Source organism: Elephas maximus, chromosome 17, assembly GCF_024166365.1.
Source record: "Elephas maximus indicus isolate mEleMax1 chromosome 17, mEleMax1 primary haplotype, whole genome shotgun sequence".
Lineage (NCBI taxonomy): Eukaryota > Metazoa > Chordata > Mammalia > Proboscidea > Elephantidae > Elephas > Elephas maximus.
The window spans coordinates 76905068-77108017 of NC_064835.1; the positions used below are offsets into that span (position 1 = coordinate 76905068).

The 202950-nt window shown below is 38.4% G+C and overlaps 2 protein-coding genes and 1 pseudogene across 11 annotated transcripts; all 3 read right to left on the bottom strand.

Annotated features, from left to right (window-relative positions):
- Positions 1-3467: 3467 nt before the first annotated feature.
- On the bottom strand, positions 3468-114692 carry CCDC138 (coiled-coil domain containing 138). 9 transcript variants are annotated; one of them, XM_049857095.1, is made up of 15 exons: positions 114502-114692; positions 113094-113151; positions 109345-109465; positions 106466-106590; positions 104349-104533; positions 97127-97285; positions 92074-92193; positions 85285-85362; positions 85064-85171; positions 82871-83035; positions 68703-68819; positions 62882-63074; positions 46586-46762; positions 8507-8645; positions 3468-6243 (listed from the first exon to the last, which is right to left on the bottom strand). In XM_049857095.1, the coding sequence occupies exons 1-15, from the start codon at positions 114592-114594 to the stop codon at positions 6078-6080; spliced, it is 2004 nt and encodes a 667-aa protein (XP_049713052.1). In that variant the 5' UTR covers positions 114595-114692; the 3' UTR covers positions 3468-6077. The 9 variants fall into 9 exon arrangements, with proteins under 9 accessions (XP_049713052.1, XP_049713051.1, XP_049713053.1 ...); XM_049857094.1 differs by having other exon boundaries at positions 68703-68867; XM_049857096.1 differs by lacking the exon at positions 97127-97285 and having other exon boundaries at positions 68703-68867.
- Positions 114693-118132: 3440 nt separating this feature from the next.
- Positions 118133-180869, bottom strand: LOC126060805 (E3 SUMO-protein ligase RanBP2-like). 2 transcript variants are annotated; one of them, XM_049857093.1, is made up of 29 exons: positions 180681-180869; positions 170944-171011; positions 167536-167647; positions 166918-167070; positions 163054-163284; positions 162573-162718; positions 160173-160365; positions 157129-157216; positions 155143-155352; positions 153781-153962; positions 153523-153698; positions 153259-153382; positions 148305-148466; positions 147908-148045; positions 147678-147824; positions 144809-144988; positions 144639-144722; positions 139973-140108; positions 136245-136339; positions 129397-134725; positions 126113-126280; positions 125389-125481; positions 124588-124766; positions 123333-123546; positions 121546-121647; positions 120687-120832; positions 119667-119940; positions 119215-119549; positions 118133-118840 (listed from the first exon to the last, which is right to left on the bottom strand). In XM_049857093.1, exons 1-29 carry the CDS (start codon positions 180750-180752, stop codon positions 118535-118537), a joined length of 9843 nt encoding a protein of 3280 aa, XP_049713050.1. In that variant the 5' UTR covers positions 180753-180869; the 3' UTR covers positions 118133-118534. The 2 variants fall into 2 exon arrangements, with proteins under 2 accessions (XP_049713050.1, XP_049713049.1); XM_049857092.1 differs by having other exon boundaries at positions 126113-126283.
- An 8827-nt stretch (positions 180870-189696) lies between these two features.
- LOC126060296 (cyclin-dependent kinase 2-associated protein 1-like) lies at positions 189697-189950 on the bottom strand (annotated as a pseudogene).
- Positions 189951-202950: the final 13000 nt, after the last annotated feature.

Consider the following 202950-nt stretch of genomic DNA (forward strand, 5'->3'; position numbering starts at 1 on the left):
CAGAAAGGGAACATGGGCAGTGTCTCAGAGGCTCACTTTCCTTACAATGTTCTAGTTCAAGTCAGGTTATTTACTAAGTGCCTATTCTGTGCTGCTGCAAGTTATACTGATGTCTTACATCTGGACGACTATTTGTTTCCAAAGTACTTTCGCATCTGTTATTTTCTTTGACTTTCACAGTAAGGGATCATGATCCCTCCTTGCCAGGTAAAGTCAGGCCCAGAGAACCTAAGTGACTTGCAAGTTCACATAATTTAAGGTGAAGCTGAAGCTGATGAATCAGCTCCTGGCAGGAAAGAGATGGCACACACACATTGGGTAATGTGGGGAGAATTTATAAAAGGACTGTTTACAAAGAGTGGCATGGGGCATAGGGAACAAAAAGGGGTGAGGGGAGGAAGCAGGAGAACCTGGACACAGAGACGGCTGTGTGCAGAGGCAGCCTGACAAGGCTATGCCCTGGGGCACAGGGACGCTGAGGAGGGGGCAGAAGGAATAACACCCCCACATGCTCTTCTCACCCTCCCATCTCTTGATGGTGTGCCCCATTGGCCAACCCAGCAGGAAGCCCATACAGATCAGCCCCCCAAGGCCAGAGAAGGATGGAGAGCAGAGCTGAATGGACAAACAGAAAATTCTAGCACAGCCAGTGAGACATAAAGCCAGATATCCTGAATCTGGCTTTGTTTCATTAAGCCAAAATGACTCTAAATCATTGCTCGGCCTTGCAGAGAGTATTACATACATGCCACACTCTGGGCTTCCATGGCAGCCCTGCCACTTGGGCAAGTCACTTACCCTCTCTAAATCTTCATCTTCTCACCTTTACGTAAAAACCAAAAAACCCATGGCAATCCATTTGCATCAGAATAGAATTGTGCTCCATAGGGCATTCAATGGGCTTTTTTTTTTTTCCAAGTAGGTCACCAGGTCTTTCTTCCCAGGGACCTCTGGGTGAACTCAAACCTGCAACCTTTCGGTTAGCTGCCCAGAGCGTTAACCATTTGCACTAACCAGGAAATTCATCTAAGTATCAAACTGCCGACCTTTTGGTTAGCAGCTGTAGTGCTTAACCACTATGCACCAGGGTTTCCTTCTAAATATTAGAGATAGTAAAAGTATTTAACTCTGGCATAGTGCTGAAGATTGAATGAGGTAATGTCTGCAAAGCATTTGGCCTGGTGCCAGACAAATGCTCAATAAATAGATACTACTGTCACTGTCACTGATACCATCTTCATTTTATACAACTTACAATGGAGCAACTGAAAATTTTCCAATTTGGTCTCATCTCATCTGAGTGTTACATATTTGTCATGAAATGCTTTAGAGCTTTAAGTAACTACAGATCTCTTGAATCAACCTATCACACTGGCAAATTTCCTGCATTTAAAGGCTATATGATATCTTCCTACATACACATCTAAAGACTTCAAACGTCTAAAATAGAATGGGGTGAGTCCACACGTGAAATATGATATAGGGTAAAATAAGGAACTGAACACTGCTGAATTCAGTAATGAGGACACAACAGTTAAAACAATGAACTCAAACATACCAGCAATCATGGAGACAGCACAGGACCAGGCAACGTTCTGTTCTGTTGTACACAAGGTTGCCATGAGTCAGAACCAACTCAATGGCAACTAACAACAGTTCAAAGGAAAAGGTAGCTCTTTCTCAGCATCCCTTTGGACCCCTACCTCACACCCTACCTCTGGCATTCCCAGATTGTGCACAATTCCCAGGACCCTGGGGAGGCTGACATTGCTTCAGACACTCACTTCTCAGTGCCAGGTCAGACCAGCTTAGGATTTCAATAATTTAAGAAAGAAAGAGGTTATAAACGGATGGCAAAAGAAAGGAGGAGGCCAGAGAAGAGAGGGAAATGAGGGGGGCATTGCATATCAGAGGGATAAAGAGGAATATATGAGAAGGAAAGGGGCTGGCAAGAGGACAGGAGGAGGTTAGAGAAAGGGGGTTTGAGGGACTTTACCTGCAGATGACACAGCAGAGGAGTCCACAGTGAGGGTGGCTTTTCCTGCAAGTCTGAGTAGGTGAAGATAAAAGAGAAAGAAAGAAAGCACACAGCTTTGGCCGATAACAACTCTCCAGGAGCTTGGTTTCTGGAGAATTCACAGCTCTTAAAATTCTTTGCTATAGCAGGAGAGAATTTGATACCTCTGTATCTTTCTCACGAGAGTATCAGAAAAATGGAGCCATTTTACATAAATTTCCCTGGCATTCTGTGACCCTGTAACATCTAAACAGTAATTACGATAATGATCTTGACTAGTTCAAGCTCATATATTGTTTTCTGCACAACCATTACCCCACTACTCACTGACGTCAAGTGGATTCTGACTCACAGTGATCCTATAGGACAGAGTAGAACTGCCCCATAGTTTACAAGGAGAGGCTGGTGGATTTGAACTGCTGACCTTTTAGTTAGCAGCCAAGCTCTTAACCACTGCACCACCAGGGCTCCATTATCTGCACAGCACTCTTTAATATCCACAAGTGCTTTCATATGCCTTTAACCTTCACAACCATCCTGTGGGATAGCATCATTACTCTATTAAAAAAAAAAAAAAAAAAAACTTCGTGTGTGAACTACAGCACATATACAGAAAAATGCCTCAAATATAAATGCATAGCTTATTATTACACAGTGAATGCCTACGTACCCACCTCCCACGTCAAGAAACAATATTGCCAGCCTCAGAAACCCTTTTGATCACAAACCTCTTCCTAACCACATTCCCGCCCTCCTTTATTTTCTAGTCCTAACCTTAATAGAAGGAGCCCTGGTGGCACAGTGTAAGCGCTCAGCTGCTTAAAGGTCGGCAGTTCGAATCCACGAGCCACTCTGCAGGAGAAAGATGTGGCAGTCTGCTTCCATAAAAATTACAGCCTTGGAAACCCTGTGGGGCAGGTCTGCTCTACCATGAGGTGTGGCTATGAGTTGTCATCAACAGTGACAGAAATGTTAATAGACATGTTTTTAGTGTTTCATAGTAACTTTATTTGCTGTTGATTTTGGATTCTTTTAACTTTAAGGCATTGAGACTATGGCTTTCCTTCTTCGCTTTACTAACAGAACATGTGTATCTTACTAGAAAGCCAAGTTTGTATTTCTAGAATCCATGCTATCCTACTTGGTCAAAGATTAATGTTCCTGTCATATACAGTTGGTGTTGTGTTGTTTGTAATTTCTTTAAGACTTTTGTCTTTTTTTTTTTTTTTAATTCATTCTCACTTTCAGTTTTTTGGTACTGGGTCCAGGCTTACTGTATAAAATGAATGAGGATGTTTTTTCTATGCTCTTTTTTTTTGCTCTAAATAGCTTAAAATACTTCTTCCTTGAAGATTTAAAACAATTCACTTAAAAAATACCTGGACTTCTTTTAATTTTTTAAAGAGTTCCATGATAATTTTATAAAAGACTTCTATGGTTTTCTATTATGGGTTCCTCGAGACAATTTTGGTAGTTTTTTTTTTTTTCCTTGAGAATAGTCCATTTCAGCTAAATTTTAAATTTTATCAGCATTGGTCAATAACAGAAATTTATTTATAATTTTAAAAACTTATTTATCCTAAACAAATATTTTTGTTCTTCACATGCTCCTGGTTTTCTCTCTTTTGCTGTGTCTACACAAATATTTCCTTTTATCTTTTTCAGTGTTTTGGAGAATATTTATCCTGTTTTTAATAACAGTAACCTTGTCATTTTCCAAAAGCATCCTTTCTCCTACAGTTTTCTAACTGTCAAAGTTAATACTGACATGGACATTTTTACTCTATTTCTGATAATACTTGTACTTACTAAGTCCTCCATCTATACTTCACTCTCAAAAAAAGCAAACAAGCAAACCTGTTGCCCTCAAATGGATTCCAACTCATAGCGACCCTATAGGACAGAGGAGAACTGCCCCGTAGGGTTCCCAAGGAGCAGCTGGTGGATTCAAACTGCTGAACTTTTGGTTAGCGGCCGAGCTCTTAACCACTGTGCAACCAGGGCTCCACCTCAGACTCAAGGCCCCATTAATTCTCAGTTTTTGTTATCGGTTAATGTTGTTGTTGTGTGCCATTGGGTCGATTCTGACTCACAGTGACATAATTCAAATTACTATCACTTTTTTCCACTATTTATCCCCTTTTTAAGAATCTGGCGTTTCATTCCACTTTAAACCTATTTACAATTACTTAAATTTATTTATGTTTAACTGGTTTCAGTGCTTGCTACAGTTTTTTTTTTCTTTTGGTACTTAGGTGATACAAATTCGGTTTTCCTTCATCTCTAAGTTGGTTAGAGTAATCTATACGTAGCTTCTTTCTCAAGGAGAGTACATAAATGGTATGTATAATTTCTCAGTGTCTGCATGTCTGAAAATGTCTTTCCACTGTCTTCACCTATGAAAGGTATCATCAGTAGGTATAAGTTTTGGGGTTAAAAAGGATCCCCTCTAGAACTATTAACTTGGCATTCCATGAGACAAGTTTGGTTTTCCTTCTCTTACAGATAACTGGTTTTTGTTTGTTTTTGCTTCTATCCTTATTATTTAAACTTTTTACCAGAATGGGTCTAATTACTGAATCCTTTCTCATGGATTGTTCTGGAACATGAGCCCATTCAATACAGGCCTTTTCAATACAGGTCTTTCCTCAGTTCCCAAAAACCTTATTCAACTATATCCTTAAATATTGCTTCTCCTTCACTTGTTTTATTTTCTCCTTTTGAAGCATCAAATATCCCCAAGCTTGAGAACCAATCTCAGTTCCACTGTCTTTCACCCTCCCATTGGTATCGTCTCTATATGCTCTGAGTTCTGAGAGAGCATCTCCTTTGTTCTCATGACACCGAAACAACTTTCTGAAGTATATTTTTTGTTTCCAGTCTGCATTTTTTGTTTGCATCTGTACTTCTGGGTTCCTACAAGCCTTTCCATATTGACCTCAGCCTGTTCTTTCCTTATGGCTTTCTGCTTCTGCTTCATAAAGAGCACACTTGTCTTATATTCTTTTGAAGAGGCCAAACAGCTTCCTGAAACTTTATTCTGGATTCTAAACTGAAATTAGACACTGGGAGTGTATACTTTTATGGGTTTTCAGGATAATCTGATTTTTTCTTGTTCCTCTTACGCTGCCTTAAGCCCTATGTTCCACCACCTTCCCCTCACCCAGACCTCTGGTCACTGTGATCGCCTTTGGCTATAGCAAGAGTTATCTTTGGGTGGTGGAACGATGATATTTTCATTTAAATCTACATCATACATGTCATTGTGCTGTTAGCTACCGGCGAGTTGGCCCTGACTCATGGAGACTCCATGCACAACAGGACGGAACACAGTCCAATCCTGTCCCATTCCCGTGATCTGCTGCAGATTGGACCCTTGTGATCCACAGGATTTTCACTGGCTGATTTTCAGAAGTAGATCATCAGGCTTTTCTTCCTACTCCCTCTTAGTCTGGAAGCTTCACTGATATTATAGCAACATGCAACCTTACACTGACGTTATACACACTCACTCTGAAATAAAGATTATTTTGAAAAAATAAAAGTAGAAAAAAACATTTAATTTTTCCCTGAAGTACCCCATGAATAGCATAATTTAAAAAAAAAATCAACATTTGGGAATCTAGGATATACAGGGAAGTTAGGATATCAAGAGTTAATATATACCTTTTACTTCTAAAAGGATGATTCTACTATATTAAGACAACAGAATAACACGATCTAACCCTGTTCCCACATAAGCACCAACTTTATTCCAAATAATCACATAATTTCAAAAGACAGTTTTCCTAAAATACTCACACAAAAAGTTAGCCCAACGTCATTAATGTCGCTAATTCTGAAGATGCCGTCTTGTATATTAGCACTGCCTTAGTTAAACAGGAATATCCTGAAAACTCTAGAGCTGCTATAGATTTCATTTTAAGAAAAAAACCTTCTGTTTATCTTTCATGATAAATGATGCTACTGATAACTTTACTCGATAAATTTTTAGTTACTTTTTCAATTTTTACAGTTTTAAAAATAAGCAACATACATAAAAATAAAATAACAAGCCAGTCTAATGGCTTGCATTGGAGACGAGGGAGTTGCATTTTGTTAATCCCAAATTGAACAGAGTTGAATTTAGGTTAATACAGAGAAAGGCATGCTCTGGGTGTGTTGTCCTTTGTATTTCCTGCAGCATCAGGTGAATTGTAAAGAGTTCGAAGAGCTTCTTATTACTCCTGAAAGACAATGAGCACGTTAATTACATACACTCAGGGCATTATCTGTAGTGACAGACAGGTAACCTAGGTGTAAATGTGGGGAAATGGCTGTCTCTTTTTTATAAACAGTGGACGAAATAGGCAACTAAAGGATTATGATGCGGAGACAAACAAAGCAGTTTGTATGACAGGCCTGAAGTGGAAAAGCCCTCGAGGAAAAAGGAAGCGTTTATAATCTTGAAAACTGCACTGGGCATCACCCTGTTCACTGTGACAGAGCTTGAGAAATTTTGTTCCACGGATACAAAAAGAAGCAAATAATTTATCATCTTATTTTAAGTAAGCTGGACTTTTTTAAGTGGCAGAATATCGTTTTATCTTTTAATTTCTCTAAATTTCTCAACCATTCTCTTTCTCAGAATCAGTCGGTAATTTCACTTTCAATCAGCTGGAATTATACCATACAACATATTTATTATTTCCTTGTCCAGGTATAGGGCCGCTATGAATCAGAATCAACTTGATGGCAACAGGTTTGGTTTTTTGGTTTTTGTCTAGGTATATTCACCTCTGGAGAGAAATTATCGAATACCCTTATCTGTCATCCATTTAATGCAAAAGGATTTGTATCTTTGTGGTTTTAAAGGTTCATTTTAAGACTTAAGCATCAACTATTCCCAATCCTCATGTTTAGTCTTTGTTATTGTTATTTATCTAAACCTAAAATGAACAAAAACTATAAAACACATCACTAAAACACTCTGGTCCAAAGATATACTTGCACTTTGGGGTTACTTTAAAAAAAATCCCATGAATTAAAAACTAAGAAAGAATTAAATCTAAGTAATGTTACTGCAGCTTCATGGCACCACAGGGTAAACTGAAACAGGTCTTATTGAGAATTTACTGATTACAAATCAAGAGAATCACGGTACAGTCAACAAGGAAAGAAAGACAATGAACTGGTAAGTTTAATTATTACCAGACCAGCACTAACAATTTGGTGCGCTGACTGTGAGATAACTCACTACAGTGTTCTAGGCATGGTACCAAATACAACACACGGACCTAGTCACTATGGGCTGGGTATGGCAATGGGTACCATACATCTACAAATGATTTTAAGATGTATTACATTTACTATTCTAGGTATACTAAGACCTGGCATTAAAATCTATGTCCTTAATTTTGATCAAAGACTCTACAGAAGAATCTTGACCAAAAGGGAAAAAATGCAGAACAGAATTTTAAATTGTCATGGAATCCAGACTTTCTGGAGCCATAAAGGTTAGATAAACCCCTGGAACTATTGCCCTGAGATAAACCTTAAACACCCAAAAATATTCCCTGAAGTCCTCTTAAAACCAAACAGTAATTTAACTTAACTAGTAAAAAAATGTTTGTCTTGAGCAGTGCACTCTTTTAAGATCTATATGGGATCAAACTGACAACAGCAACTGGAAAGATTAGATAGGAAACTTAGGGGGAAGTGAGTTTACCTTACTGGGGGAGGAACAACTCAAAAAAGGAGGGTGAAAATCGTTGCACAACTTGAAGAATGCAATCACTGTTATTCAATGGTACATGTAGGAACTGTTGAATTGGCATGCGTTCTGCTGTGTAAATTCTCAATGATGACAAAAATAAAATAAATTATTTTTAAAAATCTATGCCCGTAATTTATAATTTAAAAGCTGGTTATGCCACTGTTGAATCAGAAGAATGAAGAGCAAGGAAGTATTAAAAAAAAAAAAAAGCCTTTGAGTCCCACGATAAAATCCAATTCAGTGGCAGCAGCAATTCCGTAACAGTTCTCTAAAGTAAGCCGTTACCAAAATTATTTTAAATCTTTTTTGTCTGCTCTATTCTCACTCCCTAAATTCACTTTAGCAGATCAAATAAAAGTCTGCAAAAAAACCTTGTTATCATCTCCTTTATTTTCACCTGTCATTTCCAGAATACCAATGTGCAATGATTTCTTCTGGTATCATCACTTGGTTGCTAAGAATGGTTTTTAGTTTTATATACTGTTTGTGGTACCTAAAGTTCATTTAACTGAAATGAACTTCAAAAACAAATAGATGCTCTAAGATTAACTAATTTTAGTCTGTCCCTAAGTATATGGTCTTAAATAAGCATTAATATTAATGAGTCTCAATCTTCTACATCTGTGTATACCAGAAATTTTTATTTAATAACCAAAGTTGAGCTACTATGGTATTCAGAAAGGTGTGACAACAAAATTTTTCAATAAAAAATATAAGAAATAAGAAATTCTTACTTGATTTTGGAAAGTTTCTGTAAAATAATACTGAGCTTTTCTAGTATGTGAAGATCAAGTTTAGGGGTTCGAAGGAGCACGGAGCAGGTACGGAAAAATAAAGTGTTGCTACAAGCTTCCAGAAAAGGCTGCAAGGATTCTGCAAAACAAATCACCAGTGCTCTGTTAATGAATAGGCTAAAAAGGAAATTAAAAAAAATAATAATAAAGCCAGAACTATACAGCATATTTATGAACATTAATCTGAATTCCCATTCTTAAACTTTTGAGTAAAATTATAATTTAAAATATTAAAACATTCATTAGCCCTTGTCAAACAATGCAAAGATAGAATTTTTTCCCTCTGATATCAAACCTCCATTGGGTAGAATTCAGCAGAAATCTCACGTTTCAAAGCAAGAGGAGGAAAGCCATTTTCTCAATAAGTTCCTAACAATAAAAAAAAGTTCAAATAATTAGCTATAAAAATTTTGTGGGGTAGTAAATTAAAACAACAACAGCAACAAAAAAACTCTAAAGTTTCTCGTTGTTGTTGTTAGGTGCTGTCGAGTCGGTTCCAACTCATAGCGGCCCTGTGCACAACAGAACGAAACACTGCCCGGTCCTGCGCCATCCTTACAATCGTTGTTATGCGTGCGCCCATTGTTGCAGCCACTGTGTCAGTCCACCTTATTGAGGGTCTTCCTCTTTTCCACTGACCCTGTACTTTGCCAAGCATGATGTCCTTCTCCAGAGACTGATCCCTCCTGACAACACGCCCAAAGTATGTAAGATGTAGTCTCGCCAACCGTGCTTCTAAGGAGCATTCTGGTTGTACTTCATCCAAGACAGATTTATTCATTTTTCTGGCAGCCCATGACATATTCAATATTATTCACCTATACCACAATTCAAGGGCATCAATTCTTCTTCGGTCTTCCTTATTCATTGTCCAGCTTTCAAATGCATATGATGCGATTGAAAATACCATGGCTTGGGTCAGGCGCACCTCAGTCTCCAAGGTGCCATCTTTACTCTTCAACACTTTAAAGAGGTCCTTTGCAACACATTTACCCAATGTAACGTGTCTTTTGATTTCCTGACTGCTGCTTCCATGGCTGTTGATTGTGGATCCAAGTAAACTGAAATCCTTGACAACTTCAATCTTTTCTCCGTTTATCATGATGTTGCTCATTGGTCCAGTTGTGAGGATTTCTGTTTTCTTTACGTTGAGGTGCAATCCATAGTGAAGGCTGTGGTCTTTCTTTGATCTTCATTAGTAAGTGCTTCAAGTCCTCTTCACTTTCAGCAAGCAAGGTTGTATCATCTGCATAACACAGGTTGTTAATGAGTCTTCCTCCAACCCTGATGCCCGTTCTTCTTCATATAGTCCACCTTCTTGGATTATTTGCTCAGCATACAGATTAAATAGGTATGGTCAAAGAATACAGCCCTGACACACACCTTCCCTGGCTTTAAACCAATCGGTATCCCCTTGTTCTGTCCAAACAACTGCCTCTTGATCCATGTAAAGGTTCCTCACGGGCACAATTAAGTGTTCTGGAATTCCCATTCTTCACAATGGTATTCATAATTTCTTATGATCCACACAGTCGAATGCCTTTGCATAGTCAATAAAACACAGGTAAACAACCTTCTGATATTCTCTGCTTTCAGCCAGGATCCATCTGACATCAGCAATGATATCCGTGGTTCCACATCCTCTTCTGAAACCAGCCTGAATTTCTGGCAGTTCCCTGTCAATATACTGCTGCAGCCGTTTTTAAATGATCTTCAGCAGAATTTTGCTTGTGTGAGATATTAATGATATCGCTCTATCATTTCCACATTCGGTTGGATCACCTTTCTTGGGAATAGGCATAAATATGTATCTCTTCCAGTCAGTTGGCCAGGAAGCTGTCTTCCATATTTCTTGGCATAGATGAGTGAGCACCTCTAGCGCTGCAACTGTTTGTTGAAACATCTCAATTGATATTCCATCAATTCCTGCAGCCTGTTTTTCGCCAATGCCTTCAGAGCAACTTGGACTTCTTCCTTCAATACCATCGGTTCCTGACCATATGGTACCTCTTGAAATGGCTGAACATCGACTAATTCTTTTTGGTATAATGACTCTGTGTATTCCTTCCATCTTCTTTTGATGCTTCCTGTGTCATTTAATATTTTCCCCATAGAATCCTTCGCTATTGCAACTCGAGGCTTGAATTTTTTCTTCAGTCTTTCAGCTTAAGAAACCCCAAGCATGTTCTTTCCTTTTGGTTTTCCATCTCCAGCTCTTTGCACATGTCATTATAATACTTTACTTCGTATTCTCGAGAGGCCCTTTGAAATCTTCTGTTCAGTTCTTTTACTTCATCAATTCTTCCTTTTGCTTTAGCTGCTCGACGTTTGAGAGCAAGTTTCAGAGTCTCTTCCGACATCCATCTTGGTCTTTTCTTTCTTTCCTGTCTTTTCAATGACTTCTTGCTTTCTTCACGGATGATATCCTTGATGTCATTCCACAACTCATCCGGTCTTCGGTCACCAGTGTTCAATGAGTCAAATCTATTCTTCAGATGCTCTCTAAATTCAGGTGGGATATACTCAAGGTCATATTTTGACTCTCATGGACTTGCTCTGATTTTCTTCACTTTCAGCTTGAACTTGCATATGAGCAATTGATGGTCTGTTCCACAGTCAGCCCCTGGCCTTGTTCTGACTAATGATATTGAGCTTTTCCATTGTCTCTTTCCACAGATGTAGTCAATTTCATTTCTGTGTGTTCCATCTGGCAAGGTAAAATCGTCGCCGTTTATGTTGGTGAAAGAAGGTATTTGCAATGAAGAAGTCATTGGTTTTGCAAAATTCTATCATTCGATCTCCAGCATTGTTTCTATCACCAAGGCCATATTTTCCAACTACTGATCCTTCTTCGTTTCCAACTTTTGCATTAAAATAACAAGTAATTATCAATGCACCTTGATTGTATGTTCGATCAATTTCAGACTGTAGCGGCTGATAAAAATCATCTATTTCTTCATCTTTTGCCCTAGTGGTTGGTGCATATATTTGAATAATAGTCGTATTAACTGGTCTTCCTTGTAGGACTGTACTTCAGGATAGGTCTTGAAATGTTCTTTTTGACGATGAATGCAACACCATTCCTCTTCAAGCTGTGTCATTCCCAGCATAGTAGACTATATGATTCCAAAGTTTATTAATGATAATTTTTACAATCACTGGATAGGGAAGAACTTTTTAAGCATAAAAGAAAAGGAGAAAAGATTCAGAGAGGAAAAGATGGAAACATTTGATGAATAAACAATTTAAATGTCTATTTTTTTTTTTTATTGTACTTTAGATGAAGGTTTACAGAACTAGTTTGTTAAACAGGTAGTACACATATTATTCTATGACATCAGTTAACAACCCCATGACATGTCAACACTCTCCTTTCTCAAACTTGGGTTCCCTATTACCAGCTTTCCTGTCCCCTCCTGCCTTCTAGTCCTTGCCCCTGGGCTGCTGTGCCCCTTTATCTCGTTTAAATGTCTATTTTTCTTTTTTAATTATTTTTTATTGAGCTTCAAGTGAACGTTTACAAATCAAGTCAGACTGTCACATATACATTTATATACACCTTACTCCGTACTCCCACTTGCTCTCCCCCTAATGAGTCAGCCCTTCCAGTCTCTCCTTTAGAGACAATTTTGCCAGCTTCCAGCTCTCTCTATCCTCCCATCCCCCCTCCAGACAGGAGATGCCAACACAGTCTCAAGTGTCCACCTGATATAATTAGCTCACTCTTCATCAGCATCTCTCTCCTACCCATTGTCCAGTCCCTTTCATGTCTGATGAGTTGTCTTCGGGAATGGTTCCTGTCCTGGGCCAACAGAAGGTTTGGGGACCATGACCGCCGGGATTCCTCTAGTCTCAGTCAGACCATTAAGTCTGGTCTTTTGGTGAGAATTTGGGGTCTGCATCCCACTGATCTCCTGCTCCCTCAGGGGTTCTCTGTTGTGCTCCCTGTCAGGGCAGTCATCGATTGTGGCCGGGCACCAACTAGTTCTTCTGGTCTCAGGATGATGTAGGTCTCTGGTTCATGCGGCCCTTTCTGTCTCTTGGGCTCATAGTTATCGTGTGACCTTGGTGTTCTTCATTCTCCTTTGATCCAGGTGGGTTGAGACCAATTGATGCATCTTAGATGGCTGCTTGTTAGCATTTAAGACCCCAGATGCCACATTTCAAAGTGGGATGCAGAATGTTTTCATAATAGAATTATTTTGCCAATTGACTTAGAAGTCCCCTTAAACCATGGTCTCCAAAGCCCTGCCCTTGCTCCGCTGACCTTTGAAGCATTCATTTTATCCCGGAAACTTCTTTGCTTTTGGTCCAGTCCAGTTGAGCTGACCTTCCATGTATTGAGTACTGTCCTTCCCTTCACCTAAAGTAGTTTTTATCTACTAATTAATCAGTAAAAAACCCTCTCCCACCCTCCCTCACTCTCCCCCTCATAACCACAAAAGTATGTGTTCTTCTCGGTTTATACTAAGTCTCAAGATCTTATAATAGCGGTCTTATACAATATTTATCCTTTTGCCTCTGACTAATTTCGCTCAGCATAATGCCTTCCAGGTTCCTCCATGTTATGAAATGTTTCACAGATTCGTCACTGTTCTTTAACGATGCGTAGTATTCCATTGTATGGATATACCACAATTTATTTAACCACTCATCCGTTGATGGACACCTTGGTTGCTTCCAGCTTTTTGCTATTGTAAACAGAGCTGCAATAAACATGGGTGTGCATATATCTGTTTGTGTGAAGGCTCTTGTTTCTCTAGGGTATATTCCGAGGAGTGGGATTTCTGGGTTGTATGGTAGTTCTGTTTCTAACTGTTTAAGATAACGCCAGATAGATTTCCAAAGTGGTTGTACCATTTTTACATTCCCACCAGCAGCATATAAGAGTTCCAATCTCTCCGCAGCCTCTCTAACATTTATTATTTTGTGTTTTTTGGATTAATGCCAGCCTTGTTGGAGTGAAATGGAATCTCATCGCAGTTTTAATTTGCATTTCTCTGATGGCTAATGATCGAGGGCATTTTCTCATGTATCTGTTAGCTGCCTGAATATCTTCTTTAGTGAAGTGTGTGTTCATATCCTTTGCCCACTTCTTGCTTGGGTTGTTTGTCTTTTTGTGGTTGAGTTTTGACAGAATCATATAGATTTTAGAGATCAGGCGCTGGTCGGAGATGTCATAGCTGAAAATTCTTTCCCAGTCTGTAGGTGGTCTTTTTACTCTTTTGGTGAAGTCTTTAGATGAGCATAGGTGTTTGATTTTTAGGAGCTCCCAGTTATCTGGTTTCTCTTCGTCATTTTTGGTAATGTTTTGTATTCTGTTTATGCCTTGTATTAGGGCTCCTAAGGTTGTCCCTATTTTTTCTTCCATGATCTTTATCGTTTTAGTCTTTATGTTTAGGTCTTTGATCCACTTGGAGTTAGTTTTTGTGCATGGAGTGAGGCATGGGTCCTGTTTCATTTTTTTGCAAATGGATATCCAGTTATGCCAGCACCATTTGTTAAAAAGACTATCTTTTCCCCAATTAACTGACACTGGGCCTTTGTCAAATATCAGCTGCTCATATATGGATGGATTTATATCTGGGTTCTCAATTCTGTTCCATTGGTCTATGTTGTCTGTTGTTGTACCAGTACCAGGCTGTTTTGACTACTGTGGCTGTATAATAGGTTCTGAAATCAGGTAGAGTGAGGCCTCCCACTTTCTTCTTCTTTTTCAGCAATGCTTTGCTTATCCGAGGCTTCTTTCCCTTCCATATGAAGTTGGTGATTTGTTTCTCTATCACATTAAAAAATGACATTGGAATTTGGATTGGAAGTGCATTGTATGTATAGATGGCTTTTGGTAGAATAGACATTTTTACTATGTTAAGTCTTCCTATCCATGAGCAAGGTATGTTTTTCCACTTAAGTGTGTCCTTTTGAATTTCTTGTAGTAGAGCTTTGTAGTTTTCTTTGTATAGGTCTTTTACATCCTTGGTAAGATTTATTCCTAAGTATTTTATCTTCTTGGGGGCTACTGTGAATGGTATTGATTTGGTTATTTCCTCTTCGATGTTCTTTTTGTTGATGTAGAGGAATCCAAGTGATTTTTGTATGTTTATCTTATAACCTGAGACTCTGCCAAACTCTTCTATTAGTTTCAGTAGTTTTCTGGAGGATTCCTTAGGGTTTTCTGTGTATAAGATCATGTCATCTGCAAATAGAGATAATTTTACTTCCTCTTTGCCAATCCAGATGCCCTTTATTTCTTTGTTGAGCCTAATTGCTCTGGCTAGGACTTCTAGCACAATGTTGAATAAGAGCGGTGATAAAGGGCATCCTTGTGTGGTTCCCGTTCTCAAGGGAAATGCTTTCAGGCTCTCTCCATTTAGAGTGATGTTGGCTGTTGGCTTTGCATAGATGCCCTTTATTATGTTGAGGAATTTTCCTTCAATTCCTATTTTGGTGAGAGTTTTTATCATAAATGGCTGTTGGACTTTGTCAAATGCCTTTTCTGCATCAATTGATAAGATCATGTGGTTTTTGTCTTTTGTTTTATTTATGTGGTGGATTACATTAATGGTTTTTCTAATATTAAACCAGCCTTGCATATCTGGTATAAATCCCACTTGGTCGTGGTGAATTATTTTTTTGATTATGTTGTTGAATTCTATTGGCTAGAATTTTGTTGAGGATTTTTGCATCTATGTTCATGAGGGATATAGATTTGTAATTTTCTTTTTTTGTAATGTCTACCTGGTTTTGGTATCAGGGAGATGGTGGCTTCATAGAATGAGTTAGGTAGTATTCCGTCATTTTCAATGCTTTGAAATACCTTTCGTAGTAGTGGTGTTAACTCTTCTCTGAAAGTTTGGTAGAACTCTGCAGTGAAGCCGTCTGGGCCAGGGCTTTTTTTTTTGTTGGGAGTTTTTTGATTACCTTTTCAATCTCTTTTTTTGTTATGGGTCTATTTAGTTGTTCTACTTCTGAATGTGTTAGTTTAGGTAGGTAGTGTTTTTCCAGAAATTCATGTATTTCTTCTAGGTTTGCAAATTTGTTAGAGTACAATTTTTCGTAATAATCTGATATGATTCTTTTAATTTCATTTGGCTCTGTTGTGATGTGGCCCTTCTCCTTTCTTATTCGGGTTATTTGTTTCCTTTCCTGTATTTCTTTAGTCAGTCTGGCCAATGGTTTATCAATTTTGTTAATTTTTTCAAAGAACCAGCTTTTGGCTTTGTTAATTCTTTCAATTGTTTTTCTGTTCTCTAATTCATTTAGTTCAGCTCTAATTTTTATTATTTGTTTTCTTCTGGTGCCTGATGGATTCTTTTGTTGCTCACTTTCTATTTGTTCAAGTTGTAGGGACAGTTCTCTGATTTTGGCTCTTTCTTCTTTTTGTATGTGTGCATTTATCGATATAAATTGGCCTCTGAGCACTGCTTTTGCTGTGTCCCAGAGGTTTTGATAGGAAGTATTTTCATTCTCGTTGCATTCTATGAATTTCCTTATTCCCTCCTTGATGTCTTCTATAACCCAGTCTTTTTTCAGGAGGGTATTGTTCAGTTTCCAAGTATTTGATTTCTTTTCCCTAGTTTCTCTGTTATTGATTTCTAGTTTGATTGCCTTGTGGTCTGAGAAGATGCTTTGTAATATTTCGATGTTTTGGACTCTGCAAAGGTTTGTTTTATGACCTAATATGTGGTCTATTCTAGAGAATGTTCCATGTGCGCTAGAAAAAAAAGTATACTTTGCAGCAGTTGGGTGGAGAGTTCTGTATAAGTCAATGAGGTCAAGTTGGTTGATTGTTGTAATTAGGTCTTCCGTGTCTCTATTGAGCTTCTTACTGGATGTCCTGTCCTTCTCTGAAAGTGGTGTGTTGAAGTCTCCTACTATAATTGTGGAGATGTCTATCTCACTTTTCAGTTCTGTTAAAATTTGATTTATGTATCTTGCAGCCCTGTCATTGGGTGCATAAATATTTAATAGGGTTATATCTTCCTGATCAATTGTCCCTTTTATCATTATGTAGTGTCCTTCTTTATCCTTTGTGGTGGATTTAACTTTAAAGTCTATTTTGTCAGAAATTAATATTGCTACTCCTCTTCTTTTTTGCTTATCGTTTGCTTGATATATTTTTTTTCCATCCTTTGAGTTTTAGTTTGTTTGTGTCTCTAAGTCTAAGGTGTGTCTCTTGTAGGCAGCATACAGACGGATCGTGTTTCTTTATCCAGTCCGAGACTGTCTCTTTACTGGTGCATTTAGTCCATTTACATTCAGCGTAATTATAGATAAGTGTTCAGTGTTGTCATTTTGATGCCTTTTTATGTGTGTTGTTGACAATTTCATTTTTCCACTTACTTTTTTGTGCTGAGACGTTTTTCTCTGTAAATTGTGAGATCCTCATTTTCATAGTATTTGACTTTATGTTTGTTGAGTCGTTACGTTTTTCTTGGCTTTTATTTTGAGTTATGCAGTTGTTATACCTCTTTATGGTTACCTTAATATTTACCCCTATTTTTCTAAGTAAAAACCTAACTTGTATTGTCCTATATCGCGTTGTATCCCTCTCCATATGGCAGTTCTATGCCACCTGTATTTAGTCTCTCTTTTCGATTATTGTGATCTTTTACATATAAATGTGTATTTTTTAAAAAACCTATCATAAAATTAAAAGACAAATGTCCCACAAATCAAAAGATAAGCATCAAACTTGTGGGGGGAAATCCCTTTGTAACATAATATTTGTCAAACAATTACTATAAAAGGCTCTTATGAAGATGGACCTAGTATTTTTAGTAATAAGCAAAGGGCATAAACAAGCAGTTCAGAACAGATTACTAAAGATCACTGATGAGGATGTGGAAAAATCCGAACCTTCGTCCATTGCTGGTGGGATTGTAAAATGGTGCAGCTGCAGTGGAAAAGAGTTTGGCTGTTCCTCAAAAATTTAAACACAGAACCACCATCAAAAGAAAAAAACTTCTTTTGACTACCTGGCAATTCCACTCCTAGCTAAATACCAAAAAGAACTGAAAGCAGAAACACAAATAGATACCTGTAACCTATGTTCATTACACCCAAAAGGTAGAAACAAACTAAATGTCCATCAACCGATGAATGAACAGAATGTGGTACACACATACTACGGAATATTACTCAGCCACAAAGAGAAATGAAGTGCTGATGCATACCACAACAGGAATGAGCCTTGAAGACATGCTGATTGAAATAAGTCAATCACCAAAAGACACTACTGAGAGACCAATGTTTGTTAGTGGTTACAGGGGCAGGAGGGAGGGGGAAAGGAGAAGTCATTGCTTCAGGGACACAGAGTTTCTCTTACGGGTGATGAAAGAATTTGGAAATGAGTAGTAATGTTGGTTATACAACATGATGTATGTAATAAATGTCACTGAATTATACGTGTAAAAATGTTCAAATGGCAAGTGTTTTCCTATACATATATTTACTATAATTTTTTTAAAAAGTCAAACACACTAAAAATATTCAACCTTAGAAGGAATAAAAAGATTAGAATTTGGCAAATATGTATCAAAAGCCTCTTAAAGTGTGCATATCCTTTGATTCAGCAATCCCACCTCTAAGAATGTGTCAGATAGAGATGAATGCAAAGGTTTATGAGGAAAGACATGGTAAAATCTGTAATAAAAAAACCCTGAAATTCCTGTTAGGGTTGTTGTGAGCTTATCATAAAATAATGTATAAAAGTGTTTTTTAAATTGTAAATCACTATTATGGACTGTTAAGGAGAGTTAAGGCAGGAAAAAATATAATACAAAGATATTAAATTGTAGTCTTTAGCTAAATTCCTCTGTTTAAACCCATTGCCATCAAGTCACTTTCAACTCACAGCAACCCTACAGGACATAGCAGAACTGCCCCACAAGGTCTCTAAGGCTGTAATCTCTATGGACGCAGACTGCCACATCTTTCTCCCATGGAGCACCTGGTACATTCGAACCACGAACGTTTTGGTTAGCAGCCAAGTGCTTAACCACTGAGCCACCAGGGATCCTTCCTCTGTATAACGCCTCTAAAACTCAGAGGCTCCCACAATAAATACAGGCCTTTAATCCAAATCCAGAGATATGAATTATAAATGACATAAAAAACATGACAGCACAATGGAATACTACGCATCGATAAAGAACAGTGACTAATCTGTGAAACATTTCATAACATGGAGGAACCTGGAAGGCATTATGCTGAGCGAAATTAGTCAGAGGCAAAAGGACAAATATTGTATAAGACCACTATTATAAGATCTTGAGAAATAGTATAAACTGAGAAGAACACATACTTTTGTGGTTACGAGGGGGGGAGGGAGAGAGGGAGGGAGAGGGTTTCTTATTGATTAATCAGTAGATAAGAACTGCTTTAGGTGAAGGGAAGGACAACACTCAATACATGGAAGGTCAGCTCAATTGGACTGGACCAAAAGCAAAGAAGTTTCCGGGATAAACTGAATGCTTCAAAGGTCAGTGGAGCAAGGGCGGGGCTTTGGGGACTATGGCTTAAGGGGACTTCTAAGTCAATTGGCAAAGTAATACTATTACGAAAACATTCTGCATCCCACTTTGAAATGTGGCGTCTGGGGTCTTAAATGCTAACAAGCAGCCATCTAAGATGCATCAATTGGTCTCAACCCACCTGGAGCAAAGGAGAATGAGAACACCAAGGTCACACGATAACTATGAGCCCAAGAGACAAAAAGGGCAACATGAACCAGAGACTTACATCATCCTGAGACCAGAAGAACTAGATGGTGCCCGGCCACAACCGATGACTGCCCTGACAGGGAGCACAACAGAGAGCCCGAGGGAGCAGGAGATCAGTGGGATGCAGACCCCAAATTCTCATAAAAAGACCAGACTTAATGGTCTGACTGAGACTGGAGGAATCCCTGCGGTCATGGTCCCCAAACCTTCTGTTGGCCCAGGACAGGAACCATTCCCGAACACAACTCATCAGACATGGAAGGGACTGGACAATGGGTTGGAGAGAGATGCTGATGAAGAGTGAGCTACTTGTATCAGGTGGACACTTGAGACTGTGTTGGCATCTCCTGTCTGGAGGGGAGATAGGTGGGTAGAGAGGGTTAGCAACTGGCAAAACTGTCACGAAAGGAGAGACTGGAAGGAGGGAGCGGGCTGACTCATTAGTGGGAGAGTAAGTGGGAGTATGGAGTAAGGTATATATAAGCTTATATGTGACAGACTGACTTCATTTGTAAACGTTCACTTAAAGCTCAATAAAAATTATTAAAACAAAGAAAACACGACAGCTTTGCACCATCTTACTTCTTGAATTCAGAAGGACACCTTGCAAGACTTATGTGTAGGTATCTTGATAGCCTACTGATTAAGATAAACTATGAAAGCAATGAAATCTAATACAATAAATAAACTCAGAGGAACATTTTGATGATAAAAAATACAAGACGGTATACACTAGCTATGAAGCACAACACAAAAAGATTATATGACCAAGAAGAACTAAGTAGGAAGCCTCACACTACCCGACCTCAGAACCTACTATGCAGCTATGGTAATCGAAACAGCCTGGTACTGGTGCAACAACAGACACACTGACCAATGGAACAGAGTTGAGAACCCAGCTGTAAATCCATCCACATACAGTCACCTGATCTTCAACAAAGGCCCAAAGTCCATTAAATGGGGAAAAGACAGTCTTTTTTTTTTCTTGCTTCACACCACAAATATATTTTGTTTGTATTTTTTTTTTATTATACTTTAGATGAAGGTTTACAGAACAAACTAGTTTCTCATCAAACAGTTAGTACACACATTGCTCTATGACACTGGTTAACAACTCCACAACATATCAACACTCTTGCTTCTCAACCTGGGTTCCCTACTACCGGCTTTCCTGTTCCTCCTGCTTTCCAGTCTCTGCCCCAGCGCTGGTGCACCCCTTTATAAAGTCTTGTTTTGTTCCACGGGCCTGTTCAATCTTTGGCTGAGGTGAACCTTAGGAGTGACCTCATTACTGAGCTGAAAGAGTGTCCAGGGTCCATACTCTCAGGGTTTCTCCAGTCTCTGTGCAGCCAGCAAGTCTGGTCTTTCTTTTTGAGTTAGAATTTTGTTCTACATTTTTCTCCAGCTCTGTCCTGGGCCCTCTATTGTGATCCCTGTCAAAGCAGTCAGTGGTGGTAGCCAGGCACCATCTAGTTGCACTGGGCTCAGTCCGGTGGAAGCCATGGTAGATGTGGTCCATTTAGTCCTTTGGACTAATCTTTCCCTTGTATCTTTAGTTTTCTGAATTCTTCCTAGCTCCCGAAGAGGTGAGAACAGTGGAGTATCCCAGATGGCTGCTCACAGGTTTTTAAGACCCCTGATACTACTCACCAAAGTAGAATGTAGAACATATTCTTTATAAACTACATTATGCCAATTGAGCTAGATGTACCCCAAGATTATGGTCCCCACAGCCCTCAGCCCAGCAATTTGGTCCCTCAGGGAGTCTGGATGTGTCTATGCAGCTTCCATGACCTTGCCTTGTACAGGTTGTGCTTGCTTCCCCAGAAGACAGTCTTTCTAACAAATGGTTCTGGCAAAACTGGATGTCCATCTGTAAAAAAATGAAATGGGACCCATACCTCATACCATATACAAACACTAATTCAAAAAGGATCAAAAATCTAAATATAGAACAAAAACTATAAAGATTATGGAAGAAAAAATAGGGTCAACACTAGAGGCACTAATGCATGGCATAAATAGGATACAAACCATAACTAACATACACAACATCAGAAGTTAAGACAGAAAACTGGAATCTTCTAAAAATTAAACACGCTTATCAAAAGACTTCACCAAAAGAGTAAAAATAGAACCTACAGACTGGGAAAAAATTTTTGGCTATGACATATCCAACAAAGGTCTAATCTCTAAAATCTAGAGGAAAATCCAATTATCTCTACAACAAAAAGACAATTCAATTAAAAAATGGGCAAAGGATATGAACAGATACTTACTTCACCAAAGAAGACATTCAGGTGGCTAACAGACATACGAGGAAATGCTCACAATCACTAGCCATTAGAAAAATGCAAATCAAAACTACAATGAGACGCCATCTCACCCCGACATTACTGGCAGACACACACACAAAAAACCCAGAAAACAACAAATGTTGGAGAGAATGCGGGGAGGCTGGAATTTTTATGCGCTGCTGGTGGGAATGCAAAATGGTACAGCCATTTTGGAAAATGATATGGTAAAAAAAAAAAAAAAGGTACTTCCTTAAAAAGCTAGAAATAGAAATACCATACAATTCGGTAATCCCACTCCCAGGAATATATTCTAGAGAAATCAGAGCCACTACACAAATATGCACACCCATGTTCGCTGCAGCATTATTCACAAGAGCAAAAAGACGGAAACAAACTAAGTGCCCGTCAAAAGAGTAATGAATAAACTATGGTACCTATTACACAACGATAAAGAATGGTGAATCTGCAAAACATTTCAAAACATGGATGAATCTGGAGGGCATTATGCTAAATGAAATAAGTCAATCACTAAAGGACAAATACTGTATGAGATCACTATTGTAAAAACTCACAAAAAGGTTTATACACAGAAAGAAACAATCTTTGATGGTTACAAGAGAGGGGAGTAATGGGGAGGGGAAAAAAACTAGACAATAGGTAAGTGGTAACTTTGGGGAAGAGTAAGACAGTACACAATACTGGTGAAGTAAGAACAACTTCACCAAAGCAAAAAGCAGAGAAGTTTCACAGTCACACCCAAACTCCCTGAGGCACCAAATTACTGGGCTGAGGGCTGGGGACCATGGTCTCAGGGGATATCTAGCTCAATTGGCATAACATAGTTTATAAAGAAAATGTTCTACATCCTACTTTGGTGAGTAGCGTCTGGGGTCTCAAAAGCTTGTTGTGAGTGGCCATCTAAGGTACTCCAATGGTCCCACTCAGTCTGGAGCAAGGGGGAAGGAAGAAAACTAAAGATACGAGAAAGATTAGTCCAAGCCACCACGAGACTGGGTCCAGCACAACTAGATGGTGCCTGGCTACCGCCACCTACTGCTCTGAAAGGCATCACAATAGAGGGTCCTGGACAGAGCAGGAGAAAAATGTAGAACAAAATTCTAACTCACACAAAAAAAGATCAGACTTACTGGTCTGATGAGTCTGGAGCCTGAGATGTAATAATATGTAGGATACTGTAAAAGCCTACACTTTACCGTGTCAGATGAATAAGATGCTATTCAATTCAATAAAGCTTGGAACTGTTTTGGGGCATGTGCTTCAGTTTATTACACAAAAATTAAAAAAAAAAAAAAATATTATACACTATTACTTGTGTATATACACACATGAGGAGCCCTGGTGATGCAGTAGTTAAAACGCTCAGCTGCTAACCAAAAGGTCACTGCTACAAATCCACCAGCCACTCTGCGAGGGAAAGATGTGTCAGTCTGCTTCCATAAAGATTACAGCCTTGGAGACCCTATGGGGCAGTTTTACCTATAGGACAGGGGCTTTGAAGAGGTTTGTTCCAGTTCAAACCCCTGCTGAGAATTTGCATTTCTAACAAGTTCCCAGGTGACGCTAAAGCTGCTGGTTACGGACCAGTTCTGAGAACCACTAATAAAGCAATGGTTCTCAAATTTTATTATACATAAAAAACACCTGGGGAGCTTGTTAAACTATATTCTGATTCAGTACACCTGGGGTGGAAATGCAAATTCTCAGCAGGGATTCAAACCAGGTCAAACCAGTTTGAAGCCCTACTATAAGGTCTACAGGGTCGCTGTGAGTTGGAATTGACTTGATGGCAACAGGTTATATATATACACATATGGGGGTGTATACCCTATGTATCAGTTACACAGAATCTTCTTAAAGGCTGAACCATTTAGGTTACAGATACAGCACACATAATCTGCAAATAACATTAAAAATAAATTGATTAAATTTAGAGCAGCTTTATTAAACAATTGCATACAGTTATCTTCAGATACTGAGACATATGACTTATGCAAACAGTAAACAAGATAGTTAACTGTGTTTTAATGGCTCACAGAACTGAAATCAGTGGGCAAAGACCAATCACAGGTCATTACCAGAAAGATCACTGATTGTTCTTAATATACCTGCAACCTACAAAATCAACATTTTCAGTTCTAAAGCCTAAAATCTATACAAGAAAATGATAATGATTGTTTGTATGCTGCAAAAGAGTGCAAGGAGTGTATCTTCCTTTATTTAATATACTTTATATATAAATCAGGTCTCAGCATGAACAAAATACACAAATTTAAGGATTATCACAAAAAGCCCTAGGTAAAATCCTGAACATTGTCAAACAAAAGTGAATTTCCTTGTATGACCTCTACTCTGGAAGAAAGCCATGGCTGGGTCCAAAGATTTTCATATATCAGCATATTTAAAATGCAAAGGTTCACTGCATTGATTTCCAACCTCTCTATTAAACCTGAGACAAATACATAATAAGGAGAAAGGAAATTCTGAGATTATATGTGTTCTGCTAAATTTAACTGTAAGGTTGAGACAATGCAGCCTAAACATTTTTTCAGTAGTACAGTTTTCCAATTATATTTTTAAAGCTTAGAAGAATTTCAGTTTGAATAAGCTTGAACAGTATAAGACAGAAATAAAAGGAGGGCCCAAAAGACTAGATAGTTTCTCTTCTAAAATTCACGTCACACTGGATGAATTATATAGCTTGTCTTCACGATTTCTACATTAAAATGGTGGGATAAAAATGCTTGAGACCTAGTCATATGGATCAAAAACTGTAAAACAAACAACTCAGCAAAAACAAAAAGCCTCACCTACAAAAGCCCAACACAAACAGAAAATGGCAAAATTCACCATCATAAACAAAAAAACAACTGGTAAATAGTCTGGAACAGGAACACAAAATTCTAGAGTAGAGCCTACTGAGAAGCGTGGCCAGGCTCTCAGCCCATCCTGACACCCTCTCCCCGCATAAGAGCCACTGGAGGAGCTGACAAAAGGTTAAGAATTCTTATGATATCCTCCAACCCTAAGGGAGAGCAAATGAAGTGGCTGTTATTATCTTTTCACTCTTCGGATTGGGGGTCAGACGAAAGGCTTGTCAGGGAATAATTTAAAACAATGCTCCAGGGCTGCACCCTACATTGGGGAACCAGTCTGAAGTCAAAAGAATTTCTCCATGAGATTTGGATTCTCACACCTTCCACCCTTCTGAGTGAAATAAACCCAAACAAGATATTTTAGCAAAAATCTCAGAAATGAGAACAGAGCCCTGAGAATTTAACAAAGAGCATATCATTACTATGGCCATTGGTTATGAGGAAAAAAGAAAAGTATATATTAAAGAAAGCAGCTCTCCAACTACAGCTCTGAAGAGAGGAAAAAACTGGACTTGTATATATTAAAGAGAACAGAGTTTAGAAAATCTAGACAAGGAGGTCTAAGCAAGAGCAAGAGAACAGAAATAGCATGGCAACTTGGCAAACGTATTACAGCAATCAATCAATCAATTAATTAGTAAAAAAGGAACACTGGACACAAAGACAGAGGGTCAAACTTAAAAGAAGACAACTCAAAGAACAGAACAAAGTTTTCCATAGGAGTTTTGTGCCCTACAGTAATCTAATAAGAACATGGCTAGGCAATAAAGCAGGATCTCAAAGAAAATTATTATAAACAACAGGATGAGGTGAAAAAAAACATACACCTAAAGGAGGGAAGAGAAAACCCAAAAAGCACCCTTAAAGAACTAATAAATTAAAAGCATAAAGAAACAGAAATGATACAGCTGAAACTTAGATTATCATAAAAACCTGAGATAATCAAAGAGAATGTAAACAAAAAAGACAGCGAATAAGAGCAACCAGAATGACACTAAGATATGGAAGATTATTAAAAAAATCCAAAATAAGGATAACTGGTGTCCCAGATATGAATAAATAGAAAAATATTATGTAAGAAATTTTATTTGAAATGAATAAAGGAACAAATCTGCAGACTGAAAGAGCACAATCATGATCCAAGAAACCTGATACGAATACTAAAGTTGCTGAATTTCAAACACAAAATATCAGCTACCTGAGCAAAACAATACATCACCCTGAAGGGGCAAAAATCAGGTCACGTTTTGACTTCCCTGTAGCAGCAGTAATGCCTAAAGACAATGAAGCAATGTTTACAAAGTTTTGAACAAAAAGAAAAGGGTGAGCCAAAAATACTATATACTCAACCAAGATCTTGTTTAAGTATAAAAGCCACAGGAAAACATTACATGACTCAGCACCCACATACTTATAAAAATGAGGGGGGGGGGTACTCTGTATGGGAAAGAGATCAATTAAGAGATTATTCAAAATTAAGAACACTGAAACAGAAAAGTCAGTAAAAGGACTGGTCTTAAGCACTGAATATAATTAAATATAAAACTAACAGAAAGGAAAATAATAAGAAAACTAATATGAAGCAAATGTACACATTGTGGTCACAATCAAAATGTAAAAATATAAATTGTGACAATATAAAAATAATAACATAACAAAAAACAGTCAGAAAGTAGAGAAAGGAGAGAAGGAAAGTGTAATAGTGCTAATGTCCCCGTCTTTCAAGGCTAGAAGTCGATACTACCTAAAAAAAAAAAAAAAAAAACTGAAACATAGTATTAAAAAAACACATAGAGACTACAACCACAATATTTATTATCTCATTTCTTAACATTTAGAAGGAATCTGTATTAAAGAAATATTTATAACTCAAATTCAATTAATTTTTCTCTGGTAAATTAATAACATATAATAAATCCTATCTCTATAAAAGTATCTTCATTCATCTATCTGTAAGCAACATCATGATAAATGGAAAAAAGACTGAGACAAATACATAATAAGGAGAAAGGAAATTCTGAGATTATATTGTCAAGGATTTTACTTTACTTGGATTCACAACCAATGTCCACGGAAGCAGCAGTCAAGAAATGAAAAGACGTACTGCATTGGGCAAATCTGTCGCAAAAGACCTCTTTTCAAGTGTTAAAAAGCAAAGATGTCCCTTTAAGGACTGAGGTGTGCCTGGCCCAAGCCACGGTGTTTTCAGTCGCCTCATATGCATGTGAAATCTGGACAATGAATAAGGAAGACCTCTGAATTATGGTGTTGGCGAAGAATACTGAATATACCATGGACCGCAGGAAGAAGGAACAAATCTGTCTTGGAAGAAGTACAACCAGAATGCTCCTTAGAAGGATGGAGAGACTTTGTCTCACATGCTTTGGACATGTTACCGGGAGGGACCAGTCCCTGTGGAAGGACATCGTGCTTGGTAAAGTAGAGGGTCAGCAAAAGAGGAAGACCCTCAATGAGATGGACTGACGCAATGGCTGCAACAATGGTCTCAAGCATAACAATTATGAAGATGGCACAGGACCGGGCAGTGTTTTGTTCTGTTGTACATAGGGTCATTATGAGTCAGAACCAACTCGACGGCACCTAACAACAACAACATCAATTTGTCCATATTTTCATCAAAACATGAGCACAGACAGATGTCTAAAATAATGTTTACCTCATGTTAAACCAAAAACAAAAAAAAACCAAACCCATTGCCATTGAGTCGATTCTGACTCGTAGCAATCGTACAGGACGGAGTAGAACCACCCCATAGGGTTTCCAAGCCTACAATCTTTATAGAAGCAGTCTGCCACATCTTTTTCCCATGGAATGGCTGGTGAGTTTAAACAACCAACCTATCAGTTAGCAGCCAAGTGCTTAACCAGTGCACCAGAAGTGCTCATTTGCCTCATGTTAATGACGGTTATTTCTGAAAGATGAGATTTGTACTGATTTAAAAAAAAAAACGTAGGGTTTGTAACACTTCTCTGGCTGAATTTTAAAATGAGCATAAACCATTTTTACAAAACAAATTGACTTTAAGAAAACTTAGAATTTTTAAAAAGGAAAAATAAAACACACCCCGTATATATGAAATAAAGTATAAATAGTTAACTTAGAAAATGAGTTCATATGTTGTTTCAGTTAGGAATGTAACAAAATCTAACTACAAGGGCTTAACGAACAGATTATTTTTTTCTCTCATAAGAGGTACACACTTCCTGGAAATGGTTCAGGTATAAAAAATCCCATAGGAAACCCAGATTATTTATTTCTACCCCACCATCCTCAGCTTTTATCTTTATGCTTATTGTCTCATGGTCAAGGGCTCTAGACAAGTAAAAACACAGAGGAGGGTGCAAGGACAGTGCCAAGCTCATCTACGCCCTTTTGTAAGAAAAGCAAAAGGTTTCCCAGAAGCCTTCAGCAGACCCAATTTCCATCGTACTGACCACAAGTTTGTTCTACAGCTGGCCACTCCTGACAGAATGAAGGCTGGGACAGAAAGTTTTTAGCTCTTTTAGCCTCTAGGAGAGAGGCAGGTGAGGGAGAAGGGTGTGAATGGTAGACAATGTGTGCACCCACAGTGTCTGCCACATCAGTCTAAATTAATTCTTAAAAACAATTTTTTGAATAGTTTTCTTGAGTCGTAGTATTTGACACAAATCCCCAGTTCGTTAGCTTGATGGAGAATTTTTACCTCTTCAACTTGGTAAAAATTACCCAATGATACAATCAATCATAAGACAGGTCCCTTTCAGTAGTAAGGGCGAAGCGGCACTGAAGACCCCCCACACCCAGCTTATACCAGTACAACTTCTGACAAGACGTCGTGTGACTATGAAACTTAATACATACAGATCTTATTAATATAAAAGCCAGCCACTGAACTATCTCTAGAGAATTATTTATTCAACATCTGCTAACATATTTCATAGCAGTTATATATTTTTTAAAAAGGAGGTACTGTCAGCAAGTCGGCACACTCCTTGGTAATGATTATGTCCACATGTGAGTCGTCAGCTGTCAATAACTGATTAGAGTACTTCACATGGTTTACAGGCTACGAATCTGTAATTCACAGATAACAGCTATATAATCTTGTCAGATGTCTAAGGCAAGGAGGTAATCAGGATAAAATTATTTCAAAAGTGAAATCACCTCAGTTCTCAGATATAAGTGTTAATATGCCATTACATGGGACACCTGTAGAATTTTCAGGACTAAGGTTTTTATACTACAACCAGAATGCTCCTTAGAAGCAAGAGTGGCCCGACTGCATCTTACATACTTTGGATGTGTTGTCAGGAGGGATCAGTCCCTGGAGAAGGACATCATGCTTGGTAAAGCACAGCGTCAGCAGAAAAGAGGAAGACCCTCAAGGAGATGGACTGACACAGTGGCTGCAACAATGGGAGAGGAAGACCCTCAAGGAGATGGACTGACACAGTGGCTGCAACAATGGGAGAGGAAGACCCTCAAGGAGATGGACTGACACAGTGGCTGCAACAATGGGAGAGGAAGACCCTCAAGGAGATGGACTGACACATGGCTGCAACAATGGGAGAGGAAGACCCTCAAGGAGATGGACTGACACAGTGGCTACAACAATGGGCTCAAGCATAACGACGACTGTGAGCCTGATGCAGGGCCAGGCAGTGTTTCGTTCTGTGGCATACAGGGTTGCTATGAGTCGGAACCGACTTGACACCATCTAACAACAACAAGGTTTTTATATTTAGCTCTGACAGTTCAACAGTTCTAACACAGCGACATTTAATACCGGCCAAATAAACCTCAATTGCCCACCCCCCAAACTGATTAAGGGTCAATAATTTTTTTTTTTTAAAGCAACAGTAAGATATGATAAACAGAGACAGTGTTTTCAAAAACCCAACTGAACATGAACTCCTCTCTTTGGTATTTTTTTCAAGTCCACTGTCATTCTCAAACAAGGCATGGTGAAAAAGACACTCGAGATCAGCTACTCCTTGAAAACTGACTAGGACTTTGCCTAGGCTCGAGGTGAGGGAGTGCTAGTCCAGGGACTTGGGCTCTTAAATTCATATTCGTAATCAACATTTTTCCAAGCAAAGTTGCTAGTCTGCAATATCCCCACAGTCTCAAGCCTCTGCTTCTCCCTCAATTTTCCATTCCTGAGAGAATTCCAAGGTTTTCTTTCTTTTTTTAATCCACAGGACACAGTGGGTGCTGCCAGTACTTCCTGCGCTGGAACCCATACATCTGGGGTCCTAACTTCCAGGGGAAGTTTCTCTCTTGTCTCCACCTCTGATTTTTCTGAAAGACCTACTTACTTCTTATCACTGCCTTGGCCCTACCCATGTGATGTGCAACAAGTCACTTAATTGCTCACAGCCCCACTCTCCCCATCTATACAAGGAGCAGTTGAACTGAACTAGAGCAGGTCTCAACCCAGGGACACAATGTCTTTTTTTATAATAAATATTTTATAACTCCAGTTAACTATCCTGAAGTGATATTTGTAAATGATATACTTACAAACATACATTTTAAATGAATATAATACCCTAATTGTAATACAAAGGGGACATAAAAGTAATTTATAACAAAAGTAATATTATTTCAATATGCAAACACTTGAACACAACTGCACTGCAAGACATAAGGAAGTAGTCAGATACCTGCACCTGTACATAGAATAACAAAGTGTCCACAAGTAAACTGGTACCAAGAGAACTCCCAAGTCAACGAGGAGGAAAAACAGAAGAGTGTGGAAGGCTGAAAACAGTTCCCCAAAAGATGTCCATGTCCTAATCACTGGAACCTGTGAAGGCTACCTTACATGACAGAGACTTTGCAGATATGATCAGTTAAAGACCTTGGGATGCTGAAAGCACCGTAGACTATCCTGGTGGGTCTTTTGTGCAATTACAAGTGTCCTCACAAGAGGGAGTCCCAGGGAGATTTCAGACAGAAGAGAAAGCAATGTGACCATGAAGGCAGAGGCTGGAATGATGCAGCCACAAGCCAAGCAATGCCAAAAGCCACCAGAAGCTGGAAGATGCAAGGAACGGACTCTTCTTTACAACCCCCTGATAGAGGGCAATCCTGACGATGCTTGATTTTGGCCTAGTGAAAGTCATTTTGGACTTACAGCCCCCAGACTGTAAGACAATAAATCTCTGTTGTTTAAAGCCACCACGTTTGTGGTAATTCGTTACAGCAGCCGTTGAAAACTAATGCAGTTAGCAACATATCCATGTCCTGAGAGACGGGGAGAAAAAAGAGAGGAAACAGAAGAAACATCAACATTAAATTAATAGCAAACATGGTGCATGGCTACCACCAATGACCACCCTGACAAGGAACACAACAGACAGTCCTGGATAGAGCAGAAGAAAAATGTAGAAGAGAACCCAAATTCACATAAAAAGACCGGACTTAACGGTTTGACAGAGACTGGAGGGAACCCCTGAAACTATGACCTCTGGACACTGTTACGTAGAACTGAAACCATTCCCGAAGCCCACTGTTCAGACAAAGATTATTAGACAGGACTTATAAAACAAAAAATACACATGAGGAATGTGCTTCTTAGTGAGAACAAATGGTCTCCTGTCCAAAAGCAGGATGAGAAGGGAGAAAGGGACAGGAGCTGGTTGAATGGACACAGGGAACCCAGGGTGGGAAGGGGGAGTGTGCTGTCACATTGCGGGAATTGCAACTAATGTCACAAAACAATATGTGCATAAACTTTTGAATGAGACTAAGGTGCAAGTAAGTTAAAAAAAAATTAATAGCAAACAAAGTAAAATGCAAAGAAATAAAATGAAATATTTCAATTGTTACAGGAAATGTGAAGACTGGTATTCCGTCTAGGATTTTCCACGTATAATCAAAAGTGAGATTGGTTTATTTTTGTTTTGATGCAAACAAATCAGCAGTACGATGAAACAAAAATATCCCATGACCAAGTGTAGATTCAGGGATCTAAGGATGATACATGTTAACTTACCACACTCATCACATGATTCTTCTCAGATTTCTCAACTCCACAGATACTAAAAAGGCATTTGACAAAATTCAACACTCTTTTTTAAATTGTGGTAAGATATAAAAAAAAAAAAAAAAGATATATAGACCATAAAATTTGTCATTTTAACTGCTTTGAAGTATACAATTCAGTGGCATTAATTGCATTCACGATGTTGTGCAACCATCACCACTATTTTCCAAGACTTTTTCAAGACCCCAAACAAAAACTCTGTGCTCATTAGGCAATAATTTCCCATTCCCCCCTACCCACAGCCTCTGTTGTTGTTGTTGTTAGGTGCCGTCCAGTCAATTCCGACTCATAGCGACCCTATGTACCACAGAATGAAACACTGCCCGGTTCTTCGTCATCCTCACAATTGTTGCTATGTTTTAGCCTATTGTGGCAGCCACTCTGTCAATCCACATCTCATTGAGAGTCTTTTTAGCTGACCTTCCACTTTACCAAGCATGGTGCCCTTCTCCAGGGACTGGTCCCTCCTGATAACATGTCCCAAGTATGTGAGATGAGCCTCTGGTAACCTCTAGTCTACTTTCTGTCTCTACAAATTTGCCTATTTTATATATTTCATGGAGTCCCTGGACGGCACAAATGGTTAAATGCTTGGCTACTAACCAAAAGGTTGAGTTCAGATCCACCTACAGGTGCCTGAGAAGAAAAGCCTGGCGATCTATTTCTAAAAGATCCCATACACTGAAAATCCTACAGAGCACAGTTCTACTCTGAAATACAAGGGGTTACCATGAGTTGAAATCAACGCGACAGCAACCGGGTTTGATATTTCATATAAACGGAATCATACAATATTTTTCCTTTTGTGACTGGCTTATTTCATTTAGCATACTTAAGGTTCATCCACGTCATAGCAAGTGTCAGAACATCATTCCTTTTTATGGCCGAACAGTGTTCCACTGTAGGTATGCACCACATTTTTTTTCATTCATCTGTTGGTGGACACTTGGGCTGTTTCTACCTTTTGGCTATTGTGAATAATGCTGCAATGAACATTCATGTGCAAGTTATCTGTTTAAGTCCCTGCTTTCAAGTCTTTGGGGGTATTTACCTGGCCATGGAATTGCTGAGTCATATGATAATTGTGTTTAACTTCTTGAGGAACTGCCAAACTGTTTTCAACAGTGGCTGCACCATTTTACAATTCTACCCAGCAATGGACAAGGGTTCCAGTTTCTTCACATCCTTGACAGATTGAATTATGTCCCTCAAAAAAACGTGTGTATCAATTTGGTTGGGCCATGATTCCTGGTATTGTGTGATTTTCCTGTGTTGTAAATCCTGCCTCTATGATGTTAATGAGGGAGGATGGGCAGCAGTTGTGTTAGTGAGGCAGGACTCAGTCTACAAGACTGGATTGTGTCTTGAGGCAAGCTCTTGAGATATAAAAGAAACAAGCGAGCAGAGAGCCAAGGGGGACCTCATACCACCAATAAAGAAGCACCGGGAGCAAAGCGTGTCCTTTGGACCTGGGGTTCCTGCACAGAGAAACTCGTAGTCTGGGGGAACACTGATGAGAAGGCCAACAGAGAGAGAAAGCATTTCTGGAGCTAAAGACCTGAATTTGGACTTTGAGCCTACTTTACTGTGAGGAAATAAATTTCTCCTTGTTCAAGCCATCCACTTGTGGTATTTCTGTTATAGCAGCACTGGATGACTAAGACACTTGCCAAACTTGTTATTTTCCATTTAGATACTACTACTTAACTGGCAGGTTTATGCCAACTGAACAAGGAGAGTAAGTCTTCAGTCTATAAAGATGAAAATCTCTCTAATCCAATATATTTAAATGTTATTTATCTCAGTTCCTAATTGATTTAGAAATTTTTACATCTGACCAGAACTATCCCAATAAATTCAAGAACATAAAGAGAAGGCAGCAATATAAGTTTCATTAATATTTTGAACAAGCATGACTCAGGTCCTCCCTTCCTCCACCCCCACAAACACACAAAAGCATTTTTATTTTTGACTCTCATTCTCTCTTTATTTGGCAAGAGAATCACTAAATTGCAAACACTGACTCAAATGTTTACTCCTGCTGAGCGTAGGTTACCGAAGATACCTCCTTTGTATTCCTAAGATACCTCTTCACCAACCTCTTCCATTGCTCACTCTTTCGACCCCATCTATTGAAGTGGGAGGATGAGGGTGTTGCAGCAGGTGGTTCTTCATCCCCACGGTAAATTCTGAAGAGGAAAGCCTGTCTCACACTCATTTTGGAATCCTACTGGCTATAGGATTAGTGACTCGTGAGGTATGAAGAACCCTTTTCCAATGTCCTACTGTAATCATCAAACATTTCTTGGGCACTCAACAGAGAAAAAGGCACAGCTCTAGACTGGTGATACTAGTAGGTTAAGGAATTGATCCCTGATCTCAAATAGCTTAGGGGAGACAGAGCAGAAATATTACGATCCATTGGTCCTACATTACTACATTGTTTTAACTCCATTTTAATAAACTCTTTAAGGTAAGGGACCCTGTTTTGTTCATTTTTACACACACAACTACCAGCTGAGGTCAAAATTCAAAATAAGATTTACCTTTCCCTTTCTTGGTAATTAATAATAGTCTTAAAAGACATAAAGGCAATCTCCACCTTAGATTTTCTAATGATGAGCAGAAATACTGAAATGGCTATGTCGGTTTCATATATCCTGATGAAACTCCCAGTGATCCAAAGGGTCAAAGATTAAGATTAAAAATAGTCAGGTCTTTGGGGAGGGAAAGGGGAGCATATAAGGGAGTCTACTGGTATCATTTTGGTTGTCTGTTCAAGAAACCTGAAGCTTTCTTATACCATGGTGTTATGAACTGAATTTTGTCCCCTGAAAATACATGTTGAATTCTTGGCCCTTGTGGATGTAATTCTGTTTGAAAATAGGTTTTTTGTTATGTTAATGAAGTCATATCAGGGTAGGGTAGATCCTAAACCTAATCACTTCTAAATTATAAGAAGACCAGAAGAGCCACAGAGACACACACGGAGAAGACAGATGCCATGTAAGGACTGCCTACAAGCCAAGGAACACCAAGGAACTGAGGAACACCCAGGGATATCGACAAGGAAGGAACCAACGAAGCCAAGACCCTGATTTGGACTTTCAGCCTCCAGAACTGTGAGAAAATTAATTTCTGTCCTTTAAAGCCACCTACTTTTGGTATACGTTACAGCAGCACTCAGAAACTAAGACACATGGTTTCTATGAAAATATGTTCTCTGGATTTAAATTAAACTTGCAAACAATTTTTTGAAATACAACCAATTCAGATGTTGAGAACAGTCTGCATATTACTTCGCTGGCTGAATGGACTCTGGGTATAACCTAACCAAGTTTTGATTGCTCTTTTCTTCTTAAATATTGACATAATCTCATTCACTTCTGGTAAAAGAAATTTAATAACTAAAATCTATTTCAAAGAAAATGAAGAAAAAGAAAAGTAATATGTGGATGGGATTTAAATAATGCTTTAAGGAACAGAAAAAAAAAATCTGCTTTTCACCAGTCGATGATTAAGCTTCAAACGATATGTCTATACACCCATACCCATTGCCATCAATTCTGACTCATAGTGACCCTACAGAACACAAAAGAACTGCCCCATAGGGTGTCCAAGGAGTGACTGGTAGATTCGAACTGCTCAGCTGGAGTAGATTCACCAGTAATGGGTTTGGTTTTTTTGGCTTCAAGGTAGCTTAGATATTTGCTTAAAATTTTAGTTATTAGAGTATCACTTATATTCAAAAATAAGTATACAAAACACATTCCAATGTTAAATACATAAAAGGCTTGTCATATACATAAAACTCAAAAAACCTGGACTCCATCTATCAGAGTTCAAGCTGAGAAGTATCAGGATTTTATTATAATACTATGCCACTTAGGACAATAGAAGAATCAGAAATCTTACTCTGAGACCAACGAGACCAAATTTTAACTGGATATAGTGGCTTAGAAAACATTCCAGAAGGGGTCACTGATTTATCTATCATAAGCTACCACAGCAAATACTGAGATTTCCTATTTCGTCCTTGCTTTCGGTTACCAAGGCAACGGTGGCTTCTCTTCTGTGAACTCTTTTTAGGCAATTTCAAAATAGGTCCTGCCTTCCTTTTGGCAAGAAAACCCACAGGTCAGAGGAAGCCAATGCCCTGAGAGTCTAGGGGGCAGATGTGGTCCTAGCCATTATTGGCAACCCTCACACTGAAGCTCAGAAATCTCAGCTCTTCTCTTCACTGCAGGAGAACAGGCAAAGGATACCTTCCTCAAAGCTTCTAGTCACTCTCTTTTTTCTAGTCTCTACGTACTTCCTGTCTGGAGATTTTAGATGCTGTTCCTCCCAAGAATTTAGCTTCCATAAGAGGGGAGTGAGAGTCCACTGCACTTGGTGCTTGCCTCTGACAATTGCTGAAGTAGAAAGAGATGCTCTTAAAAACGTCCTGCTAAGACCAGGCTTGCTGGTCTCATAGAGACTGGAGAAATCCCGAGAGCATGGCCCCCCGACACCCTTTTAACTTAGCACTGAAGTTACTCCTGAGGTTCACCCTTCAGCCAAAGATTAGACAGGCCTATAAAACAAACAATAACACACGCAGTTCAACCATGTATGTGAGACTGAACGGGCACACCAGCCCAAAGGCAAAGATGAGAAGGCAGGAAGGGATAGGAAAGCTGGACAAATGGAAATGGGAAAGCCAAGGTCGAGAAGTAAGAATGTTAAAACATTGCATAGTTGGCAACCAATGTCACAAAACAATGTGTATTAATTGTTTAATGAGAAACTAATTTGCTCTGTAAACTTTCACCTAAAGCACAAAAATAATATTAAAAAAAAAAAAAAATTAGAAAAAAAAAAAAAAGTCCTTTTCCTTCCAGCTCCAAGATTTATCAGCCTATTATGAGAACAGCAGGAGGTACTGCTACACTTTGTAAAATGACACTGGAAAAATTAACTGCCAAAGTTGCTCTTTTAAAAATGGCAAGAAATATTCTTAATGTACAAAGCAAGTTATTCTTCAAGTTCAGGACACCTGTTATCATCCCACAGTATCCCCTCTGGATTTTTCGATGCTAAATTTTCAAGAAATAGCAATGTACCTGCATTTTCTAAAAACACAAAACTTTCCACTGGATGGATGTTTCTGAGTTAGAAAAAGAACCGAAATATCTGACTCTCTCAACAACTAAACAGAGTTATGTGAGCTTACTTACAGCCCATGAGTTGGACATGTCCTCAACCCAAGCCCCAAATCTGTGCGTCTGAATAGAGAGTATCATGAAATTTGAGCAGCGGACTGAGAATGAAAGAGAAATGAGTTCAAGCCCTAGCTGGGTCACTAAAACAGTGTGTCCCCGATGCGTCACTGTATCCCTTTGAGTTGTAGATTCTTTGTCTATAAAATGAGAGGGTTGCAGCAAATGGGTTTTAAGATACCTTCCAGCTCTCACCTTTTATATTTCCATAAAATCCTGCGGTAAATGGTTCACCTACTCACATATACTGTTAATATCTATATGAAAGAGATCAGTTTTAAGCTGGTATTTCATAAATATCTGAAATTTGGTCCATAACTTCTCCATGCTGTACAGGATAAGGGGTGTGAGGAAATCTTGTTCGACTCGTTTTAGCTGTGCTTAAGAGTGCACATTTGTTCCATACAAGTTTATTTAGCGCTCCAAAAGTTTTTTCAAGATTTGGCAAGACAGAAAGATACATGAACTTAAGAGTATGGATTGCAGATAATCACAGATAGCTATCTTTAAACAACTTATAAAGAAACAGGATTTAAAAAAAAAGTGATTCTAAATTCCAACTCCAGTAAACTGGCAGGCTAGCTGAGCTAACCCAAATCCCCCTTCCTCCACAAATGGAGAGAAAGCTTACGAACAATAGTTTCAGGGGCTCACCCACCCTCCATGGCTCCAGAAACTCTTAGAGTCCATGAGAATTTCCAATTCTGTTCTGCATTTTCCCCCTTTTTATTAGCATTCTTCTGTGGAATCTTTGATCAAAATGTTTAGTATTGGTAGCCTGGCACCATCCAGTTCATCTGATCTCATGGCAAAGGAGACAGCTGCTCATGTGGCTACACATTCCATATCCTACTATTCCTGACTTTCCTTCTTCCTCTGTTGTTCTAGGTAAATAGGGACCAATTTTGTGCCTTGAATGGCTGCTTGTAAGCTTTTAATACTGCAGGCACTACACAATGAACTAGGAGGTAGAACAGAAGCACTAAACATATTATTAAGCCAATTAAGAGGGATGTTCCATGAAACCATGACCCTAGACCTCCAAGCCAAGGAGCCAAAATCCACGGGGTGTTTGGATGTACGTAAGTAGCCTCAGCAGCTATTCCTTTTTTTTTGTCATTGTTATATCTATCATACAACTTTTGCCAATTCAACTTTTTACAGGCAACTTATTGACAACAATAACGATAAATGGCTGTGAAATCCTATCCTTAATTAACGAAATATTTCCATCACTGTGAACCCACATTCCCTCTCCCTCCTGCCTCTGGTAACCACTAATAAGCTCCTGTCTCTATACATTTGCCTCTTCCTGTCTTTTTATATAAGTGAGGTCATATAATATTTGTCCTTTTGTGATTGGCTTATTTCACTCAGCAAAATGTCTTCAAGCTCATCCATACTGTAGCGTGTATTAACACTTCATTTCTCCTACTGGCTGAGTAGTATCCCATTATATGTACGTACCACATTTTGTTTGTTCACTCATCTGCTAATGGGCATTTAGGTTGTTTCCACCTTTTTGGCTATTGTGAATGGTGCTGCAGTGAACACTGGTATACAGGTCTCTTTTTAAGTCTCTGCTTTCAAGTCTTTTGGGTATATACATAGGAATGGAATTGCTGGGTCATATGCTATTTCTATTTTAGTTTTTTGAGGAACTGCCACACTCTTTTCCACAAAGGCTGTACCATTTTGCATTCCAAATGGATAAGGGTTCCAATTTCCTCACATCTTTGCAACATTTATTATTTTCTGTTTTTATTTGTTTGTTTTTTAATCTTAGCCATTCCAGTGGGAGTATAATGGTATCTCCTTGTGGTTTTGATTTGCATCTCTCTGACGGTTAGTGACACTGAGCATCTTTTCATGTGTTTGGCAGCCATTTGAATGTCATTTTTGGTGAAAATCCAACACCTTTTCAAGATAAAAACACTCAACAAACTAGGAAAAGGAAGTGAATTTCTCAGAGTGATAAACGGCATTTATGAAAAACCCACGGCTAACATCATACTCAATAAAAACTGAGAGCTTTCCCCCTTAAGATAAGGACTAAGGATGCCTGTCTCACCGCTGCCAGTCAATATTGTACTGAAGTCCTACCCAGAGCAATTAGGCAAGAAAAAGAAATAAAAGGTATCCACATAGGGAAAGAAGTAAAAGTATCCGTTTTTGCATATATATGATCACATACATAAAAAATCCAAAGAATCTACATGAAACTACTAGATCCAATAAATTCAGCAAAGTGGCAGAGTACAAGGTCACTTGTACAAGGGATAATTCTTTGATTTTGGCCCTTTTCTTCTTTTGGATGTGTGCCTTTATTGCTATAAATTGACCTCTGAGCACTGGTTTTACTGTGTCCCAAAGGTTCTAGTAGAAAGTGTTTTCATTCTCATTAGATCCTACAAATTTCTTCTATAACCCAGTAGTTTTTGAGCAAGGTGTTGTTCAGTTTCTACGTGTCTGATTTCTTTTCCCTGCTTTTTGTGTTACTGATTTCTACTTTTATGGCCTTATGGTCAGAGAAGATGCTTTGTAATATTTTGATGTTTTGGATTCTATTAAGTCTTGCTTTACGACCTAGCATGTGGTTTATTCTGGAGAATGTTCCACGTGCATTGGAAAAGAAAGTATACTTGGCTGCTGTTGGGTGGAGTGTCTATGAGGTCAAGTTGGTTGACTGTGGCATTTTGATCTTCCATGTCTTTCCTGAGCTTCCTTCTGGATGTTCTGTCCTTCACCAAAAGTGGTGTATTGAAGTCTCCTACTATTATTGTGGTGCTGTCTATCTTGCTTTTCAACACTGTTAGAGTTTGTTTAATGTATCTTGAATCCCTGTTGTTAGGTGCCTAAGTATTTATTATCATTATATCCTCCTGGTATACTGACCCTTTAATCATTATATAGTGTCCTTCCTTACCCTTTGTGGTGGATTTAACTTTAAAGTCTATTTTGTCAGAAATTAATGTTGACACTCCTGCTCTTCTTGGATTGTTGTTTGCTTGATATATTTCTTCCATCCTTTGAGTTTTAGTTTGTGTCTCTAAGTCTAAGGTGTGTCTTTTGAAGGGTGCATATAGACAGATGGTGTTTTTTAATACATTCTGCTGCTCTCTGCCTCTTTATTGGTGCATTTAATCCATTTACATTCAGTGTCATTACAGATAGGTATGAGTTCAGTGCTGTCAGTTTAATTAGTCTTTTTTTGTTGTTGTTGACAGTTTCTTTTTCCTAATTTAAAAAAAAAAAATTTTTTTTTTTTTACAGGTTTAATTTTTTGTGCTGAGCAGTTTTTCTTTACATATTGTCTTTACCTCTTTTTCGTTGTTGTTGATCTTGTTTTTGCTGAGTCTTTATGTTTTTCTTGTATTTTATTTTGATGCGTAGGATTGTTAGTCTCCTTTGTGGTTACCTTAATATTTATCCCTATTTTTCTAAGTTTAAACCAAACTTTTATCTCTTTATATCGCCTTGACTTCCCCTCCATATGAAAGATCTATGACTGTATTTTTTAGTCCCTCTTTATTGATTTAATGTTGTCATCTTTTACATAATGACATCTCTATTTCCTTGTTTTGAGTGTTTTTTTTTTTTAGTCTCGATTTTGGTGATTTCTCTATTTGGGTTGGTACCTGACGTTACTGATGTTACAGGGGACTCCCTTTAGTATTTCTTGTAGTTTTGGTTTGGTTTTTGCAAAGTCCCTAAACTTCTGTTTATCTGGAAATGTCCTAATTTCGCCCTCATGTTTGAGAGAGAGTTTTGCTGGATATATGATTCTTGGCTGGCAATTTTTTTCTTTCAAGGCTTTATATATGTCATCCCATTGCCTTCTTGCCTGCATGGTTTCTGCCGAGTAGTCCAAGCTTATTCTTATTGACTGTCCCTTGTAGGTGACTTTTCATGTATCCCTGACTGCTCTTAAAATTCTCTCTTTATCTTTGGTTTTGGCAACTTTAATTATATCTTGGTGACTTTCTTTTGGGATCTACCTTGTGTGAGGTTCGATAAGTATCTTGGATAGATATCTTCTCATCTTTCAGAATATCAGGGAAGTTTTCTGCCAACAAATCTTCAGCAATTCTCCCTGTATTTTCTCCCTTCCTGTTCTGGTACTCCAATCACTCACAGGTTACTTCTCTTGATAAAGTCCCACATGATTCTTAGGGTTTATCCATTTAAAAAAAATTTTTTTATCTGATTTTTCTTCAAATATATTAGTGCCAAGTGTTTTATTTTCAGTCTCACTTCCATATCCATCCTTACTTCCATATCCTCAATTCTGCTTCTCTTTCTACTGAGTTGTCTAATTCTGAAATTTTACTGTTAATCCTCTGAATTTCTGTTTGCGGTTTCTTTACGGATTCTTGCAGCCTATTAAATTTGTCACTATGCTCTTGAATAACCTTCTTTTATTTCCTCGGCTGCTTTATCTGTGTGTTCCTTGGCTTGTTCTGTGTTTTGCCTCATCTCTTCCTGACCTCTTGAAGAGTTCTGTGTATTAATCTTTTGTATTCTACCTCTGGTAATTCCAGGAATACTTCTTCATCCGGAAGATTCCTTGATTGTTTTGAGAGCTTGTTGAAGCAAGCATGGTCTGCTTCTTTACGTGATTTGATTTTGACTATTGTCTCTGAGACATCTATAAGCTATTGTATTAATTTATTTTATGTTTGCTTACTGTTGCCTAGCTACTTGCTTTGTTTTATTTTGATATGCCCAAACAGACTGCTGGAGTGAGCTAGTTTGGTTGTTGGCGCCTTTGAAGCTCTAACATCCTGTCACCAGATGGCTAGAGCTGTTACCAGGTATATGAGCCCAGGAGTCCATTCACTTTCCTTGTATGGATTCAGCTCAGGTGTCCAAGTAGTCAGTCACCAAGTATGTGGTGTGGGTTCTCACCTACAGTCTTAGAGGAGCAGGGGTGACTGGTATAGGTGCAGATATCTAGCTGCAGCAGGGGGTCACTCTCTGAGCAAGGCAGGGGGCTGACAACCATCTCCCGATTGTCTGTGAGGAAAGCACATCCCTGTTCCCTAGTGCACACAGGTGAGTGGTCTCTGCAGCCGGACCATGAGCACCCAACTCTTTTGACAGTAAGGACTGGGAGGCACCATTTATCCTTGGACCCTTGTCACAGGTGGCTAGGTGGCATGGGTGGAGCCACCAGTCCTCAAGTCCCTGATGTGGGTAGGTGAGGACCCTTGCTTAACAGGCAGAGTGGTGTCAAATGTCAAAAACCCACCTCTCCAGCACACAACTAAAAGAGTTGAAGTCAGACCTCAGGCACATACACCACTGCACTGTGCCAAGGAGGGCCTATGCTGCTGAAATGGGCCCACATGGCTCCTTGCAGGGGTGAAAGGCATTCAAAGTCTGTGAACTGCTTATGCCTGTGCTCAGGCAAAGGAGCCACTTCTGCCCTGAGTTCCCAGCTCAGGGGGGCTGGTAGATTATTTTTTCCCCATTTGTTAATTTGTTCCTTCTCCAAGGCCAGGAGAATGGCTCAGAGCATGCAGCAGGACCTAGCTCAGGCCCAGGGAAAGGGACTGCCACTGAAGCTGGCTCAGGGGCCAGAGAAGAGGGAGGTGGGATCAGATAAATGGGAGAGAATTCTTTCAAAAGGGGTGCTTTTTGGTCCATGCAGAGAATTAGACACAAGTACTTATATTTTACCTAGAGCACTGTTCTTCGCTGAGTCTGGAGGCCTGGGTAGATTCTGTGCTGCTCACTCTCACCCACCGTGGAAAATGAGTCCCAAAATGCCACTGCCAGCCCTGCCTTGGTCACACCAGGGGATTGGACCTGCCGGGTGCCAGTTCCCGCTGAGTCAGGTCCAGCAAATCCTCACTGCTTTTGAACCATCTCCCCGTCCCCATTCTGCTCAGCCTGATTTCTTAACTTTGCCTTTGACATTCAGGGCTCTTAAAAAAAAAAAAAAAAAAAACCAAACCCACTGCCGTCGAGTTGATTCTAACTCATAGCGACCCTATAGGACAAGCAGAATTGCCCCATACAGTTTCCAAGGAGCACCTGGTAGATTTGAACTGCCAACCTTTTGGTTAGCAGCCGTACCTCTTAACCACTACACCAGCAGGGTTTCCTCAGGGGTCTTAGCTTATCATATATATAATCGATTCACTTGTTTTTTCAGGTCTTTGTTGTAAGAGGGGCCACCAGAAGCTTCTGATTACTCTGCCATCTTGGCCCCACCTCTCTCTTATTTTTTTAATAAAAAAATTAATTTGGCATTTTTTAGAAAATGAATATGTCTGCAAAGTGTACTCAAATACATTGTTGCCCTTCAAATGTTAAACTGGCATGTTACCTGGACAAGGCAGTTTCTAGGCTGCAAGAGCGAATAAACTAAATAACACGAATTTTAACCCCTTTATTTATTTTTTTTATTTAAACTAAGTCTGACCAGAAAAGAAAGGCATTCTTTGTTACAAAATAACACTCAAGTTCTTATATAGATAAGCCCAAAAAACTGAGTAATAGCTTTCAACCACTGAAAGGAAAAAGAACAAGAAACCACAAAGTAATTTTCTAAAAGCAACACTTTTAAATTATTACATGATATATTCCAACTCTAAAAATAGATATAATCTGAAGTCCTCAATCTAAAAAAAAAAAAAAAAATTGTTCATAATATTTATGGCAAGATAAACCAATGTGTAGATCTTAATGTACATTCAAAGAAATGCATTTTAGCAGTTTTTGAAAAAAAATACCTACGCAGCTAATAACAATTCTTATATCTATATCTTTGGGGGAACCACACAGGGGACAAAGAGGAAAAAAAAAAATCACCCTGCAGCAGTACTATAACATAGCTCAACACAAACTATCCATGGAGATGGGTAGCCTAGTGCTTCTCAAACCATGTGTGGTAAAGGGCCAGATTTTTCAAATTTCCAATTCATCGCAGAGAATCCACCAAAATACTAAAGAAATGAAATAATAATAAAAAAATACAAGTGTTTTCAATTATTAGATTTAACAAATATCACATACACACACATGCATATACATTCACAGTCTCTCTGTAGATATATATATGTATATATCTTAAAAATCCACTGCCATCAAATCAACTTCAACTCACAGAGACTCTACAAGACAGAGCAGAATTGCCCCACAGTGCTTCCAAGGAGCAGCTAGTGGATTCGAACTGCTGACCTTTTTGGTTAGCAGCCAAACGCTTAACCACCGCACCTTATTTGTTACAAAAAATACTTCCTTGTCTTGTCAGACTTAAATAGAGATTTAAGTGTGCATTAAAAACCTATAAAAAAGTTTCTAAGTACTCTCAATTTCTGTACTGACCCCCTAGTACATCAGTAACGGTTCACCAATAGACACACTGAGTAGCACTGGGCTAGAGTTCAGCTACTTGCTCGAAAGCCCCTGATGGCCTTGTGAGGAACCCTCAAGGCTCAGCAGAGCACTATCAACACAAAGCTTTGAAACATGGAACCTCACAAAAAGCAGCGTACCCATTAGCTGGGTGAGATAACCCATCTACAAATCAGTTCACCTAGGTTTCTTTTCCAACAACTTGCTCATATGATCTTAAAAAAAAAAAAATGGCATGTGGAAATTATATAGAAGGTGAAATATGCTTTCCATCTCACACTTGGAAAAAACAAAAAAGCCAGTTATCTAGAGAAGTATTTGCTTCATTTTGATCTACCATTCATTCATCCATTCAACAAATTTGGCTGACTGACCAACACCAGGCATTGGGTTTACACTCAGTAATGGAAAATAATATATCAAGTAGATAAATAAATAAATATACTTCAGTCAGACATCACCAAAGACTTACTCACCGCTGATCTTCTAAAAGTTTCCCATCAGTAAAAACAATGTTTTCATAGTGATCATCATTAAACCAGTTGCCGTAGAGTTGATTCTGACTCATGGCAACCCCATGTGTGTAGAAGCAGAACTGCGCTCCGTAGGGTTTCCAATCATTGATTTTTCAGATCACCAGGACTTTTTTTCTAAAGCGCCTATTGGTGGACTTGAACCTCCAACCTTTCAGTTAGCAGGTGGGTGTGTAAAGTGTTTGCACTAATCAGAAATTTATTTGCACAGCTTTAGTAAGAAAGGCATAACTTTGGATTTGAGAGTAACCTGAACGAAGATAATCAAATATGAATGAACTGGAAATCTGTTAACTATCTATCCTGATTCTTTTTTCCAAATGTGAACTTCAGGGGGCCACAAAGTCACTTCACCCTAGTAGGTCATATTTCCTAAAACTGTATTTAGTTTTCCTTTGAATACAAGGAGAAATATTTCAACTATGTTAGACATATTCAGACAAAATTGTGAACAGACATTTACTTCTAGTAGGATTTTTGGTTTCTTATTGAAAACAAGCAAACAAAAACCCTGTGAAATAAGCTGGAGATCTAGCCACTTAAACAAATAATACTGCGTCTCTGTATTTTTTTATACCTCAGTTTACTAACTTTTCACTTTTTTGCTCTATTTTTCACATTAGTAAACTGAGGCATAAAACTTCAAGATTACTTATTTAGGTAGCTAGATTCCCCAACCATTAATTCAATATCTTAACAGTTACAAATAGCTAAAAATATTAATAAAATACATCAAAGAGATTTTATCCTAACAGTTGACAATTTAGAGCTGGGAGAAAAACAAACCTAGAAAACCTAATCAGGTGATAATGTAGAATGAGTTTTACATCTACAGTCAGAGAACTGTATCCAAGTCTCAGTTCCTCCTCTGCCTAGCTGAGAAGTTACTTAATTTTCCTAGGCCTCGGTTTCCCTTCAGGCCTCCTTCACAGGGATGATGTAAAGGAAAAATCAGGTGTACACGAAAGTGAACTGGAAATGTAAACCATATACCCCAAAGGAACTATTTAGAAGCTTTATCATGCTTTGCAGGTAATCACTAGGAATTAGCCCACAAGTGGCACTCAAGTACCATAGGCTGCTTCCTGTCATAACAGCTTCCCATTTTAATGGAAACTTGCTTTATATTTAGAAGTGCTGTAGAGGGAAAAGGCAACAGGGAAGAAGGTAGAAAACAAAGACAGACCATAAATGAAAAAGAATTATTGAAGCAAAAATGGCTGTTTTTTACAAATCAAACTTGAGTAAAAGAGTAATTGCTAACTGAAGCAAATGAAAATATTTGTTAAGCACCCCATATGTATCTGTGCTAAATTAACAACTACTAAGAGCAAGTTAAAAAAATCGCTATACCAACATAAAAACCAAAAAGAAAAATACCCACAGACTACAAAACATTAAAAATATGAATTAAGTATATTAGCCAAAACATACAGCAGGTGTCCCTCCAAAACATCCCTCCAATAAAACAGTAAGTTTAAAGGGGCAGCAACAGGAACACGCCCATGTCAGTATTCTCACTTCAGGGTGAGATACATTTGATGACCTCACTCTCTCTGAGCAAATAGGAAATGTACTAGAAGATCTACCAGAATGAACAAAAGGCAACAGAGAAAGTGGTTCAAATACCTAAGTAATATTTACAGAGCATGCCTACATATCTGAGATGACTACTAGAAACTGTGCTAAGCTAAATTAGCAAAAATGTGGACAAAGGGCTAGATTTTATAACTCTGTCTAATGTTATTAATCATTCAATTACATAGCTGTCAACTCTTTAAGCACTTATAAAAGGCAACAGTGTCTGACATGTAGAGTTATGTACTCAAAACAGGCGGGGACAGAGAAATCACCTCACTTTCATTTTTTTTTAAGTTTACGAAACTTAAAAACTTACTAGATTCCACTGTCATCTGAAGCAAACTATCAATGACGTTGGATAGGAGTCCTTTACTGGATATCCTTAGGTGACCTAATATTACTGGAACAGCTTGACAGTCCAAAAACAAGGTTTTCCCTTCGTCTGTCTTCAAGTCCAAGCAAAGAGAATCAAAAGCCTGGGCCAGGTAATCAGCTGAAACACATTAATATGTAAAATCAACTGCCATCTCAGTAGTCTAATCAGAAACCAGAAAAGAAAGAAAAAAGGGAATACCACCACTTTAACAAATCCAAAACAGAAACAAAAATTAAATGAAAAGAGATCACAGACTAAATTTAGATTTTTTGTCTAATTAATTCATCTGAACCCAAAAGGGGAGAGAAGAGAAATTATATTACGGTAAGGTACATTTCATTCAAAAATTTCAGATTTTAACACTTAAAAAACAAACTCCATTTTCTTCTTTTATCAAGAAAGAAAACAACAGATGTTTAATAGTAAATACCACAAGTAATGTTTATTTTCCATTTTTGATTACAACTACTCCATACTTACAAAAATTTAAATGGTATTAGTATTTCCATCTTTACAATAGCTTCTGAAATTATATTTTTGTTGTTACTGCTTCTAAATGCTTACTTATTTCAAAACATAACTTTACAGAAGCCTGCTAAATGGGCTTCAAATAAGGATTTCTGAATCCCTTAATAACGATCCCATTAAGCCAAAGACAACTTTAGAAAATTGGATATGTTCAGGTGATATTACTTTTTGTGATACATATGCCATTAAGAATGGCAGTAAACCTTGGAATATATCCTAGAGAAATAAGAGCCTTTACACAAACAGATATATGTTCACCCATGTTCATTGCAGCACTGTTTACAATAGCAAAAAGATGGAAGCAACCAAGGTGTTCATCAATGGATGAATGGATAAATTATGATATAGTCACACAATGGAATACTACGCATTGATAAAGAACAATGCTGAATCCGTGAAACATTTCATAATGTTTCATAACCTGGAAGGCATATGCCATGTGAAATTAGTCAGTTGCAAAAGGACAAATATTGTATAAGGCCACTATTATAAGAACTCGAAAAATAGTTTAAACAGAGAAGAAAATATTCTTTGATGGTTTTGAGAGTGGGCGGGGAGGGAGGGAGGGAGGGAGAGGGGTTTTCACTAATTAGATAGTAGATAGGAACTATTTTAGGTGAAGGGGAAGATAACACACGATACAGGAAAGGTCAACACAACTGGACTAAACCAAAAGCAAAGAAGTTTTCTGAAGGCCAGCACAGCAGGGGCAGGGGTTTGGAGACCGTGGTTTCAGGGGACATCTAGGTCTACTGGCATAATAAAATGTATTAAGAAAACATTCTGCATCCCACTTTGGAGAGTGGCATCTGGGGTCTTAAATGCTTGCAAGTGGCCATCTAAGATGCATCAATGGGTCTCAACCCACCTGGAGCAAAGGAGAATGACGGACACTAAAGACACAAGGTAATTATGAGCCCAAGAGACAGAAAGGGGCACATAAACCAGAGGCTACATCAACCTGAGACCAGAAGAACTAAATGGTGCCGTTTACAACCGATGACTGCCCTAACAGGCAACACAACAGAGAACCCCTGAGGGAACAGGTGAGCAGTAGGATGCAGACCTCAAATTCTCATAAAAAGACCAGACTTAATGGTCTGACTAAGACTAGAAGGACCCGGGAGGTCATGTCCCCAGACCTTCTGTTAGCCCAAGACAGGGATCATTCCCAAAGCCAACTCTTCAGACAGGGATTGGCCTGGACTATGGGATAGAAAATGATACTGGTGAAGACTGAGATTCTTGGATTAAGTAGACACATGAGACTATGTGGGCAGCTCCTGTCTGGAGGGGAGATGAGAGGGCAGAGCGGGTGAGAAGCTGGACAAATGGACATGAAAACAGAGAGGGGAGGGAAGGAGTGTGGTGTCTCACTAGGGAGAGCAACTAGGAGTATATAGCAAAGTATATATAAATTTTTGTATGAGAGACTCACTTGATTTGTAAACTTTCACTTAAAGCACAATAAAAAAAAAAAAAGAATTTAGTAAGATTTTGCTATGATGACACCTGTTGAATCAGAATCCCTGGAGCTGTATGTTTAAGACGTTCCAGAGATGACTGTGAAGTTTGTAAAGCCAAGATTGAGATCCCCTAAATTTAACCAGAATCATTGCAAATAAGAAGATACTTGTATTATTATTACACGTCAGTACATCAAAACAATCCAAGCCGTTACTCTTACAAGAGTTTTACATGTGTTTTTAAATGTATAAGAATATTTAAGTGTTCTAAAACTCTCTAAGTATTATTTATAAGTAATACAAAAGTGGTCATGCTAGTCAAATAACAGCGAGTTAATTTTTTTAGTGAGAAAACTGTCTAAAAGAAGTGCCTTGAGATACACTGAAAAGATGAGATTGCCATATTAAAATGTGTTCAGTTCTGGTCTAATGTTGCATTTCTTCCTTGCTGTTTCAGCTTACGTAAACAATAACGAAATAATTTAAAACTCTAGTTGTTAAGAATGAGAAGCTGAGAATAACTTGTATGAAATTAAAACACACATGAAATAATTCTGAGAAATTAAGATCTTTGCCTATGGATAAATTTATAGTACACTCCATTTTTATTTCTGGCAGAGTTTCTTTCAAGAAACATATCATTGCACTTAATTTTTTCAGTTTATATAAAATAAAACATTGCAAAAAATGTCTATTTCGGTTAAGTAAAGTTGCTAGCGTTCGTTCAGACTTGCCTGTTTAGAAACCTGTCTCCATTTAGCTCCAGGACAGGTAAAAGCACAGATGAATTCTAAACTCAATTCTTTATAGGAACAGAAGTTTTATCACAGTGCCACCTACTGTACTTGACACAAATTACTTCATTTCTTATTAACACATTATATGAAAAGATTAAATAGGCTGAATATTAGAAGGTATACCAAGTTTCCAAATTTAAAAACAAAAGTCCTTTATTAAGGGAGAAAAATGTGGAACAGAACTCAAATTCTTCAAAAGTCTAGACTTACTGGACAAGTTGAGACTAGAGGACTCCCCGAGACTATCGCCCTGAGGTACCCTATAAACCTTGAACCAAAACTACCCCCAAATCATCTTTTAGCTAAACAACAGACTGGGTCATAAAATAAAGAGTATTACCAGTGAGTACTTCACACCTGTAAAATATCATCGATATGAAACCAAATGCCCAACAATTACTCTGAAGCAAGGACGAAAGGGTGAGGGGACAGGGAAACCAGACTACTGGAAGTGAAAGGCCAGAGGGAAATTAATGAGAATGTTAAAACATTAAGAAAAATGAAATCAATGTCTCTGAACAATATGTGTAGCAATTATTAAATGGGAATCTAACTTGCTGTGTAAACTTTCACTGAAAACACAATAAAATACTATTTTAAAAAAGTCAAATCTGTTCACCAATGTTCATTGCAATATTATTCACGACAGCCAAAAGGTGGAAACAACCCAAGTGTCCATCAACAGATGAACAGATAAACAAAATATGGGATATACATGCAATGGAAATTATTCAGCCATAAAGAGAAATGAAGTTCTTATATATGCCATCACCACAAATGAACCTTGAAAACATTATTTATGCTGGATGAAATAAGCAAGACACAAAAGGACAAATATTTTATGTTTCCACTTACTGAAATACCTAGAATAGGTAAATCTATTGAGACAAAAGAAGATTAATGACTACCAGAAGATGGGGGAAGAGGGCAACGGAGAGAAAAAAAAGTCAATCTGCTCATCTTCATGACTATGAAACAGGAAGTTTATTTAGTCTATATGGTAGATTCAAAAATGATTAGGAAACTTTCGTAGCCTGCTTGAGAGTGAAGACCGCACGGACAAAGACCCCCCAAGTCATCCCAGCCTGTTACTGTTGTTAGGTGCTGTTGGGTCAATTCCAACTCATAGAAACCTCATATGACAGAGTGGAACTGCCCCACAAAATTTTCTAGGTTGTAATCTCTACAGGAGCAGAATGCCAGGTCCTTTCCCTGTGGAGCTACTAGTTGAATTTCACCAACCTTTTGGTTATCAGCCAAGCGCTTAACTGTTACACCACCAGGCCCCAAATATACGAACAAGCTCAACCAAGAACAAGGGAACCTAGCTCAGACCAGAAAAACCACCCAACTGAGCCTAGCCTAAATTGCCAACCCAAAGAATAATGTGCTAGTTATATATAAAATGGTTGTTGTTTAAGCCTCTAAGTATTTGGTGGTTTATTATGCAGTAATAGATAACTAATGCAGCTTAACAGGCCTCAATTATTTGATCTCAAGTAAAACCAACTCTTAGAACTTGAACAATAATAAATAATAATAACAATGTTTATGATAATGATAGCCACTAGCTTATTCAGAGCTTACCACATGCCAGACTCTTTGCTAAACCTTTAGATTAATTACCTCATTTAATCTAAGAGAACAACAACAAAAAAGTTGTACTGAAAACACAGAAAAGAAGTAACCCCCTCAAGGTCACATACTAGTGATGGAGCTGAGATATGAACCTCAGTTGTCTGACTCAAGTTGAGGTTCTTAACTACTACATTATACTTATGTCCTATACCAAATCAAACATTTCAGTTATCTGAAGATGGCAATAATTTCCCACATCGCTAGGCCTGAAGTATAAGTACACAGTTTATAAGTATATAAATTTGCATAAATTGAGAGCCAAGTGCTGAGTAAAGCAGGACACCAGAACTAGTCCTAGTGTACACATTTTCTTAAAAGCATACTTAATTAAAGATATAGAAGAAAAGAAAGTTGTCCCTAAACAAAATAGAACAAGATTCTTTGACCTCTTTTAACAACTACTGGATGTCTACAGAGATTAAATTAGTACATACATATTGGAGGTTTAACTAATTAAAATGTTTTCACAGGGATTCCCTTATCTACACAAGCTGAAATCGACTCGATGGCATCCAATAACAGCAACATAATTGTTGATGATATACAACTTTCCATTGTGTGCATGATGAATATTGTTAAGAGTCCAGTGTGTGGGGTCAAAAAAAGATCTTGGTTCATTACATTTGCCTGGCCCTCCGTTTGCTCTTCTGTAAAAATGGCAACAAGGCCTACCTCACGAGATTACTGTCAAGAATAAATTTGAAATAACAAGTGAAATGATAAGAACAATTTCAGCAACAGTTAATCTTCATTTTGTTCACTATTCCAACTGTGAGTTCGTCAGTTATTTATCATTTACCATTATTATAAATAGCGCACCAACACCTTTTGAACTTTTTTGAGTTTCTTCCTTGCAATAAATCTCATTAAAGGTTATGATGCATTTTGGTGGCTCCTGTGAGCAGAATGCCCTTCAAAAATGATCATAATTTACAATGCAATCAAACCGTATCTGTTTCCTCTCAGAGATACATTATACTCCATCTTTTTATTTCTGTGAATGTAATGGAGTTAGGTTACACCATACAGTTAAATTTTACTTCAGAGATTCAGCATAGCATAGTGATTAAAAGAGCGGGCTTGACCTCTCTATGCCTCAATTTCCCCGTTTGCAAAACTGAGATATTAATAACACCATCACATAACCGTGTGGATTAAATGAGTTAATGTATATAAAGTGCTTAGCCTATAATATAGTAAGTGCTATGTAATTATTATTATTTCTTTGGTTATTTCAGAAAGCACATTCTCTTAAGAAGTCATATAGTAGCATTCAAGGTCATAGGCTTTAGAAATTAATAGACCCAGGCTGAATTAGACTGTCAAACACTAGTTGTGTGGTTGGCACAATTATTTAACCTCTATAAACCTCGTCAGCCATACAGGTATAATAATATCCAGAGATAATATATAAAGAGCTTAGCATAATGTCTGGCATTTAATTAGAGTGTCAAACTCATATCAGGTATTAGTATCCATGTTCATTTTTACATGAACAATCTATTTACACTATCCATTCAATGGAAACCATACATTATCTTTTAGATCTATATGTATTTGGGTCATTAAGCATTTCTCCAATAAATTAATTTTTTTCTTCAAAGACTATTTTTCTCTTTTTTTCTACTAAATTTATCAATCTTGTGATACTTATATTTTAAAAATAGGCAAATGTCTCCTTATGACACTTAAGTATATTGTTCTGACTGAAGAGTTTTTCTTATGTTTAAAATTTTAGTCCTCCAAGCATTTGTTGCAATGTGTGATAAGAGAGTATATCTAAATGTTCTTTCTCTCCATACTGATAATTGTTTCTCCTAATAATCAGTAAATATTTTTTTCTTTCCTGGCTCTTTAGCTTGCTTTGCTATATTCTGAGATTATATAAATCGAGATACAATAGGCTCCTTTCAATCTTCTCAGTGGCATCTGAGAACAAAGTAGGAAAATACATGAGTTAAAAAGGAAATCAGTTGATCAGTTCTGGGACTTGATACCTAGGTAAACTTGGAGCCACTTATGGATGGCTTTAACAAAGAGGAATTTATTCTCTCACAGGTTAGGAGGCTAGAAGTCCAAATTCAGGGCATCAGCACAGGGGAAGATTTTCTCTCTGTGTCAGCTCTGGCGGAACATCCTTGTCATCAATCTTCCTCTGGTCTAGGAGCTTCTCAGAGCAGGAGCTCTGGCTCCAAAAGACACTCCGCTTCCGGTACTGCTTTCTTGGTGGCTGTCTTTCTGCTCCCTTTTCTCTTTTGTATCTCCAAAAAGATTGACTCAAGAGACAATCTAATCTTGTAGATTGAGTCCTGCCTCATTAACATAATTGCCTCTAATTCTGCCTCATTAACATCATAGAGGTAGGATTTACATCACATAGAAAAATCACATCAGATGACAAAATGGTAGACAATCACACAATACTGGGAATTATGGCCTAGCCAAGTTGACACACATTTTGGGAGGACACAATTCAATCCATACTATAAGGGACAGCATTTCACAGGGTAATATATTACAAAGGTACACCACAAACTGTAGCCAGCATTTCCCAAACTGTCCTCTCAGAAAACTAGCCCCGTGTGTTGATCTTCAACAAAATGTTTGGAAGTTAAATAAGTTTGAGAGATGTTGCATACAGAATGTTTGGGTTTTAGAGATTCATAACGGTCACTAGCATATTAAAGGAATGACATCTATTCAACTTGCTTATCTCAAAATTTCCAAAATACTTTTACCTACAGACCATGCCATCCCCTCCTCTTTTTTCTTGAGTCACATCTATTATTTAGCTTTAAAGAACTGCTTTTCCAAGAGCTAGGCTGCTAGGATGCATTACACAAATACTTAGCTGTCTTTTTTAAGTAGTAATCAAAGGAAGTGGGTCCTCTCTTAGTTCTGACTCTTACTTCCCATGGAAGTTGCCACAATTTTTAAAGTTCTCAAAGGTTACATTAAAAATATATTTTTAAAAAGAAGAGATTGAAAAGGTAATTTAAAAAAACTCCCTACAAAAAAAAAGCCCTGGCCCAGACAGCTTCACTGGAAAATTCTACCAAACATTCTGAGAAGAGCTTATACTAGTACTAGTCAAACTATTTCAGAACAGAGAAAAGGAAGAGATGCTTCCAAATTCATTCTATGAAGCCAGTATAGCCCTGATATCAAAACCAGACAAAAATACCACAAAAAAAGAAAATTACACACCAATATCTCCCACTAATCGAGATGTAAAAATTCTCAACAAAATTCTATCCAATAGAATTCAGCATCATATCAAAAAAATAACACACCACGACCAAGTAGGGTTCATACCAGGTATGCAAGGATGGTTCAACATTAGAAAATCAACCAGCATAATCCACCACATAAACAGCACCTCCATCAGCACAGAAAAGGCATTCAACAAAGTCCAACACCTATTCCTGATAAAAACGTTCAAAAAAACAGGTATAGAAGGGAAATTCCTCAACATAATAAAGGGCATCTATATAAAATCAACGGCCAACATCATTTTTAATGGAGAGAAGCTGAAAACACTCCCCTTGGGAAATAAAAATCAACGGCCAACATCATTTTTAATGGAGAGAAGCTGAAAACACTCCCCTTGGGAAAAGGAACAAGATAAGGATGCCCTTTTCATCACCACTCCTATTTAACATTGTGTTGGAAGTCCTAGCTAGAGCGATAAGGTAAGAAACAGAAATAAAGGGCATCTAAATTGGTAATGAAGAAGTTAAACTGTCCCTATTTGCCGATGATATGATACTAGACGTAGAAAACCCAAAAGACTCCATGAGAAAACTACTGGAACTAATAGAAAGATTCAGCAGATTAGCAGGATACAAGACAAACATACAAAAACCAGCTGGATTCCTACATGCCGATAAAGAGAATGATGAAAACGAAATCAGGAAAACAATACCATTTATAATAACCCCTAAAAAGAGAAAATACTGAGGAATATGTCTAACCAGGGATGTAAAAGACCTGTACAAAGAAAACTACACAACACTAGTGCAAGAAACCAAAAGAGATCTACAATACAATGTTCACAGATAGGTAGATTCAACATTGTGAAAATGACAATTCTACCCAAAGCAATCTACGAATACAATGCAATCCCGATCCAGATATCATCAACATTCTTTAAAGAGATGGAAAAACTAATCATTAATTTTATACGGGAAATGAAGAGGCCCCGGATAAGTAAAGCACTACTGAAGAAGAATAAAGTAGGAGGACTCACACTACCTGACCTCAGAACCTACTACATAGCTACGGGAATCAAAACAGCCTGGTACTGGTACAGTGACAGATACATTGACCAACGGAACAGAAGTGAGAACCCAGGTGTAACTCCGTCTACCTACAGTCTGTATCTTCGACAAGGGCCCGAAGTCCATCAAATGGGGAAGACAGTCTTTTTAACAAATGATGCTGGCAAAACTGGATGTCCATCTGCAAAAAAATGAAACAGGACCCATATCTCACACCATACACAAAAACTAATTCAAAGTGGATCAAAGACCTAAATATGAAACAAAAACTATAAAGATCATAGAAGAAAAAATAGGATCAATGCTAGAAGCCCTGATACACAGCATTAATAGGATACAAACAATAACAACATACAAACTGCAGATGAATTGTGTCCCCCAAAAACATGTGTCAACTTGGCTTGGTCATGATTCCCAGTATTGTGTGGTTGTCCTTCATTTTGTGATTTGATGTAATTTTCCTAAATGTTGTAAATCCTAATCTCTGCCTGTGGTTAGTAACACAAGATTAGGTTATGTTAAAGAGGATCAGAGTGGGATGTAGTATCCTTACTCAGGTCACAGCCCTGATCTGATCTAAGGGGAGTTGTCCTGAGGTGTGGCCTGTATCACCTTTTATCTTACAACAGATAAGACAGAGAAGGGAGCAGAGAGAGAGGGACCTCCTACCACCAAGAAAGAAGCACTGGGAGCTGGGCATGTCCTTTGGACCTGGAGTTCCTGTGCTGAGAAGCTCCTAGACCAAGGGAAGACTGATGACAAAGACCTTCCCCTAGAACCTAGAGAAAGAGCCTTCCCCTGGAGATAGCACGCTGAATTCAGACTTATCTAGCCTCCTAGACTTTGAAAGAATAAATTTGTGTTTGTTAAAGCCATCCACCTGTGGTATCTCTGTTATGGCAGCACTAGATGACTAAGACACCTGGTAACCACTAATAAACTTAGGTCTGTATATACTTGACGGTTCTAGGTATTTCGTATAAGTGAAACCATGTTTGACCTTTTGTGACTGACTTATTTCACTCAGCATAATGTTTTCAAGGTTCATTCAAGTTGTAGCATGTATCAGGACTTCATTTCTCTTTATGGCTGAGAAGTAACCCATTCTATTGTATATGTATCACTGCATTTGATTTTCGTATCGTCTGCAATGAATGAAAGAAAATGCAAGGCAACAAAATATTTGTCAAATAAATATTGCTTCAATAACTCCACAAAAGAGCTACCACTACTTTCGTCAGACAGTGAAAAGCTAAATCACATGGCCAAGATCACCAGGAAATCAGCTGTGCCCCACTCAAACCCAAGTCCAGTGCTCTTTACCTTCCACTGAAGCTGCAAAAATACCCTCCTACACACGCACCATGCATGTATGTACCTTCAGATATGAAATTAGACAGAAGCTTGTTCATTGTTGTTGTTAGGTGCCACTGAGTTGGTTCCAACTCCTGATGACCCTACATCCTACAGAACGAAACACTGCCTGGTTCTGCATCATACTCAAAATCGTTCTTATGCATGAGCCCATTGTTGCAGCCACTGTGCCACTCCATCTTGTTTAGGGTCTTCCTTTTTTTCCCTGACACTGTATTTTACCAAGCATGATGTCCTTCTTCAGGGACTGATCCTTCCTGACAACATGTCCAAAGTATATAAGACATAGTCTCACCATCCTTGCTTCCAAGGAGCATTCTGGTTGTACCTCTTACAAGACAGATTTGTTCATTCTTTTGGCAATCCATGGCATATTCAATATTCTTCACCAACACCACAATTCAAAGGAGTCAGTTCTTCTTCGGTCTTCCTTATTCATTGTCCAGCTTTCACGCTGCATATGATGTAATTGAAAATACCATGGCTTGGGTCAGACACACCTTAGACCTCAAGACGACATCTTTGCTTTTCAACACTTTAAAGGGGTCTTTTGCAGCCGATTTGCCCAATGCAATGTGTCTTTTGATTTCTTGACTGCTGCTTCCATGGGCGTTGATTGTGGATCCAAGTAAAATGAAATTCTTGACAACCTGAATCTTTTCTTCATTTATCACAGTGTTGGTTATTGGTCCAGTAGTGAGGATTTTTGTTTTATGTCGAGGTGCAATCCATATTGAAGGCTGTGGTCTTTGATCTTCATCAGTAAGTGCTTCAAGTCCTCTTCACTGTCAGCAAGCAAGGTTGTGTCATCTGCATAATGCAGGTTGTTAATGAGTCTTCCTGCCTTGCTATAGTTTTCTTCATATTTCTTGTGCTTGGTGTTCACTGAGCTCCTTGGATCTGTGTATTCACTGTTTTCATCATTGTTGGAAAATTCTGGGCCATTATTTTTTCAAATCTTTCTTCTGTCTCCCTTCTTCAAGGACTCTAATTACACATATATTAAGCTGTATGAATTGTCCCACAACTTACTGATGCCCTGTTCATTTTCATAGTTTTTTTTTAATATGTGTTTCATTTTTGGACAGTTTCTACTGCTATGTCTTTGAGCTTACTAGTCTTTTGTCTATAGTGTATAATCCCATTTGTATATTTTTTAATCTCAGACACTATATTTTTCATCTCTAGAATTTGATTGGGTATTTTTATTTTTTCCATGTATCTCCTTATCAGGTACATGCTTTCTTCTACCTTCTCAAACATATGGACTATAGTTATTACAACTGTTTTAGTGTCCCTGTATACTAAATCTATCATCAGTGTCATTTTCGGATTTCTGGTCAGTTTATATTATTTTTTTTTTTCCTCATTATGGGACACATTTTCCTATTAATTTTTTATTGGATACCAGGCATTGTGAATTTTACCTTCTTGAGTACTGGCTATTTTTATTTTCCTATAAATATTCTTCATTATTGTTCTATAATATAGTCACTTGGAGAGTTTCATTCTTTCTTGATTTCTCTGCTTTCAGATTATTTCTTTGCTTCTAAACTTTTTAAGATGAGATCAGAGCTGCCTCTCCTCTGGGGCTGAGTCTGCCCCACTATTAAGGAAATACACCCTCTTGGGTATTCTACCCACTGTCATGTTAGTTACAAGGTTTTTCCACATTGGCTGGTGGGAAGACAACTATTTCCCTCCCTAGTGAGCCTGTAGGACTGTGTCACCTGTTCCTTTCTGGTAGTTTCCTCAACACATGTGCTGATCTGCACTCGGCTAATGATTGGACAGAAAGAGTCAGATATCCAGTGTTCTCTACTGTGCAGTTCTCGCCTCTTCAGGAAGCTCCCGCCTCTTCTGGAAGCTCCCGCCTCTTCGGGAAGCTCCCGCCTCTTCGGGAAGCCCCCGCCTCTTCTGGAAGCCCCCGCCTCTTCAGGAAGCTCCCGCCTCTTCTGGAAGCTCTCGCCTCTTCTGGAAGCTCCCGCCTCTTCTGGAAGCTCCCGCCTCTTCAGGATGCTGTTCTGCAAATACCAGCCTATTCGGCTTCCCTGAATTCTCAGGGAGACCACCTGGTTCTGTTTTCATTCCCCTTCCCTGCACTATGGCTTGGAAATTCTCTCTAGATAGTAAGCTCACCTTGTTTACTTCCCTTCTCTCAGTGATCACTTTCCTGAGGTGTCAATTTTCTGAAAACCTTTGTTTCCTTTTTTTTTTTTTTTCAGGTTTTTTAATGGCTTAAGGCAGGAAGTAAATTTGGTGCCTGTTACTCCATCAAAGCGGGAAGCCATTTTTAAAGAAGTCTAATATTTAATAAAGCAGAAAAGCAAAATAAAATAAAATTCATGAAACATTGCTAAATAAGCAGAGCCGGCATACCTGCCCAAAGATCATCTGAAAACAAAATATATACCTAAACTCCTTACTATGACATTCAACGAGCATCTGTAATCCCACCACATCCTTTAATATTTGACAACACACTGGTCCTCTTACATGCCAAGCTCTTTCCTAACTCCAAGCTTTTCCTTATATTGTTTCCTCAGGAATGGCCTATGAAAGTCTTCACATCCTTAATGGTCCAGCTCAAATGCTAACTCATAGTAAATCCTCTCCTTATCCCCCTCTTCATACCACCAGAAGTAACTTAGCATTTTTCTTTACCCCAGTAGCACACTGCTCAAATTTCCACCACACTGTTATTTATAAGTTGAAGCAAAACGAAATATTTACAATCTACTTAAACACTAGATTCTAACTTCTTTGAGAGCAGAGACTATCTCATGAATTCTTTTCTATGTTCTTAAAAAAATGACTCACACAAGGAAGCATTCAAATGCATTCATTCAATAAATATTTATGAAGTACCAATTTTGTATCATTTCTGAGCTTCTTATTCTCACTGTTCTATTTTGATGTTTTAAATCAACATTACTAAGCTAATATTATTCTATATCACAACCGTTTTTAAAAACTGCTAAAGCAAGCCTCTGCCCCAGTGTTTTTTTAATCATATTTTTTGGTAATTTTTTTCACATAAACTTCATCGCTTTCTCAAGTTATATAAACCATATTGGAACTTTAATTAGTATTACATTAAGCCACTTAGGGCACCTTAGATTTTTTATTACACTTGATCTTCAAAGTAAGAATAATAAAAACCCTTTAGTTCTGCCATTTAACTTCAGTAATAATCTTTATTAACCTATTCATTTATCCACTAAGTATCTCTTTTTTAATACTGTTACATTTCAAAAAGGACGAGGCTTTATAAACACTGTATTAGGTTAATATCTAGATTTTACATTTTTTATTTTGTTTCACTGAGCAATATTTCTTTTCGCATGTGTATTATGGCTGCCTATTACTAATATCTAGAAAGCCAACAGATTTCTTTATGGATTTCTTCTGGAGTTCATTTTCTGAAACATAAATTCTTTCTAGAAAATTTCTAGCCAATTTCTTTGAATGTCCTAGCCTTATATAGTTAGAATATCCACTGGTAGTATTTTCTACTCCTTTCCAATATTTATCCTTCTTTTGTTGATGCCTCATTACAGTTAGTCAGCATATGCAATACTGTGTTGTACAGAAGTAGTTACAGGGTGCACATAATTTCCCCGTTTTATTTCTCCATTTCAAATAAATACCCTTTACTGTGCTTCTGGAAACCCTGGTGGCATAGTGGTTAAGAGCTATGACTGCTAACCAATAGGATGACAGTTTGAATCTACCAGGCGCTCCTTGGAAACTCTATGGGGCAGTTCTACTGTGTACTGTAGGGTTGCTATGAGTCAGAATTGACTTGATGGCAATGGGTTTAGTTTTGGTTTTACTGTGTTTTTGCCTTTTTTAGAGTTTTATCAGGAATGAATGTTATATATTATCAAATGATGTCATAGTGTATGTTGAGATACAATTTAAATATTTTTCTTAGTTTCTTGAAGCCAACTCTTCAGACAAAGATTAGACTGGACTATAAGACATAAAATGATATTGATGAGGTGTGTGCTTCTTAGCTCAAGTAGACACATGAGACTATGTGGGCAGCTTCTGTCTGCAGGCTAGATGAGAAGGCAGAGGGGGACAGGAACCGGCTGAATGGACAACGGGAATACAGGGTGGAGAGAAGAGTGTGCTGTCAGATTGTAGGGACAACAACTGCAGGTCACGTAACAATGTGCGTGTAAGCTTTTGTATGAGAAACTGACTTGAATTGTAAACTTCCATGTAAAGTACAATGAAAAAAATAATGGATGGATAATGGTTAAGAACTTTTCTTATATTCAAGCGTCTTCAATTTCTCTCTGGTGAGATATTTTAATGTATGGTTATAGTCTGTTTGCTAAAGCTCTATTTAACCCAGCGCCCAGTGCCGTCGAAAGCTCTATATAGTATATACAGATTTTTAAGTTTCTGAGACAGGCCTGTGGTAAACTTTATTTTGGGCTAATATCCCCTTCCCATAAACTGACCTTTGAAAGACCTATCACCCAGTCTGCTAAACCTTTGAGAGCCACAACTATAAAGAGGCAAAATAACTAAGAAGACTCAGTTATAGTTTTTTCTTTTTCCTCGATTCCAGACCATCGGAAGTAACTAAACAGAACATATTTCAGAGAAAGCAGCCATATTAAATGACTGTCATTGACCATTTAAAAAAAACAATCAGTCTGAGTCATATTATGTAACAACTAGAGAAGATAGGAAGATAGTACATTTATTGTTTGGCTATAATGGAATGACTCGCTTTAACAAATATTCTTATGTTTATAAGCTAAAAAGATAACTAGTTATAGCTACATATTCAAACTGTGCTAATCATGACCGACTTTGAAACATTTTTTTAAATTCATTCATTTCCTTATTCACTATTATACATCAAGCACTATGTTAGGTGCAGGGAGAGACAATGGTAAACAAAGACACTATTATTTCCCTCATTAAGTTTATGAACTAGTACAGGAGTTGACAAACTTCTTCTGTAAAGAGCGAGATAATAAAGATTATAAGTTTTGGGGGGTCATAAAGTGTTATGGATTGAATTGTTTCCCCAAAAATATGTGTTGTAAATCCTAACCTCTATGCTTGTGGTGGAAATCCTGGTGGCATAGTGGTTAAGTGCTATGGCTGCTAACCAAAAGGTCAGTAGTTCGAATCCACCAGGCGCTCCTTGGAAACTCTATGGGGCAGTTCTACTCTGTCCTTTAGGGTCGCTATGAGTCAGAATTGACTGGATGGCAACAGGTTTATGCTTGTGGTTATAATCCCAGGTGGGAAGGGGCTTTTTGTTATGTTAATGATGCAGGATTAATGCAGGGTATGTTTTGAGTCAATCTCTTATAAAATATAAAAACAGTAGATTAGGACAAGCAAGAAAGCAGAGATGGGGGCAGAGAGATGCCAAGCCACATGAAGATCACCCAGGAGCAGAAGCTCAGCAGAGACAAGGGCCTTCCTCTAGAACCCAGAGAGAGGAAACCTACCCCTAGAACCAGCACCCCGAATTTGGACTTCCAGCCTCCTGAACTGTGAGAAAATGAATTTGTTTGTTAAAGCCACCCACTTATGGTATTTGTTATAGCAGCACTAGATAACTACGACATACAATCTCTGCTGTAACTATTCAACTTTGCTGTCATAGCACAAATGTAGTCATAGACGATACGTAGAAAAAAAAGCATGGCTGTGTTCCAATAATATTTTTTTTTACAAAACGATAGTGGTATTTTGTTACTTATATATTACAATAAAAAATACATATATATTATAAAAAAAAAAAAACAGCAGTGGGCTGGATTGAGCCCAGCGCTGTAGTTTACCAACCTGTCATCTAGCGAAAAAGAACACACTACCAAGCATTTTCAATGCTACATGGCAAAAACAATCATAGTGGTAAACACAGTAGAGGAAGATGGTCTAAGGCACTCAACAAAGGCTTCCAGGAAGCAGTGACAATCCAACTGAATCTTCCACTTCTTAAAATTTCACAAATAAAAGTAGTTTTTTATAATGGGCACCATTATAAAACAACTTAAAATCTAATTCTGAAAATGTAAAGCCTGTATTAATTATATAAGAATTGCTTTATTATATAGTATTTTCTCCTGATTATTTATCAAAATTATACCATAAACACATCTGAAAGCTCACCTTGAGTTACTGTTTTAAGAACAATTAAGGTTGATAAAAATCTCAGTGGTAAACTGGAGCTCTTAAAAAAAGCAGCTGTCTTTGGTTTATTCTCCACAGAATGCTCTAAGGAATTATCCTGAATTCCCTTAGTTACTACTCCTTTGAATATGTCTTCACCCAATCTTCTCAACGTTGATGTCAGAGTTGAATGCTGTTAAAAATATAAAAATATCTTAATATACTTATTCATGCTCAGAAAATGAAAAAACCCACTCACTCTAACTTAAGTATATTTTGAATGCTACAAATATATGTGCTAAAAATAAGTCAATTTTTTTACTAACTAAAAATATAAAATGGAGTTAAAAATAGGCAAAATTGGAAAGTAACAATTCTACCATCAATTTTTAGGTTATTGTTGTTACGTGTCATTGAGTTGATTTTCAACTCACAGCGACCCCATGTGACAGAGTGGATCTGCCCCGTAGGATTTCCTAGGCTGTACTCTTTACCTGGAAACCCTGGTGGTGTAGTGGTTAAGTGCTATGGCTGCTAACCAAAGGTCGGCAGTTCAAATCCGCCAGGTGCTCCTTGGAAACTCTATGGGGCAGTTCTACTCTGTCCTATAAGGTCGCTATGAGTTGGAATCAACTGGATGGCACTGAGTTTGGGTTTGGTTTAATCTTTACCCAGCCCTGGTACTGCAGTGGTTAAAGCACCTGGCTGCTAACCAAAAGGTCAGCGATTCGAACCCATCAGCCACTCTGTGGAAGAAAGATTTACAGCCATAAAAACCCTATGTGGCAGTTCTATTCGGTCCTATAAGGTTGCTATGAGTCAGGATTGACTCAGCGGCAATCAGTTTGGTTTTGGTCATCTTTAAGGAAGCAGATTGCCAGGTTTTTCTCCCTCACAGCAACTAGGTGGGTTTGAACTGACAACCTTTCGGTTACTAGCCAAGCACTTAACCAATGTACCACCAGGGCTCCTTAAAATTAAGAACAGCTGTTTTCTAAAAAGAAACGGACAGACTAAAATCAAGAAATTGAAAACAGTAATTTCTAAGAATAAAATTAGAAGCATTGAAACAGTATTCAATTTCAAAACATTTAAGGACAGTTTAAGATTATATTTCCAGCAAAGAGAAACTCCATGGAACAGAGGGAGACATCCTACCCTATAGGTTCTTTACTCCTCACCATTATCGATGACTGGTTTCTCAGGGACATCTTACTATCTTAGCTTATGAAATGATCATCTGCAGCCTCACTGCCTCATAGGTCAGGATGACTATAAATACCACAGTGATTTCAGAACATCTAAAATTTCAATTTACTGAGAATAAATTAGAACAAGAAAATGGGAAGAAGAGAAATAATGGCATATAAATACTTCTAAAATAGCATAAGTTCTAATAGTATTTCACATATCCATTGAAAACCAAAAATAGGAATATCGTGTTTAGGGCTTCTGTTCTATCCTATAGTTTGCTGTGTAGTGCTGGGGTCTTAAAAGCTTGCAAGCAGTCATCCAAGGTACGATAATTGGTGTGTCTATTCACCAGGAGCAACAGAAGAAGAAAGAGAGCCAGGAATAAGAGGAGGATATGGGATGTGTGGCTAATTGCCTTCATGAACAACTCCCTGCCTCCTTTGCCCTGAGACCAGAAGAACTGGATGGTGCCCAGAAACTTTACTGAACGTTTTGATGAAAGATTCTATAGAAGAATCCTGATCAAAGGGGGGAAAATGCAAAACAATTCCAAATTCTCATGGCATCCAGGCTTTGTGGAGCCATGGAGGCTGGATGAACCCTTGAAACTACTGCCCTAAGACCATGTTTAAACCTTAAACCAAATATAACCCCGTTTAGTTTTCTTGAAGCCAAACAACAGTTTAGCTTAATTAGTAAAGAGTACCTGCTTTGAGCATTGTGCTCTTTGAAGGGCTATCTGTATGGAATCAAACTGACAATAGTAACTCAAAAGGTTAGATAGGAAACTTAGGGGGCAATTGAGTTCATGTTAATGCGGGAGGAAAAATTCAGAAAAGGGGAGTGAGAATGGTTGCAGGATTTGAAGAATGTAACCACTGTTATTCAATTATACATTGTAGAAACTGTTGAACTGGTATATGTTCTGCTGTATATACTCTCAACAACCACAAAAAAATAAAATAAATTTCAAAGGCGGGGGGGACTATATTGAACTGTTAACAAATGAGAGTGCTTAAGACTAATTCATAAATAACTTAAAACTTCCTTTATCACAACCCAATTCTCCAACCCCATGACACTGAGTTTTGTAACAGTTTCTGTCGTCTTCATGGGGATTGTGACCAATTGGTTCCCAAATCAGTATTGATCCAAAAATATCGATGAGGACATGCTTTTGAATATATGCATTTAAAATCAGAGACAGATACATTGAGATTTTGTGGGTATCAAAAGTCAGATGACTTGATGGTGAATGGCACAAAGTGAGCAATTAATTTAAATGTATTGTCAGTAAGCTTTTAAAATCACTAGGAAAAATAATACACATGTGTTTTAAAACCTCTGTGTAGCAACTTAAAAGATTAGATAGTAACCTTAGAGAGCAGTGAGCTTATGCTAATGGGAGGAACAACTGGAAAAAGGGGGAAAAGGAAGGTGAGAAAAGTTGCACAATTTAGAGAATTGTATCTACATGTACAATTTAGTATCACTGAACTGTAATGTTGAAACTGTTGAACTGGTGTATGTTTTGCTGTGTAAGTTCTCAATAGCAACAAAAATTAAATTATTTAAATAAATAAATAGAACCTTTATGTAAAAAATAATAGAAGATTTCAAAATACTACTGACAGTAACTCTGTTAGAATAGTGGGGGTTACGGCAATTTTCTTTATTTTTTCTGTTTATTATTTGTAACACTTTATACTACTTTTATAATGGAGAAAAATTTGTATTTTATTCCTTAAGACTTATGTTGATACTTTTGCTCTTTAAATAAAGGAGAAGAGAAAAACTCACCAAAAAGAGCATTTTTGATTGTTACTGAAGCTTCACCTAAGCAATCTGAAATCTTTGCTAAAACCAGTCTGGTGCTGATTTTCTTCATCCATTCATTCATTGTAGGATACGTGAATTTTCTACTTGCATTGATCATCTTTACCAGGATTCTACCTCTACATTGGCACTAAGCCATATTTTGTAGGGTAGGTTACCTTGTCTAATAGTAAGCAAAAAATGTTAAAAATAACTTTAACCCCAAAATCTACCAAGTTTTAAAAAATAAAATAAAACACTTTTCAATTCTGGAAGGATGAAGTAGATGTACTTTTCCCTAGCCCTCCTGTTCTAAGTACAACTAAAACCCCTGGGCATTACATGAAGAACAATGTAAGACTTTGAAAGGTGGAGAGAAGACAACAGACTGGATAGAGACCTTAATACCCAAGGAACAACATGGTAGTGAATTTTCTAAGTTTTCTTTTCACCTCATATATCCTAAACTTGGGACAGAAAATGCCAGTAATGCAAAAACGCCAACAGGTACAAACAAAAAATGCTCCAACACACACATAGTCTAGCAAGACAGAAATCTTTTAGACAAAAATTGGTCTACTCCAGCCAAACACCATAATACAACCTGCGGCCCAACCCCTACCCATGCCAGCCAAGTGCAGTGGGAATCCTAGACTTCCAACCTCACCAGGCTATGATGAGGTATCAGTAGACACCATGTAGGGAGCAGTAACAAGACACTCATATCCCTCCTAGCACAAAGGTATCAGTGTAGACCTAGTGGGGAGCTAGAACCTGCACCCCACCCGCCCCCCCACCAGCCATAATGAGGCACTCCTCTGTTGGGTGCCAATAGAAGCCTAGTGAGAAACCTAGACTTCTACCCCGCCATAGGGCAGTAAAGAGGCGAAGCCTGCCCTTTTCTGTGACAGAATGGTGTCAAAGAAAGGCAGAAAAAACAAGATTTAAATAAGATCCAGAGTCTCATAACGTATTACTCAAAACGTCCAAATTTCAATAAAAAATCACCCATTATACCATGAACCAGGAAGATCTTAAACAGGACGAAAATGAAAACGTAATTGATACCGATATCTATATGACAGAGACGTTAGAATTATCTGACAACGATTTGAAATCAGCTAACTCAAAATAAAAAGTTTAGGTAAAAAATAAAATACAAGCAACTGGACAGCTGTTAAAGCTAAAATATTAGAAGTCCATCAATAATGTCAAATAAATAAATGGGAGAGCGGCAAGAATGTGACTTTTCACCAGAGAAGCAGGTGTAACTTAGCGGTATTGTTTATAATAGCACATACAATGGGCTACTCAAAAAACATCTGAAGACAAAAAAATTAAAATATACATTATCTGAAGGAAAAATGAGAAAATCAGTTGAAAGGAAGATAAAACGAAGTTTCATTCCATTTTGTTAAAGCCTATGAGTCGGAATCGACTCGACAGCCCTGGGTTTGGTTTGGTTTGGTTTTCTTAGTCTTTAATTGCCACAAGTAAGGATCTGTCCAACCTTTGGCAGAAACAATTATACAAGTAAATCAAACACATTGTGAAAAAGAAGATAGTGACATTAACAGATCTGATGCTTACCGTAAATTTGTTTGGTGAGATAATAATTAAGATCAATAAAGAAAAATGTGCATGTGTGTGTGTGCACGCACACATGCTTACTCATGGCTACTCACAACACCACAAAGGCAAAATATTAAAAGATACAGCCTCAGGACAGATTTTTTATACTCCACCTTAATCATTACACTACTTAATACGACTTAATCCATACTGCATTGACTGGTTTAAGTGTTTGCTTCCTGTGTTCCACAGGACCTAGATTAAACTACCCAAGCACAAATTTGTTTTTCTCATTTTTAAATCAAATGAAAGGTTTAACAGCATTTATCAGTCCTAACAGCGGAAATAAATTTTACTAACCTATTCCCATCCATGGAGTCCCTGTGTGGTGCAATCGGTTAAGCACTGGGCTATCGAAAGATTGGCTGTTCAAATCCACCCAGAGGCATCTTGAAAGAAAGTCCTGGCGATCTGCTTCTGACAGGTCACAGTCGTAAAAACCCTTTGGAGCAGAGTCCTACCATGAAACACATGGGTCAGAACTGACTCCACGCAACTGGTTTACTGATTTTTACTGCAATGCGTGCATGTCATGAATTCTAATTAAAATAGCCCTCGTGTGAGTTAAAAAAAAGAAATCCCACTGCCATCGATTCCGACTCACAGAAACCCTACAGGACAGAGCAGAACTGCCCCATAGGGTTTCCAAGGAGTGGCTGGTGGATTTGAACAGCCGGCCTTTTGGTTAGCAGCCAAGCTCTTAATCACTACGTCACCTATTTGTGTGAGTAGGTAACATCTAATATCCATTTTTTAAGACTTGGAGACAATTTTTCTTTTTTAATTAATTAGGTCATCCTAATAATCACTGTCCCATTTAGCTAGTATTTAAATCCTTAATTTCTATTACCTTCAGGAGACTATGAAAAAATCAAAAAAACAAATAACTGGGGGCACATACGTTATTAAGAATAACCCAACACAGTAATAAAGCTACTTACTTATACAATTCTAAAACTCAAAAAACATGTTATATATCAAAGTCGAGTCTATGGCATTGAGGAATAAAACACAGAGAAGGAGAGAAGTGATGATGGACAGTGAATAAAGCAAGGGAGGCAAGCAGAGGTTCTGAAACATAAAGAAAACGTGCGAAAAAAAATACTGTGAAAGAAGATGATCAAGAAAAATAACACTAAATGGAGTACTACTTGAAGAGCGATTCCCATTCACCAATTACCTGTGTTCCAGCATCTAGCTGCCTTAGTGACCAATATATAAACTTGACAAAAGGCTCGTGATGTCTGGCATTCACAAATGGCATCCACTGTAGCTGCTCGGCAATCACAGGCAAAAGCTGAAGGTAACATGACGGGAAACAGAAAGGTGCAGTATATTCAGATGTCTGAAATCAATTAGCACAATTTTCCATAAATCCTCTTTGGAAAAAAAAAAGTTCTCCAATAGAAACCCTCCCTTTAAAACCATATGCAATACAATTTGGTAATTAAGTATTTGAAATTTTAAGTGTGTGTTTTCTTTGTATCTCCTTCAAACTAAGCAACAGTACATCTTGGAGTTTAAGATCAGACAAAGCTACACTTTGGAATTTAAATGCTTCAATGAATCAGACTGCTTGAACCTAAAGGTCACCATATTTACTCCCCAGGGGAAGCTGTATAGAGGCAGTAAACACAGTATATGAACAAGGGGGATTTTTAGTCTTAATTCTGTTAACAAAATAATTTGAAGTGCTTTAACCTGGCTTCTGCCTCCATCATTAGAAACCATGCACTCTGCAGTGACCAGCTACCTCCATGTCATTAAATTCAATACCCGTTATCATTTCTTACCTTATCTGAATTCTCACAGCAACATCTCCTACTGATGACCACTCCTCCCTTTTCAAAATACTCTCTTTCCTTGAATTCTCTGACACCAACTGCTCCTAGTTTTCCTATTTCTCTCATCACTTTCAGCTCCTTTGGCTAATTCATGTTCATTCACCTTATCATTAAATTCTGTAGAGCCTCAAGGTTCAATATTGGGCCTTCTTTGTTTACTGAGTCCTTTGGTGGTGTGAAGGGTTAAAGGCTTGACCACTAACTGAAAGGTTGACAGTTCAAACCCACACAGAGGTGCCTTGGAAGACAGGCCCGGAGTACATACAAGGGGTTGCCATGGCAACTGACTTGGGGTTTTTTTTGGGGGGGGGCAATCTCATCCATATCTTTAGCTTCAATTAACCAAAACCAACTAATAACTCCCATATTTACTCAGACTTCTCCACTGAATTCTAATCCCTTATAGTAATGCCTGCTGAGCACACCCATTTTGGTATTTCAGAAGCATGTCAAACTCAACGCATTCAAAACAAACTTATCAGATTCCTTCCCAAATTGAGACCTACGCCAATATTTCCTACTTCGTAAATGGTTCCAAGTGTGCCCTGGTGACACAGTGGGTAAAGTGCTCAGCTGCTAACCCAAAGGTTGGCAGTTAGAACCCACCAGGGCCTCCATGGGAGAAAGATGTGGCAGTCTGCTTCCTTAAAGATTACAGTTTTGGAAAGCCTATAGGGCGCTTCTGGAAACCCTGGTGGCGTAGTGGTTAAGTGCTACAGCTGCTAACCAGAGGGTTCGAATCCGCCAGGTGCTCCTTGGAAACTCCATGGGGCAGTTCTACTCTGTTGGGTAGGGTCGCTATGAGTCGGAATCGACTCGACGGCACTGGGTTTGGTTTTGGTTTTTTACAGGCAGTTCTACTATCCTATAGGGTCGCTATGAGTCGAGACTACTCACTGGCAATGGGTACCAGTAAATGGTATCAACATTCATTTAGTTGCAAAAGTCAGAAACCTGGGAGCCATTCCTGATACCGCAATTTCTATATCCAATTTGTTACCAAGTCCTACCAATTTCACCTTCTAAATATTTTCTTAATACTCTACTTCTAATTCCATTGCCACACTCCAACCCAAATTCCCATTTTATGTCACCTGAACTACTTAAAAGTCTCCTAATTATTGTCCAAGCATCCACTCTTGCTACCCTTCAATCATTCTCTACATAATAGCATAATTCTTTCAAACCTAAACCTGATCATGTTACCATTCTGCTTAAAGTTCTTCACTTGGTTCTTACTAGTCTTAAGAAAGTTATCATTTTCTAGAACTCAAACAATGAACTTTCAAACAAAATTGAAAAAAATTACAACTTATAAGTTAAGAAACTAAGTCCAAATTGTACATTTGTCGATGAATGGTTTTGGAATTTGATAGCTACTGCTTATAAAGTCATAATCCCAGTAAAATTATATTCACTAAAAAAAAAAAAAAAAAACCCTATTTCAAAATAAAAGATTTAACAACTGGTAAAAAATGACAGTTATTTGTTTCAGAGGAAATCTTTCAAATGAGAGTAAACGTAAGTATGCAATATAAAAGTACACAGAATTGCCTATAATATATTCCTGACAGAAAACAAGTTACATAACACCACAATAAAATACAACAGCACAAGAAAGAAATCCAGAACGTGAGAAATTCAACTGACCCAAACTCTTCAGTAAGTTACCAGCATAAAAAATAGGAAGGGGATGAAAGGGTGAAAGTGTTCAAAATTTAAAGAGATTTAGGAGACACAACCACCAAAGCAATGTGTAGGTCTTGGTGGATTCTTTTTTTATTGTTGTGGTTGTCGGTGAATTTTTTGTAACAGGTTTTTGAAATACACTTCGTATTTCATACAATTCACTCATATTTAAGAAACCACTGCTGAATTCAATGTCAAGATTTACCCCTATGTTTTCTTCTAAGAGTTTTAATAATTTTAGCTCCTGCATTAAGGTCTTTGATCCATTTAGACTTAATGTTTGTATATGGTGTGAGCTAAGGGCCGCACCTCATTCTTTTGCATGTGAATAGCCAGCTGTTTCAGCAACATTTGTTGAAAGGACTATTCTTTGCCCATCGAACTATTTTGGCACCTTTGTCAAAAATCAATTGCTCATAAATAAATGAGTTTATTTCTGGATTCTCAAATCGCTTCCATTGATTTATATTTCTATTCTTATGCCAGTACCACACTGTTGTGATTACTGTAGCTTTGTAGTAAGTTTTGAAAACGGTAAGAGTCTTCCAACCTAGTTCTTCCTTTTTCAAGCTTGTTTTGGATATTTTGAGTCCCTTGCATTTCCATATGAATTTTAGGGTCAGCTTATCAGTAGCTGCAAAACACCAGTTGAAACTTTAATAGCCTGCACCGAATCTGTAGGTCAATTCGGGGAGTACTGCCATCTTAACCGTATTAGGTCTTCTGATTCATGAACATGATGTCTTTCCATTTATTTAGATCTTCAATATTTTTCAACAATGTTTTGTAGTTTTCAGAATATAAGTTTTGTATTTCTTTTGTTAAATTTAGTCCTAACTGTTGTATTATTTTTTATGCTATCGAAAGCTTTTCTTAGTTTTATTTTTGGACTGTTCATTGCTAATGTATACATAATGTATACATATACAACTGATTTTTGTATTCTGTTATATCCTGTAACCTTGCTGAATCTGTTTATTAGTTCTAATAGTTTTTAGCACATCCCTTAGGATTTTTCTATAAACAAGATCATGTCATCTGTGAACATAATTTTACTTTTTTCTCTCCAATTTGGGTGTCTTTTATTTTAAGCAAGCAAGAAGATGAAATAAACAGCATCTTGCTGCGGCTAGAACCTCCAGCAACACTGAACAGAAGTGGCGAGAGCAGATATCCTTGCTTTTCTCCTGATCTTAGGGGGAAAGCAGTCTTTTACCATTAAGTATCATGTTATCTGAGGGTTTTCTGTAGATGGTTTTTATCAGATTGAGGAAGTTCCCTTGTATTTCTAGTTTAACTGTTTTTCTCAAAAAGGAGTATTGGATTTTGTCAACTGTTTTTCGTGTCTGCTGAAAAACCATTTGTCCTTTATTTTACTGGTAGGGTGCATTACATCATTTCTGGATATTAAACCAATCTTGCATTCCTGGGATAAATTCCACTTGGTCATGGTATATAAACCTTTGTATATGCTGCTGGATTTCATTTGTTAGTATTTTATTAGGATTTTTATATCTATATCCATTAGAGATGTTAGTCTGTAGTTTTCTTGTGATATATTTGCCTGGTTTAGGCGGAAACCCTGCTGGCATAATGGCTAAGCGCTATGGCTGCTAACCAAAGGGTCAGGAGTTTGAATCCGCCAGGCGCTCCTTGGGAACTCTATGGGGCAGTTCTACTCTGTCCCATAGGGTTGCTATGAGTCAGAATCAACTCCACAGCACTGGGGTTTAGGTATCACAGTTATACTGGCCTTGATGAGTAAGTTGGGAAGTGTTCCCTCTTCTTCTGTTTTTTTTTTTTTTTTTAATGTCTTTGCAAAGAATTCATATTCATTCTTCTTTAAACATTTGACAGATTTGACCACTGAAGCCGTCTAAGTCTGAGCATTTCTTTTTGGGTGTGGTAATTCGATACCTTTTGTTAGAGGTCTATTCAGATTTTATTTCTTCTTGAGTCAATTTCAGCAGTTTTGTCTTTTTTGTTGTTCATGTAAGTTATCTAATTTATTGGCATACAACTGTCTATGTCTTACAATCTTACTTTACGTGAGGGTGGTGGTACCGTCCCCTCCTTCATTCCTGAGTTTAGCAGTTTGAGCCTTTTCCCCTGGTCAGTCAGCTAAAGGTTCATTGACTGTTAACTGCTTCAAAGAATCAGCTTCTGGTTTTGCTGCTTTTTCTCTACTGTTTTTCTGTTCTCCATTTCACCCATTTCTGCTCTAAGCTTTATTATTTCCTTCCTTCTGTTTGCTTCAGGTTCAACTCGCTTTTCTCTTCTAGTATCTTGAGGTAGACAGTTATGTTACTGATTTTTTTCTTCTTTATTAATATAGGCGTTTACAGCTAGAAATTTCCCTAAGCACTGCCTTAGTTGCATTCCATAAACTTAAATGTGTTATGTTTTCATTTCCATTCATTGAAAACCATTTTCTAATTTCCCTTGTGAGTTCTTCCTTGACGCACTGGTTATTTAGGTAGGTGTTGCTTAATTTCCACATACTTATGAATTTCTCAAATTTCTGTTACTGATTTTTAATTTAATTCCATTGTGGTCAGAGAACGTACTTTGTACGCGTCTCATCTTTTTAAGTCTGGGATTTGTCTTATGGCCCGGCACATGATCCGTCCAGCAGAATGCTGCTAGCGCATTTGAGAAGAACATACATACACTCAGCTAGAGTCGGGCAGACTGTTCTGTGGAGGTCTGCCTTGTTGAATTCCAATTTGGATAAATGAAATATAAAAAAATTTGGAGAACAACTGGAGAAATCTGAATATGAACCGGGCGTTAAATGATATTACGGAATTGTTAATTTTGTAGAAAAGAAAATGGTATTAAGGTTAAATAAGAAAATATTCTTATATATCATATTTGCATACTGAAGTATTCAGAAAATGATACAATGTCTGAAACTCACTTTAAAATACTTAAAAATTGTGTAAACTCTCATCGAAAACACAAGAAAATATTATTTTTACCAATTTTGAGACTTAAAAAAAAAAAAACTTATGCAAAAGTAAAAACCAGATAAGACAAATACAGCAAAATGTTCATTGTTAAAGGACTGGCTAAAGCAAAATAATGAGAAAATGAAAAGAAACACTTAACACTGGAAAGCAGATAATATTTTTAATTATTTGTAAGAAATGATTGCTTACTTAGAAAACACAAGGAAACTAACTGAAAAATTACCATAATAAATGATTTCAGTAAAGTGTCTAGATGCTAAATACATATATAAAGAGCAAAAAAATCTTACCAGCAATATCTAATTCAAAAAATAAAACAGAACTCATTTACAATAGCACCAAAAAATTTCAAAACTCACTAAATTAAATTAAAAAAAAGAAATGTGCAAAATATGTGTGTAGAAAACTATAAATTTTATTTCAGGACATGAAAAATATATAAAAGGAAGGATTTAGGATGGGAAGACCTCTATTATAAAGATATCAAGTCTTACTAAATCAATCCAAAAATTAAATGCAATCATCATAAAAAATCAACAAAAACTTTTAAACTGACAAAATTATATTAAAATAAATATTTGAGGATAACTAAGAAATTTCTGACAAAGAATAATGATCAGTGACTTCCCTTGTCACATATATAAACATACTATCAAGCTACAAGGATTAAAACAGTGTGGTAGTGTTATAAGAACAAAGAGATATATAGAACAAAACAGCTGATATCAAAAAAAAAAAAAAGACCTAAACTCCTAAGTAAATTTTACATATGATAAAAGTAACATTTCAAATCAATGGAGAAAATATGAATTATTCCAAAAAATGTATTAGGACAACTGGTTTGTCATTAAAAAAATGAAGCTATCTCATTCATTTTATCAAAATATATTGTAGATGGATTAAATATTTGGAAGTAAATCATAAAAGCCTAACAACATAAATATTTATCTAATCTTGGAGTAAGAAGGGCCTTTTTAAGGTTGATGCAAATGGTAGAAATAATAATAAAATTCTCAGACTTAATTATATAAAAATATAAAACTAGTACAGATCAAAAAATATTACAAATAAAATTCAAGGTAAATGACAAACTGGGTAAATATCAGCAATAAATGCAAAAGGCTTTTATCTTTTATAAGGAATGCTTAGAAATGCAGGCTATGACAAATGTGTCAACAGAAACTTGTAAAGGATAGTGCAGTGTGAGAAGTATTGGTAAGAAAGCAAAGGCATCAATTAGGTGAGAGAGAGAAGACGGACAAAATGAGGGGGGAAAAAAACAGAAACTAGAATTATTTGCATTATTTTGGCAAGAGTGAAGGGAGAGTTAATAAATAACAGGAATCTGACCAAGCAACAGAAAACATATCTGCTGCAAATGTATGTGGAAATGAAAATCTTGCTTGTTTTACTTTTTGACAGACCGAGAAATACATATAATGTAGCTTGACACTGTGATTCAAATGTTAGTTGTTGGAATGACTTTATGTAAATTCCACATTTTGCCTTGTAATTTTAGCTTGAATTCATTAAGAAACATGACCCAGTATACAGGAAAAGCTAATTTCCAAAGCCATTTAGTGGTTAAGGGCTGTTCTTCTCATTCATAAAATTTTCAATTATAGCCCTGAGCTCAAAACCTTGCCATAAAACTTTACTACTGCCAAACCATCAAACTCCATGTAGTAAGGCAAGTCAGGATATTCATTTTCTACTTCTGATAAAAATTCACGGAACTGATGATGGTTAAGTCCACTATAGCAAATAAAATTCAGTACTAACACTACTCACAGCACTCCTACAGGACAGAGTAGAATTGCCCCATAGGGTTTCCAAGGAGCAGCTGGTGGATTCGAACTGCTGACCTTTTGGTTAGTAGGCAAGCTCTTAACCACCATGCCACCAGGGCTCCACTGGTTCAATAACATGTGATAGACTCAAATATTTTCCACAAAGTATCTGCTGACAAATAATACAATGAATAACCATAGTTCAAATACTTTATATTTTCACGAGCTTTGGAAATTTAACCAACTAAATCTTTTCTTTGCTTACCCATACTTTACCACCATCAGTTATATAACACATTTTAGCAGCTTCCATTTCAAGTTATTTTAAATAAGTTTTTTCTCAACTTTTTTGAAAATACTCCATTAATGAAGACTACTCACAGAGGCAAATTCTTCCATTACTTCAATTTTAGCATTGATTCCTCAAGTAAGAAGCAACCGACCAGCATTAGTAACATATGCTGACTTATCAAGAGCCAAGGAAAACAACTTGAAATCATTTGCCTGTTTTTTTAACTTACTATTGTTACTCCCAAATGTCCTCAACTTTTCAAGCAACTGTTCTCACTAAAAAGCTAAGAGTCGTAAGTTTATTTTCTCTGACACATTTCTTTGGCTGCTGCAGTCAAACGTGATTTCATCAATTCATCATCAGTAAACAATTTTCCTTCTTTGCTGACAAATGAACCACTCCGAAACTTATTTTGGCTTGTAGCCTCATTTTCATTTTTGTGAGGAAATTCTGCTATGATGAGATATTCCATTTTAGAGTTTCTAATTTTTCTGATTGTTGCTTTCCTGTGAGTTGGGAATATTCCAATGAGTGCTTAGTCTGGATGTTGAAATATATTACATCCTTTTAGCACAGGTACAGTGTCACTGCAGAATAAACACAACGCTTTGCCATCTATAACAAAATAATCCACACTTCACTGTGCCTTAAAAGTGTAACATTTGGAGTCTACTTTCCTCTTCTCATCTTGATATGATGGGCATACACCAGTATTACTATAAAATGTCACAGCATGGTGATATACTCATGGCACTCAAAACACTGTCAAGTTTTAACTGCATCGCTGCAATTTGTAGCGCACAGAGCAGCAATGCCAAGTGATGAGAACACCACATACAGTCTCTCTTGCAACTATTCACCTCTACTACTCTAGGGAAGCAGCCACAGACAACACATAAATGTACATGGTTGTATTCTAATAAACGTTATTTATGGACACTGAAATTAGAATTTCATATAATATTCATGTGCTACAAACACTCTTCTTTTGACTTTTCAGGCCATCTAAAAATACAGAAGCCATTTTTAGCTCTCAGGCTGTACAAAAACAGGCAACAGAATGACTGGCCCACGGGCCACAGTTTGCCAGCTACTCGACCATGCAGAAGGAGAGACTGGAGAGGGAGATTTGAAATATGGAAAGAGAAAAAATAACTAATATTTTGAGGGAGGTGTGGTGATGGTAACAAGATATGAGATGGCAGGATTAACCCTGAACAGGAAAAGGGACATCTCTTCTTCTAAGATTGAAAGAAAAGCGTTGAAGGTAAATGCAAATAAATTGATAGACTCATGGTTAGAAAGCTGATGGCCAACAGACACTGAACCAAAGAGGACATTCGAGTGGCCAACAAACATAAAAACATGCTCACTGTCAATAGCCATTAAAAAAAAACCATTGCCATCGAGTCGATTCAACTCAGAGCAACCCTACAGGAGAGAGTAGAACTGCCCCATAGGGTTTCTAAGGAGTGGCTGGTGGATCTAAACTGCTGACCTTTTGGTTAGCAGCAAAACGCTTAACCACTGCGCCAGCAGGGCCCCCATTAGCCATTAGAGAGATATAAACAAGATACCACCTTGCTCCTGCTAAAATGGTATTGATCAAGAAAACAGAAAGCAACAAATGTTGGAGAGGATGTGGGGAGATTGGAACCCATATCCACCTCTGTTGGGAATGGAAAATGGTATAACCACCATGGAAAACAGTATGGCAGTTCCTCAAAAAATTAAAAATAGATCTACCACATGACCCAGCAATTCCACTCCTAGGTATATACTTTAGGGATCTAACAGAAGTGGCATAAATAGGCATATATGTATTCCTATGTTCACTGCAGCACTATTCACAATAGCAGAAAAGTGGAAACAACCTAAATATCCATCAACAGATGAACAGATAAACAGTATGTGATATATACGTACAATGGAATACTATGCAGCCATCAAGAAAAATGAGTTCCCAAATCATCATGGAACATGGATAAACCTAGAAGACACACACACACATATATAGATATATAAAAAAAAACCAAAAAACCAAGCCCAGTGCCATCGAGTCGATTCCGACTCATAGCGACCCTATAGGACAGAGTAGAACTGCCCCATAGAGTTTCCAAGGAGCACCTGGCAGATTCGAACTGCCAACCCTTTGGTTAGCAGCCATAGCACTTAACCACTACGCCACCAGGGTTTCCATATAGATACATATAATACATCAAATAAGAGCTACAGATGTGGATACTTCTTAGACACAACCAATCACATAATGGGATTAGTTTTCTTGGTTTGGAGATGTAAGGTCATAGTCTTGTGGTTCATTTCAGACAATTCAGTTCATACAGTTCACATTTCTATATCCTAGTTTGGTAAGCAGTGCCTGGGAACTTAAAAGCTTGCAAGTGTCCACCTAAGATACAACTACTGGTCTCTATTTGTCTGGGACAAAAGAGAACAAAGAAAACCCAAGAATCAGAGAAGGAACTAGAATACAGGACTAAATGTCTCCATGAAACCAGAAGAACCAGATGGTACCTGGTTACCACTACTGAACGTTCTGTGTAGGTTCACAATAGATGGATCCTGATATAAAGGGGAAAAAAATGTGGAACAGAACTTTAAATTCTCAAAGAATCCAGACTTACTGGACCCACTGAGACTGGAGGAATCCCCGAGACACTCTTCAAATGTTGAACAGACACCATCCCTTAAAATCACCTTTTAACTAAATAGCAAGTTAGCTCAGAAAGCAAAGAATCTCACCTTTGAAAACTGCATTCTTTTAAAAATTATTCACATGAGACCAAATGAACAACAGTTACTCTCAAGCACAGATGAGAAGTTTAGAGCACAGGGAGATTAAATTAATGGGAGTGGAGCTAGAATGGAAATAATGAGAATTTTGATACAAACTGAAGAACGTAACCAATGTCGTTAAACATTATATGTAGAAATTGTTGGACAGGAATGTGTTTTGCTGTGTATACTTTCACCAAAAATACAATACTGCAAAAAAAAAAGAAAGTCAATGGCTCTAATTTCTCTGTGACGTGTGTGGCAGCATCATCTGCTAAGAGAGGAGGGAGGCCTAAGAAAACTGGTGAAAGATTTGAATAGTTACTGTGGGAAACAGCAGGAATAGGGGAATGAATAAGGATTGCAAAATGGTAATAAGCACCCAGCTGTGGTTGGAGAAAACAGAAATTTATGATGACATCAATCTGTACTATTTTGATTTCCTATAGCAACAGTCAAGCAACTTTCACACAGCCTATTCAAAAATACTTTGTAAAACCTATTCCATTTCTTTGTGAACATTAGGATATTAGTATACCTGAAGAATGTAGTAGGCATAAAGATGGTGAATCCACACTAAATAAGGGTAGAGGGGAATCTGTAAGTGACCGAATAATAGAGTCCAAAAAATGTCAATTAACAGATGGAAGACAGTCTGGAGGGAAGTGCTGAGCTATTTGCATAGCTCTGTCCTTGGCCTTGTCTTGTTTAACATTTTATATACTTGATAAGGCATGCTTATCAAATTTTAAAATACTATGAAGCTGGGAAGGATAGTAAATACAATGGATGAAAGAATTAGGATGCAAAAAGACCTACAGAGACAATGAGCTAAATCAAAAATATGAATTACAATAGCAATAAATCTAAATTCATAAATTCAGTTGAAAACAATTGATCACAGACATATGGAATGGAGGGAAAAAGGTTAGACTCTTTTTGGTTAACTATAACCATAAAAAAAATACAGCAAAAATGTGATGTAGTTAAATGCTTGATTTCTTGACTGCTTCTTCAATGGGCATTGATTATGGATCCAACTAACTTTTAAGCGCCATTGAGTCGGTTCAGACTCATAGCAACCCCATGTGCAACTGAACAAGGGACTGCTCAGTCCTGTGCCATCCTCATAATTGTTGCTATGTTTGAGCCCATTGTTGCAGTCACTGTGTCAATCCATCTCACTGAAGGTCTTCCTCTTTTTCGCTGACCCTTTATTTTACCAAGCATGATGTCCTTCTCCAGGGACTAGTCTTTAAAACTGTAGTGTCCAAAATAACACTGAGGATATGCCAGCCACATCACAAGTGTCATGCAAGCTTCAGCATCATACTTTAAAGTGCTGCTAAAAAACTTAAAACGGATGCAAATAGTATGCAAAGCAAGCACAAAGTATGTTTTAAACAGAACAGATATTAGAACAATAATTAGATTTAAACTTTGTTGCGTAAGAGGGCAGGAGCCCTGGTGGCACCATGGTTAAGAGCTCAGCTGCTAACGAAAGGGTCTGCGGTTCGATTCCACCAGCTGTTCCCTGGAAACCCTATGGGGCAGTTCAACTCTGTCCTATATGGTCACTATAAATCGGAATCAACTCGACAGCAATGGGTTTGGTTTTTTTTGGTTGCTTTTTTTTTTTTTTTTAGAGGGCAGTGTCAGTAGGTGCAAATTATAGAAAATCTGAGGTACGACACTTGAGGTTATATTCACAGTATTATTTATAGGAGTATTCAAACAGAGGCTAGGTACTACTTATTAATAAAAGTATAAGGAACATAATAATTGAAAAAGAGAATGGACTAAATAACTTCTAATGTCATTTCCAATGCTTTAAATATACTGAATTCATATGCTCTGCGATGGGTTGAATCATGTCTCCACAAAAATGTGTGTATCAATTTGGCTGGGCCATGATTCCCGGTATCGTGTGATTTTCCTCTATGTTGTAAATCCTGCCTATATGATGTTAATGAGGGAGGATGGGCAGTAGTTGTGTTAGTGAGGCAAGACTCAATCTATAAGATTGGATTGTATTTTGAGGCAATCTCTTGAGATATAAAAGAGAAATGACCAGACAGACAGGGGGACTTCACACCACCAAGAAAGCAGCACCAGGAGCAAAGCACGTCCTTTAGATCCAGGGTTCCTGCACAGAGAAGCTCCTAGTCCACAGGAAGACTGACGAGAAAGACCGTCCTCCAGAGCAGAAAAAGAAAGCCTTCCTCTGGTGCTGATACCCTCAAGTTGGACTTTTAGCCTACTTTACTGTGAGAAAATAAACTTCTCTTTGTTAACGTCATCCACTTGTGGTATTTCTGTTATAGCAGCAGTAGATAACTATGACATGCCTAGACAGAGAACAACCCTATGAAATAAATGGAAGGGTGGCAGGCTAAATCCTACTGTCTTATGAAAAACTTATATAACATATTACTATGCTAGATGTGACTATAAAATAAGACTATTAAACAAATATACTAAAGCATATAACCTAAAAACTTTTCATATAAAGTAGTTTAGACCTTGAGAAACTAAATTTTTTCAATATTCCTTCCATTACAAAACATTTTGGGGACTGCTATTTCAAAATGGTCTTCAGATTTAGAGTTGAGTCACACAGAATCTTATAAACTCCCTGCATGGTTGACACAGTTAACCTGCTCGGCTGCTAACTGAAAGGTTGAAGGTTCGAGTCCATCTAGAGGCACCTCAAAAAAAAGGCCTAGTGGTCTACTTCCAAAAAATCAGCCACTGAAAACCCTGCGGAGCACAGTTCTACTCTGACACACGGGGTCAACCACGAGTCAGAAATGACTCGACGGCAACGGGTTGTTTTGGTTGTAAAATATACACAGTTTGAGCTAGTATACCAGATTTGGTCTCCAGTAGCTTTTTTGTGTTTTTAAGTATTAAATAGTTCCTCAAATGATGATTAGTTACTATTGTGATGGAATATACAACAACATGGGTCAGAAAGTTCCAAAAGAAATATCTGAAGAGATTATTTTGAAACAATGTTTAGAAAAATTATTTTGAGTTATACTAGTATTCTCCGAATACAGTGCCCACCAAAGCACTTCTATACAAAAAAAAAAAAACTGTATTATTTTAAAATACAAATTTTACACCCCACTAAGAAAAATCTGAATACCTGCTTGTGCTGGCTACAAGTATATTCAATTAACTAATTCATTAATCTGGTACTTTTTAACCTTCTCTTACTCTATTAAGGCTATTAATAAGTTTTAAGATCATTCTATCTTTATTAATATGTTAATAACCATAAAATGAAAATAATATTTTAAACAGTCTGTTTTTGTTAGGTGCTATCGAGTGGATTGTGACTCATAGCAATGCCATGTGACAGAGCAGAAATGCCCCATAGGGTTCTCTTGGTTGTACTCTTTATGGAAGCAGATTGTCAGGTCTTTATCCCACAGAGCCAACAGGTGGGTTTGAATCACCAACTTTTGGTTAGCCACTGAGCGCTTAGCCATTGCACCACCAGGGCTCCTCTCATAATGCTTATTAAATCAAGAAGGAAGAGGGGCTCGTTACACATCTGTTCTCAGATACCAAGAGACACAGCCATCTAAAAGAAACTAAACATTTGAAAATATGCTTTTTTCCCCTTCATGCTGAAAGGCAAAATAAAATGATTCTAGTGGATTCTGAAACTTAAAATAAGGAATTGTTCACATCATTAATTAGTTCACCATTTTTTAAAATAAGTTCTTAATGTCTGATCGCTACTTTTAAAAAGATAAATTTCTATCAAATTAAGAAAAACAAATATGAATCAATATTAACTAAGATTAAAATGAATTTTTTTTAGAAATGACTACTGACATGGTCAATTTTCCATCAAAAATGCTTTCAATATTTTTTCTCTTGCAAAATATACTATAGGCTTTTCTTACTCCTCGTAGCTACTGAGTGATATTTTTCAAATTTAAAAAACAAACCTTTACACACTTCTCCTGAATATCATTTCTCTGAGAAGAATGTTTGATTAATGGCTTTTCACCCTCCAGTCCAAATTCCTCATTTTTCAGTTGACTAAGGTGGTGATCTGAAATCCAGTCCATGAACATAGCTAACAGCTCGTAAACTTGGGCATTAAGTGGTACCTAGGAAATCAAATCAAACATTCATTTCAGTTCAAACCTCATAAAACTTCAAAGGCAACCGTCGAATTTTATCAATGATTATGGCACAACTTACCTAAGCATTAACTAAAACATGTATTTAAGAACAGACCTCCTCCAAACAAACCAAAGACATTCCAAATCAAACATCCCAAATTAATACTGAAAACATGATAAATTCTGGCTGAGAGAAGGGGAGAAGACTCATCACAATAAGGAAACTGAAAGAACTGCGCCTTATCACCAATGTAAAGAATTTTCATAAAAGTTCTCAATCCAAGTTTAATAACATAGAAAAGTAAAATGGCCTTAACTCAAGAACATGAACCATCTATAGCTAAAAGGTTTCAAACTAAAAGTTTCCAAAAGCCGACAAATTTCTACTTATGAAACTTCATAGTTTCTTCTTCCCACAAAGGTTGTTACTTTGATTTTCATTACATTAAAACATTCTTGAAACCAGATATGATTTTTTTTGTTTTGTTTTGTTTTCTGGAAATGTTTTTCTCTGAGAATCTACCAAAATGCTGGGAAAAGAGTAAGAAAAAATGTCTCAAATCACTGAAAATTTAATTAGACTGATTTTAGTATTCGTTCAAAACACATTTTGGCCAATTTAATTCAGTATTTATCACACATCTATGTTAAGCAGAGAACTATGCTCTTAACTCATTTTTTTTAAACCTGAGAAGACAGAGAAATATAAAAGCAGATTAATAAAAAGGCAGCATGAAGCAGACTGTAATCCATAAAAACAGAATCAGGTGGTTGAAAACACAAAGATAAATAGAGTTAACACGTTATTCTGAGTAACATTTAGCCATCCCAATTTTCCTCAAATAGTTCTTAAACTTTAACTGCCTTTAGAGGAAAACTTCAGTCATCTTGAGTACCTGAGCATAAAATCTCTACTTTTTCTAATTTATTTTCATAAAGAACTAGAGATTTTTATAAAAATTATTAAAGGCCACAATGAGATACCACTACACACCAAATGGATCAAAAGTGGAAAAAAACTAAAAAGACCAAATTTTGGCAACATTGTGGAGCAACCAGAACTTTCACACATTGGTAGTAGGAGTATAAAATGGTACAACCACTTTAGAATACAAATTGGCAGTTTCTTAAAAAGTTAGACAAGCATATACCTCATGACCCAGAAATTCTAGTCCTGGCTATTATAACCAAGAGGAATAAAGCAAATGCCCACAAAAAGCCTTGCACATGATTAGACTTAGCACCTTTATTCATAACAGGCAAAAACTTAAAATAGTCCAGGTATCTATAAAAGCAGAAGAATGGACAAACTGTGATATGATCACACAATGGAACACTACCGAGCAACACAAAGGAACAAACTACTGATATGCTCAACAGTATGCTGAGCAAAAGAAACCTTACACCAACAAGTGCATATTACACAATTCCACTGACTGAAGTTCTACAAATGGCAAAACTCATCTATGTTGATGAAATCCAAACAACAATTGCTTCTAGCAGGAAAGAATGACCAGGAAGAGGCACAGGGCGTCTTTCTAGGATGACGGAAATGTTCTGTATCTTGACAAGCTGTAGGTTACACGGGCATATGCACTTGTCAAAAGTGATTAAACTGTACACTTAAGGATCTGTGCACTGTTTTACTTTACATAACATACAGCTCAATTTTTTTTAACTTTTAGAAAAAAGAAAATGGAGTCCATTCAGAAACGGATTGCAGTCTTGGTAGAAAAACAACGTTCAATGCTTGTGGAGTCTCAAAACACACTGAATAATAAAAGTGTTACTAACCTTTACTTGCTGTGATTTTTGTCATTGTTACTATCCTTGAAGCACTGTTTAAATATTCTGGTTTTGTAAATAAAATTATCTTGGAAATATTCTAAAGCTATCTCTCTGTAAAGAAACTGTTACGGTGAATCACTTCATAATTAAATGAAAGACAAAAGATTAAAGAACAAGAGAAATTTTCCTGGCTTCCCATTTAAGAAATTTTCAATCATATCATACCTTATAAGTTTTTGAAATTGGTATTTTTTCTTGTTTTAAAGTTTTCATTTCATGAGCAGGCTGGGAATTCCCTTTCAATCTCTGTATTGTCATAAATTCATACTTCCTCTGCAAAAGTTCACAGCCATGAATTAAAGGACAAATATTTTAAAATTCAGCAAATTCAAAAAGCAACCATTTTAAAATCTGCTTGTATCTCGAGAAAATAGCAAGCAACTTACCTGTAAATTATCTAAACGAGCTTGAACTCTTTTAGCCTGAACCTCCATCTTCCTGTTTTCTTCACTTACTTCATTTAACTAACATAGGAAAAAGTTATATATTTTAATATAAACCTTAAAATCGTACCAAGGGTTCTCAAACAATCTACTATCTTATCTGGCCTGTATAACCAAGCAACATAATAAAACAAGCAGAAGAAGCATTGATAATTAAAGTACATCTGAGCTAAAATCACCACTTGTCCCTAAAACATTAACAGTGTCTAAGAATGCTCGCTTCATGCTACGAAAAATTTGCAAGACTTCCTGACGTCTTAAAAGTATACCTTTCGGTGGGAAAATTTTTTCAAGTTAACTTTTTATTAAATGTATATACAGAAAAGGGCACGAAGCATCAATATGCAGCAAAATGAATCATTACTGGGACTGCATTCAATACATAGCTCAGTTTGGAAAGAACTGACATCTTTACAATATTGTATCTTCCCATCCATGAACATAACATATCCCTCACTTAACTTAGGTCTTCTTTATTTCCTTTTAATAATGCTTTCAGGTTTCAGTATAGGTATTTCACACATCTTTCTTTAGATTTAGTCCTGAGTAGCTAATGTTTTAGGCGCAGGATGGCGTAGGACCAGGAAAGGTTTCACTCCGTGATACGTAAGGTGGTTGTGAGTCAGAGCTGACTCGACAGCAACTCTACAGCTGTCAAGCCAGCTCTGACAACAACCTCGTATATTTCGATAACAACATTTTTTCTTTAATTGTTGTTGGTATACAGAAATACAACTGATTTTTGTATATTCAACTTATATACAGAGATCCTGCTAAATTCTCTTATCAATTCTAATAGTTTGGCTATATACACTTTTGGGTATTCTATACACATACCATGTGGTTTAGTTTCAAGGTTATACTGCCTTATGTAACAAGTAGGGAAGGTTTTCCCTCTTCTTCTCTGTTTGGGGCCCTGGTTGCTCAGTGGTTAAGAGCTTGGCTGCTGACTAAAAGGTCGGTAGTTTGAATCCATCAGCCATACCTTGGAAACCCTATGGGGCAGTTCTACTCTGTCCTGTAGGGTCACTATGAGTCAGAATTGACTCGACGGCAACGGTTTGGTTTTTTGGTTTTCTTCTGTGTTTACAATGGATGGTATTTCATCCTCACAAGTCAGCCCTCAGTTCTGTTGTTTCTTCTCTGAAGGTAAAGTATCTTTTCTTTTTGGCCACTTTTAATGTTTTCTCTTTAGGAAATATTTTCAGCAGTCTTACAATGATGTACATATGTACGGTTTTTCTTCCGTATTTATCCTCCTTGGGGTTAACGTAGTTTCTTGAATCCGTAAGCTGGTATCTTTCACTAAATTTGGAAAATTTTTCACCACTGTCCCCTCACGTGTTTTTGCCCCATTCTCTCTTTCCTTCTGGAATTCCCATGTTAAGCTTTTTAACTACGTCCCACACTCTTTGCTGAAATTTCCATTTCTTCTTCATTCTATGCTTCAGTTTGGAAACGTACTAACCTATCTTACAGTTCACTAATCTTGTCTTCTGCTCTCTCACCTATTGTTAACCCATCTACTGCAGTTCTTAAATCCAATTTATGTATTTTTCAGTTTTAGAATTTCAATTTAATTATTTTTTATAGATTCCAATTCTCTAATGAATTTCTCAATCTTTTTTTCCTATTTTCTTAAAGATATTAATCATTATTTTAAAGTCATGGTCTGTTAACTCTAATATCTAGATAACGTGCATGGGTATTTCTATTGCCTGATTTTGTTCTCTTCATTTTCAGCCACGTACTCCTGTCTTTTGAGACATTTATTAATTTTGTATGGAACAACAGGTGTTGTGTATTAAAAAAAAAATTGTAAAGATTATATATCAGAAACCCTGGTGGCGTGGTGGTTAAGTGCTATGGCTGCTAACCAAAGGGTAGCAGTTCGAATCCACCAGGCACTCCTTGGAAACTCTATGGGGCAGTTCTACTCTGTCCTATAGGGTCGCTATGAGTGGGAATCGACTCGATGGCACTGGGTTTGGTTTTTATATATCTTCTCCAAAGAGAGTCCATTCCTTCCTCTACTAGGTACGTAAAAAGGGTATTTAAAATTGGGTCACTTCAGTCCATTTGGGAGCTGAGATGAGTCAAGGCTAGATTTCAGTTTCAAGAGGGTTCCATCTACCTGTAATTCACCTGCTCCTTGGGTACAACTCTGCTGCCTTCAACTGAGAGTGTGGGGTATTCACTAGAACCTCTTTGCCCTGATAGGTCTTGAACATTAATCCTTGCCTCCTCAGCTTAGCAAGATTTAATGAGTAAAACTGCATTGTTATTACTAAAACAGATTTACTTACATATAGTACCTATGATAAATCATTACAGAAGTCACAGAAATGATAAAAATTTTCATTAAGCAATTTTGAAGCATTTATCATTCATCTGTGTCAAGAGTTGCAAACCATGGCCCACAGACCAAATGTGTCAATTGCCTGCTTTTGTCAGTGAAGTTTTATTGGAACATAACTGTGCTCATTTGTTGACATATTGCTGACGGCTGCCTTTACACCACAGTGGTACTGTTGAATAGCTGCAACAGAGACCATATGGCTCACAAAACCTAAAAATATTTACTATCTTGTCTTTTACAGAAAAAGTTTACTGACCCCTGATCTACACTAAAAAAAAAAAGGCATTCTACCACTTGTAACCAAAGATTTTCTCCTGGATTCTTTCAGTTTGGGCACAGTAATTCATAAATAAAATAATCAATAGGCCCAATCACTTAATAATTTACATATCCCAACCTAATCACTACACACTCATGCAAACACACGCAAAATCATTAAGGATTATAGAAATGTAAGAGATGGATATGCTAGCAATTAAAGAAACCCTTCTTGAAAGAGGGTGCTAGATTGAGATTCTGATGGGAAAATGGAATCTCTCCAGGGATAATCCGGTTTGCAGAAAACAGTAAGTGAAGGTGGTAGGACAATTGTGTGAGGCCACAAATTCAGGAGGTCAAAGAATTAGACCAACAGAGAAACAGGGTACCTAGACATCCCTGCCGAGGAGGAAGGTTTCAACAAGTAGAGGTTACAAGGAAAATAAGTAGCTGGCTAAGGAATTTTAGGAGGCACATTAGCTCTGAGGGTCAGTTTCTGAGCTCAGCCACATTTTAGAATTCCTGAGGTGTTCCAACCCAATGCTGCTCATTTTTAAAGTGACTGGGTTTACTCTAATTTCTGTCCATCTACTTCTAATCCCTATACAATCACGTACACACATATTCATTCCCCTGTTTGTTGGCAACATATTTCACTTTCACATGCTTAAACCTTTTGTGCTTGTGGGTACCTCTAGAGAACAAGTACTTTTTCTGCCTCTGAAGGTTTATTGGGAAGCTGGTGCACCACTGATAGTGCATGCTGCCTCAGGGCAGAGGCTTTCATAGCTGTTTGAAACCAAAGAAACGGGTATATGCCGCAAATTACTGTTTTTGTAGGGTATTGTATGAGTTGTCTGAATTTTTGGTAGGAAATACAGAAATTCTGAAAAGTTTTATTTGTTACACATATGTACCAATAGATCCCAGCAGGGATACTGGGTATAATTAATGGTACTTCACCACTAAACAGTTAAGGTAAGCTTGTGGGAGAGGACAACAACAACAACAAATTCCATACTACTTATCAAAAATTCAGACACACTGAATAATTCAGCATGCTTCCATTAAGTCAAAAACTGACAGAGAGATGGATCAATGATCTAAATATAAGAACTAAAACCATAAAACTCTCAGAAGAGAACACAGGGGGTTAAGCTACAAGGCCTTGTTTTCAACAATGGATTCGTAAATATGACACCAAAAGCACAAATAATAAAAGAAAAAGGAGATAAATTGGACTTCATCAAAATTAAAAACGAATGTGCTTCAAAGGATTTTATCAAGAAAGTGAAGACAAAAGCTACATGATAGGGAAAAATATTTAGGAACCACATGTCTGATAAAGGGTTTAATACGCAGAATGTATAAAAAACTCTTACAACTCAACAACAAAAAGACAAATGACCCAATGTAAAAACGGGCGAGGGACTTGAATAGACATTTCTGCCAGAAGATATACAAATGGCCAACAAGCACATGAAGATACTTAAAGTCATTAGTCGTTGTTGTTGTTGTGTGCCACCAAGTCGATTCCAACTCATAGCAACCCTACAGTCCAGAGTAGAACTGCCCCACAGGGTTTCCTAGGCTGTAATGCTTATGGAAGGGGCCCTAGTGATGAAGTAGCTAAAGTGCTTGGCTGCCAACCGGAAGGCTGGAAGTCCAAACCCAGCAGCCGCTCCAAGGGAGAAAGATGTGGCAGTCTGCTTCCATAAGCTGTAAGCTTCCCTTGAAAAACCCTACGGGACAGTTCTACTCTGTCCTATTGGGTTGCTATAAGTCAGAATCGACTAAAAGCAAAAGGTAATCTTTATGGGAGCATATCACCAGGTCTTTTCTCCCACAGAACCACTGATGGGTTAGCAACCGAGTGCTTAACCATTGCGCCACCAGGGTTCCAATAGTCATTAGGGAAAAGCAAATCAAAACCACAACGATACCACTTCTCACACCCGCTAGGACAGCTATTACCAGAAAAATGGAAAATAACAAGTTAGCGAAGATGTGGAGAAATTGGAAGCCTCGTGCATTGCAGGTGGCAAAGTAAAATGGTGCAGTGGCTATGGAAAAGAGTTTGGTGGTTCCTCAAAAAGGTAAACATGGAATTACCATACAATCCAGCAATTCCACTCCTAGGTCTATACCCAAAAGACTTGATAACAGGGACTCAAACAGATATTTGTACACCTATGTTCCCCACAGCATTATTCGCGACAGCCGAAGACGGAAACAATCCAAGTGTCCATCAACAGATGAATGGGCAAATAAAATACGGCATAAATATAAAATGTACTATTACTCAGCCATAAAGAGAAATGAAGTTCTGATACACGCTACAACACAGATAAATCTTGAAAATATGCTGAGTGAAGTAAGTCAGGCTTAAAAGGACAAATATTTTACATTTCTACTTACATTAAATATCTAGAATAGGCAAATGCACAGAGACAAAATTTTATTAGTGGTCACCACGGGCTACGGATAGGGGGAAGGAGGAGTTATTGCTTAAGTTATTACTTAAGGAGCACTGAATTTGTTTGCGGTGATGAAAAACTTAGAAATGGATAGTGCTAAAGGTTGTAAAACACTGTGAACGTAATTAACGTCACTGAATTGTACACTAGGCAACCCTGGTGGCGTAGTGGTTAAGTGCTACGGCTGCTAACCAAGAGGGCGGCAGTTCAAATCCACCAGGCACTCCTCGGAAACTCTATGGGGCAGTTCTACTCTGTCCTACAGGGTTGCTATAAGTCGGAATCGGCTCGACAGCAGTGGGTTTTGGGTTTTAAATTGTACACTAAAAAATGCTTAAAATGGCAATTTTTTTGTTATATTTTACCACAATAAAATAAACCAATTGGCAGATGGAAGCAGAAAAACTAGAGACACCTCACAGAAGTGCTTCTGTCGTGCAACTTTAGTGCTATGTACCCATTGCCACCGAGTTGATTCTGACTCACGGTGACCCTATAGAACGTAGTAGGACTGTCCCATAGGGTTTCCGGGGCTGTATGTAATCTTTATGAAATCAGACTGCCACATCTTTCTGTCTCAGAGTGGCTGGAAGGTTCGAGCCATCAACCTTTCAGTTAGCAGCCGAGCACTTTAAGCACTGCACCACCAGAGCTCTTCTTAGTACTATGCACTCACCTAAATGACAGCACCTATAAGAAACAGATTATACCTGCCAGACTGTGAGCAACGTGAAGACTTAAGACTAGCACAGCGCCCAGGATAAATTAGATATTCTAAAAACAAACGAATGTTAGATAAGCACTGGCACATAACAGCAGTTACAATGTTGTTGTTAGCTGCCTGGGGGCAACCCCATGCACACTGGAATGAAATGCTGCCTGGTCCTACGCCATCCCCATGATCAGGTACAGACAGGGCCGTTGTGATCCAAAGAAGTTTCACTGGCTGATTTTCAGAAGCACATCCCCAGGCCTTCTTCCTATTCCATATTAGTCTGGAAGCTCCCCTGAAACCCGTTCAGCAGCACAGCAATACGGAAGCCTCCACTGACAGATGGGTGGTGGCTGCTCATGAGGTGTGCAGGCGAAGAATCAAACCTGGGTCTCCTGCGCGGAAGGCAAGAATTCTACTGCTGAGCACCACTGTTACAATGGAAACCTGGTGGCCTAGTGGTTAAGAGCTACGGCTGCTAACCAAAAGGTCAGCAGTTCAAATCTACCAGGCGCTCCTTGGAAACTCTGTGGGGCAGTTCTACTCCATTCTATAGGGTCACTAGGAGTTGGAATCAACTCAACGGCAATGGACTGTTACAATAATAAGCATTAAGGCTAGAAATCAGTGCTTAACAGGTCTTTAGGCCCTAGGTTACTCGGTTTTTTTCTTCTGCTTCTCTTTAGTAACGTTCTCATATTTTAAAAAGTTTCCAACTGCCAAACATCTTGGCCGGTTTCCAGAGTAAGTGATGAGAATAAACCAAGAATTTATAAGTATTTATATTTGGAAATACTTTATATTAAAGCTAACAGAGTTAATAAAATTTTCTCTAGCCAAAATATATTCTTTGACTTATAATTTATTAAATATAAAATGGTTCCAAAAGTGTCTTGTAATATAATATATATTAAAATAGGTCTTACCTGTTTTTTCAAGCTATCATTCAATTCTTTCAGTGCATCAAAAGATGATCTCAACCTCTTGCTTTCTTTAGTCCTTTCCTTAAGAGCTTCAGTTAAGTGCTCAACTTCTGCTTCATGTTGCTAAAAGGGGAAATAAGTCTAATCTAAAAATTAAGTAAGGATTCCACACTACTAATGCTAAAACCAAACCCACTGCTGTCGAGTCACTTCTAACGCACAGCAACCGTACAGGACAGAGTAGAACTGCGCCATAGGGTTTCCAAGGCTGTAATCTTTATGGAAGCAGACTGCCACATCTTTCTCCCTCAGAGCAGCTGGTAGGTTCAAACCACTGACCTCTCAGTTAGCAGCCAGGCACTTTAACCACTGTGCCACCAGGGCTCCTTCCTATTAATGCTATCAAACACAAATTAATTAAAAATTAGAACTCCTTAACTCCCAAGAATTTCAGTGTATTTAAGCAAAGGTGACTAAAACTGCAAATAATTTATAAAAACAATGTAGTAAACCAAAGCAATAACATAACATCAAAATTATTTATGAAATACCTACTAAAACATATTATCATACAAATTAAGCAGCAATAAGTCTATTTTCTACTTTGACTCAGAAAAATTCACCCACAGAAACTCACTGAAATACTTTTTATTTGACATTATGGAATGATTAAACAATGAAGGATTTCTAATCTTCTTGAAGAGACTATTTAGTTATTCATAGCTTTATAGATTAAAATTTAAGGTGTACATCACCTTAAATAGTAAAAGAAATATTACATAGATTGAGAGTATAAAAGAAATATTACATGTAATATTTCTTATTCTTATCAAACCAAAACCAAACCAAACCCATTGCCATCAAGTCGATTCTGACCCATAGCGACCCTACAGGACAGAGTAGAGCTGCCCTATAGAGTTTCCAAGGAGCACCCGGTGGATTCGAACTGCCAACCTTTTGGTTAGCAGCTGAGCACTTAACCACTATGCCAGCAGGGTTTCCCTTATTCTTACAAGTAGTTAAAATTTTTGATGTCAGCTTAACATCTCAAAAAAATGTTACATACTAAAATTTCTCTTATCCCCAAACTATCTGACTTTCCTTAATCAGTTTCATAAAATGATTCAAATCAATTTCTCCTCTGATCACGTTTGAGATAACAGATTTTAGATTTAAAATGTGAATACTTATAGCTTCTTTCACCTTTTACTCTCCATTTATTCATAAGGCACTGAAACAAGCAAGTTTCTATAGGAAATCAAGAAAATAAAAATTATTTCCTACACCCAAATAGTCACATAAATACCATTAAAATAGAGCAGTTATCTTTGTAATTGATAAGAATAGTAACACACAAATCTAAAGAGAGAAATCAAGAGTAAGACCAGGATGAAGAGTTCTGAGATTCTGAGGATTCCATCTCTAGCCCTGTCAAAAAAAAATTCAAGAATCTGGAAAAAAAAAAAAAAAATAGCTCTATGTAATTTTATTGCTATATTAAATGATTCCTTAAATACCTTTTCATATAGTCACGAATATGGTTATTTTTAAAAGGAGTTTAATATTTCAGTTGTCCTAATTTTTAAATAAAAAAATTTTTCTACATCTAATGATATCAAAAACACATGATAGGCCACCACCACCGACATTCTGACAAAGGACAAAATAGAAGGTTCTGGTTAGAATGAGAGGAAATGTAGAATGAAACTGTAATTCATAAAAAAGACCAGACTTACTGGACTGACAGAGACTAGAGGAACCCACAAGACAATCGCCCTAAGACAATCTCTTAACCTAGAACTCAAGTCACTCTCAGAGGTCACCTTTCAGCCAAATAATAGATTGGTCTATAAAATAAATGATACCTGTAAGGAATGTGCTCCTTTAAACAATCAACTGTAGGAGACCAAATGGTCAACATTTGCCCAAAAGCAAAGATGAGAAGGCAAGGAAGAGCAGGAAAACTTGATAGATGGAAACCGGCCAGGTGGGATGGAAATGGTCAGAGTGCTGACATATTTCAGGGGTTGTAAACAATGTCACAGAACAATTTGTGTATGAATTGTTGAATGTGAACCTAATCTGCTGTGTAAACTTTCACCTAAAACACAACAAAATATTTAAAAAAATTTTTTTTAAAAACACATAATAGGAGTTCCACTTTGGCATGACAGCATAAGCCGACTATATTCTATTTCTCTTACTAATTAAAACCAAAAACTCTAGACAAAACACAGAAAGCAACTCGAACTGAGGCGTGTGAAAAATAAACAAGAGCATATGAACTGTGGAGAGAAGTGAAAACATGGAGAGGCAACCCACACAGGGGTAAACTTCCAGGTTTTTGTTTTCCATTTTCTCCTGCAGCTTTGCTCAAGGGTGGGCCTCAATCACAGAGAAATGGAGCAGGTGCAGGCTGCCACAATTCTGAAAGAATTCTGTCTTTCTGGCCAGAGAAACCAGGAAAAGGGGCCCCTGTCAGCTAAAGAGTGTGGGGAGAATCTTAGAGAAAATAAAAAAGAGGATTGTTATGGATTGAATTGTGTCCTCACAAAATATGCGTTGGAATCCTAACCTCTATACCTGTGGATGTAATGTGGTTGGGACCAGGGTTTTCTTGGGTATGTTAATGAGACCATATCAGTATAGAGTGTGCCCTAAACCTAATCACTTCTAAGTTATAAGGAACTACATAGACACAGAGACAAGGAAGCACAAAGGGGGTGGGGGAAATAGATGCCACATGAGTATCGCCAAGGAAATGAAGAACGCCAGGGCTACAGAAGTTGAAAAAGACAACAATCTTCCCCCAGAGCAGACCAAGAGATAGGATAGCCTTCCCCCCTAGTCAGTGCCCTGAATTTGGTCCTCTAGCCTACTAAACTGTGAGAAAATAAATTTCTGTTCTTTAAAGTCACCAACTGTGGCATTTCTGTTATAGTAGCACTAGGTAACTAAGACAAGAATTCTCTCACTCCGGTATGTATGAACCAATACAAAACTCAGGCTCAACCTTGAGCTGCCCAGGTATGACAAAAAAAAAAAAAAAATACCTGTTGCCGTCAAGTCAATTCTGACTCACAGCATCCTTATAGAACAGAGTAGATCTGCCCCACAGAGTTTCCAAAGAGAGCCTGGTGGATTCAAACTGCCAACCTTTTGGTTAGCAGCTGTAGTACTTAACCACTATACCACCAGGGTTACAGATAAAAAGCAACAGAGCAAAGGCTTAGAGAACTGAACTAAGTTTTAAACTATCACTCACATCTCAGGCTAACCCCCTGAGCAGCACATGCATGAAAAACATCCAGTGCAACACAGCAAAGACTCTGAGAGCTGAGCTAAGACTTAAACCATTGCCGAAGTCTTCGACTAACTCCTAAGTCGCACATGCACAAGACAACTTCAAAGCAACATAAGAAAGGCTTTGAAAACTCAACTGAGATGATATTGGAACTACCTCCCAAAGACAGTGAGAAAGAAATTTTGGGTTAAATCTAAGTGAGCTGATTGCTTTAAAATAAAAATAAAAATCAATATTCTCCAAAGGATTATAACAGGACCCATAAACTATGCAACATAATACTCCAAAGGTCTAGGATACAATGCAAAACCACTGGACATACAAAGAACGAAGAAAAATGTTACTAAGTCACAAGAAAAAAGAACATCAATAGACACAAATTCGAAAATGACCCAGATGGTAGAATTATCAGAAAAAGAACTTAAAGGAACTATTTTAAATAAACTCCATGAGGTCAATGTAAATAAATGCAAAGACAGAAATTCTTATTAAAAAAAAATTTTTTTTTAATTTTTGAAGTACATAATTGGAAACTTTAGAACTTAAATATATCAGAAATAAAAATCCATTAAATAGGTTCAACAGCAACATGGAGATGAAAGATGAAATAGTGAACTTAAAAAGAGATCAACAGAAATTACTCACTTGAGGAACAGAGAAGAAAAAGATGGGAAGAAAAAGAAACAGAGCCTCAGAGACATATGGGACAACAGCACAAAGTCTAACATCTGAGCCACCCAGGCCCAAAAGGAAGGGGAAAGCGATTGGGACAGAAAAAATATCTAAAGAAATAATGGCTGAAGACTCCCAAAATTTGGTAAAACATGTAAGTTTACAAATCCAAGCTCAGTAAACCGAAAACAGGATAAATTCCAAGAAAAGCATGCCAACACATCCTAAACAAAGATTTTTAAAAACCATGAAATGGTTCCATTTATGTGATATTCTAGAAAAAAACAAAACTACAGGAACACGAAATAGATTAGTGGTTGCTAGAGGCTTGGAATAGGAGGAAGTGATCACTACAAAGCAGCATAAGGAAACCTCTGGGATGATGGAACCATTCTTTATCTTGACAATGATGAAAATTACATTAGTATATACATTCATCAAAACTCACAGGATTGAGCGACCTAGTGAATTTTACTCTATGTAATTTACACACAGAGTAATGTGCCTCTTGATATGAAGCAAAGCATACTATACTGCCAACATAGTATTGCTGCCAAGAATATTTAATCCAAATATAATCCTCAGGAAATAATCAGGCAAATCCAGAATGTGAGATACTCAACAAGCCTGAGAGTCTGGACTTTTCAAAGAAAAGTGTAACCAAAAAAAAAAAGATGAGATTGACTGCTCTAGATTCAAAGAAACCAAAAAGATATATCGACCAAATATAACACATGAATCTTGACTAGTTCCTTGATCAGCAAACAAAACAAATAAAGCAATAAAAGACATTTGGGAGACCAACCAGGAAGGTGAACGTTGACTGCATATTAAATTATATTACTTAACATAATTTCTTTATGATAATGGTGTTATGGATAATGTCCTTATCCTTATGCAATACATGATGAAACATTTAGGAGTGATGTGTCACGATTTCTGCAAGTTACTTTCAAGTGGTTCAGGAAAATGGGGGAGGGAGAAGAAAGCAAATATGGCAAAAAGTTAACAACTGGTAAATCCAAGTTAAGAAGAAAAAGAGAAACCATGCTACTCTAAAATCAAATGCTATATGGTTACCTCCTTTATAATTTGGAACCTTGTAAGAACCTCTTCTTCAACACCTTTAATTTTACTCAAGGCAGTTTCATGTCTGAAAAGCAGTTGTTCTCGTTCAGCTAAAAAACGTTCTCGCTTTTGAAGTTCTTCAGCAAATTCCTGTTGCGCTGCAGTTTCACACTATCGACACAGCAGATTTATGTGTTTAGAACAGTACATCACAAATTCGGCAAATTATATTCTTATTGACTGTGATTATGGTTTAGTTAAGCAGTCCTCGGAATACATGAGTACCTAAGTAAAACGTGGATTACAGTAACAGCTAGACTAGTACAGCAAGTGAATTTGCACAGAAATTCTATCTTGTTGCAAAATAACTTGATAATACAGTGAGATTCCACTGTGATGACTCAAGAAATTTTGGGGTCCAAAACGGATCAATTCTCTACAGAACTAATTCTCTAACTGTTCTCCATTTTGACTTAATGTTCACTATTTTGCCTATACACTCCATTCCGTCAACTTATTATCTATTACCTTGGCCTGGGAGAACCTCCAGTCCTTGATCGGCGCACTCACCACCTTCCCTGCCCCTACGCTCCACTGGTAAACACTACTGGAGAAAAATTACACAAACATGAAAAGTGCCATTGTAAATACACTGGTCTCAAAACCTTACTGGGCCCTCAATACAGTCCAGAAAGTTTTTTATATTTTCATGGTCAGTTCTCTGCCTCTCCCATTCTCCACAGTGTCTACTCTACTTCAAATCTCCTCCACTCTTTACTAACTTTGAAAACATCACTTCCTACCCTATTCTCCGTGGATATCCTAGACTTTTAACAGGAGACAGAAGAAAGAAACATCAGCCTCCTGCCCATAAGATACACACACACTTCCCTTTCCTCCTGTCATAATGGCAGGCTCAGGCTCTGCTGATTATTCCTCTAATTTTCAATCTCTCTCATCTCATCTTAAATGAAATCTCTGTTGGCCGCACCCACATATCTCCTCCTCTTACAACCAAACTTCTTTAAAACGTTGTCTACATTTGCTGTCTCCCTTCCCAATCACTCCTCAGTTCACTTTGATCTGGCGTCAGCCCACATCCCTCTAATGAAATGACTTAAACCACTAAACCAGTTGCTGTCACTGAAATGACTTACTTATTACTAAATCTAAAGCTCCCTTTTCAGCCCTTATTTTATTGAGTCTCTCAGCAGCATTTTATACTCTTGTCCTTTTCTTCCAACTTACAATGCTCTCTTTCACTGCTTTCCATGATATCACGCTGCTGGTTTTCCACCTCCCTCTCTGGCCATGGCTTCTCAGTCTCTCGCAGATTCCACTTCCTCTAAAAAGAACTCAGCTGCCATCGAGTTGATTCCAACTCATGGCCAGCCCATGTGTGTCAGAGTAAAACTGTGCTCCACAGGGATTTTCAACGGCTAGTTTTATTGGAAGCACATCTCCAGGCCTTTCTTCTGAGATGCCTGTGGGTGGGCTCGAACCTCCAACCTTTTGGTTAGGAAATGAGCGCATTAACCATTTGCACCATGCAGGGACTCCCTGCTTCCTCTACTGTCTTTTACTAACGAACCTTCCTTGAGGTTTGGGCTTAAGCCTTTTTTCTTCTCACTCTTTACATTCTCTTAGCTTGATGACATCCACTCAATGGCTAAACTTACCATGTTTAGTTAATTGCTGCCAACCTACAACTGATCAGATATTTCTCCCAAGCTCCAAACTCAAATCCAAACTGCTTTCAGGCAGCCCCAAATAAACACGATAAAAAAGGAATCCAATTAGCCATAAGGGAAATTCAAATTAAAACCACTGCTTCACTGATACCCACTAGGATGGCTAGAATCAAAAAGAATTTAATAACAAGTGTTGGTGAGGATCTCGAGAAACAGAAGCCCTCTTAATTTGCTGGTGGTAATGTAAAATGGTGCAGCCACAATGGAAAACAGCCTGGTAGTTCCTCAAAAAGTTAAACACAGAGGTACCATTTGACCCAGCAATTTCACTCTCAGGTATATACTCAAGAAAAATGAAAGTATTTGTCCACACACACACACACACACACACACACAAAAACTCTTGTACACAAGTGTTCATGGCATGACTACCCATAACACCCAAAACAACCCAAATGTCCATAAACTGATGAATGCATAAAGAAAATGTGATATATTCATACCACGGATATATATATAAAAAGGAATGAAGTACTGATATATGCTATAACATGAATGAACCTTGCAAACATTATGCAATGTGAAAAACAGTCACAAAGGACCACATATCGTATGATTTCATTTATATGAAAGGTGCAGAACTAGGCAAATCTACAGAGACAGGAAGTAGATTAGCAGTTGCCTAGGGCACCAGGAGTTGGTGGAAAGTAGTGTCACTGGTAATGAGGAGAGGGTTTCTTTTTGGGATGATGGAAATATTCTAAAATTGATTATAGTGATGGATGGCTGCATAACTGAATATGCTAAAATCCTCTACTTATATACTTCAAAAAATCTGAGTTATTTAAAAAAAAAAACTGAATTAATCCTCTCCTCCTCCTCCTATTTTGTTTCCTATCAGCAAAAAGCAGTACCATCATTTCTGATTGATTTTGACTAGGCTGTGTTACAGTGCCCTGGTGGAACAGTGTTTAAGAGCTTGGCTGCTAACCAAAAGGTTGACAGTTGAAATGTACCAGCTGCTCCTTGGAAACCCTATGGGTGCAGTTCTACTCTGTCCTATAGGGTTGCTATATCCTACAGGGTTGCTATGAGTCAGAATCAACTGGACAGCAATGGGTTTGGATGTTATAGCTAAGGAGCCCTGGTGGCACAGTAGTTAAGGGCTTGGCTACTAACCAAAAGGTCAAGGTTCAAACCCACAAGCTGCTCCACAGAAGAAAGATGTGGCAGTCTGCTTCCTTAAAAATTTACAGCCTTGAAAATCCAATGGGGGTAGTTCTACTCTGTTCTATAGTGTTCTTAAAAGTCGAAATGGACCCCATGGCAACAGGTTTTTTTTTTTTTGGTTTATGTTACAACTTGGTAGGAATAAAACTTAAATTCTAAATTAAAAAAAAAAAAGAGCAGTACCACTTATCCAGTTGCCCAAAAACTAAACAAGCATTTCACCCTTGACTAATCTCTACTGCTTGCTTCCCATATCCAAAGAAGCTCGAAATCTCACTGATTCCCTCTCTAGAATCCATCTATTTCTCTCTATCCCGGAGACCCCATTCTAATCCAGGACACATCACACCACTACCATCTCTTCATTCTCCATGCTCTCTCTAGGTCTCAACTACTTTAAATAGCTTTATAAATACCTACATATAGGTGACTTCTAAATTTTTATCTCCACCCGAGACCCATGTTCTGACTGCCAGGGTCATACATTTAACTGCTTACACAACATCTCCATCTAACTCTCAAAACCAACCCATTACAAACTAAAATCTTGATCTTTCTCTCTAAATCCATTCTTCCTCCAAGCTGCAAAAACCAGAAACGTGGAAATCAACCTTAATAACCTTACTCTCCCTATATCACATCCAATTTGTTACACCAAGTGCAGCCAATTTTACCTCTAACATAAGTCTCTAATCCATTCACTTCTATTCCTCTGCTACCTTCCTAGTTCAAGTTACCAACATGTCTCACCTGAACTGCTGCAACAGAATTCTATCTGGTCTCCACACTGGTCCCGCTCCAATTCATTTATTCAAATACACATTAGATTATGCAACTTCCTGCTTTAAAAATCCTCAGGGTGGATCAAAGATTCTATAGCAGTCCTGATCAAATAGTGGACAATGCAGTACAGAATTTCAAATTATCATGGACTCCAGGCTTTCTGGAGCCATACAGGCTGGACAAACCCCCAAAATTTTGCTTAAGAATCTTTAAACCTTAAACCAAAAGTATCCCCTGAAGTCTTCTTAAAACCAAACAATTTCCCCAAACCTTCTGTTGGCCCAGGACAGGAACCATTCCCGAAGACAACTCATCAGACATGGAAGGGACTGGACAGTGGGTAGGAGACAGATGCTGATGAAGAGTGAGCTACTTGTATCAGGTGGACACTTGAGACTGCGTTGGCATATCCTGTCTGGAGGGGGGATGGGAGGGTAGAGAGGGTTGGAAGCTTGCAAAATTGTCACGAAAGGAGAGACTGGAAGGACTCATTAGAGGGAGAGAAAGTGGGAGAATGGAGTAAGGAGTATATAAACTTATATGTGACAGACTGACTTGATTTGTAAATGTTCGCTTGAAGCTCAATCAAAAAAAAAAAAACAAACAATAATTTAGCTTAACTAGTAAAGAACGGAAACCCTGGTGGCGTAGTGGTTAAGTGCTATGGCTGCTAACCAAGAGGCTGGCAGTTCAAATCCACGAGGCGCTCCTTGGAAACTCTATGGGGCAGTTCTACTCTGTCCTATAGGGTCGCTATGAGCCAGTATCAACTCGATGGCAATGGGTTTGGGTTTTAGTAAAGAATATCTTCTTTGAGCACTAAGCATCTGTGTATATGGGATCAAATTGACAACAACAACTCAAAAGAACAGATAGGAACCTTAGGGGGCAGTGAGTTTATATGTTAATGGGGGAGAAACAACTCAGAAAAGAAGGGTGAAAATAGCTGCACAACTCGAAGAATGTAATCAATGTCACTGAATTGTACATGGCAGAAACTTGAACTGGCGTATATTTTTGCTGTGTATATTCTCAACAAAAATAAAATAATTTAAAAATATTTTAATTTTTAAAAAAAAACTTAGTTTTTTGTTGTTGAGAATATACACAGCAAAAACATACACCAATTCAGGTTTCTACATGTACATTCAAATTTAAAAAAAAAAAAGGAACCTGGTGACGCAGCGGTTAAGAGTTCGGCTGCTGACCAAAAGGTTAGCAGTTCGAATCCACCAGCCACTCTTTGGAAACCCTCTGGGGCAGTTCTACTCTGTCCTATAGGGTTGGTAAACTCAACAGCAACGGGTTTTTTTTTTTTTTTTTTAAAACCTTATGGATCACAACAAAAATAAACAAATAAATTATGGTTGCTATCCCTTCCCTTCAGTGGAAAAATGGTGGTACTACATTTTGGCCACTCATAGACTCTTGTGACTGAGCAGGATTTTGGCCAACCAGGGAGCCAGAGTGGGATCAGCTCAGATGGTTCTCAGAACTTCCTGTGAGGTGGGCCACTGACCTCACAGAAGTTCTGGGAGCTATCTGCCCTGTTCTTCCTACTCCTAATTCAGATTATCTATGTAATGAGTTTAAAATTAAAATAATAAACTGATTTAATTTCTTTTATTCCATTAAAAAAAAAAAATCCTCAGGGTTGATTACTACATCTTCCTTAAATGAATACATTAAGTCACGATGGCTCATGGGTTTCTCATACTAGAATGTATCGGTCTAGAATATACCCCCACCCGCCACTTTTGCTGGGTGAACTCTACTCATCTTTCAGGGTTCAATTTAATTGTTACTTTCTCAGAAAAACCTTACTAATCTCAATCTCCCTCAGTCAGGTATTCACATTGTACCTGTATTATTCCTTCACTTAAATTTATAAAATTGTAACTACGTGGGTACTTACAATTTCCTTCTAATAAGCTACACATGGCAGGAATCATATATTTTATTCACTTCTATATCCTCTGAGGAGCCCTGGTGGTGCAGTGGTTAAAGCACTCGGCTGCTAACCAAAAGGTCAGTGGTTCAAACCCACCAGCTGCTCCACCGGAGAAAGATGTGGGAGTCTGCTTCCGTAAAGATTTACAGCCTTGGAAACCCTATGGGGCAGTTCGATTCTGTCCCATAGGGTCGCTATGAGTCTCAATTGCCTCAATGGCATATACTCTGCACCAAGCATACAAATGCCTTCCACATTAAAAGCTGCTCAAATATTTGTTGAATGAAATTACACACTATAACAAAACTTTATATTCTTAATGGTAACTCTGAAACAATAAAAGACCATAAAGTAATTTTTAAAGTCAGATCGCACCACAGATTAAACCAAATTAATTGGTTGTACTGCATTTTTTTCTCATTCCATGTTAATGTCTTTATCGTGTTTGGTATAAATGACAAATAATAGCTTCGCAACCCTAATAATTCCTTTTTATCCTAGTGTTATCAAAGTGTTATCTTCCTAAAATATCATTTTTTTACTGCGTCACTCTCTTCATAAAAACCTGCAATAGCCAATCTTAGTTTTCACTATTTTCTTTTCCCAGACAGGCTGATAAATTCACAATCTGACAATCACTCCTTTCTAATCACCTCTTACCTCCAATTCCTTGCACTTAGAATGCCCTCCCTATTCCACTCCTTTTCTCTAAATTCTACCACTCAGTCAAGGACCAAGCTAAGTCTCCCCCCGTGCCTGAACTTTTCTCCAAAAGGGGAAAACAATAGACCAAAATGATTTCTTTTTCTGAAATGTTAATAATAATCTATTTTGACAAAATGAGATATTGGTTTTAAAAAGTATTGAACTATTTCATGTGTATGTATGTCTCCAACTAGAATAATTTCATACAGAAATTATGAATTACATAGATTTTTTTTTGCTTCCTTCTGTACTCCCACCTAGTGGATGCTTCAGAAATACATGAATTAAACCCTTCAGGAAAAAAAAAATTCCCAAAGACAGAAAAAGACCAATGTTCAGAGTTGAATCTGGGTAAGAACTGACAGGGGAACTTCTTACACACAGGTATTTAAGATAATGAATCTGGAATACCCGTTGCCATTGAGTCAATTCCTCCTCAGAGCGACCCTATAGGACAGAGCCTCATAGGGTTTCTAAGGAGCGGCTGGCTGATGGATTCGACTGCTGACCCTTTGGTTAGCAGCCAAGCTCTTAACCACTGCACCCCTGGGGCTCCCTTCTTCAAAAAGCACACTTCATTGGCAAATTATTTTTATTTCTTACACAAGAATGGGATGGTAATAAACATAAAACACAAGACAGTCCGATATCTAAGGCACACGTCTATACATAAAAATATCAGTTTGTTTTTCTCTCAGCCACTACATTTTCCCTTTCAATAGTTCCCATAAATTGAGTTTGTTTCCTCCTGACCTTGCCTTGACTCACATATCCAAAATAATTAAAATGAAATACCCCATACTCAAATTTTATAAATGCTTAATGCTTAAAACATAAAGATTTCCGAAATCTCAATTGAGTGCTTAGTTCTTACCTGCAGCTTCTGATGTATTTGAAATAATTCATCATATATCTGATTGACATGATGTGGAAGTAAACTCTGCTTGTTTGATGCTTTAGAGGTTGGAGGCTTAACACCTTTCGAAAGAGAACCACTCGTATCACTACAGCATTCACTCCAAGTTCTTGAATTTAAGGTCAAATTAGTCGGTTGGGCAACTGTTAAGAAAATTTTAAGCATAAGCTTTGTTAATTTATAGCTTTAAATATTCCCAAACAGTAATCGCCAAGAGTTATTTTAAATATGAACTGCCATATTGTTAAAAAGTTTGAAGTATTATATAAAAAGAGAAAGAATGATAAAGCAAATGTGGTCAAATGTTAACACTTAGAAAATCTGGGAGAATGGTGTAAAGGAATTCCTTACACTCTTTTTGCAGCTTTTCAGAAAGTCTGAAGTAATTTCAAAATAAGTTATTTTAAAGTATATGAAAACATTCATGTATTAACTACCTAGGCCAGGAAATGCAATGTTACCCTACCTCAGAAATTCCTGATAATATTCCCCTCTCTACCCTAAACAAACTTATGTATACGCTAACACAAATATAGTGTTAATTGTTGCCTTACATCTTCGCTTTAGTTTTTACCACTTATGTATCTGTAAAAAAAAGACTGTTTCATTTTTTTAATTTTATATAATTTCTGTAATTATATGACTATATAATTTCTGTAACCTCCTTTAAAACTACCCATGTTGATGAAAATATGATGGGTTCACATATTTCTACAGCTTTATTCTATTTTATAAATAGATGACAACATCCGACTATACACGGCTATTTGCGTGTTTTGGCTAGACAGACGCTACACAGCTTTGTACACAGCTCCTGGTACACATGTCCAAAAGGTTCTCTAGGGAATCCAGGGGAAAAACTGCTGGATCAGAGGGTTTACGTGCAGGTTCAGTTTTACTAATAATGCCAAATGGTTTTCCAAATATTAATGTCCAAAAATATTGGTTTATACTTCCAAATGCAATGGATGAGATTCCCGTTGCTTTGTATCCTTGTCAACACTGTACTGTCATAATTTATTTTCTGTTAATGCTGAGAGTTTGAAATGCTATCTCAAAGTGGTTTAATTTGCATTAGCCTCCTGGGAGCCCCAGCTTTAAGGAGGGCATCTCCTCATTAGGCTCCCCACCTTGTGCAGACCCTGGGCTATATTCTTTATTTGGACCCTGGAGGAGCCAAAATTTAAAAAGTTATGTGAAGATTTTTTAAAAAAAGAAAAAAGTGTTACTTAATTCAGCGCAGCAAACGTTCTTAGTCCTTGAAGAGAAAGATACTTTCAGCACTCTGCTTGTCATTTTAGGTTCTTGCTTCACAAACTCCTGGCCTGAATATTCCTTACTTTTTGTCAAACCTGGTTTTTTATAGCTTCTCCTATGTTTTCAGTGGGAAAGTCCTACAGATAGGTAGAAACACAAGTCCCAGCAAAATCATTTTTTATCTCCTCAAATCCAGAGATGTGTAAGAAAAAGGGGGTAAGTGACAGGGGGCAGGAGGCAATGAAAGCACATTGTGTGCGTACAACGTATTCCCAGGTGAAGAGACACGCCGGGGCTTATCAATAGGACCGTGGTACTCATGAAGTCTCGCAGCCAAGAGGGAGTGGAGTGCCATCTCTGGCTGCCTCTCTCCTTGAAATCCTGACAAAATTCTGAAATGCAGCTGCATCCGAACAAAGCTCCTAGTTCAGTGACTAAGGAATCCCAAATCAGAAAATTTGGAGTATTTCCTCAAAATATTTAAGGATTAGTCTAATACTACCACAATCATTTACTTACTCACTTTCTAACAAATACTGACATGAAAAAGAACTGAAAAAGTACTCACTTGATTTTTAGCTTATTTTGATGAGTTCTGAGAGCAAAGACTACTACTGGAAAGTAATGAAGTTTATTTTTCTTTTCTCCTTTAGTTTTACAATATGCACAGTAACTATCTTCTGGCTAACAAAAAATCAGCACACAGAAATACACAGGTCCCTCCAAACCAGACTCGTTACTAGGGAGTAAGCTTTATGTGCTTTACTTGACAAAATTAATATTTTTAATGATTCTTCTGAAATAAACATTTCCTTTACCTTTATCTATTTCTTTAAAAGGTTGCTTGGATATTCTGGAGGCACTAACTTTGTGTTCACTCTCAATTAACTCCTCTGTTTCCCGTTGCTTCAAATTATGAAAAGAATCCAGTTCATCATCTAGGCTTTAAAAAAATATTCCATCACAGCAAACCGGAAGTTTTCCACAGCATTTTAAAAAGATAAAACTGTCTTTCAAATACCAACAGGAAAATAAAATATTACTGAGCAAAAATGTAAAAAGTAGGAGTCATTAATCCTGATGACCCACTCTACAGGCATCCTTTGCCCTTTTCTACCTATTCCAATGGGCTTAACTTAAAACTACACAGAGCTATGGAATGCTTTACAAGTTTCCAACTCTTTCATTTGATCCCAAAAAATTGTGTCCGGTTCATGGAACAGGTGTTGTTTATCCATGTTTTTGGCTAAAAGAACTAACATTCCAGATGAGGAAACTGAATCCCAAAGAATTTAAATAGCTGACAGGTAAGGTAACTAGTAAAAGGCAGAGCAGAATTCTAGGTCTTCAGAAGACCATGTTATCTCCAAAAAGGTTATCTCAGAGTTGAAACTTCTATAGCAGTGCTGTTCAAAAGGCATATAATGCAAGTCACATATGTAATTTTAAATTTTCTAGTAGCCAGATTGAAATCATTAAAAAAGACAGGTGAAATTTGGATAATATATAGGGTCACTACAAGTTGGAAATCAACTTAAAGGAACCTAACAACAACCCAGTATATCCAAAAGATTATCATTTTAACATATAATCAATACAAAAAGTTATTAATGAGACATTTTACATTCTCTTATCCATACTAAGTCTTCAGAGTGTATATCTTACACTTATAACACATCCCAATTCAGACTAGCTACGTTTCAAGTTCTCAACAGCCACATGTGGCCGGTGGCTACTGTATGAGACAGCAGAGTTCTAAGTCAAATCATTCATAACCAGGGACTGTGGAGAAACTTTTCAATGTTATAAAAACCTTCAGAGGCTAAAAACTTCAAATTATAACTTGAAGTTATACCTCAATCATTCATTATTTATTAACAAAAAAATTATAACACTATCAGTTAAGTATAAGAAAATAACTTTCATGAATTCTCAATTATTACATTAAAGCAATTTTCACTTTCCTTTCCCCACATCCAATCTAAGGAGCCCTGGTGGCACAGACGGTTAAGTGCTTGGTTTCTAACTGAAAGGCTGTATCCACCCAGCCATTCCTTCAGAGAAAGACCTGGTGATCTGCTCCCATAAAGATCACAGCCAAGAACACCCTACGGGACAGTTCTACCCTGTCACATTGGCTTGCCATGAGTCAAAACAGCACCTAATAGCACATACAATCTCTCTCAAGTACAAATTTTGAATCCAGATCAACTAGGTTATTTTGAGATTCTCAAATGAAACAGTAATAACAGAAATAAAATTATAGCCTACATTTGAGTACTTACGATGTTTTAAGTGCTTTACATAGATTAACTCATTTTAAGTAGAGAATGAAGCAATTACGGAAAAATTAAAACTCCCAAATATCAATTACAGATACTTTACCCATTGCCATCGAGTCAGTTCAACTCCTAGTGACCCTACAGGACAGAGGAGAACTCCCCCATAGGGTTTCCAAGGCTGTAATCTTTACAGAAGCAGACTGCCACATTTTTTTCCTGTGAGATGGCTGGTGGATTTGGTTAGCTGCCAAATGCTTAACCACTGTGCAACCAGGGCTCCTTACAGATATTTCTTCTAAATTATTTTAATATTTTATTTCATGCAGGTATGTATATATCTGGAAACCCTGGTGGCATAGTGGTTAAGGGCTATGGGTGCTAACCCAAGGGTCGACAGTTCAAATCTGCCCGGCGCTCCTTGGAAACTCTATGGGGCAATTCTACTCTGTCCTATAGGGTCGCTATGAGTCAGAATTGACTCAACGGCACTGGGTTTGGTTTTTGGGTTTATATATATATATATACACACACACATATAAACCAAACCAAAAACCTGTTGCCATCGAGTCAATTCCAACTCATAGCAACCCTATAGCTCAGAGTTGAACTGCCCCGTAGGGTTTCCCAGGAGCACCTGGTGGATTTGAACTGCCGACCTTTCAGTTAGCAGCTGTAGCTCTTAACCACTACACCACCAGGGTTTCCAGTATAGTGTGTGTATCTACATGATATATAGACAGATATACACATATATAATACGTATATATAGTTTCACCTTATTTTAAAATGTTATCTCCTTCCGAACAGCCACAGCATTTTCTTTCTGCCACATATTTTCAACATTTAATAAAATTTAATTTAGAACTTTACTTCATTTTTAGCTTCCACTTTTTTTATGCTGGTTTTACCCATATTAAGTATCACCTCCTCTACAGAACTGCCAGCACCTCGCAGCCCAGCACTGTATGGTACAGTTCTTCTGCAGTTAGCATCTCCACAGACCCTCTTCTTCCATTTCTCAACTACCTAAAACATAGTGCTTACCACACTGCTCGACACACGGTACATACAAACCTGTACTCCAGTTCTTTCCTTACTTGTTTTTTTTTTTTAAAGAGAACACAACCTTCATTTGGGTTATGAATGAATAGCTATAAAAATAATTTTTCACTTTTCAAATTAAATCAATAATGTAACTTTCCATTATGCCACCAAACACAATGTTAGGCTTATGCTCTTATTACAGGGATCCTCAGTAATACCGAATATATTTCTTCAAATATTCAGCAGGCTTCAAACTGCATATACTTCCTTTCAGGGAAAAACAAACACTATACACAGTATGCTCTTTCTCCTTACACAGTTTTTTGAGATACTAAGGGGAGAGCAACAGGTATGATTCAGGGCTACTTTACCAATTCATATTTAAGTGCTTGAATGAACTGCAAAGAGGCGATGTACGATGCTTTCCTTCTTCAGAATAAAATCTTAATGATGAACCAACTTTATCTCCGGATGAATAGGTATTCAAATCATCTGTCAACAAAAAAGAAAACACCACCGATTACATACTGAGATCATACACTAACAATCACATTCTAGGCTCCAATGATAAGATAATAGTTTCTTATCTACATGTCTCCCTAACTGGACTGCAAACTTACAAACAGGCAAATCTTACATTTATATAGCACTTTACTGATAACAGGACCCCTGGTGGCACAGTGGTTAAGAGCTAGACTGCTAACCAAAAGGTCAGCAGTTCGAGTCCGCCAGCCACTCCTTGGAAACTCTATGGGGCAGTTCTACTTAGTCCCATGGGTCGCTATGAGCTGGAATCGACTTGACAGCAAGTTTTTTTGGTTACTGACAATAAAATGCTTTTTCATTCATTACCTTATTTGATCCTAGTAAGGACCCTGTGAAGTAAGCAGACTAGGTGCCTTTTACTGTAATCTATAGGCCAGGAATCTGAGGAGGAGAGAGGTTATGCAAATTTTCCCAAGTAACGTGGCTAGCAAGTAGGGAGGCTCAGGTTCAGAATTCAGCCGCCTTTCCACCTAATCATGACACCACTTGTCAGTCCTCATACATTTGTTTAATAAACTCATAGCTTTTATCTAAATTCAGTTAATAAAAAGGAAAAAGGGGACTTCTCTGACAAGAAACTAATAAATACTTTAAATGTATAAACTCTTCTCTAACACATCTTTACTCCTTAGAAATTTAATGAGGTATACTTTTTAAATTATATTTTGAAATGTTGGAAATTCTAGGGCAAATTTTACTACTGAAACACAATTTTAAGATTTTTTTTCTTTTTAATTTATTTATTACGCTTTAGGTGAAAGTTTACAAATCTAGTCAGTCTCTCACACAAAAAGCCATCCCACCCCACCATGCACTCCCACCTGCTCTCCCCTTAATAAGACAGCATGTTCCTCCTCTCTACCCTGTATTCCCCATGTCCATTCAGCCAGCTCCTGTCCCCCTCTTCCTTCTCATCTCGCCACCAGACAGGAGTCGCCCTCATCATCTCATGTGTCTACCTGAACCACAAAGTTCACTCCTGACCAGCATCATTGTCTTACAGTCCAGGCCAATCCCTGTCTGTAGAGCTGCTTTCGGGAACGGTTCCAATCTTGGGCTATCAAAGGGCCCAGGGACGGTGACCGTCAGGGTCCTTCTAGCCTCAGTCAGACCATTAAGCCTGTACTTCTTACGGGAATTTAAGATCTGCATCTCACTGTTCTCCTGCTCCATCAGGGATTCTCTGTTGTGTTCTCCTTCAGGGCAGTGATAGGTGATAGCCGGGCACCACAGAGTTCTTCCAGTCTCAGGATGATGGCGTCTCCGGTTTATGTGACCCTTTCTGTCTCTCGGGCTCATCTTTATCATATGTCTTTGGTGTTCTTCATTCTCCTTTGCTCCACATGGGCTGACACCAATTTATGCATCTTAGACGGCCACTTGCTAGCATTTAAGACCCCAGACGCCTCTCACCAGTGGAATGCAGGGCGTTTTCTTAATACATTTTGTTATGCCAATTGTCCTGGATGTCCCTTGAAACCGTGGTCCCCAGAGCCCCATCCCTGCTACATATACTGGCCTTCGAAGCTTTCGGTTGTATTCAGGAAACGTCTTTGTTTTTGGTTTAGTCCAGTTATACTGACTATCCCTGTGTTGTGTTACCCTTCCCTTCACCTAAAAAAAATTTTTGTCTACTACCTAGTTAGTGAATATCCCTCTCCCTCCCTCCCCACCCTTGTAACCATCAGAGTATTTTCATCTGTTTAAACTTTATATAGATTTCTTATAATAGTGGTCTCATATAATATTTGTCCTTTTGCAACTAATTTCACTCAGCATAATGCCTTCCAGATTCATCCATGTTATGAAATGTTTCACAGATTCACCGTTGTTCTTAATCCTTGCATAGTATTCCACTGTATGAATGTACCATAATTTATCCATTTATCCGTTGACAGGCACCTTGGTTGCCTCCATGTTTTTGTTATCGTAAACAGTGCTGCAATGAACATGGGTGTGCATATATCTGTTCGTGTAAAGGCTCTTATTTTTCTACAATATATTCCAAGGAGTAGAATTGCTGGGTTGTATTCTGGAAACCCTGGTGGTGTAGTGGTTAAGTGCTAGAGCTGCTAACCAAAAGGTCAGCAGTTCAAATCCACCAGGCACTCCTTGGAAACTCTATGGGGCAGTTCTACTCTGTCCTATAGGGTGGCTATGAGTCAGAATCAACTCGATGGCAATGGGTTTGGTTTTGGGTTTTTTTTTTCTTTTTATGGTAGTTCTATTTCTAGCTTTTTAAGGAAGCGCCAAAATGATTTCCAAAGTGGTTGTACCATTTTACATTCCCTCCAGCAGCGTATACATGTTCCAGTCTCTCCACATCTTCTCCAACATTTATTATTGTGTTTTTTGGATTAATGCCAGCCTTGCTGGGGTGAGATGGAATTTGATTTGCATTTCCCTAATAACTAATGATCGTGAGCATTTCCTCAAGTATCTGTTAGCAGCCTGAATGTCTTCTTTGGTGAAGTGCCTGTTCATATCCTTTGCCCATTTTTTAACTGGGTTATTTGTCTTCTTGTTGTTGAGTTTTTGCAGTATCATGTAGATTTTAGATATAAGATTTTTTTTTTTAAGACTCTAACTATCTAGAATTTTTTTTTCTTACTGAAGAAATGTTTTTCAAATCAAATAACTTTAGTTGAAAATAAATTTGCGGATCCAATTATCTGGTGTAACCCACCAAAGTAAACATCAAGAAATGATTTACATCTCACAACAAATTACAATGATTTAAGCTTGGGGGAAAAAAAGGAAATTCTGTAATCAATGATGTGATGAACTTTGAAAAATGCAAACTACTCTTTCTGCTGTCTTCATCCCAAAGTTCAATGATTGTATTTACTAAGTAAAGACGTCACCTAAGACATATCAACAAATTAATAGATTAATGGTTAATACATATTAACACAGCTATATATACTTCCTGGAAACCCTGCTGGCATAGTGGTTAAGTGCTACAGCTGTTAACCAAAAGGTCATCAGTTCAAATCCACCAGGTGCTCCTTGGAAACTCTATAAGGCAGTTCTACTCTGTCCTATGGGTTGCTATGAGTTGGAATCAACTTGACAGCAACAGGTTTGGTTTGGTTTTTATATGTATTTCCAGAATCTTAATAGCATAAAAACACCTAGTTACAGATTAATACATGTAAGTACTACCCACACAATTGCACCATATAATCTTCTTTGAACATATTTATTTGATCAATTTCTTCTCTAGAGCAATAATTATTACCCTAATATTTGGATAAGTTTATCCCTCAAAAAATAGCAAGTAATTCTCCTTACTCAATGTACTTTGTTTAATTTTTAACATCTTCAAAAAAATATATATTGTAATCGAAAGCATCAAAATAATTCACTTTGATTTTTAAAGACACCTCACACATTTACCAAAAAAAAAATTTGAGTACAATTAGTCCACTGACCAACTAAAAAAATGTTCAGTACCAAAAGACATCTGGCACTAGCCATAAGTGTCAACAAGTTACCTTTTTTTTTTTTATCTTCTCTCTCAAGTTAAATTTGTTAAAAATCCCCAAATATACAAAATACTCTACTGGCTTACCTGGATAGGTTAGAGATCTTCTCTTACATTTGGCCTGATCAAAATTTGAAAAATCATACTAAAAAAAAAAAAAAAGACATACTTAATTTGTATAATAAAAACCCATTTACAGTCTCAAAACAGCTCCCCACAAATGATATATACAAAGGTAATTACAAAGGTTACGGTAGAGAAACATGGTGGACACCGCCTTAACCAAGTGATCAAAGTCAGCATCACCAGTAATGGGACAAACCAACATCATGCACCTCCTGGTGCACAGAGAAGGCAACACATCATTGATGTAGTATTCCTGCCAAAAATGCATACCCCAAATCTAAACTCAGGAACAGTCTAGCAAATAATTGTCCCATATTCTTCAAAAACATAAAGGTTATGAGAGACAAAGAGAGGCTTAAATGTGTTCCAGGTTAAAGGTAACAAGAGACAACAAAATGGAATGTGCATGCCTGCACTGGATGTGGACCTGGAGAAAAATTTCTACACATAAAATCGAGATAATTGGTGAAATCCGAATATGGACTACGAATTACACAAAAGTATTGAAGTTAAATTTCCTGCTAACTTGACTGTGGTTATTTAAGAGAATGTCTTTATTCTTTGGAAAAACACACTGAAGTATTTATATTTAGGGGCAAAGGGGCATGATACATGCAAATCACCTCAAATAGTTCAGAAAAAAAAAGGAGGGCGACAGAATGGCAAAACCAATTTGGCAAAATGTTAACTGGTGAATCCAAGTTTAGGGTACAAGGGAGCTCACTGTACTTTCCTTGCAACTTTACTGTAAGCCTGAAATTATTTCAAAATAAGCTTAAAAAAGGAATTAATTTGGTTTTTTTAAAGCCAAGTATTTACTGTGGTAAATAAAAGTTCAAAAATCCTTTCTACAATATCGTATCAAGCTTCGCGTAAACGTAAGCCTTTAAAAGCTATTCGCGTAAACGTAAGCCTTTAAAAGCTATGGTGAGGGAATGCTTTTTCTGATAGAAACTTGTTTCCCGTATATATGTGACATATCTGCCAAGCACAAAGACATTTATAATTCCGTGCCACAAATTACTTTTCTCCCACAGCTAAGTTTCACTAAATCGATTTTTGTGCGAAGGGCACGCACGACTCTTTATAAACTTTCAGACGCCTCGAGAGAGCTGGGTGTGTCTACCCCTTGCTCCCGGCGGCCATTCGAAGCCGCCAGCTGGGGAAGGGGCCCCCGGTACGCCGGCCCACGGTCCCAGCAGCCTCGGCTCCCAATCGCACGGAGGCAGTGCTCGCTCTAACGGCGGGCGGGCCTTCTCCCGCGGCCAGCAGCCCGGGCGCCTCAGAGGTGCGGCCGCCGTCGCCAAAGAGGGCAGAACGAGGACGGGGCTCTGGGCGGGCGGGCAGGAGGCGGCGGCGGCGGCCTCACCTCGGCGGGGCAGCTGCCCCCCAGTCCGTAGAGGCTTTTGAGGCGCTCCACGGCGAGATCCTGACCAGGCGGCTTGACCACCCTCGGCTCCATGACTCCCTGCGGTCACCGTTGTCGCCACAGGAACCGCGTTTAAACCTGCGGCGGGGCGGCAGGCGGCGGAGCCCGCGGCAGCGCAGTGCGTCATGACGCAGAGCACGTCGCCGGCCTCTCGCGGGTCGGCGCTGACGCTGGGGCTCGCGGGGGCGGGGCGCGAAGCCGGCGTCCAGGTGAGCGCGGCCGGCGGCGGTGGGGCTGCGGTGATGCTGGATGGACGTCCTCGAGGCACTGCGTGGCATCTCTCTCTTCCTCTCTGTGTATGTATATATCCTCGTGTTACAGGTTTTTTCTTCTACCGAATGATTAATTTACCGACTCAGATCCCTGTACAAAAAAATCCCTGTACAAGCGTATGTTATTTGGACTGATACATGCTGTTTTCTTTTACTTGTGGCTTACAAAAACTTCTTTTGCTTGCTGGATTTGCCCTAGCAAACGTGTCCAAGGAACCCAAGCAATTTAGAGAGCGTGGTAAGCGACCTCGGGCCTGAACCCCAGATTACACTTTTACCCCGTCACTCACAACATCCCTGAGCGGGGATTAACCGTATCCTTAAAAAAAAAAAAAAAAGAAAATTTATTGCCGGGGTGTAGATCCAGGCTCCTAGTGATCTCGTGGACAAAGAACTGCCCCATAGGGTTCCCAAGGCTGTAACCTTTACGGAAGCAGACTGCCACACCGCCACATCTTTTTCCTTCCCGCAGGGCGGCTGGTGGATTTGAGCCTCGGATCTTTGGGTTAGCAGTGAGTGCTTCAACCACTGCACCACCAGGGCTCCACTGTATCAAACAAACAACAAAACCCATTGCCCTCCAGTGGATTCCGGCTCATAGTGACTCTTCAGGAGAGTAGAACTGCCCCATAGTTTCCAAGGGGCAGCTGTGGGTTTGAACTGCTAGCCTTCTGGTTAGCAGCCAAACACTTAACCACTGCGCCATCAGGGCTCCACCGTATGTATTCTTAGGGCGGAGTAAAAGTATGTATTCAGCTCGTCTGGGTGTCACCTTAGCAACGCACCGCTTTCTCGGTGACACCGGGGAATGCACAGACTTAAGGAGATCTCCCAGGCTGGTATAAACCTGACTGGTGCTGCCAGTCAATTGCCTACAGACCAAAAGTCATGTTTTTTTTTTTTTTTCCCCCAATCAGAGGTGGCCTTTGCTAACTAACAAAGAAAGCTCTTTGCTAAATATCACAGGGATATAAAAGGAAAAAAAAATAGGACAGAAGCACAGAAATTCCAAAGCTGACTTACCTCCTCACTTTGCCTACCATTGGACTGCGTTCCAGGAGTTGATGTGTAAGAGCTGGGCTGCTAATCAAAATGTGGGCTGTTGGAATCCACCAGCAGCTCTTTGGAAACGTATGGGGCAGTTCCTCTGTCCTGTAAGGTCGCTGAAAATCAGAATCCACTCAGCAGCAATGGGTGTGATTTTTTTGTTTTTTTAATAAAGTATTAAAAAGACGTATAGGAATGTAGGAGGAGTCCTGGTGCCACAGTGGTTAAGCAGTCAGCTGCTAACCAAAGGTGGGTGGTTAGAACCCCCTTTGTGGGAGAAACGTGGCAGTCAGCTTCCCTGAAGATTACAGCCTTGGAAGGTTCAAAATAAATACTTACAGCCGTGGTATATCAACCTAACAACCTATGTTCAACAGACTGATTAAGGGAAACAATTGTATAACCCGTATTTTCTCTAATTTATACAATTACATTAGTGTAATTGTTTAGCTGCATATCTGGACTATTAAATTCTCAGTTATTTTTAAAGCTCCTCAAATGCCCAAATTTTATAAGATCAATACTTTAATAGTTATTGTTTGAAAGTTAAACTAATATCCTTTGGGCCATAGAGCATTACTTAAAGTGTACAAGTAATTTTTTTATATTCAATTTTTAAGCAGATTTTAATGAGCCAGCCAATGGGGGGGGGGGGGGAATCTAGCCAATTAAAAAAAAAAAAACCTATCATTGTGGCTTTTTACCATTCCAGTGGTTAGATAATGAAGTTAGAGAAATCAAATTCCATTCCTGAAGTGTGACAAAAGTCCTTTGTTATAAATACCTGAAGCCACTTTTAATTTAGTTTTTTTATATAATTATGAATAAAGAAGATAGATGCAACACACAGTATGATTTTAACGTATGCCTCTTTGGAATACTACTAAAAAGGGCAGTTTACATGTCATTTTTATCAAATTTTTGGTCAAAGTAGTTTTTAAATCTTTTGCGTTCATAACTTTAACGCTTTAGGATAGCATAGAAATCTGTAAAAAAAAAATCTCTTAAAATGCACTTTCATTTTCTTGGAATTTATTCTAAAATAGTGACAAAAGCATCAGCTATCTCAACTGAAAAGCTCTTACACACTTTACATCAACTTATATTACACAGGTTTCCAAAGAAGCCAATTCAAAATATTAAATATGCATATACGAAGTCCATGGCTCTCTTCTAAGGTTCAAGTAGTTCAACTGATACATTTAGGATAGGATTACACCTCAGGTGTCTGGCTTGGTGGCCAGCGGCCTTCACACTGACGGCATTCCATTACTCATTACCCACACAAACCACATGTAACATCCCTCCCCTCGTGTGACTGGTGGCTGAACAGGTAATTACTGTAAGACATCTCACTTCCAAATCCTCAAGAAACAGTGAATAAACAAACCCCTTTTCTTAATAAACAAAATGTGGAATACAGGAGGGTGGAGAACAGTCACTATTCGCAACTGGAATATACAAAATTTTGTGTTCTATATGGGTTCTTTGTAGATCTACATTGGGGTAGCCCGATGAGAACACCCCCTTTCTTTTAAAAGTTTGCTTAACTTTTAACACTAGCCATTTCCAAATATATTTTTCAATGTGTACCAGACATGAGAACAGTCACTTCTTGGGAGCCCTAGAAATGACGTGGTAGTTTTGAGTTCACTGACCTTTAATTGTCCTTTATGCCTGGTACTAGAATGGGTGAACAGACAACTAGATGAACAAGTAATGAATTTTTTAAATGTCATGGCTGTTGGCAATGTCACTTTATTTCTGCTACAAAATTCACCAGAAAAAGGTTGTGCAACAATCTAGTATAAAGTAAATCTTTAACCAAAGAACATGGTATAGACCTTTTAAAAATATTCTTATTTTATCACAATAAGTGCAAGGAAGAAAAAAAAATTCAAGTTCTATTATCAGAACCAAGCTACAGTTTTTGAGGTAGTAAAGACAGATGACAGAAAAGTTTAAAAGAAAAAAACCTCTATGGAAATAGTCAACTTGTTTAAGATGTAAAAAATGAATGCCTTTGAAAGGTCACAGGAAGCTACATATCATTTCCAGAAAAGGTATCCTACTTAAAAACTGATTTCTAACTACACAGGAGGTGCAGGTAAGGATTAGAGAAGGGCACTTTGGTTAAACCTTTAGCCTCTGAGGCTCTACCCATTCATAAATGAGTCTCTGCACAAACGAGCACACAAATAGTTAAGATTACCAAATATATTCCAAATCTAAAAAGAAATTAAAAATAAAAATCCAAGTTGTGGTCCCTTTATTCAAAAGATAAGTATATCCATGCAGGAAGTCCAAATATCTTAAAAGGAATTAAAATTAAATTGCATATATCATATTCCTTCAATAGTTTGAGGTGATCTATTGCTTTTAACAAGGTTAGTATTCAGTTTTTAATACAAATACGTCAGGAGTACATAAACACAAGTACACCTGAAATACACCAGTGTTTAAACTTTTATTTCACACCATGCAAGGGCAATTAGAACATTAAAAAATGACAACAGCTATAAGCTGCAATTTTACATTTATACATTGGAAACGTCCATTTTCAAAAGCTGAACATAATTACTATATTGTCTGTAACAGCTAAGCTTCAATTTAACTGTTGATACAGATAAAATTTACTATGCAAAACAATGATTTTATATCTGTCCACACTCTGTGATTCTAATTCTTCGGCTAACCGACCCTTTAGGAGAACCAAACGACTCAATCTTTTTCACGGTATCCATGCCATCCTTAACAAACCCAAACACTACATGCTTAAAGTCCAAATGTTCTGCTTTTTTCAGTGTTATGAAAAATTGAGAATTATTGGTATCCCGGCCCCGATTGGCCATTGATAATAAACCAGGACCAGTATGTTTCACATTAAAATTTTCATCTTCAAAGTTATCTCCATAAATGGACCGTCCTCCTGTTCCATCGTGTTTGGTGATATCTCCCCCCTGGAAAAAAAAAGATTCCAATTAGTAGGGTTCCTGAATAAAACACACAGAACTCATCACTACAGGATAATCCTAAGTACCTTTCTTAAGAATGTGGTTTGAAAACTAAGAATTACCCATATTTGGAAGGAGATGAGGGTATTTTTTCCCACCCTTAATTCGAGCAGGTTCCAAGGGATGTCAGAAATGTAAACCATTTTAGGCTGAAAGTTATTGGTGGAAGGGTGGGCGGTGGTAATACCAAATAAAGTGTGGAAAAGCTAAAGAAATGTAAAGAAACTACAGGATGAGGGCATGGGGACATACTCAAACTTCCCAAATTTGTACAGTGCCTTCTTCTAGACTTCAACTGTAATAACACAGTTAATACTGACCTGGCAAACAAAATCTGGAATTATTCTGTGGAAAATGGAGTTCTTGAAACCAAAGCCCTTCTCTCCAGTGCACAGTGCTCTGAAGTTCTCAGCAGTTTGAGGAACAATGTCTGAAAATAATTCCATGGTTATACGTCCTAGAGGTTCATCATCTGCACAAACATCAAAAAACACCACAGGATTTGTTTCCTTGGATAACTCTGCTGCAAGTGATACCCGTCCTTTCTGCAGTTTCAATAAATTCTGTTGACATTCTTCAAATTTCTTCTTAAAACAATCAGCCATTTCTTTAGTTTTAAATCTCACTGCAAGCTGTTCCACTTTTGCTTCTCCATCTATTGAAGAAAATACAGTAACCTTAGTATTGAAAGTAACTTATAAATTGTTTTGTTTGTTATGAATGTTTAAAAACTCTACAAAATTAAAAGTAGCATCTGAATATAGAAACTCACCAGCATAATCTGAGGCTGTCCAAACTAAAGCATTATTTGAAACATTCAAGGGTTTTAATTCCATCGTTTTGGTAATAACGTGGTTCGCACACACTTTAAAAACCTGGTCTCTTCTCATTAGGATCCGATAATAATTCTTCATCGTGTGCCAAAGAATCTTTATATCTCCAACACCACGCTCTTTCCACTGACTGACATCTCGATCCCATCTATAAAGTTTGGCTCTCTCTTTAAATAAAATTTCTTCATCTTCTTCTCCAGATTTTACTTCTACCTGTAACAGTAGAGAAAGTGATCTATAAGCTGCCGTTTATACCAAATTCCAAAGGTATATTCTTTTAAGATTTACTTTTTAAAAATTGTTTGTAATCACATTAACAGAATTTGAACTTCAGTATCAAAATAAATGGTAATATCATCCCAGGGCAAAGAATACATCAGATTTGGATAAAATACTTGAAGACCTAATTTGTCATTAAATATCATTTTATCTTATGTAATATTCTCCCCCCTCCTTTTGGAAATTAAATGTCTTCCTTTACCAGATGCAAAAAGGTTATCAAAAATGGCTTGTTGTGGAAGAGAAATATTCACTACTGATTGAGGCTCAAAAACTACAAAGTAACTGCCTAAAATAACATTCTTATCTAGAAAATGTTACTATTACTTTTTACTGAAAGTATTTCGGCAAGTACTAGATCTTGTTTTTTTTTTTTTTTTGCCCCCAGAACTATGCTATGAAAACAAACATGATAATCTAACAATATCTGAAAGAATTATTTTAGGTCTAGACAATAATATCATACAGAATTTATCAAGCAACATGTATACGTAAACTTCAAAAAAGACCATTTATTTTTACAAAAAAGGTGGACTTCTAATAACACAGAACTTGCACTTCAAATTGTAAATATTCAGACAAATGGAAAGTGAGCCCTACAAATCAAGCCTTTTAAGTTTTAAAATGACAGAAATAAATTACTATTAAGATTTTTCATTTTGTATATTTGTAATATTTACCTCTGGTAATGACACTATTGGTTCAAAATGAATATCTTCATTATGAACTACTTCTTCATCACTACCATCTTCATCTTCACCAACTTTACTGGCTGACTGTGTTCCAAACACAGCTGCTCCAGTATTTGCCCACTGGAAATTTTTATCTGATAAATAAATTAGGATATTTAAACAACGGTATTTTTTTTTATAAGCCTTTAGATGCACTGATAACGTAATCTAAGAAGGAACCTTCAATGCATCTAAAATTCCAACAACGTGACATATACTTACTTCTAGTAAAAGTGTTTAAAATTATATTATTCTGGCAAGTTTACCTCACTTAGTGAGCACACAGTACACTTACACACTTAGTATTGTTTATGCTTGAAGATACAAAGATAATGTCTCTGCCTGAAGTGAACTTCATAATATACGATGTTCAGAAATCAGATTCTTAAAAAAATGTAGTACCTGGAAACTTTGAAAAAACTTAGCTCTGCAAGGTAGTTCATTTCATGAAACTCTTTTATCACCTTAGAAAAACAACTTTTGAATCCAAAAATGCCCTAAAGTGGTCAAATCTGCAAGTTCCAAATTTGCCACAGCAGCCTAAACACGTTTAAAACTCCTCTATCTCAGCTTCTCCCTGGGGTGACTATCAGCATGACTGACAGTACACTATGAGAAAACTCTTATGCTTATATTAATGTTAAAAATAACTACAAAAGCCCTTCCTTACTATAACATTAAAATGCAGAAGTGGAGGGAAGGTAGATGAAATTTCCAAACTTGCTGTAACACTGTGGTAAAGGACTAGTTCCTTAAGTTGTGCTTGATCCTGTAACACAATCATTAAAATCTCTCCTCTTGATCTTACCTTTAGAGCCAAAAGCAAAATCCCCAGAAGTACTGGAAGCCAAGTCTGCAAATGATAGCCCTGTGCTACTTCCAAACCCAAATGGAACTGTTTTGCTTTCCACTGGCAAAAGAAATCATAAATTTAGTATTTCATTATTTTTACTGAACATCAAAACCTTACCCAGGACCCAGAAAGAATGGAGGTAGGACCTTGTACAGTACCCGCAGAGGGAAAAATTATCTTCTGGTTACTTCTTTGAAGAAAAGTTACAAAATTTATCTAATTCTGACCTTCACTACTGTTAAGTTTATAGACGCTATTCCCAATGAATACACCAAAAGCATGACAAAAAAATGATTCTTAAAGATAGGATACAGAAGTATCTACACTAAGCCAGATAGAGAAGTATACCGTTTCCGCTTTAATAGGGTCTTCTGTAATCTAAAAAGGAGCCCTGGTGGTGCACTGGTGAAGCGCTTGGCTGTTCACTGAAAGGTTAGTGGATGGAACCCACCAGTCGCTCCACAGGAGAAAGATGTGGCAGTCTGCTTCCATAAAGACTACAGCCTTGGAACTCCTATGGGGCAGTTCTATTCTGTCCTATAGGGTCGCTGTGAGTCGAAATGAACGGCAATGGGTTATAATCTAAAATATTCAGCCAAAGGCAGAATTTTAGAAAACACCGTAATTCCAGGTATCCAGCACAGAGTTTTACCTTTGGTATTAAGCTGATAAAAACCAAATGTCTCACTTATAGGAGGTACAGTAACGTATGTCATGAGGAGTTTTGGGGTTTTATATAATTCTGCCAATGTGAAGGTGTATGATCCCTGAAAGTTGTATGCCTTCCTTTTTTTTATGACAATGTATGGGGTTTGAAGTCTGACATACTTTCCTCTCCTAGCATACTAAGACTCTGAAATACCTATAAAAATATTATTTGTGGCTTTTTCAGGCCCACTTCTGAAAAAGTTAGGTTAACAGCCAGTGCACATGTATGCTGTTATTGTGTGCTATCGAGTTGATTCCAACTCATGGTGACCCTATATGACAGAATAGGACTGCCCCATAGGGTCTCCTGGGTTATAATCTTACAGGAGCAGATTGCCAGGTCTTTTCTCCTGCAAAGCCACTGGTGGGTTTGCAGCTGAGCACTTAACCAATGAGCCACCAGGGCTCCTGTGCACATGTATAACAACAACGATAACAAAAAAATAGCAAACCTGTTGCTGTTGAGCACCTGTATAAAAGCAACAAAACTTAAAGAGACTCCCAAAACCAATTGAGATAAAATGCCAAGGGGGAAGGCATACCAAACATGACCTACTCTAACTGAGTGATTTATCGGGCAAGCTTTAAGGCTGATGATGAAGAGGAGAGACATTTAAGTAGCACCATAAACAATCAGTACCCCTACTATAACATTTCGAAATTTACTTCATGGTTACTTAAAATACTTTGAATATGTTTGAGTGATAATACAATTCAAATAATATTCAAATGAAAACAGTCTCACAAAGAAACATTCCACGTAAGCCAACCACTGTTGTTTATAATCAGGCAGATAGGTCACAGTCACAATGCCTTGTACTTCCCAGTAACCACAACTCTTAACAATACAAATACATGCTTATTTGTTAGCAAGGCAGTAAGATTTTTCGATTATTACTAATTTTTAAGCCCTTTTAATAATTGTTTTTAGAAAGGAATTTTTCAATCTGTAAGAATACATCTTCTCAAACATATAGATGTTCCTTATGAAATGCATGCCAACAAGGTTTATGTAAACATGTATCAAGTTTTACCCTGACTTGTAGAATCTGCATCATTTTCCTTCTTAGTAGACAAATCTACAGGTTTGTCCTCAGTTCCAGAGGAAATAGGTACTGAACTAACAGATTTGGTCACAGACTCAGATTCTTCAGATTTATGGAAAAATGGAATGGTTGCTGTAGTCCCACCAGTACACACACTGTTGGTTGTGCTAGTCACTTCAGTCAGTTCCTCACCATGGGATTTCTGGAAAGCAGAAGTCACAAATTACTATGCTATTAAATGCCAATTCCCAAAAAGTATCATGTACCATATTTAAAAAGACATTGAGGACTTCCATTTTGGGACAATATGGAGTAAACACACTGCACCCTATCTCTCCCACTCCACAGCCTACTCCATTAAACACCTTAACTGAAACAGATAAAGCCAACGATCAGAAAACTCTGAAAGGTAGATAAAAGAGTAACGACTAAGGATCTTGTGACTCTAGGGATAACCTCATGGTGAGAAAAATGCGTGATTTTTTTGCCTGGGTGCTAGAGGAGCCCAAAAACCTGGAACAGCAATGGTACAGTCAGAAAAGGCTCTCTCTGGCAGGAGGACCAGGAATGGGGGCCAGAGGGAATAGGAAAATGACCCATTGTAGGAATTATCCAGAAAGGGCTTTAATGAATCTATTATAACAATGGAGCCCTGGTGGCAAAGTGGTTGAGAAATCGGCTGCTACCAAAAAAAAGCTCAGCAGTTCGAATCCACCAGCCGCTCCCTGGAAACCCTATGGGGCAGTTCTACTCCGTCGCAATTGACTTGATGGCAATGGGTTTTGGGTATCATAACAATGCTCCAAATAGTAAGAGCAAATACTCTCAAAATGAATGAAAAGATAATTCTCAGCAAAGAAATAGAAGGTATATAAAAAAAGAACCAAACGGGAATTTTAAAACTGAAAACAAAAAATTCTAGAATAAGCTAATTTGCACTAAAAATGAACTAGTTAGCACCTTCCTTGGCATGGTAATAGACATCCTTAGGGATATGTACATATTCCACATTGTCCCCTAACCCCCAAAACCTAGCATACACAGACGAATGAGCCCTTATAGTCCCATTTGTAAAACACGATTCCATCTTCCCTGGCCATACCTGATTGGTAGACCCTCGACCTGGGAGGATCTAATCCATTTGCAAGCCACTAAACATCATTACCATTCGGTAAGGAGATTCTGAAGTTTACAGCATCAACAAAGGCATGTGTCAGAAGGAAAACAATAGAAATGTTCTTACTTGAGCTTCCTGAACTTTTTGAAGCTCTGATTGAAAGTCTTCCCCAGTTCCATTGTCCTCCTCAGTATCACTGCATACTCCACAGAAAAAAGTAGGTGGAAGCTTTAATGTATCTGCTTTTGCTTTCTCTTCAATTGTTGGTTTCTTTTCCCAAACAATAACACATTCTTTCTCATTATCTGAAAAATCAGTACAACACATGCAAAAGAAAATAAAGAGAAAAGTAGATGAAAGTCCAACTACTCTATAACAATGGTCCTCAATGTAATCTACAAATTATGGACCCAAATAACAAACAAGACCTGTGAATGCGAATGGGGAACAAAAACAATCACGAGAACAATGTTTTTCACCTAATATTTTAAAATATTTTAAATAGCCGTGGACATACTATATAAGTAAACTTGAAAAGTACAAAAATGATTAGATTAAGAAGCTCCTTTTAAATAGATTAAAAAAAAATCATACACCCACTCCTCACTTAACAGGTCATTATGCAAAAATCGGCGTTACGCGAAAATGGAGGATGACCACATTGGATCACAAAATGGAGGATGACTACATCATTACATAACTGCCAAATTGCTAGGAATCATGGCCAAGCCAAAATGACACACAACCTTAACCACCACAGCCAGCACTACTCTTGCCTCACACCTCAGAACCTGTTACTTCAAGACTTAAATCTTTAATGTGCAAAAAAGGACAGTAGATTTTTAACTATTGTCCTAAATGTGAAATGTCAGGTAACAAGAAAATAAGTGAAAAGTAGGTGTAATTAGTAATTTTAGCTTTACATACCTGCTTGATTTTCTTCTGGTGGCCTACATTTTTCTGAATCATCCAAATATAGTTTTCCATTCAGTTTCTTGACAGCTGTTTCAAAATCTTCATCTTAAAGTATAATTGATTAAAGAATTTCTGTAAGTATCTCAGGGTTTCCTAGCCAAAACCTAAAAATTATTTCCAACTTCACCCTATCCCTCACTCCCCACATCCAAATAGCAACCAGTTTTGCCAATTCTACATCCCTAACATCATTCCTACTTTAGAGTTTTAGTTTAGGCTCTTCTAGTGTTTGGGCTGTTCTAACACTGACTGAGCTCCTCTCATCTCCCTGTCCCCACAACCCAATCTTCTACACCACTGCCAAAGTGATGCTTCTGGACCTTTCTTGATCATGTAACTCCTCTCCTTAAAAACCTGATATGGTAAACAAAGTTTTCTATAATCTGACCTGTGCCTATCTCTTCCACTCCTCTAAAACTCCAGGAAAATTATGACTGCTTTCAATTCTCTCCAAACACCTGCTCTGCAAAGGTAACTATCCAATAAATACTTATTGAACACAATTCTTTTGGTCATTACGTTCATTGACTATTTACAGCTATATTTAGAGTAAATATCAGCCTGCACAGACAGCAGCAATATGTTCTAAAAGGCAAGGTTAAAATTATTTAATGATGCCCTCAATTATGAAAATTAGCACGTGGCCAGAATGCTTTTAAAATAACAAAATACTTACCATCCTCTTCTTCCTCACTAACATAATCTGGTTTATTCTTATAACAGAAGAAAGTTGGAGGAAGTTTAAGTTTGCTTGCAAGGGCTTTTTGCTCAGGGGTTGGAGTTAACTCATATACAATGCAAATTTCATCATCTGAAGGAGGATCTTCTGATTTTTTCTTCTCTTCTACTATAACACAAGTCAAAAATTGACAAAGATGAAATTTTTAAAAAGTGTTAACATCAATATTCTAACTGAAAATAAAAATCATAGAACTGATCTATAGATTAAAGTATCATACTGATAAAACGTGCGTACTTATGTTGGACAGAGCTCTATAAAATCACAAATTAGAATGAGCAGCCCTATTTACTGTTCTATCCAAAAACCTTACTGAACATCGAATCTATTTAAAAACAGTAAAACCCTGCTTTTATTCACCATTGAAAATAATTACTATTATTTTCATAATTTTAAAGCGCTGTGCTGCCATAACCACTTCTGGCATGCTAAACAGCAGTTTAGCAAAATACCCATGCATTTGCAACAACTGAAAAAAGTCTTAAAGGAAATCAAAAGCAAAGATTAGTATAATATGAAACTAATCTGAAGCCAACCTTGATTAGTTCCTACAAACAAAGTTAACAATTGCCAAGGACAACAGATGATTAGGGCTGCATATTTCCAAACATGATAACTGGATAAACTTAAGTAAAAACTGTTCTACTGTGAGTAAATAATACTGTAAGAATCTAAGACAATTTCTATGGCTGAAAAACCAACTTAAAAGAATTCTATATACAATCTGTACTGGTCTACAAAGAATTTCTGGATAAAGAAATTCATAAAGCCAGTCATGAAGCATGGCATGTACCAACAGACTACCTAGAGCTATGCTTCCCAGTATGGTAGCCTCTAGCCACATGTGGCTATTGAGGACTTGAAACATGGATGGTCCAAACTGAGGTATAAGGGTGAAATACACGCTGGATTTTGAATACCTGGGCTTGAAAAAAAGGAATGTGAAATGTATCATTAGTCATCTTTCATACTGATTAGAAGTTGAAATGGCATTGTGGATATAGTAGATTAAATAAAACATATTAAAAATTAACTTCACCTTTTTTTTTTTCACCTTTTTCTTTTTAATGTGGCTACTAGAAAATTTTAAATTACATACATAGCTCACATTATATTCCTATCGGGTAGCACTGCTCTATAGAGAATTACAGCACTTCCCTCAGTGTTAAACCAGCCTTCACTCTCCTTCACTGCAAATGAAAGTTTAGTATCAATTCCTAGCCAAGAAGAGTAAAAGAACATTATTTAAGACACAGATTGTTGTTCCAGTGTTCAGCCATTGACTAGTAATAATGACTTTGATAAATCAGATAGACTCCGTGGGCCTCAATTCTCTCATGTCTAAGATCTTCATCTCTAAGGTCCCTTGGGATTATGATATTCTCAGTCTTAAAACAGAATACATCTCTCCGTCCTACAGAGATATATTGGTCAATTTGCTTTTTTGGCCTGGGATTCTTAATTTAGGGCTCACAGGGTATGTGTGCAAGTATATGCCCACTTTTCACTTACCTTTCTGGAAGACTGCATCCTTAAGAAAAAAAGGTTAAGAACTGCTTTAGGTGGCTATGAGTCAGAACCAACTTGACAGCACCTAACAACAACGAGCCCTGGTGGAGCAGTGGCTAAGCTAAATGCCTTTTGACTGGCGGCATAACTCTTTAATGCTGCGTTTTTTGTTTGTTTGTTTGTTCTTTTAACGTACTCAGATGTCACGTTTCTATCACACAACATCGTTCTGAGTTAGCTCAAGGTGGTCCTCACCATTGGCTGCTTTGTATTTCAATGCTCTATTATTATTTTCAGCTCTGCTTAATGAAGACATATACTTTACATAGTCTTTATCTTTTGCCACTAATGTTTGCTAATATCCAAACATGTGATGGCAGGAGTGTGTACACAATCATGGAACAACAAAGTGTCACATCAGGGCTACTGTTTTGGGCGTGGTTTGAAAAGAGACTCCAATTTTAACAACTACCAGTATATACTGGATATTTTATGTATGTACCACAGATCATTTGTAAAAATAAATGTTGGTACTGGAGTGGTGTAACAGGAAGTGGGATCTACTGCAGATCTTCACGGGCAAGATTAGAAAAATGAAAACTCTAGTGTCTACATCTTGAACATCTCAACTGTGTTATACATTGTCAAACAAATACAGCGATACAGTCCTTGACTTCGGGACTTTCAGTTTTAAAGTAATACCAATCACATTCCTAACTACAAAAACCAAACCCATCGTGTCAAGTAGATTCCAACCCACAGCAACCCTATAGAACAAGGCAGAACTGCCCCATGGGATTTCCAAGGCTGCAATCTTTACAGAAGCAAACTGGCGGCACATCTTTCGCCTGCAAAGCAGCTGGTGGGTCTGACCCCCGACCTTTCGGTTAGCAGTTGAGCGCTTAAACTGGCATTCTTTACATGCACGTTGTAGTGTTAAGTACTTGGTTTCATACAGCCACAGATACTTTGCTAAAGACTACCAGTTGCTTAGAAAATGGATGTCATCTCATACTGAGAATGCTACCTCTATACCTTTGCTCTCAGGCTGTGAGGATGGGGTGCTGGTCCAAAAAGCCATTGGATTAGATTTAAAAAGGCTAAAATTAAACCCTAGAAAATAAAGAGCATTTAATTTTTGAACATTTTGAGAAACAAACTGAATATAATTTTAAAATATGAAAAGCCAGAGTGCCTCGATTTATACCAATCTGATTGTCTCACATTCTCATTTATCCCAATGGTTTCACTCTATGCTCACTTAATAAATGGTGGCAAGACTAACTTACATAAAATTTGAACATTTCAGTCCCCATGTTCTTTGAGTGACAAAAAAAAAAAATTGAAGAATGAAATTTCCTGGACTTAAAAGAGAAACCCAAATTGATGCTCATGATTCGAGTCCATGAGTCATGAAGCTTTCATAATGTAGTAGGTTAGTGCTCTGCTGTAAGTATGACACAAATACCTTCCAGTTATTAAAATCTCCTGAAGAGCACTCTGTTGCTATCTGAACACTCCTAGGTAAACTCATTTAGGGAGAAAACAAATCTGCTCAAATCTGTTTTAGGTGTCCATAATGTACAAAGCACTGTTTATGGCCCAACTTTATAACATTAATATCCCATAAAGAGTCTCTGTATCAAGATAAACATAAAAAAGAACAACAAAAAAAAGAACCTTCTGCTTAACTCTGAGGACTAAGCACTTACCCTTTTCTGGCGTCTTAAATACGTAGTTAGTGGAGGTTTCCTCCTTTGGAGAGGGAGCAAAGAGAGTTCTGGCTTTGCCATCTGAAGATTCTTCGGTATCAGAGTTCTTCGACGGTTCACATTTGTTAGATTCCACTTTTCTTTCAGGTCCACTCTGGACTACTGAACTAGTTTCACTACTGTTATTTTTCAAAGGTGCATTAAAACTAAATCCAAACAAAGACCCAGTGGCTGAACTGTTGCCAAATGCAAATGGCTTTGATTTTTCACTACTAAAAATGCTTTTAACAGACTCGGAACCAAAGACAAACTTCGGAGGAGAAACCACTGCTTTTGTTGTCGCTTCAGACGTGCTAGACACTTCTCCAACGTCTGAAGCTGCATCTGCGGTATCGTCACCCTGGATTAAATCTGTCCTTTCCCTTGTAGTTTCTTCTAACACAGCTACAGCCATTTTGCCACATGGTGACTCTCTGGGGGTGGTCGAACGAGAAACATGAGGTGTAATCAAAGAATCTTTTTCTTGAGCTATTTTTGCTTCATCAAAAATTTTCTTAAATGAGTCTGCAACATCCTGCAGTTTAAAACGGACAGCTAAATGTTCTACTTTTCTTTCTCCATCTGCAAAATCACATGCTGTCCACACCCACACTCTTTCTGTCCCTTTCATGGTTTGCAAGGTCATGTCTGGAGTTATTCTGTGATTGGCACAAAGTTTTAATACCTGGTCTCTTCTCATCACTATGCGAACTTGCTTGTTATCATAATTCTGTAAAATCTTTATATCGCCAATACCCCTTTCTTTCCATTGACCAACATCTTTATCATACCTATAAAGTTTTGCTCTGTGACTAAAAACAACTTGTTCATTTTCCTCACCACTGGATACTTCGACTAGATCAGGCAAAGGTACAACGGGTTCAAAGTACTGTCCATCTCTTTCTTCTTCTTGAGTAACATCAGATTCTTCATCCGTGCCAACTGAAGTCCCACTCTGATTCAGCTTGGCAGGGGACTTAGACGGACTCAAAGCAGATTTGAAACTGAAGTTAAAGCCTGTTGTTGACTCACCAAAGCGGAAGAGGTTCTTTCTCACGGGGCTACTCGCCAATGGAGAAGCATGTACTGAGCTACTACTTACACTGTCATCCAAAGCATCCTCTCTTAAATCATAGTTATCCCACTCTAACGTAGGCCCAGTGCTTTCAGGATTGGCCTTAATTGCTGTGTCTGAAGCACCGACGGCACCTGAACCTGAACTTGTACTCTCTTCGTCAGTAACTTTTGTTTGATCATTTGTCAAAAACGTTTTGAAATCTTTCAGTCCACTCTTCATTTCTTCGGCTCTCTGTATTAACTTGGCAGCTCGGCCAGTATCGACAAGCTTATGAGGAGTTTGAAGTGGTATATCTAATAAAAGTCTCTGACATTCTTCAAATTTCTGCTTGAATTCTTCAGCCAGTTCTGGTGTTTTAAATTTTGCTGCCAGCTGCTCTAGCTTGGCATCACCATCAGAAAAATCACTAGCTAGCCACATCCATGCTCTGTCTGACCCAGAGAGAGGCTTCAGGTTCATCGTAGTGGTTATCCAATGATTAGCACAGACTTTTAGTACTTGTTCTCTTCGCATCAGCATTCGTAGTTTGCCATTGACTTCATTTTTGAGAATTTTTAAGTTCCCCAGGCCCCTTTCTTTCCACTGACTTATCTCAGCATCAAATCTAAATAATTTTACCCTCTGTGAGTAAAGAACTTTTTCATCTTCTTCCCCTGTTACAAGTTCCACCTTTTCAGGCATCTGAACCACTGGTTCAAAATGGATGTCATCAGTGTCCTCAGTCTTGTAGGTATCATGGTCCTTCTCAAGGTCAGGAGAAGTGCTGGCTTTATCAACCATTTTACCACTCTGTGATGAAAATAACTTTTCTCCAGCACCTGAAAACCCCTTGAAATTGGGATCTTTTTTGCCAAATTGAAATCCTTCCCCTGACGTTGATTTTGCAAGATCTGCAAAGCTAAAAGTACTACTAGTCTGACCAAAAATCAAACCACTCCCATTCTTCTGGCTACTGACATCTTGAGCCTGGAAACCAGTGTCACTTTCAGAGGGTTTTTCGTTTTCACTCTTCTCTTGATTTCCTGACTCCTGAATGCCAAATTTAAATCCATCAGCAGACACAGGGATGGAAAAATTAAATCCTTCTTTTGTTGACTTAGATTCATTATTAGAAGAACCCTGAAATGTAAATGAAGGTGTACTTTCTTGATCCACATGTCCAAATTTAAAACCTTGCTCTATACTGCCAAATTTAAAACCTTTTTCTGAAAAGTCCGTTTTAAATCCTGTGCCTACCTGACTTCTAGCCGAGTCATTTAACTTAGTTTTTGTACCCAACGTGAAAGCTGAAGGAGCTTCTGAGGTAGGTTTGTGAGTTGATTTAGCGGCATCACAAGCCACACATTTTAAGGAAGAACTCCCATTTCGTACAGAGCAAACACTACAATCCCACTGTCCTTCCTTCTTGGTGAACACTCCCTCAAATCCACTCTTTGGAGCCTTGCTTGTCTCCGAAGAGGCAGGTGCTGGAACGGAAGCAGGCTGATTCTGTTTACTTGGATTCTGACAAGCAACGCATTTGGCAGCACTTGCTTCATTTCGTATTAAGCATACGCTACAATCCCACTGTCCTTCCTTCTTGGTGAACACTCCCTCAAATCCACTCTTTGGAGCCTTGCTTGTCTCTAAAGTACCAAACTTAAAAGAGCCAGGTGCTGGAACAGCAGAAGTAGGTTGATTCTGTTTACTTGGATTCTGACAAGCAACACATTTGGCAGCACTTGCTTCATTTCGTATTAAGCATGAGGTACAATCCCACTGCCCTTCCTTCTTGGTGAACACTCCCTCAAATCCACTCTTTGGAGCCTTGCTTGTCTCTGAAGAGCCAGGTACTGGAACGGAAGCAGGCTGATTCTGTTTACTTGGATTCTGACAAGCAACACATTTGGCAGCACTTGCTTCATTTCGTATTAAGCATACGCTACAATCCCACTGTCCTTCCTTCTTGGTGAACACTCCCTCAAATCCACTCTTTGGAGCCTTGCTTGTCTCCGAAGAGGCAGGTACTGGAACGGAAGCCGGCCAATTCTGTTTCCTTGGATTCTGACAAGCAACACATTTGGCAGCACTTGCTTCATTTCGTATTAAGCATCCGCTACAATCCCACTGTCCTTCCTTCTGGATGAACACTCCCTCAAATCCACTCTTTGGAGCCTTGCTTGTCTCTGAAGAGCCAAACTTAAAAGAGGCAGGTGCTGGAACAGCAGAAGTAGGTTGATTCTGTTTACTTGGATTCTGACAAGCAACACATTTGGCAGCACTTGCTTCATTCTGTACTGAGCAAACACTGCAATTCCACTGTCCTTCCTTCTTAGTAAACATGTCCTCAAAACCACTGTTTGGAGCCTTGCTTGTCTCTGAAGAACCAAACTTAAAAGAGGCAGGTGCTGAAATGTAACTAGGTTGACTCTGTTTTCTTGAATTCTGACAAGTAACACATTTTGTAGAGTTTCCTTCATTTAGTGCAAAGCATACACTGCAATCCCACTGTCCTTCCTTGGCAGAAAAGGCTGATCTGCAATCACTGCTAACACACTTAGGAAGATCTCCCTGGCCAAACTTAAAGGAAGGTGGCTGGACAAGTGAAGATCCCCTTTTGCTAGGCAGCTTTGTATTCTGGCATGCGATACAGTAGGCTGCAGTAGGTTCATTTCTTACTGAACAAATATTACAGTCCCAGTGACCTGCTTTCTTTGGAGTCAACGCAAACTTATCTTGCGTACTTTCTAGGCCAGTTTTAAGAGTGGGAATGGATTCAACTAACGGTGGGCCAAGGAGCTCTTTATTATTTGGGTTTAGATTTTGGCATGATACACATTTCTTAGCAGTTGCAGCGTTCTTCACGGAGCACCTATTACAATGCCACCAAGGCCCTTCTTTCTTCGCAACCTGAAATTCAAAATTCAAATTTCCAGCATCAGATTTGCAAATATCCTTGTTATCGTGACCTGTGGGTTCTTTTACAATTCTGACAGTCTGGTTTGTTGATGCGGTTACATTTGCTCCTGAGGCTTTTAAAATGCTCTGGGCCTCTTCAAACTTGCACTTAAAAAGTGCTGCTTCCTCCGGAGTTTTGAATCTAATAGCGAGTTGTTCTGGTTTTGGTGACTCATCTGCATAATCAAGAGCATGCCATACAAAAGATTTGTCTGATCCAGCATTTGGGGCCAGTTTCATGTCTGGGCTTATGTAATGGTTTGCACAGATCTTCAATACCTGCTCCCGTCTCATTAGGAGGCGAATTTTACCAGATGTTTTATGCCTTAGTATTTTTACATTGCCAATGCCCCGTTCCTTCCATTCTTTGGATTCTGTATCAAAACGGAACAATTTTGCACGATTGCAAAAGAATTCTTCCTCATCTTCCTCCCCAGTTTTTACTTCAATCTTATCGGGGAGAGGTACCACAGGCTCAAAGTGAGGGCCATCATCATCTTCATCCCCATGGGCACTTCCTCCATCTGCTTCATGATTCTTGCTTGCTAACTCTGGAACAGGTGTCCCAAATACCGATTTCCCCGGACCATGGAAAGTAAACATATCATCACTTCGGCAAAAACCTGAATTCTTTTGCTGATTTGGCCCCACGTTTTCTGTAAATGAAATTCCAGACACATTTTTGCTTCCAAAATTGAATGTATTCCGAGGTCCAATGTTCTGACCAGAAATAGGTTTTGGTCCACTATAGCCATCTCCCTGCAAAGGTTTATCTGAAGTTAGGAGCCCTAAGAGGCTTTCACTGCTATTGTAAGCTGTAGAAGAGGACTGCGTTACAACCTGTGGTGAGGAAAACGTGAAGTCACCATCATTTGATTTGAAATTTGAGTTAAATTTAAAAGGAGTTGGCTGTGTTGGCTGTGCTGGTGTTGTTAAAGATTGCCTTATTCCTTCACCTGGAATGGGCTGAACAAAATTACATTTTCCAAATTCTGCAGATCTTGAAGCGGGAGCTACAACTGGAGGTTTTGTGAAATAACCTGGTTCTGGCAAAGGTGGATTTGTGCTTGTCTGCGGAACACTGTAATTAAAGTAATCATCGCCCCTGGGTGATAAAATTCCTGTTGCAGGAGACTCAAAACGCAGCGGAGGACCATACATCTCTTGAGAGAACATACAAGTGGATGAGCTTTGCACTGGTGGTGTGTGCATCTGTTGAGGATAGGCATACATGTGCTGTTGGGGTGGAAGCCTATTCATGCCATAAACTGGACCCTAAAAAAAAAAATAAGTTAAAATTTTTGTAGATTGTCTGCAGAAATTATAGACAACTAGACACAAACCAAGTCTCACAAAACTCAAACATGAGTATTATTAGGTAAAGAAGAGATCATCGAGGTATATATCACATTATTTTGAGAAAGCAACATAACTACAAAGACAATTTCAGTTTATAGTCCTTCTTGGCATATAATGAAAACTGCCCTGATTATCGGCAGCATCTTAAAAAATCTACTTCTGCTACAATAAATCCACAGGATACGTATCTTCTTCATTCCTAAACAATATGTCAAATGATGTTAACAATAATGATGATGACGATGAAGACTAACATTTATCAAGCATTTACTAATGTGCCAGCTGGGCACTGTTCGAAGCATTCTACGTATATATTACCTCATTTTAATACCACCCAATGAATTAAGGTATTATTACTATCCTCATTTTACATATGAGGCAACTAATGTATAGAGATTAAGAAATTTGCTCAAGGTCACAGTAAGCAGAAGAACCAAGGTTTAAAAGCACCCAAACCCTCTGTCTTCAAAGCTCTCACACCACTATTTTAATATTGGGTCTCGATCCATAGTTATATAGCCACACGTCAGGCCTATAACTACTTATTCACATAGTGGTTGAGAAACCTGGGACATTCCAGTCCTATTTCTGCTAAAACAGAATAATGAAGGGTTCACCACCATCCCCCATTTAAAATCTGCACTTAAAATAACACAAAAATAAGGTGATTAAGTATAACTGCTATATCTGGAAAGAAATTTAAAATGTCCATTCCTGAGCTACATATAAGTACGAATACTCTACTATTCCTTTAGTTTCTCTGAAGAAAGCCTAAACAATTAAAAGGAGATACAGTCGATCCTCATTATTCACGGATGCCATATTTGCAAATTCGCCTACTCACTAAAATTTACTTGTAAACCCAAAATCAAAACCTGCAGCCCTTGTGCAGTCATTTGCAGACACGCACAGAGCAGTGAAAATTCTGAGTTGCCCAATGCACACTTCCAGCTGAGGTCAAACAAGGCGACGCTCTGCTTTCAGCCGTCATACTATAAAAAGGTATCCTTTTTGCAGGCTACTTAGCGCCACTTTTTTGTGCTTTTGGTTGGTGATTTCGCTGTTTAAAATGGCCCCCAAGCATAGTGGGTGAAGTGCTGTATACTGTTCTTAAGCACAAGAATGCTGTGATGTGCCTTATGAAGAAAATGTTAGATAAGCTTCATTCGATCATGAGTTAGAGTGCTGTTAATGAATTAACAATGTATGTTTAATCAGGTGTCTTTAAACAGAAACACACATAAAGGTTACGATACTGATCAGCTGACGAAAATGTTGTGACCAGAGGCTCACAGAAATCTAACCCTGTATTTGCCCGAGGAGCAATGGTTTGATATTTGTTAATTCAATGTTTGCGGCAACTTTATAGACCATAACTACCACGAATTACGAGAATCGACTATATTTATTAATGTATAAATTATTCCTTTGTTACCTTTGTGGGAGTAACATTAGCTGCTGGTCTGAGAAGATACTGGGAATTATATGCTGGTGACTGACTATAATATGGTGAAGGGCCAGTAGTTGCAACTAAAAAAAAAAAAAACAAACAAACAAAAAAAGAAAAGAAAACACTGTTAAAAAGTCTATACTACAACAAGACTATCTAGGTAGGCAAAAACTATAAATACAAAAGCAATAGAAGTCAAAGGAGTATTTAACTACATAGATTTTTAAACTTCTGCACATCAAATACATCATAAAGAAGATTAAAAACAAAATGACAAACTAGGAAAAACCACTAAATAGGACAAATGAGAAATAGGGGAGTAGCACCATGGTGGTCAGCAAGAATAAGTGCCTCGTAAGCATTAAAAAGGGAGCCAAGAAGAAAAGTGGCTGGTTCATTTTTTAAGAAAGGCTGGTATGATGTGAAAGCACAGTCATATTCAACATTAGAAATACTGGAACGCAAAAGTCACAGGGACTGAAGGAACCAAAATTCACCTGATAATCTCAAGGGCCATGTATTTTAAGTGAGCCTTGAAAATTGGCAGATTGACAAAGTTGTATTTTGTAAACTCAAACTATTACTGAGGATGTTCGGGTCAAAAATCACCTTACAACTCGTGGAAAGATCTCACAAGTGACACAATGTATTCCTTGGTTTGTTAAGAAATAAAGAAAAGCACAGTACGATTGACACTCATGTCGATATCAAGGCTATTTTGCTTCATCTGTTTTATATGAGTAAAATGAGAAACAAAACTAGAAGATACCCATGATGGCAAAACTACCTACAGTCATTTGCTTCATCTGTTTTATGAGGTTTGCAGAAAATAAAAAAAGCAGAAGACCTTTTATACCTATTGTGGAAGAAGAAACAGAAGCTGTGACCCAAGAGACACCAAACAAAGGATTCCAGAGAGCACTGAAAAAGAACTAGAGAAGGCTAAAAGTCTACTTATCCCTACCATGGCATTACTAAGGAAAGTCAAAACTGCTGAAGAAGCCCAAGTTTAAATTGAGAAAATGAATGGAACTGCCTGCTGAAGATGGGTCTTTTGGAAATATCCGGGTAGGAGATAGAGAATACAGAACACACTGAACAATATAAGCCAAGAATCTGAGTCCAAAATGTAACTGATGACCAGTGACTAGGCCTCCTATCAGTAATTAACAGAAAAAAACAAAAAGAATAAAGAGTTCTTATGAGCCTATTAAAAATACTCTAGCTGAAAACAAGCACAATATGAATAGACAGTTCAGGAAGAAATATAAAAGATTATAAAGTGTTAAGCATAACTTGCTGTTGTTAGCTTCCATCAAGCCAATTCTGTTAGTGACCCCATGAGCACAAATAGTAGTAAACAAATGAAATTTAAAAATGGGTACCATTCTTACAAATTGGAAAAGGTTTTCTGTAAACCGATACAAGTCAACACTAGCAAAAGAGCAATAAGATGGCACTATTAGACACTTAATGGTAAGAGTGTAAATTGGTATAGCTTTTCTGAAAAGCAACTTCCCAATGCAACTGAAAGAACTTTTTAAATACCCGAGAATCCTAGGGATGTGTCCACAGTACAATTTATAACAGCAAAAACTGGAAACGAAATAAATAAATAAGAGAACAGAATTTGTGGTACTTCCCTATGATGGAATACCATGTACATTGAAAGTATTTTTGAAGGATATTTAACAGAAATATGCTTAGAGCTTAAGGTAATATTTTTAAAATAGGCTGTATCATCTACATACAACATGGTAACAATCTCATAAAACATTCTTCATGTTTACAAAGAAAAAGAACCAGAAGGAAATGCTCCAAAATGTTAACAGGACTCTAGTTGACAGAAAGAGTTGATAGAAAGGTGGTTATTTTTTAGTTTTCTTTACAGTGTTCCATACTTCTGAATACTTCCTAAAAGTACATTAATCTATGTTTGTAACCACCTTATTTTTTAAAAAGACAAAGATCATTTACTTTCATTAAGGAAAAAAAATCATGAACACAAAAAAAAGATCTGGGCTCTCTTCCTTTCAATGCCACAAAACTGCTTTGTGACCTTGTCAAGAAGTCATGTGGGGTCTCCATTTTTCTCAAATGTAAAATGAGGATGTACTTCAGTACAGTTCACAGGTTACTGTGAGAACGAGACAATGTGAATGTTATGTTTCTGTGTTTGTATAACAACCAGAAGATCTTTTATACCTGTGAGCTAAAAAGGAAATGTAAACTGTGACCCAAGAGGTGCCATACAATTCCAGACAGATTTGAGAAAGACCTAGAAAAGGGTAGCCAGTCTATTTATCCTCCTTATACACAGGGTTGTTAAGTAAGCAGGAAGTGAACTCGACATTTCATATACTTATCTAAATGACACGTGACATTTCAGAAGTTTTACTTTACAAAGATTTTTCTTTCTATTATTTTGCCTGCATTTAGAAGACCATGTCACTAGAGGACAGTGAGGTTGCCTTAAGCATGTCCTTATGGAGCGTGACACAAATGTGCTAATCTAAACTAGCCCTTAACATGCTAAATATTTACAAGGAAATGTGTGCATGTGCTATTATAGGAACTGGTCTCATGCAAAACCAACCTATCTTTATTGTCATTTCTGTCTGCCTGGAGGACAATATATCAAACTGGCAAGTGATTTTTCAGTTAGACTTCCTGAGTTTGAATGCTGGCTCTATCAATAACTAGCTGTATAATAACGGCTCTAACTGTTCTGAAACTGTTTCTTCCTATGTGAAATTGGGATTAATAATAGTACCTACCACTCTAGGTTTCTGTGATTAAACTATACGATGCACCTTTGCACGCAGCCAGCAAAGAGTAAGCACTAGCAGTACCCTCAGTTTATTACACATTTACTGTATAATGTGGTAAATGCCTAATACACTCACTCTCACACACAAATGCTCACAATAATCATGTGAGGTGAGTATTATCTCCAGATTTCAAATAAGAGAACTGGCTCAGAGAGGTTAACTTACATGTGACTTCACACAGCTAGTAAGTGATACAGTACAGCTTCAAAACCCAATATGGTCTGGCTTCAAATTCCTCCCTTCCTATGTTGTTATGTGCCATCGAGTCAATTCCGGCTCATAGCAGCCATATATGACAGAGTAAGAACTGCCCCACAGGGTTTCCTAGGCTGTAATCTCTATGGGAACAGACTGCAAATCTTTTCTCCCACAAAGCCACTAGTGGGTTTGAACTGCCAACCCTACGGTTAAGAGCCAACAGCTTAACCACTGCACCACCAGGGCTCCTTCTTTCTATGTTATGGCTACGGTATTTCAAAATAAACAGTACTTTCCGTTAATGTCCTGTCTCTTAGTATTTCATCAAAATAATTCCCCACCGGCTTAAGCTCTTAATTAGGCATCTCTTAGTACATAAACTAACGTTTTTCACATTGTAAGGAGTAATTCCACCTCAGTCTTAGCTTTTCTGAGATGTGCATTAAAGGATCATTTCAGCCTTTATATTCACTGGACCAGACAAATCTTGTTTTGTTTTATGATTGTAGTTATAAAAATCTCAGTAATACCAATGCTTTCAAGGTAACACGTATAAACAGACATATAAAGACGTGTACGGAAATAAACATATGTAGACGAGGCGATTTCACATGCCATCTATTTAAAAGAGGAAGAGATACAGTAAATTCTCTAAAATCAGGGATTATCCAATTGCCAACTTACCTGTTAGTGGAGCTCCATGAAAAGTCTGTGATCCTTGATATCCATCAGGCACTGAGTCTGGTCCATAATTTTCTGTGGGCCAACGATGAGAGGACGCTGAGTTACTGCTATTTAGTTTCAATTCCTGCATTTCTTTCTATTGGGAAAAAAAATTTTTTTAAGAATTTTATCATGCCAGAAACACAGCTTGGGCAAACTTAATACTCTAAATTTCAATACCTGATGATACTTTCTAATAGATTCTAGTTTCCGATGGCTGATTTTAATAACACGATCCTCAGTTTATGAAAAGCTCTTTATCTTTTCCCATTCTTTCATTCCTTAGTACCACCATCTAATAAATTCCCTCTAACTCTAACCTAAATCACTGAATAACTTCCTAAATGGAATTCATCTCCATTCCATTCTACACCTGCCTAGATGAATATTTCTGAAGTTCAGTTCTGACCAAGAAACTTCGCTGCTTAAAACACAAATACCTACAAATTAAATAAAACTTTCCCTAACATTCAACGTCCTCAGCAGTATTGCTCCCGACAACATTCAGGCCTTTCCTTCAGTGCTGCTTTACTCTTCAGTACCTCTGGACTACTAGGCATTCCCAATGACCTCCCTGTACTAGGAGTAATCGCTCTCCACTTACCCACATTTGAGCTAACAAAATACCACTCAGTCCCTCAAAGTGATGCTCCAGTGCTGGCTCTGATAACATTCAGAGGGAAGGGAAAACAAGCACATTTTGCTCGGAGTTTATTACACATACAACGGTATGTTCTAGGCACTTTACAAGTTCTTAATTAATCTTTACACACTGTTAGATAAACAATACTACCTCACATCTTAAAATGAAAAAAAAAAAAAAGATGCACGAAATGGTAGCTGAATTCAAACAGGTCTGACTCCAAAACTGTTTTCACATACCCACTCCGCTGTCTAGACAAAATGGCAGCTATATTGCCTTCTAAGGTAGCTGTGTGGCTAGCCATCATCCTCTGCTACTATAAAGACAACTAAACGGCAACACCCTGACACTCAGCCACTCAGCCACAGAACCTACAAAATGTCCCTTACAAAACAGGCACTTACGAAGAAACGATTTCTCTTTCCAAAGAAATGACAGAGCTTCAGACAACAGGTAAAACACTACATTGGACCAAGCATCCGACAGTTGTACGTAAAGTCAGAAACAGATCTGGCATATCTACTTTCCTCTTCTAAAATGTTTTCAGGAGGCGGGGCCAAGATGGCTGACTAGGTAGAAGCTACCACAGATCCCTCTTGCAAAAAAGACTCGGAAAAACAACTGAATTGATCACATACATGACAATCTACGAACCCTGACCGTCAAACACAAATCTAAAGAGATGACCTGAGTGACAGAGACTGAGAACGAACAACCACGGGGAAGCAGCGACTGTTTTCGGAGCCTGGAGCCAGCGTCCCAGTCAGAAAACCTTGGCGCTGGGCTTTGGACTGGGTGCAGGGGAGCTGAGCACGGCATCCTGAGACGGCGCAAACACGGAACGCAGCCCTGGCCCCCAGAATTGACCTCGGGGGAAGCCCAGCCGGTGCACGTAGGCAGCGCAGCGACACGGCTGACAGGAGAAAGAAGTCACTGGGAGGCAGCAACTGGTTTTGGAGCCTGGAGTGCGGCGTCCCAGCCGGGGAACCTTGGCGCTGGGATTGGACTGGGAGCAGAGGAACTAACCACGGCTTCTGAGACAGTGCAAGCACAGGACGTGGGCCTGACCCTCGGGGACAATCTCGACCCAGCCAATGCACACAGGCTATACACCCCTCGGGAATCTCAGATAAAACAGCCATCCCAAGCAAGATAAGTAACTTTGTCTATATTCTGGGGTGCTACTCTCTCCTATTCATCTGAACTCTCCCCTCCCCTTCCCAGGCAGCTTCATTAACATTGGAATTTCCTGAGCCAGACAGTGAACTGCGCTGCGGTTTTTCTTTCCTTTTTTTTTTTTTGGTCTTTTCCTAACCCATTCTCCTGGCCTGAGAGAAGCAGCTACAAACAAACCCAGGGACCAAAAATCCTTCCCTAATTGGACTAAAAACACAGAACCAGCTCCAGCCAAGCATATGTGATCCACAGTCTGGGCTTTCATCCCTACAGGGAACAAGGTGGCTATTATAATGCAAGGACATTTCTGATAGGGATCTGACTGTAATTGTTTTAGCGGATTACTGGAAAGACAAGTTTCCCAGGTCTGATACCTCTGCGTATTCAACAGAACCCTCACTGAGCCACAACAGGGAACTGAGGGCTGAACCTCCCTGCAGACCACCTAGCCTCCTGCCTTAGGGGTCTAAGGAGGGTGACACCTACCAATCTGCAGAGGTACTTTCATTGGGGGCCTAAGGTACAGCTGCAGAGCCCACCCACCAAAGTGCTTTAGGAATAGAGACACGCCTACCTCACTGGCACTTGGGGGAAGTCTGTCAGCATCCTGCCCCCCCCGGAGTGTGAACCCCAGCTGCTACTAGACTCTGGTGCACACAACTATCACCACTACTTCTCTAGGTGGATAGGTGACAGTCTGCACCACACACTTGGTGTCCCAAAATCAGATTCTACTCAAGAATAATGAGTGGACTCTTAGGCTTATATATCTGGTAACACCCCAAACCAGCTGGTAATACGACATAATTCAAGGGCTACAACAATCAAGACAGCAAAACCTAGTAGCCCATCCACATATACTGAAAGAAAACAAAACAAGATAAGACTCAGTAAGCAAATATAGAATAAATCACTACAATATCTTAGTGATGGCTCGGAGACAGCAGTCGATATCAAACCACATAAAGCAGACGACCATGATTGATTCTACAACTCCCCAAATTAAAGAATCAAAATCTTTCCCAAATGAAGATACAATCCTGGAATTGCCAGATGCAAAATATAAAAAAGTAATTTACAGAATGCTTCAAGACATCAGGGATGACCTCAGAAATGAAATAAGGCAATCTACAGAAAAAGCCACGGAACACACTGATAAAGCAGTTGAAGAACTCAAAAAGATTATTCAAGAACATAGTGGAAAAATTAGTAAGTTGCAAGAATCCATAGAGAGACAGCATTCAGAAATCCAAAAGATTAACAATAAAATTATAGAATTAGACAAAGCAATAGGAGTCAGAGAAGCAGACTCGAGCAATTAGAATGCAGAGTGGGAGATGTGGAGGGCCAGGGAATTGACACCAATATAGCTGAAAAAAAAATTAGATAAAATTTTTTCAAATAGAAATTTCCCAGAAGGCCATAACTATGAGGTCCAGAAATACCTCAATTTCTGGTCAATTTCCAATCTAAATGAACATTTCCTGACCCACCTATCCACTGCACCTTGTCCAGATGTTGCACACTCAAGAAAAACAAACTGGTGGAACAACTAGAAAACTTTACTGGTCACTACTGGTATCTGGCCCAGAGTCTCAAACATCCAATCAGTGCTATAAATTGTAACTTTAAAAATTCAAAGAGCTGTGTAATTTAATGAGAACTAATCAGTCCAGTTCTCTTACTTTACAAAAGAGAAGCCAAACAGAACAATAAAAAATTAACTGGCCCAAGATCATTAGTTAGTGCAAGAGTCAGTACCAGAATTCAGCTTTTCAGGCTCCACCACATTCCCCAGAAACCAATATGGGGTGCTTAAAGTACATGTCAGGTCAAAATTGCATATAATTTCATAGGTCACGATTACACAAAATTAACATATAAAGTCTTGGCACAAATTCAAAAATGTGTGTCCCTCCAAAAAGTATATTTTAAGTCTCACACGTTGCTCACTGCATTGTAAAACTCTGCTAGTAAGGGACAGAGTGAAACTTCAAAACCCAATATGGTCTGGCTTCACGCTTCTTCCTTCTATGTTGTTATGTGCTATTCAAGTCGATTCCGGCTCTTGGTGACTGATAAAGATGCGGTGTAACTCTGCAAGTATGAGTTATTTAGTTCTTGCCCAACATGAGCATGATAAAACCTACTTACACTTCCAATTACAAAACAGTAAAGCCCCTTGGCACCTTAGAGTTATAACTATTTCCTTACTCAATTAAGAGTCAAATTAATGTGAAAATATTTAAATAAAAAAAGAAAGAAAAACGACAGATTTTTTTGAGGCTTCCTATATTTTTCGCAAATAATGCATCTACATAAGTAACATGCTCACACATAGAACAAGCAGAGCACAGGTAGTAAAATAATGTGCAAGGGGGTTGCACAGCTGGCAAAAAACATGTAACACGCACATTATTTGGGTAAAATTACAGTTGACCACTTTTTAATTACTAGCTATAAATCTGAACCATAGCCACCTTCAGAAATGAACTCACAGACCAAGATAACATTAATATTTCAGTAGTTAGTTCCATTCAATCACTCAGGAACTTCTTCTATGCCAGGAACCATGCTATGGTTAGGATAAAACAGTCCGTATCTTTGAAGGATTCAAGCTTGTGGAGGAGACAAACACGTAACTACTTTCAAAAATGTCGTATCAAGACAGAGCTCTACAAAGCACTGTGTGATTCTATGGCTGCAGGGCAAGCAGGCATTTGCCAGCTTTAGAGAGAAGTGAGGAGCTGATCACGTACTGAATCTTAGAATAACAGAGGCAGAGTTTAGCGAAATGAAGTGATTTACCTTAATAGCTTCTACTTGTTGACAGATCATTTTCAGTAAAGAATTTTGATCTTCTGCCCATCGAGGTGGTGTTTTGGGAGAATACTAAAAAAAAATAACAATAAAAAATAGTATTTAGAACATTTAGAACAGAAACATATTCTACAATACAGTAATTCTTTCCTACTTACCTTATAACTTTTACTTGGTGACAGAGAATATTTGGTGGGAGATGGTGTAGAATGTTTTATTTCTGAATCCGCATTTCGCAAAGAACCATTTTTATAAAGAAGACCTCCTTCACTATAATCTTCAAGTTCTTGCATGACTGAATTAAGCATCTCCTTTACAGACTCCAGAGGCACAGGTAACTAAACACAGAAGGCATTCATCAAGGCCCTTAGTTTACAAAAAAATCAAAGAACTCTGAAATTAATAAACAGATTTTTTCTTACTAACTTATCTACCTTCTGCTCACTTTTGTATCTCAAGTGCTTTACACTTTAAATAATACACGCGAAAGTGCTTTGTAATCATCACAACTCTTAAGACTGAAGCCTTCCGACTAACACCCACGCTGTTTCTATTACTTGTATCAGTCGTAATTGTTAGGTGCCGTCGAGTCAGTTCCGACTCACGGCGACCCCATGCACAACAGAATGAAATACTGCCCGGTCCTGCGCCGTCCTCACAATTGTTGCTGTGCTTGAGCCGATTATTGCAGCCACTGTGTCAATCCATCTCATTGAGGGGCCTCCTCTTTTCCGCTGACCCTCTACTTCACCAAGCATGATGTCCTTCTCCAGGGACTGATCCCTCCTGACAACATGTCCAAAGTATGTAAGACGCAGTCTCGCCATCCTTGCTTCTAAGGAGCATTCTGGTTGTGCTTCTTCCAAGACAGATTTGTTCATTCTTTTCACAGTCCATTCAATATTCTTCGCCAACACCACAATTCAAAGGCGTCAGTTCTTCTTCAGTCTTCCTTATTCATTGACCAGCTTTCACATGCATATGAGGCTACTGAAAACACCACGGCTTGGGTCAGACGCACCTTAGTCCTCAAGGTAACATCCTTGCTTTTTAACACTTTAAGAAGATCTCTTGGAGATTTGGCCAAGGCAATGCATTTTCTGGTTTCTTGACTGCTGCTTCCATGGGTGTTGATTGTGGATCCAAGTAAAACGAAATCCTTGACAACTTCACTCTTTTCTCCATTTATCATCATGTTGCTTATTGGTCCACTTGTGAGAATTTTTGTTTTCTTTACGTTGAGATTCAATCCATACTGAAAGCTATGGCCTTATGATTTTCATCAGAAAGTGCTTAAGTCCTCTCCACTTTTAGCAAGCAAGGTTGTGTCATCTGCATAACACAGGTTGTTAATGAGTCTTCCTCCAATCCTGATGCCCCACTCTTCTTCATATAGTCCAGCTTTTCGGATTATCTGCTCAGCATACAGATTGAATACATATGGTGAAAGGATACAACCCTGAAACCCACCTTTCCTGACTTAAAACCATGCAGTATCCCCTTGTTCTGTTTGAACGACTACCTCTTGATCTATGTACAGATTCCTCACGAGCACAATTAAGTATTCCAGAATTCTCATTCTCCAAAATGTTATCCATAATTTGTTATGTTCCACACAGTCAAATGCCTTAGCATATTCAATAAAACACAGGTAAATATCTTTCTGGTATTCTCTGCTTTCAGCCAGGATCCATCTGACATCAGCAATGATATCCCTGGTTCCACGTTCTCCTCTAAATCTGCCTTGAATTTCTTGCAGTTCCCTGTTGATATACTGTTACAGCCGCTTCTGAATGGTCTTCAGCAAAATTTTGCTTGCATGTGATATTAACGATTATTGTTCGATAATTTCTGCATTTGGTTGGATCACCTTTCTTGGGAATAGGCATAAACATGGATCTCTTCCAGCTGGTTGGTGAGGTAGCTGTCTTCTAAATTTCTTCGCACCGACGAGTGAGCACTTCCAGTTCTGCATCCATTTGTTGAAACATCTCAACTGGCATCCCGGAGCCTTGTTTTTCACCAATGCATTCAGTGCAGCTTGGGCTTCTTCCTTTAGTACTACCAGTTTCTGAACATATGTTACTTACTGAAATGGCTGGGCATCGACTAATTCTTTTTGGTATAACGACTCTGTATTCTTTCCATCTTCTTTTGATGCTTCCTGCGTCGTTTAACATTTTCCTTGTAGAATCCTCCAGCATTGCAACTCGAGGCCTGAATTTTTTCTTCAGTTCTTTCAGTTTGACAAACGCTAAGCATGTTCTTCCCCTTTGATTTTCTATCTCCAGGTCTTTGCGCATGTCATCATAATACTTTGTCTTCTCAAGCCGCCCCGTGAAATCTTCAGCTCAGTCGTATTAGTAGAGGATTATTAACTTGGAAAAGTATTCCAAGTGAACAATATAAGTAAATTCCTGATGTTTTCTAATTGATTTAGAATAGGAAAAAATAAATGTAGATGCTAGAATGCACTAGACAACGTAAGTCCAAATCAAGAATGCAACACAAATTAATAAACAAGATACTCAGAATGCTGCACATAACTGAAGTTAACATCACAGTGACATTCTCAATCTCCTGACAACTGGAAATAAGACTGTCCATAGCAGATGAGAAAAAGAAAAGCATCTGTAGCTGTCAGGAACAACTGTCAATATTAGCAATATGTTTAGCTGCCAAATACATTCAGAACTAGTCCTTAGGTTGCAACATTTGTTTTGATTACATTGCCAAGACAACAGAAGTAATGGTGTCCTACTTTAGAAACATTCTCTAATTCCCCAAGAAGTACTTGTGTAAGAACATACACCTAGATTGCTAAGTTTAAAAAAGACACACCAAATCTAAAACAAAGCAATAGCAACTAAACATTTATACACACCAATATACACACACACCTCCCATGTATTATTGACAAGGTATTCCTGAGCATTTTTTAAATTACCAAAATATAAAGCCAAGGCACAAATATTTGTCACCCATTTATCAATAATACTAAAGTACAGACAAAAACTTGCAACTTACTTTCTTAATCACTGAAGGATTTGAATCACTATCATCTAAAATCTTTATTAGGTAGTCCCTCGTCTTTCTCAAATAATTTTTGCATTCTTCTTGTTCTTCAGGTGAAAGTGCATCATTTTCAATGTCTTCTGCTTTCCTGTAAAAAATCTATACAAAGAGTGCTGTTATGAAATAATTACTTTTTCAAAACAAAAAAAACAAATTTTAATTCAAGGGCCACATCTACTTACCAGGGCAAGATTCCAATAAGAAACAACAGTTTTTATAGATTCAAAAGCGGTCAAAGCATCATCTATATTTCCATTAACTGCATCCAATACAGCGAATGTTATGTGTGCTTCCTCCTCATAGTCCCCAATTTCAGATATCTAAACAAATTTAAGTCATTTTTAGTCAAATTGCCCCTACTCAGAACATGAAACGCAAATGATTTTCCAAAGATTTTATATGATCTAATGAGATGAACACTGCATTACTCTTTCCTGTTGTATTTGTGACAGCTAGTAAATTTAGAAAGCAAAACTATCATTAAATAGGCAGGCATTTAGGCAGTCGACAGCTCCATTTCTTTGTTTATATACTGGAAACTCACATCTCCATTTAATTCCCAAAGGGATTCCCCCTTACCTGTATGTCTGCACTATGAAAATGTTTGAACAGAGGATCAATAGGTTCAGGAATACTAGTCTTCTTTTTGATTGTCTTCAATAATGGCAATACTTTCTTCCAGTAATAAACACTTCTGCCTATGTATTCCCGTTGATCATAAAAAGAATTAAGCTCGCTGCCCTAAAATACAGGTAGAGAAACACATAAACTAAGGAACACAAATCATCAGATCTAAAACACATTTAAAATGGTTAAAATTTCAAGTCAAGGAAATAAGACAAGGATGTCCCCTCTTAGCACTCCTATTCACTATCTCACTGGACATCCGAGTTGATGCCATTAAATAAGAAACGAAAATAAAAGGTATACGAATTGGGAAGGAAGAAATGAAATTGTCCTTGTTCAGAGAATGAAGAAAACCAAAGACACAAGGGAAAAATTAGTCCAAAGGACTAATGAAACACAAGTACAACAGCTTCTACCAGAATGAGTTCAGCACAACTAGATAGACGGTGCCCGGCTACCACTGATGACTACTCTAAGTGGGATCACAATAGAGGGTCCCAGACAGAGCTCAAGAAAAATATAGAACAAAAGTCTCACTTACCCACACATAAAAAAGACCAGACTTACTGGTCTGACACAGACTGGAGAAACCCCAATAGTATGGCCCCCGGACACCCTTTTAGCTCAGTAATGAAGTCACTCCTGAGGTTCTCCCTTCAGCCAAAGATTAGATAAGCCCGTAAAACAAGACTAAATGGGCACACCAGCCCAGGAGCAAGGACAAGAAGGCAGGAGGGCACAGAAAAGCTGGTAATAGGGAACTCAAGGTCGAGAAGGGGAGAGCACTGACATGTCATGGAGTTGGCAGCCAATGTCACAAAACAACATGTGCACTGTTTAACATGAAGCTAGCTTGTTGTGTAAACCTTCATCTAACGTACAATAAAAACAACTGTCCTTCGCAGATATGATTGTAGAAAATCCCAAAGAATCATCAAAAAAAAACTCCTGGAACTAATAAGTCATTACAGCAAAACTGCATGATACAAGGCTACCATACAAAAACCAATTGCTTTCCTATATACCAATGATGAACAAGTGAAATCTGGAATTAGAAACACAATGCCATTTATATTAAAAAAAAAAAAAATTAGCACCCCCAAAAATGAGATATTTAGTTATAAATGACAAAACTCTGATGAAAGAAATCAAAGACCTAAATAAATGGGCAGATATTCTGTGGTCATGGATAAGAAAATATTAAGAGGTCAATTTCAATAGAGTCAACAAAATCCCCATCAAAATCCCATCAAATTATTTTCTGGATATCAACTAAGTGATTCCAACACAATACTGAAGAACAGTGCTGGAAGACTAACACTACCCAACTTCAAGACTTACTTTAAAGCTACAGTGATGAACACTGTGTGGTGCTAGCAAAGGAATGGACAAACAGATCAGTGGAAAAGAATAAGGAACTCAGAAATAGACCCACACAGTATCGTCAACTGATCTTTGACAAAGGAGCAAAGGCAATTCAACAAATGGTGCTAGAACTGGACATCCACGTGCCAAACCAAAAAAATTAATCTAGACATAAAGTTATATCTTTCACAACAATTAACTCAGAATGCATTATAGTTCATAGCCCTAAGCGTAAGATGCAAAACTCTACAGCTTCTAGAAGATAACTTAGCAGAAAAACCTAGGCGACCCTGGGTTTGACAATGACTTTTGACAATGACTTTTTTGTGTGTGTGCCTGACGTTGGCCAGTCCAGGCAATGGATGGTGGAGACAATAACTTTTTATATGATACCAAAGCACAATTCATCAAAGAAAAAAAATGATGTTAGACTTCATTAAAATTAAAATCTTCTGCTCTGTGAAAGACACTTAAGAAAATAAAAAGACAAGCCAAGAGACTGGGAGGAAATATTTGCAGAACACATACCTGATTAAAAGAACTGTATACAAAGTATACAAAGAACTGTTAAAACTCAATAAGAAATCAAACAGCCCCACTACAAAATGGACAGAAGACCTGAAAAGATATCTTACCAATGAAGATAAATAGATGGCAGTAACACTGTGACAGCACTACATACCTAGCGTTGTTGTTAGGTGGCGTGGAGTCGGTTCTGACTCATAGCAACCCTACGCACAACAGAATGAAACACTGTGCCATCCTCACAATTGTTGTTATGCTTGAGCTGATTGTTGCAGCCACCATGTCAATCCATCTCATTGAGGGTCTTCCTCTTTTCTGCTGACCCTGTACTTTACCAAGCATGATATCCTTCTCCAGGGACTGATCCCTCCTGACAACACGTTCAAAGTACGTGAGACGCAGTCTCGCCATTCTTGCTTCTAAGCAGCACTCTGGTTGTACTTCTTCCAAAACAGATTTGTTCGTTCTTTTGGCAGTCCACGGTATATTCAATATTCTTCGCCAATACCACAATTCAAAGGTGTCAGTTCTTCTTCAGTTTTCCTTATCCATTGCCCAGCTTTGACATGCATATGATGCGACTGAAAATACCATGGCCTGAGTCAGGTGCACCTTAGCCTTCAAGGTGATACCTTTGCTTTTCAACACCTTAAAGAGGTCCTTTGCAGCACACTTGCCCAATGCAATGCGTCACCTACTAGAATGGCTAAAATCCAAAACCCTGCTAAGACCAGATGCTGGAGAGGATGCAGAGCAACAGGGACTCTTGCTCACTGCTGGTGGCAATGCTAAAGGGCTGGAAGACATTATGACAGTTTTTTACAAAGCTAAACACAGACTCACCATATGACTCAGCAAGTTTATTCCTAGGTATTTAATCTGCCCAAATGAGTTGAAAATACATGTCTACATGAAAACCTGCACATCAATGTTTATGGCAGCCTTATTTAGTTGCCAAAAATCAGAAGCAACTAGCAACAACCAACACCCATGGAAGCAGCTGTCAAGAAATCAGACAACACACTGCATTGGGCAAATCTGCTGCAAAAGACCTCTTTAAAGTGCTGAAAAGCAAAGAAATCAACTTGAAGACTAAGGTGCGCCTGACCTGAGCCATGGTGTTTTCAATCACCTCATATGCATGTGAACGGTGGACAATGAATAAGGAAGACAAAGAAAAATTTGCACCTTTGAATTACGATGTTGATGAAGAATAGTGAATACACCATAGACTGCCAAAAGAACAGACAAATTTGTCTTGGAAGAAGTATAGCCCAGAATACTTCTCAGAAGCAAGGACTGTGAGACTACGTCTCACATACTTTGGACATGTTATCAGGAAGAATCAGTCCCTGGAAAAGGACATCATGCTTCATAAAGTACAGGGTCAGTGAAAAAGAGGAAGAGCCACAACAAGATGGACTGACACAGTGGCTGCAATAATGGGCTCAAACATAACAATGTGAGGATGGCACAGGACCAGGCAGTGTTCCATTCTGTGGTACACAGGGTCGCTATGAGTTGGAAGCAAGTCAAAAGCACCTAACAACAACAAAATGTCCTTCAACAGGTGACTGGATGAGCAAACCATGGTATATGCACACAATGAAGTATTATTTAGTGATAAAAAAAGAAATGATGTATCAGGCTACAGAAAGACATGGAGGAATCTTAGCAATGCATATTGCTAAACTTGGTGAAAAGAAGTCCAGCTGAAAAAGATACGTACTGTATGGTTTCAACTGCATGACATTTCGTAAAAGAAATACCATAGAGACAGTGAAAAAATCAGTGCTTGCCAGGGGTTCGGGGATGGACAAGGGTGTAATGAACAAGTGAAGCAAAAGGAATTTTTAAGAGACGCTATTCTGTATGATGCTGTAATGGCAAACACATGAGACGAGACATTTGTCAAAGCCCACAGAACTATACAATACAACAAGTGAACCCTAACGTAAACTACTGACTTCAGTTAATAATGATGCATCAATATTGGTTCATCATATTGTGATGCTCCAATACTGGTTTGTCAATTGTAACAAATGGACCACACTAATGCAAGACAACAACAATAAGGAAAACTGCAGTGAAAAGAGGAGGCACATGGCAAGTCTGTACTTCCTGTAAACCTAAAAGTGCTTTAAAAAAGTCTACTGAAATTTTTTCAAATCAAAACCAAACAGAATTTCAAAAGTCATCTGCTCAACTTACCAAATGTTGAAATAAATGAGAGACAACCTTAACACCAGTGATCATTCTAGACCTAACTTTTAAACATTTCCAATGATACTATTTAATAAGTCAGCCAAATCCATTTTTAAGCGTTGCTGTTTTCACACAACCAAAATCTGCCTCTCTGTAACATTTTGGTCAAAGAGCCAGTCACACACGCTTAGCTGTTCCCCAGAACACACCTCAAATATTTAGAAACATCTATGATGCCCTGGTGGCGTAGTGGTTAAGTGCTACGGCTGCTAACCAAAGGGTTAGCAGTTCGAATCTGCCAGGCGCTCCTTGGAAACTCTATGGGGTAGTTCTACTCTGTCCTGTAGGGGTCACTATGAGTCAGAATCAACTCGACGGCACTGGGTGTGTGTGTGTTATGATGCCCTAACCTATAAAGCTTTGTGCAATTCACATATAAAGGCTTTTCCAACCTAAGCAATAATTATAGCAACAATTATTAATCATTGCTAATGCCTACACAGTAGCTACTGTGTGCTGGGCACTGTTTTAAGTGCTTATATATTAACTACTTTGTGGCAAGATTAAAAATGAACATTTCACCTGATGTAATCTGAACAAGCACTACTGTTTTCAGGACTAAAAGACTTTTTTTTTTTTTTTTTTTATCGTGCTTTAAGTGAAAGTTTACAAATCAAGTCCGTCTCTCACACAAAAGCATACATACACCTTGCTACGTACTTGAGGACTAAAAGACTTTCAGTTAAAAGTTTATTTTTTTCAAAAATGAAAGTGATGGTCTTAACAGATGTTTACACTTTAATGGACTCACCATTCTCTGAAGACATTTTGCCCAGTATATAAGTAGAGCAGGTTGAAGGCCATGTTTCTCCTGACCCCTTAGGGTGTTTATCTCATGCTGGACCAGAAGTCGCAGTTTTGCCGAGGTTCCAGGTCTAAAAAAAGTTTTATTTAATGAAATCCCTTTATAAATGTCTGTCAACACTTAAACATATGTTAATCGTCACATGAGAAATTGAATCTCTTGTAAAATCTAGGTGATAAGCTAAAGGAATATTATTGTTTTACTACTTACATCACTTTTCTATGAATCAGATTACAAACTGCATCCCACCAAGATTTTTGCCTTTCTGTACAAAGCTGTCTACACACAGGAAGTGGTAAGCAAAGTGCCTGATAGGAATTGCAGTGAGAATTACATCTCTCTTCTAATTGTAAGCGGCTTGTATATATTACTCCAAGTAGAAATACCTGTTTTAAAGAAAAATTAATTTAAGTTAGAGAGAAATTAAACAAACTCCAAATATTTAACTTGTTTAAAATATATGCTTACTTCAAGATCTAAAATACATATTGATTCAGGTGCATCTGTCTCAAGTCTTGAGGTTTCCTGGGGCAAATGATGAAAAAGCTGTTTTAGCCACTTTCGAACTGCCGGTAAGGTGGGCAGTGAACTCCACTGTAGGCCAAGCCAGGTAAGGTGCTGAAGGCTGCCATTATGGGCTCGAACAGCACCTGAAATAAAGGAAGACAACAGGCCTCCGTTTTTAACAAACAAAATCTTCTGTCATCAGTTTTTCCAACATAAGCAACAATCTTAGTTTTACAACTGCTTTTTTAGATCATAGCTGGGAAAATTCCATAAGCAAATTCTCACCCTTTTATTAAATGCATCCACATTCACACTCAGAAATTTTAATAAAAACAGTCATACTGGCGAAAGTTCTTTTTAAAGCCCGTCCACGAAACAAGTGACTCACTAGAACTCCAAAAACCAAAATGTACTGAGAGGCCAAATAAAGAACACCACTCAATAAGAAATCTTGAAACAATGGATTTTCCTTCAGTAAAGACGGTCATTAAGATCGTGGGATCCAAACCCCGAGCCCACTACCACTGAGTCATTTCCAACTCATAGCAACCCTATAGGACAGACTAGCTGCCCCATAGGGTCTCCAAGGCTGTAATCTTTACAGAAGCAGACTGCCACATCTTTCTCCCATGGTGTGGCTGGTGGGTTCGAACCGTCGACCTTTTGGTTAGTGACTGAGCACTTTAACCACTGTGCCACCAATGGTCCTACATAATGAGATACCACTACACTGACTCATTAGTGAAGAGAACTTTTCCTCTCCAAGAACTTCAATACTGAAAAAGTTACACGCTTCTGGAAACAAAGAAATACAACCTTTCTGACAATATGGCAATTGACAAAACACTTTAAAAAATGTTCATCTTTGTCTCAGTAATACCATTTTAAAAAATGTCTACTGGAATCATAGGAAATGCACACAGTTTATGAAAGTTTCCATCACAGTATTATTTTTAATAGTGAAACATTAGAAACTTGGAGGACTAAATATGGAAAATTTTGTAAGAAAATCATGATTAATTCATAAAACAGATTATACTGCCATTAAAAAGTGGTATTTATAAAGAGTCTACTATAAATACGATGGAAAAGCAACATGAAAGAAGAAAAATTGTATGTATAGTAGAATTAACTGACAGAAAAATATATGCAACCCCCTTCATTCCCCTTCCCCCCGCCCCAAATGAATACAGGGGGAAAAAAATTAAGTCAGTATTTCTGGATAATGAGTTATGGCGCATTTATTTTCTTTTTTGCTTTTGTTCTTCTCCTAATATAAAAAAAATAAGATGCAGAATTTCTTGTCTGAAAGCTACTACTTACCAACGTCGTATCTAGCCAACTCAACAGGCTCCGGTGCTTTAACATCAATGTATCCAATGTCATCACTACCAAGGAAAGATCTATCCTGAGAGGACTGACTAGAAAACAGAGCATCATATAAAGCAGACTGCCCACTCTTATTGGCAAAGGATTCCACAACCTCTTTTAAAAAATCTTGCTTGTCACGACTTAAGTTTAGTAGCATGTGCCCTGAAAAACAAATTGTCATTCCCATCATTTTTAAAATACAGATTGTATTCAGTCATATCTCTCAATAGTTTCATTCATACACTTAAAGGGGAAATAACAGGATTACCTCAGACCTAATCCTTCTACCACAACCACAACCATACAAAAAGGGTGCTTATATAGAACATAAATATAGATTACACCTTTAATATATTTGTGTCTACATGCTAGAGTAAAAGGAAAGAAAAGAGACAAGACAAGAATGCATGTGAAAAATGTCTGAGTATTTATATTTTAGATGGAGAACACGAGTGCAGGATTTAAGTGACATAGGAAAGCAAAGCCAAGCTCTAATTCCTCTGGTCAGACACACTAATTTGTAAACCTGGCTGATCAGAAACCATCCTTCAAAGAGCTTTTTACTTCCAGGCCACATTCCTGGAGACCCTGATTCCACAGGTATGGGGTGAGGAATTTATTTTAAAAACACAGCTTGAATAAAAACCAGTGTGTGCCGTAACACAGATGAATCTTGAAATGATTATATTGAGTCAAAGAAATCAATCACAAAAGACCACATATCGTGTGATTCCATTTACAAGAGGTATCTAGAATAAGCACATTCAGAGGCAGAAAGTAGGTTAGTGTCTGCCTAGGGATGGGGAGGACAGGGGAGGTACGGAAGTGACTGCTAGTGATGAAGATGTTCGAAAAATGACTGTGGTGACAGCTGCGTAATTCTGTGCACGTACGAAACACCACTGAATTGTACACTTTAACTGGGTGAACTGTTCAGTATGTGATTTATATCACAATAAAGTCGTTTTTAAAAAAAAAAACCACTCCTTAGGGTAATTCTGCTAATGGGTCAGGTTTGGTTACTACTGGACTACTGTCTCTCCATGAACTTGCAGAGATACTCTCTGGAATGCCCAGAAAACCAAAACAAAAGCAAAGCTACAGTTCATTTTACTAACAAGGCTTAGGACCTCACGACAGCCTTGCTAAGGAAGAAGGGAGACATAAGAAAAAAAACTGAAAATCGCTTCAAAGGCTGAAAGTCTAATACCTACAAACATATTAGGCTGTGGGACAGAGGAGCAATATAAGCACTACCTTGATTCCTTTGATCAACAGCCTGACTACAGACCGAAGTTTATAGTAACTTTCATTTAATACTGTATCTTGCGCCCCAAAAAATTCATTCAACTTTATATAAAACTGCTCCCTACAAAAAGTATTAAGCTTCTTCAGTTCATTGTTTGATTCTACCTATGAGAATGTCTTCGAGTTTGTGCCCTAGCAAAATTAAAAATACTTAAGATCTTTAGGTTTCATCCAAACAGACAAAACTAGGAATAAATCTACAAATTAACTTCTACCTTCCTCACTATGTTGTCAGTTCCTCAAGAGATAGATCTCTATCTGCCTCGTCATTTCATCCCCCACAGCACTGTTTTACAAGCAGTCAACGTTAAATTGTTAGCAAATCAGTAATTATGCTATATTCAGGATACACTCCAAAATATTCAAGATGGAGGCTCTACTAGCTATACAAAGGATGGGTTAAAGAATTATCTCCATCAGGGAGCAAACAATATCAAATATTTGTTCTTTTCAAAGGATATACTATTTCTTCTAATTCTTTCCATATCCATTGCCCTTACCTAATATTGCAAACAGAAACAATGATTTTGACAAATTATCTACCGGACAGATGAAGGTTGAAATCATAAGACAGGCCCCAGCAGAGAAAGTTTTCTTTTTAAAATTAAATCAATTAAACATTACCATTACCTGATTGGCTCAGACGATCATAGGTCATCATTTCCAATAGATTTTGTCCAGCTTCTCCTTTTATGAGTTTAATCTTTGGGCCTGGAACCTGAAGATTTTAGAATCAAACATCTTAATTCAGTGATACCCATTTTCTAACAGTAAGATCTTTTCTATCACATTGGACTTTTTTGATAATGAATACACAGTTAATCAACAGTTAAGATGAGCTGGAAAACAGACTCCAAAAAAAACTGGGAACCAAGGAATTTACCAGGTAATCTATGAAAGATGCCTAGAAAAAGCACTTCTGAGAAACTACTTGCCATCGAAAGCACATTCACATTACACTCAGGGAAATGGAGGATTTAGTTAAAGAACTTTTATTAAGAGAATACAAAAGAAGAGATGACAGCACTACCTTATACAATACTGGTCAAACCGCCCTTGAAAATGCCATACTGTGAACAGCACATTTTCAAAGAGCATGGGTAAAGTGAACTCCAATGGGATAAACTGGAACAAACAAGAGAATGAAAAAGGACCCAACCCATAACTCATGAAGAACTACATGAGTAACAAGAATAACAAGTAAATAGAATGGTGAAAGGCGTGATAACTGCCTTAAGGTACTAAGAAAACTACCTTGCACAAAAAGAGATATTTTCTAATGCATCAATAGAAAAAGCAAGATCAATGGGTTGTTACTTCAAGAATATTTTTACTCCATATAAGAAAGCACCAAGAACCCAATTATTCCAAGATCCAATGGGCTATACTAAAAAGTAGTGAAGGCCCATCACTGCAAATGTTCAACAGGCAATGACCACTTACTGGACATATCTTAAAAGTAACTGTACGGACAGATGAAGTAGCTGACTTTTAAATTGCTAAGGACTTTCTCAACTGGTGGTAGGAGTGTATAATTTGGTACAATCTCTCTGAGGTTAGAGATTTGGCAATAGCTCTAAATATTATAAACGCATATATAAACTCTGATCTTGTAATTCTTCTTTTAGGAATTTATTACACCCATACATTTTCACATGTTAAATGGCACACATATCGCTGAATTATTTCAGATAACAACAAGGTAGAAATAACCAAATGCCCTGGTTTTATGCTGGTGGTTGTTGTTAGCTGCTACTGACTCGGCCCATCTCGTGGCAACCCCGTGTGTTAAGAGCAGAAGTGTTTCATAGGATTTTCTTGGCTGTAATCTTTACGGAAGCAGTTCGCCATGCCTTTCTTCCATGGAGCCGCTGGGTGGGTTTGAACTACCAAACTTTAGGTAACAGCCAATCGCAACTGCTTGCACCCACCGCCGCCCCCCCCCCAAAAAACCCAAAAAACTATGGTCCATCCATACAGCGGAAAATATGCAACCACCAGAACAAATGAGGATGCTCTTTATATACTGAAACGGAAATATCTCCGAGATATATTTTCAGAAATAAAACAAGCAGAATGTTCAGAATGTTTTCTATCTCTATTTTTTAAAGGTAGGAAGGGATATATACGCATATGTATGTATATATATTATAGACTTGAGAGTATATGCATAAAACATTTCTTTAAGAACTCACAAGGAACTAATGACATTAGCTTCCGCAGGGGAGAGAAGTAACTATGGAACAGAGGTAGGAGGGAATGCTCAAAATAAACCCTTTTGTACCTCTAAAATTTTACACCATGTGAATAAAATCACCTTTCCAAAGACAGTAATTTTTCAAAATAAACGTATTCCTTGTAAGCCTAAAAGCACTTCTAGATTTCAGAACTATTAGTTCTGACTTCTCCTCTCAGCCACAAGTTTTCTAAACATGATGCCAAACTTTGTCATCAGTAAATGTTGGAGAGCACACAAAATAAGGAACAAAACATAATTCTTTTGAGAATTCATTTACCTGGCTGCTTATAAAACTATTCAACAGCTGCCATTTGAGATCAGTTAATTAGTTAAGAAGCCACTCAACCAAATCAAGTCACCATTCTCCTCTTAACTAAAAGGTTTCAAGAGACGCTTTTTTAAACATCTAGCCAAAAATGCAGATACACTTAGTAGAGCTACAACATCCCCTTGATCTGATACTCTACCATAAAGGAAGTTAACCTGATACGACTCCTTAAAGACCCCTAAGCCAACCCACAACCTTGTTTTTATGTTTATAATCATTTGATAATGAAGCTTTAAAACATACTAATAGTATAAAATCCAAGCATCTACGAGGTCTCCATTTTACATTTGTCCAGTGGAAATATGTGGTAGTTTAAAGAGCGAGACAGAGAGACTGAGGCAGATGTCTATGCACTAAAATGGAACGATGGAAAAACAGAAGTATTCAGCTGCAGGTAACACATACCTCCACTAAAGTGAAAAAAAAAGGCTTTAAGTACAGAAAAGATTACTATATATTTGCATATCAAAGAATACTTGTGAATAATCAAGAAGCTACTAGCAGTGGTTGTCTTTTAGGAAGGGTGACATGGGTGAATTTAAGAGGGGGATTTATTTTTCACTATTTAAAAAGGTCCACAGTTTTAAAATAGTTGACTCTGTTGAGAGAGATTTTTTAGTAGAGTTCAAAGCTTCCATTAAAAATAAAAATTACTTCAGGAGTTCTATGAAAGTATGAACCATCACAAGAACCTTTTAATGTTCATGTGAATTATGAACTTCACTAATTTCAGAAATTTTCATTCATATATTCCTTATGAACCTAAAAGCCTCTGCTGAGCAAACAGCAGAACACTGTGGGCTGAATATTAATATTATTTTTAAATATCGACATAATATGAACCACATGGAGGAGACTTCTCTAAAAGTAACTCTACAGTGAACCCTTTTTTCTCAAGTAAAAGAATCTTCTCCAAAGTTAACACATCATTTTTGTAAGCCTGGCTTAATACCTTTTTGGAAAACTATATTTCTTTTCATTTCAAGAGTATGTTCATTTCATTAAAGAAAACATTAAAACTACAAAAGAGGACTGAGGCACACCTACATGTGAAACACAACAGTCTGAATAAAATGTCACTCACAACCAAACCTGGAGCAGGCTTACCTGAAATGCTATGAGATAGCACAGTGCAGCCAGCTCAGAGAGAGCTCGCCATTGTACATCACTATGCTGAGCCATCTTCAAAAGCAGAGAACCAGCATGCATGTAGAAATGCCCTTTCATTTCTAAGAAAGCCGCTGAGAGCTCATCATTTCTGCCCACAGAGTATTTCACAGACTGAAGAGCACTATCAAAACTGTAATATGAAAATATAAAACAAAGAGTCCACACCTATTGAATTGTAAATCATCACTTTCACTATTTAATTCAATATAAAAATAATAAAAGAGAGTTCATTTCAAAGCTTCATCTTCCATATTCAAACCAGTAATCCTTAGTTTCTATTTTACAAAGCATGAATCATCTAGTGTTTATTTTTATCCTGGGTTCTCCTTATATTTCAAGTTTTGAAGTCTTACTCCAAAACAGTTATTGTAGCCCTCCAAGATACAAACAGAAAAGATATAAATCAAAGTATAAGATTACTGACTACAGGCTTAGGTTTCTTATTAAATCAGGATAAAGTCGGGAAACTAAAATATTTTCCAATTCCTTCTTGGTTGTATAGCTTCATTATTTAACTCATAGTATGAATTTTTCAAATTAGACATGCCATTTTCAAATTAAAAATGCAAAACTAACAGATATCTGAAGTATCAACACTGTAACTATTGTCTTACTGTATAACTACAGAGTTAAATAGGTTGTATTTCTCACTATTATTTGTAATCTATATATATTAATGAGTACTTCTAAATACTAATGGTCCTTGGGATCTTAAGTTTTTAAGAAAATCAAAAGCAAACTCTTACTAGAAACATGAAGCATGCTTTTAAAGTAGTTTATAATAAGAAATCTAAGCAACAGGTATTTCTTACAGCACTTATACGGAGTGAGCTCTGGGTATCTCTGGGGTTCCCAAGACCCTTTCAAGGGCATCCATGATGTTAAAATTATTTTTATAATAATACTAAGAAATTAGTTTTCACTCTCATTTTCTCACTTGTATACAGTGGAGTTTTCCAGAGGCTACAAGACATATATGTGAGCAGACTGAAGGCAGAAGTACATGAGACTCCAGCTGTGTTCTATTAAGCCAAGGCATTAAAGGAACTTGCAAAACTGTAAAATAATGCCACTCTTCTCACTACCTTTTTTTGTCATTTTGGAAAATAATTTTCATTTAAAAAATGGTATTATTGTTAACATGTAATGGATTTATTATATTAAATGAATTAATAAATATTTTTAACCTCTCAGTTCTAAATTTCTAACATGGTAAATACTGATAGACATAACCCTCAAACAAAAGATCTTTGGGGTCCTCAAAGAGTGTAAAGGGATCCTATAGCCAAAAAATGTGAGTGTATAAGCCATAAGATAAAACACCCCAGCTATTGCTAAGACAATCTAAAAATTTAAGTTAGCTTTTTGGGTGCTGCCCTTCCCCTACCGTCTTAGGATAATAAATACTTCTTCATGAAAACTCCCTACCCACTACACCTCAGTGAAAAGAACTTCTTTCCATATGCCAGATAGAGTAAAAAAGAATTAATGTCCAAACAAATTTAGAGTCTAAACCAGGGATAGGCTAACTTTTTCTATAAAAGACCAGAAAATATTTTTGGTTTTGCAGACTACAGAATCTCTGTCATACCTATTCAACTCTGGCACTGTAGTATGAAAGCAGCCATAGACAATATGTAAGCCAAGCGGCCAGGCTGTGTTACAAATCAAATTGTATTTACAAAATCAGGCAGCAGGCTGTATTCGGCCCACAAGTGTTAGTCAACCCCTGCTCAAACAGCCTTATGCAAATCAAAATGATGATTTTGCTCAACAGAATTTATTTTAATAAAACAGATACTAGGCCTTAAAATCAATGCTTAAGAAAATCATGCATTATATTTGATTTCTTTTATTTCTAAGGTAAAACAGTTTTTTCTGAAATCCTAATGATGCTAAGTGCTTATAATAAATAGTACATCTAAACCTATCCATCTGTTAACAGGTGAAGAACTTTATTTTCACACTAGGTTAGTGTGATTTTAACTCAATATTATCCCATTTTTAGAAATGAAACCTGGAATGGCAGTTACAAAATTTGTTTTAAAGCTTGGCTGTTTATCACACATGCCAAAACTGAGTATTTAACAATAAGGGTAATTTTAATCAAGCCTAAACTATAAGAGCCTCTGGAAATCAAAGTCATGCCAAACTAATTATATTCTCAAAAAGTAAATAAGATTCCTTCCAATTAGCTCACCATATTAACTATAACTCCCAAGTACATTATAGAACTAATGATACAATAAAGATATTTAGACCAACGAACTGAACAAATTACTGCAAAAAAGAACACCTGTAATTTATACAAAAAGTACTCTCTGTAAGCCAACATACCTTTCCAGTAATTCTCTACATTCCTGCACATCTCTAGTGGAAAGTGTAAGAAACATAAGGTTAGCATAGGCCAGAAGTAAGTCTCTATTGGTCGTTCCCCAGTCACTTTTATCAGAGTCCACACACTCTAAAGATTCCAGATAGTCCTATTTTGTAGAAAAACAGTAAGTTACAAAGCTTTATTAAATCCTATAAAATTTATTGTTTTATGCCCACAAATTCATTTACCCGTTCCTATAACATTATAAAACCAAACTGATTTTTACATCAGTCTCATAAATAAAAACACCAAAAATATACATATATATGTCTTATTTATGTCTACAATCTGCCCACTTTAAATTATCCTCACAAAAATTTCATTTCATAATTGCTCTACATAAATAAAACAATTTACGTCTTAGAGGGCACTGTTTAAGTACAAAGGGTTGTATGGTAATAGTCTATAGAAAATTGTAGAGGCCCAACAGCTTTTACCTACCTGAAGGGTCTGCACAACACACGAATTCCATTCCAAACTTGAACGCAAAGCTATGCTTCTCTCTGCCGCATGGCAATGGGCCACAGCATCCTTCAGTCTCTTGTTGGACCGATACAGTTCTACTAGTCGGATGTTCACATGGACATCATCAGGTCTTGCATAAAGTTCTGACTGAATCAAGTCAAAAAGTTTATTCCATCCATCTTCACCTTTACAATCTAAAAGCTGTTCCTATTTTAAAAAAAAAAAAAAAAATCCACCATTTAGACAAACACCTGTGCCATTTAAACATGTAATGGTTGTCACTATGTCTAGCCCTAGGAAGTTGCCACCTGAAGTATCATCCTACATTCCACACTAAGCCCGTTCAGAGAGTTGCTTCCAACCCATCAACTAAACCTCAAGGACCTTAACGTGTAAAGAATCATCTGGGATTACTGCAAAGGTTAGGGTTGCTCATATTCACCTCAGAAACTACCAGGACTACTGCCCTACATCCCAGTGCACTCCAGTCACCACAGATGCCTAAGCCTCCCCAGTCAATCTTCATCACCAGGATCCTTATCCTCACACTGCCCCGTATCTCCCTAAACCTGACTCAATCCCCCACCCCCTCCACTCCCACTTTGGAGCTTCTACTCCTCCACTACCTTCATCTTCTCAGAGGATTCTCTTCACCTCCTGGCCTTAATGGAACTGACTACTAAGTCAGGACATCCCCCACCATCTCTCTCCCACGATAGCTTTTACTCTCCTTGCCTACATAACAGAAATTAGGATTTGTGGCCTACTCACTCCTCCTGCCACTTCCAAATCATATTTTCCTTCCCCCACTCCCTTTGTAAAAAATTCTGTAAAGAACACGCTATCCACTTACTCTACCCATTCCTACTATCAGCAACTTGAACACCTTCACTTGTCCCCAAATAAATGTCTCTGGTATTAGCAATTAAAAGATATACAACGGCCCAGTTACTCAGCTCTTTAATCACCTCATTTTCCAATGACGTTTTCCTACACTCAAATCTCAGCCATCCAATTTGCCATTGACACGGGTCTTCAAAATTTTAATTTTGGTCATCCCACTCAGATCACCACACTCCTCTTATTCTTCCAGCTAACTGGGGGCTCAAGTATTCTCACTGTCACATATATACTCCTCTGAAAAGCTCTCAATACACTGACAACACCAAGTTTTAATTATCCATAAGATAACCACATACATTTTACCTTCTCTAGGTCATGCTAAGATGCCATAATCTCTAATATCCATAACTACCATCTGCTTGAAGATACCCTCAACTAAATCCCCTCTAACTTATTCCTGCTGGACTCAACGGACAAAAACCCAACCTTAGATAAACCCTACCATCTGCCTTCCCTGTGCCTACACGTTAACAGTTGAACAACTAGGGCAGGGCATGGGGAAATCACAACCGGGCTAACTAATATCGCTTTTATTATCTCAAGACTCAAACAGATACTGCCTAGAATAAAATCCTATTTTATCTCTAATAGACGCACTTTGCCCATTCTCCAAGACAAACACTTTGTACCTTTTCTCTCCCCAAACTTCCCACACCTTCCTCCATTCCTCCCTTTCAGCTTCTGATCACACGCATTGGTCACAGAGGAAACTAAAACCATCACAGAAGTAAATGCCATCTTGCCATCACCTACTCCCTCCACCTAGCAAAGACCAAACTTCTGCTAAGTGATATGCATCTCATCTCTCTCCTACATCAATCTCTCCCCTTCTTCTGGATCATTCCCAGAGACTTACACTTGGCCTTTCTAGATCTGCAAAGGAAGACCTAGCCTTCATATAAGTGAAAAAACAAGAGATCAACATTATTATACAGGTGTTTTTCAGAAATTCTTCTCTCACACTTCAGAGAAGAGCCCACTCGCCAGGAATGTTTTCATTCATTAAATAAGTCTCAGAAAACTACTTACCCGAGTAAGCCTTAATTTTTAGGAAAAATGAAATTATTTGATATCACATTTATAAATCTCATGAATTTCAACTCCAAAATACAGAAAAGAAATTGACACAGAAAGGATTTTAAACAGCAGTGCCCTATAGCATTATTAAAGAAAAGCAGGATGCTTCAGTACCATCTCTCTAACTTCTGTTACACTGAAAGGAAAATAATCCCCTCCATTATGCTCCTTAGTGCCACTGTCCCAAATGGGCTGGACTGTCATGTCCAATATGGGCACCATGTTTGAGGCATAACACAAAGATAACACGGTACAGAAACCTGGACACTTTGATCCAACACTTGAGACTAATATTTAAAGTCTAGCAGTTTACTACAAGGGAAGAAAAATGCTACTAGTTTTTATCTCTAGGATTTTTTGAAATACTCTTTTAGATTTTAAAACCCAAACACAATTGTTCACAGCAGATTTTTAATAGCTAAATACTGGAAATAACCAAAATGTCTCCCAAAACGTGAATGATTGAACTAACTGTGGTACACATCCATACCATGGAATAAAAAACCAAAAACCCGTTGCCGTGGAGTCGATTCCAACTCATAGTGACCCTACAGGACAGAGAAGAACTGCCCTATGGGTTTCCAAGGAGTGGCTGGTGGGTTCGAACTGCCAACCTCTTGGTTAGCAGCCAAGCTCTTAAAACACTGCGCTACCAGGGCTCCAACATACCATGGAATACTACTCAGTAATAAAAGGAATGAATTACTGATATACACAACTTGGATGGATCTCAGGATATTATGCTGAGGGGGAAAAAAAAGTCAATCTTAAAAGGTCATACACTGTATGATTCCCTTTGCACAGGAATCTATGTGATAAAATGACAAAGAGCTATATACGTATATTGTAATGTCAAATTCCTGATTTTAATATTATGCTGTAATAATGTAAGGTGTCACCACTGAGGGAGACTGGATGAAGGCTATACAGGACCTTTGTACACAGTGCTGCCTTTGCAACTTCTTGTCAATCTATAATTATTTCAAAATAAAAAGTTATTTTTAGTAATTTATTTTACTGTTGCCGTAAAGAATATACACAGCAAAAATATACACCAATTAAAGTTTCTACACGTATGATTCAGTGACACTGATTAAGTTCTACGAGTTGTGCAACCATTCCCACCTTCCTTTTCTGACTTGTTCCTCCCCCAATAACATGAACTAACTGCCCCTGAAGTTCCCATCTAATCTATCCAGTTGTTGTTGTCAATTTGATCCCACATACAGGCAGTCCCTGGCACTGGAAAATCTTGTTTCCATGAGAATTTCAAATTCTGTTCTCCATGTCTCCCCTTATGATCAGGATTCTTTAGAATCTCTGATCAGAATGTTCAGTAATGGGGGCCAGGCACCATCCAGTTTTTCTGTTCTTAAGGCAAAGGAGGCAGTTGTTCAGCGAGGCAAAAGCCACATCTTCCTCCGTTCCTCCAGGCCAACAGAGACCAATTACTGTACCTTGGATGGCCTCTTGCAGGCTTTTAAGACCCCAGGTACTACACAACAAACTGGGAGGTAGAATAGAAGTGTTAAACACATTACTAGGCCAATTAACTGGGATGTACCATTAAATCACCACCCCAAATCTCCAAACCAAGAAACTAAATCCCATGAGGTGTTTAGTTATAAAACATAAGTTTATAATTATCATTTAAGATATCATTTTTAAAGCATATTAACAATATCTAGTAGACAGTATACACTCAGAATTTTTTAAAAGAAAAAAATGAAAAGAAACACATATACAACAATTTGAGGTTTGCAACTAAAGAGTAATTTAAGTTTCAAATATTAAAAATGGTGTGTGTTATGTTTTGTTCAACTGCTCCTATAATGGCTATTGTTTTGTTCTTTTTTTTACCTTTAGTTTATAAATTACAGGACTTCCTGGGAAAAGTTTAGCTGCTCTTTCAACCCAATATTTTGCTCTTCCATCTGTGGCATCATTTTTACAAAGCAATTCTGCAATCTTCAATACAAGATCTTTTTGTGTTGGGTTTAATTCCACTGAACGCTGACAACAGAAAAAAAAGAAATTAGGAGTCCTAAAGCATACACGCTCAGAGGTTTAAAAAATTATCACTCTACCCAAGAAAAACTATTATTAGATGATGTTATTTCAATGTTAATAATATTAAAGTGTCTAGGAATATTTTGGAAATCAATCAAATAAAAATTATGTTTTTGTTAGGTGAATGCCAAAACACACGTACATGGGCAGCATTTCTGACAATGCTAGACTTAAAATTTATGGAGTGTCAAGTTAATCTTGTTTTACAAGTGCTCGCTTCCTAATGATAAATTATAGTGTACTTTAGGCCAAATAATATTGTAATCTGTTTCAAACTGTATTACTAAACAGCACTATGGTACCAACGCCTGTTTTCGTGACATCCATAAAACATATTACAACTATTAATTATAAAAATTACTCTGTGCATGTGTGTTCAGCTGTGCAAAGACTATATTTTAATCCTACCTTGTAACACTCAACAGCTTTGTCTATGTTTTCCTCCACTTCATAAAGAAGACCCAGAAATCTGTGAGCCTTGGGATCCCTCTCTTGTACATTAATATATGTACATACATATCTGTTCAAAAAAAATACAAAAATAATCTGTAAATTATCATATTTAGAACTGTACTTAAATGCTATCTGAATCAAACCAACCACTAAGCTAATTTATATTGTTACTCTAATTATTATAGTTACTCCTATTCACGTACTGGAACACAGAGCTAACTCAAAAATATGCACAGAAAACAATGCATAGTACTTAAAACACACAGTTTACGACATACTCATTTTACCATTAAGGGCTACATATATCAAATGTTTCTTCCAATGCTACCCACACTTAAGAAATAAGCACATAAATTGCTATTTCTTCCTGATCACATTTTGATAAAGCACTGAAGAGTTTTGCATAGAAATTACAAAGTGATTATAGTAAAGATTTTTAAAGATACCATAACGAAAATACTAAAGAGCAACAATTTATCAAATAACAAAAAATTTAATTAGTTTTTAAGACAACCTACAGACTGGGAAAAAAATTTTGATTATGACAAATCCAATCAGCATCTAATCTCTAAAATCTACAGGATACTGCAAAACCTCAACAACAAAAAGACAAATAACCCAATTAAAAAATAGGCAAAGAATATGAACAGGCACTTCATCAAAAAGGCATTCAGGCAGCTAGCAGATACATGAGGAAATGCTCACAATCATTAGCCATTAGAGAAACGCAAATCAAAATTACAATGAGATACCATCTCACCCCAACAAGGCTAGCGTTAATCCAAAAAAAAACACAAAATAACAAATGTTACAGAGGTTGTACAGAGAGGCTGGAACACTTATACACTGCTGGTAGGAATGTAAAATGGTACATACACTTTGGAAATTGATTTGGTGTTTCCTTAAAAAGCTAGAAATAGAAGTAATCCCACTCCTTGGAATAGATTCTAAAGAAATAAGAGCCGTCACACGAATAGATATATGCACACCTGTGCTCACTGCAGCACTGTTCACAACTGCAAAAAGAGGGAAACAACCTAGATGCCCATCAACAGATGAACAGATCATCAAATTATGGAATACTATGCAACAATAAAAACAACAATGAACCCGTGAAACATCTCATAACACAGATGAAGCTGGAAGGCATTATGTTGAGTGAAATTAGTCAGTCGCAAAAGGATAAATATTGTATGAGACCACTATTAAAAGAACTCAAGAAAAGGTTTAAACACAGAAGAAAACATTCTTTGATGGTTATGAGGGTGGGGAAGGAGGGAGGGGGTATTCACTAACCAGATAAACCAAAAAAACCAAACCCGGTGCCGTCAAGTCAACTCCGACTCATGACGACCCTATAGGACAGGGTAGAACTGCCCCATAGAGTTTCCAAGGAGCACCTGGTGGATTCGAACTGCTGACCCTTTGGTTAGCAGCCGTAGCACTTAACCACTAAGCCACCACTAACTAGATAGTAGAGAAGAATTATCGCAGGTAAAGGGAAGGACAACACACAATACAGGCGAAGTCAGCACAACTGGACTAAACCAAAAGCTAAGAAGTTTCCTGAATACAACCAAATATTTCGAGAGACAGAGTAAGAGGGGCGGGGGTCTGGGGACCATGGTTTCAGGGGACATCTAGGTTAACTGGCATAACAAAGTTTATTAAGAAACTGTGCTGCATCGCATCCCACTTTGGTGAGTGGCGTCTGCGGTCTTAAAAGCTAGCAAGCAGAAAAGAGAGAGTGGAAGGAGAGAGCGGGCTGTCTCATTAAGGGGAGAGTAATTGGGAGTGTGTAGCAAGGTGTATACGGCCTTTTGTGTGAGAGACTGACTTGATTTGTAAACTTTCACTCAAAGCACAATTATAAAAAAAAAGCTCTCAAGCAGCCATCTAAGATGCATCAATTGGTCCCAACCCACCTGGAGCAAACGAGAATGAAGAACACCAAAGACCCAAGGAAAATATGACCCCAAGAGACAGAAAGGCCCACATAAATCAGAGGCTCCAACAGCCTGAGACTGGAAGAACTGGATGGTGCCCAGCTACCACCCAATGACCACCAAGACAGGGAACTTAAGACACAGTCCCTGAAGGAGCAGAGGAAAAGTGAGGTGCAGAACTCAAATTCTAGTAAAAAGACCAGACTCAATGGTCTGACTGAGACTGGAGGGACCTCAGAAGACAAAGCCCCTGGATCCTCTGTTAGCTCAAAACTGAAACCATTCTCAAAGCCAATTTTTCAGAAAAAGATTAGACTGGCCTATAAAACATAAAATGATACTTGTGAAGAGTGTGCTTCTTAGCTTAAGTAGATTAAAAAAAAAAAAAAAAAAGCAGCTCCTGTACAGAGGCGAGATGAGAAGGAAGAAAGGGATAAGAGCTGGCTGAAAGGACCCAGGAAGTACAGAGTGGAAAGGAGGAGTGTGCTGTCACATTACGGGGAGAGCAACCAGGATTACATAACAATGTGTGTATAAATTTTTGATTGCGAAACTAACTTGAACTGTAAACTTTCACCAAAAACACAATAAACTATTTATTCTTTAAACTTTAAAATAATTTCTAACAGTAATGTATCCCACTAAAATTGAACAGAAAAAAATCACTAAATACACTACTAAATGCAGATAATTTCCATTTCTTAAACCAAGTGACAATTAAAAATAAGTAAGCACCCAGTAACAGAGGTGTCACAGGTGATATTAAACCAAAGCCCAAAACAAGGGAACAAGCCTCACATTATTAAAGAACAAAAAGTTAGCAGCCCCAGTGCTGCCAGTTACATAAAGGTGCCCATTTTTTTCTTTCTTATCAGCATTTCAGTTTTTCCAACAATGCATCTAATAGTTTACCTCCCTCCTAATCTTCTGTTTATAAGCCACCCTGAGTCAGGGAATTAGATCACCACATTTCTTGGTTCTATGGGTGAAACAGAGCCTAAGATTGTCACCTATCAAGATCTTTTACGCAAGCTATTCTCTTGCCCAGTAATCACAGTTTAATTTTGTATCCACCGTTATTTTCCAAGTGATTAAAGTACCAGATATCTAACTAGGAAGAAACTAATATATAAGGAGGGTTCACTTATTCTACCCCAGAATAATCTTTAGAAAAGGTGTTCTAAGTCAAAACGATTCATTTCTTGCCCCAGGTATAAGCAAGCAAGAGGCATGCAAAAAATAATCATTCTAGGTTCATCCTTAATACGAATCAGTCTGAGAGAGTGATATAACTCTTATTTCCAGGACACATTTAGAAATAACTACTAAAGAACATAGTACTTTTACCTATTTCAAAGAACATGAGGTAAGGCATTGATTTTAGAAAACTAAAGCATGTTTACTGCTTGGTACTTACTTTTTAGCAAGATCATATTCTTTAGCTTCGTAGTACAGCTTCGCAAAATAGAATCCTTTCATTGACTTCTAAAAAAAAAAAAAGAGTTCTTAAATTTTTGAAATACTTTGAATCTTTTTTCAAAAGGACTAAAAATTTGTCCAAGCAAGGTTAATATCGAAATATTTTAATTTTACTAATTTAAAAGGTAAGATGTATTTTAATTGCCTGTAGAAATACAAGTATATATTCTAAGTCATGATCTTATGTTTTATTATTGCCATCATATAAATAAAAAAAAAATTCGAGACTATCAAGACAGGACCAGACTGAGTCCAGCACAACTAGATGGGACCCAGCTACCACCACCAACTGCTCTGACAGAGATCACAATAGAGGGTCCTGGACAGAGCGGAGAAAAATGGAGAACAAAATTCTAACTCACAAAAAAAAAGACCAGACTTAACTAGTCTGACAGAGATTGGAGAAACTCTGAGAGTACAGTCCTCAAACACCCTTTTAACTCAGTACTGAAGACATTCCAGAGGTTCACCCTTCACCCAAAGATTAGACAGGCTCATAAAACAAACAATAACACATGTAGTTCAACCATGTATACAAGATTAAATAGGCACACTAGCCCAAAGGAAGGACAGGAAGGCAGGTGGAGACAAGAAAGCTAGACAAATGGAAATGGGAAACCCCAGGCCACAAAGGGAGAGTGTTGACATGTTGTGAGGTTGGCATTCAATGTTATAAAACAGTGTGTATTAACTGTTTAACAAGAAACTAATCTGCTCTGTAAACCTTCATCTAAAGCACATTAAAAAAATAAACAAAGAGTATCAAGACAGGAAGATACCAGAAGTAAGAATAACAGCAAAAAACCTTAGAAACCATGTGGTACTGCTCTCTCACTCTACAGATAACAGACAGAAATCAGCTTTTGTAGGGGAGAGGTATACCAGAAACCTCCCTTCTACCTGGGTAAGCATCTACAGTGAAAAATAAGCAAGTACTTCAGAACCTTTAAGGCACTGGGGATACTCTGGTCCAGGTACTGTTCGCTCTGTATTTACCTGACAGATGGGTATTTTACTCTTAGAGATTAAAAAGGCAGAAATAAAAACTCAGGTCTTCAGATAGTAAACCAAGTCTACATCTTAGCTCTCTAATTTCACAAACTCAAAAATCCAAAATGCTAGGACACACCAGATTATGGTATAGCCATGTGATAGATTACACAGCCATCAAAGACCTTATTTTTGAAGACTACACAAAAACATGGGGAGAAAAAAACCAACATTAGAATGAAAATGTCTATAAAGCACTGTTTTCAACTGCATGTTTTCAGTGTAGATATAGATATATGAAAATGCAAATTACTTCTGAATTATTAAATTATATTATACTTAAGTTTTTGTTTTTTTTTTTACTTGTCAAATTTTCTATAGTAAACTTCTGTTACTTCTGTATTACCCATGATAGGTATTAACATAATGTGATTTCTGCCCAGTGAATTCAATGTAAAAATGAAGAAATTCAATATAGGCAGGTAAATGGTAGAATAACTATTAGTCTTCTAAAGTAGCTGTAGGGTAAAGAATTATTTTACATAAAGTAAGTCTTTGCCCTTGGTTCCTAAGGGACAATCCTTGGGATTTCCTAAGTAACTGAAATGCCTTTGATTCTCTTAAAAGAAACCAAATGCCTCACTGTCTAATTAGAGACACACATGAATGAGTAAGATAATCATTGTCCTAGTCACACCATAGTCAAGGGAACGGTCTTGAGTGAATCCTCTGAGAAATGCCCTGCTGAGCTTGACTCACATCTGGCACAGTGGTAAGTATACATGTGAGAGACCTCCAGTGCTACCACCCCCTCACACAGTGAGAAGTCAGAGTTGGGTCCAGTGCCAACAACGGGCAGGGAGTATGGGGCAGTACACTTGTCAAAAGAGTGTATGTAAGCTGAGCTCAAGGATGGAAAACTCCAGTGGAGCAGAAGGGAAACTGTTCACTTATCTGAATTTTCAATATAAATACAGACCCTAAAAGTGGGACCTTCCTGTCCTTCTGACCTTTTGAGTTTTAAATAAGATGTCAGAAAAGTTACCATACTGATAACCAGCTTTTGGCGGCCAAGCAATCATAGAGATCTTGCTTTTCAGCCCTTCAATGTCAGCGCCTTCTATCCTTATGAAGCAGAATTCACTAATCAATGGATTGTTTTCTCACTAATAGAGAACATGAGCTGGTTCTGGGCCTTCTGAGACAGGTCAGTTTTACTTTACTGATGATAGTTTGTTTCCTAGTATTTCAACTCAGTAAGAAAGAAACCACAGATTCAGACATTCGATGTGTGAGCCTGGCTGAGGAGCTACAGATTCTAAGTTTCAGTGGGGTTCTGACTGAACACTTCTAAGAATCCCGCCTAGGGCAGAAGCATGGTGGTAAGCTTCAGTTGGCTTAGGACAGCTGCTCCCTGTTGCGTTCTCTGGCTGAACTATCTAAGTAGGCCTCATCTTCATTATTCTTTATCATTAAAAAAAAAAATTCCATTAATTTCATTCATAGCATCTGAGTTGTAATTATTTTTATTGTTTTTATGTTTGTCTATTCCTTGTAGGCTCCAAAAGGGTAGGGTCCTTGCACCTTCATCACCACCATGGACCCTAGAACATTGCCTGGCAGGTGGCAAGTACTCAAAATTTATTGAAATACACACAAATTCGTGTAGCCATGAGTTATTTCCTCATGATAAATTTATCCTTGGAAATTTATCTTAAGGAAATAACTAGTTCAAAGAATATACATATTTGAAGCTTTTATTACCAAATTCTCCTCCTCTATTCTCATTTTTTTTAAGAGTACGGTAAATCCATTTACCTCCTCAGTATTTTGAGTGCCTAAATCAGAGTAAACATTCTTCAGATTGACTTTTTTTTTTTTTTTTCATTTCTTCAATCTTTGCTAATTTTGTAGGCAGAAGAGGTACCACTGAATCAACCTGGCATTCTCAAAGTACTGAAACCATTTCTTAATATGCACACGAAAAATGTTTCTAGTATACATTCTCTTGTTAACGTATTTCGGCCATTCCCAATTTTGATATGGCAGAGAATAGAACGTCACAAATTGTTAAGGGCTCTTAACCATACTGACACTTGGGAAAATTTCTGCACACAGTTCTTCCGGGTTGTCATTTGTCTCAATGTTTAAAGTATTTGTGAAACAAGACTTAGATTCTTATGCAGTAAAAATCATCTTTTCTTTGCTGTTTACTTTTTCTAATTTTCTCTAAGATTACTTTTAACTCTGAATTTATTTGGGTAAACAATGTGGGCTAGAGTCCTAATTTTAATTTTTACAAATCATTAAACAGCCATTAATTGTTTTCTCCCATGCCACTTAAGAACGCCACTTATGACATTTTAACTTAATAAATCCCCCCTTTCTCCAACCTCAGCTCCCATACCTTACCAAAGAAGTTAGCCAAAAGCCACTGCAGCAAAGAAAAAAGTTTATTTTTTTAAATCATAGAAATAATACATGCTCATGGTTAAAAATAATTAGTTTTAACTACAGAAAGGCATAAAAGCAGACAACAACTTAATACATATTTTCTGTTCTTACAACACACCGCTTCTTCTATTAGGGAGCCAGTGTTGCTAAATAACGTGTAAAGGGCTTGACAAAGTGAGGGAAGAGACAGGGAGGTGGTGGGGTTTCGATGTGCATACTCTAGGATGAACAAAAGTACGGACATGTTTTAAGGGTAAGCAAAAGCAGCCAGTTGAGAAGACAGAGAAAGGGGAAAATATGAATTTCAAGTCTCAGTAAACAAAAAGGGATGAGAAAAAGAACAGGTGGCAGGGAGTTGTCTTGAACAGGAAACATATGGATGGAAGAGAAGAAGGAACAAGAAGTCTGGTCATTTATACTCAACAGCCTCGACTTTAGCACCTAAGAGGCAACGTAGACGGCTGAGTAAAATGTGTAAAGTATAAGGCAACCAGTGAAGGTTTAAAATAGTGACTGAAGGGAAAAGAAGAGGTGATCAAGGACATGGACTGTGGAATGCTGGAGGCCCAGCTGAGGTTAGAGACCTTCAATTTACAGTGGCAACACCAATGTAAAAAAGTTGTGTGCATCAGAAATGCAAAGATATAAAATCACCCAAAGATAGCCCCAGAAGCACTATTTATATTACTTTTTATAATCTGAAAGCCTATAGAAAAAGACTAGCTACACAAAAGAATGTTTAATTTGGCAAGTATTAGTAAACTTCTTTGGATATATTTTCTTATATAGTTTTGACTCCAGAATAATATATATTTTTTATATTATTGTTGTTGTATGCCATCGAGTTGATTTTTAAGTCACAGCAACCCCACATGACAGAGTAGAACTGCCCCATAGGATTTTCTAGGCCGTAATCTTTGTGGAAGCAGTCACCAGGTCTTTCAACCGTGGAGCCACTGGGTTGGTTCAAACCGCCAACCCTGCAGTTAGCAGCTGAGTGCTTAACCATTGTGCCACCAGGGCTCCTTTCAAAGATAATTTTAATTTAAAAACCTTTAAAAGCAACTCTAACTTTATGGTAACACAGTGACACTCAGATTATTCCAAGTGATCTTAGTATGACAGCATTTTTGTCTATACAGCTTTATCAGGACATATGCTAAAACTAAAATGCACTACAAGCAATCTTAAACTTCGCTCAGTATTCTTCCCAAAGACCTGAGAAAATATCAAAAAGGATGGAACTGTAGCTAATCACACAATTTTAATAAGCCCAAAAAAAAAAGTAATACATAAGATTTGGGTCCATACAGTGCCTCCTTCCCCAGTGACTTCATAAATTGAAAAGCTATAGGAAGAATTGCGTGACACACACACAAAAAACAAACCCAGTAACACAAGTCAGGATGGCATGAAACAGAACACAGCTTTCCCTCCCTCAAAAAAAAAAATCCTTATGAGGTATCATGTCAGCATATAATAGAAAAATAACAACTACCTACTTTGCTTTCTTTTATTAGAGAGGACTATCCTAAGGTAATTAAACAAAAGTTATTAAAGAACATATACCAAACCCAAAGCCACTGCCGTCAAGTCGATTCCAACTCTCAGAAAGAAACCCTATAGGACAGAACAGAACTGTCTCACAGGGTTTCCAATGCTGTAAGTTCTCCAGAAGCAGACTACTGTGTCTTTCTCCCGCACAGTGGCTGGTGGGTTCGAACCGCCAACTTTTTGGTTAGCAGCTAAATGCTTTAACCACTGTGCCACCAGGGCTCCAATAATATATAAAACCATAGTTTTGGGAAAATTGGAAACTTTGTCTCCAAGCCCAGAGAAGTTAGGTGCCTTGTTTAGAATACAAAGCTAGGAAGGAGCACAGCCGATGTTATGGAGCAAGACAACACCTGGTTCAGTCAGTGGTTCTTTCCATGCACCAGATGCCACTGTATGCAAACATGTGAACTCAAACTGCTAGGTATCAAGAACTGCAGTGGGGATGAAAACAGGAACCATCAGACCCTGAGAGATGCCACATGCCCCGTCCTACTCAGCCAGCTGATCATTCCTCACCCCAAAATAAAACAGCAGCACATGAGTTTGCTCTGAGTATATAGCAAAAGGCTCCAAACCTGGAAGTACTGGCAAGGCTGAAGGCAGAGGTTATAAACCAAAAAAGCAAACTCACTGCTGTCAAGTTGATTCCGACTCACAGTGACCCTACAGGACAGAAGAGACCTGCTCCATAGGAAAAAATAGGAGGATTAGCAAAAGTCTAGATACTGAACCATGAGCCCCTCAAACTCCTTCCTCTAGAAGGTAAAGTTGAGGGAGTCTATCAAAAAAGTAGAACAGAGAAAGAGATAAATAAAAGTGAAAAATTAAAGAATCAAACTGAAACATTCAACATTCAGTTAATAGAAGCATCAGGGAAAAAGAACATAAAAAAAAAGAGAAGAAATGCTCAAGGAGATAATACAAGAAATTTCTCATAATTAAAGGAAACGAGTTTCCCAATTAAAAGGAAACATTTAGAAAACCTGTAAGCTATCAAAAATGAGAATCACTTCAGACTTCCAGCAACATTAGAAGCTATTAGAAAATGGAGCAATGTTCTGAAATTTGAGGCAAACATTACAAACCTAGAATTTGATAACCAAACTATCAAATAAGATGTTTTACAGACATCCAATGTTTTAAAAGAAAACTCTCATCCATTTCTTGTCAAAGTAAACTAGACATTGTGTGACATCAAAACATAAGAAATGAATCAAGAAGACATGAGATTAAAAAAAAGGAGGGTCTAACACAGAAAAAAAGTGAAGAGAATCCTCATGGTGATGATAAAGGGAAGTTGTGGGAAGACAGCTGTGTAGGCAAGAGAAGGAGAACCAGTCCAGAATGAAGCGGGAAGATAAGAGTGCCCCAGAGAGAGGATCTAAGGGGAAAAAAAATAAAAATGATGGATTATGTGACCTGTTTGCCCATACTTGAGAGTTTAAATGGCTGAGTTTAGGTAAAGAATTAGTAATACAGAAAACTAAACAATAAAAAAAATTTACTAACTCCAGGAAAAATAAAACTGCAAAATAATGACAACCCAAATGGAAAAATATCTACCTTATCATAATTATAAAAATGCTTGTAAACTGAAAAAACAGTCCTAAGAGAATAAAGGAGAACAGAAATGTCTGTAAACAGAGTTCTAGAGGAACACAGTAGAAAGTCAATAAAAAGTGTCTAAAATTGTGTGGGGGAAATCAAGAAATGTAAGTATATGCTATTCCAAAGTATGAAGTATAGATGTAAATAGCACAACAAACAACTAAAGTGCTGTAAAATTGCCTCTGGGGAGTAAGGATCAAAAATGGGGACTAGGAAGTCAACTGGACAGAAATCAAGAAAACTACATAGAAAAAAAAGCTACCTGGAAAAATAAAATTTATAGAAAGACAAGTAACTGATAACGAGCCTTGGCGGCACAACAGTTAAGCACTTGGCTGCTAACCTAAAGGTTGGTGGTTCAAACCCACCTAGCAGCTTTGCCAAATAAAGACCTGGTGACCTGCTTCCATAAAAAATGCAGCCAAAAAAACTCTGTGGGGCAGCTGTACTCTGTCAAATGGAGTCTCTGTGAGTCAGAATTGACTCGATGGCACCCAACAACAACAGGTGGCTGATGTCTTCAACAAGGGCAAAAGCAGCGTGAAAGAGTAGAAAAAAGGTAAAATAAAGAGATACGCAAATGAAAGTACAATGGAAGACCAGGAAGATAAGAGATTATGGATCCATCAACACGCTCCAAAACCTGAACATCCTAAAAAGGATGGTCAGTTCACACATGACCAGCCTCTACCAAAATGAGTGAAGTAAACACTAAGACCCCTTTCTACTCTGCTACTGTCTCTGCTCCCCCCATCTCTCCTTCCAAGTTGTCCAACCAAACCCAAACCCACTGCTGTCAAGTGGATTCCAACTCCTAGCAACCCTACAGAACAAAGCAGAACTGCCCCATTGGGTTTACAAGGCTGTAAATCTTTATGGAAGCAGACTGCCATAACCTTCTCCCACAGAGCATGTGGTAGGTACAAACTGCTGACCTTTCCGTTAGCAGGCCAGGACTTAAGGACCATGCCACCAGGGCTCCTTAAGTTGTTCAAAGCACCCTATCTTGTCATTTCACTCAGACCTAAGCTTAAAGAGTGGCTTCGCATGTTCCAAAGTTACTCACTTGCTAATCCATACCCCGCTGACATTCTCAGGCTCTAAACCTTCTTTTTCTTCACCTTCTTTGAAGAAAACATCTGATTAAAATAATATTCTTTGAGTGTATGACAAAGGTGACCGTAATAACAATCCTTAAGACTTTGCACCCATCTTCACTTTATTGGATGGAAAGATTAGGTAGCTGAAAGGTCATTTTCCATACCCTCTAACTTCTGCCTAGTCCAGCAGTTCTTAATATTTTGGAAGCCAGTGTCTTCTTACTGAGAACAAGACAAACAACAACGAAAAAGGCTTACGAATTTCAGAGAGTACAGAAATCCTTAAGAAGGTCCTTTGTAGACACTGCCAGCCCGGTAATACTTCTGACTATGCGGCAGTTCAAAATTACAATTAGATGTAGATACCTATTCATTCCCTCCTGAAGAATGACAAGGCTCTTAAGCTAAACTGTATCTTTAACCTCTCCAGGTCTCAGTATCCACAGGGTTGTTGGGAGCACTAAATAAGATAACATAAGCCTGGGATATAGACAGAGACTCAACTATGTTGCTATTACAATCATGATAATCCAAGAGTTCTGCTTTTCTAAAAACTCTTTTAAAATTTTTAAACAGATCTTTATCATCATAGGACCCTCCTTGCCCAAAAAAAAGGATGACTGTCCTTTTCACGTCAAAAACAAAAATGAACTGCCACTAACGTTTAGTGCTTAGTGTGTGCCAAAGGTCGCTATGAGTCAGAATCGACTCGATGGCAATGCGTTTGGTTTTGGGTTTGGTGTGCCAAAGAAAGGAGCCCAGGTAGCGCAGTGGTTAAAGAATTCAACTGCTAACCTTGCAGGGTGGGTTGTTTCAACCACCAGCAGCTCCTTGGGAGAAAGATGTGGCCATCTGCTTGCATAAAGATTACCGCTTTGGAAACGCTGCGGGGCAGCTCTACAACGTCGCCGTGAGTCGACATCAAATCCACGGCACACAACAACAGGTGCCAAGCTCTGTCTTAAATGTTTAATATGGATCATCCTATCAACGTTACAACTCCGTTTTATTAATGAGAAAACGGTTTAACTTGCCCAATTCCACAATTTAACAGCTTAAGAGCCCTGATTCAACCTCAGGCAAACCAACTCTAGATCCTCTGCACAGCCACACTTACCCTCCACGTTCGACCACTAAAGTCCTGTTGAATCCAAAATACATGGTTTATCTTAAAACAGGAAAAGTTCCCTAACAGTATGTTGTGTAAAAAGTTAAAATTTTTAAGTCACAGTAGTGACATTCTCTATGGAATCCAGAACTCCTAAGATTCCATTAAAGAACAATAAAAGCAAACGAAAGAAGCTTCTAAAGAGAGCTAGGAGTGGTGAAGGACATGATGAGAGGGACCCGGCTCTTAGAAGCACTGTGCAGGACACCTCAAAACAGGAGACCATCCCTTGTCACCTGCGCTGTGCGTCAAGCAGTCGCAAATGTAGCGGTAGCCCCTGCTCCGGCCCGAGGAAAAGCCCTCCCGGAGCTGCGTCAGTCCCCGCTGGGTCCCACCAACTTCCAGCCTGGGAGGTGCCGCCGCCTCCGCCGCGGTCGGGGAGCTAACAATCCCGGAGACTAAAGAATCCCGCCGGAGCTGGCACCGGGGCGCCAAGCGGGGGCACAGCGGCGGCGAGAGCCCACCGCGGAGCGCTGGCGGCCGAGGGAACAAGGGCCAGGGCGGGTCCGCAAGCGAGGACGCTCGGCGCCGGCCAGCAGGAAGAGGAAGCGCCGGCGCCACCGGCCGCTGCCCCGCCGCGAGGCCCCGCGCGGCCCCGGCTCCTTCGCCCCCGACACGCGCCCCCCGTCCGCCCGCACTCTCGCGAGCGCCACGCAACCCAGCGCCCGCGCGATCGGCCGCCGCCTCAACGGAACGCGCGAAGCAGCGGCGGCCGGCCGGGGGCCATGAAGCCGACGCGGGGCCGCGGGCCGCAGCCGGGCCAGGGCCAGAGGCCCACGTCTCCCCGGGGCGTCCTACCTCTCGGGGCGACGGGACAGAGCCCTGCACCGAGGCGATGTACCGCTCCACGTCAGCCTTGCTGCGCCTCATCGCGCCCCGTCCTGGCTCCCGGTGCGCGGGAGACCAGCCTCGGGGCCCGCAGCGCTCGGCCGTCTGTGGGGACGAAGCGCCCAAAAGCGCGTGACGCAGCGTCGTCGCCGGCTGAGGAGCGGCCGGACGTGCGTGCGTGTTGCATCAGCACTGTGCGCCACGCCGGCCACGGCAGCGAGGCCTCCGGCCAGCCCCGCGGACTTCCGCTTGCGCACAGCCCGCCGCGCCCGCTGGCCGCCCTCCCGCCGCGCTGGGGCTCGGCCGGGCCGCCGGGTCTCCGCACACCAGCCTACCGGAGCCAGGCTCAGATTCCGGCTTTCGGCGGCAGGGCTCTCGCCGGAGGAGGCGTGGGGAAAACTATCCAGTACCACGTATGATCCCAGGACTCTTAACTAGATCAGCAGGATGTTTTGAGTTCTTCGAAGTCTTGTTCCTACGTTCTTCGTTGTAATTACGTAATGCTGTGGAAAGAACCACCAGTCTCGCCATTTTGGTAAATTGGAACAACCATTCTGGAGGCGATTGGTTAAATATATTATTCTGATACGTGTGAATACGAAGCATACGTTTTAAAAGTCACGCTTTTATATAAAAGAGTACATTTTGAGACCTATTAACATATAGGTCAGATAGGACGATCAGAGTTTTGTTTACATATATGTTTAACAAAACTGTGATCGTCCAAAAAAAAAAAATATATGATTTTAGTAGAAGAGTAGGATAACAATCTCCGAGTGCTAGGGGTGAGGAAGGATGTGGCGAGAGGGACAGGACCCTTATAGGCACACTGTGAAAGACACCTCAAAATAGTGGGACACCTGTGTTCCCCCTATGTTTACTTCTGGATTTTGAATCTTAAAATCATACTTTTAAGACAAGGCTTAAAATGTTTTCAATGGTGAAGACATTTTTAGGTTTACAAGAGATTACATTTGTGCATACAGTGGGGTCTTAATTATGTGGGAAAATATCAAATGAAATCTGTTAAAATTTTTAACTGGCAATTAGGAATGTTGTGATTATTGGTAACTGTTGTCCTTTTTATTTTTCCATATTTTCTAGATGTACAGCACTGCAGGTATTCACTTTATAATAAAAAACAGTATTTGCTTGTTGTATTTCATTCACATTGGATGTGAATAAGGGAAAAGGGAAGGACGATTCTGAGGTTTCTAGTGTGACCGACGTTAACAGAAATAACATGTAGAGATAATCTGGTTTGGGATGGAAAACTGAATATACTGAGAAGATATGAGTCAAAGAACCTTCTTGAGGAGCTCAATATGAGTCAAAGAACCTTCTTGAGGAGCTCAAAAGGCTTTCCTTAAGCACGTTCATTAAGCCTCAGAACCTCATTTTCCACCAAACAGGACTATGAGCCTGTCCTCTTGGGCTTTAAAAGTAGGCACTCTCTTTTTAATGTTGTCCATTCTAGCCAGCATCTTTTCCCAGTATAGACCAGTTCCATCCAACCTATTCTTAAAAGTAATTATCGTCCCCCCAAATCAGACATCATAATATCCTGTGCAAAGAACTCCTTAGCAACGGGATGAATTCTACTCTAACTGCTCCATCACTCATGTTGAATCTGTGCCAGTTCACTGGGAATGAGACTTTAATCCGTATAGAAATATCTGGCTTTCTTTTTAGTTTTACTTGATTAGTCTGGAGTCCTTGACTTTTGAATTAACGTTGCATTAATATGCATCCAAATTTGATGTTGATCAAACTAAGGAGTTTTTTTTACCATCTGGTCAAGTACCATTGCTCTCTGTTGCTCATTATTATCCACTGCATAGACAGAGTACCTTTCATATATCATGTTATTCTTTTTTCATCAGAACCATTTATACTGTCAGTTCATCATCTTCTCAGTACTCCCAATTTACATGATAGTATAGTACTATTACTATAGTAATACTGGAGTCCTGGTGATGCAGTGGTTAAGAGCTCAGGTTGCTAACCGAAAGATCGACTGTTCAAATTCACCACCTGCTCCTTGGAAAGTTCTCTGTATGGGGCAGTTCTCTGTACTATAGGGTCGCTATGAGTCAGAATCGAGTCAATGGCAATGGGTTTGGTTATAGTAATACTAAAGTACTGCTTATTAACTAGCACTTTCAGTAATCGCACGGCTTCTGAACTGAACAGACATGATGAGGTTAAAAATATTCATAAAGAGCTCTAGAAGCAAGAGGAACCGGAATGCCTGCCCATCACCCTGACATTATCTTTTGTTCTTGGGCATAATTCTTTTAATACCTTTGCTTTGAATACATCTCTGAAAAGAAAAGCTTCTGGATATGCTACCCTCAATGTCCGTACAGTCTAAGATGCCTTTTGTGTGCAGAAGTAGGTATTTCACCCATAAACTGAGGAAGGATTTGGAGCTATCACATAATAGCACAACCCTCCCTGTAACCATGCAAGGCAGAGCTTGCACAAAGCAAAAATTAGAAGATACAGATAGATGACAATACATGTGTATGTATATTATGTATGTATGTACATGTGTGTATCTGTGGGGATGGATCCCCTATATCAGTGTTGTCTGATAGAAATACAGATAGCTGCTGTCATGGGGACTACGACTCATTGCGACCTTTTGTACAACAGAATGAAACATTGCGTAGTCCTGCATCATCCGCGCAATCGCTAGCATGTTCCAAGTCCACCATTGTGGCTGTTGTGCCAATCCATCTCACCGAGGGTCTCCCTTGTCTTCACTGGGCCTCTACTTCACGAAATACGATGTCTTTCTCCAGCGATTGGTCCCTCCTGAGGACGTCTCCAAAGCAAGTCAGACAATGTCCTGACAACCATAAGGTGGTCACTGGCTGGTTTTCAGAAGTAGATCGCCAGGCCTTTCCTCTTAGTCTGTCTCAGTCTGAAACAAAAAAAAAGAAAAACAACCCATTGCTGTCGAGTGGATTCCAACTCATAGTGACCCTATATGACAGGGTAGAACCACCCCATAGAGTTCCCAAAGAGCACCTGGTAGATTTGAACTGCTGACCTTTCGGTTAGCAGTCGTAGCACTTAACCACTATGCCAAAAAAGGGACAAATTATGTAGAGAAAACAAGATACTACTACCTGTAGCAGTCAAAGTGGCTGAAAGAAAACCCAAAAAGTATAGCATTCCACAAGCTAAAAAGCAGAGCTTTAGGGAGAGAATAATCACCAGCATGAAATGATGCAAAAGATCAGGAATGATGACTGAGAAAAGTTCTTTAGACTTGGTTCTTAAAAGCTGTTTTTGAAAGGAATGGTACAGGTGAAAATAAGACTGCACACAGTGAAGGAGGGGCAGGTGTGGGGGATGGAGGCACAAATTGATTTTTTAATAGAATTTATATTGGTATTTTTGGTAAATAATAATATAGAAAAATTTTTCCTTTTTGGGATGTATACTTCTATGAATTTTAAGACAGGTATAGATTATTTAGATCGGGAAAATACTGAAGTTGTGAAAGATTTCATTTTACCTGAATTCAACAACGTCCATGGAAGCAACAGTCAAGAAATCAGATGACGTATTCCACTGGGCAAATCTGAGGCAGAAGACCTCTTTAAAGTGTTAAGCAAAGATGTCACTTTGAGGACTAAGGTGCACCTGACCCAAACCATAGTATTTTCAGTCGCCTCACATGCATGGGAAAGCCGGACAATGGATGTTGTTGTTGTTAAGTCCCATTGGGTCAGTTCCGACTCATAGCAACCCTGCGTACAACCGAATGAAACACTGCCTGGTCCTGCACCATCGGCACGATCGGTGTTGTGCCTGAGCCCATTGTTGCATCCAGTGTGTCAGTCCATCTCGCTGAGGGTCTTCCTCTTTTTCACTGACTCTCTACTTTACCAAGCATGATGCCTTTTTCCAGCAATTGGTCCCTCCTGATAACACGTCCAAAGTATGTGAGACGAAGTCTTGGCATCTTGCTTCTGAGGAGCATTCTGGCTGTACTTCTCCCAAGATTTCTTCGTTCTTCTGGCAGTCTGTGGTATGTTCGATATTCTTCACCAACACCATAATTCAAAGCATCAGTTCTTCAGTCTTCCTTATTCATTGTCCGTCTTTCACATGCATATGAAGCAATTGAAAACACCATGGCTTGAGTCAGGCTTACCTTAGGCCTTAAAGTGACATCTTTGCTTTTTAACACTTTAAAAGAGATGTTTTGACAATGAATAAGGAAGACCAAAGAAGAACTGATGCTTTTGAATTATGGTGCTATTTGCATATTATATTATGACAATCTGGTGTTGGCTAAATCCTATGAAGAATGTAGAGATTTTTGTTTCAGCCATCTACCTGGTTAGGTTTAAGCCACAAGTTCCAACTCCTATGGCTCCAAGATCAGTTTCCAAAACCTTTGCGGTTCTGTCCCATTTTTTGCGCCACCCAGTGGCCAGTCTGGGAACTGGGCGAAGTTCCAAAGTTAAGCTCTCAAAGTCTTTGCTTTGCTCAATAGGATCGCGTCCACACCTGCGTGTCTCAGGAATGAAACTTGGGGTCGCTTTCCTAACTCTAAGAAATTTGGGGGGTTTAGTTGCCCTATGCTGCCGTGCACGTTGACAATCGTGCCCACATCTGTGGCCAAGCAGCGAGAGGACAGCGTTAGAACAAACGCAACAGGGGTTGGCCTCACCATCTTGGGACAACAGCTCCAACTGGAGAGGAAGTTTCCCTTCCTTCAGAGTTTTGACTCCTGTGGGCTTCTGCTGTGGCTGAGGCTGTGACGAGGCTGCTTTTGGGCTGTGGCGTGAGAGAATGAAGAAAAAAGCAGCGCGGGGCGCGGGGGGGAGGTCCTTAATTCTCTCTGAATGTTAGGAGCTCGCTTTCCTGTTCTTTTGAGCCAGAAATAGAGGGCAATTCCTGGAGCTGTGTCTGCGCCCCACTGCCCAGTTCTGGGTTGGCCAGGGGATACCAGAGGGAGGAAAACGGTAAACACACTGCCGCTGCGGTGGGACTTCAAATTCTAGTCTTCCCAAAGCTGCCTGCCACGATTTAGTGTTCAGAGTCTTCAAATTGCTGCTCCACGAACCCTGTCCAGGCTTCATGGCTGGACTGAATCTGTGAAGCCTGCCCTGTCCCCAGCCCCTGGCCCCATGTGCACGCACCGAAGTCACGGCTCCCTTTGTTGTTGTTAGTTTTTATTTCTCGGACAGGATTCCTAAGGGTGGCTCCTTGTCTGCAGAGTTTAAAAAAAAAAAAAAAATTTTTTTTTTTTTTTTTTTTTTTTAGTGACCAAGAATTGGTCAGAGGTTGTGATTAAAGCCTTGCAGCCAATAAGGATGGCTCTGTGTGTGGACTGGGGAGTGCATTCAAACTTCAGCCTTTTTAAAGTTGGCCTGGCTCTTACTTTCCACGGGTTCTCTCACCTCTCCTCAGCACAGGCACAGAGGCTTATCCCTGTGGCCTAGGGATATGCGTGTGGCTTGGACTTGCTTTGATTTCTGCCAATCATGAGCACAGCTTCCAGTCAACCTGGGATATGTGGAGAGTTTATCAAGCTCCCTCTGGTTGCTTCCCCTCCAGGAACTCCCTCTTAAACCCCTGGCTTGTCTGTTGGTCATGTGCTTGCCCCCGAAACCCTACCACCTCAGGCTAGGAGTTACTGGCCCTTCTTTGCTTATCACCAATATCAACACTAACTGGCAATGCTCCACATCAAAACCGTCCTCAGTCTTGCCTCCAGCAGCAGATGAAAAGACAGAGATATTTATTGTTCTCATCTTCTGCCGCACTGTGATTGACCAACCACCAGCCTCCCGGGGAGATGGGTGCATCCTTGGGCAAAAATGCCACAGACTTGGGGTGTTCTTATGCGAAGTTCAGTAGCTTTCGTTACTAAACACATGTCCATTTGTTGTATTTGCTTTTGGTAGCATTGCAGAGTGCTAAAATGGTGGTTTGTGGCCATTTTGTCCAACTTGCTCATCACTTCATTTTTGGGGGAGATTTGCTGACCTCATCCGTGCCATAGTGGGATGTCTGATTACTTTTTAGAGAATCTGAAGGTGAAGGTAAGACCAAATTAGTAGTTCAAGGGAATGGCAAGATTGAGGAAGGTTTTGTAGCATAGGCAAAACCTCTGTGTGTGTGTAGGGTGAGACAAAGGATTCCAACAAGAGGAAGAGATTGAGATGTGGGCAGGTTCGCCTTCTCAACACACAGCCAGCACCCAATCAGAAGGCCCCTCACACTGCTTCACCTCACAGGGCTTACTTGCAGAAGCTTCATATCCTAATTACTAACCCCCTAACTAGTGTCCCTGCTCGGAGCTGCCCTCAAACTTGGCAGCGCTCCTCTAAGTTTCCTTCCCACTTTGGGTGAGGCCTCCATGGTCTGGGTTTTCTGGCTTTGCCTTTGTCTTCCCTGGAATAACATCCGTATTTATGCTGGCCCAGTCCTTGAAACTTTAAACCTCAGCCCAGGCCACCTCTGTTCCACCCTACTGGCCCATGCCTACAGAGTGAGATCTGGCTATTTGGATAATGATGCAGGGAGATTTGAATTGGAGAAGAAAGAACTTGATGCATAACTGAGGTGATCTTGATGGCTATACAGAAAACATGGTTGGATCAGAACGTGAAACCAATTGTGTTAGTATTCTTTCCTCACTATGCAGACTAGGCTTTTTTCTCTATTTTTCAAGGCTAGGCTCAAGACCCTCCTCTTTGGGTAATGTTTCTTGACCACTCAATTCTAGAGTTTTCACTTTTTCTATCCTTTGAATTCCCATTGATGTTCCATTCCTGGTATTTAATCATATAGTAGCTTAGAAATCTTCTTGTATTATTGTTTTTGTTGTGATTTGGTGGAATTGCTTTGATGAAATCCTCACCATCCAGGGTCTGGTCCTCAGCTTTCAAGAAACTCTACTGATGTCAACCCAAAAGCCAATCTCTCAGTCAATTGATGAACAGATAATTATCAACTACCTCTACAGGTCCCTGTTAACTAACCTCATCTCTTTCCAACTAAACGAAAATTATTGTCATTTTCTGATCGCACCAGGCCTTTTTTTTTTTTTTATAGGCTGTTGTCTTTCCTTAGAAAGCCCCTTTCTCCCTTCTTCCTCTGGAAAGTTCCTTCAGTGTCTTTCAAACCCAGATCAGACATCATCACTTTTGGGAAATCTTTCTAGACTCCCTAGAATCAGCTATCTCTGTACAATCTCTGCATCTAAGTCGTATTGTCTCATGTTGGAACTCACATTATCTTCTGATGCATTTTTTTTTTCTGGCCCCTAGTAAACTGTGAGTTCTTCAGGGATTGAAAGTTCCTCTGTTTTACTATTTTCTAGAACAATGGCTGATAACTGTTGACATTCAATAAATGTTTCTCGAATTTGTTTACCTTTAATCTCCCCACTTCTAATTTGCTGCTTTTTGAAAATCTGGTATAAAAACCCAAAACTCACCAAGCGTGTTAGAATTGTGTGTAAACTCAGAGTAAGCAGGTAATAGCAAGGGTCTAAAGAGCTTTACTATGAGTAAAGATATGAACTTTAGTACATGAAATTTGGTATATATTTTGGTTATTTTAAGACTTTTATTTCCTAATTTTTAATTTTGTTATGGTAGGAGAAGTCACCAGAAAGCTTACTACCAAAAAGTTTATCTCTCATTACATGTACAAAAAATTAGACCCTGGCTGTCCTCTGAAGGAATTCAAATCTTTAGAGAGGAACAATATCCACAAAAAAATTTCACAATTGAGAACAATGTTCAAGAACAGTATCTCCTCATTAAATATGGGGATTTTTTTTTGGGGGGGGGATTAACTGGAAAGCAGTATGAATACTTTTCAAAATGTTGATATCTTTGACCCAATGTAATCCCTCTTACGGAATTTGACATTATGCTATTATATTTGTGGCAAAAGATTGTACTCTGAATAAGTTGCTCCATTCACAATATTTGTCTCTAATATTTTGGGGATTAATACCTTCTTCTTAGATGCTATGAATTAGATGATATATTCCTAGTAGCAGCAACACTGCACCTGGTAAAATTTTAGGTTTAAATTTAGACTTAGGCCCTTGCTTATTACCTGCTTACTCTGAGTTACTGTGAGTTTACATATAATTCCAGCATGCTTGGTGAGTGTTTTTGTTTTATTTTTAATGAAAATAAGCTTCATCACATCAGGTAATAAATACATACAAAGATGCAAACAGTTTTAGAGTCATTCCCCGCCCCCCAATGTTGTGATCAACTCACAGTAAACGTAGAACTGAGACCTACACACAGTCTTAATATGAAATGGTCGCTATGAATCAGAATTAACTGGATGGCAACAGGTTTGGGTTTCTTTTTTTTTTTTTTTTTTGGTTAGGTTTGGTCAGTTGCTCTTCTGTATTTATATAACTTGTGTATTTTTTAAACTGACTTCAGAGCACTAAAAGTCATACAAATGCTTAAGCAAAAAGTTAAGTCCAGCAGAATCTACTCTGGATGGCAAACTAAGGGCAGCTCCTAAGGAAGCGAGCTGTCAGTATTCATTAAAAGCCAAGTCCTCAAAGTTTTGATAGCTTATGAAAAGCGACGAAGAACAACCGCGGTAACATAAATGTACTCAAAAGAGAAGAGTAAGGTGAGATACCGGTATCTTGCCGTAAGATAGGTTGCTCCCCATGCAGTTTTTAAATCAATGCTTAAAAAAAAAAAAAAAAAGAACCCTGGGTAGTTCCTAACTACTGAAAATACAAACCCTCATCAACTGCAGTTTTTTTTTTTTTTTTTTCTCAACCTTAAAGACTGTAGGTTCACAGCCTAGTGAATCATGGAAAAGAAATGGGGAGGAAAAAAAGTTACCACTTTGAAAACAAAGAAAATAGGGAAGATGAGCTGTAACTTCTCATCCTGGAAAAAGATGGAAAACCTTCAACCTTCAAAGCTAACACGGCAGCTAGGATCCGGCGTTCGGTTCCGTCTCAGCCAAGCGCTCCCGGACCAGCCTCCGGCGTCGCTAAAGCCTGGCTCTCCGTGTAGGGGGGTCTGCGCTCTTTCCCCAGCTCTTCGACGAGCTCAGTGTATCTGCTCTGGGACACCTGGCTGTCGCAGCCGAGGGGCGGCGGCCCATAGTCGCTCAGCAGCTGGCGGCACTGGTGGAAGGAGGGCGGACACTCCCGGCCGCGTCGAGGGCGGCAGCAGGCAAGTGCTCGTTCAAGTTCAGCTGCTGTGACATCCCCCCCGCGGGGCGCCGAGACCGTGCGTCCTCAGGCCTCGCGCGCACTTTCTGCTGCGGACGCACAGGCGCACCAGCAAATGTACTTTTTTTTTTTTTAATATATAAAGAAAACCAAACCCATTGCTGTGGAGTCAATTCCAACTCAGAGCGACCCTATAGGACAGAGTAGAACTGACCCATAGGGTTTCCAGGGACCGTCTGGTAGATTTGAGCTGCCCACCTTTTGGTTAGCAGCCAAGCGCTTAACCACTGTGCCACCAGGGCCCCGCTGTATATACACCAGATTAAAAAAAAAAAAAAAAAAGCAGCAAATTTGAAGTGGGGGAGAGTAGATCAAAGGTAAACAAATTCAAGAAGCCATTTGCCCTTGCGCTGAAGATTAGTGACATTCCTGAGGTGAAAATCTTCCACTTAATCCTGTGGCATCAAAAATTCTAATATTACAGCAAGATGAGAAAGTAAAGCCGGAGACCTCAAGGCTTTTGAGGCGAAGAGACTACTTTTTCTCTAAAACACTGAGCTCTTGTGGTGGAAAATTAACTGTCAAATCGCAGGGCGAGGCCCTCCGGAGACAGCAGCTGGCTCATTTGTGCGGCCCAGCATTCACTGGGAATTCCAGCAACGTGAGGGCTGGGGGTCCGAGGACTTAAGATTCAGGGGCTCACAATACAGTATTTGCAGCACACATCAAAGGAAGCTTTACTTTCAGTTCTACTAATTTAGAATTTGAGATCATTAGCTCACCATTGCTCCACCTGTGGGGAAACAAATTCTCTCCCCTCCAAAAAAGATGTAAACAATTAATGTAGGCTACATATTTAACCCACTTAACAGAACAGATAATGTTACCCTTTCCCATGATTATAACATTTATTTTGGGAAACTGAAAAATACTACCTGAATACAGCCTCCCACCATTTTCCCCAACTTTTTTTTTTTTTAATGCCTTTTGCACATATTTACGATGATGACCCTGTATAGGATTTTGAATCCTGCTTTTGGCATTTAGTATAAACGTTTCCCACAGTTGATTCTTTTAAACAAGGAAGGGATGGTATTTGTGTTTTAGAAAGAAAACCCTTGCTGTTTTCTTTGTGGCACAGTGGTTAAGAGCTCAGCTGCTAATCAAAAGGTCAGAGGTTCCAACCCACCTGCTGCTCCTTGGGAGAAAAATGTGGCTGTCTGCTCCCATAAAGATTACAGCCTTGGAAACCCTATGGGGCAGTTCTACCCTGTCCTCTAGGGTCGCTATGAGTCAGAATGGACTTAACCTCAATGGGCAATCTGTGCTGAATTTTAGCTATAAAAATTCTAATAGCTTAGTAGACTATTTGAAGCTACCTGATAAAGGTATAATGTACATTGCCCAATTATTCATTCATTCAATAATCACTGAGCACCTCCTGTGTGTTGGGCTTTGTGACTGGCATGGAGGACACAAAGATAAAGACAACACAGTCCTTGCCCTCAAGCAGCCACCCTTTTAGTGGGAACATAAACCAATACTGAGAATACCATATAATAACCACGAAAACAGAGATATGAACAAAGAATAGAAGGAACAAACGGGCAAGTGACTAGTTTTACTTGAAGAAGTCAGGAAAGACTTCACAAAGGAGGTGAAATTTGCGCTAAGTCTTGAAAGTGAAAAGAAGGACATTTATTACAAGAGAACCCGTCAAGATCTAGGAAAGACAATCAATTCTATGTGGCATGGCCATTGGTCATTGGGAGGAAACAGACTTAACAACAGGTTGGGACCTGATTGTGAAGGTCCTTGAAATCCATGGGAAAGAGTGGGGACTTTATCCTGCTTATTTTCATAAGCCAGACAGCAATAAGCAAGGGAGAGTTGACTGATGGTTGCTTGGAAGAGTGAGGATAGCACGGAGGCAAGCACGGGTTGCAAGTCAGAAGGAAGGTTTCTGGAAACTTTTCAAAGCAGAAGTGATGGATCTTGGAGTAGTTAGATGTTGGTGGGACACAGGTAGAGGCTGTGGGAAGGAAGAATATAGGAAGGAAAACTATAAGTCAACTTGCCATTAGGTTGGAAGTCTAGATAGATGGTGATGTCAATAAAGGCAACTGAGAAATGGAGAAAAAAGGAAAGAAAGAGGGCCCGGAATGCCCATCACCCAGCCTCCTTCCCTGCCTAGCTACCTTCAGTTCATCTTGAAGATCCAGCAACCCTGACACTTTCTCCACCTACCCTGGGGGTCCTGCTGTTGCAATCTTGCAATGCCCTGTGCTCACTGCCATCCAATACCTTTCATGTTGTGTTGTGATTATCTGTCTCTCTCATGTGGGCAGGAGGAAACCAAAGCTCTGCACCACCACACCCCATGGGAGGAAAAGGAGTACATGATTCAAACCAGACAGAACCCCTGGTAGTCTCTACATTTAAAGAGTGAAGAGCCAGAAAAGGACCAGCACTAGAAGAGGAACACAGCCTGCGGCACCATTAGCAGTGAGCATCTTCCCAACACACTGCATGCAGTGGTTCAGGATTTGCTAAAAGGATTTTCTATTAAGATAGGTATCTTCTTTGTTAAGATTTAAAAATATATTAGGATTTACCCTGAATAATGAGAAGAGTCCACCACCATTCTATATAGTTCTGAAATTTGACTTGTACATAGTAATCAGAGCATTTTCTTTTATGCATATACATGAATATTTCTATTATATATTCATATATACTTGAATTTTCCTATATGAATGCATATATAGACATAATCAGAGTAAGAGAATAGACATCATAGTGTGGTAGAAACACTTATAAATACAGAATCACAGGAACTTTATGATACAGGTAGTCCCCGACTTACAACATATTCAAGTTACAGTGAGCCTTGCTTATGGCATCTGTTTCCACAAAGGCGAAGCTGATGCCTGGATTCAAGGCAGTTAAAGACAGAATCACGCTGCTGCTTGGAGGAAACACTGCTGGATTTAAATTCTCTTCTTGTTTACTTCCTGAAAATCCCTGAGCATTCAAAACATTGACAAAAATAAGCTACTGGTCTATGATAGAAGTAACTCCAAGGCCTGGCTGATGACTGTGTTATTCCAAGACTGGTTTTTAAATTGTTTCATCCCAGGAGTGCACGCCTACTGCCTTGAAAGGAGCACTCCTTCCCAAATTCTGCTGTTACCTGATAACGCCCCAGGACATCCTCCTCACATAGGTGGTCTAACTCCAGACGTGAGAGTGCTGTATCTACCTCCCGACAAGACAGCTGTGATTCAGCGTACGGATCAAGGTGGGATCACCACCTTCAAGGCATCCTACCTACGGACTACGTCTGCTCAGGCAATAGCTGCAAGAGACGGATGTAGGGTAGCGTTACACGATTCCTGGAAGAATTACAATATTCTTCAGTGTTTATCTGGAATACTGCATCTTCCCGGAAGGAGGTTAACAGGAAAATGCATGCAGGAGATACGGAAAAAATTGCTGAGTGATGTGAACACGCTCCAAGCATTTGGTCAGGATAATATGATGGAAGAGATTGGTGGGAAAATCATCTACATGGGAAGAATGCTAAATTTAGAACTTGATATTGCCTGTGTGGAGCGGCTCACAGATCACGAAGAAAGAGAATTGACAGATCAGGAATTAATGGATTTTTGAAGAGGAGAGAAATGCTGAAGAAGCAAGAAGTAATGAGGAAGAGGAAGGAGAGAAGTTGTCAAAAATTTTACAGTGAAAGGATTAGCTGGAGTTTTTCCTAATCAGGGGCTTACATTGCTTGAAAACATGGACCCAAATGCTAATCACTTTGCTAACACAGGCAAATTTGATCAGCAGTGAGATGTTACCACGAAATATATGCAGAAATAAAGAAAAGGACCAGACAGACACCTCTCACTAATTTTCTGACTAGAAACACCATCTCTATTACAGGGATAATCCAGGTGATCCAGAACCTTCCACAAGTGGAGTTATTACTGCAACTGGTAAAATGCCAATGTTACCCAACTCTTCTTCACCAGAGTAAATTTTTATGATTTTTGTTTTTATGTATGTATGTATTAAAATATATCTGTTAAGTTTATACGATTTACAAACATCTTTTTGGGCAAATCTGTTGCAAAAGACCTCTTTAAGGTGTGGAAAAGCAAAGATGTTACTTTGAGGACTAAGGTGCACCTGACACAAGCCATGACATTTTCAATCACCTCATATGCATGTGAAAGCCGGATAATAAGAAAGACCAAAGAAGAATGCCTTTTAATTATGGTGTTGGCAAAGAATATCGAATATACCATAGACTGCCAGAAGAATGAACAAGTCTGTCTTGGAAGAAGTACAGCCAAAGTGCTCCATGGAAGCAAGGATGGTGAGACTTCATCTCCTGTACTTTGGACATGTTATCAGGAGGGACCAGTCCCTGGAGAAGGACATCATGCTTGGTAAAGTAGGGGGTCTGTGAAAAAGAGGAAGACCCTCAACGAGATGAATTGACACAGTGGCTGAAACAATGGGCTCATGTGTAACAACAATTGTGAAGATGGCACAGGACCAGGCAGTGTTTCATTCTGTTGTACATGGGGTTGCTATGGGTCGGAACTGACTGGACAGCACCTATCCTGTTTATACGTAGCGTTTCCAGCCCCTAGAGACAACTAAAGATTAGATTTATAAAGATACTAGTAATAAAAGGCAGTAATAATAGAAAAAAAAAAAAGTAAGGTATCTGACTTACACCAGAACTCGTTGGAACGGAACCCCGTTGTAAATTGAGAACTATCTATATAGAAAATCCCAAAGAATCCACAAGAAAGCTACTAGAGCTAATAAATGAACTCAGCAAAGTGGCAAGGTAAGAGACCAACACACAAAAATCAGTTGTTTCAGTACACCAGCAGTGAACAATCTGAAAAGAAAACAACCCCAATTACAATAGCATCTGTCGTGGATTGAATCGTGTCCCCCAGAAATGTTTATCAATTTGGCTAGGCCATGATTTTCAGTATTGTGTGATTGTTCACCATTTTGTCATCTGATGCAATTAATTTTCATATGTGTTATAAATCCTAATCTCTGCCTGTGGTTAATGACACAAGATTAGATTGTTAAAGGAGATTAAGGTGGGATGTAACACCTTTCCCCAGGTCACACCCCTGATTCAATGTAAAGGGAGATTCCCTACCGTGTGGCCTGCACCACCTTTTATCTCTCAAGAGATAGAAAGGGAAGTAAGCAGAGAGTAGGGGACCTCATACCACCGAGAAAGCAGAGCCAGGAGCAGAGCGTGTCCTTTGGGCCTGAGGTTCCTGTGTGGAGAAGCTCCTAGTCCAGGGCAAGACTGATGACGAGGACCTTCCTCCAGAGTCGACAGAGAAAGAAACCCTTCCCCTGGAGCTGATGCCCTGAATTTGGACTTGTAGCCTACTAGACTGAGAGAGAATAAATTTCTCTTTGTTAAAGCCATCCACATGTGGTATTTCTGTTACAGCAGAACTATATGACTAAGACAGCATCTAACAGAATGAAATACCTAAGAATAAATTTAACGAGGGAGGTAAAGGACTTGTACACTAAAAATCATAAAGCATTGCTTAAATAAGTCAAAGATCTAAATAAATGGAAAAACATCCCATGTTAATGGATAGGTGGACTTAATATTATTAAGATGGCAATAGTCCTCAAAGTGATCTACAGATTCAGTGCAATCCCCATCAAAATTCCAAGCCTGTTTTGAAGAAATGGAAAAGCCAATCCTTAAATTCATATGAAAATGCGAGGGACCTCAAGTAGCCAAAACAATCTTGAAAAAGTAGAACAAAGTAGGAGTACTCATGCTTCCTGATTTCAAAATGTGCTATAAAGGTACAGTAATCAAAACAGTCTGGTACTGGTATAATGATAGACATATAGACCAATGAATAGAATTGAGAATTCAGAAATGAACCCATACATCTCTGGCCAAGTGACTTTTGACAAGGGTGCCAAGTCCATTCAATGGGGAAAGAATAGTCTGTTAAATAAATGGTTCTGGGACAACTGGCTCTCCATATGCAAAAGAATGAAGCTGGACCAATACATCACACCATATATACAAATTAAAATAAATAACCTAAATATGAAAACAAAAAACATAAAATTCCGAGAAGAAAACATAAGGGTAAAACTTCAACACTTTTTTTGACAATGGATTCTTACATATGACACCAAAAGCACAAGCAACAAAAGAAAAAAATTGATAAATGGGACATTACCAAAACGAAAAATTTCTGTGCATCAAAAACATTATCAAGGAAGTAAGCAGGAAGGACAGGTCAAGATGGCGGAGTTAAGTAGTCATTCTCATTTACCCCCCAGCAAATAACCCAGTGAACAACAAAGACAGGCAAGCACAAACTGAGGTCTCAGAACGCCAGGTGGCAGCTGAAGTGTTGGACAGCTGAAGAGTAGTGGTGGCACAGAAACGGGGAGATCCTAGCCATTGGCACCCGGAGGAATCGGCTAATCATGGCCATTTTGGGAGGGGAACTGGCAACACCCCAAACAAAGAACACAGGATGGAAACTAAACTGAGGAAGCCAGCTGAAGCCCGATTTTTTTTTAAAATATGATTTTATTTTGTTATTGAGAATATACACATCAAAACATACATCAATTCAACCATTTCTACATGTAGCACTTAGTGACACTGGTTACGTTAAGTTGTGTAGCCATTCTCACCCTCCTTTTCTGACTTGTTCCTCTCCCATTTACATAAATTCACTGCCTCTAAGGTTCCTATCTTATCTTTCCAGTTGCTGTTGTCAATTTGATCCCATATAGTCAGTTCTTAAAAGAGCACAATGCTCAAGGCAGACTTTCTTTTACTAATTAAGCTAAGCCTTTGTCAAAAATCAGCTGACCATAGACGTGTGGGTTTATTTCTGGACTCTCAGTTCTATTCCATTGGTCTATGTGTCTGTTGTTATACCAGTACGAAGCTGTTTTGATTACTGTAGCTTTATAGAATATTTTAAAATCAGGAAATGTGAGTCCTCCTACTTTGTTCTTTTTCAACATTGCTTTAGCTATTCAGGGCCTCTTGCCATTCTGTATAATGCTGTAGATTGGCTTTTCTATTTCTGTAAATAAAGCTGTTAAAATTTTGATTGGGATTGCATTGAACCTATACAACACTTTGGGTAGTATTGACATCTTAATATCAAATCTTCAATCCATGAACATGGAACATTTTTCCATTTATTTAAGCCTTCTTTATTCTCTTCCAGCAGTGTTCTATAGTTTTCACTGAATAAGTGTCCTTCATGTCCCTGGTTAGATTTATTCCTAGATATTTTATTCTCTTAGATGTAAATGAAATTGTTTCCCTAATTTCCTTTTCAGATTTCTCATTGCTGGTGTAGAAACCCAACTGATTTTTATTTGCTTACCTTGTATCCTACAACTTTGCTAAATTCCTCTATTAGCTTTAGAAGTTTTCTTGTGGACTCTGGTATTTTCTATATATAGGATTATATCATCCATGAATAGAGATAATTTTACTTCTTCTTATCCAATCTGGATACATTTTATTCTTTTTCTTGTCTTATTGCTCTGGCTAGGATTTCTGATACAATATGCAGCCTGATTTTTAAGGAGATGCAGATTGGCGGTGAAAGTTTGTGGGCTGCAGGCTTGGGAGGGGGTGAAGGGAGACCAAAGTGCTGCAAGTGAGTGCTGTTGAATCGCACCGAGACCCACGGTGGAGATGCTATAAACCCTAGATACCGAAAAGTTGCACAACCCACTCTTCAGCCAGAGCGAGAAAATACTTCAGACAGGCAATACAGAGGGAAACAGCTGACTCCTGCCCACTGTGGGACATCGTGAAAGAGCCTGTAGAGGGGCACATGTGAGAAAAAGACATAAAGGCTTCCTGCCTTTGCCTCAGGAAAGCCAATCCCCACCACTTAAGTCTGTGTCCAGCAAAATATTCCCACGCATGTGCATTGGGCTACAGAGGTCAGACCGTACAAAACTCCATGTAAGGGGGTAAAGAAACCAACCCCAGGGGTAGTACACTCAGGGCCACAGCCAAAACCTCAGAAGACAGTGGGTGTTAACACACCAGCAAGGTCAGCCATCTCAGGGAGAACCAGCCAGAATAAGCACTCAGAGACTTAAGCACCCAGAAAAAAAACCTCACACAGAACGCCTTACACAGCACTAGAAAACCCTAGGAACAGGAGTGCCCTCTAGTGGTTCTTAGGATAAGAAACAACAAAAAAAAACCATTGCCATTGAACCGATTCCAACTCTGACTCATAGCGACCCTACAGGACAGAGTAGAACTGTCCCATAGGGTTTCCAAGGAGTGGCTGGCAGATTCGAACTGCCAGCCTTTTGGTTAGCAGATAAACGCTTAACCATTGTGCCACCAGGGCTCCCACAACAAGACATCAGAGCTAAATTTAACAAGTATAAAAAACCAAACCCATTGCCGTCGAGTCAATTCCGACTCCCAGCACACTGTACAGACAGGGTACAATTGTCCCACAGGGTTTCCAAAGCTGTAATCCTTTTTTTTTTTTTTTTTTAATGTGCTTTAGCTGAAAGTTTACAGCTCGTTAGTTTCTCATGCAAAAATTTATACACATATTGTTATGTGACCCTAGTTGCTATTCCTATTATGTGACAGCACACAGCCTCTTTCCACCCCAGATTTCCTGTGTTTACTCAACCAGCTTCTATCCCTGTCTGCCTTCTCATCTTGCCTCCAGACAGGAGCTGCCCATTTAGTCTCGTGCATCTACTTGAACTAAGAAGCATACTCTGCATGAGTATTATTTTTATGTTTTACAGTCCAGTCCACTCTTTGAAGAGTTGGCTTCGGGAATGGTTTTAGTTCTGGGCTAACAGAGAGTTTGGGGGCCATATCTTCTGGGGTTTCTCTAGTCTCAGTAAGACCATTAAGTCTGGTCCTTTTTACATGAATTTGAGTTCTGCACCCTGCTTTTCTCCTTCTGTATCAGGGACTCTGTTGTGTTCCTGGCAGGCACTATCTAGTTCTACTGGTCTCAGGCTGGTGGAGTCTCTGGTTTATGCGACCCATTCTGTCTCCTGGGCTAATATTTTTCTTGTGTCTTTGGTGTTCTTCATTCTCCTTTGCTTTAGGTGGGCTGGGAACAATTGCAAAGGCTATAATCCTTATGGGAGCAGAATGTCACATTTATCTCACGCGGAGTGGCTGGTGAATTTGAACCACCAACCTTTCAGTTAGCAGCCAAGTGCTTAACTACTGCTCCATGAGGGCTCCTCTAATGAGTGTAATTCCCTTGAAAATCAGAAAAATTAGAATTTAAAATATTTTTAGAAGGTATCAAAATATCCCAAGTTCAACAAAAACGGTAAAACACACAAAATCACAAAACAAGAGAGACTAATAAAAAAGGAAAACATGAAGAGGGAATCTTTTCTATAGAGACCACTTTAATGGAAAAAATAGAAAACTTCCAGACGATGGTGCTAAATAAGTTTAATGAAAGCAAAACACACGCAGAAGGCAAACTAATGGAGATCAGGAAACAAACTGAGTAACGAAACGAGAAACTCGATAAAGAAATTAAATACATAAAAAAAAAAACCCAAAGAGAATTACTAGAACTGAAGAATAAAACAAATGTATTAGAAAATGCAAGAGAAACAATCAGTGGTAGAGTCTAACAGAAAGGATAAGTGAACTAGAAGACAGTAACTGAACTTACCAAGTCTCAAGAGAAACAAAGAGAAAAGAACAAAACCAAATGAAAATATGGGATTCAATTAAGACATTTCACATTAGAATGACTAGTATTTCAGAGCACCAGGACAATAACGAAGGCATAGAAACAATTTTCCAAGGGGTAATCATAGAGAACTTCCCAGACCTGCAGAAAGAACCAGACCTGCAAACATAGGAAGCTACACAAACTCCAACGAAAACAAATACAAAAAGATCAACTTTGTGTCACATTCTAATAAAATTCCTGAAAACCAAAGACAAGAAGAGAATTCTGAAAGTAGCAAGAGAAAAATGAAATATAACACACCAAAGGCCCTTCGTAAGAATCAATGCAGATTTCTCCCCAGAAATTCTAGAGGCCAGAAGACAATGGAGCAACATATATATAATATTGAACAAAAACAACTGCCAACCAAGAATTCTTTACCCTGCGAGGTTGTCATTCGAAAACAAGGGGGAAATCAAGACATTCCCAAATAAACATAAGCTCTGGGAATTTGCTGCTGTCAGACCAGCTGTGCAAGTATTACTCCAGGATATTCTCCAAAATGGAAAGGCAAACACATTGCACAAATACTCGAATCTATACCTGGGGGGGGGGAAAAAGAAAAAGAGCAAGCTCCAAAAACTGCAACAGCATGGGCAATCATAACGACCAACTATACGATATTTTCAGGGAATAAACTCAATAATTTCACAAGCAATACAACATCAAGTTCAAAAGAACTAAGTAGAAAGTAAATCTACTGGATATAGGATGTACGATGGTGTTAATGGAGACTCACCAACAGAAATGGAGTAAGGAGGAGCAAATCGGGAAGTAATTTAATACATTAATGTTGTACGTTACCTGATGTTCACATGTTAAATGTTGTCACAACTGTAAATTGTAATATGTGTGGTAACCACTAAAAAATCACCTAGAAAAAACACACAGAAGAAATGAAAGAAGGAAAGGCTCATCTCAAGAAGGCAGCCAAACAAATAGCAGAAAAATGACAATAAAAAGACAAGATATGAAACACTCAAAAAAAAGGCAAAATGAATGAGGTAGACACTTCGTTTTCAGTAATAGCCTTAAATGCAAAGGGTCTAACTCCCCATCCAAAAGGCTAACAGTGGCAGAACAGATTAAAAAAGCCGTGATCCATCCTTCCGCTGTTTACAAGAAACACACTTTAGACGTATGGACACAAACAGATTGAAAAACAAAAGGATGAAAGAAAATATTCCACGCAACCAGTAAACAAAAAAGGGCAGGGGTAAGCCATACTGATATCAGATATGATAGACTGTAAATCAAAATCTGTTATAAGAGATAAAGAAGAACATTATATAATAAGGGTCAATCCAGCAAGAAGAAATAACAATTATATATTTTGCACTTAACATTGATACATGAAATATTAAATAACACGAAAGGAGAAATACGCAATTCCACAATAATAGTTGGGGAGTTCAACACACCACTTTCAGTTCTAGACAGAACATCTAAAAAGATCACTAAGGACATTGAAATCTTAAATAAAACCATAAGCTGATTTGACCAAATGGACATATGTAGAACACTCCACCGAAAGGGCAATGGAAGAAGGGTGATGATATTTATGCAGCGGCAAAGAACTTGTCAGAATTATGTTCCAATGCTTGGTGGAAGGTAAAACTTACACATGAACTTGAATATCTGGCTGAGATTTCTAAGCAAATCGTAAAGGACTGTGTGGTTTTTCCTTGCCACTTACAGTAAAATGCAAGATGAAAAAGATGGACTTAAAAATGAGCTGTGCAAAATGAAAAAAAAACTTAAAAGATTCGGAAAATTCTGTTGTACGAACTAAGGACAGGTCCTAGGATTTTCGTCAGGGACCTGGCTCCACAGCAGAGATCATCATTAGCCATTAGAAAGATGCAAATCAAAACTAGAATCAGATACCATCTCACCTCTGCTAAAATGGTGCTCATTTAAAAAACAGAACACTTAACAAATGTTGGTGAGGATATGGGGAGATCGGCACCCTTATCCATTGCTGGTGGGACTGTAAAATGGTATAACCACTATGGAAAGCAATATGGCACTTCTTCAAAAAACTGGAGATAGAACTACTCTGTGATCTCGCAACCCTACTCTTAGGTATATACCTTAGAGACCTAAAAGGAGTGACACGAACAGACATACGTATGCCTATGTTCATTGCAACTTTATTCCTAATAGCAAAAAACTGGAACAACCAAAGTACCCAATCAATGGACGAATAGGCAAGTAAAAAGTGGTACATACTTACAATGGATTATTATGCAACCCAAAAAAAAAAAAAGAGTCTGTGAAACATAACAACATGGATGAACCTGGAGGGTATACTGCTAAATGAAATAAGTCAAGCACATAAGGACAAATATTGTATTATCCCTCTCTTACAAGAAGACAAGAATAGATACATATAGAGAGACCAAAGTTCACTGGTGGCTACCAGTGAGGGAACAGGGGAAAGGGGACTCATGCTTTATATGATAAATACCTGTCATTTTTGGTAATGAGAAAAGCAGCTGTGAATGTGGGTGGTTAGCATAGCTTGACCAAATTATGTTGCTGAGAAGCACTCGAGAAAAGGATGCCTGTAACTAAAGAATCTGACATATGTAAGAGGGCAACAACTCCAACAAAGACCAAAAGATGGAATGCATGATCACATATAGATGGTGTCATGGACTGAATTGTTTTCCCCCAAAATATCTGCCAACCTGGCTAGGTCATCATGCCCTTGTACGACTGACTAGCATTTTATCATCTGATGTGATTTCCCCATGTGTTGTAAATCCCATCACTATGATGTAATAAGATGGATTAGTGGCAGTTATATTGATGGGGGATACAAGATTGGATAGTGTCTTAAACCAATCTGTTTTGATATACAAGAGAGAAGCAGGCAGAGAGACATGGGGACCTCATACCACCAAGAAAGCAGCACAGGGCGCTGAGAGCATCCTTTGGACCTGAGGTTCCTACGCTGAGATGCTCCCGGACCAAGGGAAGACTGTTGACAAGGACCTTCTCTCAGAGCCAACAGAGAGAGAAAGCCTTCTCCTGGAGCTGGCGTGCTGAATTTGGACTTCTAGCCTACTAGACTGTGAGTGAATAAATTTCTCTTTGTTAAAAGCCATCCACTTTTAGTATTTCTGTTATAGCAGTACTAGATGACTAAGACAGATGGGTATAGGTATGAGTAGGTGCAGGTATGTATGTATGTGAGAAGTGTCCTGTTGCTGTC

Bases quoted from the DNA above. Each gene is read 5' to 3' on its own strand.
- CCDC138 (XM_049857094.1), bottom strand. From the start codon at position 114,594: ATGGAGCCGAGGGTGGTCAAGCCGCCTGGTCAGGATCTCGCCGTGGAG. The intron at 68,868-82,870 runs GTTTGTTTTTTA...AATTGATTTCAG, and splicing joins TTCAGGAGAAGTGTGTAAAG to ACATCTGAATATACTGCACC. The intron at 6,244-8,506 runs GTAAGAATTTCT...ATTGTCTTTCAG, and splicing joins CAGAAACTTTCCAAAATCAA to GAGTAATAAGAAGCTCTTCG.
- LOC126060805 (XM_049857092.1), bottom strand. From the start codon at position 180,752: ATGAGGCGCAGCAAGGCTGACGTGGAGCGGTACATCGCCTCGGTGCAG. The intron at 163,285-166,917 runs GTAAAAAAAAGA...TTTTTAAAATAG, and splicing joins CTGTAATTTATAAACTAAAG to GAACAGCTTTTAGATTGTAA. The intron at 119,550-119,666 runs GTGAGTTTCTAT...TTTCTTCAATAG, and splicing joins GACAGCCTCAGATTATGCTG to ATGGAGAAGCAAAAGTGGAA.